Source organism: Ciconia boyciana, chromosome 7 (assembly GCF_034638445.1).
Source record: "Ciconia boyciana chromosome 7, ASM3463844v1, whole genome shotgun sequence".
In the NCBI taxonomy this organism is placed as follows: Eukaryota; Metazoa; Chordata; class Aves; order Ciconiiformes; family Ciconiidae; genus Ciconia; species Ciconia boyciana.
In genome coordinates, this window is record NC_132940.1 from 59381544 (window position 1) to 59669901 (window position 288358).

The 288358-nt window shown below is 42.1% G+C and overlaps 1 protein-coding gene and 2 long non-coding RNA genes across 17 annotated transcripts; 2 read left to right on the plus strand and 1 right to left on the minus strand.

The window, feature by feature from the left end:
* The first annotated feature begins 44849 nt into the window (after positions 1-44849).
* On the plus strand, positions 44850-56887 carry LOC140654592 (uncharacterized). Of its 2 annotated transcripts, none has more exons than XR_012043452.1 (3): positions 44850-52628; positions 53605-54028; positions 55781-55800. It is a non-coding gene; the product is annotated as an uncharacterized lncRNA (long non-coding RNA). The 2 variants fall into 2 exon arrangements; XR_012043453.1 differs by having other exon boundaries at positions 44860-51897; positions 52277-52628; positions 53605-56887.
* Positions 56888-73325: 16438 nt separating this feature from the next.
* On the minus strand, positions 73326-80227 carry LOC140653821 (uncharacterized). Of its 7 annotated transcripts, none has more exons than XR_012043232.1 (4): positions 79959-80227; positions 79443-79653; positions 77956-78100; positions 73326-76897 (listed from the first exon to the last, which is right to left on the minus strand). It is a non-coding gene; the product is annotated as an uncharacterized lncRNA (long non-coding RNA). The 7 variants fall into 7 exon arrangements; XR_012043233.1 differs by having other exon boundaries at positions 79548-79653; positions 79959-80197; XR_012043237.1 differs by having other exon boundaries at positions 79569-79653; positions 79959-80188.
* An 87-nt stretch (positions 80228-80314) lies between these two features.
* TBL1XR1 (TBL1X/Y related 1) lies at positions 80315-199365 on the plus strand. 8 transcript variants are annotated; one of them, XM_072866365.1, is made up of 18 exons: positions 80315-80874; positions 132485-132549; positions 157584-157645; positions 159442-159509; positions 177826-177928; positions 179617-179762; positions 181224-181443; positions 183529-183679; positions 183874-184015; positions 184322-184385; positions 184488-184585; positions 186357-186417; positions 187637-187758; positions 188260-188334; positions 190816-190943; positions 191122-191287; positions 192166-192267; positions 193937-199365. In XM_072866365.1, exons 5-18 carry the CDS (start codon positions 177871-177873, stop codon positions 193961-193963), a joined length of 1560 nt encoding a protein of 519 aa, XP_072722466.1. In that variant the 5' UTR covers positions 80315-80874; positions 132485-132549; positions 157584-157645; positions 159442-159509; positions 177826-177870; the 3' UTR covers positions 193964-199365. The 8 variants fall into 8 exon arrangements, with proteins under 8 accessions (XP_072722466.1, XP_072722469.1, XP_072722468.1 ...); XM_072866368.1 differs by having other exon boundaries at positions 157587-157645; XM_072866367.1 differs by lacking the exon at positions 157584-157645.
* Positions 199366-288358: the final 88993 nt, after the last annotated feature.

Sequence of the window (288358 nt, forward strand, 5' to 3'; positions counted from 1 at the left end):
GGGACCAGAGAAGATCTGCATCTCCGGGAGAGGAGGAGAAAAAGTAATTTCTGCAAGTGCATGAGGAGGGGAGCAGCCGTGGGGTGGCTGAGGAAGGGATGGAGAGCTGCAAGACACAGCAGCTTGGGGCAGACGGTGCAGGAGGAGAAGTGTCTGAGAAAGTCCTTGCTAGGGAGTTTCTGTGAACGTCTGCGATGTGTAAAGCCAAGCTGGGACACATGCCCACAGCCCTATGTATAGACCCCATCTAAATCTACTCCTAATCTCCTCCAGGCTTAGCTGGGCTGATCCAGGCTGCAACATCTGACAGCTCTTCTCCTGAGAGCCAGCAGAAATGGGGACCGTGACGGGGATGTCCGTGGACTCTCCAAACCCGGGGCTGCTCCGTGTCCCCTTGTAATCCCCCCCTCCCAGTGTCTCCTGGGCGCAGGCTGAAGCAGCGAGCGGGACCACTGACCAAAATAGCTCTGCGTGCCTAGAAAGTGATGGTAGCCAGGGTCTGAATGTGGCTCCACATGGTTCAGGTCATGTCTCTTGTGGTTTAAAAAAAGAAACAGTCTGTGACTGCGGGCCAAGTCCTCTATTGGCATAAATGGCCACAGTCCCACTGAGCAGAGTTCAATCTATTTATACCAGAAAAGAATTTGGCCCATCAGATAGAAGAAATCCTGGACTCCTCTTTGACTCTCTAAGTTTCTGCCCTGTAGAGCCACAGGACTGGGCGTCCATAGAAAGGAAGACTAAGGGAGCTTTTTCACTAACACTGTTTTGTAAAAATTGCCGATACAGGGAAAGTCAAACTTTTCATAGGCACACACCCATCCTGATTGAACTTTCTTTGGAAACAGTTTCTCAGCAGGCGCGAACCATAAAATTCTCCCCCAGCAAAATTTGCACCCTGCTGCAACAAATAGTTGAGTTCAAACCATGCTGAGCATCAAGAATGTGAAAAAATGGGGAGGCAAGAAACCCAAATTCCAGTTCTCACTGTGGGACTTTCACCACCAGGGAAGCGTCTTGGCAAAGGGCAATTTGCTCATCCGGGGTGTTCTTCTCACTGGGAGGGTGGAGAGGGGATTTGGTTTTGCTTGTTTGTTTTATAAACGCTTTGAAAAGCTTTGGCTTCCTCTCAAATGCAGGGGAAGAGCTGAAAAAATCTCAAAAAAAACCCAAAACCCCAAACCTTCATGGGTTTTGAAAGCTCTTTCCTGCCCTGTTCCAGAAGGGGTTGTTAATTGTAGAGCATTTCAATTGCAGAAAGTCTGACTATTGAGTAGAGGAGTCTTTTTGAGTCTAACCAGCTGCGTGGGGCTTTTGTAAGTTGCTCTCGATGTCACAGAAGCTCAATATAGTTAGCATTGCTCAGAATTTTTATTGCCACTGGTTGTAAATACGTCTATATGCATATTTCATTGTAGAGACCCCTACAAGCATCTAGGAACCAAAACTTCCCTTCCACACCCCAGCCACCGAAATTAGATTATATACTGATTGCATAATTACTGTATAACAAGGTTTGCTCAGCCTCTCAGTGCACAATGCCTGTTTTCATAGCATTTTAATATGAGTGACATAATAGGCGCCAGCTTGAATAGCTGCATGCCAACGAGGCATTGCATTCCCCAAACCAGCCTGCGTTTGTAAAATCTGGTCCAGCTGCTCAGCACACAGAAGGGTGACGAGCAAACGCCTTCCAGCCCACGCTGGGCCAGGAATCAGAACACGTACAGGGAAACACTCCCCTTCCCCAGCCTGAGGTGGGATGGTTAGCACATAGCACTGTCTGGATTATTTCTTCGGGCTACCACAAGCCAGTTACATTAATGCTATGTCCTCTACATATGTGTTCCCTGCACCAGCGTTTGCAGATCTGGACCGATAATGCTCCCACTAACATTGCTCTGGCTGCTGCTGCTCTGGTCTTTCCTCTTTGCTCCGAGTCAACGATTTAAAATGGCTCAAATCCTGCACAAGGCTCATTTTTCTAATAAGTTAGGCAGCAAATTTGCTCATGTATTCAACACTGGTTTTGTCCTGAGTGGTATGGAACTGGAACAGCCCATAAACAGCAATTTGCTCATCTTTTAAGCTTTATTGTTTAGGCAATGGGTTTTACTTGGATGGTTGAAGATCAACCCTCTCTTTGCACAAAATGTTTTACCAGCTCCAACAATAACTACAACCCATTCTTTCTGCTTTGCATTTATTTGCAATTAAAATAAATGGACCAAATGCTACCAGATTAAGTGAGCACGACATTTCTGGTTGACTTACCCACGGTTCCAACAGGTCCCATTGCCCGGCGGTCGCCACGTGTCCTCTCCACCCATTGCATACTGCTAACGTTTTGACTCTTCTTTCATAAAACACAAGTCCTTCATGGATTCACTGGATCTTGTTCTCAGCCTGTCTCTGGAAGGGGCACGTTAATGGTGGATAGTTGTTACGGGAGGGCGGTCCCCAGTTCTGCATACACTGGTTTATTCTGGGGGGCTTGTGAAGAAGCAGAGCTGGGACCTGTCTCCCTGTGGTGGTAGAGTTGTCCTTAAGTGTTAGGCTGTTCAAAGAGAATGGCCTGCTCATGGCAAAGCGAAGATTATGGGCCTGGGTTTACTTAAGGTAATTTTTTTAAGGGTTAGCATAGTTGAAACATGCTATCTGGAAAAAAAAAGGTGAAGAATTTTGACAAATTTTCAGGCTTTTTAGCATCAGATGCATACACCTTGGGGGAAGAGATTTTCCTGTTCTCAGCCTTTCATTTTCCTCTCTCTCCTCTAACTTGTGGCTCAAAGTCACTCAGATCATCCTCCTTGTTTTGCCACCCCGCAGTGCTGTGACTTGTCTCTCTGGTTTGGCAAGTGCCCGGGGAAGTGCCCAGGAATAGCTGCTGCTCCCAGCGCCGGCCAGGCTGACAGCTGAGAGAAAGTCAGGGCATGACAAACTCGGGGCGATACGTACACGCATGTGTCTGCATGCAAAAGAAACCCATCTTCCTCTCTCAAAGCTATTTTCTGTTGGTGATATAACCAGCAGAGAGCTATTCGGAGAAAGGCTTTTTAAGCCTGAAGTGTACTAAGGAAGGCACTCAGGCTATTAGGGAGCTAGTGCCCTTGTTATAGTTACTACACTCCTTTCTCCTAACAGGCTAACCCGGTGCTGTTAGCACTGCAATAATGGCCAGTATGGACACACTCCAGAGCTGGGTTTTTTCACCCCTTCATCATCTCAAATCACGTTTTGCTGCAGAAGTGTCACTGATGTCAGTGGGACTGCTGGGGGATGTTAGCGATGCAGCAGGGCTGGAAGTCATTGACTCCTCCGAGAAGAGGGGACAAGAGAGGCACAGGGGAGCAGGTATCCCCCCATACTTTCTGATGCATTGAGATGCAGCAGCCCATCAGCACACCGACGGCAGGGCCTGCCTACCCCATGGCTTTGAGGCACATGGGGAAGAGGGAGGGCACGGGTCAGCCTCCATGAGCTTATGGGTGTGTTTTCCAGGCAGTGCTTGGGGATAGTCTGTCCTCTTGGCTCTGAAGGTGAGTGGCATGGCCAGAGAGCAGAGACCATCGTGCCCTCAGCCGTCCTTCACATGCCTACCTTTGCAAGGAGCAGCCCCAGCACCCCATCCTGCCCAAGTAGCTCTGTCCTTTGCTGGGTCGACATGTTTTTACATCTGTCTTCCTTACTTTGCTCCTTTGCTTTGGAGTCAGACTCACCACTCTGTGAAAATTAATTAAACAGACTTTTCAGGTGCAAAATATTCTAAAAAAGAAAAGAACCCTAGCCATAAAAATTGCTAATTGTGGGTAAAGGGAATTAATTCTTGTACATCCCTGGGGAAAGCAATGACTGGTGGGATAAGAAGACAAATGACTTTTTGAAAAAGTTTGCCTACCTTCCTTATCTACATCATGCTATTTTAAGTGTGGAAGGAATTATTTTATTTTATGGAAGGCCCCCAGCAGCCAGTGATGGTTTTAGCTGGCTCTCCGAGGACACACCAGTTTGCACGCTGCAATAGCATGCGGTTCACAGCAGCACTCAAATATTATCACTGAACTTTGCACGTCAGTGTTGCTCTGTGTATCCTATTTCCTGAAGAGTCAGAGGATATAATTTGTTCAGAAACTCAAGGGTTCTGATTTAAAAGGACTTTAGACCCCACTTGTGGTGTTGGTCCTTTATCACTGATGAAGGGGGGACCTGAACAACTGTGAAGCACAGAGGTTTCTCTTGCAAAAATGCCGGTTCATGGCACATCAGCCAGGGCTATTCCTTGACTCGGTGAGGCTGGGGTGGGAAAATCGGGAGGCAGCATTTTCAACACCACCTTTGGACATTTGCCCTTGAAAATATTGCCTGGAGAAAGGCCTTTGGAGGGGATGTGCCATTTTTGCAAAGGGCCCCCACAACCTGCCCCACGTGGCTGCACCACTCAGCCTGCTCCCAGGGCCACCAAGCCGCCCACGGCCCTGTGTCACCTCCTGTGGTGGCCGGGCACCATCTGCACGCAGGTCTGGAGACCAGGGCCATGGAGGGATAAGCGGTTATCTAACCAGCCGGGTATTTTTTATTTTCCTCGAATGAAATCAGCCCCAGCTCAGAAGGAAGCTGCGGTTCAGGCTCCGAAGCGGGCTGCAGCCCTCGCTCTGCAGCAGTCACCGTCTGCAGAGCTGGAAGCAGTAGTTTAATCTCACTGCGCCGCGATTTCCCCGTTTCCTGTGTATTTTGAAGTCTATTAATGAACCCAAGTATTCTCACATGGGAAAGGCAGCCCTGGGGTTTCCTTCACATGCCAAAGGGGTTAAGCATGTGATGATGGTGAATCTGGCAGAGGAGAACGGTTTCTGTGCTTCATTGTAAACTTCCTGGCTGCCCCACTGCAAAGCAAGGGGCTACTTTATTTAGAAAGAAGCTGAACTTTTGGGGCAGATATTACATTGCAGAAGTATTGTGTCTCATCCCCAAACAGTAGCCCCACTTCTCCCAGCTTAGTGGTAATGTAAGGGCCCAGATTTCAGATGTCAATGCCAGGAAAGACCATTGCATTTGTCTTACTGCAGTTCACAGGATCTGGGAAATCGCAGAGAAGAAGTTGGCCTCGTTGCGGTGGTCTTCATCAATCAGTAGCACAAGCGAGGGGCTTGTACATGAACGTGGGGCTCCATTGGAAACCATTTTCTTGTTCACTGAAGGCAATGGCTCATGGTACCTGAGGTCAAAGTGGAAATTTCTTTGGGTGTAGGAGGCTGGGAAGGGAGTTGCTGACATCCAGCTGGGTAAGGCTGATGATTCCTGTAGGTGGTCTCCTCTTATGTCGATATAATGGCTATCTCACAGGCTTTTAAGTTTCAGTTGATCTGGAAGATCAGAAATTTGTCCAAAGCTTTTACAAACTTGCAAGTTTTATAAAATCGTATTACCCAACTGGAGAAAAATTTTGTCTGGCATTCCCCCTTATGCCTCATTCCAGCTGCATAGACCCCAGCATGAAAACCCCAGTCCTTTGGTCTATAGGGGTTTTGATAAGTTTCTCTGCATCCATAGCAATAGAGAGGTGCTATTTCTCAATTTGCTCCAAGGTCAAGGACTACCAATGTCTGCTACTTCAAGTCCTTCTTTCAGTGTCAAAGAATCCTTCTTCAACACGATGATGTTAGGACTAAACTATCCAGCTATAATTGATTAGCAGCTTTCATGGAAAGGATCACAAAGCACTTTGTGAGCTACACACTAAATACGCAGCTGCACTGAGCCGCTTTGGGACGGAGAGCAGCAGAGGCGCAGACGGTCAGCAAACACGTGGGGCAGGAGAGGAAATGCCAGTGATTCCCAGGCAGACGTCCACTACTGCCAAGTATGCCATCGGGCCTTTAATATCCCCGCAGAGCAGATATTTTTAAAGTCTTTGCTAGACCATAGAAAAAAAAAAAAATCAGATTTTTAAGGTCTTTCCAGACAGATGTACCAAACAGAAGACGAGCATGTCCATTTAGGTCGGCCTCTGCCCCACCAGGGTGCTGGCGCGATGCATTACCGGGTCAGCGTGATCCCAAACAAGCCGAACATTTCAGGCAAGAGCGGTCACGGTGTTTTCAACTTCATCTATTTTTATCAAAACACATGGGTTGCTTTGAGCACTGATGCATTTGGCACCCAGGCGTATCCACCCCATAATTGCTCCCAGCTGCACACACACCTCATGCCCCGACAGCAGTGAAGAGGGCAGGGGAAGACCCGCAGCAAAACGAGGATCTCTCTGCTCAGAAAATGGACATTTTGACAGACTCCCATCTCACATGAGAAATGTTTTGATTTCGTTTCCTCTGCAGAACCTAAACAGATTTTGAAACCTCAGAAGTTGCCATGAAACAAACCCATTGTTCCCCGGCCAGCTCTAATTATGGCTCGCGATCAGCCCTTGCCTATTGAAGTCAGAAATTACACAGGGGAGGATTCTGGCTCTGCACAGATTTGTATGGAGAAATGTGATTTGTCACTATCGTTTTAAGCAAAGTTAACTCTTAGATTTAAGATTTTTTTGCATTTTCTGTCCCTCCTTACTACCAGCAAATACCTGCAAAAAGTGTCATACACGCAGTGTGATTACGGGAAGGGCTGATGTGAATGTGGCATGCAGCGTAAGCATGGCAATGCCCTCTTTTCTCTGGCTTTCATCCCCAGGAGTGCAGGGATCTGAGTGCAGCCCTGGGGGAACATTTCCCACGTGCCCCAGCACGGCACGGCCACCCCGAGGGCTGAGCATAGCCCGGAGCGACAGCATCCCCTTCCTCGCGTGGGCTAGGCGCTTCCTTCACCCACGTCCCTTTCCCCTAAATCCACAGGCTGAGGCTTTCAGAGTTGTCTTGGAGATTTTAATGCCAGCAGCAAAAAAAAAAAAAAAAAAAAAAAAAAAGAAGAAATGAGGCATCCAATTCCTGCAGACAGCTTTGAAAATATCAACCTTGACAGCTTTGAAAATATCAGCCTTGTATTTCTGGGCAGCTCGTGAGCTCAGAAGTGCTGACAAACTGGACAGAATTAGGGAAGAGCAAGAAAAATGAAGAAGTGCTTGGGCAGAGGGGCTTGGCCACGGTGGGAGGAGGTGCCAAGGGTTGCATGACCGCATTTGAAGAGTGAAATGTCCAAGGGGCAAGAGGGCCGTTGGACAGAGGTGGCTGCTGTCGAGCGAAGCAAAAGCCAACGTGGCAGCACACCAGGAAACCTTTCCTCACTCTGAACTTCAACCTGTTGTGAAACTTTCCCTCTGGGGGAAGTGCTGGAAACCCCCGAATTTGTATGAATGATAGCGGGGCTGGCGGGAGCCCGCGGGCAGCCCCGGGAGGATGTGCCCATGGAGAAATAAAGCTCTGGGGAGCTGGCGTACCCAGGCTCTTCTGATTTATCTGATCACATCAAAGCAACTTGTCCTGCAGGGCTTGGCACAGGCAGTGACATGACTGGCAGCCAGGTTTTGCAGAGCAGGGGCAGGAAAAGCCAAGTGTGCAAATGGTTGCTTGAGTTACAAGAGGAGTGCACAGACCCATTGTATGTACATGCACTAAATCTACAGGCCGGCATTTTTCTTCAGGATCAGGGCTTCATCTAAGAGAAAATCCTAATTTCACTATCTGAAACAAAATGAGTTGATGGCGCTGCCAAGGATTTAAAAATATAGGACTTCTTTCAAAATAATCAGTGCTGCTCTTGACCTGAATTCAGGCTGTTAGGTTTTTCATCCCCTCTGATGATGATTTTATTTTATCATCCCCGCCACTACACGGATTTTTCTGCAATGACTAATTTTGAAGACGGTAAGCTTGCTGCTGCAAAACAGCATCAGAAATGTATGGTTATCAAGAGTAATAGGTGCCAAAGGCACAAATCTTACAGCTGTGTGAAGGGAAACGATGACAGTCATCTGAATACAAAATTATTTGCATCCCATCTTTGTCTTAGTGCTTCTGTAAAAGAAAAACAATCCTTTTTTTTAAAGTGTCCAAGGAATAACATCATAAACCAAAAAACTTGCAAGTTACTGTTAAATTTCCTTTGTGGTGTCTGTAGCAATCCCTCAAAAGGGTTAGCTCTGAGTATTTCTTAATTTTGCAAGGATAACACAGGAAATGATTGCAACTGTGTAAGTACACAGCTTGCTTTTTTTCAATGAATTCTTTGTGTATTTGATTTCCATTTATACTTCTGCATTTTGGTGCACCAAAACAAATATTTCTGGTAGGAGCAAAGGAAGCACTGAATTTTTTCCTCAGAATTGACACTTTGAATAATTTCAGCCAGCTTTCAAGTTGGCTTAAAAATGAGGGTCATTGTTTGGGAGGAAAATTGCCTGGTTTATTCCACATTTTCCCAATATAATGTTTCAAATTTAAAATATCAATAACATGTAGAAGTTCAAATGTGTTTATCCATGGCTTGCACTGTGCAGTGCTCGTCCACGCTGCTGTTCAGGAAGGACAAGCGTTATGTGATATATCGGACCCATCATGACTCATCTCACATATCTGAGAAATCATTGCAGACCTTTTTTATTGCAAAAAAAAAATGGAGTTCTTCTCTGACAGAGGATAAATAAAGCTATCATGTTTTGTCCACAGAAAATCTTCAAACAGGGAAAGAAGAGATCACATTCCTCTGATTGTTTCTTCGTGTGTCATTAATTGCTATGATAATGCCATTGCCAAATCCTTTGGTATCTGAAAGCCTTTGTAACTGTCATCTTTAAAGTCATAAACCAGGGGCCCACTCCTCCCGAAACCCTCGATGTTCGCCCTGCCGGCTCTTAGGCTTCGCTTTTGCACGTTCGTGGAGATCTGGGGAGTTTCCAGCCTGGCGAGCGGCAGGGCTTGTTTGTCTTAAGGCAGATGCTTCCAAAACGCAGTGGGAGCTGGGCACACATGTTTCCAATTATCATATAAGGAAAAAAAAAAAAAATTACATTTTTAGAGGTTTCCAGATTTAGGCCTAAGTGTTTATAAAACTGGTTTCAGCTTTTAAGAATGTATTTCCTGGCTTTGAAGCTAAGAGGAGCCCCTTGACTTCATGCGACTTTGGACAGGATCCCCGACTGTTTCTGGAGCTCCAGGGCTGGAGCGGTTCAGAGCAGGAGCTGGTACCCATGGCTCCATCCGCATTGCGCCTGGGATGGGAGGGCTGTCCCTGGCACCAGTCCGCCAGCCCCACTGATTGCAACACCTTTATAAGGGTTGTCTGCATTTTTATAATGTCATCCTATAGGAGAAAAACTTGTTGTAGTCTTTGCCAATCTCCGAGGAGGCTTTGGCCAGCCACGGTCAGGAGGCACATTTGTATTCAGCAGCGTAAGAGCTAAAAACCCCGGACTATACTCAAAATCACGGTGTGGGGAAGTAGGGAGAGAAGGGTCCTGTCTTGGGACCCCAGTGCTGGATCGCTCCTGACGTAAGCTCCTCCGTGTCTTGTCCAGACCCATTACAAATAACATAAAAAAGCACCACCCCAGTCAGTCTAAATAGAGTGACTGGTAGTATTAATGTTTTAAATATATATCCTGTCCTTTTTGTCCTCTTTGGTTTTTTGCTTCTTACATGAGCGGTGAGAAGCAGTGTTATATTTTATTTTCCTTCATTTCAGCATTTGATCTACCTCCGCAGAAAGCTGCAGTTATTCCATAAAACCAGTCACTGAGGTAAATAATAGCAATCTTACCCCATAAACCTGCTGAAACTGTTGAAATACATTAAAAGATTAGAGCAATCATTATTAATATAAATTACAAGAAAACAGAACATTAGCTGAATCTGTTATAAAAAAGGAAATTTTTTCTGAGTTGGTTTTAATTTCAAATAAATAACAGAAAGAATTTTTCCAGGAACATGAAGGATAGTTTTATAACATCAGTCTATCAGAAATAATGCCCCGTCAGCTCTGTTCTCTGCCACGCACGCTGAAGTGTTCACACTCTAAAGCGCTGGGTTTTTTTCTTCAGATATAGGGGGAAAGTACTGATAATGAACATTTCATAAAAGCACAGAGAACTTTATCAAAGGAAGAGATGCATAACGCATTTTCAGCGTTGTTATTGTTATTATTATTATTATAGTACTTGCCTTTACACAATTATTATTTGATGTTTAGGTTTGCTTGAAAGGAACATCTGAAAAAGATCTGCTAAGTCAAATCCAATGCTTTTAAAAGGCACTTAATGAATTTTTCTTGCTGTGTTTATATTGAGAGGTTGTTTATTTGTAGATCATCTGTCATTTTTTGTGCAAAGTGCTTGTTTTTTTAATTCTATTAGCAAAAGTACTTGTGCAATGGGTATATGTTTTCCCGTAGAGGCAGTCCTGCAGGAGCTTCCAGCGTTTTGATTTAGTACTTATGAAATAGGCCTGTCTGGCCTCCCTGGAGACCAGTTTTTCCTTAATCGGTGGAGATAGAGATGCGGCTCTCGCTGGACGTGCCCCATGTGTCCGCACACCCCAGCGCCCAAGGACCTGGGCAGCCTCAGCCCTGCTGCGCTGCCGACATTGCGGGGTTTGGAGATGCCCGTGGGAACCAGGTTTTTGACCTCTCCCATCCACAGGGTCCTTCGGGATAAACCCACCGTGGTTAGGTAGAGCTTGACCTCCTGAAACACCCATCATCTGGGCTGTGGGGAGCCAGATCCTGCCTTTTCACAGTAATATTAAAATTCAGCCTGCATAGGAACCAAATCTTTTTTTTTTCCCCCTACTATTGACGGAAGTTTTCCATTCCCTAATTTCCTGAGGAATTCCTGCAAAATTCCCTGAGAAATTACATACGGGAGAGGACAACCACTCTGGGTCAACTCAAATACTTCATCTCAATATCACGGCAAATTTTCATTCCCACTTCACCCCTCCCACGTCACGATGCGAGAGCCGGGAGGTCGATGCAGCAGTTTAATTTAATCGGCAGAACATTAAACAATGTCACATTAGTATTAAAAATAAACGGTATAGACCAGACATCTGAAAATCAGGCAGGGGGAAGGATTTTTTTTTTTTTTCCCCTCCCGGTGTCTCTTTTTAACTCTGCAAAGGCTGTCAGAGCCGGAGCAGCGGGTAACGCAGAAACTGTCACTTTAAATTGAGGAGTTTATCGCTTCAGCTCTCCTTTCCCTCTCTTCCCTGGCCAGTCGGCGTCTGTCAGCACAACCCCATCTCTCATTAGCGACGAGGCAGGAGACGAGGCAGTACTTGGGCGATCTGACAGTTCAGGCCCTGCTTTTTACAGATTGCCTTTAGCAGCTGAACTTGTCAGACATTTTGGGTAGAAAGAGCAGAAATGAGTAATGGAGGCATCTGATTGTAACCATAAAACTCACCCAGCCCCAAAAGGATGCATAGCTGCTCCAGAAACCCCAAGAAGATATTTTAAGGCATTCGCAGGCTCTGGGGCTGACGAGGTTGTTGCCAGCAGTAATAAACTCCTGCGATCCGATCTCAGCGTACGCCCAGCCCCAGCTGTCTGTTTTATTTGGGCGAGGTGCGGAGGGCAGAAATTCCCTTTGTTTATTTTCACTCCCAACGACAGGGTCCACACGGAAACCCAACGATTCAGGGCTGTTGTTAAATCTTAATTTTATCGCCATTCCCTTGGGGGACCGGCATGAGTGCAGTTTTCTGCACTCCTTGGGGTTTCTTTGGGGGACAACAGTGCTTTGAGATCCCCCGGTTGTCATTGCATAGCTGTATTAGATAAAGCACTTAAAACTCTGCCTTTGTCAACCAGAATAAGCGGACATGGCCAGGAAATACAGGGACACCTTGCAAGCCGGTATTGCAGCACTGCAGCATGCGCTCCTCTGCCCCACGCACGCCAGCTTGGTCTCCTCCTCGAGGTGCAGGGCTCGGAAAGCAGAGGCATTTCTCATTCCTGGCCTGTTTTACCCAAATTTTACTTTTTACCTGAATTTTGACAGCACAGGATAGCACTGACAAGAGTTTTGCATTTTGCTGTGTTTCTGCAGCAGGCAAATGGGAATGGTTTCAGGCTGGGGTTGAAGCAGTGGGAGAGTGGATTTCTCCTCCCACGCTCAAACCCTTAAAACTGAGCATTTATGTCCTGGAAGTGTCTGAACCCAGGCTCTCATGATACCTGCACGGACACATAGAGGAACATCATAGGGCCAGACAGGAGTGCGCTGGACTGGCACCAAACGCTGCTCTCGGTTTCTCCACCGATTTAGTTGGCGAGTGGCTGCATCGCCAGCTGGAGGTCAGACCGACCACGTAAAATGGAGACAGTGAAGCTCACCTGCTTTGTAAATGGAGAACAACACAAGGAGCTGTAAGACAAGGCTGCCCAAACCAGAAACCTCATCCCCGACGGCCTGACTTGGTCAACCCTCCATGACCCTCAGACAGCTAAACCTCCATTTAATCATGAAACATCAGATCCCACATCCTTTCTCGGCCATCGCCAGCTCCGTCACCATCCCAGCCAAGGTCAAAACTGGCACGAGAAGTATATTGCTGAGACTGGGTAAAAAATTTTTGTTTGCTGAGCTGACTGAGAGGCTGGGGACACTGGAAGGGGGAGAGCCAGGGCTGACACGGAGCAGTGAAAAACGAATAGCTTTTAGTGCTCCTCATTTATTTTTTCCAGTTGCTTGGAATACCTTCTTTCAAGGATTTTGTTTTCCTTTCTGCTTTATTGTGATTACCTCTGATTGTTTCAAACTATTAACATTCAAAAATAAAGCATGTTTATCTCTTTCCAATATTTTTCACAGGTGTTTTCATTCAAATCCATCCAACGAACCCAACCTGAATTAACTGATCTGACTAGGCAGTTTTGAGATAAAAGCAAAGGCAGGGAGACATTCTTGGTTTTGCTGCTGCTTGCCGATGCCCACTGTGCACCTCGTGCTGCTATTCGCTGAAAATAATAGGGAACGGTCCCAAAGAATTAGCAGCTGCTCCAGCTGGACTCCTCCTGCCCGTTTATCGGAGGATGCCCGATGATATTAGCAACAGCAGCGCAGCACTAGTTTGTCTCCCGTGGTTTACATGTGGTTACAAAAAGGGCAGTCCACAACCAGCTGTCACCGAAAGCAGTGCCACTCCAGCACGTCTAACACTGCCACGCTGTCAGCGCCCACCCCGGACGCCCTCGCTGCCTTCCATCAAAGGGAAACGTGAGGAGACGTTTCGCTTGATCTGAAGAAAGCTTTTGACACAGTTAACTGCAGCATATTAATTAACAAACTTCAACACCGAGGCTCCTCTGATGCAGCTCTTGCAGGGTTTCAAAGCGGCTGTGCAGGAGGAGGGAGGGGACAGCGATTGCCGTGTACTGGGAGGTTCATGTCTCTAGGTCCTTCGCCGTCACGAGATACAGCATCCAGATGCAGAACCAGCAGCCGGGGTGGTGGCTCGGCGTGCTGGGAGGGGATGGAGCCCCAGGGGGGTGGGCACCCCCCACCCACCCAGCCAGGCTTGCCCTTGCGTTAACCTGCAGCCCGGATAACCCACAGTGGGGTTTCTCACTGTGATTTGGCCCTGTGAATTTTTAAGGAGATAGGAAAACGCAGGTTAGAGCAACCCTTCTGCAAAACACCTGCCTGGCCACGGGGCCTGCCCGGCTCCTGCTGCCCTGTGCCTCAACTTGGCTGCGTCCACGTTTGGACCCATCCTGCTCCCGTGGTCCTGTGCTCCTGCAGAAACCTGAACCAAGGGAAAATGGGGTGGTGGATGACAGCAATGTCGCAACGGCCCCAATGCACAGCAAGAGCAGGCCATAGAAACTGGGTTAGCTTCTTCTGGTGTAAATCAGTACTCCTTTGCTGAAGGCAGTGGAGTTAAAAGAGTGCAAGAAAGACTGAAATTAGGTCAATCAGATGCACAGCTCCTTTTGTGCAGCAAGGTAACCCTCTTCCTCCTTCCTACTACTCCTTTGCACAGTCAAGTAGGTCAGAAGTATCTCCTGTCAGGCAGCTGGATCCACCGAGGTAGCCCTGAAATATTCTCCAAATCAGCAGGATGTCAGGAAAAGGCATCCCTGTCCCCTCCTCGCACTGTGGTCTCTCCGGTTGCCCATGTAAGCACCTGTCTGAGGGGGAAACGGGCTCTCAGGTGGGGGCTGATGAAGGAGGGGACTAAAGCACCCCCCAAAAAGCTCAGTCTGGGCTTAACTAGAGGTAAACCTCAGTTCTAAATATCCCATTAGTCGTGCTTGCCTTCTGCGCAGTGTTTTGCCATGGGCTGTGCTTGCAAGGGACATCACAGACACAGCAAGGAGCTGCTCCAGTGGCCCCAGCAACCCCACAGCCACCTGCACTGGAGCCTGGTCCCCAAGCAGCGGCACGCGTTGCTGCAGAGACCTGCAGCCTTCCAGCGCCGCTGGTGTTGGGGTGCGTTTTCCTTCCCCAAATCAGTGCTAGGCCGGTTAGCACAGAATTGTCCACAATGAGCAGGGCAACAACTCCTCTATGTCTCTGCAGAGCCCTCTTATACACAAACTTATATACACGTCTTACATGCCTTGAACCAGTGAGACCAAAAAGAACTGCTTAACACCCATTGGAAAAGAAGCATAATTGAAACAAACTGGAAATAAGATTATTAGTGAAGCAATCCAGCTTCCTATTTTCATTCACCAGGAGCCGTGCCAAAAGGTAATTCTGAAGTCAGAGAAACTCTGCGGAGAACCGTGGTGGAGTCAGCGGAGCAGCACGGGAAGCGCTAACGTGGGTGAGAAATGGTCTTGAATCACTGAACACGTTGTTCGAGCTATAATGATTTTGTGATTCTGACTGAGAACTTTCTGCCTGAATCATAAAATAAATAAGGGTCCTGGATCACCACGGTTTCATACCAGCAGCCAAGGAGATGAAATCATGAGACTCTGAAATCCAGAGCTGCTCCCAAGTCTGGCAACTCCCCTCTGTGGTGAGGAATGAAAGCCCTGTGCCAAGTCAGTCACAAATTATAAACAATCCCAGAAACGGTGATTTCTTCTCCCCCCAGCCTTTTTCAATCTTCTCTTAGTCTTCTCTTAAACTGCTCCACGCCTCGTGTTTGCCTTCTCTCGTATCTACGTGGAGTCTCTAGCTGTCTTCAGACCATCTGCAATAGGTGACTAGCATGTGTTAGCACCAGTTCTCCCACTGGGTGCCTATGGAGCTGGAATGTGACAGGCTGGATAGTGAGGGGTCTGAATTGATTATCACATTGAGATGTTATTGTAGTCACAACACCTACGTGAGACAGCTATAGTAGCAGCCAGAATTTGGTCCAACAGAAATAAAAATGAATAATACTAATTTCTGCAATTATTTACCATTCACAGGCAAATTAGTCATCTCTTTGCCATACCTGAGACAGTAGATGCCACAAAATACCTTCAGTGCCATCTAGCTACTAAGTTACATGAAGAGATAAATTTGCAACTAGCACTAATTGCTGTAAGGCCCATCAGTGGCGTGATGTCCTGTTGCACCAGCTGATGCTCTGCCCTCGGGGGTCTAATCAGGATGGTAATGAAAGCCGCAAAGATAATTTGCAACAGTAGAAAACTCTGCTTTAAATGGATGTTTATCTAAAGTACTGCAAAGTTAATTCCTCAGAACGAAGGCTAAATAAATAAATAAACACACGCACCCCAAACCCACAGGATATTTCCTTCCACTTGTAAAGGCACTTCAGTATTGCCAGTCGCTCTGAACAAACCCAAGGAGGAACAACAGTACTTTTTGGCTTTAGCTTTTGTTTCATGAAGACGTAAAGAAGCTGTGAAACAATATGTCCTTTGCTGCCTAATTGTCTTGGGTTTCACGCTATGTCCATCACGGAGGTACTGGAGCACTCTGGCCCCTGATTGTCAGCTGTCTCCAGGACTGCTGGACTTTTATGGAAAATACAATAGTCTTTATGGACAAATACCAATTATCATGGACCCATTTTACTGCTGGTGACTTTACTGACCACCCATGATGACTGCACCCACGCTGTATGTTCATACCACAACCAAACCCCCACAACCAAGCATATGTTTTGCCAGGTTGGCGGCAGGCTGGGAAGTGGGTGGAGACCGAGTGATACAGCAAACATGTACCTTTCTGTGGATAACTCACACTGAACCATCACTGTGTGGAATAGAAAATTACGGTGACCATGTGAAACATGCAGAAATGGAAATGTGAACGGAGGGAGCACAGCTGGGGCTGCCTGGGGCAGGCTCTCGGCACAACGAGCAGTGGCTGCGAGAGGCAGAGAAATGAGCTGGTGTCTTCCTTTTTTCTCCCCAGCCCAGACCATGGACTGTTGACACACAGTCCGGTGTGTCCTGGACCATGCAAAAAGCTAAGAAAAGCAACATACAATTAATTTCAAAAAGAGGTTGTTTTTATGACATACTGTACTTTGGTGAGATTATTCCTTTTATGGTGTAATTTGTCCAGATAAAACCTGTCTAGAAATGACCTTATGGTCTGGGTATGATGCTAATAGAGGATATACACACGCTTATGCTCCCACGATGTCAAACAGCGACGCTTGGCCAAGGATCAGCTCCGCAGCTGGAGCAGGCAAGTGCCCTGCACACTCTGCAGGTCTTATCCTGCTCCAGGTGCACGCTCATGAGAAGGTGAAATCAGTCCCACCAACAAGAGCACAAGGCTAGTCCCGGGCTGGCATGGCAGCGCACATCTGGCAGCGATGCCAAACCTGCTGATGGCAGCGGGACATACATCCGAAGAGATCAGTGCCTGTCAGAGCACGGTGAGGCCTTTCATCTCCTGTTTGGAAGTCTTCACTACCTTAACGCTGGAGAGTTTATCCGGGCAAGATCAGATTGTCTCCAGGAGCAAATGGTGTTGGCACTTTCAGGGAGCCCAGGCCAGCTTCTACTGGCTGACAATCTGTCTGTAGCGTCAAAGTCAGTGGAAAAGTTTTCGGAGCATATTAATCATTGAAATTAGTGCTGAGGAGGATATTCTTCTTTGTATGGATGGACCTCGGCAGTGTGAGGTGGGTCTTAAAAGGAGCATCTGTGTGGCACCCACAAGGAGACTTTTAGTCGATACTTAAACCTTTCACCATGACAGGTAGATCCTCTGTGGCAAAAGCTGGCAATTCAAGCAGAGAAGGGCTGCAGCCCTCAGGTGTCCCTCTGAGCTGGAATTACCATACAGACACTTAAATAAAAATGAGACTGGTGCTCGAACCTGACACCACATCTCAATCCAAGCTGTGTTGATTTACACCAGCCAAAAAGAGACCTGACTTGCAGGGCCAAATCTGGCCCATGGCTATATCCAGGCAGCTGCGGTGATTTAAAAGCTCTGTCAGTGTCAGTCACCAATGGGTCTCATTGAAAGCCAGATTTATCTTGTAATCTGCACTAGGAGGCGTAAACTGCTACTGCTGCTCCCACGCAAAATAAATCAGCCCAACGCAGCCGAGAGCTGGTAGCTACGAGCATCAGCCCTTGGTCTCCCGTCTCCCTGATTTATACGTCCTCACGCTAAAGTCAGCGGTGGCCAAACGCCGGCAGAGCCCTCCCCCTCTCACCGATGTGTTTTACACCTCGGGTTATCATCAGAGGGACTCCTCCTGGAGCAGGGTGGCATTGGGTTCAGCACAGGGACCTGCCTCTTCTGTGGGCTATGGCCAGGGCGGTTTGTAAGCTCTTTGGGGGCAGGAACAAGCCTTTTGGTCAGGCTGATGCTATACCTGGCATCTCCAGGCCACCAGTCCCCGGCTGGAGTTTTCCCATGCCGCGGTGATGTGAGCAAGTGCTCCTGCGAGGAGTGCAATGGGGTGGCATCGCTGTCCTGCCTGGGGAGGGGACCCCGCTTTGCTTGGCAGAGCCTGTGGGAACGCGTGAGCTCATGGGGTTAATTCAACGTTTAGGCTCACGGTTATTTTAGGCATCCTTCTCTGGTACTGAAACACAGGCTGACGAAACTCAGGAACAAAGACAGTAGTATAATAACCGCCCAAACGTAGTCACAGGGAATATATGCCTCTGTTTCTTCACGTCCCAACTGCGAGCTTATTATTTCAGCATCTCTCCCCTTTGGGATTTTTTCTTATCACATAAAATGAAGAATGCTCTTTTTTTTTTTCAGTCTTGCACAGCACACACCTCCACTGCCCCATCGCTGCCCTGGCACACTCACTTTGCAGACAAAGCAAAACCCACAGGACACAGGTGAATGTTGAAGCCCACCCGGCAAAGGGAGTACAGGATTTTGGGGGCGCATCAGCAAAACGGCGACTGCCACCGGTCCAACGGCTGTGGGCCATTGCAAGGGGTGGTCCAGGAGGTGGAGGGAGGATGATGCTGTTCGCCTGGCCATGCCATGCGGGCTGGTGGTGAAAGCCCACACTGTTAAAACGCATCTTCAAGGGTTGTGCTGGAGTTTGCGCATTCCTTGGTGTCGGGTGAAGCCGCAGGGGTTTGGCAGAGCGGCCGCAGCTACGCCCGGTCCCTCCGCAAACAGTGTTGGCAATTGCAGGGAGAGAAATAACGTCCTGGCTCTGCCAAAAGCCACAGCGATTATCAACAGTGTAAGTAATCAAGTAAAAGCACTTTTCCATAGCCGAATAACCAGACTGTCAAGCATGCGAAGAGTAGTAGCTAAAATTGATTGCAGCTCACATGGATAATTTCTACTAGAATTACGTTATTGTATTGAAACAGTAATGCATAATGTATGGCCATGCATCTCTGCAATAAACATTTTACATTTAATTTAGAAATCTCTGAGTCATTAGAAAAGTTCTCTCATTATGTTGCAGAGACCTTTGTGGAGTCAGCAATAGCAGAGTCTTTAAAAAAAAAGTTAATGATGAAGGGAATCAGACAGATGCGAAATACCTGAGCGGGGAATGGGAGCAGGAGTCGAGCGCTGCTGCCAGCCTGCCCTGCACGCCGTCCTGTGTGGGACAGCGCATCCCAGGGGACCCGGCCACCCCGCCTTCAGCACCCAAACCATGCTGCTGGACTGGGACGCTCCACGTACCGTCAGGGAAGAGAGAAAGAAGGCAATTCCCCAGGGCAGTTCAGCCAACCTAACATTTAAATCACCTTATAGGGTTGCCTACGTCTCTGCTCTGGATGCAGAGGAGACCGCAGGTGGGAAAGCTCCTGAAATGGGTGCATGGGCGGCAGGAACATCCCACAGGGGCCAGGAGCTACACAAAAAATGGAGGTCCGTGCTCAGCCATGAAGGCATGTTGTTGTGCAACAGGCTCGTAGCAGCAGAGGAAAAATCTGCATGTCGGATCCTGAAGCTCTTGCATATGTTAACTTCCATGGGAGTCAAATCTCTGTGCTGGCTGGCTTGCACCCCAGGTGAAATTGCCAACTGGGTGGAGAGTCGCACCCAACGTGCATCCAAAGTGGTTCCCGTTGGAACTTGCTATGAGTTGTGGGCTGGTACACAGAGACCTCCGTAGTCACTGCATTTTACAGGAGGGAGATTCACTCCGTTCTGCATAAAAGTCACCCTTCTCCATGTGTTAGCTCATCTCTCTTTGCCAGTGCACAACAGCCCTTCACATCTCCCAGAGGACTTTTTCCTTCAGTAGTTTTCCATGGCTCCATCGTGGGGATCAACACCACAAGGGAGCAGCCAAACAGATCTTATTGTTTGGGTCCTTCCTCTGAGCCCTTCGTGCTGACAGCAGCTCGTGTAGTCTGCTTGCTGCTGCGCAGCAGGGTGGATCAGATGGACATGACAGTGAGCTCGTCCAAAACGTGGAGCTCGGTGCTTGATTCAACATGAAAACCACCTCCACCAGCTGGGGACCCAGATCTGAACAGCCCATGTGATTTTTTTGTCCTCTGAAAACGGGATGATCAAAATGCTGTTTGCAGGTAGCACCGCAGAACATGGTCCGGCAGCACCGCAGCGCGCTCCGCAGACCTGTAGGAAACCACAGGTCCCTGAAATCAGTGTGCATTTGCCAGAGTCAGCAAAAGCAGCCTACAGACATGAACTTTATTATTTCTTATATTCATACACTCTTTAAACTGATCTCTTTTTTTTCTTACCCCAAGTTTTACATCCTTGACTTTTACTTGGTAATCTTTCCTCTCCATGGACAAGGAAGGTTTTAGAAGCTTTAGGATAATGAAATCATTGGGAGAAAGAAAAGTGATGGGGTTTTCAGGTACCGTGCAGCACTGCACAATGGCAATTTGGAGATACAAGTGCTCTTTCTAGCTCCGATACTGCTCTGTCCTGGGGCCTCTTGCTTTATCACTTCTGCTTCCACCTGCATGGAGGGGCTCACCTGCCACCCTCTCTGCAGAGCACTTACTGTCCATCAAAGTGCCTCACACAGCACAAACGAGGCATTTTCATTATGAGCATGAGGAACTGGAGATCTTTGTCATTATCTAAACATTAGCAGATTTAATATTTGTTGTTCTCGGATTCTTGTCCAACAGCCTGTGCAGCTTTCCATATAAAGACAAAAAAGTCGATCAATATTTAGCGCAGCCACGGCATGCTATTAATTCCTCCCTGAGAGGGGGTTCTACCAAAGTTGAATTACAGGAAAAACCTGCAGAAATGATAGCAATTCCAGTCTTTAGTGGATATTACTGGGAAACAGAGTGGCCGTATGGACTTCCCACCTACCATCAGTTACCAGCAACACAACACACTTCACTCCTGACATGCACACTTAGATTTGAGTTAAAAATAAATAAAGGCAGGAAAGAAAAGCATAGCGATTATTTGTGTATAGCTGGCTGGCACGTTTGCTGACTCGGCAAGAAAGGCAAAGCGGCAGGGTCAATCCAGTTCAGCCCCCTTTTGCCCCCTCCTCCTGGAAGATGCTGCTCAGTGAGGCAAAAGAGAAAATACAACGGGGAGTAACACCAAACCAAGGCGCGTTTCAGATAAGGACTAATAAAATGCAGTTCTGACGTACAAGGCCTGTAGGGAGCTCCTGTGCATGGTGCCAAAGCCTCACGTTAAATGCCTTAGGTAGAAAACGGGGATAATGACATTTTTCTCCTCCGTGTTTGAGATGAATGGAGGATGCCCACACCACGCCTGCCCTGAAGCGAGCAAATGCCCTTACCCCGCTGGCTGCTCACGCGAGGGTCTGCTCAGCTGAGAGGGGAGGTTAGCAGCCTGGGCTTGAGTGTTTTGCTGTTATTAATTATCATCCCCATCAATACGGTACGTGAGTCAGCAGGAATCTGTTTGGCCGTGGCAGAAAAGGCAATGTCGTGTAAACAAGTCTAGCAACGAGGCTTTGTCTCCCACCTGGGAGATCACCCACCGGTCCCAGCGGTCCCAGCGGTCCCAGCGGCGGCACAGGACAGCTGCCCAGGACACCCGACGCCAGAGCCGCCTGGCACGTGGATTTGGTATCATAATAAAGCCATTGGTGCCAGGTAGCCGCTTAGCAGGAATGCCACAGAGGATGCCGGGCTTTGGGCACAGCGTGGCACAGGGGACCCTCATCCCTGGGGTGCCGGGGATGGGGGCGGCGCGAGGACACACAGCCCGTGAACCGCCCTCAACCTCCAGCGTGCCCAAAGCTGGGCTTTTGGTGGCCCTTGTCTCTAATTTGGGCAATCAAAGGATGAATGCTGGGTGCCCTCATACAGCCTTCCTGAGCCGGTGGCGTGGGAGCGCTGTGGGGACGGGGCTGTGCAAGGGGAGGGGATGGAGAAGAAGAAGAGACATCAGAGTGTGTGTGCGTGCGTGCGTGCGTGTGCGTGTGTGTGACTTCAGGCACCACCTCATGTCCCTGCTTTATTTATTCTGTGAAGTATAAAACCACATGGAAGATGTTTGAGGTTATCTGAATGTTGAAATAAGTTAATCTCTCCTAAACAAATGATGTACTTCTGACTCATTTCTAAGAAACTTGGGCTCCTATGACCAAGCTTCCTTTACAGTCATCAGTGAATTTTAAATTATAAACCAAGACGACATAATTTTCAGTGAAAGATGCCTCCCGTGCATTTTGTGGGTTTGATTTAACAGCAGGAAGACGATACTGAAATATTTGAGTCCATAACAATTAATGATTATATTCTGGGTTTTATAGCCGTATCACCGTTCCCACCACGGGTCCCCTTTGGTTTTTTGCACTGTTAACAAACACAAAGGTTGCGTATCTTTACACCCAGTAATTACCTCCACGTTCATGCTAACTTTACGGAGATGCACTGTTTTTCAAGACCCACAAAAGGCCTTGACCTATAAAATTCAATTTCAAATGGTAAAAATCCCCTGGCCACCATAGACACTGGTGACAAACTAATGTGTTATGTTCCATAACGGTCTGTTTTGAGTACTGGCTTGACCTGTAAGTGTTCTGGATACAACCTGACTAAAATGGGTTTTATTATTTTCCATTAGTGCCTGCTGCAAGAAAATCAACTGGCAGTCCACAGGGGAAATAAAAGTATTTTTCTCCTCTAGATAGCATCTGCTGCAAATGTAAACGGACCCATTCCCAGCCCTCTCCTTCCTTCGGTTTCCTTCCAGCCCTCTGACGTGACTGAATTTCCCAAGATTTGTGCTTCAGTTGCAAGCTCCGAGGCAGGGCGAGAGCAGGAGATGCTCCCCGGCCCTGCAGGGCCCACGGCTGCAGTGGGGTGATGCTCGGTCAAACCCCCGGCCAGGAGCTTGTTGAGGATATGCACCATCACGCCGAACCGCGGTGGTGCAGGAGGAGGAGTGCGGCCAGGTGGCGTTTCTCATATTTGCAGTCGGACTCACTGGGCCTAGGAACTTCTTTTTCTTTCTCTACGCTACGCACGCTCATGCTGCTGTGCAGACCCGCAGACCCACAGCACGCCCATCACACCACGCGATGTCAGGCAGACCCTCGTGTCGCGCGAGCACGTCTCTTCGTGCAGGCACTGTGGGACTGGGCTGATGGCACGCCTTCCCTGGCCTCATCTGTGCTCGGGCATTGCGGCCGCACGGGGTACCCCTGCCCTCTCCCAATGGAGACACCCCCCAACTACAGCCTGACCCTGCCTGGCGCTGCCTCCCCGTCCCAGGAGGAGCACGTGCCCCTCGGGCTCTGCTTCCACCCTTTTTTTTTTCTCCCCCTTCCCAGCAGCGCCCACCAAGCTCATTTGCCCTCCTTTCATTTCCCAAAATTTCTTTTTTTTTTTTTAAGGTAAATTATTCAGTTAAAAAAATCCCCCAGCATTAAAACCTGTCTCACGTCGTCTTGTCTCAGTAAAACAATGACATTTTCCCCTCTTTGATGCTCAGATCTAGCTCTGCAGGAAATTTTACTACCATGACTCTTTCATCTCTCTTCTGGTTTGAAGATAAATGATCCTTGGACTCTTCTGGACCTGCATAAATCACAAAAGCAATCTCCTAAGAGAGCTGCCTGTGGCACCAACTTCAGCGGGAATTGAAAAGGACAGTCAAAAATATCCATAGTGCTTACACGAGGAGTAACAGAGCCGGGGTAATTCAAGCAACGTCTTCTCCTTTCGGTAATCAGGACCACAGCATGGAGAAGAGGATGATGGTGGGACCGTGGCACTGGGGGGATGACAGCCGTGGGACGCCATCCTCAGCAACGCTGAGCATCAACGGAGAGAAACCACAAAACTGGGCGACTTCCAAGGACATGGGACTCACTCCCAAAGACAAACAGGTCCCAGTGCATCCTCGCGGGCCACTGAATTCGGTCCCAGATGTCAGATGTGTGTGACACTATCCCTTTCCTAACTGCATCCAGCTCTGCCTGCAACTGGGCAGGGGGGAGGGCTGTCCCCCCATTCGATCTCTGAACAAGACACTGAGGCTGAGGCCTTTGGGGAGTCAAGTCTGGGGTTTAGGAGAGGCAGCTCGCCTTATATTGCAAACCGATTTTAGCCTTTGCTAAGGTTTTGTATGCAAGATGGAGAAACGCAAATGGCTGCTGCTGTGTTGGTCTCAGCATCATCTTTTTTATTCTAAGAAACTTCCCCTGAAGGTCTGATGTGATGGAGATGACAACCAAAGCACCCAAAACTTGGCTCGGGATGACAGCCTCTGGGCAAGACCTCTCCTGCTTGGAAACTCCATGAGAAACCATGGGGGAAGAAAGGCAGCATGTGGCCCGGGGAAAAGCTGGGAGTTAATCTCACATCTCCTCGCTCAAGGCTGATTTGGCCAAGCTGGAGCATGGCACATGCAGGGAAAATATCCCATGCCCTGCGCTTGCTTGAGAGATGGCTATGGGGTGGGCAACGGTGGCCAGCTCACACGCTGCCAGAACAAACGTGGCTTCAGCTGCACTTGGAGTAAATCAAATCCTCTGTTGCATGAAGGTTTGGGCACTAACAAGAGTGCAGTCCTTGTCCCCAAGCACAGCTGCAACCTGCCAGCGCCCTGGGATGGGGACCCAGGCGAACGCCGTCCCTCGGTCCCTGTCCCAGGGCGCTGGCAGATTGCAGCGACAGCAAACACTGCTCCAGCAGCCGCTGATGCAGCAAGCAACCGCTCCTGGGTGACTTGTGCTTTTCTGTGGGCTGTAGAGCTATTTTTGTGTCTCCCCTTGCTTTCACCCGATTGCAACTAGATACCACATCCCCATCAGCCCTGAGCAGAACGCGTGGCATTGCTAACGTAAAGCACCGTATGCTTGTAGGCAAGGAGATGGGGTTTCTCACTTCTTCTTTTTCCTTAAGCAAATTTTTTAAGCCCTACTTGCCAATTAGTTGTGTTGCTCATCGCTCCTCATAATTTGGGAACATCAGCCGAGATCATTCAGGCAGGGCTGCTCCCCATTAACAAAGGCGTTATCTTGAAACTGGATTTAACACAGACCCCTGTGGCACTCCGCTCCCTCCAGTCTGATACGGTACTTCGTTATCCCATTTCCACTCATAAGACTCTGATCCACGGCAAAATCATTTCAGTGCACACACATACCCAGCTATTAAAACAGATTTTTACAATAAAGCATCACCACCCAGTACAGTGATGACCCTACCGATGAGTTAGCAAGCATCCTTGACATGTAGCAAGGAGCACATGTGACTGCTGGGTCGTGGGGACATCTGGCATAAAGCATAACAAATGATGCCCTCTATTCTTGCTCCATCTTACTTGGTGTTGCATGGGCATCCCTCAGTTTCCCATCTGCTTTATTCAACTCCATCCACCTTCATTTAAGAGGTAGAGAAACAGGAGACAGTACATGTCACGAGAGCTGGTTTTTGGACTAATTCTCCTTATTTCCATCACGGAGCTGCAAACAGAAGCAGCATCTTGCTCTGAGCTCTAAGCCTTTCTCCTGAGATAATCAAATCAATAACTCTTCAATCAATAACTCTTCAATAAATCAAAAAGCTCTTCATGCAAGTTTAGGGATTCCCACGCTGGGATATCTTTACCGAAGCTTGAGAAAATCAGGCCTGATTTTCACGGCTGCTTGATTTTTCCCCTTCTCTTTTCTGACTTGGAAAAACTTGGAAGTGTTTGTGTTGCATTTTCCACACGTGGAATTACTGATCTAATTTTGGTTTCTTCCTTCCTTTTATTTGGGTACAGCTAAAAAGCGGCCTCTCACCACAGTGGGAAATGACAAAGGGACGTCAGCCTGGAACGAAACCTTGTGAGCAGGAGGAGGACAGTCAGAGAAAATGGTCTGAAAAGCAATGGATGGAAAGACAGGAGGAGGAGGAGGGATGAACATTTCCACTTCAGCCGGGTGTTGCAGGCGCGGAAGGGAGAACACAGTCCATGATACTTTGCTCTCTTCGAGAGTGATTTCTGCAAAGTCTTCGTGTCCCTGTTGACACTGTGGTCACTGGGACCATCAGGCTCCACAGCTCACCCCTGAAATGAAGCTCTCCCAGCCTCTTCCTGCAGCCCATGGAAGGATTTGCCTGTTGTGCTCACCTCATGGGGGGTTTGCAAAGAGGCGTGGGAGGATTTTCAGCTTTTGAGTGACTTGCACAATGTCTTCACTACAAAACAGAGGGACCTACATGAAATAAAACCTATGGGACTCAAGGGAGGCTTGCTTGGGCTCCTATATGTGACATATTTGTTGAATGCTGCATAAAAATATGTAATTCTTTTTGTGCTGGTGCTGTGGAAATTCAGAGCAGAATTTCCTGCTGTAAATCAATGGATCTGATAAGATCTGCCCTCTGTGAAGTGGATGGACCTTCTCTGGCAGAAGAATATGATAAATCTACCAGTCCATGCCCAGAAGTGAAAGATAAATACGCAGGACACAAGTTGCATGTATGAGACACAGGCAGCACACCCCTCCTCGTCTGTGCTTTCTGCAGGGCAGGATGTATGAGGGTCTTTGAATCTTTTGGTGGCTTTGTTTGCACGGTATGAAATCTTTAGGTCCTGAAAAAAAGCACATTGCAATGCAGAAGAGAGAGCTGCAAACTGGCATAACCAGTCCGTAGATACATCCCATACTTTGACATCAGTTTTCACTGAGAACAGGGGAAAAAAACAAAAGTCAAAGTCTTCCATGAGCCCCCCGTGGTGGCTGGACCACTGCGCTCATTCACTGAGAGCAGCCCATGAGGTGCCACAAGAAGGGCCAGCAGGGCAGGGGTGTTAACCTAGAGACAGAATTGTGCACTCGGATCTTTTTCACAAACCAAGTGTGTTGATTTGGCAGAAATTTCATCTTTCTTCGGGTGATTTTCAATGAGAAAAATACTGCTGGGCTTCAAGGCTTACTGAATTACTCATGGGAATGAGTGTTGGTAGAGTTCAGCAACTGGTCCAGGAGGCTTAGCTAGCGGCCAACACCAGCTTTCTTGCTCAGATGGTTACGTAGGTATTTTCAGATCTGGAGGACTACAGACGCAGCCTTCATCCTGCATTCAGTTGTGTGTTTGTAATTTATCTAGCAAAGCTCTGTGGGCTCTAGGGTGCAGTTTTATTAAAATGTCCTTTTTCCCTAACTCAAGAGAATGGTTACAAAACATCCTGAAATTTGTTTTTCACTCTTCAGGGCTTCCAGAACTTCGTGCTCATCTATCTTATGTTATTTTTCTTTCTATTTGTGGTTTTGAGGTCATGGCTCCAGAAATGTTAACTCTTCAACTGAAGTTCAGAGCCAAAACCAAATTCTTCTTGGAGGAAATACCGAAATTTCTACTGGTGCCTCACAGCTGAAAAACATGGAAATGAATACATGGTAATTGATCTATCTCTCTGATCAAAAGGTACCTCAGCGAAGTTATGTACTCATGGAAAACGCTGTATGATAGTGTTGGGTGGATAGCGCAAACAAACACAAACTTTCCCACAAATATTTGCTTGTCTTAAATTAATCTGCTTGGCTCTGCTCATGGCTCTCCGGAGTTTATTTTCCACAAATATTCTAACAAGAGCTTGTTGGCAAGAATACACATAGAAACCGCTCAAGGTAATATCTGAGGAAACTATTTTTGAAGGTCCGTTTTAAGGCCAGCAACCCTAAAACCCTACTATTTTCATGCCTTTGGACTTACCAGCCCTGAGGAAAGGGCAGCATTCCCCTTGGAGGAGGCCAGGCGTGGGGATGTGGCTCTGAGTCATGAGTCAGATCCTCGTTCTCCCTCTGCTCTGGGGAAGATGTTGATTAACCAGTGACAGCTGGAGAACTGAGACTGCACTTCCATGGTCAGAGAAGGACTCTAGAAACGCTCTTGCCCGCTCCCTGACTTTGCGTTACAGGAAGGCAGGAGAACCAAGGGTCTCCCCTCCTCCCTCTTCCTTGGATGCAGATGGTAGCTCAGTGCTGAAGTCCTGGGTGGTATTGCAACCCCAGGATACAGCAAGGGTCCCAAACATGCAGGGTGTATGGCCTGGCTGCACCCCAATTCTGCCATCCCTAGTTTTGGCAGGAAGACAGCGGTGTGCAGCCTGGTGGGGAGCTTCCCTTCCCTTCCCTTCCCTTCCCTTCCCTTCCCTTCCCTTCCCTTCCCTTCCCTTCCCTTCCCTCCCTGGACACTTAGGAGACCAAGATCCTGCTGGAGCAGGCTGCAACATGAATCCTCCAGGCAGTTTATATGTTGCTTGAGAGGACCAAACAGCATTACTTTAAGTTCATGAACTAGTCTCCATATTCCTTGTAGCAGCTCGAGTCAGACTTGCACTGCGAATGCAAGGCTGGGGACATCTTCTCTTTTCGGCGCTTGAACAATGGAGCAGATCCCCGGGGAAGCCCCACAGCACACTTAACTTGTACTGCAAAACTGGGCTGCTGGGGCTGCATCTTCCAGCTCGCTGCCGAGCCTGACATCTTCAAGTCTGGCTTCATTTTGATTCAGAAGAAAATTTCTGAAACTCTCCTCAAAGCCAAAGGGGAGACAACTCTGGATAGATCAAAGCATTTCTTTTTTATTGAGACTCCTTTATTTTCTATTATTATAATATATAGTAAACAATAAAACTGGAAAGCCACTCCAGAGTGGAAAAAAAAAATATTTCACAGTGTTTGCTGTTTTCTTTTTCTTCTTTTCTTTTAACCTGGTTACCTTCTGGGGGAACGTGCATGATTTTGAAAGCATTGCGATGGAAGTAGGTATTTCACTGGCAAAGAGTTTCAAACTTGTCCTATCAGCTCTATTAATAGTACTTAGCACTTATTCAGGTATCTTAACCAGAGTTTCTCAAAGCACATTATGAAAGTGTATCAGTCCTATTCTGGTTCAATCTGTCTAAAGCTGAGCTGGAAAGTTTTAATTTCATTTCTAAATCACCGTTGCCAAAAGGCCTCTGTGAGTTACACTAGTACAGTCAGGAAACAAAACAATTTCTCATGACGTACATCAAAACTGGGCAGCACGAACTGGCTGCAGCTCCCCTGGAGAGGACAGAGCGCTGCGCCAGGAATCAAGAGATTCCCCTCTGCCACCACCTTCCCACGGGGCTGTTTGCAAGTCTCCTCATTGCGCGCCTTTTTTCCTCCTCCTTTAGGCTGCCGCGTGTGTTTAGACTGGAAATCCTCTGGAAAAGCACTGTGGCCTCCCACTGCCATTGCCACTAACGCTACAGCGTGAGAGAGCTGTGCAAATCATTTTGGAACAGGAGATGTGACAAGGTGGAAGCAAAAATCACAAGCGTTTTTGCGGAAATGCTACTTGAAAGCATTTTAACAACTCTTTTGGTTTTTAACATCTTTTAAAAAAATTAAACAGCATAAAAATTACTCATTGGACTTACAGAAAAGAATGACTCTTGCAAAACATGATCACAAGCAGTCGTGATATTAGCAACCACCCCTTCAACTTTATGGTTATGTAGGCTCTGAATGAGAAAGGCAGAAGGGTATGTTTGTAAAGGAAACCAATTTTTCATAGGTTTACTCCCTCCACAGTGGGAGACCACAGATTGAGAAGAGCTGACTACCCTTCCGGTAGCAATAATGCAATTATGTTATTCATAGCGAGAGAGAAAAACACCGGTTGGTTTTTTTTGCATCATAATCCGTTTACCTCAGAATTAACCTTGCTGGACACAGATCTGTTAACTTTTACCATGCTTCTCCAATTAAACTATTGAAGTCTGAGACAGAAATAGCTACCCACAGCTGTTATGAATTGATATGTTTCCTGATGATGCTTGGCGCTGCCTGCAGAAAAAAGAAAAGTTTCTTATTTTATTCTTTGCCACAAAGTTAACCTTTTTTTTTTTTTTACTATTTTTAATATTCTTTCATTGCAAACTGATGGTATTAGACTGCTCTGCTTTGCTTTGCTTGGAATGGAAGGCAGACACGCTACTTGAGTGTGCTCCGTAATGGTAGCTTCATACCTGATATTTTTGTTTTAGAAAAAGGAAGGGTGGAGGGCGCTTGCAGGGCTGCATAGCTCTAAGTGCATCAAGTTACACTGGAGCATGCATTGCACTTCCAGCGCTAACGGAGCTACAGACCCTTAGATGCCCTCTGCCCAGCTGGTAATGACGGAAAGAAAGGGACAGATCCACTTGAGGCCAACATCCTGAAAACGCCTGCTCACACGCAGTGGCAGCCGTGGCTTTAGTGTGTGCTCAGAATGGAAATCCCCAAATCTGCAAAAGGCAGAAAAATGGCAAAATCCCCAAATCTGCAAAGCCACCTCTGCAAACTGTTTCATGTACGTACCAAGGAAACGTAGATCTTTAGAAACACATCAAGTGAGGTCTCTCTGATCTTTCACACCCCTGTTTAGGACTCCTGAGGGCTGGCCATCACGGCTGAAGGACATTTAAGCACTGGTTGAATGTCACATCTGCAAAGTATAAGCCTTGATATAACTTTCTGAGCCTTCGTTGAAATATTAACTTAATTACCAACAGTCAGATTATGTCCTTGGGACATAAAGTGTGATTACAGAAAACAAAGTATGGGAAGATGTTTAAAGTGAGAACAGTGATAGCAAAACCCACACGAACTGCTGACTCGGTGGCAAAAACATTTCTACGGTACAGACGAAGCAGCCCAGCTGCCAGGATCATCTGCACAGCCCTTGGCAATGAGATAGCCAGACACAAGGGACTTGCCCGCAACCTTCTTGACTACAAAATACCCAAACCTGCCTATTCATGGGGCCCAGCAGAAGTAGCAGCATTTTGGGAAGCTGCATCATTGCAGGGCACCCTGGGGTGGGAAACCCACCCACCCCAGATCCACGTGCCCTGCTCGTCCAGCTGTGTCCTGTGCTGTCTGCAGGCTGCCCTTGTGGGTGGGAGCCACCGGGCACACAGCCGCTTTGCCAACCAGCAGAAAACCAGCCACAACTTTCCACCTGCAGATGGGCTGGTGTGTAATCCTGATGGGGCTTGGTTTTCTTTTCCATAATCTCCAATATTGCCTTGATTCAGAACAAAGTAAAGCATTGAGTGTCTCCAAATAACTTGTGTTTTCTCATCTTATGCCCCCTGCTCCGTGCATTACTCTCGTTTGTCTTCCCTTGCGCTGCATCTAGAGGAGAGATTACAAGTTGCACCATCAGCAGCCAAGCAAGGTCTAAGCCACAAGGAAGGATCTGAGTCATCTCCCTGAGAGAATATTTTAGCCATACATCATTGTTTGTTTTCAGGCAAACCAGTACAATTATGCAACATAAATTCTTTTAAAGCATTTGGGACTTCAGTTCAATTTAAAATCCTGTAGGTTTTATGGCCAGAATGAGTGATTACTAAGTGTGTGCATACAAATGAAGACTTAGGAAGAAGCATGTGGGGAGGATTAAAGGGCATGTGGAGCCTCATGTGCACGCTGGGCAAGCTCCGGCCAGGCTGTAACAGAGGATGGGAGATCTGAAGAGCCCACGTCAAAAGTGGGTTATATTTATGGCTCCGGAGCACAGTTTTGCTCTCCCAGTGCGGTGAGCGTTCTCTGTGAGGACAAGGCCTGACTGCAATCTCCTGCAAGTGCATTTCCATGGGCTTCAGTAGAGCCGGGTGACTTTGCCTAGATTAACTCCTGATTTATGCTGGCTTAAATGGGGATGAAAATCTGATCTATTTAAAAACAGACTCGGTTACAACAGGAATAGAGGGAGACATTACAATGTCTCCAATCTAAATATTTTATTGCTCCAGGAAAGTGTTAAGCCAGAGGTATAAGGCTGCCTGTTCGCCCTCGGGCAGGCAGGATGGCGGGGTGGGCCATGTGGGCCATGTCCCACAGCCCTGGCACCTTGAGCCCATTCGACTCCTTGCTCTGTCAGCCCTCTGGGGCTGTGGGGAAATCACAGCCATTGCTGAGATGCTTTTACCACCACCCTCTGCCTCCTTCCCCTCCCAAGGCAGGGGACTGCATGGGGTTTTTGTCCCTTTGACCCCACAGGGTGACAAAGGCCCCTGTCTTACCTTCCTTTTACTTTGCTTTAATTAACAGATGGAAAACAAATACCCCCCTTCAAGCACAAACTCCATGCGATCCGTTCCTGAGCGACCAAGACGCAAAGCCCTGGTGTGTAACCTCGAAAGCTGCATGCACATCCAAAGAGCTCAGCAGCTGCGCTGAGCGCCAGCAGGACCTGCTCGGTGCTGAGCGTAACCACCAGTCCCAGGGCTGGTGGGGCAGGAGGCAACTGGGAGGAAACACACACCCAACCCGCCCCCCCCAGCACCCAGCTCAGCCTTGGCACTCATAGGCGCTGCCTGCCGCGGTGAAAAATGTACACAGTTATTAAAACATTACCAGGAGCAGGATGAAAGAAATCAGTAATTCAGCACTTGCAAAGTAAACCAAATTGCCAACAATATTTTTTTTACCATCATCATCATCACTACTATTTAAAGGCCCAGTGCTCACTGTCGTGCTGTTACGTGAGACTCAGCCACCACTGTACCAACAAGGTCTTGGTCCTTGTGAACTGCAGACCCCAGCGAGAGAACCAGGAGCTAGAGATGCAACAAGCAGAAAGCAAAGAAAAAGATCCCAAAGCCTGGCTTAACGTACTTTCTTTGAAACGTACTCTCATGATTTTGGGAGGCCTGGCAAATAAATCAGAGTTTACAATGCCAGCTACCTATTTAGTTATTTGTCCTTCTGTATAAAGGAGTGGAGTCTACAGTATTATTTTTTTGTCTCTTTTTTTAGGGGAATATACAGACAGATTTGTATCTCCACATTCATTTTTTACTTACACAGATGTAAACTCCACTAAAGCTGGGGAAATTATTGACAACTGATACTGAGGCAATCCAAGGCCAGACTCTGACCTATTGATTTCCCCAAGATTGCACAGGACGCATGTAGTTCATTGCAGAATACAGTCTTTGTTTGTTTTGTTTATTACTCAATATATAACAATGTGGGATATAGAACAACACCGAACTGCAGAAATGCCTGAGGATTTCTCTTTAATTGAAATCAGGACTGGGAACATCCTTGTAAATCAAGAGCAGTCAGCCTCTGAGAAAATTCATTGCTTTTGCAAAGTTTACTTTCAAATGGGATTTAGCTTTAACTCTTTGTCTCTCACACCAGCTCAGCTAAATAATTTTTAATGATTTCTCTGAAGCGGTTACATGCTGTTCAATAGTCTGAAAACTTCCAGGCACAACAGATGCTGGGCAGGATTCTTATTTATACTAAAGCTGTGAACAGTAGTTGAGAAAAATCAAAACCATGTAACTATTCGAGATATTCCTGATATTGGTCGAAATCTGTATTTTTAAAAAGCTGGATGCTCTTCCGAATCAGGATTTTGGTTCAGTCCATTAAGAACCTACGGGCCCTCCTTGTAAAATTATGACCCAGATCTGAATTTTACTTACGTTTGATGCTGCTTTAGATTAACTTTTAAGTCAGAGCCCTGTAATTGCAATGCAGAGTGCAGGCCACAGAGAGCTCTTAACTCCATCAGCAGGTTGGCTCCAGCTACAGGCCTCTCTGAGAGCGCTTCAGCCCCCAATAAATGGGTGCCAACAACAGTAAGCAGAAGAAACATCTAAGCTCTGATGTCCTAATTACAGTCCCCTCATTTCCCACACTGGAGCTCCTTGTGCGTTATGAAACATCCAAACAACAGTGTTTCTGCTTAGCTAAAGATTTCACAATGGGACTTTCCTTCTTCAGCTGTATTTTTCCAAACTCACATTTTCAGAGGCTCTCATTTCAGTGCATTTATTGGATTGAGATGTCTCGTAATTATTTATAACAAAAGGGTTCATCCTTCCAGCCTATTGTAAATGGGCAGCACGCTGAAAGCTAAGTTAGCAGCAGCAGGCTGCAAGAGGATCAGGGTATTAAGATTAATGCAACAAATTTGAATTCTTCCATCCCCTCCCTCCAGTAGCCCATCTGTGTGTGTGTGCGTGTGGCTGGGAAGGAAAAGAAAGGGCTTCTATGCTCCTGGATAATAGCAAACGCTACTGAAGAGGAAAAAGGAAAACACTGTTTATCCCTAGCAGGAAGATAATTGATCTATAGTCTGCACACAACTGGTCTCAAAGCAGCCAGTAGCTACACAGAAGAGACTGTAGCTAACCAGAGCCCAAACTAGCCTGTCAAACAAAAGCTTTATAGGGACACCAGGGAGAACAAAAGTAGCACATTTCATTCCTTCGTAATAAATCTTCCATCTTTATTGTGCAGAGATGTTTTGCTCCTGAGCATGCCATGTTTCGGAGCGGGGCCTGCCCCCGCCACCCCCACCGAAATGCTTGACAGCGACCCAGAGCATCCAGCCTGAGCCGAGCTGCTTTATCGGCCTTTGGGTTTTATTTTCGCTGTGCACAGCCAGGCCCAGCTGTTCTCTGCACCCTCAGACAGCGGCAGCTCTTGGGCTCCAGCTCTATCACTCTCTATTTTATGTGCGCTAAAGGTAATAAAATAACCATTTCTAAATTTAACTAGCATTACATAATGCAGCTATTTATTATGTAAAGCTGCTGTTTACAATGCCCAGAATATTGATCACTATAAAAAATGCAATGCAGCTAGAGCTCATATAAATTAATGTTACTGTTTTCCTTTCTTTTTGTTTAAAGGATCAATCAAAGGTCTAATTTGTTCTCGTGAATTCACCTCTGCAAAGCATGCAAAGCACCAGGCAGCACATTGTTTACTGTCATTCAGGCTCGCGTGCAGCAATCAGCTCAGAATCTGGCAGAGGATATGTAAAGATGACAATTTGTTCATTATCCGAACCATTGGAAAAGGCAAATAAAGCATACTAACCTGCTTTATTTCAAATCAGGTCAATTTTTTTTTCCTCAGCTATAAAGCAGCAGTGGCAACCACTTAAGAATTCTAGCATTATGACCGTATATCATCATTATCACCTACACTAGATTATGAATAGGTATTTTCTTACAATAGCACATGAAGCCTGAGAAAATGAAAGATGTTTTCCTATTCTTTAGGCCTTTTGGGGGTAGAAAGAGGGATGGAAAAAGAGAATTAAATATTAACAGAGCGAACAGATCACTAAGCAAAAAACAATTAAATAGCACAGCATTCATTCAACAATAACACCAAATCATGATGCAACTGCTGAGCGTGGGGTGACATACTAATCATGGATTAAAGGGACTGATTTGTGTCTCATGAGTATTCATGGGCAAAACTTGATATGTGCAAACTGATCTCAGGGAAATATGTTTTGTGGGAAACATGAGGTTATACTAGTGTCTGAGCAAAATGATGATGGCTTTTCTTTACTGTGCCTTAGGGAGAAAGGAAATATTTACCTTTTTATTTCCTACCTTCTTTTTTCATGGAGTTGTTTTCCTCCTCTCTACCAAATGACACACAGATTTTTTTTCCCATCTACCTGCCCATTCTTGTACTTGCCTGTACAAATACAGGTGATCATAAAAAAACACTCCCATCATTTGATGTCACTCAGAAAATCAAAGGTTGGAATGAACCACAGAGCATGCCATTGTGGCCAATATTCCTCTAACGGCATCCAGTAGCCAGTGTTTCTGAAGATGAATCACCCCTATAAACAGAGAATGAGATGATGTAAATCCAGCCCCGTACCAGATGTGCTGTCAGCAGTTGCACATGGCTTGTCACATGGAGAAGAGGCCATGGGACAGCAAATAGCAAAATGTCCTACCTAGGTGGGAGCATCTTTTCTGTACCATTAGAGTTGCCTGGCTCGGCTTCAGTGCAAAGATTGCTGTTAGTCATACAGTACTACACAACCTTTTTTCTTCCAGTTACCTTCAGCTCAGGATGTAGGAAAATTAAAAACACTAATGGGCCAAATTATAGTCTCCTGGTGAAATTTCCTTCATAGACCAGATAAGACCCCAAGAAACCAGCTAGTCCAACTAGTCCTGTACTGAGAAAAGGTCAAATATACTAAATAAATAGCTTTCTCTCTACTCACTCCACAAGCATGAAGGGCACACCTGCCTCATGGAAAGCCACAGAGCTCTACAGCTCTTCCAGGATCAGTCCTGTCTCCTGCTCCTACTGCTCCTGGGCCTTGCATCATGTCACTGGAAGTCTTCTGCTGGCCTCCAGCCACTGCTGAAGCCATCAGGTAGGAGACACAAGAGTAGTGCTGCTGAGGCCATCTTAACTCCTGGGGTCAAGGATCAATGTGCCTTCTCTGCTCTGCTCTGCTCTTGGTTCTCCACTCACATTCCTCACTTGGCATCCACCTGCCTTTGCCCAGGCTCCTTTCAGCCCCAGGAAGGAAAACCGTCTCTAGTGGTGTCTGAACACCAGCTATTGCCATGTAGTTAGGGGGCCACGTGCTTTGTGCAAAAGAGTCTCGGGAAATGATCCCTTGCAATATTTTCCACTAAACAACTACTCTAAAACAAGGATGAGGTCACCTGTGACTTCAGCATCACTTGAGGAGGCCATTGCTGGGTATCCTGGGGTGTCTGACTTACGTAGCTCCAGCCCTGGTAGAGCAGACAGGTTTCTTTTCCCCATTTTACAATTTGGAAAGTCCCTGATTACTCCATCTACGTCTTCATCTTTGCCATCAATCAACAATGTCAGTGCATTCACTGTTTGTTAATACGGAGATTGCTCTTCTCCATCAGCCTCTGAGCAGTTGTCTTCCTTTCAGCACAGTGAAAATCCAGCAGCTAAGGCAGTACATTCTTATAATCTTAATGGAGCTCGTACTTTAAAGTTTAAAGGAGCTTAAACAGTGGGAAAGCCCCTGTGGAAAATCCAGTGTTTTCATATGCAAGTCAGGTTTTTGGTTGTGTATTAGCTGTTGTTATTTTCAGTAGCCAGTGTTTCACTTCTGTTCAGAAGCGAATGTAAAAAAGCAAGTGAGCAATTTATAATGAAATAATCAATGCTGGTGGTGAATTCGCTGGTGCCTGTGCACTTAGCCTTGCCTGTGATCAGAAATTTCTCTTGGGGGCAGCATTTCTTACAGAGATGGATGGATTTATTTTCCGTCTTCAAAATGTTTACTAGCACATCTAGATCCCCTGCTCCAGCCATACTGCTGGTTGAGGGCCAAGAGCTCCCATCCGCTAATGCCAGCAGGGGTGAGAAGAGGCATTGTGAGCTGGAACAGCAACCCAAAGACAACCCAAAGGCAGGCCACTGTCCCTTTCCCTTCCCCTGCACCCACCCCCCCTCCTTAGCAGCCCTGGGTGGAACATTCAAGAGAAACTTGCAGTCCATCCAGCCTGCCTTCCATGGGGCTTCAGAGCCCTTCTGTCCCCCCAGGTTGGGCTTCACGGGAGCACCAAAGCTCAGGTTGCCTGTAGTGACACCAAGCACCAGGGGATAACTAATGCTGGTGACTATCTGAAGCTGTGTCCCCATAGCAAGATGGAGCTGACTTTAGGCTGCCGAGAGCCCTAAGCCAGCTAACGTCTGCCCACATTGCTTGCTTTACTGAGGTAGGGATGCCCTCGGCCTCAGGTGAGTAGTGTTTAAAACCTGTTTAGCAAAAGCAAGGAAAATGCCACTGCCACAAGCTCCAGTGGGCACAGGAGGCTGCCCCACAGACATGCCAGGAGGTTACAGAGCTATAAACATTTAATTGCTTTCCCCACATCAGTCCCAGTAGGTGAACGAAGCCCTGCAAGGTGGATGGGAGAAGCAGATGCAGTGTTTGCTTTAATGCTTGGTACTACGGGCTCTCAAACCTGCTGGTTTCTCAGGAGCATGCATCCAAACTAGGTGAAAAATATAGCTGAGGATAGCTAATTAACTGCGTGGCTGTTAGCAGTCCATGAGGATTCAACTCTCCTGTGAACTAAACATGTGAAGAATATGGCTGAGGTTCAACATCTCGGAAAGAAAGTGTTGATGAGCGAAGGACTGAAGAAACTAAGCTGTACATTGTGAGAGAGATGAGAGCAAGAGCAGAAGGGTGTTCCTGCAGGGAATAGTCCCAGAAACCTGGATGATTACACAGCACAAAATAAACTGAGGAGCTTTACATCAACGGAACTTCACAAAACTTGCCAAGCGGGATGTCAGGAGTTTGGTATTTATCAGCAAAGCCGTGGGGACAGTTGTACTTAGCTAGCCTAGTCACAGGAGCTCCAAAGTAGTCGCTTCTGAAAGCAGGCAGAGATAAACCTGGGCCATTTCTGGAAACTGCCCTCTTCTTTTTCCCTTTCGTTAGCTCCAGACCGTCTGGAAACTGAGGTGACTGATTTTCATCTTGCTTGTGCGACTGTAAATCAGAAGCAAATTTAGCAAAGGCAAGAAGGTGATGTGGGTGTAGCGGGCTGGAATGCCTGAGAACCATCTTTGTTGTTATTATGAAGCTATAACTGCATGTGGGACTATAAATCAGCCCACCCTGCTGATAACGGAGTGTAAGTAGCACTACACTTTCTGAACCAGCCTGAGACTGGTAGGATTTTGTGGCAACCCACACTGGTGAATGCCTGAGCTCCTCTATTAGGAAGAGCTGTGGCTCTTCCCTTCCCATCAATGGTGTGGCTGGGACACTAAAAGACCTCTGCTTTCCTCCCTGGCATGCAGATCTTTGTCCCTGCCTGTGTTTTGTAGTGCTTCTCTGAGCAGACAGTCTATTATGCAGACTTTTGGGCTTGTTAAATACCACAGCTTTTCACAGGGGGAGCAAATACAGAGCAGAAGACCTTCCTGCAGAAATAAAGCATGACAAAGTGTAGTCCCCTTGAATTTATGCTGGATGTGGCTGGTTACCTTGACTCACTGTCCATAGGTTTGGGAGGATGAGAATCTTACTGCACAGATGTGCACTTCTGTTTGGTGCTGTGAAAGACACTGGCCTTATATTCCTCTCCCCATCCATCCATCATGGGGCAATTTCCTCTCTTTCGTTTTCTTGCTGGGACTCTCCCCATCCCTGCTGTGCATGGTGCTTCTTGCTCATGTCAACAGCATCAGGGATCTAACCTGGGGTATCCCAGTGTCAAAACCACGAGGCTGAACTGACTGATAGAAGTCCCAGCAGTGGTAATCAAGCAAGTAGTGGGCTTACAGACATCTCTGCCTGGGGCAACGACCGGCAGGTGAGACAAGATGCCAGGCAGAGATGGTCCCTCATCATCAGCTTCCTGGGGCCACTGCCACCCCAGGCCATGAAACCATCTATGACTTCTTACAGGATACTCCTCGGAGGGCCTCAGAAGCACGGATCAGACCTGACATGTCTGGGTGTTAAAGAGAGGTCCTCTTGCAGCCTCCGCATGTGTTGTAAGCAGATTGTCTTGGCTTCGTGGCCAACAAAGAGGCCTCTTTTCGCCTCCTCTCTGCCTTCACATCTTCACTTCAAATGCCAGGGTGCTGTTTTCCAACTGCAATACTCCGTCAGGTCTTGGGGGAAGGGAGAACAGATCCTTATCTTTAGTATCATAAAAAAGAGCTACAGAAAACATCTTGAAGGGTGTCTAGCCCTCCCCCTCTCAGTCTACATGAGTAAACATCCTTGTTTAGGTGTGCCTTTTACCATATTAATAGCTACTTCCCTTTCCGTAATCATTGGGTTATTGCTGAAGAAATTGCAGCAACGTTCATAGCCAGTGACCCACAAATTCAATACAACATCAAAGGTCACAGAGTTATCTCACGCAACGAACTTACTTTTGACGAATTGGTACCATTCCCTGGGACATTTTTACAGTAATTTTAAGAGTCATAACATCTCATCACGTGCTGCTTCAACTTTTTGACATGCAGCTAAAAATAGCAAGCGCTGCAAAGCCTGGGAGAACAGCTTCAAGTTCAGATCTGAGCTGAAAATCCCCAGCTTTCAGGATGTTCGCATGAGTGTTTTGATTTCAACACACCATAAAGACAAGGTTAAACCGAGAAGTTTGGATATGAGTCCAGAGCAGGAAGAGGACAGGTACAAAAAACGGGTGCCTGCCTTCATCTTATTTCTATTTAAAGAACTGCAGTATCAAAAGCCTGGCAACTGATTTGAACGCAGAGGCCAACTCAAAATGATAAGTGATTATAAGCAGATGCTGCTCAGGCTTCGGTTGCTGTGCTGTTTGCTGTCTGCCACTGCGACACCCCACAGGTGTAGTCCCCCGTCTCGGGTGTTGCTCACCCACTACGCAATGTATAATACTGCTCGCTTGTCTCACTGGGGTGATAGGAGGGCACATTAGTCGCTTTGTTTTTGCCAAGCACTTTGAGACCGTTGGATGAAAGGTGCCATTATTACTATTATTGATTGCGGCGATTTGCTGGCTCTCTCCTAATTCACCACCCTACTGGGAAGGCAGACACTTGGAGGTTTTGAGCTCAGAGGAAAAACAGGCGCTGAGCAGATGTTCCAGGAGGCCTGACGAGCGAGGGGCGGTGTGAACTCTGCGTCCCGTGACCCCACAGAAGGCCAAGCCGGGGCTTACAGCCCTCTGCCATGGCCTTTCCTGCACTGCCCTGACTGCTTGGGTAAGGGAGAGGACCCCTGAGCTTTTTGTATATCTGGTTCCTGAGAAAATGTGGAAGCTTGGACCATTTTTGTTTGTGTTTCCATAACTCCCCTCCAACACACGTCTGCTCTTCTTTGATTTGGCCTGGCTAATCTCATGTGGTGGGTTGTTCCAGCCCCCTGGGACGTGGGGTGACTGCATTGGAAGCGGCGAGGAGGAGGCTCTGCCTTGTTTACGTTTCGGAGCATGAATGCTAGCTTGCAATCCTGTGGGCTGTTCCGGTTATCAGGCATGGCACTGCTCTGCTGGCAGCTCCCCCATCTCGAGCTGTAGCGAGCCATGCGATGCGTTAGGTAATTCACAGTGTGGGAAGGGTGAACACCCTGCCATTTACTGGTTATTTATACACCCAGATTGGCTTTCTCTGCCTGCCTATTTCCTTTTTTTTTTTAAAGGAGATTGTGAAAATGCAAAAGGTCTTTTTTCAAACTGTTCTCTCTCTCCTCACCTGGATGTGGCCAAGGGCATTTTCTTCTGTAGCTCCCACTGTTCCCACTGAAACCTCCAAGACACGTTGCCGTGCCAAAGCCGCTGTGACACAGCACCCCCTGCACCGGGACGTGACGTGAGTGGAAGACTGGGGATGAACATGACCATGGCCGGAGAGGTGCCAGGCAGTCCAGCCAGGGGAGAGCAGCATAGCGTTTGGGCTTTTCGCAAGGGTTTAAGAGCTAAGGCTGGAAAATCAATCCTTTCGCTAAGGCTTAAAGGCACATTTTGAGACTGTGCATGCTGTGAAACCCAGGTGGATAGGTGCAGATGTTATTCCTTGGGCTTGGATCGCACCAGCGTGTCTGCTGCTCCGCGCTTCTTGCCATCCGCTGTTAGATCTGATCTGTGCAGGCACTGCGGATTCCAGTCATTAAATCCAGGACAAGCTCACATGTGATGTTTTGGGGTAATTCAGTCCAAGCTTGTGTTGTGTTTGCTGGGCCGTAGACAGAAAAGACAATCATCACATAGTCCTCTTCTTCTACCCATCTATCCACACTTCCTTTTGTAACAGGGATTTCTGTATCATTTCCCTCACAGAATATTATCACGCAAACACCGCAGGAGAAGTAACGGCAGAGTGAAGTTTAACACTACCCTGGTCCTGTTGCTAGATGTGGGTTAGGTAACGAGGCTGCTCTTTTCTGCCACACGAGGCTCCTAGGCAAAACCAATAAAATGTAGAGGAAAATATTCTACACTTGCATGAAGTCTTTTGTGCCAGGAGCTCTCAGCGTCGTACCCACAACAACGAATCAGGCCTCACAACACTCCTTTGGGGCAGATTAGCACAATCACGCACTTTTTGGATGGCTATGGTAGAGCCAGTTAAGGTCAAAATCATTAATTCCAGTATGTTCCGCTGCGTGATAACTGGATCAGCTCATCAGGGCACCTAATCGGTGGGTTGCAGGGCCCTTTTCCTGACTGCCCACAACGTCAGTGTGAAGCAGCGGATACTCAGGCGTTCCCTTAAGCTGTTTCCCAGATGCTGAAAAACACTGGGATTCTGCAGGGACTTGCACGACAGACAGTCAAGAAGCTGGAGAACCTGATAAATTCCCAATTTCTACTTACTTTCCCCTGAGGACCTATACAGCGGGAAAAGTGCATTCCTGTGCGACTTTTCCACCAACGTGTATCCACTGGAGGAGGACTTGTGTGCTGCCAGCGGCTCCCGTGGGCCCATGTCACCAGAGGGCATCACTGAGACTCGCAGAGCCCAAACTCGGCTTGGGCTAGACCAAGAATGCTATGGGGACAATAAAGAGGGGAATTTCGTGGATTTCACTGTTAACACTGTATCGAGCCTACAGGCACTACCTACAAGTACCCCTTGTGCCTCAGGCTCAGAGCTGCCTGCAAAGAGCAGCAGCAATCAAGATCGTGCAGGCGTCGGGGTTGGGACGGGAGCTGTACAGGCAGTGGAGATTGGGGCTGCACCTCCTGATTCTCCTCGTCACCATGTGGCCATTGTCCTTCTGCAGGGCCAGCAGCCTAGGAGTAATTAAAATAACATTAAAAAAAATTTAACAAAATAAATGCATAAATAAACATGGATCCTTGCAGCAATGCAAATTAAGGCCATATTGCAGGAGAAATTGAATCCAAAGAATGCAAACAGCCAAACAAACAAACAAGCAACAAAAGAAAACCAATTATTTTTTTGAGGGAGTCACAAATGAGTAAACAAAACAATGAACGCCTCTGGCCTCCAGCATCCATGCACTGGCACTATCACAACTCCCTGGGAGCAAGGCCTGGGCTTCCTTTTGGAGTCACTCCTGCCTCACCGTGGTGCCCCTCTACCCTGTGGCTTGTTTATCTCAAATTAAAATGATTTAATTGTGACACACGGCTTTGTCTGACAGGCCTGGCACCATTTTTTTTCAGTTAAAGCCACACGTTAGACAAACTCCCAGAAGGACAAGGATTTCTTTTTTCGTTTTCCTTGTAGCACCCACTTTAGAAGAAATTAATTTCTCCCCCCCTCCTTGATTGGCCATGCAGTCTTACAAGATTTCCTTGCATCGTTCGAAAACCAGCGTAGACGGTTGGTCTATTGTGAGAAACCACAGGGAGTTTTTAAGCTGTTGCATCGCAGTTACCAGCTTTAGCTCCACCAGGATGAAAATAGACAATAGCAAGAGGAAGGGGGTTCTGGAGATCTCCAGCTCACTGTTTCCAATTAGGAAGCGACTTCGGCTCATTCCACCGCCGCAGCCAATCTTCGTTAGTAGCACAAATTGTTCAAATCCTTGCTCAGGCTCTGATTCAAGGAAACTTCCCTCTTCAGCAAAGCACTTCAGCATATGCCCCAGTCCTGCTGAAGTCAATGAGGTTGACGCAAACTCTCCAAGCGGATCACAAGCTTCTCAGCCTTCCCCAAACCTGCGTCCCCCAGCCTGCAGGATGGGGAGCGTGGAGGGGGTCCCTGGTCCCCACCACACAGCCTTGGTGCTCCCTCGCACCACCTCCGCGTCCACAAGACGTGACTCAAGCGCTCGTCTCCTCGTACTTTGATCCAAGCTTAGCTTAAGCATAGGCTGTCTTGCTGCTTTTGGCACGTCATTGCCCAAAAGGGCAGTCCAGTCTGCGTCTATCTGACTGCGTGTTGTAATGACCCAGCCAGTGATAAATTGACTATTTACCCCACTTCTCGGCTAATTTTATTGATTTTAGCCAGGGATTATTCAAGCTTTCTGGCCGACGACTATTCCATGTCAGTGCGGGTGGCAGGATCTGTCCCTCATTTATTGTCCTTCTTAGTTTATTGCCTTTGTTTCTCTTTTCACAGATTAATTACAAACATCTCACTCTGTGGAGTAACTCCCACTGTATGGTGGTTGTGTGATCTCAGCGCCATGAATTATAGATGCCTGACATATCACACCAAGCTATTATGATTTTTTTTCCACAAGCAAGCTATGAATTATGAAGAAGATCTATTAAATTTATAATATTCTCTATCTTTGGGATAGGAATGGGAAGGCACAGCCTGACGATGCCTTTATATCACACTCCCCTCCCCCTCCAGGCTCGGGCAGAGCAGACAACACAAGTCGCAATACAGACTCTGTATATTTAGGAAAAATGATTGATGTCGTAGAGATGTCGGCCCCGGAGTCCATCCCGTTAGTTGCGGGAGCGTACCTCACAGGTTTATTTGGACTGCCAGCCCAGGACCCCTTGCGCGAGGGGCTGTGGGCGACACGGCCCCACAGGAACGGCACCACCACCCATGCCGGCTTCCCTTGGCTTGTTTTGTGGGAAAGCTGAGCGCGGGGAGGTGTTTTGATGGAGGAGCGGAGGGAGGTTTTGACAGAGGGCAGTGAATGCTGGTGGCTGCCAAAGAGGCTGCGGACACCCAGGGACAAGAAGAGTGGTCCTCAGCTGCCTCCCCTCAGCCATTTCCCCTCAGGGGTCTCCCTTCGGCACCCTCCCTGGCAGCCATTTCCCCTCAGGGGCCTTCCCTCAACCGTTTCCCCTCAGGGGTCTCTGCCTGGGGCTCTCCCCTCAGGGGTCTCCCCTCAGCTGTCTCCCCCTGGGGCTCTCCCCTCAGTGGCCTCCCCTCAGCCATCTCCCCTCAAGGGCTCTCCCCTCAGCCCACCCAAGGGCTCTCCCCTCAGCTGTCTCCCCCCGGGGCTCTCCCCTCAGCCATCTCCCCCCGGGGCTCTCCCCTCAGCCATCTCCCCTCAAGGGCTCTCCCCTCAGCCATCTCCCCTCAGCCCACCCAAGGGCGCCGGGCCGCGAGCAGCCCGCCCCGGGGGCCTTGCCCCGCCCCCCGCCTCCCCTCCTCCCGCGCGGCGGCCCCGCCGGCAGCCCCGCGCCGTGCCCGCGCGCCGCTGGTGATGTCAGCGTGTTATTGACTCTCCCAGCCTGAATGACTGAGCGCCGGGGAGGGGGCGGGGAGGCCGCGCCGCGCGCCGCCCGGCCAGGCGGAAATGGGCGCGCAGGCCGGCGTGGGGGAGGGGAGCGCCGCCGCCGCGCGGGAGGGGGAGGGGCGGGCGCGGGTGGGCGGGGCCGGCCGCTGGCGGGAGGCGCCGCGAAATGGCGGCGGGCGGGCGGCCGGCGGCGGGGCTTCGGCTGCTCCTCGCCGGGCCCGGCCGGGGCGGGTCGGGCCGCGGCAGCCCCGGCGGCCGAGGGGGGCCCCGCGCCCGGCGGCGGGCGGCCCCGCGCCCTGCCGGAAACGTGGGACGGGGCAGCGCGGCAGGAGCGCGGAAAGCAGACGTGCGCCTTCTGCGTTCAGGGGCCCTTAGCAACACGCTGGCGCCGTCGGCGGTCAGGGCAGCAGCAGCGCGCGTCCAGGGCCGGCTGCGTGCGCCGGCTCCGCTTGTCCCTTGCTGCCGTTGGCAACAAAGCAGGACTTTGGCTGGCATCACGCAGTTATCGGCAAACTGTAAACGTCCTTCTCTATCCTAAACCTCCGCGCTATGTCTAAGACGACAGATTTTTTTCTGGATTGCATCTCCACGGTACGGCCTCTTCCATATTCCTGCCCAGCTCCCGCCCAGGCTGTCGGTGTCTTCCCGGCAGCCCGGTTGCTGCAATATCCTTTTGCTCTCGCCCTGACACGTCCGAGCCTGCTCCGCTCCATCCAGCACGCAGCTGCAGCGATCCCCTTCCTCGGCCCGTCCCGTTGACCGCGTCACCCTTGGCGCACCTCCGCCAGTTCACTGCGGTATCGCAGCACGCGTACGCATCTTGTTCTCCCTTTCCCGGCCGGTCGCGCTGTGCCCGCGCTGCCTCTCATTCGGGATCAAACGGAATCTATCGCCTACTTCTTCAGTGTTCAGACAAGCCATTTGAAGCTTTCTCATGTGTTTCCAACTGGGCTTTGCCACGAGGCTTACAATTTATTGCAGCGGTGAGGCTGCCGGGGTGCCGCGTGCCCTACTCGGCAGCGTTGCCGTATCACATTTTCCCGACTGCCTCTTCCCATCGTCTCTAGACTCGTGGCTAGGTTGGAAGCTCCTTGAGATGGGGAGTTGTGTTTCTCATTGGGAGAGAGGCATGGAAAGGATGTGCTGGGTGCGGGGCACCCAGCTCAGCTTGGATCAAAGCAAAGGATTAAGCAAGGAATAGTCTCTGCCTGTAGCGCTTGCTTGCTACCACTGGTGTTTTTTCCTGCCCAGCAAGCCATGGTTGGTGCCAGGAGCTGTGAGCAGTGCCATGGCTTTGTCAGGCACGGGTGGATCGCAGTGTCTGGAGCTGATGCTTCTCCCCCAACCCAGACCCATAGGATATAAATTTCTCAGGCCGTTCAGATCACTCGGGGCTTCCCCAGCGACTCCCTGTGAGGCAGGACTGGAGGCAGGGTGCCTGCCCTCGCCGTGGTAGGAATCGCCTGCACTGAGAGCAATTTGCCCTGTTGGTGGGGTGTAACAGGCGGCAGCGCAGTTCAACGAGGGACACGGGGAGAAGATGATGGCACTTAATTTTTAGGCTAGCTCGATGCTATCATTGCGAACAGCAGGCATCCATTCTGAGCATTTGGCCAGCATTTATGGGATCAAATATCTGCTAATAGCAGGGAGGTTTAAATTGTGAGATACGGAAACACTCCAGAAGCAAATGCCCCAGTATTCATTTCGGCGCACACGCAGAGTGATTAAAGCCCAGACTGTCATTTGCCACCTGAAAGCTGGCTCTCGCGGGATAAAGCACAGGGAGAAATATCTGCAGCATAGCCAAATCCTCTTGTCCGTGCCCAGCAGGAAGGTAGGGGCTTTACCGGAGCATCCCGTGTGCGATGCCTCTGGGAGCTGTTGGAGCCAAACGAGACGGACACAACAAATGCCTTCTGGATATAATCGTTCACAGACACAGCAGAAGGAAAGGAAGACTTTTATAAACAATTATCTATGCAAGCTGCAAGAGTAGCATTTGCATTAGCTCTCCAGGGCCCTGATAATACTCCCTGAGACGTGCTGAGATGGATAGGATTTATAAACCGTGGATGGGTATTTCCTACGTTGCAGCTCTCTCGGCAGTATTATTCCATGAAGCTCTCTGTAGAAGACATATATGTTCATGAAAACATTTTATAGCCCTGTTGTGCTGGGATTAATATCAGACAAGAAAGTCCAGACCACGTATACTTTGTTCTTCCCAGCACATTTCTGAGTCCACAAATAGAAAGGAGCCCACAGGAGCATATGACTATTAAGTCGGCTGAATGTAAGCCAGCAGTGTGCCCAGGTGGCCAAGAAGGCCAATAGCATCCTGGCTTGTATCAGAAATAGTGTGGCCAGCAGGAGTAGGGAAGTGATCGTGCCCCTGTACTCGACACTGGTGAGGCTGCACCTCGAATGCTGTGTTCAGTTTTGGGCCCCTCACTACAAGAGACATTGAGGGGCTGGAGCGTGTCCAGAGAAGGGCAACGAAGCTGGTGAAGGGTCTGGAGCACAAGGCTGATGGGGAGCGGCTGAGGGAACTGGGGTTGTTTAGCCTGGAGAGAAGGAGGCTGAGGGGAGACCTTATTGCTCTCTACAACTGCCTGAAAGGAGGTTGTAGCCAGGTGGGGGTCAGTCTGTTCTCCCAGGTAACAAGCTATAGGACGAGAGGAAATGGCCTCAAGTTGTGCCAGGGGAGGTTTAGACTGGATATTAGGAAAAATTTCTTCACTGAAAGGGTTATCAAGCACTGGAACAGGCTGCCCAGGGAAGTGGTTGAGTCACCATCCCTGGAAGTATTTAAAAGATGCATAGATGTGGTGCTTAGGGGCATGGTTTAGTGGTGGACTTGGCAGTGCTAGGTAGATGGTTGGACTTGATGATCTTAAAGGTCTTTTCCAACCTAAACAGTTCTATGATTCTAAGTAACTAATATTCTTGCAAGTTGATGCAATTTTGGCATTTCACACACAGTTTTCATGATAATTTACAGGCGATGCATTTCTTCAGAAGCAGGCAGCAGTTATGTACACTTCCAAAGACGGTGTCACAATCTATGGATGTACAGATATAAATAATATTTATTGGTATATAAAAGCTATTAGTCAGTGTCGCGTGCCACATTATGCAGAACACCACTGATTGAACCCAGTGAATGGTTTTCAGTCACCCAAAATGTGTTGCAGGTTGCCCTGCCATGGGGGCATATCTAATAAGGCATCACACCTCCTTGCAGCGGTGCCATTGTGTAAAACCCTACAGACACCTACCCGTGAGGTCCCCTGCGCTGTCCACTGTCACTCTCCTCCTTTTGTAGGACTGTGATCTTTAGGAACATCTGTTTGTAGACGCTGCTTAATAGTGATCCTAGAGCACCTTCAAGTAGCAGAGAGGGATGTGAGTTGACCAGAACATTTTTGGAAGTGGCTGTCAGTTGGATGAAACTACCAAGGGCAGAGATGGGTTCTCCATTCTGGTGCCTTCAAATGGGGCTGTATGTGCCTTTCTGAAAGGAACTGACTACCCAGCACAGCACAGTATAGGGAACTTACTGGACGGCACAACACTGTAACTGGAGGGAATTGAAGGAGATGTGACATTCAGGAGGTCAGATTAGAAACCCATCTGCCCTTGCGGCCCCAAGCTCCAGGGAGAGAGGTGATAGCAAGGTATCAGCCCCAGTTGCAACTACTGATGCTGAACCAGTCCACCTCATTTTTGAAACAACTACTCTACTATACTCAAGACAGCCCATTTTGTTGAAAATGCCAGGATCTATTTCATGAATGACATATATGAAGACTGTAGAGTCAGAAGCTTCCTCAACAGAGAAAGACTGATTCATCTTTAACAGGCTAGCATGGACCCATTTTGACTTACACCACCGTGAGAATGAGCAGGGCCATCTCCAGAGATCTGATTCCCCTTCCATAAGAAGGGGAATATTGCTGACTTGCAATATTATCCGCACACAGAACTTCTTCATGTGGCACGAGCTGCAGGATAGGTTTAGCACAGCAGAGCCTTCTCTCTTCAATATGATGATGAAATCTTCTTACATGCCCTGAACATTCCCCATCACCGTCTGCTCTCAGCTCCACCGCTGTATGACCAGAGTGTCCCTGTGCATTGCACATGCAGTGGTGTGCACAGAGCCTTTCCATCTGCCTACGGGAACCTATAGTATCTTTAGGCCATGCCCTGTTTTAAGGGAGTCGGCATTTGAGGCAACGAAGGACGCACAAGCTACGCCTGTCTCGACTGCAGCCCTCTTCCAGGGCAGGAGCACCTTGCAGGGAAGCTCTTAAAAGGGGAACTGAACGTGTTGTGCCGAACATGTTTTGTTTTACATTAGGCTTATAATTTTAGGTCTAATGTTTGGTTTGGAAGCTTCAAAGCCATGCTCGAGCCCACAGCTGCCAGCTCTAGAGCAGGCAGTGGTGTAATAGTCATTTAATTCCTCTGTACTGTAATCTGATGGTGGGATGTGCTCCCGAGCTGCTTTTAGGTCTGACTGGGGAATGAAATCAATCACAGAATGCACATTACAAGAAAAGCGCTGTTGATGTCAATTACCTAAGCTCTGCGAACGTAACTCTTCTAATTTCCTGTTAAATCAGTAATGTTACCAATCTCAGTCTATTATTTTAATTAGGACTGTGACTGCAGTTGCTAGGAGCCGAGCGAGTGCAGACAAATGCGAATGTGTAATTAGTCCCACAAACGAGTGGCAAGTTGAATGTGTCAACATCATGGATAGTTGCAACATGGGGTGCAGCAGGAGGCCAAGAGATTTGGGCCAGATTCTGATCTCACTGGCCTCAGCGCCAGCCCCGGCGACTCCGCCGAGGTCAGAATTACCCCGGCCGTGGGCTCGGCTTAGGGAATCTGGATCTGGCCCCTGGTCATCACAGTTTCTTGGAGCTTCACCCTGGGTTATTTTTAAAATGTCTGTTGTCCCATCTTGTTTGATTAATTTATTTTTTTTTCTTGCTGTAATGCCTGCTCAGAGCCAATTATCTTGCAGTGAATGCTGCAGTCAGGTTAGCTGATCGTGGGTGTTCCCAGCGCCAGTCAGCGTCGGATTCCAGCCCTCCCCGGGGACCGGAGCTCCTGGGGTGGGTATGGAAATGCTTGGCTCCCTCCTCTCCCTTCCTAGCTGTGAAAGAAACCTCTCAGCTTCTGTCACATCTGACTGCCTCATGCATCCCAAGAACAGCCTGCGCATTGACAAGGGAGGCAGGCGTACCAACAGCAGAGCAGCATTAGCTACCGACCTCGTCGAAGAAAATAAGCCGAGGACAGAATCCCTGGCTAAATATAGAGCTGAACTGGGAGAGAAAACAATGTGGCAATGCAGGTCCATCAAAATTAAGAATGAAAATCTTAGGCTGCTGCTGGTTGATGACCCCAGGCTGCTCACGGCGAGCACCGTATGCCCGAAGGTCCAGCCTGCCTCCAGTACATAGCGCAGAATGGCACAGGAGGGAGAACGCTGCTTTTATTAGCACTTGGCTATCGGTCAGCAGTCCACGCTCCACAAATAAACGAATGGGCTGGGTGCATGTCATCCCAGTTCACGTGTTACAGAAATAACACTGGACTGGAACCAGAGTTAACACAGCTGAGATTTGGGATGCAGCTGATTTTGAGAGAGGGAGGATGGCAGAGCCTAGTTAGGCTATACCTGCCGTTGGAGGCAAACCTGATTTACAGCTCAATCCATCTTCTACACTCTAATTTCCCTGCTTTAGTAGGTCACTCTCCCACTCCACAAGGTACTTCTTTTGGAACAAATAGTCTAGGAAAAAGTCAAGGGTTTAGTGTATATTAAATGGACTGATTCAGTCACCTTCCAAGACAAAATTATTACAGAAATAGTACGGTAAAGAGAGAGAGTATTTGAGATGTTTGTGTGCAGGTTATTCATAGGGGACCTGAGGACCATGTAGTGATACTGTGGCAGCTCGACCATTGCAATGCTGTAGGTCCCAGTGCCTCATCTGGGGCTGGCTATGGCTTTATGCTCTCACTCATGGGTAGGTTGGTTTGGGTTGGTTTTTTCCTCCTCTCTTGTGACTTTTACATAGAGGTCAGGCACCATTACTGCATGCATTAAGCTTTGAGCCCAGTTCCTCATTGATGGAGCATCTGCCATTGCCTTGTAACAGCCACTGTGATTTTGCAGAGGGTGCCTTACCCGAGCCATTGTTTTCTTCCCACTTACTTTCCTTTAGTCCTACAGGAAATGACTTTAACCAAAACCACATTGCATGTGCAATATATATATAATAATAATCTGTTGTTACTGTCACTGATGGGTTTTCAGACTTCAGCCCAGCCTAGTCCTTGTGACAGAAAAGCCAGCAGGCCGCCCGGCTGCGAGCGAACAGGGGAAGGAGCCGCGGCTCACCACTTGTGATGATCAGGTGCCTGGGCCATCCCAGAGAGAGCCCTGGACGGGGTGGCTGTCACCGCAGACCTGTGCTCGGCCCCCGAGTTGTTGCAAGTCACCATACTCATAGCCTGGATCAAAGACCCAGGGGCTGGGTAGAGCTCCCCGCTGCCTGCACACCCCACGAGAAGCCTGTTTTGTGCAGAAAGCACTCGTCCGTAGGGAATCGCCATCCCCGTGCCCTTCTGGCCTGAAGGCAGCATGGACGCTGCAGGAGCACGCTGCAGTGCGAGGCACGTGCTGCGGTGATCCTTTACTCCAGCTTTCTGCAGGAGGGGAGGTGTAAAGCAGCTGTCCCGTCACGGCTCTGGGCTGGCCAGGCAGGTTCCTTGAACCATGCACAGCCCTTCGAGGTGAACAACGGTTACCCCGTGATTAAAGTCTGTGTGATGTCATGTATGTATAAAGACATCCATAGCCATAAGATTGTGCAACTAGCTTGTAATGTGCATGTTAATAAGGCTATTAAGGTTTACAAATATTCTGCTCTTCCTTACAGTTTATAATTTAATTAATTGCCAGTTAATTGTCTTATTTTCCCCCTGTGATTGATGTCAGTGAGTGGGATTAGGCAGCATCAGATGACTGAGGAAGGAGGAATGAATGCAACATCCTATGACGGTATGAGAGGAGATGTTTTTATGGACAAATCCTTTCCGACATGGATGAATACCTCAATGAGATATCACAGAGTATCAGCTCAATACATATTGTAATGGGATCATTAACAGAGGTACCAGCTGTGTGAGGTTTGTATTCACAAGCCACGAGTAAGTAACGGGGAAATACTGGCTCCTTGGAAATGTTTGCCAAGCGTAAATCTTTCCCTTTTTACAGAGCTGGTGCTCAGTTTACATAAAATGGGAAAATATTCTCTAAGTGGGACTGCTCCAGCTACCCCTGGAGGCAGTCACGGCAGGGGAGCCTTTGGCTCCTGTGGTGAAGGAAGGGAACCTAAACACAGCCCTATTCGGCAATATTATTCCATAGGGAAAACGTAAAGAGGAGGGTCTTCCATCAGCGTGCGTGAGCCAGGCAAAAGCTCTGTCCCTAAAACAAGAGGCATCTTTATTTCTAAGCAGGGAAGGTGGGATGCCTGAGCAGACACTGTATCTTCTTCTCTCCCAGAAGCAGGATTTTGAGTCTCTCGCCAGGCTTGTTCGCACCCTGCCCGCCCCCAAATGCATGTTTGATTGACTGGTCTGTGCATCAAAGGCGTCCAGACGTGCTGGGAACATCACTCCTTCAGACGCCGATGTGGATGTGGACTGCTGCAACTTGTAACCACATCAGCCAAGTGGGTCACTGAGCCTCAGGTCGGCACTCTGCAGAGCGTAAACCTGGAGATGCTGCAGAAAGTACGTCAGAGATTTTGCTTTCCCTGCGTCATTCTGGGTGACCAAAGGCAACCGGCTCTGGATGGGAAAGGCATGCCTTTAGCTCCCAAAGCCTGCAGTGGTGCCAAGCAAGGAGATCCAGGGTAAACGAAAACCCGGTCTTAATGCGACTTTTGACCGGACTTTGATTGCATTTCAGCAGAATAAACCTGGAGCAATTCCAGAGGCTTTGGTGTGAGCGAGATCAGACTGTGAATCTGGGCTGAACAGCAAATAAGCTGTGTGTTCCCGTCTGGGTGGGTGCGCGACGTATTTGAACCCCTGCGTAAATCGGCACGAGCTAACTAGGTTATTTCTGAGGCTGTAATCAGAGCAAAGAGTCAGACAAACTGCATCTGTCTCTTTTAATTCATGCCTTCCATTTTGGGGACTTAGCCTTTAGAAACAGCTATCGGTGATTACATAAAAGAGATTAGCTAACATTTCTGCATAAATCAAGGCCAGCGCAAGATGTTTCCTACACGCGTTGCGAAACCCGGGGCTCGGGGAGGACAAGTTCCTCCTCAGGGAGCCAGGCTTCCCTCGCCCCGCGCGGCAGGCGCTGCAGGGGCTCGGTGGGGCCAAGGACGAAACCTTCCTGCTTCTCAAAACGGCCTTTCAGAAAAAAAACACCTCTCAAAGAAAACATGTGCATGGTGGGGAATGGTCTGCCCTGGGTTTGTCTGGTGTGGGTTTTTTCATGAGAGCAGATTTTCTAGCCAAGATACATGATGGAAACAATGAAAGAAAGGAAGGGGCAGGAGAAAACCTTGTTGTAAACCAGATTTTCATGTGTGAATGCAAATCAATCTCGCTGTTAAAGGAAGAGCCAAACCAGAACGTGTTACATTTACTCTTTCAGCGCAGTTGCTAACAAAATATCTTGATGTGAGCACTGTTGGATGACTCAACAACTCTTTTTGTTTCTTTTTTCATTTTGAGGCAATTTCATCATTTTTCCTCTGTTTGTTGCTCTGCTAACACGAAGGGTGAGGTTGTCCCAGGGTCAGGGAGTTGGAATTTCCCTTCCAGTGTTGTCTTACTGCTCTTCTCCTTTTTCTCTTTCTTTTCTTGCTGCAGGTCAGAGCAGATCTATAATGAAGTTGGTGGGTGAAGGCTCAGCCCTGCTCTCCCATTCGATCTGCCCTGGATAGTGCCGGTCCCCTGACGAGAGAGCACCTGCCTCGGCGTTGTCCTTCCACCCCATCATCAATATGTCTGCATCCCAGCTTCCCTAATGAGTTTTTAAGACAAAAATACCAAAAGCAGTCTCAAGTTTTTGATTCCTTCATTTTTGAGGAACTGAACTTGAGACACAGCAGCTGAGTTTCAACGCTGCTGAACACCAGTAGGTCCCACCAGCTGCTGACTACTCATCGCTTCTTGAAATCAGGCCTAGAGTATCTCTTAATGGTATTTATTGCTTAGAGTAAATTGTGCTTCAAACCTCAGCAAGACCTGGGAGACACCAAAGAAAGGGAGATTCACACTCCTTTCTTTTCAGGTGGGAAACAGAAATAAAGTGCAATTTAAGGTCTGCCGTTTAAATGTATGTTGGCCCATCATTAAGAAAACAGCTACCCATAGGCATTTAGTAATTTAAAAAAACCAAGCACAAGGGTGCCCATTTCCTATTTAAATGTGCAGGAAATACGTGCCCAGGAATAGATCTGAAAATGAAGCTGGTTATCTCTCTTCATCCTTTGATCTCTAACATCTTTCAGAATCTGGCCTCCAAGTGATATGCCCAAGGATGCACGAAATCAAGTGCTGAATCTTTATCTCCTCCACTTGTGCATCTCTGCTCTGCAATTCACAACGCAGATACATTCCTCCTCAGGACTAGTCTTGACTAATGGCAATCAACAAGACTAATCCCAGAAATAAAGATACTGGACAGGCATTCACGGGGTGGAGGGGAAGGAGTGGTGCCTGGGAAGCGTCCACGCTCCGAATGACACGACGGCGAGCGATTGCCGTGCACAGATGCCCTCCCCATTTCTTCCCATCCCAGTTGCAGCTGCATCTGGCCCTCGATTCTCCCCAGATGTGTGATGAATTTAAAGATCTATCCCAGTCCTTGACCTACACTGAGGACCACGGAGCTAGTCATTTCTGAAATAACACCCATAGAGAATCTGAGACCTTTTCATGCTAGAAATACAGCAGGGAGGAGAGTGCCTGTAGACACCAACCGCCTCTGTAGCGAAGGGAAATCTGAAGTTTCCCCTCTGCTTTTTCGTGCATAACAGCATCTGTATGCCTCATTTCCATCTTCACAGCTCCTGTAATTTACATAATGAACATTTGCAAAGCCGGAGATCTGGGTTCACTTTGTATCACATTTACTGTAGATGACCTTCAACGTATCATCAGAAAAGTTTCTCAGGCAATTTTCCCAAAGGGTATGAATGTGAAACATAAGACCATCAGGAAAGGAGAAAAGGGAATAAAATCAGATTTCTGAGATATCCATCATTCAAATTTATATTTTCTCTTCTACAGCAGGACAAAAATATTTGAGTTTAAAAAAAGGAGTTTTTGGCTTTAACAACTTGCTTCCTTAAAGCAAGTGTTGATATGAGGTCCCTCAATAAAGTAGCTTTAATTAGGTTTGCCTTCCTAGATCTGCAGAAAGAATATTTCCATAATAAAATGCATTTGAAGAAATGTTAAGTAGAAAAAAACAAAATAATCAGAGAGCCAGTTTTATTTGCATTCCTTCATAAGCAGTGGCTGTAAAATTAGTTTATCCATTTTGGTCCTCTGATCAGGTAATGAATCTGACAAAGTCTGGTGGCAAATAATTGGCAATCTAGATAGAGATTCACGACTGAGGAGGAATCCTGACCTTAAGGGATAGGAACGGGACATCAGGGTGAGAACAAGCAGCTGAGGCTGCTGCTGCCTCCTCTGAAGGTGTCAGGTGCAGCTCTGGTTGCCCCTCCTGACAGGGCTGCAGCAGTCACACCGTGGTGGACCAGGGACTGACCCGTTTTTGCTTCTGACACCCGTCCCCAACGAGCTGTCCTTTTCAGCCCTCCTGCAAGTGCCAGCAGAGCTCGTCTGACAGCGCCCTTGGAAACTGCATCTCTAATATTGTACTGAAGTTTGTATTATACTGAGGTGGGGTAGCAGGAGAGAATGTCTACGGGTGTTGGTTGGGTTCTGGATAAGAGGAACTCGGGGATGATCTCTTATCTGAGGAGTGCCTGTGAGTTTACTTTTCTTTTCTTTTGCTGTTTGGGCTATCAAGGTGGTTATTGTTCACTGAAGCAATGGAGGGTGCTTTGAAAGAAGAGGTGCCTTTTGTAACTGACTGAGGACTTCTGTTTGTATAGAAAATGAATTGAAAGCTGACATACAGAGACTTATTCTGGTGATGAAGAAAGGTTCTCATGTCAGCTGTCATAAGACTTTTCAGAGAAAATGGATCTTAAACCCACCATGATAGGCATGCTGGAAATGCCTAAAGTAGATAAATCTGACACCGTTCCCATTTGCTGTAGTCCAAGAATATACGAAGTATTGCTCTACACAGAAAGCTTGAGAGACTGAAAGCTTTTTAGAGTCCTTTGTTCTTTAAAAATAGTGCCCTGTGTGTGCTCCTTTCAGGGCAGATCTGTATATTTGCATGCTGTCAGGTAATTACAACGTGACTGGTACTAGCTTGTATCTTCCTACCTCTTACGTGTTGCAAGAGGTTTGTCCGTGTACCCTGTGCGGCTTGATGCTACCATTACAGGGTCAGCATATGGGTGAGCACTACAATCTGGGTGAATCTTCACCAGCTTGTTTCTTTTAGTGTGGTCTGGCTCTTGGACTCTAGTCATTAGCTTGGTCTATAGATAATTGTATAATTTAAGCATTCAGAACATAGGCTGCATGTTGCAAACTTTCCACCTTGGGACCAAAAAGGAAAGAGGGGGGGGTTGGAGGGAGAAGAGGAACATCGCTGTCTGGGGGGCCCTGTGAGGGACCTCCTGTCCTCGGTGGCTGCTGCGTCTGGCACAGCAAACGGGATCGGAAGAGGAGCATGAGTGTGTTGGATGAGGCCTTTGGTACGGTGTGATCCTGAGCCAAATATGGGTTCCCTGCAGCTCCCCTATCCATCGTCCTAAAATGACGTGAATCTGCTATAGTCGCAGTTCAGGGCTGCTGGACCTTCCTTTTGGATTGGGAGGGTTTATGGTTTTAGTCTTCAAACCTCCCCAGACGGTGGTCGCCGGAGGAGTGCCGTGCTGAAGTCGTGAACTAAATGGTTAATGTAGCTGCATGGCAGCCAGAGAAGCTGTTTCTTGGGCTCAGGAATGTTTCCTCCTTTCATCCAGCCTTTTTTTTTTTTCTTTTTTTTTATGGTACCATATAGTGTTTAGTAATTCAATATATACATAATCCAAAATAAACACACTAATTAACCTTTGTTTTGAGAAATTTAATTAGTTAATGCTTAGTCTCTGTTCAGATTCCAAGCAGTTTGGAGTGGGAAAAGTGCCATGGGGAAAGCATGGCAAAATACGTTTAATGCTGAGCACCTTCAATTATTTAAGCAGTAACGTGGGCTGGACCAATTAAAAAAAAAAGTTATTATACAGGCATGTACATGCTAAAATATCTTCATGCAGTATTCCCAAACTCCAGTCTTGCTGCAGAATGGTAAAATATATCCACACATAAAGCAACTGTATGGAGGGAGGAGTGCAGTGGCTTGGGAGCGATTCTGCTGCTTGCCAGGAACCCCCAAACCTTCCTGCTGGGGCTCAGGGGACAGGAGGGATGAGGGAGGTACTAAAACGGTTGCTGGTGGTGAAGAAGACTGCCCATCCTGGCTGGGTGACGCTGGAGGGCAAATCCTGCTCTACGTCCCAAATAAACGATGAGTTTTCTGAAAGGTCAAATGCTGTGCTCTGACTCACTAGTACTAGTCATCTACGGCCCAAATGCCTTCAAAATATATTACTGTAGGATAATAATTTTACCCAAATACTCAAGCTTTAATATTCTTCCCCAGCTGAACTGTAAATAAAATTATTTCCTAAGAGCACTTATTTGAGCTTGATTATTAAATACATTGCCAAAATCTGGTCGGTTAATATACTGCCTGCTACTTGAGCTGAAGTATCTAAAAGACAAAGAACGAAGTAAACGAAAAGGAAATCAACATTTTGCTAAATTGCATGTTTTTAAAAATCCTATAATTGAGGCTGCTACTTCATTTCCATTTGTAAAACAGATTGAGTTCCCCTTCCATCTACTAATGGATCTGGTTTATCTCTGATACTAATTGCAGCATTTGCATGGTTTGCACAGGCTGCTGGTGGCAGGACGTTGGGTAAGAAAAGTCAAACTGCTCCTGCTGAGCTCCGGCGTGTCATTTAGGAGTGATACTTGGCACCGAGCTCCGCTGAACTTCAAGCCCTTGTTCTTTTTCCTATGGCTGCAAAGTCTGGGTCAATCAACCAAGATAAACTTGTTAATTCGCTGTCAGGATTATGTGCCTCAGGTCTCACTTGAGGAGCAGTGGGAAGGTTCAGGTGATAATAAAGCAACACCAGACAGTCTGGTTGTTTAATTAAACTTGTCCGTGCTCTCTTTGACCTGGTGACTGGGCTGGAAATGTCACCTGAACAAAGGTTGCTCATGAGGTTTGCACGTGGGCCTTTCTGCCGTGCAGGGCCTGGGAGAGAGCTGGGGTTTTGCAGCGTCTTTTCTCATTCTTTCACATTATCGTTGGGAAGGGAATTGTGCTCTGAAGGTCTGGGGGAAAAGAAAACAAGGGGGGGTTTTTTAGATGAATGAGCCTTTTCTTGGAACCTGCTCTAGCAAATTTGTGCACACACCTGAATTAAGCAATTCTGGGCCTGGATCTGGTGAAAACATGCTGCTTTCAACCCACCCAGTGCTCAGCTTCTAGTTAGCAGCCACTCAAGAGCCCGAGTATATGCTTTTTTTTATTGCTGGAGTGGGGAGGGAAAGCAGCTTTTCAGAAGACTGTATCCAGGAATGTAAACTGGAGACCTCTCCCTCTTCCCTGCCCCACGGTCTCTGCAGCCCGGACACTTTTCCTGGTACCTGCGTGCACAGACCCATGATAAAAGCCTCCATGGTGTGCTTCAGCCTCTAACACCGCTTTGGTATCGGCACCCACAGAAGCAAACTGAGGCTTCATCCTTTGCCTTCCATTGTTTCATTTTACATTTACAAACAGATTTTTTTTTTTTTTTTCCTTCTTTTTAAGACACTCTTGAAAACAAGCCATCCGATTCCCAGGGAGCTCGGTATGGCAGAGGCAGCCCCGGTTACAGGGTGGCCTTTGTGGAGCAGGTCCGTGGGCTCTCTGCCACCGGCGCCGCAGGGGAGCCTTGTAATAACGACACCAGCATCGACCAGATGTCTTCTAGAGGATTTGGTTTCAAGATGCCTGGCTGCTAGTTCAGGAGAACGTGTGGGGGGTTTTCTGCTCTAATATACACGATTTGTTTAAAAAGTTTGCAGGTGTTAGGATTTTTATTGAAGTCAGGGAGCTGAGAAATTATATCCAGTTGATGAGGTAATGCTTGCTCTGCTCAGACTGGGAGCGGGGACTACGCACACTCTGCATTAAATAAAGGGCAGCTGTGTTGCCAGCACAATTTAAAACATACAAAAACGAACCTGAGGCATACCAAGCCAGACCTCTGTTCCTGCAAATCCTTGTAGAGAACGAGAAAATCCACTGATTGTTTGCTGCTTTCCTCCAAAAGCTGGTGGGACTCGCAAGGCAGGCCCTGCCCGCGGCGGCGGGAGCCCCTGTCCTGGCTGGCATCGCTGCCTGGGCTGCCCCCCGGCAGCTGCAGGGACGAGCTGGGGGGATCGGGGATGCTGCTGCGGTGGAGCCATCCCTGCAGCTCGGCACGGGCTTTGGGAGCGCGGGAACAGCTGCTTCCTCTGTCATCACCCGGCTAATGCCTGTGATGTGTGGTCCCGCTGGGACCCAGGTAGAGACGGGTCCTCGCTTCTGCTCCAGCTGCAGGGTTTTGCTCTCCTAAGCCAGAGAAGAAGGAGGAGAGCACGCACCAGCAGTTGATCCCGTGGAGCTATTCAAAGGTTTTGGGTTTTTTTTCCTCTTCCTCTGGGCTCAGTTTTGCTACTTGCTGAAGCCCCAGTAGAGATTTGAGATTTTTTATTATTATTATTATTATTTTATATAGGTAGGTTCTGATGTCAGGATATGAGGTTGAAAGGGCAGGTCTGAGTCAACTCTCAGATGAATTCTGAGTATTTCCTTTCTACATGGATGAGATCCAGGCATTTATCTCAGTTCAATAAACCCCACTTATTTCTGATGCTCATTCAAATAGACTTTGAATCCTTTGTGCCTACGGACCAGGGCTGGTCATTCAGGATCTGCACAGCCCTCTCCGGAGAGGCTGGGACATGCAGAGTCAGCAGGGGAAATATTTTTGGAGTGGCAGCTGAAGTGGGCTTTTTTATTTTTATATATATATATATAAAAGCAGGCCCACCCACTTTTGCCATCTGTACGTCTTGCTGGCAGGAGAAGCTTGCCATGCGGCGGCTGGGATGTGCGACGTTTCCCTTTGCGTTTGCAGAGAGCAATGCACAGCCCTGCTTGTGTCGGGCACCGTAAGTGATGGTGGTCTGGCAGATGTGGGTATTGGCTGACTGGACAAAACGGTTTAATTTATCATATCTACCACTTGTCAGGATACAGGCCATCAAACTCAGGTAGCATCTTTTCCAGTACTGCCTGTATCCAGTACTTAGGGGCAGAAGGACCCTGGCAGACATGAGTACCGCTCTAGGGGTGCGGGTACAGGCTTTGTCCTCCAGGAATGTTGCACCTTAGCCCCATCACACAGGTTACGTAAACAGAGCTAAAATTAGAGCAAATGATACTTCACAGGTGGAAATTTGTCCCCAGAGGCTCGTGGGGTTTCTGCCAGCTGGGACTAAGGAAGGTGCAGGCACAGTGTGGGGCTCCGGTGCCTGCAGGGACGGCTGTGGGGGACCACAGTGTTTTGGTCGGGGCCCTCCACGCCCCACCACGCTGCCTCCAACGTCCTCTGCATCCCTGGGCCTGGGCTGAGCGAGTCCCACAGGGTCTTTCAGCTGCCTGAAGTAAATTTTCTCTTATTTCCCTCCAGGCTGTCTTTTCCCCTATTGCTGAATTTCGCTCAGCATAATTATTTCTAGGGCACCATTTTCAATTGCCTCTACAGAGCCAAAATTAATACTAAGTTTATGCCACAGCGTAGCAGAGCTTTAAGCATCCACCAACAGCGTGCATATTTCAAAGTAATGTAATGGCTCCTAAACCCAAATACTGCTTAAAACCACCACTATACTCCACTGTAAATATCAGCGATGCCTGCCTGAACTGCGGCGCCCGTAATAACGACCCTGTTGGTAGTATTTATGTGCCCATTAACGTCCCACCATGATGACCGGTTCATTAGCACCAGGAGCGTAAGCAAGTGCGGACGCTGGGGCTGTGGTGGGATGCTGCTGGGGGGCAGGGAGAGGTGGTGGTCCTCGCCTGTGGGAGGGGAAGGGAAGGGTCTGGTGGCACCACTGTTGGTGATCTTCTCTGGAAGAAGGTGTCTGGGGGATCTCTGAAAGTGTTGAAATTGAAGTCCTGTGTATGAAAAGGACGTGGCCACAGCGTGCCTTGCTGTAGAACAGAGGTTGTCTCCCCGGGGACGTGGCACTGCTTGTGTTGGGACGCAGATGGAGCAAACGTGTGGCTCTGCATCTGCCCTTGAGCATGGCATGGCCAGAGGCCAGGATGGAGCTGGAGATCTCTCGATAGTGCTGGCCGAGATGAAGGGCATGCTACTAAGCTGACTTTAATAGTTTGCATACCGGATCTGACCAGAACAACCCTCCCTCCTGATCCCCATGGAAGCCGGCCAGACCTTGCCCGTGAAGGACAGGCTCGGCCCCTCGGACTGCCCTGCCTGGGCGCAGCACTCCAGAGGCGTGCTTTGGAAAGCCTTGTTTGCAGCGCAGCGCCCGTGTGTCCTTTGGCAGCAGCAGCGATGTGGATGGCTCGGCTCTGACGGGGCTGGACCGGAGGGTGCGCGGGCATCTCTTCCCAGCCTCGACTGCTCTGTGATTGCACGTGAAACTGTGGATCTGTTGGGCTTGGTGGGGAGACTCCCCATGACTCCAAATGAAGCGAGGCCTTGACTTGAGCTCTCCAGAGGTCAAAGCTGGAGGAGAAGCCGCCCTGCCCAAGCTGCGGTGAGGGCCTTCTCTCCTCTGCGCCGGAGTCACTGCTGTGGAAGGGTTTCCACCGCTCCTCTTCGGAGACCTTCCTCTCCATCAGACCTCGCAGCAAGGAGCTTCTCCTGCTAGGAAAGACCTCCTCACAGCTTGCATTTTTATTTTTTCCTTTTCAGCCCTGTCTGTGTAGGGAAGCCCCTCTCCTCTCGCTTCCATCACTTCTCTCTGGTCATGGCTCTAGCTAAAGGTTAGATCCAAGCAAGAAAATTTGGGTCTGCTTTCCTTGGCCCCCAAGCCTTGTGGGCAAATTATTGAGATCGATTATAACTTCGGTTTATGCCCTTCTGTTTATGCCTCACCCCTTACAAGGGAGATGGGCACCTTTTTTTTTTTTTTTTTTTTTTAAGAAATACATATAGGTGGGAGGAACAGAGGCAAGTTTGTCAAAACAACAGGTTTTAAGTGATTGCCAAGATTATGTATTTACTGAGCACGTTCGCTGCCTTGGGCTGGTGGTTTTGACTCTGTTTAGAGAGGAGCAGAGGGATTATAAAAACCCGTGTGTGCAAAAGTACACAAGACATTAATTACGGCGACCGCTTTGCGATACGGTCTAGCAAGAGCTAATGGAGCACGAGAAACCCATGGAAAATGTTAGCGAGAGCTGTCAGGATGTTTGTCTTACAAGCTGCTCTGGATGATCTCATCTCTCCCAACGTTTTGGAGGGCGAGGGGTGTGCCGGGTCAGCTGGAGGCGGTGGGCAGATGCTCCAGCTGTGGGAGGAGGGCAGTGGGGTGGAGGCGCGGGGTCTGCACGAGCTGATGGGCAGAGAGAGGTCGCAGGGACCCGGGGTACTTGTTGCTGTGCTCCGCTGCTGGAGATGAAAAATACGGATGGAAAGACTAGGACTTGAGGGCGTTCGGAAAGCATAAAATTGTGTCTTTTCTTTCTGCTCCTCTGAAACAGCCTAAATAGAATGTCATTTGGCATTGCATAACCAGGCAAGTGCGGGGCCTGGGGAGCAGCTCGGAGGGGGCAGCACCGGAGCCTCCGGGCAAGGGCCCGCAGCGGGCAGAGGGATGCAGCCGGCCTGGGGAGACACCGCGTTGATGCGTGCGGGGCAAGAACACTTTCTCGGGGGAATTCCTTCTTCCCCGCGCTGTGGCTTGCAGAGACAATGCCTGGGGGACCGAGCGATGACAAACAGGCCAAAAATGGTGGCTTGGCGATGTCGGAGCCAGAGGTCAGCTCGCTGTCCTGACTTATAAGAGATCTTGCTCGCTGTGTCCCAGGGCTGCCTCGGCTTTTCATTCATGCCGGCGATGACGAAGAGCCGCCCTTAAACAGCATTACCGTGCTGGCACGGGCTGCTTTTAGGAGCAGGAAACCGCTCCCTTTATCCTCGCTTGATCTTTTGGAGTGAAATATGTGCAGTGCCCTTGTCGGCAGTAAGAGCCTCCTAAGGAAAAAAAAGCAGGGTTAGCAAGCAGAAACAGATGTTTACCTTTAACTTCTCCCTTTGTGTGGACTAGGGAAACTGGAGGAGGGCGGTGTTAAGGGAGAGAGGTCTGCAGCGCAGAAGAAAGTGCTCTCTGAAAGCCTGAGAGAGTTGTGTCGGATTGACTCTGCCTTTCCCTAGATTTTGCTGTGGCTTGTATTTGGCCCGGCATTTTTTATTATTATTGTTATTATTATTTAAATGCACCATTCTACTAAGAGAAAGATAATTGCTTTTTCTTTCCTCTGCCTGAGCTTCTCAACACGATTAAGATACAGAAAATAAATGCCTGGACATGAGGATGATCTAATAGACACTGACCAGCCCAAGTCACTGTGGCCCAGTTTAAAAGCATGGCACTTTTCCAGGATCTATTTGTTTCTCTTAATACAGTGATTTGTTTTTCTATATTGCTCTCTATAATTATAATCGCACTGTGTATTCACTGGCTCTAGGTTCCATGTAATATAAATCTGGAATTAGTCTATTGAAGCCAATGTCAGATACATTTGCTTTAACAACTAAACTAGGTCTTAGTCTCATTTATCCTACTGTAGCTCCAGACTAACTCCACCAAAGTAAATACAGCTTCTCTCTCACCAAGTGTTTTCCAAAAAGCCCTTGCCACGGTCCTTGGCTACACCTTCCACCCTTGTGCTAAACGGCACGCTGCTGCAAGATAACTCTTGTGGCATCTTGCTATGCCTTCAGACTGAGCCTTGCTTTAAAGCCCTGTTGAAAGCTGTCTGCGTTTGACCTAGCTGGAGAAGAAAGGACGGCTGGGTGGGAGCCATCGCCTCTCTCTGCGCCGCTGGCGATGCAGGTTGGCATTCCTTCGCCGGCTCAGGCTGCTCTTAAATCTGGTGCTTGAACCTTTTGTCTTTATCTGTACTGCCAGGTCTGGAAACAGCTCTTAAAGGTCCGTGAGATCCCTTGGCTTCTTTGTCTCCAAAGAGTGGACCGGCCCGCTCTGGCCAGCAGCGTGAAGGTGAGGTTTTCGGAAGCAGAGAGAGGTGCTGACTCCCTCTGGTTTGTCACCAGAGTCCAGCTGGATCTTTAACTCACTCCTCTGCACTAGAACGTCACTTTCCATTTGCCAAACACAACGTTTGCCCGGTTAATGCTGAATTGGTGTTTATCCTTACTGTCCGATAATTATCCTTCCCAAGCTTGTTTTCAGTAGCTTAGGGGGAAAAATTAACAGAAAAATACTGAAAGGCAAAAAAGCACGCCTGGTTTAAAAACAAACAAACCAAAAAAAAAAAAATCAGTGTTATTACTGTTAGTAGGGTTGACATCTGCTAGTCAAAGCTGTTGAATTGGAAATTTCAATTCTAAATCCTTGTGTTTTGGGATTAAACATGGGGGGAGCACAAGGGTGGCTTCTTTTCCCCATCGGCTCCGTCCCAACCCTCTCCCTCCCGGTGAGCGGGCTGGTGCCTGGCAGGGGCTGTTTTCATCCTTGGACGAGAGCTGCAGCCATGCAGCAGAGCTGACCCTCACCAGCCCTCGGGGACCACACGTATGGATAAACTGGCTCCGCTGGGCTGACTGCGTGCTGCACCCGTAACGAGACGGGGTCATTGCAGCCCTGGAAACTTCCCCCCAAAATTCATTGCCAAAAAAAGTTGAGGCTTACGTTCAGAGGACGCTATTTCTTCGTTACAGAAATATTATAGTGTCAGTGTGTATGTCTGCTGTGGATGGCAGCTCTGAAATGATGTGGTGTCCCGTGCCTGAGCAGTCTGTGCTGTGCTGCCTGGCTGCCCGCATCAGCAGCAGGTTTGGGAAGGAGCATCCGAGGCATCGATGGCCGGTCCCCGTCCCCTGGTGGGAGCTGCCTCTCGGTTTGCCGGGGGTGCCAGCAGCCCCAGGGGGTGACTGCACGAGCACCCCCAGCCCCATGGGGTGCATGGGGTCCTGGCTCAGGAGGGATGCTGCAGCCCGTGCTCTGCACCGTGGTCACCCGGCGTGGTCACCCGGGTGTCTCCTGGAGGGGACAGGTTCCCTGTGGCTGTAGCTTTTTTTTTTTTTAGCAGGTTTCAGTTGGAGATGGCCACAGTGATCAGGTGCAGCCTGAAAAGCAACAAAACACATGGGATAGGATTGATCTCCAGCCACACACGCTGTGAAGCCACTGCCAAAACCATGGCAGTCACATATAACTTTCATATCTGAGCAACGTGCTGTGTGCTCTCAGTTGTTACCCAGTGAAATGGGTGCTAAATTTGGGGGTACAGGGCCTGCCTACTCAGCAAAGCTTGGGAAAAGCCCTAGTAACTCTGGGAAACCTGCAAGAGGAGAGTAAGAGGACTGGAAGACGATGCCGAGGGCCAGGGAAGCAGCGGGCCAGCAGCCAAGCTGAGGTTGAGAAAACCTCTGCCGGCTGGACAGGGGCCAGGGCAGCTGGAAACCATGGCAGCCCTGCGGGCAAATGCCGTGGGCGCAGGGAGCCAGAGGGCGGACGCGCATCCTGGCTTACCCGCGTGGGCAAAGACAACGGTTGGATGGAGGACTCGGCCTCTACCTGGATTTGCCCTTACGTGGATATACGCATGGAAATTATCAGGGAAATGCAATGCAGGTTGCTGTGTTGCACTTGTTGGCCACCGCGTTGACCCACCTTGGGTAGAGGGACCACGGCTGGTCCCTGCTCTTCCCCTGGAAGCAGCCAAGTGCTCTCCTGCAGGCTCCAGTAGCCATTTCTAGTAAGGAAAAACTTTTCAATCTCTTCCAATTTTCAGTTCTGGTAATCTGGAGAAATTCTGATATAGCTTAGGGGTTTTATTTTTTTTCCTTTCTCAGACGGAGACCGTGCACATCAATGGGTGCCCAAAATGCCTCATGCTTCCCAGTGTTTTCCCCAAACTTATTCTTCGGTCGCTGCACAATAAGTGCGCTTCACAGCTCTGTGCTGCTACTTGATAAGACAGCTGGAGAGAAGCTATTTTCTGATTTTCAGATACCATAGTTTATCTCTAATGCTAGTTTTCAGTGGCAGTTTAAGAAATTCTTAGAAAACTCTTCAACTTCCCCCTTAGTACTGAGATGGTAAGAGGCAGATAAAACTTATCGTTTACTAATAACTAGCAAAAAGTTTAGAGGTTTTTTAGAGGTAAACTGTGGGGCTGCTGTTTGTTTTTTTTTGAGATGACATGTGGCTCACCACTACCCCAAGAAGAAAGGGAAATGATTAGCAGTCCTTTCTACTGGACTTCCAAAAAAAAAAAAAAAAAAAAAAAAATTACCCGAAGAATACAGAGTTTTTACTGAAAAGTTGGGGGCAAAAACTTTCAATTCAAAGCTTAATGTTCTGATTGGGAAATTTCCCCAAGGGGAGTTTCTCACCAGGGAGTTTTGTTGGCCGGGCCGTATGTCCCGTGTCGTCCCACGATGCCCTTTCAAATGGGAGCGAAGACGTTCCCAGCCGTGGTGCCTCATCGGGGATGAGGTTGGGCTTGAGAGCTCTCCCCATGAGGGAAAAGAGAACCATTTTTTGTTAGAAAAAAAGAACTATTTTCCATAGGACAGCAGGCCTGTCTCTAAAGATTTCTGTTACAAAAGCATCATTTTTCCAGAAAACATTGTTCCCACTGGCTACGTGCATCACTTCAGAGCAGAGAGAGCTTCTGGTCCTTCCCTAAGCGTGCCCCAACCCAGCAATATCTGACCAGCTCCTGCTCCCCATTAAAATTCAAAACACGGCCTTTCTCGCCATTCCTTTTCTCAGATGACATTTAAACCTGTCAGTGGTTACAACTGGTGTCGTGTAATCTTTGTAACCAATGCAAAAATTGCTCTCTTGCTTCATGATGGCTTCTAAAAACAGAAGAAGAAAGAGGATGGCGAAGAATGGACATAAATATGCTGAAATGCCCGTGTGCTGCTTTCCTTGTCGCTGGGCTGACAGTGTTTCCACTGCTCCTCCCCTCAGAAAGCAAAATAAACCCAGGCAGCGGTGAGTAATAATGTGCAATAAGCAGGGATGACAAATACATTTATCAGCGGTCAAACAACATGGACAATGTGTCAGCCCTGTCCCCACGCTGTGTTTGGTGTCACATAAATATCATTACGGACGAGGAGAGGGTGCTGGGACGTGTCTGCCGACAAGTTGGAGTTCATCCCTGAGACCAGCTGGAAGGGGATCCCTAAAGGGATCCTCAGTGATCCCCTAAAGGGATTCTTTCACTCAGGGGCTTGACCCTGGTGTTTCGGTGCCAGGCTGGTCGCATCCTGATGGGCTCGGGATGGGTGCTTGGGTGCCTGCCGGCATCCCCGGCCACGCGGCGTGCCCATCTGCGCCCCAAGAATGGCCACAGCTGGTGGGGGCTGGATCCAGGCCAGGGGGTGGTTCTGCGCGGCGAGGAGGTGAAGGGCAGCAGCGACTCGTGGCGTGATGTGAAACCCAGCGGCTCTCGGGCAGATACCTTGTATAGACGGACACTTATTCCAGATATAGTCCAGGTATAGAGCCCCTGGGCTTGTTTGTGAGTAAGCATACTGTGTACAGCCGACCTGCCTGCACACAAAGCCAGCGCTGGTTGGTATATGGCCATGCACCAATACTGCTTGGAGCTTTGAATACACGTGCGAACCATTTTAATTGCTTTCATCTGGTATGGCCCCTGGTAAACAGTGACCTAGGATTGTTTATATAAAGCACAAGGGATGCTAGACAGTCCTATCAAGCTGTTTCCATTTCTCCATGATTAATATATTCAAGTCTATAGTCATTTGTTTCTATAAACTTCACAAACAAAAACTTAATGTTGATGTTTTGGTACCAAGCTCAAATATGGGAACAATTTTATTCTCAACGCCAGCATTTCTGATGCAAGAACTGAAAGGCGTCCAGAAATGCTGTGTTTTCACTGAATATTCTTTGGTCCCAAGATATAGCATTTTTAAAGCATTACAGAAGCAAAAACAATCCCAGTGCCTTGAAAGCTTTTTATACTGACTCTGCTTCATGGAAATACTGACTCAGGGCCAAATGGCTGATTATATCGTATGATGTAAGAAGGAGTTAGAAAGCTTAGCAGGGAATTAGAATAATGCAGTTTGTGTGTGTCTGTGTGCAGTGAAGGGGGGACACAGCATTTATTAGAAGGCTTTAAATCTTTTGCAGCTATATGTTAGTCGCTTGCAAAACTATCGCAGACCCTGTTGAAAGCGATGGGGATTCAATGTTTGACAAGCTCTTAGCTGCTGAACTGAGCTCCTGGTCGAGATCTTTTCAGTTCATTTAAAAGCTGCAAATCTCTCTTGCTGGGGTGTGGAGGAAGCAAACGCCACTGCTGCCGTGTAGACAAGGAAGAAAAGGACTTTGCTGTGTTATTCTTCTGGAAGGGGAATGAAGGATGTAGCAGTGTCGGGGGGGCTAAATTCTGGCCTGGCTTCTGCCATCACACCGAACTGAAGGTGGAGATTTGGGGATTGGGCATTGGAGTGGTGCAGCTCTCCCTGGATGCTGGCAAAGGGAGGGTGCGATGCAAGGGGAGCCCCAGCCCTGCCCCTTCCCTGCTCTGGCCCTCGCTGCCGGGAGCCATTGCACTGGGGAAGATTTTATGGTTTACTTTTTATCTCGTTGTCCTGCCAGGGAGAAAAGACATTCATTGCAAGCATGAACTTTGAGATGAGTAAAAATCAAAGATGACCCAAGTGCCTGGAGGCATAAAAACAGCTGCTAAATTGTTCAGCTTGTTTAATGAAATGGAGCAGCACAAAGACACAGTTCACGTATATATTTATACACACAACAACAATGGCACTCAAAGAATTTACGGAGCACACTGCAAATTATAAGATGGGGAAGCCTGGCTGCTGTCGGCTGTTTGAGAGAGATTTGGGATGGAAAGACGTATCAGAAAACCAGCCCTTGCTGTAGGGCTGTGATGGCAGAACGTGAAGGAGCTGGGGACACACCAACTCGTAGCTGCTGTTGAAGATCGAGTTGCTGTTGCTGCTTAAACTTTGGGTCTGGCTGCAGCAATGTGCCGCTTGCTGTCATCGTCTTGCCCTTGAGTCGTGACTCCCTGTAGAGCCGGAGGGCAACTCGCTGTCCCTGCTGCACCTGCAAGACAGACAGAGCTACAAGGCAGATCTGCTGCAGTTCGCTCCCGCTTTCTAAATATACGGATTATACACATACACATGCATATACACATGCCACGGCAGACCATGCCATCCCTTCCTTCGCAGCTGCCCGCGGTTCCCAGCAGAGCGGCTGTGAGCAGGCAGCCAGCTGCCCTCGCTGCCCTCGCCCTGCCTGCCGCTGCCTGCCTGCGGGTGCTCCCGCTCTGCCCGCGGTGCAGCCCCCGCTGCCTCTCCTGCCTGCAAGGCAGCTGAGCCTGGCCCCGCGGCCGTATTTTCTGCCAGCCGGTTACTGGCGGGGAGGGTGGATAAGGCTGTCTCATCGCGCCGCTTCCCACCTCGAGTGAGTCATCGGACGAGATGAGATGCAAGCGCTGAACTATATTCGATGCCTGTATCTGAAACACGGACTTCGAATGATGGTGCAGGTCACTAGGTCCTTAATTTTCTCTTTAATGGATTTTCTAATGCATTTGATGAATAAATAGGTGCTCAATAGTAAATAGAAATACCATTTGCAATCTTGGACTTGGAACGAGGCCTTAATGTTGCCATTATTTATGTTTACAGAAGTCCTGTGGACCTCATGGAAGGTGGAATACGTGCAAATGCTGAAATGACTGGGGCTGGAAGCACACAGCAGCGTCAGCCCGGGCCGCTGCCAAAGGAACAACTCGAGTGTGCGCGCGGTTTTCGGAACATGAATGATCCCATTGACTCCTGATCGCCTGCGGATGCGACCCAGGCTGAATGGGTCTTGTGTTCGCACGCAAAGATGGGCCAGAAGGAACCGAGAACGTTTCCAAGCAGACATCACTAAATGTTGCTTTGTACGTGCAGAGCATGTCCCCCCAGCCGTGAGCTGGGTTACCGGGGAGGGGGTCCTGGCTGCCATCGTGCAAGCCTAGGGCCGTGTTTGGGGAGGAAGTAGGGTGAGCAGGATCCTGCCTGTGTCCTGACCCTCTCTGTAGGCTGGACTCAGCCCCTCGACGGGGATCACGCTCACTGCGCAGGTTCTGCCATCCCTCGGCAGCCTCCTGCCTAGATCGGAGCTGTCTGCCCTGACTGTACAGCAGTTTGAGCCTCTCGGTTTACAAGTACCACGTTGGTGCAGAGTAATGCAATTATACATCCACATCAATTTGTGTGAAGCTGGCAGCATCCTTGGTGAATATTTTTATACCTCCAGTTTCTAAATGGCATTACTGTTAACAGCAATGTATCATCATTACCAGCAAGGCTTTAGAGGATGCACGAGCAAAGTGTGATATTACTTAAACCTCTGCAAGTACTGTGTGATAATTAATCAGGCATGGGTTGGTTATGTTTTCACCTTACTCAGTAGAGAATAACGCAATGCAATGGAGCAGGTTTTTGGTTAGAATTCTCTGGTGAGCCGATCCCCCCCAGGTCAGGACAGCTGTCTCCCCACATGTATATGAGAGCACTGTGAGCCAGAAGCCTTGTGCGAGTCTTTTTCTTTCTGCTGAAGCATCAGGTAGTGCTGGGTTTGTGCCAGAGGTGAGATCCAGCCCAGAGGAACCAAGCATCCCATCCAAGACTGCAGACCCCCAGCCCTTGCTGGCCCAGACGCTATTTGATTTTTGGGGTCTCATCCTGCAGCTGCTTTGGCCATGGCGCTCCCTCCCATCGTGCCATAATGTATTAACAGGGGACAGAGCTGGCAGCGGGAAAGGGGAGCAGAAGCAGGCATTTGTCTTGCTGTCCAGTAAGCCACATAACAAATATCGATGCCAAGTGTAATCCTGCTTCAGTGAAAACTGTTGCTTTGGTTTGTCATCATTCATTGTTCAGAGTACAGCTGCTTAATGACAGGATGTGGGAAATGAAAAGTTTTTTATGTCCTCGTAGACTTTTTAAAATAAAAATTCCTGAGCAACGGAGGGAGAGAAGGCGCTCGCACAGAAACGCCTGGGTTTGAATGCCGAGGTGCAGCCTGGCTGGAGCGAGCCTCCTCTCAACGAGGCTCAGGAGACGGAGGTTTTGCTCTTAGCTTTAAAAATAACCTGCTGTGTAAAGCCGGGCAGTATCTACGCCTCGGCTTTGTTTGCTGACGTTACACATCTGGTGCAGCTGTCTCTGCCCAGTGTCTTGCAGAATGGGACCTGCATTTGATAGGAAGAAATGAAAAATAAAAGACAAATGCCATGTATCTGTGTGGGGCCACTTCTTTGAAAAATGCCCCGTGTCCAATTAAGTTAGCAAATGTTAGATTTCGATCCTAAATACAGGGGAATGAAGGGAATTATCCATAATTTGGACTATGAGCAAGCAGGTGAAATCTGAGGCGGCCAGAGGAGGCTTCATTAAGCCAGTAATGGAAGAGACAACCCCAGCCCTGCTGAAAGCCAGGGTGCCTGGGGTGCCTTTTTCATTTTTGGTTCCATTTTAATAATGATTTTAATTTTTATACAGGCCATAATTTTTATACAGGTGCGGCTCCACCCCTTCTGCATGCTAATTGCTTCTAGTTGACGGTGCAGAATTACCGGCGGGCACGTGATCTTTGCTCTCGGTGGGAACTCTCTTACCTGGGTGTGCTGCACACCATGTAAGCAAATAGGGAAGCTGATGGGTTTGGTGGGAGACTCATTGCATCCAGACTTTAAACTCATTTCTGGCAGGCACAGCCCTTGAAGAACCACCGAAGGCTGGGATGTGGCCAACAAGTCTGCATAATTGCTAGCCCATCCCCTGCTTCACTCTGCCTCTAGAAATATTCTCTCTCCTCCTCTATGTATATTTATTAAGCCCTGTCCTGAACTACGTGAAATCAGTGTGGAATTTGCCTGAGGTTCCTCTCTGCTGGCCCAGGGCTTCTCAGCAGCGTAAGCAAAATCAAAGGAGGTGCTGTGGTTGGGATGAAACCACTCCTGCTTATCGGAGAGGGAGAAAGAGAAGAGTCGGGGTGCTGCGTGCTCTGCCCTCAGCGCTGCAGGAGGGACAGGGAGCTGCTGAAATCCCCACTGTGGGCTTCTCACATACCTGGGATTTTCCATGTTTTACAATCTCAGATAAATGTCACTTTTTTTAGGATTATTTGATATATTCTTACAGTAATCTGTTACCAGCAAATCACCACCATGCTCATCGCCACTCTCTCGGTCCAAAAGTTGTTCGTTCTTTTTTTTTTTTGGTATCCCTTGAAAATTTCTATTTCCAACAAGCCTACTGTTATCTCACTTCTGCTATTTTAAGTTCTGTGGCACAAAAAGGCTGACTCACAGAAAGCCGTGTTGTAGGAAATATTGGCTCAGCTGAGGAAATAATTCTCAGTTCATTCTTCCACCGTGTGCTTTGGGTTTTTTTCTGTCCCTCTTTTTTGTGTGTGTGTGTGTGTCTTTTGCTCTCATGTTATGGCACACATCTAGCACTGTGAAAGATTGAGAGCTATTTCTAATGCACTGGTCTACCCAGTCAAATGTCTCTTTCTGTATATACCCCGAAGTGTTTTATGTACCTGCTAGAATGTTACACAGGATGCTCACACAGCTCATAAAATTTGGTCTCCTATTGGAAATGTTTTGTGGAAATATGCTGCTTAATCTACTGCAGCCATTCACAGTTAATGTTGTCGCGGTGCGCAACGGAGGGGGTGAAGATTACACCCGGCTCAAGGAAGTTTGATACGTTATCAGAAGTCCTCAAGAATAAAAATGAAAGAAATGGATGTTCAATGTAATGTAGATAATTGACTAAAAAACGGGAAATATGGGAGGCCCTGGCAAAGTCATCCTTCTGGCTGGGCTTGTGCTGCAGTCAGCTCCTTCTGACGAGTACCTGCAAACACCCTTTCACAGCTAAGGGACTGTATAAAATAAATTCAGGGTGTGCTTTACTTGAGCGTTAAGCACATCAGTGATGTGCAGTGAAAGACAAGGCTGGAGATCCAGGATGAAATCCTAGCCTAGCGGGGTGGGGAAAAAAAAAACCAACAACTGCAAAACCTCTATTGACTTCAAGGGCTTTAATCACTGGAGCAAGTTGTCTAATAACATACTGCAGGGTGTGCTTTGGCACTACCATGTACTTCATTCATTTTACGTTTAATATGCCAGAAAATAATGCTTAACATCTTGTAGATGTGGATATAGCGTATCTATCTACAGGAAAGCAGCTGATACCAATAATATAAGAAGAAAAATCAGGGACTTTTGAATGTACCTATTGATATTTTTTTCTAAACCTTTTTGACACTATCATTAGCAAAACCTAATTAGAAGGTGGTTTTCAACAATTGCTGTCCTCAGGCCATAAAGTATAGCCCTCACATAAATATTATCATCTTTAAAATACTTCATAAACACTAATTTACCCTCCCAATTTTCTTGTGAGATAGATAATTACGTGTTAACAATAATATCATCATCATTAGTAGCTGTGTTAGTCCTCTCTTTTTATAGATGGAAGCTCATGCCCTGATAATAAACAGCTTGCTGAAGGCCACATGAGGAGTCTTTCAGGACTCTGATTAGGGAGCAAACAGCCGTGGCTCCATCCTCCACTCACATAAAGAACCAGAACAATGTAAGTATAATGAAAGAAAACCCGGCAAGAAAAGGGAATCCTCTTCAAGTTGGCTGGATTCCTGGGCTGCCAGGAAATATTAAAATAGTACGTGACAGAGATAAAGGTAAATACCTAATAAATATTATACCTTTTGTACCTTTATTTACTCTGCAGTAATTATACCAAGTAATGTAGATTATATTATGAATCATGATGACACTTACAATACTGAATTTTTGTAACCACATCCTGGCCCTGTGAGATAATCCGTTTTGATCTCATACGAGAGCCAGATACGTCTTGCTTGAAACTTCAGAGGTGTGCGATAGCAGCTGGTACACACCCTTTTTCATAACCTTGTTAAAATAAAACAAGTTTGGATTTGCTTAGCCATTGAAGGATGTAACATCTGAGTTACAACCCTGCCGTGAAGGGAGCTTTGCCATAACCATGGAGTTAACTGGGCCCTCTTCAGTGTTTCTATTTGAGAAGTAACATTTTTTTTTCCATTTTAAGAAATGTGGATATTTACATATCCAACTGCAAAAAAAAAAAAAAAGTTAAAACAATCCATAGAGAGCGATTCAAGCCAAAAAATAAATTTGTTCCCATGTCTAACTCAGCTCGCTGTGTCTAAACTAATTACTGCAGGAACTCGGAGGCAGTCTGGTCTTGCATTGCTGGGTGTGCTTGCAGAGAGGTTGTTTAACAACAGCCTGCCTGCTGTCATGGTATCCACTGTCAGAGCATCATCTCTGAAGGAAACGACCCCAGTTCACATTGAAACTACAGCTCTGCACCTGCGATAACTAAACCCGCCAGGGTCAGTCCACGACAAGCAACATGATGCTTTCCAGAGTCAGGTCCGTATCAGCATCTTTCCGTGCTGTTCACTCATTTTTCTCTTCACAACTCTGTGAAACATCCACAAATCCTCCTGGAGCCAGATTCTGGGTAGCAAGGGATGATATTCAGGGCTTTCAACACGACACTAATCGTGCCGGCTGGTGGCCCTGGGACAGCTTTCACTTTGCCCTCCGTCTTGTGCCAGGAACCGCTTTGGGAGCCCAAGGGGACGGTGGCATCCTCTGTCCACAATGGCAGCCCTCCGCGGCCAGGGAGGCCCTGGGACAGCAGCAACAGAACCCATTGTTTTTCCTCTCCAAAACAAAAAGGGAAAATGTGCCCCAGTGGGAGTGGCTGTTCCCGAGCACGAAGACAAGGTGCAGGAACCCTCGCTCGAAGGGGGCTGAAGCAGCTGGCATCTCTTCTCCTGTTTCTCTCACTTTTCCTTTAAAAATATGTTCCTCTGGCATTGATTTGGAAGCTCTCCTTGGTGTGGCACATTCACACGCACATTTGTGTTCCTCTTAAAGCCTTTAGGATATGCTGGGCCTCTGGGGAGGAGGTCAGCAGCAATCACACAATAAGGCAAATGGATTTGCTTGGTAAATACCCCAATCCCACAGCAGCAGTTCTTAACTTTGTCATCTGTGGGCTATATTATTTTTTGGGGGCCTGCTGGTAGCTTTTGAAAACAGAAACATGAAATTGCCCCTGTGCAGAACAGCCGGGACAAGCAGCCTGCACCCCGCTGAAGCTCAGTGTACTGGGGAGAAGCTAACTGGCTCACGCGCCTTAACATCACCGATTTACAGCAGCGCTAATCATGCTCTGAGAGCGTAACTCGTGTCCTGAAAACCCTGGAAGAGCCACTTCATGGCTTTGGATCACACTGCCTATGAATGAGGGACTATTCACCTGGTCACGCTGTTCCTCGGCTCTTGCTGTTTATTCTGGGAAGCAGAAGCCTCCGAGATCGATCTGGGTAAGTGTATCAATGAGATGATTGTTTCGGGATCAAATCCTCTCTGCCTTATAGAGATCTACAACGTATCTGTGCGTGTATACTTTAAAGCAACTGATGAAAACAAAAAGTAGTGCTATAGGCATGTTAATCACCAACATATTAGATGTTTTTTACCATGTGTCCACTGATCAATTACTGATCGATTTGTATGCCAAGGTAGTGGCAGATGCTCCCTACTCAGAAACAAGTCCCTTTCGCAGCATGTCCTCTCCTGCAAACAGTCCTTGTCAGCAGCTGCAAAAAGAATAAAGCCAGTCCCTTCAAACTGCTGAACTTCCATTGCCTTTCTCGATATGTACTACACAAAGACAAATAATTTAGAGTTTTTTTAAAAAAAGTTGGTATCTTCCTTACATTAAAGGAAAAAAATAAGCCTTACAGTATGAAAGCCACTGGCCTTAACTGTTCCGTGCTCCAGATTCAGAGCTTGCAGGCACAGGGAAGTCATGGGGAAACTGCTAGGGTGTAGGCGTACCTCTCTCTTCTCTTTCCCACTCTTTTCTGGTGTGGCAGCATTATTAGGACTAAAGGTGCCTTTGTGGTTTACATTACTTCACTTTGCGACGCAAACTGAAAAAAGCATCTTTGTGGGGAATCGGACCGTCCGTGCGGGGAGCCAGACTCCAGCACCCGTCCCTCCTCCGCCCCAGCAAGCCCGGAGCCAGGGCGCTCCTCCGGTGGGAGCCTGCCGGTTCTTCTAAGTCAACAGGGTTTAAGTCCTGCTTGTTTAAATATCAGGTTTAACTGGGGCTTGCCTGCATATCAAAGGCAGTATGGTAATTTTTACGAGGGAAAGGGTTTGCCCCGGTGTTGGCCAGACTTGTCCCTGCTCTCCCTGTTGCACAACGTGGTGCTGAGTCACTGCCATTTCTCACCCAGCAAGTGCTTGCATTTTCTTGGTGCTGTGTTTGTATAGGATGGGGTCCTGTAACGCATGCTGTAACTGGGGGAGCCTTTGCGTAAAGAAGAGCTAAAAATGAACAAAGAGCCTTCCTGGATCGCTGGTATTTATGCACTGCCATGCGTGGCAAGTTTCATTCTGGCACCTAGGTTCCGTGGTGGACCGGGCTTGAACTTGCTTTTCTGAAGTCAGTCATCTAATTCCTACTGAGGTACTGGCATCTTACTGGGCCTTCAGTCTCGCCCCAATCTGCAAAAGATGTATGGACAGATATGATATAGATTTAACACAATACCATAGCTTTTATTATTTGCTGGAAAATGTTAATAAAACCCAAGTATTACAGATGCGTTTTAATCCCTGAAGTGATTTTTTAGTAGAATGCATGAATTATTAATTGTTGTTATTGTTATTATTGCAGTGCATACCTATCTCACAGGACATTGTGAGGATTAATTAATTCTTGTAAAGATGTAAAAGGCCATATAGGTGTCAAGGGTTATGACTAAAGTGCTTTGAAAATGGAAAACACTCTGTGAGTGCCAAGTATTATTATTTATGGAGTCCGGGCAGTGTGCTTGGTGCTGTGCAAACACTGGTCCAGTTATTGCAAATATTTACTTATATGTGCTTAGTAGGCCAAGCACTCACTGTTACAAGTAATTTCAAATATTTTAAGGATGTGTCTTACAAATATGGCTGTGAGAAGACTTTCCAGTAGTTGGGATGACAGAGCCATGGAATGCGAGGAGCCCTGTTACTGAAGCACTTTGAAGGCACGCTTTTATTCAAACACATGGATGAACCAAGACCTCAGATCCGCTCCAGTTCTACATCCAAAAGTTTGGGTTTGGTCCCAAACTAGGAGAGTTTGGGAAAGGAAATATAACAACAGTTGTTGTTTAAAAGTGCCTCTCCCAGCTCAAGGCAAAGCCAACTCCTTAAGCTCAGCTCACTCACTGAACAACCTGCCGTAAACCATAACCTGCTCAACTGCTCTGTGTTACCCAACATCCGTTCTTGGAAACCTCTGAAAGCGAGAACCTCCCTCCCGTATGCTCTGGAAGTGGCCCCAGTAACTCTGAGCCCAGCTGCGTATTTGGGCAATGGAACTACAAAGTCTAACGCTCATCATGGAAAGTAAGGCCTTTGCGCAGTCCTGTGAGGTGTTCGACTTCGTACAGAAAGGGAAATCAGAACAAAACAGATGGTGTAAAATTATTAAAGCATAAATCTGCCAGAATCCACTTTGTAGATTCTGCAGAGTAGCAGGTATACTCGGGTAATCACCCAGTTTAGTACATCACCATGTTAAAAAGGAGAGCCTGGCACCCTGGAGTCGTGACTGAACATTTGGAGAACACTAGACCACAGAAACCTTCATCCAGATGACTTCAGTTCAGCACCTTGTCGCTGCTTAGCAGATAGATGGGAAGATGGTGTTTGTAGTTCCTGTGGGCCAAACAATTTACACTTGAGGGGTTTTCCCTCCTCCATTTCTTACATAAGCTTTCTGAACCTCACACCTCCCGCTCCTATTTCATGGACTTCTCACAGCTCTTCCCATACCCTTCTTCAGGCCCCTGGTGTCCCGCAGTCCCCTATAAGAGGCCTCTTATCTTCTTTCCTCTTGCCTTAGGCTACGTGCACACTCCCATTCCCCCTTCCTCCACCCACGGTTATTGCTTATCTTCTTTTACCTGGGAAATAAATCATTCAGAGTATCAAGAGGCTAAACTCCTTTAGAAGCACGGACAGATCTGAGGTTATAATGTAGGAAAGTGTTAATGACCCCCTTGCCACTTTTTTCCCCCCTTTTAAATTTCCCAACTTTCAGCAAAGTGGTCAAATTTTGGAATTGGGCTGGATATGGTCTTCAAAAATTAGCCTCTCTACATACCTAAGACAACCTACACACCATTATTGAGAAGAGAAAGTTGCCCACTTGGGCCATCCAAATCATTACAGAAATAAACGTTGAACATCAAGTGGTTTGCAATTACAAATATGCTCCCTGGCTTTCTATGGAGAGTTTGATTTCCTCATGTAACTCAGACCTCCTCAAGCAAACGGATTGAAGGCCCAGGGCTTTCTCAGAATTAAATGATTTTGCAATGCAAAAAAAATCTGTTTTCTCCAAGTATTTAAATATTATTCCTCATAAAACAAGGAAAAATGCATGGGCCTGACCCTGAAAAAAACGGGCACTGTGCAGTGATCCTACACCCAGAGACCCACCCATTTGCTTTCATCAAGGCTTTGTGGAGTCAAGGGGTCCCATGTGCTTCTGCGATGAAGCTCAGGTAAGTGAAATCTGCCTACGATATGTCCCAGTCATTACGCTGAAAGTTAAATCCACCCTCAACTCCAGAACTGCTGCCTTAGGACTACCATAATTCTCCAGCAATGCTGAGCTCTGTTCACGAAAAAAGAAAAATAAGAGCTACATTTGTGGCCCATCTCTCTACTTTCCCGTTTTGCCAGCCGCAGTAAAAGCAAGTTCTGCAGAAGCGCGGTGATGTGGAGGCCCCATTCAGGCAGCATCAGATCTGGGCCTACGCGCGTGGAGAGCCTCTGGCGCAAGCAGGAATGACGTCTGATGTTGCCGTCAGACCTGTGCGTGGTTTGTGGTCACTGGGACTCGGCATGAGCGCCAATGTCCCGACATGAGAGTGTTGGACCAACGCCCAAAAGTGTGAAATGCTATTGCAAAAACACTTTAAGATGGAAAGGACTGCCTAGCGATGAATGTGGTTTTGATTAACAAAGCTCGCCTTAAAAAAAATACACAAACCTGCGATATAAATGATAAACAGCATTTCAATTCAAAAAATGAACAGCACCCAGGCGGGACACAACATTATGACTGTAGAGGATTATTTTCATTAAATAAAATTACAGGGCGGGCGCAGTAACGGACCCAGGCGTAAGCGTCGGGCTGGGCCGAGCCCCGCAGCGCGCAGGGCTGGATCCCCAATGCCAGGTACCGCTGCCAACCCCACGTGCTACAAAAAAAGAAGTAAAAGCACCATGTTAAACCCTGCATTTACATCAGCGCTTTTGGCAGCGGAGCGCGATTAATGGCTTTCCTAGAAAAACTTCCAGGACCGCGCCACGCCGCCTGCTCGCATGGGGGCTGCCGTGCCCGCCGGCCCTTCCCTTCCCTTCCCTTCCCTTCCCTTCCCTTCCCTTCCCTTCCCTTCCCTTCCCTTCCCTTCCCTTCCCTTCCCTTCCTTTCCCCGGCCCCCCCGCTCCCTCAGGGGCCGACCACCAGCGCCCCGAGCCGCGGGCGCCGGCCCCGGGCGGCTACCTGGACCCCGCACCCGCCGGCAGGCCCGGGCGGCCTCCCCTTCCTGTCAGGGCCCCGGGCGGCCGCCCCGCAGCCCGCCTCCCCTCACGCACGCCCGGCCGCCGCTGCGCCTGCCCGGAGAGCGCGGGGGGTGTGTGTGGGGAGAGGAGAGGAGAGGGGGAGGGAGAGAGGGGTCCCCCCGCCCCGGCCGCCGACCCCCGCGCTGCCAGGGCGGCGGGTTTGTTTTGCCGGGCAGCCGCAGCAGGCCGGCCCCGCTCCTCCTCGCCTGGCCTCGCCTCCCGGCTCCGCTCCTTCCCTTCCCTCCCTTCCTTCCCTTCCTTCCCTCAGCGGCGGCGCTTTCTCTGGCGCCCATTTCCGTGCGGCTGGCCACCCTCTCCCCGCGCGGAGTGTCTGAGGGCCGCTGGCTGCTCCGAGCCGCTTGGCTCCTTCCCTTAGTAACAGCTTTTACATTCTGCCTCAATTCCTCCTCAATCTAAATCACACACACAGATATTACTTTTTTTTTTTTTTTCCCCTCCTTCCTCGGGACTTAATCTCTACCCCCCCCCCTCTCTCCCCACCCTCCCCCTCCCCCCGGCCCCTGGCTCGGGATATAATTGAATATCACAGCACTACTCGCTGGTTATTTTTTTTTCTTCCTCCTCCTGTGTGTGTGTGGTGGTGGTTTTTTTTTTTTTTCTGTTTTTTTTTTTTCCCTCCTCCTCCTCTTGGTGTGGACACCTCAGCTAAAAAAAAAAATATTATCGATACATATACGTGTGTACACACACACACAGAGAGACACACAGATGTGTATGTATATATATATGGCTGTATAAAAAAAAAAAAAAAAAGGAGGAGAGACAAACAAGGGTGAATTTCTTGTGCCTCCATTCCCAAGGAAGGGGGGAGCAGCCGCTCCGCCGCCACTCGCAAGGTAAGGACCGGGGCGCTCCGCCGCCGAGCCCCCGCGGGCCGAGTGCGGGGCGGGAAGGGGCCGCGGCCGGGCCGGGGGGGGGAGGGAGGGCGCCCTGTTTGTCTCTGTGGCGGTTGGAGGCGGGCGGGGGATGGGCGCCCGCCTAACGCCTGCCGCGGCCCCCCCTCGCCGTCCCCCCCTTTTTTAATTAATGCTTGTGGGGTGCGGGGGGGTGTGTGTGCGCGCTGCCGTGGGTTTGGGTTGCGGGGGGGGGGGTATGGGTTTTTTTCCCAAGAGAACGGCACCCCCTTCCTCCTCCGCGCCGTTGGTCTCCCTCCCCCACCCGCTTCATTTTTTTTTTTTTTTAAAGGATTTAATTGTGGGGGGGGACACACCGGCTTCGGCAGCGAATGGCACCCGCGAGCCATGGCGAGCGGCCTATTTTTAGCCCGATTTGTGTGGAGAAGCGCCCTCCCCTCCCCCTCCCCGCATATTTACTTGGGGGGGGAGGGGAAAGGGGGGGAAAAGCGGGCTGGGGGGCCGGGCCGGACTGGGGCGAACTCCGCCGAGCGGGGAGGGGCGGCCGCCCCTCCCCGCTCGGCGGAGTTCGCCCCCAGTCCGGCCCGGCCTTTCCTTTTGGGGACACACACACACACGGGCCGTGCCCCCCCCCCAACCCAGGGCGAAGCAGCCAAGTTATTGATCAGTTTTCCTGCGAAGTTCGGGGCGGAATGTGAAATACCCCGCGGCGGCAGGGAGCGGGCCCGGTTTGGGGAAAAAATAAGCGGTTTTTTGCACTTCACGAGGGCTCTCTCTTCCTGGGCTTATCCCTGTCCGAAACCCTGGTGCAAATTGTGCATTGCATCTTCTAGACAGGCTTGCAGGGTTGATGCGGGGTATATATTTTCTTGGTAGAGGATGTAGGTCCTGCAATAGCACGACATGTGGCTTGTTATTATTGTTGTACCCCCGAAAGGGTTAAATTTATCGTGTTGTTCCAGGTGAATTTAATCTTTCATCACCGAATTTCCTTTTAAGGCAGCTTGAGAGAATAAAAGTCTCCCCTCGCTTGTCTTTTGCTTTATCCCCTGAACAGCAAACTTTAGATGTGCTTTATGGCAGAGGCTTGTTGCTGCAGATAACACGTGAGTCTGGAGGAAAGTTTGGTTTGTAGGTCGCTGTGTAGGAAAGTGAAGTTTGCTAGTGAAGTTTTTACTACTCTCCAGTGTGTTCAACTTCCTCGTTTTCCTGTCTGTGTAAATCAAATTCCTCACTGATTTATGGGGGGGATCACAAAACATATTCCTCCTTTATTATTAAAGCATGAGAGGCATGATCAGGAGAACAAAGTCTTTGTCACGTAAAAAAAAAAATAATATTCTGGGCTTGTCTGATTCTCTTTCCTGTGCTGCGGTACTAAAATGCCTGAGGTTGTTGAGCGTATGAACGAGGTCCTTTGGTGTTGGCGGTCTCTACCCTTTGGGTGTTCAGTGAGGCTATGGCTTCTGCCCCTTTGAGAGAGAGGGCACCATTTGCAAAGCTGATGTTTGGGTTTTGAGTTGTACCCGAGCTTTTGGGTGCACTGGGCAGTTTTGGGCCCTCATCTTGCTCTGAGCAACCTGAAGGCTCATCTGCATGAGACTTGTGCTGGATTTGGGGCCTTCCTTTGGACTCATGTATGTTAACTGTCTTTTCAGAATACATTTCAGGTGAGGACTGATCCTGCAAACTCTTTTGTGTGTCCTTGAATTTAAGTAAGTAGGTATGTGTTCGTGGATAAGCGTTTTTTTCTTTTTAGCTATAGAAAAAAAGGGCCATGCTGTTACAGTGGTGCCTAGGGTGCAGGTGGTGCCCTGTGAATGATCATAGCAAACTTTCTGTGGTTTCTTGTAGTGATTTTTTTTTCTTTGCTTTTGGTTGAGATCTAATGGAATACAGCGTATCGTATTATTTACCTAAGATCACCTGAGCTTGTACACTGTCACTGTCTTAAGTTTTCTTAGCGGAAGGTGGATTTGTCTCCATGAGAACAGGGTTCATGTGGTACTGTGTCTTGGGAACTTGGTGGCATGCCTCCCAAACTGTTATTGAGAACACCTGGAAAATACTTAGTTCTCACTCCATGAGGAAAGGGGAAGGAAATGTAATTTAAACATACGAAAGCAGTTGGGGTTTGGCTTTTGGGGTGGGTTTTTTTTTTTTTGTTAAGACTGTGCAAGAGTTTGTGATTTTTGTTCATTTAAACGTGCACAGCCATAATGCATGTGTGTAGCATAAAGAATGCAATAATTACAGGAGATTGTGTTGCTTAAGCTTTTTTTTCCCCTTCAAACAGGTAGTTATGATTTTTTTTCCCTGTGAGGTTTTTTATATGAATACTTCTTTCAGTCTTACTCTATATATGGTAATTATTGATGTTTGTGTAACGCTTTGAAGTTGTAAGGCATGGTATAAGTGTTAAGTACCCAACAGCAGTACTTCATAGTCATTTTCCCATCATGAAAGAGTTTGATGCTAAAAAGTGCTACAGCCCCAAGCATAAAGAGGCTCTGGATGGATTAGGGGAAATGGTCAAAATTGCTTATAATGTTGTTTTCAGGTAATATTTTTTAGTTAGGAAGAACAGATCTGAATAATGTGAAGCAAACTGAGTTATTTTACCTAACTTGATTTTGGTTCTGGAATTTAATTTAACATGGACTTCAGATTTGAGTCAGAATGTGTTTGCTGTTACAAATTTTGTAGTGGCAGTAAAGACCCACATCCTACGAGGATGTAATCATGCAGAAGTCAGGAAGTCCTGTAAAGAAACACACACAACTTTGTGAACATCAGTGGTCTAGTTTGGTTGAATAAGCTCTGCAGATGTCTCTGAAGTTGCTTGCAGAAGTGAAGTGTGTTTTGTATTAGTGGTGGGCAATAGGATGTGAATCTTTCATGACACTGATACTTTTTTGGTATCACAGCGCTTTGGGGTCAGGCGTTTTGGAGAAAGCTGAGGCAGTGGCAGGCGCGACACCTTTCCTTCACTAATCCTGTTCCTCTGCTCATATGGAGTCCCAAGAGATAGCCACTGCCCCCCAGTTTTTGCTTGCTTTGCCTGTCTCTGCCATCCTGCCCTGGACCCACAGCCGTTAAGGATTGTGGTGCCCGTGTGAATTCTGATACCTTTCTGGAGAAGACGCTACTGGCAAGCAGAGAAGAGACAGACACAAACCTGCCACCAGCTCTTCCCCTTCTGAACCAGGATAGAGGGGGGTCGTAAAGTGGTCTGGTCTCCGCTTCGGAGAGGAGGGCGAGGACAGGGTATACTGCAGGACTGTGTGGTGTCAATACTGAAATGTATCATACTGAAGTACAACTAATTTTTAATCAAATTCATGTTGTTTATATTGAGAATTGTGATACTGTTATGTGTACTGACCATCCTTAATGTGTGTGTGTTTGTGCATGTGTACACACCCAGAGTCTAGGGTGTAATAATGACCGTGTATTTAAAGCCCTAACCAGCAGCTCATGCAAGTAGCTGCAGGTTGGGAGAGAAGTGAAAGTGTGTATGCACAGTCTGTAATTACGCGTGTTTGGCTCCTACAAAAAGTGACTACTGCGAGGATATACTCATTGCATGCTCATTTTTAAATATAAATTTAAGTGTTTGTATTAGGTGAAGAAGTGTCAGAAGTTTTCCATTAGCAACTATGATTGACAGCTCTTTTCAGTGTTTTTGAGTTGCATTGCAGCATTAATGTAATACCTTCAAATTAACAGGTGATGAAGAAACAGTTCCTGTGTGCCTGCTATTGCTTTAGCTACCCCTGTCACAAATACATGCAGCTTTCTAAGCACTACAGTATGAAGTTAGATGAGCTTAATTTCTGTAAAGTAGCTTAATGAAAAGAGTGACTTTACTAGAAAAAGGTTCATCCAGTGATCCCAAGCGGAGTAGATGGAGACCGCTTTATTCAGCTCGTGATTGGTTTCCTCCGAGATAAAGTACGACAATGAAATGAGGAATAAGAAGTATCTTTTCAGGTGAAATTGTAGGGGAATATATTGGCTTTCTTTTAATTTCACAAAATTGAATTAGCTAACTTGAGGTAAAAAGTAGCGAAGACGAGGCAGCATAGTTGTCACTTCATGAAGAGTTGATAGGTTGAGTGAAAAAGTACGGAAGTCTGGTCTAGAAATCACTCTGCAAGTTTGTGTGAAAACTGTGAACTACTTCTCCTCGATAGGGTTCTGCCTTGTGGTATATAATCCAAGATGAGAAGGCCCTTTTCTTCCTTCTCGTAATGAAAACAAAGCTGAAATTGTTTTTATAAAATGCCCTGGAGGCTTAACGGCCACATTTGAGCTGGAGGTTGAGTTTTCCTTTGGTTCTGAAGGATCTGTAGAACTGTAACTCAGCTTACCCTCTGAAACATTGATTTTTAATACTTTAACACATGGTTTTGTGTGACATCCTTTAGACTCTCCTTTTTGTATTGCTAAGGAGCCTTAAAAAATTATTCCGTGATAAGAAAGAAGTGGTCATTCCAAGCTGGAGGATGTGTAACCGCAGGGGAAAATGCATACACCAGTCAGGTGCATAGGATCTAGCTGGCTTGCATAGCCAAGGAGTGAAATTGCAGGTGTTGCAGCTTACCCCTGCTTGCTTGCTTTCTTGGACGGGCTGTTTGCTAGAAAGACTTTTGAGAATATTTGCTTACCTGTAGAAGTAATAGTAAAAAGGCTTGGTGAATTGGTGTAGCTTTCTGAAAAACCTACTGAAAGAACGTCCAAAGTGATGAGGAGGAGTTCTACAGAATTGTCTTGGCCAATGTACACAGTACCTTTCAAAGAGTCCCATCTTGGTCTTTGAATGTAAGTGTACATGGCGTAATTCAGTGCTGCGTAGAGATATTAAGGTCCTTCTAAACAAATTAGCCTGAATACCAAAAGCAACATCCCTAGGTATGCTGTCAGATTAATAGGTCCTTTTTTACAGGACAAGTAATGCAAGCAGACTGAGTGTCAAGCTGGTCGCACTTGAGCTGGTTCAGTGCCTGCATGTGGCCCTTCATGGTGCTGTGTGTACCCTGCACAGCTCCCAGAGCTGCCCAGCACGGTGTGGTGGGAGCGGATAGTGGGCCCCTGGATTTGTGCTGTAGTTCTGCTTGGTGCAAACATGACTTTTCTTCAGAGTATAAACTGGCATCTGTAAAGTAAGATATTAATAGTCATATTTTCAAAGATGCTGATTCGCCACAGTTGCACGTGAAGTTGGCACTCTCTGTGTGTGTTTAGCATTTCTAAAAATCAAGTCTTGCGTGTGGTTTGCTGGCTTCTGCAAACTCCTGTGAGAGTGTAGTTTCTGTTTCTTTCTGGGAGCAGTATTAGTAAAAGGCTGTTGTGTACTCTGACTTGTGTTTATTGTTGTAATTCTTAAGTCTCCATGTTGCAAAGGAGCAATCTTGTTTATTAGTAATGTCTAGCAGTAAAAAATCAGAATCATCCAGAGAAAAAACAATGGGTTTTTTTCTTTTATGATCTGAAATTCAGTTCAATCTCTGTTCAATGTAAGCGTGTATTACAGAGACACTCTACAACCATGTGCCATATGCAAACACATTGAGTGTTATTTCAGATCGCTGGAGGTGCGTTACTAGAAATTTTAGCTGGTGTGGTGTGAGTAGTAGGCCTTCCCTTCCCCCCCAGCGGGGTGATAGTTTTGCCAACCTGGCAAGGCAGGCAAGCAGCTGTCTCTGCAGCTAAGGCTAGTGCTCCTTTTAACCCGTTGGTGGGTTTGGGGAATGATTCAGTTGCTTCCCTAGCTGCATGCAGAGCTCCCACTAAACCCCACTGACATCAGGTCGATGGTAGATTGTTATGAATTAGGACTGTGAAAGTGACTCTGGAAACTTTCCTGTTCTGTACGCAGCTTCGTGCCTGCTGGCAGCGACTATAGAGCATACAGAAAAGATCTCTGTACAGCCTATTCGCGGAGCATTTTTCCAAGGTTATGAGTTAAGGGTCAAATATTTACTATTCATGAAAATGTAGTGCTAGATACTGAGCCCAGTGCCAAAACCACAGAAATTGTCAAGGTTTAGAGCCCTAAATATAACCTATCCTAAAAGTTGCATCCATTTGACATTAACTGTTAAAAGTTTGGGCTCTTCACATGGGTGACGTATAGCCGGCAAACTCTGAGCTGGGAATTCGTCTGATTGCGAGGTGAATTTAAATCCCCTGATGGTTCCCTAAAAGTACCAGGCAAAGAAGAGACAGTTTGGTTTCCTGGAAGGAGTTGTCCAGGCTGGCCAAGGAGAGGAATAACAAGTTTTATAGCTCTTTTGTGTTTTTTGGACAGGCTGATTAATGCTCAAGTGTCAGCATGACTTGTGAAAATACATTTTTGCCTTGTAAAAATAGCAATAAAAAGATTTCATTATTTTTCATTTATCATTGATATTGGTCTAACTTACAGTCCTGTTGGAACAAATGAGAATTTTTGCCATTAGTCTCAGCAGTTGGGAGAGTGTTATGTGTGGCTGAAAATTTTACCTTAAAATACCAATTGATCTTAACAGAGATGAGTCTGTCTGTTGCCCCCCCCCCCCCCCTGCTTCCAGGTCTGTTTAGCTCCCAGAAATGATGAGAACTTTTCCTCTTTTAGGTTAAGTCTAAATTTGTGGGAAAAAATAGTTTTGATGTTGCATAGACCTATGGGGGAAATAACTAGAGATCTGGGTCAAAAAAGTAGGACGTGCAAGATTTAGAAGCTGTTGAAGTCTATTTATTTGTCCTATATTAGGTTAAAGGAAGTATTGGTGCTTTCAGTTTGGCAATATGTCCTTCAGTCTGCGGTGTTCTGTAAAGGGAAGACAACTGTTAAACAATGAATCACAGCTAATTTTCGTATGGATGTCAGCATTCTTCTCTAGTACAGGAATTTTTGCTTGGATATTAACACAAATATGCATTCCTAAATACAGACTCTTAGCGATAAATTTTAATTAGGAAGTGCTTTGTAAAAATGTGGATTTTTGCCATAATGATATTTGTGAATCTGTAGCATATTTACTTTGGGGTTATGTTTGTTCAGATTTAATACTTTTTAATGTACTTTTAAAGCAAAGTTAGCACAGATGTGGATGGAAGAAAATGAGGAACAGTGTTGTCAAACCATCTATTAATGTTGACATCGAATAAATTGTGCTAGAAACATACCTTGTGTAGCAGTGGATTAGCTGTTTCCCATAGCTAATGCAACCAGTCGGGGGTTTAGAGAAGCGGGGTCCGTACTCACTGTATAGCATGAACATTTTGCTGATGCAGATGTGGTACCTGATTTTTCACTTTATTTCAAAGGCACAACTAAATTTCACAATCTGGTATGTCTTGTTTAGACTGTAAATTTCTAGCACTGTGTAAGATGAAAAATGGTCAGGAATATGAAACTTCAGTATGTTGAATTGCGATAAAACTTGAACAAAAATACAATGAAACAGCCTACTAAGCAGTTCTGGTGAGCTTAATCTGATAGCAAGAACGGATATCTAAATGTAGCTGATTAATAGAAACCAACTTTTTTTTTTGACAGCTTTCTCCATTATAGTAAATATTTGTCACAATTGTTTGAGTTGTAAGAAAAATGCTTTGTATTTCTGTGACTGTCTTCCAGGGCGGATTCTGAATGGCTGTTGATTACATTAGAAATATCGATGTGTTTATCTTACTGTTGGCAAAGTCCGTGTTAGTTGGTTCCTCTACTGTCTACACATGCAAGGTTATTTTGATATAGATTATTTATTTCTAGTTCATCAAGGCCCTTTGTAAGATTCTTTCTTACAGTACATATAGTACATGCTAAATACGTTAGAAATTAAGTTCTAAGAGTCTGTTCCATTAAAAACAAACAAAAAGCTTCCTTGACCGTTCGGTCATCCCATTGAGGTGCCTGGGCATCACAGCCCTTCCAGATAGATGACTTTCTGGTAAAATAGATGGGCATTGCTTATGTCTTAAAAATGAACCCTCTGCTCTCTGTGTGGTTCTGTGGGCTGGTTGTGGAAGCACCAAGCTGAATATTCCCGTCAGTCTCCTCTCGGTGGCCCTGTGCCTGGGCTCACCACAGCCGTGGTCCCGTGTTAGAGAGATACTGGTAGCTTGTATGTACTGGGGTACAAAACTGGTCTTTTAAAGATCCTATGTGTGTTGATGGAAATGGTAAGAAGAATTAAAAAAATTATATGAAGGATAAAGGGATGGGAACTTTCAGAGGTAGCCAGGGAAAACACTTCTGATGTGTTTTGACTTGCTCTTTGACGCTATGGGTGACTTCATATGAGAGACTCGGAGGGTATGTGAAATGCAGCGTCAGACTCCGGCTAAGAGTACGTCCATTATGTAGGCTGAGGTTCTCTGTTGTTTTAAATTGCCAAGATTGCCAGCAGCAAGGCTTGTGTGTGTTGGACATGGCTAAGGAGCTCCAGAAAGCTGCATCGATGGTGTTAGAATATGTAAAATCTTACTTGCGTGCTTTATGTGCATCCCACTTTCCCAGCTGTGGTTTGTAACTACCGGCTTGTGGAACAGAGTTTTTTTCAAGGTGAAAAGAAAGAAATGCACTGTTTTTAAAAACGCATGTTCAGAGATCAGATGAGTCAGATTTAATTTGCATTAACGTTACTGTAAATGGTGAGTTTGGAACTGTAACGTACTTTCATGTGCCTATTGCTGCCTACTTTTATTTGTTAGTCTGGTGCTGTTGGGCCTACTGCTGTTCTGTGTGATTAAAATAACCCCCCAACCCTCCCCCTGTGTAATTAAACACAAGTGGTAGAAGATTGTACTGCTTTTTTCTTTCTAAAATTAACCCCTTCCAACGGTCAGTATGGTTGTGCCCTCTCCTCTGCTTGGCTCTGCTTCCTTGTCCGTGCTGTAGCGTGAATGTGGCAAATTAATGTAATATACCAGGGTGTTTTGTCTCAGTCCTGACAGTTTGCATCGTTTTATTATTATCCCTTCCTAAGACTTTATTTGATTTTCAAATCTCCCCCTACCCATTTTCTTCCCTGGGCTTGCTTTCTTCTTTTTGCCATTTTGGACTTTCTTTTGCATTCTCCCTATCTGTTCTTTTGTCAGTTCTTTTAAATGAATTGATGCCTTTTTGTTTCTGTTCTCTGGGTTTTCTCTGCTTTCTCCCCCTTTCTTCTAACTTCAGTTGAGTTTACATATAGGACTTGATCCTACGTAGCCTTCTTGAACCAGAAGGGTTAGGTGGGTTTGGACGGTGCAGCCCCGGTCCATGGCGGAGCAAAACCTGCTGGACTGCTGAGGAAGTCTCATTTTGCAGGCTGTGCTGCTGGCAGTGGGGCACCGAGCAGAGGTGAGCGAGGGGCCTGCCTGCGGGCAGAGGGATAGCTGGGACAGGCATGCAGGGCAGGAAACAGAGAGGGCAAATTTTGGCAGTGCCTGTATTTGATAAAAATAATCTTGGCTTTAGGCGTAAAACATTGATTGAACTCTTGATGAAGTCAGAGGGAGGCCTTGGGGGAGTTGGTGTGAGTGTTTAGTACAAACGCAAAAAGCTGAGGAAGTTTGAGTGAAAACCTCAGTGCACTGTGAGGTTAGCTGTGGGCTTTTTAAAATAAGGGATTTTATGCAATAAATTTTAATTGACATTGTGACTTAAAATTAGCAAAAACAAAGTCAGTCATCGTGAAATCAGTGGTGGCCTTATCTTATTGTTTTTATTGTGGGTAGTGTTGACAAGTCACATGCCCCATTGTTCTGGGTGAACAAACACTGCTTTGAGACCCGGGGCTGGTACGTGCGCACAGGCGCCTTTGTCCTGCGCTGCGCAGATGAGCGTGTGGAATTGCGACTTTGGAGTTGAAAGATCGTCTTTAAAGAGTTCACATCTAGAAACTGCGTAATATATGAAATACTCTGTTGCTTGATATTTAAGCACCATTTTTATTTGGTGTCTTGTTGTCCAGAACCTAAGAAAATAGAAGAGAATAATGCGTCATAAACTCTCGTACCTTGTTGCCCAGTGAAACCTATGGGTAGCAGGCTTGTATTCTGTCTCTGAAGTAGATGTACTTGGGACAGAGAGAATGCAAGATGTGCTTTTTGAGAAACTCAGTAAAAAAGTCTTTCAAATATAAGCACTTTACTGCAAAACTGTTGACACTTGAGACAATAATAGTGAACCTCATCTCTACTGAAGTCACAGTTTTGTGGAGCACCTCTAAATTACTTTTGCTGTTCATAAATTCCTGTAATCAGGATATGTGTAGTGTAACTAAGATGGATGAAATAGAGACTGGCTGCAGGAGCAAACTTGGCACGTGGAGGCTGTGGAGGTAGTCATCCAGCCATATCTGGGGGAGAATCCCATTGAAATTGCTGTGAGTTTTGCCTAAGGAAGAACAGAAAGATTAGTCTTCCCTGCCTACAGTGATTTTATTATGTTGTTGTTTTTAGTACATCTTAATAATGCCAATGTAGCTCATTGTCTGGTTCAGTATTTTTAATTCATAGAATGAGTTTTTCTCTTTTTGTCAGCTCATAGTCTTGCTTTTTCCTCCTCAGAAACTGGTGCTTGCAGTGTATTTTACACCAGTACAAGAGCATTCACCAAAATGGTCTTGAATTGTCAGAGCTCCATAGCGGGTATTACCAGGATGCTGTAGTATGAAATGGCACTAAAGCTGGTAGAAATTGTCATAGCTCTCTTGACTGCGTGTCGACGATGTCAGCTGTGTGCATGTCTGCCCTCTGATATTAGAAGACTTCCCCAGTTTTGGTGGCTTACAGGCAATCTGTAAAATACTGCTTTAATTTCAATACAGAATGAATGACAAGCTTTTGGTGTCCTAATGTAGGTACTATACAGCAATGGAATATATCCTGTGGGCTACTGTTCAAGGTTTTCAGACTTTTTTTGAACACAACTGCAGTTTGTCTACGCAGTCCCTTAGTAGGGACTGCTTGAATAGAGGGAATGACGGAATTACTTTCTGGTTATAAATTCTCTCTCTAAGTTGTCATGGGCTTGTCTAGATGTGCAGTGGATCCCCAGAGACACAGCTCCGCTCCCCACACCCACAATTTTGCTTTTCTGGGTTGACCTAATATACCTGTATGTAACAGATAACTGCATTTATTTTATTTTTAGTTTACATCACTGAAGATTTTCTGTCCGCATAACGATTAGGACAGAAAGCTGGTGTCAGGATTATCTGCTATTTCTGCCACTGTGTGACCTTAGCAAATGGATTAACAAATTTACCCATGCACTAGTGATTTAATACTTACCAGGAGTTTTTTCAGACCAGTTCAGTGCCCCGAGATCTTCTGGTGAAAGGCTGCGTAGCAGTGTAAAGTGGCTTTTGTTTTATTTTTCAGCCTCAGCTTACTTGGAATTTTTAGTTTAGGCAAGTGCTCCTTTTGTGTTCATAAGTTTTGTGCTTGTCTTCTAGTTTTTCTTTTCTGTTGGACAAAACATGGCCCTTCACATTGGAAATATTTGCTGATAGCGCCCATACATGATGACGAATCGTGTTGAAATCAGGCTATTTGGCTCATAGTTAGGCATGTTTACGTCCTCAGTAACATGGAAATGCAACCTTACATGAAATTTTAAGGACTTTTTCCAGACCCCAGCAGCTCTTTGGGGGTGGGGAAAAGGCTGAACTTTTTTGGTGGAGCCACTTCAGGGATGGGTTTCAGAGCACAGCTACACAAGCAGCTGCTTGTCCCAACAGCGGAGATGGGAGCGGGGGTCATGGGACCCCTAAGCTTACCCTGCTTGTGGTGGAATGGGGACACAGAACGAAAGCCACAGGTGGAGCTCTGTGGACTTCTCTGTCTGGAAATAAAGTTTCTGTCCTCTGCCACGCTTTACTGACTCCTCTGCCATGCCAATACAGTGATTTATTGGCCCTACAAACATTGTCATCTCTGGAAGGATTGCATTAAAACCTACTGCTATTTTGGGATTTAAAATCCAAGTGGTTTTGCTGAACCAGTTTACAGTATGACTCCACAAACTCCTGTGTTGTTACCATGAAGGTGGCAGTAAACTATAGCTTATCCATAGGAGTGACCCTATCTGTAATAGGTAAGGGTGGGCCATGAACTTCTTATATCAGCTTTGCTATCAGACACAATCTTTGCTGACTGCAGTGGGCCAGCTAATAGCTAAGCCAGTCTGACACCAACCTTTCTGTATGTAATGATTGCATTACTCATACTGTCTTGACTGCTTGGATTTGTCCATATATAAAGTAGGCAGAAGTGGTTACATGGTCTTTGTCATGTGTACATGACATACAATTTTATTTGGGCAAGTCTTCCTTAATAACTTCCTAAATGATTCTTGTTTATAAATTTATAGTTGAACAAATTTACAAGCTTGTATGAAAATCTTTTTTAATGCCCTTTAATAAGAACCAGTGGTAATTTCCTTGTCAGAGCTGTGTGCCCTGGGCAGATAGAGCACTGCAGGTCTTGTCGTGAGAAATGCTTATGCAAAATGTGCAGTTCTAATGTAGGACGTTGCTTTCTGGTGAGAGTTTTCCCCAGCAGTATAGGTGTCTCCAAAGCACATCACAGTCCTGGCGAGCACAGTTGTACTTGTGATACTGATGAGCACATGCTTTCTGTTACCTTGTCTTGTTTTCATATGTTGTTTGGATATTTTTCATCTGCTGGAAAATGAAATTTTAGGGAGTGTTTTAATTTTGGGAAATCTCTTCAGTTTGGGAATAGTACTTAAAGTTGTGTACATTTGGGTTTTGCTATTGTAAATCGTGCTTTTATATCACATTTTTTAAAATTTTCACCATACTCTACACTGAAAGGTGTCCTCTGGTTAATTTAAAAAGAAAATCCTGCTAGAACTTTAATAAATCCCTTAAACTTTACAAGAATGTATTTACACTTGCTAGGTAGCATGGCTTGAAGTTAAAAGCGTAAATTTATAGGGCGCATTTTTTTGGAATGACTCCAGACAGACAGTGTCTCATTCCTATTTAGTGTAATACATATCTATATATCAGCTGATATAACTGTTGGTGTAGTCAAGCCCTAATTGTTAAAAAAAGATCACTTTTAAGTGTGATCCTTGAGTATTTTTAGAAGAGCTGAGTGAAGCCCTTTCTTAGTTGAACCATTTTCTTGTATTCTGAGGCAGTCTACGTGTTCTTCGTAAGAAATGTATTATCGCTCCATTGAAGTCAATTCAGGTTCTCTGGAAATGATCCAACCTTCAGGAAAGAAAAATATTAGTGTGCGTGTTGAGGGAAAGGGTTTCCCTTTATTTCAGAATTTGCTTGTCATGTTTAGCAAGTAAGCCATTTTCAGATGCATTAGGGCTCTGCGAAACTAATTTTCAGGGCTGACAGTTTTCTAGTCTTGGGTTAAGCAAAAAGATTTAAATTTGATGTTTCAAATTTTTTTTTGTTTTAAATAGCTAGGGATATGCACATTTGTTCATTTATAATTTGAGTGCCATGCATGTTTCAGGAGAACAGAAAAATGAACCGTTTAAAATGATGATGACAACAGGGTAGCGTTTTTTAGCTAGTCATTTGTTTCAGTGTCTGAAATGCTTTGTTGCCAGTTTAAATGTTGAAATTTATGGAAGTAGCCTTTGCTTGGAAGTCTTAAATATTTGCAATGTGTTGTTTATTTGGTTTGTGAAGTTTTGTGCTGTTTGAATGCTGATTTTTACTTTAACTGTGAGTTTTGGCAAAACACATTCTAGCATACGTAGTCAGTCATAAACAAGCTAGAGACCACTAATGTTTTAGTCCTGTGGCTATATCGAAGCGTATAAGGTTAAAATTGAAACTGTCTGAATGTCTGTCTGTGCGCGTGCATCTTGGACCTGTGCTCCACTGAGATCTTCAAGACGCTCATGTAAAAATTCTGTGCCTTCTATCATTAAAGCACTGCCTATCTGAAGTTATTATGACTTTAAGATTTTAATTGAGAGGGGGGTTGCAGGTTTCTAGGCTTGGTTAATAGCTGAAGACCAGTGCTGCACATACAAACCTGGCTGAGTTGTCTGCCTGTTATCCAAAGCAAGTGGAGCTTCAGTGATTTTTGTGCTATTTAGTGTGCTTCACTTGGGAGGGCAGGGATTTGGCAGAAGGCAGCCCTTTGCTAGTTGTATGCTCTTCAAGGTTACACAAGCTGGATCATTTAGCAATCGGTTTCTGAAGTCTGCAGACAGGCTACAGAAGGGTGGAGGCAAGGTGCAGTGAAGAAGAGCCCCAAGATCAAGGACTTATTTCAAGGCTGCTGAAAGGCATGTGCCGAGATGCCCAGGGAAGCGGGTGCTGGGTCAGGCTGTTGGTGCTGCTGCTGCTTGGGCTGCCCCAAAGGAAGTTTCAGGGGGAGGACAGTCCAGATGGCCTCTGGCCCGGGTTAACAGGAGAAGAGGCTGGAGCCTTCCCCTGAACAGCGGGCTTAACTAGTATGCGCTTGAGCACAGCGCTTCTCCAGGAGACTGCCATGCTCTTGCATCTAGTTGAGACCTGCCCTTCATTTACTCCTCTCCTCTGATTTAGCTACCAAACTGATGGTATTTTTCTTGCACCTGTCCGGAGTGCTTCTTTCAGTGTTGGTTCTGAACCAAGTGCTGTCTTTGCTCCCCATTGTTGCAATCACAGAGTTGCAGTTTAGATTTTTTTTTTTTTAATATTGACACATATTTCAGATTATTTTCCTAAATACTTTGTTTAGACTTCTAACATCTTAATGACTGAAAACTTCAGCCGGTTTCGTTTGGAACTAATTCTTCCTCAGTCAGCAATCAGACCTGAAATGTATTCCTCTAAAGTTTGTGAAGGAAAAGCTCTCTGGTAGCATTTCTGAGTTGTTGAGATTAGCTCTGAATTTCCAGATAATGTAATTTTCTTTTTTTAAAGAGTGTCGTCCCCCCCCAGCAAGCCCTAAAGTATTCTTTGTGTGAATGTACTATATGATCTCTAATTATATGATCACATACCATTCCACAAATAGTGCAATACAATAGCATAGAATTATTTCTAGGATCTTGTAGAGGTCTATTCAGTAGACTACCTTAAACCTTGATCTTGCAAGTTGTTTTGTGTAAATCGACTCCTTTGCCTCCCAGAAGAGGTGTTTACTGTAGCTCTGCGTTAAAGCCTGGGTTCAGAGCTTGTTATGGAATCTGGGCTTGGGATGTCAGCTTTGAAAGTTGCCATTTAACTGCTCTTATACAGCATATGCATATTAAGTAGGATAGCAGAATAACAGTGAAATTGCTCACCTAGGTCTGCAGAAGAATTACCATAATTAACTGCTTCTTCCCATGAATTGCACCTAACGAGGGCTGTGCTGTTGGCTGAAAATAATTGCATAATGCATTACTGTTGACTAAATTATTTACATACCTTAGAGAGGAGATGGTATAAAAAGTCTGCAAAATAAGTGCTGGACCATTATGAAAATGAAATGGGGGGAAAAAAATTCACAGATAGAACATGGTGTAGCCTGCCTTTTCCCGGGTCACCAAAGAGTACTGTATCCTATTTGCAACGTAGTGTGTGACTTCATGGTTACATATTTATCACATTGAATTGCATAATGTATATGCGGAGAAAGCAGAGCTAGATCTGTGCATACAGCCTTGGGCCTGCTCTTAAGACGAGTGTTTCAGTGTGGTTATAAATTGCTGAAAACAACATCTTTTTTTTTTTTTTTGCTGCATAACTGTGGTCCCGAAATATGCTAAGTCAGAAGCAAAATGTGGGTTAACAAAATAAATCATAAACTGCACTGGACAATTTTTTAAAAGCTTGCTGTTCTGTGTTTCCCTGTGAAGCATCCTTTGTGTGACTGTTGTGTTGTGAGGCAGTTCAGGATTTCTAGGCTATATTCGTGGCCTGTTTTTCTTAACATCTTATTTAGCCAAGAAGTATTTAAAAAGCACAATATTTGGATCTGATGTCCTATTTTCATCATGTGGAATCCTGCAAGGGCCCTATTTATTGATGCTTATTGATGGTTCCACTATGTAGAGATTACTTATAGTAATTTATCAGAAGAATCGTACAATAAATATGTGTGAGCCACTCCATGCATGAGCATTGGCAACACCAAAATAACTGCAGGTGACTGAAGATGGGCTCAACTAGAGGTGGCGATTTGTGTTAGAATTTGCCAAAATAGGGCTTGTCACAACTTGTGTTTGCCATGGGTAAAAGCCAGTCTAGAGTTGTAGACCTTGATTCGTACTCTTTTCAGGTTTGCTTTTGTCAGGGACTTTGATTTGGGCCTAATCTTGGCAATCATTGACGAAACTTGAAAGTACTCCTTGTTCCCTGATGTTTTAAATGGAGAATGTCAGGGTCTCCTGTGCGTGGGGTTGTCCATCCCTCTGCCCCCGTAGCAGGGCTTTCCTAGTGAGAGGTGGTGACTTGGGATGGGGCAAAGGAAGCTGCAAGTGAGGTCACGGCCCTTGCAGAAATTTGGTTGTTTATGTGATTGCTTAGGGTTATGATCCCAATGGAAATGTGGTTGCAATGGGGAAAAGCTTTGTAAAAACAACTAAACTTGGGAAACTGGATGACATTTACTTTTTTGTAAGTAGGCTGAAATATTTAATGATAAGGGTTGTATCGGATAGACTCCCTTTTCTTGCCAAATTAGCTGGAATAGGTCAGCTGTTGTGATAACAACAACGGCAAGGAAAACTAGTAAGCTGGGTTTTTTTACCTATTAAAAAGTTTTCTTGAAAAGCTTTATTTCCTGTTTAAGAACATGTGCTTGAAGTTTGGAAAAGATGTGACCTTTGTGTCAAGGGTGGGGATATTTTTATTTTTCTTCTGTTTTGGGTTTTTTTTATGTGTTGGGTGGGGCTATTCTGTAAAACATAACATAGGCAACCTTCATTTTTGCATTTCTAGTACAATAGACTGTTCAGGCTAGTGAATCACTTACTGTAGAGGGGTTGTGTGTGATATTATTAAAAAGCTATACATGACAAAATAGCACTAATTGGTACACAAGCAAAAATGTAAAGGTAGCAAAATAAGCTTTGAAATAAAATATGTTAATGTTCATCTAACATTTCTGACATAACAAATTATGACAAAACATTTTTTAATGAAGGTGAAAGGATTGAGATTCTTAAACATTGGCTGGTATAATAAAGAACTCTAACTTAATATATTGCTTACCTGGATGGATACTTCCCATTCATTTTCTCCAAAATTTCAGAATGCTTTTAAACACTTTGTTGCACAATATACTTCATAGTGGTGAGTGATTAACAGTACTGCAAATATGTCCTGTGCAAAAAATACCACAGAGGAAAAAGATTCATCGATTTGTTTTTTTTTTTTTTAAATTTTATTTTATTTTTTGTCTGCTATATTTACATTTTTAGAGAAGGTCCAAATTTAATTTACGGAAACAAATTGCAGCTTTCCATGGTGAAGTTGTGAGGTTGCAGTGAACAGAAGAGGAATCTGATTATGGTTAGTATAGTCCTTCAGACTTAATGGTGAATCCTGAAGGCACTGCTAAAGGACAGAGCCTCTTCTGCTGTCCTTCTCCTGTTGTTGTTTGTCACGGAACTTCTGAGCTGTTATTTAGGAGACAGGGATGATCAGAAAGGACAGCAAAGACCTTGGAAACGTTCTGCCAGAATCTGAAATCTGAACTGGGGTGTTGCAAATGCATATTTCCTTTTTGAGTACTGGGAGAGGAGACTGGGGCTGACAGAGTATAGAGGAAGGGGAGGAGTTGCATTAATTCTGTTTCTTTCTCTTCCCTTTCAAAGCGTATCTCAGAGCATATTAATCTCTGAATGCTCTGAGCACTGATTACATGAATGCATTAAGTTCAGTGCCCTGCTTTAACATGGTGGGAACTTCATCAGCTTCCTATTTCTGTTTGTTAACAATCAACTATTTTATGATCGTCAGTGTGTTACAGAATACTGTCACCTGATGTGGCACTGCTGATTTCCTGTGGGACAGTGATCTATCAGCGTTCTGGTCACACGACAGGGCTTAGTTGTGCTTGATCATATGCAGTTATAACTTCAGTAAAAAAATGAGGCAATAGATGAATGGATACAGAGAGATGAAAGTGTGCATGGAAGTACTGATGTTATATTGTCTGGGAAGAAGAATGGTCATTTTAGTAACCTGTAGCATAACTGTCTTCAAATTCTTTTGTCTTTTTGGTTGGCTGGATGGAGTTTTTTGTATGTCACAGAAAAGTTTTGAGAGAAAGGTCTCAAAGGAAAAAACAGATTTTGTGGAAAGCCTTGGGACAGTGAGAACCTATTATGAAGCATGAGTAGAAGGGGCAAGGCTTTATGTTTAGGGTATAATTATGGGTATGGAACAATTGTAAATTTGCAGGTGAGAAAATACTCTGCTTTGCATCGTAGGCTGTCTGAGTCCCAGTTGAGCAAGGATGGAATTTGTCTTGGCTAACATCTGTTCCTTTCTGGAATAAGTGGCTTTAGAGGAAGGCATTAAGTTTGAATATGATTTCTGTTTACCTCTATCTCTTTTTTGTATTTTCAAAACATATTTTATTTTATTGGATTCAAAAATACAGGCTACCTATGCAAGCTGCTGGCTCCTTACATAAGTAATCATATGATAAATACAATTATATTGAACTTCAGCAATATTGAAATCACTTCCATAGAAGTTGGCTGGCAGCCTGGACATCTGACGTCATCTAGGAACCACACACTCGGTCTTGGACAAATGTCTTTGGCACGCTCCTGTGAAAGTCACTGTGGTTGGGATCTGGATGGAAATAAGCTCTAAAGTCTGAGCGTTTACACCTAATGCCTTCCCAGGCATCTCCCTCCCCGTAGATACCTTCCTGTGTACGTCTGAGTAGCCCTGCTGTCCACAGGCACAGGGTGAATAACACCAATCCTTAGCCATTAAGCGTTCCTTCATATATAATGATAAGTTTCCATTCAGCCTTCCGGACTCTTGTTATGTGGAGTAATAATCCGGGATAAGGACTCAGTTGTGGCCTACATAATTCTTGGTAAACAGAGACAAGGAATGATGTCTCATTAACAAATGTAGTATGGCAATACAAAAATCATGTTTATTACCAGTTCTAGAGTTGTGTAAATATAGATGCTAGACATCTGCTGAGTATTGCTTTAGTAGAAATACTGAAATCACTTTTACTCGAGATCCCGAAGCTAGGAAGGAAAGCAGTGGAATGATGGGTAGAAGCAAGGCAAATGAAATGAGCAGTGGAAATCGGATGATGGGAGAGTTTTCTGAATATATTTTCACGAGGAGGTAGTTGCATAACAATATTCAGTGTTTTGGGATTTTATCTGCTTATGCTTGTTGAAAGGGCATGACAGAATAAACATGACTACTGAAATCCTTGCATCAGGCCATTAATTACGTTTTTTCTTTAGGTGGTGAGCATATATTGGACTGGCGGTAGTGAGAGCTGCATCTGCAGAACAAGTGTTGTCCGAACAGTGCAGAGCTCCCTGTACTGTTGGGTCTGTTGTAGGGGGATTCCCAAATTGTAGAAGGTTTTTATGTCTCCTCTTTCCACACCTACAGGGTTTGGTCTTGAAAGGCCGTTAATGCTTATTAGTGGGAGTTGGGGGTTTTTTGGTGTTTTTTTGTTTGTTTGTTTGGGTTTTTGTTTGTTTAAAAAACAGTGAATGCATCTCAATAAAATTCTCAGAAGAAGAAAACAAAGCACTCTTTTTGTGTAGTGCAGTTCTAAGCTACTAAGGAACCCAGTCATAGTCTAGATTTAAATCCAAAAGTAAAAAAGTAATTTATTACCTGCCTATGCTGTCAAGCTGTTAAACACGAGCAAATAAAATCCCAATATATTGAAGAACGTTACAAATCTATTTTCACTGGAAAATATAGACAGAAATCTCTCCTGTCAAAATTGGTCACTGATGGCCTGAACAAGGCAATAGTGATCCCTGTGTGACCGAGCACATGTTCTTGCAGGATCAATGGTTTTACCAGTTGAAGCAAGAGAAAAATAGAAGGTGCAAGCGCCACATAGTGTAGTTCCACAAATAGATGCCAGTATTTCTCTTTGTAATATCAAAGTTGGTTGAAATTAAGAGAAACTTAGAAATGATATCAGGTATATTTCAGACTGGTTTGATAGAGTTCTTATAACTGCTTTGTTTTGTTTTGTTTTTTTTTACCCTAGGATATGCCTAACTCTCTTTCTTTCGTGGTTTCACATCTTGTTCTCAATTTATACCGCTAGATGTTTATCTGCTATATTCGTCTCTTGAAATCTGCAAGTTATTCTGTTGACCACCACCTATCTCTCAGCTCATGAATTTGTCTTCAGTATTTTTTTGCTTGTTTAGCAAAAAACATAAAATAATGCTGGGCTCTTTTCCATTTAAAGTCCTCCTTACTGCCTGAGCAAGATAGGTTTTGATGGTAGTAATGTTAACTCAACACCTGTCCCTTCCCCATCTCGTCTTGGCTTTCCTCAGTAAAAACCTATTCTTCATCCATTTCCAGTTTAACAACCAGCCCCCCCAACCCATTCAGCTTTATCCAAGTCTAATACCAAACTAGATTCTCTGTGGAGCATCTATCAGTTTCTACGTTCTGACCCTACTGTAGGTATGATTATTTTTTTTAAGGTTATTGTTAGAAATTTTGTAATAAAAATTGATTGTGAACTCAAGCAGGAGGAGCAGGGCAAGAATTTTTTTGATCCTTGAATCATTCTATCTTGAACTCTTTTTTTTTTTTTTCCAAAAGATACATTTTTACAATGTGTATTTTGAGGTGGAAAAATTGTAACATTTTGAATCCTGTCCAAACATACCAGAAAACTGGGTGACTTCCTGACTGCAGGCTGGATGTCTGCTTTGATCTTCTGTGGACACAGATACCGATGTCTGTGTGTAAATGAAATAGTTGCATTCTGTTTAATTTGAATGGTAGAAATTATTCTAGTATTTAGTGAACCGGTAGGATTACTGGAATGGGGGTGGCATGGGAAGACTGAGGGACTTCATTACTTATGGGGTAATTTTTATTTTGTGGTTCATTATATTGACTTACAATTAATTCACTGCAAAGTTCCTATAAAACTGCTTTGTGTGAAATACTATTTATTTTACCTTTTAATAAAATGTCCCAACTCCTATGATAGGCATGCAAATAATTGAAATAAATTATATGCAAATAATTATTTAAATACTATGGAAATATAAGCATGGTGTAATTAAAATGCCTGGACTCTCATCAATGTGCCTAAGCAGAGTCCTCGTAATGGTGTTTTTGAGCTCTATTTGCCTTTGTCCCTCTTTCACTCTGTTCAATGTGAAGTTCAGCGACAACTTGGGTCAAGCAACCAGAGTGACCCTTTGCATTAGCAATGTGACCCAGCCTGTCTTTCTAGTAATGCCACCGTGAGGATTTTAGAAATAACTAGAGAAGAGAATACTATTCTTGTTGCTGCCTAGATTTAAAGCCTCAGATGGTTTAAATCTGTAACTCTGTTGCGGTCAGAAAGCTGATTGACTCCTGTTCGGTGTCGGGCAGGGCTGCAGCTTCAATCCCTCGTGCTCAGCGAGGAAGAATCCAGAATCAGAGCGTCGAGGTGGGGTTTGAGTTACGCAGCAAACTCTTACTTGGATTTTGATACACAGAGGAGTAAGGAAGGCTCTTTAGGACCCTGGTTGTAGGCAAGACATTAAAGTATAGCCAGATCTATGCCTTTCTTGGATATCTCCAGGTCCAGTTTCCTCGCATTGCTATGTTTTCTGAAGCTCAAAATAATGTCTTGTCCTCAACTGATATTAATCATGTTGTGTGTATTGAAGTGACCCAGAACAATTGATCTTTTAAAATCCAACTTCACTTCCTATGAAAATAAGTGGCTCCCAGAGGAGAAAGGACTTCTGTTTTCATTTATCGCTCGTGGTGATGAGACGTACTTCATAGCTTGAGAAGTCCCATCTTGTATTGACTTCCTTTGTGTCTGAGTTCATGCTGACAATGCGATTGGCTTTGATCCCAGCCTTTACTGGGAGAAAATCTTGTAATGGTTTGGATGGCTTGTGGACAGATCTGATAAGAGACAGTTTCTTATATTTTGTGAGCAGGTCAGGCTGGAATTGACAGAAATACAAAGTGGTGTACGTTTTAAGCATGGAGAGGGTAGCTATCGTTGAAGGGAAGACAGCTCATGGGAAGAATTGAATTGGCTTTGGGAACGGCCCTTGAGTGAGAAACTATTGAAGTAAAGGCTGTGAAGATTGATCTTTTGGGGGTTGTTGCTGGAGGATATGTGAAACATTTTACTTTCATTAAACTAAACTGTGTTTGAGTGTTTTCTTATTTGTACCTTATCTCTACACCACAATTGAAGGAAATTACTTTTTGTCCTTTTGGATTGCAGTGGGTGTGTCTGTTTAATAGCCAGTTTCATTTTTTTTTTAGTTGAGAATGAGTGGTCCAGGATGGTTACTTAAGTAACATGCAGTGCACAGGTTTCAAAGTGGGAAGGGAAAGGTAAGTTCTCAGCACGTGTTTGCTCACAGTGGACTCAGCTGAGAGGAACATTTAATGGTTTCATTGAAAACTGTTGAGAGCTAGGGGAATATATGCTTAAATTAATTCACCACGTTAATTTCTAGATTACATTGGGTAACATGGGTATACAGGACACACTGTAGTTTCAGTGTTAGGCACGGACTAGTGGATTTTTAGTGATCTTCCCCATCTGAGAGGCAGTGTGTAAGATTGGTTGCCCATTTGTCAGAATTTTAGACAATCTATAAGACAAAGTTGCTCTTGTAGAGGAGTCTATTTCTAGAGTATGTTCTGGAGACAGTAAGTTGGGGTGGCAATTTTTGTTTGATATTTTGGAGGCTTTCTCATTGTCCTCATCCTTGTTGAGCTGGACAAAATAGTCAAATTTTAAGGCAAAAAATGTAATCCTGTTTGGGAGCTAACACATTGCGTTATTCAACAGCAGCCTCCAACCAGTTAAACAGTAATATTGGTGGGTTGCAGTACCATGCTTCAATTTATTTGAGATTAAAATAAGTATGTGTGTTTGTGGGAGAGAAGTTCTGGTGCTTCGTATTTGATACATATATTCATCACAGCATATTTTTCATTCATATGTCTAGTTTCAGACCTAGGCACATTACAGTTGTGATCCTTCAGAGTATGTGTGGTCCAAGTTACACTTCTGTGCAAAGGCAAGTGGCTTTTGGTGGTCTTCCCCTAAAAAGTGGGGAACAAGCTGTGTGGAAGTTGGTGCGGATTCAGAGCCTGCAGCATGATCTTGTGTTATCCTGGTTACCTGCCATGGCAATTCGGGCTCCCGTTCATTAGAGTGTTCCTTTATTTTTTTATTTCATTTAGGAAATGCATTTTTTTGTTGTGCTAGTGGAAGCAAAATTTCAGGAGGCCACGCTGAATGGTTGCAGTTATTTGTGCAAAATTTAGAATGAAATTTACCTTCTTTTCTTAACAAGCAAGAACACAAGAATTCAATACTGATTGAGACCGGATTTCTCCTCCTATATTGTCATCTTGTTAATTATAATTTTCAGTTATGGCTTGGGGGGGTGGTGTCAATTTACCCAATGAATTAAGAAGAGAGTGGTGGGTGGAGAAGTGTGGTAACCGGGAGTGACTCAGAATCTTTGAATTGTTCAGTCCAGGACACGAAGTGTTGTGTTTGTGTGGAGGGGATTGAATTAGTTTTTCTTGCTTGTGACTTCTGGTTCTGGGCTGTCTTGTGCAGAGCATGTGGTTGGATATGAGGCAAGATGTGTTCTTGATCAGTGATGACTTTCTGTTGCATTATACTGAGCTGCATGTTCCTGGAAATGATAAGCTTTGAGTGGCAGTAGGAGATTTTGGTATTTTTTCTAGTTATCCTGAGCAACAACTGTAGACAGCTGTACAGTTTCAGAGGGCAGGTATTTAAGAACCCCAAATCTCTACACTACAGTTCAAGCTTCCTGCAACAGTTGCCCTTAGTACATGGCCAAATGGAAATGTGATGTGAAGACTAGATAAGTTAGTGATGTGAAGTTGTGAAGATGATAAGTTTAGTGATGTGAAGACTAGATAAGTTACCTAAAAACCCAAACAAAACTAGACTTAGGCTAGGGCTCCATGTTCATGCTAATGCATGAGTTGGCAGTGTGCTTTTGACTGTCTTATTTCCAGGAAATCAGCAATGGCGTGACGTGACTGATACGCTACCTTTGAAGGAGAGGTAGTGTCTGATCAAACCTGGCGTATGCCAGATCACAGCTGCTCCTTTTGGGCTTTTTTGTGGAAATTCAATCTGGCAACATAATTTTGTACCAGCTCCTCCCTTTGTCTTGTGTGGCAGTTTGCTGTGGTGTTTCATGTTCAGCTGAAAGAGCCCTTGACCTGGTTCAGCTGTAGTCCTCCGTGTGGTTGCAGAGAGAATGGGAAAAGGCTCACGTTTGTGGCAAAAAAACCCCTTGCAGTACAAGGAACAGTATTTGTCATTGTAAGAATTTCAAATTATTGCAGAGTGAAGTACTGAAGTATGGTAGCCAGTACTGGAATAAGACCTCATATTTCTCTAGTATCCTTCTCAAGCTGTTCAGTCTTCAGATATAAAAGGAAAAAGCATGTTGAAGTTTGTCCTTGCAGTCCTTCTATGGTGGACCAATCTACTGCTGTGGATTTGATGTATTATTGATGAGAGTGCTGGGTGAGATGTATTTTACAGCTACAACCATGGGTCATGTACACTGGATAGAGTTCCTTTGTGTTCTTAACATGGTGGTAGTCCATGGTCCCAGGCTTTAAGACTCCAGGCTCCTGCAGATTTATCTGGTGTCCTCTGAAACTTCACAACAGCTGAAACAACTTCCATTAAACTTGAGGATAAGTGAGAGAGTTTGCTTAATATAGAAACAAACTCCACGATGTTTTCTGGATATGAACTTCTGACATAGGATTGTGCAGTTAAGGTAGTTTTAAAGACATGAAAGTTATTTTGTGTGAATGGCAGACGCTTACATCTCTGTATGATTTGCTCGTTGGATCCCCTGTTGGAAATTCGCAATCTGTCCTTCAGGCTTGCACTTAATGGGCGAGTGTTCACTGCATATTCTCCTCCTAACTACCACAGGCGCTTGTTTGCTCCTATATGGCCTGTGGCACTTACAGGTATGCCTCTGGAGTGAGGAAATGAGTAGTCATTAAACTAGAGGAAACTCGAAAATAGCTTGCTTCGGGCAGGTTATTGCAAGGTTGTTTAATATTATTTTTCTTCTGAATAGCAGAACAAAGCCACAACAGTACAAAAGTTTTAAAGGCCTTTTCCTCACTGCTGTTACTTGTTCATTTCTTCTTTCATTCCCCCCCCCCCCCAATCTTATATTATGCAATTTTGGGGCTGTTGTCTTACCATAGATACTGCTTTAGTGAAGATGAAAATAGTAACCTGAGTAATACCGTATGCCAGAGATGGCACTGACACCTTCACTGGATCAGTATATGAAGCTCTCACTCTCCTGTTTAGCAGTGGGATAAGTGATATGTTGACCTCTCCTCTGTGTTTTGCCACTAAATTGAAGCTGGGCTTTCTCCCATGTGCAGGGCATTCAATGCTCTCTACAGGCACATGATGGGAAGCGGTGGTGTTAACCGATGGTGTTTGCTGGGCTGTGCTTGCTGGCCGATTGCACGTCTGGGAAGCAAACTGCACTCATTTTAACAGCAGGGAGAGCCAGCCACTGTGCACTTGATGAGCAGCCCTTGGCTTCACAGGAGCTTGAGCTACTGATTCCTGCATGGTGACGTTTGGTGACGTTAGAGTTGAGGTTGTAAGGTGGAACCCAGCTGCCTGGGGTTGCAAGGCTTGGCCGGTGAGGGAGAAGAAAGTGGCACTGGCCCAGGAAAAAAAGCAGGGAGGTATCAGGCATTCAGGGTGGCAAGATTTGAGGACAAGGAGATGGCAGCAAAGGCCTGGGAGGAAAAATGGCTGGAAAGTGTCAAGGCAGTAGACAGAGGTGGCAGAGGGTGAGTAGCTGGCAGAGGAGAAGCTTGTTTCAAAATGACTGGGACCATTTGGTTTATGTTAACACATTCTACTTCACAGTTTGTGAGGAGTGCAAATAAACTAGGTCATCTCATACAAGCCTTGTTAAGAGAAACATAAAAAAATGTAATAAGAGAAACTATGGAAAATGTCAAAGATAAAATTATTTGAATGATTTTATAATTTTTGAAATTATTATTTTTATTGGATGTGCAATGTAAACTTAGTGAGGCAGCATGTGGTTTATTTTCCCTGATGCTATAGTTAATGATTATCTTGCTTCTTTTGGAGACTGAAAAATAACAGTGGTCGAGTGTGGCTAGGGCTTTGGAAATATCTGTGACTCAGTAAGCAGTAGTTCTTTAAACTGATGCGAGACATCTCAGAAAAGGATATAAAATTATTTAACCGTAAAGGAGTGAAACCATAAAACCTTTCCGTGTGTTTACCAACGTTCTTACGGGTTCATGCTCAAAGGAAAGAAAACCAGTACTAGTGAATCTCATTAATTTGTGTCTCAGTCAACTTCAAATCTGTACCAAAAATGGATTTCCTGACTTAAAACTATGAATTTATTAGGGTGTTACTGCTGTGCTGTGGGTATCATGGGGAAGTTGCTCATCTAGTGAATTAATGGAGGCATGCATGTTGAACTTCCTTACATAGCCATTCCCTTTTGCTGCCTATAGCAGGAACTTGATCACTTTTTCCCTGCTGTTGCAGAATAAGGAATTGGACCAGGACGCAGTTTAGGCTCTAACAACACTTGCATTAGAGCTGCTACTGAAGTGCACGGGAACCAGGTCTGTGGCTTCCCTGCAGGTTTCCGGTTCATCACAGCTACCTCGTCATCCTCAGTAAAGCTCAACCCTTGAGAGAAGATCGAATTCTTTTTTCACGGTAGTAAGACAAGGTGTGGAGACTGAATAACCATAGCAGCCAAGGGAGGATTTGACAGTCTTCAGTATCCCTCGCTGTCCTTTCCCTTCTGCTGCCATGGGTGATATGGAACATCTCTCTTTTCCTGGCAGCAGAAATTAGTAATGCTGACACCTTTCTTTGTACACTGGACTCAGCATCTTATGTCCTTAAGGTAGAACAATTCCAGAAGCCTGTCCTGCTAATGAGAAAACAAGCTTATTTCTTTTTAAGTCTTTGCTAGAAACTTAGTGAAGTGTCTGCTTGGGTTCACAAGTAAGGTCAGCTCTGCAGTCAGAATCAGCAGTGGAAGAGTTTCATTAAACAGATGAGTAGTCTCCAGTTTGTGTGGCGGGAACCCAGCAACATCTGAGTGAGGTGATGGGAGAGGTTTGTAAAATCAGGAGCATTATGGTAAAGGTAACCAGGGAGTGATTGTTGTTACTCTAATGCAAAGACTAAAGGCATCAAATGAAACCAGAAAGTGATGTCCAAAATAAACACAGTTAGGTATTTTTTCCTAGAATATTCCTGCAGAATTCTTTGCCTCAGAATGTGGTAATGCTAAAAGTTTATGTGAATTCAGAAAGTCATTATATATATTCATGGAAGAAAAATTCACCTGGAGCTACTGAACACACAGTTTTTGTATCTGACATGGAAAAGGAGACTTTTGAAAAGGGATTCAAAGGAGGCTTGTGAATTTGGGAGCACCTCTCATAATGAGCACTCTGAGAAAGCATGCTGATGCTCATTAGAAAATATATCAAGTGTATCATTAGCCGTTTGGAGGTAGCTGAAGTTAGCTCTTTGGTACCAAATCTGTGATAAGCAAAGTGCAGAGGCCCTTCTTGGCTATTAAAAGAGAAGACTGGTAGGTGTGTTATGTGTGAGGTATTAGAAAGTGAAGGTGGTGAAGGAGTACAAAGAGATGTGGCAAGACAAAAGATAATGATCTTTTCAGAAGGATCCTAAGTGGATCTGAGTAGGGTGAGCTTGCTTTTGCCAGGACCAGCATAAGCTCAGGCATGAGATAATGAAAGTCTGGATAAGAACTTTAGTTGGATGGATGGATGGAACAGGCCACGTTTTAGAAGTGCTATGCAGAAAGAATTGCAAAATTTAGATATAACCTAGTTAAATTTATAGTCTATATAAAGATAGAGGCATATAGACCAGTAAAAAAGTGTGAGTTTTTTAATGCGTGGCACTGATGTTTTGCATGTTGTATATGGATGTACTTGAGCATTTCGAAGATGTACAATCACAGTCTCTAAGCATGAAAACACTTTCAAAATAAGAATACCTTTGTTTTTTATTGCCATTTGCTTAAAGCATAAGGAGCCCTGGAATGTACACTGAGACTTCAAGAAGTAAAATGGTCTCACTTTTCTTCGTGATTATTTAAGGAGTAGATGTTCTGATTTCTCAGGCTTAGTTAAGAGGATTTCTATTGAAGAGCAATGGAAATTGAATGATGGTGTATGTCAGCTTTTCAGCTAACATTCCAAGTCTATGCTTCAATTAACCTTTTTTCTTCCAAAGTGATCATTATATGAGAGTATGTTGTGATCTGCCAAGTATTGCTCAGTTACATGTCATAGGTTCTTTTTTGAAACCTTAATTTGTGAATGTTTATGATATTTTTTCAGTTTTTATGTTAGGAGATTGAGTTTTACTGTGGGAAGAAATTTTACACTAAGCAGATATTTAGCTAAAGAGAAAAGAGAGGAATTTTGCATGTATTTCAAAATTTTAGGAACACTATAAACATCACCCTGCCAAATTACATCTACTTTAACTTCACATTGTGGTTTAAACCTTAGTTTTTAAGAAAATTCCTTTTAACACCTCTGAACTTGATTTTTATCTACATAAATGTTAGAAGCCTTATGCTTGTGTGATTATAATATGTCAGTTCACTATGCTTGTATGATGAACGTTATATCTTGGAATATTAGCAAGATGGCATGGGTTTAAGGTAGGGCTGCTGTTCAAGCTTGGGAAGACATTAATGTTAAAGTTTCTTGCCTCTTTTTCTTCCCTCCAGATGCTCAGGGTTTAACCTCTAACTTTCTCTTTGTGCAGCTGCTGTTCTGTTTCCTGGCAAAAGATAACTTGCGGAAGGGGGGGGGGGCGCAGATTGGTTACAGCATGGGCACGTGTGCTTAGCCCACCTTGCGTCTAGGGGAAATGAAGCAGGGCTCTTTACGTCCCCAGTACACTTTGTTTTTCATGCTTTCAAAATGTACTATATAAAATATTTAAGTGTGTGTGTATGTGCATATACATATATATAAAATAATGTGTTTATATGAACATTTCTTGGATAGATTTGCTGTGGTTTGGGTTAGAAATAGCAATTATGTGTTCACAAATTGCCTATTACATATGCCCAGTATACAATTTTTCCAGTAAATTTGTAACAGTTTGCTCAGTTCCAAGCGTGTATAAGCACGCGCTGTCTCTCCAATGCATTCAGATTTTTGCATGCGGAAATAAATTAATTTGGTTTTGCATGTTAAGTACCATATTAATGAAAATTCAAATAGTCACATATATTATGAGACTTTGCAATTGCTTGATTTTTAACATGCTTGATAAGGAATCAGAGTTAAGTACAAATTCAAGGAACTCCTTTGGCAAACAAGCATAGATGCTCATTGCAGTCACCATGTGGCACTTTTTCATGCACATAGTATTTACTTTTGCAGCATGCATTGTAGAATGTGCCCCTTAAAGTGCCAATTGTGGCTTAATTATAGACACAGGAATCCCAATTTTCAGTTATTTTGCTGAAGGCTCTGCACTGGCTCTCTCTGAAGACAGAGTGCACATTTTGGAAACAAAAAAATCCTCAACTAGCAGTACCTACTGGACATGGATGTGCTGGTGTCATGCTTTCTACCAGGGCTACTTTATTTTATAAAAGAACTGATGAAATAATGTTATTAAGGTTTAAAAGTCAGATACTCCGAAGGCAGTGAATAGACAGAATGAACCATTGTAAGATCAAGAAAGCCAGCAAGTACAAAATGCTGCTGGCTGGCGCTCAGCTTGCTGCCTGCCAAGACTCTCAGGCTCTTCTCAGCAGAGCTGCTCCCTGGCCAATGGTCCCAGCCTGGGGCGATGCAAGGGCTCTTCCCTTCCCGGAGCAGCACTCTGCGCTTGTCCTTGCTTCCTTGCAGAATCGCAGTAGGTTCCTGGTCCCTCCGGATGGCAGCCCTGCCCTCAAGTGTAGCTGCTAGTTGCCCCCAAACCGGTGTTATCTGCAAGCTTGATGAGAGTGCACTCCCTGGCTTTCTCTAAGTTAGAACTCAACATTGATGGATACGTTGAATAGGCCAGGTCCCAGGATGGATGGCTGCAGTATCCCACGTGTTACTGGCCTCCAGGTCAGTAACTGAAGAACCCATTAACCACTTTCTGTGGAGCCCAGCCATCCAACCAGGTTTCTACCCATGTGGTGGTCTCTCATCCAGACGGCAACATCCCAGACTGGATATGTGAATATTGTGGCAGGTGGTGTCAAGCCTTGCTAAAGTTGAGGTAATAGCCTCTGCGGCTCTCCCTTTTTTTGAAGATGGCACAAGATCTGCCTTTCTGCAGTCATTGAGGACCCCTTCAATCTCCATGAGCTTTCTAACATGATAGTGGCCTTGCTATGGCATTGGCTCTCTGAACCCTTGGACACAGCCCGTCTGGTCCCATGGGTCAGGTTGTATCAAATAATTCCTGAAAGGAGCCTCAGCCTTATCTCCATCTGCTGTCAGTAAATCATCCACCTCCTGTAGCAACAGGCCCACTTTTTCCCTGTTTAGCCTTTTACTATTATTTGCAGCATTAAATGTCAAACTATTTGCTAAGCATTTTCATGAAACTTTGATTTGAAAAGTTATGGTTTATCAGTGAAATGTAATGCAGTATATGTGTTACACCCCAATTATATGTGCGTTAAGTGTTCTCATAAAAAGCCTAAACGGAATTTTGCAAATTTTTAATTATAGACTTACATTTTGGGATGTATTAGGCCACCCACTAAGTGTGAGGGCGTTCTAGATTGCTCTCAAAGATCTACCGGTTGCTTCAGGAGAACTTGGTTCTCCTTGTCATCAACCTGATGAAGTTTACAGGAAATTTTCCTACAAAAATGACAGCAGCTCTCCCTTGATTTCTCTATCTTATCTGAAAATTTAATTTTAAAAACACAAAATCAAATATTTGAAATAACTTCTTGTTGGAGATAAGTATAAATATTTTTCATTTTTATTTAATGTTTAAAGCAAGTGCATGAATGTTTTAGTGTATGAATGTGTGCGCTTTTACACTGCGTAGAAAAACACTCAGCATATGTGTGCTTCATTCATTTTAGTGTTATGAAAAAAAACTTTGTACGTCTTGCCAGAACAGAATTTTACTGTAAACCTAATGCAGTGTGTTCATTTGTATGGGTTGCTGCAACTGGAATTTTTCAAATGCATAATGTGGTGGTCATGATAATGTGTTTACAGAGTGTAAAATTTCAGCTTGAATTATGATTGCTAAAATAATTGATCATCAGCATTTGTGCTTTGCATAAGAAGAAGAGTTCAAGAAAGCTGAATATTAAATAACAGCATGTTGGATGAACAGCATTTCTCTTTCGTCGCAACTCATCAACGAAACAAAAACTGAGAGCATGTATTCTTATTGCCAATTACTGTCCAAGGAGGATAATGATACAATCTTTATGACCTGCTTAGAACTGTATGCTTAAAATAAATTTCCCATTACATTCCTCTCCGTGTTAAAATACAGTCTTTCTACCAACAGATACATTGTACTAAAAATAAAACTAGAAAGGTTTCTCATACGTAGTTTCTGGTTATTAAATAATGTGTGCTCTCTCCATCCCTACCCAGTGGGGTCTTCTGGTTTTCCAAAGGCTTTAGGAGTTCCTGCATGAACTCAAGGGGTTGGTAGATGCAGGGGTGAATGAACAAAATTAAAGTCCTCTCCTTAGAACTTCTCACTGGTTTTGGTCATCTTGCAAATGAGTAGAAATATATAGAATTTCCGTTTGTTTTAAAACGATATTTACACTGTATCTCAGATACCTACAGTAGAGCATTCAAACATCAAACAGGATTCTCCTCCAATGGGAATCTTAAGTTCTGTATGTAAAATTGTTACAGAAACTTAGTTTTTAGAGATACCGGTTTAATTTGTGGAAGTCAATAGTGCATTCAATCTGTTTGATCAAACCTTATTCTGGGAACGTAATCTTTTAGAGAGGCAACTGAAGTACTCTGTAGTGTGCATGGTCTGTGGAGAAGGATGGAACAAACAGCGCTCTGGTCAGAGCGGAAAAGCACAGTGAAACTTCGTGCTTTGTTTTGACACAATGCGTTTTCTGCTCTGAATAAAGAAAGAATGCTGACTTCAGGCTGGAGCCATCAGCAGTGCAGTTGGTGGAAATCTTTTAGAAGATGATGCATTAGTATCACAGATGTTTACACCCGGGTGTCTTTGTTTTCCTGGAGCACTGTAGCTGTGAAGTGTTGAGTGATGCAGCTGCCGCAGAACCAACAGGTTGCAGGGGTTTGGATAAAGGCGGCAAAGGCAGGGAATGCATCTAGCATGGCATAAGCAAGATGAATACAGTACCCCCCCACCCACCCCCTTTTTTTTGGTTCCCTTTGGCAGTCTCTACCATCTCTAGTACATCTCTGTTTGTGTGCCAAAATGATCAAATCAGTCATGATCACTTTCTTGGTTTTTTTTTACAGCTTTTCTTGTTTCTTTTCCGAAAGGAGTCCTTCAGGACTTCTAAAGATCTCATTTCTATTCTTGTGATAGCAGGTGCCTTTGATAATCTACTTTTCTCCAGTCTTGATTTTTTTTTTCCCTGTGTTGTAATTGCCAAAAGGAAGAAACAAACATCCTCAATTTTGGATTATTTTAAATATCTATTGCTAAAATCAAAACATATCTTCAGTAACCATCTTTCTGCATTTGCTGCTTTATTTGTGTGAGGCAGCGAGCCCCCTGCCCTTTTGGCATACTAGTTGTCTGCATATGGTAATTTATATTGTCTCTTAACTGCAAGATATTTTTTGTTCAGTAAATTATCCATGTTTGTTTGCAGCCAATCATTTTTGTTTAATAGCATTTTCTATTACACGGCACAGCAGTGTCCTAGAAGAAAAGGATTTTCTCCTGGGGCTCTAATGAGTTGTTTTCTTAGCTTTCCCAAATGGTGTCCCATTCTTAGAGACAGTCCAGTAAGTGTCCTTGTGGTGTGGATCTGCATCAGGGTTTGGCAGATTCATTCTGCCTTGTTTGGAAATTTCTAAGGCATTGAACTGAATAAAAGTGAATCCGACAGCAAGTTGATGGAGCCAGAGCGGCAATTAGATGCCAGTCTTGTCTTGCTAGGTCCTTTTATGCACATTCTGCTGAGGGACTCCAGTGTCTGAGCTCAGTTACTTCACAGAAGGAATGACTTGGTAGAACACGAATCCCCAATGTGTCCAAACCAGGAATGATCCAAAATGAGACTTTGGTGCTACGATCTAAAGGTTTTTGAAGTTACTATAAGTAAAATCCTTTCAAAACTAGCGGAAGGGTTGTATCTGCTGATCAAAGGGTACTGCCCTCTTTCTTTGGCATCCCCAACCAGTGATACTCCATGCAAAGCAAATTTTCAGAAAGCTCTTTAAAAATTTAAAAGATGGGGGGAAAAAGCAGAGAGATCAATCCTTAGAGATCACATTCCTTTAATAAAAGTTTTTACTTGAAATGAGAAAAGCCTGAACGCCCACTAGAAAACAGTTTATCTGGCATGTATTCTTTTCACCACATTCCCTATTTGAAGCTATGGAAGGTTTAGAAATGCTTGATTTATAACTGATTTTGTTTCTTGTATGAAGATCCATCTGATTTACCTCAGTGTTTGCTACCATACAATTTGCCATATTAAAAAAAAAAAAAATTATTGATTTCTGCACCTTAGTATCTTATGGGTTGTATTGATCTTTCAGGGTCCTTGACGTTTTTGAAGTATGTAAGATGGTGAAACCTAAATTCAGAAGGGGGTTTCTGAGATTTTTTTTTTTTTTTACAATGTACGTATTTTATATTATTACTGATTCCTTATTTGCTACCATACACATGGGAACAACTTTATTATTCTTCTGACGTTGTTTGTAGTTAAAATCAGTCCTCTTGGTCTAGTCATTTGTGTTTCTTACTGATGTTCCAGAAAGGATACAGAAGAGGAACTGAAAAGAAACTTCTGGATGAGACGTACAGGTTAATTGTCAATGAGTTGAGATTTTATGATATCCAAAGTGAACTTTTGGGGAATGCTTGCCTGCAGAAGCGAGAGCAAGTGTGGCACTGCTGCATATGAATTATAGAAGTGAAGTACAAAAAGATTAGTTTTGAATGCATAAATACAAAATAATTGGAGGTACGATTAAGATAGGCGACTTTATGTGGCAATTGCCCTCTTATTCTCTCGTTCTTTCTCAGTGTAATTACTTGAAGATTACTATAGTCTGGATACAATTTTGCATTTATTTAAATATTGAATGTTTGCTGGATTAGAATTAAATGATAAAAACTTAAAAAAATGAAACAAAACCTGACAAAGATAAGACTGCTTTTTCTAATTATTGGTAATGCCTAAATATTGACCTCTGTATTTCTAATTTTGTGATCCATGCTGTGTTAATATCAATCACGGGAAATAAGGCTGCAAAATTGACTATTGCAAAATAGATCAGGCTTATAAATTGTCATATTTGACAATCTGATATATGTTAAAATTCATTTAGAAAGCAGTACTTTATCAGGGCAGGAGAAGAAGCAATTCCAACACCTGAGAACTTGAGAATGCAGTTAGCAGGTACTGTACATGGTTCAGTACCAGCTCTTTTTCTTCAAGTGCTGATTTGATTTTTTCCCAAGTGTGAAGATGAATGCATAGAGGATATTACGAACCTCTCTTTTTCAACGTAAATCCCAGTGGGAGCCCTGTCATTGCATAATCCATAGGCTTCTGGCACGCAGCCTTGCCATCACCTCGCAGGAGGGCAGTGATGCCCTCTGTGAGGACCCTCTCCTTTCCCTTCTGCATAGCCTCTGGACCTGCCCACTGTATTGGATGCCGAGCGGTTGGCCGCCCCTACATCAAAGAGCTTACACCTGCGTTTGTCAGCAGTGCTCAGTACTGGTGGTTTGGAGAGGTTCACGCTGACCTGAGAAGCAGAAGCAGCCTTGCCACACACACAGTTTCTGAGAGTTCATCTGTGTGCAGTGTGGGGTGTCCATCACATCCTGTTACCCCTCTTGCTGCCCTGTTCACTTCACTGGGGCGGTTCTGTGCTCCTTGTGTTACATCTCTCTTCAGAATTTGCCTTTACCCTTAAACTACAGGTATATTGTATCTTTACTTAGCACACTGGGGCTTTTATTTACAGTTGGGACCCCAGTGCCATCACAGTGCAAATAATTGTAATAGGTGCTATCACTATATAAATGATATTCTTTTGTTCAGCAGCGTAGAAGTTGCAGTTTTCCAGAATACCAGTGTCTAAGAGCTCCTGATCTGTTACGTGCCTGTTAGAAACTGGCTCCTGATATTCTGGCTCCTGATATTCTTTTGTTCAGCAGTGTAGAAGTTACAGTTTTCCAGAATACCAACGTCTAAGAGCTCCTAATCTGTTACATGCCAGAGTAGTTAAACTTCCTTAATCATTTGTTTGGTGCTCGCTGTTTTACCTCTGAAGGAGCACCAGCCACCTCAGGATGTGGGTATGTCCTGCTAGGGTTTTCCTTGGATCTGTTTTCAATGACTTGCATCCAGAAACAGAGATACTACCTATTGCTGCATGCCTTTCCTACCCTATTTAAAATCTTTTCCTTTTGAAAGTATTGGACTGCTCTTTGAATTTTAGGGCTTATTATAGTTGTTGCTTTAACGTCTTTCAAGCCTTAATTTACACCTTGGAGTACTTAACACCAAAAGAAATGTCTGCTAGGCCCAGGGTGGATCAAAGTGAAAACAATTTAATCAACATGCAGAAGCCCTTGTTTCAAGTAATTGATTGTAATTTTGTTTTGGATTTAGAGAAATCAAACTGTCGAGAAAATAACTGTGCTGCAATCTATTAAAATGTTTGGTTTGCTACTAGTGTTGAGTTGTTGTAGTAAAACTGGTATTTCTTTTGCTAATCAGGGAGATTTACTGCTTTGCTCTGCTTTTGTTAAAGCACGTAACTTAGCCTTCGTTTATACAGATTATTTAAGTTTGCATGACTTATGAAGTTGCAAGTTGATGAATAGCATGTTTCTTTCTTACTTACTGTGTCGAACCGCATTCAGGTGAAAGCAGTATCTAATGCACAAAGTCTTCACTTGTTTTTACTGTTGCAGTGTACTGGATAAAGAGGGACTACTTATGAAAACTTTTGCATTTAAAACTAGGAAAAAGTACTATTTTGTAAGTAGTGAAATGAACTGATTTTGTTCTTTGGGGTTTCAGAATTAGTAGGGGTTTGCCCTCTTATAATTGGCAGATAAACTTCTCATCCTTGAATGTACGAAATCAGTTCAAAGTACTGAAGCTCGTTGAATACAAACTAGTTGGGGTATTAAAAGTAATTTCTATGCCACTGTAAAAGCTTACCACTTAACACTTTCAATAAATGCTCTTTGTGAACGCTATGTCTGTGATTTCCAACAGTTCCATCAGTGGTTTAGCTTTCTTTAAAACTTAATGTATTACTTGAATATTTCCTTTGTCTGAAATTGTTATAGTGGCTTAAATCGGATTTTGGTAGAGGTTGCCAAAATTTGAGATTGAATTTGAAATTAAAATTTAAACTCAATCTTAACAGGTGGTATATCTTTAGAAAACACCTGGGCCTGGGTGGTGCTGTTCCTGCTGCCCCGGGCTCAGCTCTGCCAGCCCTGCAGTGCAGCCTTGAACTAGCCTGGGGTCAGCGGTCCCAGTGTAAGGTATTCTGGAGAGCATGAAGGAGATCTTTCCCGAGTGGGCTGCCCTTGTGTGTGTGGTTTTGGGTCAGTGTGAAATACCAGCTTTAACTTCTGAAGCTGTAAATAGTTTGATATTGGGTTGTACTCTGTCCGTCATTACTTTTCAGAGACATGAGAGAGAGGATCTTGAATTATTTTTGCCTGTTTGTCTCTAGCAATCTGTAAGTTATGTTACGGAAAGTGGAAACAGCGATGTGTGATCTCCTGTAAATTGGGGTTGTGTCCCCAAGTTTTGAAGGTTTTCCTATATGCTTGAAGGATCTCCTGTGTGACTTGATGCAGCCTTTCCCTCAAGGGGCTTTTACAAGAAATGTGGTGTGTATCACAGCACATGCACCCTTGCTGTCTGACTTGGCCAGCTGTTTTAGGGTGTCAGTGAGACTTCTGGATTTCTCTCTTTGTCTCAGATCTGGTTGATATCAACCAATGTCTTTTAATCTCAACCTTAAAATTATATGATCCAAGACAAACTGTATCACTGCAAAAGCTTTGTTTTCTTAAGAGAATAATAGTCAGCACACATACCAAAGATGCTGCAGCGGGGTTCTGTTGTTGTCAAAACACAGTGAAGAATTTCAATTAAAGAGTAACAAAAGATTTTTAATTTTTTTTTTTTTTTTAATTTTGACAAAGATGAAAAAAATACTCTTTAAAAAGGACAAACAGAAATGCTTCTGGGGTGTTCCCTCTCTTTCTTCTTTTCTACTCCCTCATGCCATGATTCCCTGGTGAGGCAGTGGTACCAGGCAGGAAATGCAGCCCAGCTGTGGGGAGCCAGCCTGTGCCAGAGCCAGAGCTGCTGTGCTCCAGTTCTCTTTAGTCACCATCATTTATTTTTGTTTTGTTCTAGTTGGTTAAAATAATAAGCAGTGGAGTTTAAAATTTTTTGTTTGGTATCTGTAGGGTTTGTATTTTAATCTTTCTTAATTCTAAACATAATTATATTGATATTATTAAAGTGTCTACGCTCTGTATCTTTGCCAGAATTTTTAAGTTCACCATGCCTCAATTCTGGCTTTTTGGGTGTCTCTGGCCATGAATAACTCAGCTGCTTATCTCAGGCAGTGCCCATACCTTTCCTTTGCAAGAAACCATTGGAAATGCTCCCATACATGTCCAGGCTGTGAGTAGCCACAGTGAAGTCCATCTGAATCTTGGTAATTTCATTCAGCTGATGGGGCAATAGCAAGCGCAGTGCTGCAGCTATCTGTTGGGAGGCTTAGGAAATGTCTCTCCTTTAAACTTTATTCATATCGTTGTTAATTCATAGTTAGCAGTGACAAATGGTTAATTTAAAATGAAAAAAAAAAACAAACCAAAAAACCCCACAGGAGGGTTTGGGTGGAGTGCCTCAGATATGACTGCTGAAATGACCTCACCAGGTCAAGTCTTCTGGTAACTAAGGATGAGCAGACTATTTGGATCCTCAGTAGTATCTTTCTGGTTTGTTAATCAAAATAAATGCAAATGTTGCCTTTAATATTTTGCAAATACATCTCTCTTTCTAAAATGTGTCACATGGGAGATTTTTACACGGAGAGTTAGATGTGAAATCAAATTGCCCTATTGGCAATTTTGTTACGTGCTAACAAAAGCGAAAAACTGAATCCCTAAGTTGCAATTGCAAGCCAAGAAGTAAGCCTCTATTTACATTTCCCATCATATATGTGCATATAATGAGTTTCGTTATGCCATGTTGCTAGAATTCATGTCTGTTTCCTTATCTTACTGTTCATGGCTGTATAGTGTGTGCTGGGACAGTGGAATTTTATGCAGTGATGGGAGGCTTTGTAGATCACTTTCATACATGTGTTGCTAACACTTTACGCCATTGTTGCTTCTCTGGCGTGAAATATTTGCACTTCACTGTGGCTGCATGCCTTCCTCACCCACACTCATCTTTGCCTTCTGAGGCCATGAGTGGTCTGTGGCTGGTCCATAGAGCCAGTATCTTCAAGATTTGGTAAGAGGCTGTGGCATGTGTCATTTTGAGGGCTGGCAATAGTCCAAATCACTTAAGAATTTTGTAGTAAAGTCTTTACACACTAAAGTAATAAAAATTAACTCTTCATATGCAGGCTAAAATAAATGAATGTAGTTTCATATTTATTTTTACTACTTTACAGGAGGATATTATTAGGAACAAAAAGATAAAACTAGTAATGTTCTCTGAATCATTGTGTTAACAAATTAGTTAAAAATGCCAGAAGGAAATTATCTTAACTTGACAAAAGAACAAATTGTGCTAATTGCTCTTAAACTTAGCTTGTTTAGTCTACAAATGTTGCTAGCAAAATAGTATCCTTCTCATTTTTGTGGGAGGGGGAGAGTCAGCGTGTCTGTGGTATGCACACACAGCCTGCTACACGTACAGTCCAAGAGGGTCAAATGAGGCTTCTCTGAAAAGGTGTCAAAATCAGTCTAGTAGCAGTATTCCTCTGAGAATATGGCAAGTGGGTTTTATTTCTGGATAAAGTTGGTGTAAAAAAAATTGCGATGTGCTAAATGGGTCAGAAGTGCTAGTGCTTGAGACATTTTTGTAATTCCATGATTTTGCTTGTTCCTTAGGCAGTGATAAGAATGATAAGGCACAAGTAGTAGTCTGATAAATGATTGCAGCTGTACAGTGTCATACAACAAAATATATATATATTGAACCTTGTTTTTATCTGATCTGTTAAACAGTCTCTTCTGAAGTGCAGCAGCTTGTAAACCTAGGTTGTTATTACTTGTGGGCTGATGGAAGATACATCATTATTGGGCTGTCAAGTTCTGTGCATTTATTACATAGTGCTATATAGGTTCTGTGTATCTATTAGATAGTGCTAAATACATCATATCGTTCCGTTTTAAAATCCTGCCACTGAATTTGAAAAGCATGGCAAAAAAGCATGCTTAAAAAAAAGGGAAGAAAACCCCTTGACTAGGTGTGACTAAAAAAATATCTACAGTGTTCTGTTTGGAGATGAACCAGACTCCAGTATTTGACATGTCTAACACTGAGGGGAAATACTTTTGCTAGGTGGAGTATTTTTGACATATGTGTTTGTTTGATATTCCTCACCCGCGCATTTGTCAGTTGTTTCATTGGTTAACGAGTGTGTGTTAGCATGATCACAAAAGAAAGTAGCAAGATGTACAGGCCTCCAATTTGTTCTTCATCAACAAAAAGAACTAAATATCTGTATATTCAAACTGAAAACAGGGGCATAGCTTTTTTGTTTGTTTTAATTTTTTTGCATTTGTAGACATTCATCACTTTTTGTCTTTTTTAAAAATGAAAACCAGGCTAGTCTGTGGATGCTTTAGTAAATCTGTATCAGAGCAGCAAAAAACAAGGAGCAAGTAATTTCAGTGATGGTAGGTATCTAGCATATCTTAAAATGAAGCTGTGGATAAATTTTCTATCTTTCGCAAGTTGGAAGATTAAAGAAGGTTTTTTTCCCCAAAGACCAAGAGTAGAGGACTTGAGTCTTTGTTACTTTCTCTGATCAGTCTAGATCACATAGATAAATGTGAGTTGACTTTAAAAAAAAAAAAAAAAAAAAAAGCGCCCCAACCCCACCCTTTTCATGAAGTCCTGACAGCAGTTGCAGAGAATTCTGCAGGCAACCGCAGAGGGCAGAATTCTGTAAATGAAATTCCCAAATGGTGAAATCCTATCTTCAGCCTATTCTAGTTTGAATAGAGAGATTTGCAGGATGCGCAGCTCAGCCAATTTCAAATTCCTGGTGTGAAACAATCAAGATAAGAATCAAAAAGTCAAGAAAGGGAAAAGCCCTGTTAGATCAAACGCTATACACTAGATGTCTCCTTAGGCAGAATTACTCCTTCCAGAGTCCTTGCTACTCTTGCTTAAAATAACAGGAGCCCCATAGCATAGGCTGTTTCTCATAACTATTCTTCACCTGCATGATTTTGTTTTGGGAAAGTTTTTCCTGGTTATTTAAAATGTGTTTCCAGTTACACCATCTTAAGTAGATTTATCTAAAACCTAGCTTTTTCCTTGCCCTTGACTTTTGCTCCTGTTAAATTGCTGTCTCTTCTCCTGTTCGGATATGTTACTTACCTGTACCTGAGACCTGTCCATTTAACAGCTTCCCAAGTTATCAGGCAGACTTTCACTGAGACTAAAAAGACATTTAATGCGGAGGGTAGTAACTAGTTCCATTTTTGTATTAATTTTGAAAATGATAAATAACATGCTTGACAAAACTCACTTTTTCTGGGATACTTTTGAAGGTGGTGAATTTAGTGTCAGTTCTTCAGAAAAGCTTAAGAAAGCTTAAATTCAAGTAATTCTTGATAGCATTGACACATCCTTTACAGTTACTATTACAACGTACCCATTACAGAGGAAACAAGATGCTATTAACCCTGTTTACAGAGAGCTCTGCTGAAGAACAGAAGAGAAAATAAGAGTGGAAAGGTGAGACACCGAGAAGAGTATTAGTCAGATTACTGTGGAGATAAGATTTAGAAGTTAATAGCTTCCTGAATTAAAAGCTAGTATGTAAGAAACTATGTTCTTTTGTAGGTGTGAGCTTATGCTGATGAGCATATATTGGCTGATGCTTTTTCAAAAATAGTCTTGAAATTTAATGGCATTATTTTAACATTTACCATGTTAGATGCTCAATTCCCCGTTTCACATTCATAGATGAACACTTTTATAGATTAACACCTTCAATAACAATGTGTTAAGTGCCCTTTTTTTTTTTTTTGGGTGGTCTACTAGTGGTCCATAAAAGTGGATCTGTATTACTGACCACCCTATCAAGATGGTAACACTAGAAAGATCAGAAGGGGCAGGAAGGTTGGAAACACCATGGGAAACTTCAGTTAATCCCATGCAAAGTGTGCGGTTGTCATACCAAAATGTAATCTAGAGACCAGGTAGCTGTTCCGTGCAGCAGCTGGTTAAGGAAAAGTTACAACATGGGAGTGGGGTATACTGGGGTCTGTGGAGTCATGAGAGCCATGGAGAGGGTGAATAAGGGTCAGAGGTTCCTTTTCTCTTACAGGACTGTCAAGTTAAGCTAATAAGAGGCAGGTATATAAAATTGTAAAGAAAGACACAAGCTATTCTTTTTCTGAGCAGGGAGCAGACCTGTAAAACTGCTTACCAGAAGAGGTAGATGCTAATGTTTATGGGACTGAAAATGTTAATGGAAGATAATTCCTTTGAGGTTACTAAATACATAGAAACCAAACAAATTGTGCTCTGAAAAGTCATCTGAGTTGAAAATAGCTGGAGGCTAGGAGATTATTTAGGGGACTAGATCATGTTGGTGCTGTTTTCACTCTCCCTTTGGGCATCTGCCTTTGGGTCACTGCTGGAGAGAGGGTAATGGGCTGAGGAGGCTTTTGGCCTGATCCGGCATGGCCACTCTTCAGGTCTCTTGCAATTTTGTTTGGATAAAATCTTTTATCTTGTATAAAGGAAAATACAAGGTGCTGGGGAACTAACATTAGCAAGTTTTTTTTCACTTTTTTAACTGTTTGCAAAGCGGCATAATAGGTTATTTAATGATACTTCCACTTGTTTGTAGGATAAACACCTGCTATGTGTTGCTCTGTACATGTAATAGATTAGTTCAAAGGGGCTATAAATTGAGCTATACAGCTGCAATGACCGCAGGAAATTAAACAGAAAATATTTCAAATGAAACAAAAATACTGACTTCACTCATTTTGGCAACAAGTTAAGTTTGCTTAGGTTTTTTTGCACCCATTTGCAATAAGGAAAAACATTTTCCTACAGTAGGAAAGCCCAACATAATTGAAATGTTAATTAACATAATGAACAGCATTTTTAGGAAAAGCTTTTTTTAATTTCAGAATAGACCACCTAAGGCGGGAGGTACATAGTTTAATAGTTTAACTGTATACATGTAGATAAGCCCCACTCTACTACTTTCTACTACAGACTTGAATAAGGGCACTGTTAGGTTGCTATCAATTAATCATAGCCTAGTGGCAGTCTTTGTGAGACCTCTTTACTGTGGCTTCTGATGCTCATCAAATCCTTTGAATATGCTGTCATTGATGAATCAAATATATTTGTTTTCCTTGATCATGCTTAGGTCCTGTTGTTAAAAAAAAACAAACAACAAAAAACCCCAAAACAAAACAAAAAAACCCCAAAGGTGAAGAACAAGTGGCATGATTAGATTAGTCTAATGCTGCTGTTGATTAATGACTTTAATCCATTTATTTAATAAATGCTATTCTCCTTGACCATACTGCTAAAGTAAATATTTTGCTATGTTTATCTGTACTGTAGGCTGCTTATTCTTTGGAACAGGTTTTGGTGTCTCTTTCTCCATGTATAAGTCTAGTATTGATGCAACTATTTCCCTGTTCAATCAGTCTGGCAGGCAAATGTAGTTTCTCAGCTCTGGTATCTAAATGGTTTGAGAATACAACAGAATAATATATATATATTTTATATGGTTAGCATCTGTGTTATTTCTGGTATGACTCACATTACCTAGTACATCATTCTGTCTTTGCTGTGAGATTTTTGTGCTGGGATCCCCATCGTTGTCCAAGGCACCAGGCATCCCTTAGAAACAGAGGTGTATTTTGACGACAGAGCTATAGGGCAGTGCTGTTCCCGCATTTCTTCTCTTTCAGGGCTGTGTTCCCTCTTCGTCTCTTGAGCCACTTCTGTGCTCTTCTGACCCTGCAGTGAGATGCTTCAGGAGCTGAGTGGTAGAAAACTATTAGTTTCCATTTTTTAAGGGAAAGGAGGTGGCGAGAGCACCCAACTGCGAGTGGGTAGATGGGGGGTACCAAGGTCTCCCTGGGCAATAGCAGGTAGGTATTGGCTAGGATGTGACTTGAGAATAAAACTAAACCAAAGCCTTCAGGTGAGCTACACCCTCTGAATTCTTACAGACAAGAGGCAGCTTATTTGGGAACGAGTGTGCTGTCCCTCTGCCCTCAAAGTTTTTAGCTCCCGCTGCAGGGATGGCTTACCTGCTCATGAAGCAGGAAAGTTTGCCATGGTAATGAGAGGCACAGTCTTTTTTCCTGTACGCTAGTCTGCAATTTGTCACAGTTCAGTAGCCGCTGTATTAGAATAAGTTGTCCTTTTAGCAGGGATGGCTGGAGAACCAGTGCATGAACGAGGGAGGACAGCCCTCTCTGGGTAGGTTTTAACTCCTTGTGAGTCAGAGTCCTCATATAATGCCGCAAAATTACCCCGTTAGTGAAATGATGGGAGCGTGGGAAGGGCAGAGGCAGGAGGGTTTGTAGGGGAGATGATAGATATTGCCTACTGGTGGTAGGGTGTGGAGATTTGAAAAAGGGAAGAATTCCTTCTGTGTTGCTTGGTCTTGGCGACTTGAACTGCTGCTTAATCACAGGGTTTACCTGTATAGAAAGAGTTTAATCTGTAGATTATTTGTGTGAAAATATGACCAAGACACAGAATTTTTATAGAAAGGAGGTGGTACTGCACGAGTACATTATGTACCAAATGTCACTCAGTTTTCAAAAATTCCTGGGGAAATGAGAGTAGACTGTAAGCAGAAGTGCAACAGCTTTTGATGAGCAGTATTTTTGGAAAAAAATATTTAATTGTTCCTTGATACGTTTAATGGATTATTTCAGGGCAGTCAGTGTTACCTTTTTTGGCAGCGTGAGAGGCTTACGTTTTTCTCTGGCTTTGCACAAAATAATAGTAATAATAATTTTAGGAAGAATCTGGAAAGCATTATAAACACCTTATTTTAGGGGAACTGCATCCCAGGAACATCTGGAGTATATGAGCCCAAGCTCCACCACAAGCTCTACTTTTGACCTCTGGTATGACTTCAAGTTTTCAGAAAAATGTTTTCATACCTATGGATTTTTAAGTGCTTTTGAGTATTAAAAGTAACTCATAATTTTAAGGGCTATATTAAAATAATTCTTGGATCCCAATTCTTCCGACTGTGCTATTACTTTTACATGCCCAATATATCACAAGTAAGGTGGATTTTTAGAACATTTTGGTATACATCTGTTTTTGAACCCGATACTTTGCTGCGAGGGCAAATATCCTGCAAGGCGCTCCTGCAGAAGGCAGACAGAAGGCAACCAGCCTTCCTAATGTGTTCTCAGATAAGAAGAGAGCCACAATTTCAACAACACCGGGTGTACACGATGTTCAGGGTCAGTGGCCACAGCGGGACTTCTTGAGCCTGTTGACGTCAAACTGTCTGCAAACGCCGTGTCTTGCAGCAGAACCCAAGTCCCGCTGCATCGTCTGAATGTCCTCTGCAGCTCATTAGCTTGGCTCGACAAAAATGTAGATTGAGCTTTTACTCTGAAAGAACGCCCCATTTGACTTCTGGTTGCCCAAAAAAGTGAGGGTGATGGTGGTACCAATATTGAGGGAAACACAGACAGGGCTTGAATGGTGGTTACATTCATTAGGGTTGAAAATAACACAATATTGTCATGTCCTCTTCTTATTTTTTGAGATTTCCTTATTTAAACATTTTAAGCCCAGTTCCAAATGTGATGTCTACTTAAAACATGTATCCCACCTCCCAAAGCATGGCACATTTGAGACGGAATTTTAATGAATTCAATAAATTAAGCTCTTTAAGAAACATGTACAGTTGTGCTGTGGCCCCACTGTAACGATTTCTGATGTTTGCCATAATCTAGATTGGTTCTTCTGCAAGGCCACCATTAATCCCAAAGCAGAGGAATATCTTGTCCCAAATATCTAAAAACAGAGACGAGGCAGGCACCGTTAACAGAAGCAGGGAAAGGGAAGAAGGTGTTTTTCCCAGGGAAGCAGTTTGAGCTTTGTTCCATATCCCCAAACTGGAGACTGATTTAGAAGTCCTGGTAACCTTGCAACTATCAGTTCCCTACAAACACATTGCCATGTTGACAAAAGCAGGTGCCTGCCTCCCTTCAGCTGTGAAGGCTCTGAGTTAAGGTCTGAGTGTGAAGGTCTGAGTTAACGGGCTCTGCGTGGTGAAGGGAAGGGTTGTCACTGAGCAGCGCGGCTGAGTCGATTTGGCAAGCTGGAGCAGGCTGAGTTAGTGTCACAGGAAATATGGCTCTTCCTACCTTGAGGAAAGGGAATGGAAAAAAAAATTCTGATTTTTTTTTATTGTGATATATTTTGTTTGTGTCTTGGTTCAGTTTTTAGGTATGTATTTGAAATCCGTAATAAACTTACTGAGAATAACAGAGTGGCCCCTAAATGCTACGCATCAGATTTATTTTTTTTACACAAGGAAGTTCTTTTTTTTCCTCTTTCCAATTTGAAGTGAGACTGCTGAGAGCACCCAGTTGGACAGGCTGTTATTCTCAGTCTTTTCTCTGATTAATCTTGCAGTGATAAATTTAAAACTCAGTTCTAGAATAAAACCACACAAAATTATTTATCAATATGCTACTATTATTATCAATATGTCACTGTCATCATATCCACTATTTTCAGAAAACAAACAAGCAACACAAAATAGAAACTGCCTTGAATTTGCATAGGTGGACCCCCATCCTAGATGTAGCAGTCTGTGAAGGTGGGATTTTGTGACTACTCTACAGGCCATAGTCCCTTCACGTAACACTCAGCGCTTTGAGTAATAACTATTTATATTCTTTCCCAGTCTAGACTGGATTTAACTTCATTTGTTAGGATCTTTTAACTTTCAGTTTATGTGAATTGGGTTACTTACTAATGAATTTCATTTAAATGCCTTGCAAGTGAAATCGTGCTGCAGCACTCGCCCTCCCTCCTTCCCCAGTGGTACCAGCTGATCGGTATTGACAAGATTACTCTTGTGCCTTATGGGGTTTTAATAGAGCTGGCTAAGAAGGTTTCATCTCCAGCAATTTAGCTTCCTTTCCTTTCAGTGGGCTATAAGCTATCTTCTGTGATTTTCCTCCATTTTTGGCCTTTATAGAAACTGGTGTTTAAACTTGTAAGTAGCTGCTACAATATTCTTTTGCTGTGGTCTGACTTTTCCAATGTTTCTCATTGCACAGTGAATCCTGTCTCTGTGCACTTTTGAAGAGTGGTTCCTATATCCGGACGATCTTTTCCCCAAATAGTGTTGTCTGCTTACCCAGTTCTTTATGCCCTCAGATACCCTGTTTTGTTTCAATAGTTGGTTCACATACGTCCATAGGCATACAGGTACTTGGTATATGAAAGAGTATTTCTGAAGTGTGGAAAGTTGTGCAACTTTTATGTGATATGAATATATATGTTAAGCATTTCTTCTTTGAAACATCCAGAAAGTTAGCTTGCATCAGGTTTTTCTGTATTTCTGATGTAATAAAGGCCTAAAGATAGAACAAAGATCAGGAAATAAAGATTTCTCAATTGACAGAGAAAAGCCATTTCAGATAGAGTTTAGCAATATAGGTGGATATGTCTCTGGGAAGGTCTTGGATACTTTGAGTGTTCCCTGTTGAGCTTGCTTGTAAAGCACCTCGGTGATCCCCCCCTCCATCTGAGCATACTCCAGTGCTGTGCTGCTGCTGTGCTTCTCGAGTGGAGTGTTGGTGCGGTTTGTGTGTGTTATTTTGTCACTAGGAACCCTATCACTACCAACTAGTTGCAGGTAATGACAGTTTTTAATGCTGTCTTGTGTGTGGTCCTAATTTTTTTTTTTCCCCCACTCATACGTATTTGTTTCTCTTGCATTTTTTGAGTTGGTATTTATCTCAGTTCAGCTTCTCTGTTAGATCTGAAAAGCAGATGTTATTGTGGAAGTGCTGAATTGTTTAAAAAAATTGCCATACATCGCTGTGGAACTGTGATTAAAAGAAATAACTTTGATTTTCTCTGTTTATGTTCCAAGCATGGCAGTGGTAGAATCACCGCTAGTTTTGTGTATGCCTATTAACCAAATGAAAGCAAGGATTCAATGGAGTGATTAGTTTTCAATTTAGGCTTTTAAGACTATTGTCTGATGCTCTTTGCAGCCTAGTTACTGAGGGAATATCCAGGATTTAGTTATTTTTAATTCTGTTTTGATTGGGACACTCTTTCCAGATACTGAATCCAGATAAAAGCAGGACTCGAGGAGAATTTAGAAGAAAAGATACTGTGTCCTTAGAAGGCTTTTGAAATTCACAAAGCACAACATCTAATGACTAAATTTGTTGTTAAAGCTCAAATAGCACCAAAATCTCAGAGAGTAGTATAAACAGTGTGATCCTAAGAGGATTAGAAGAAAAACATGAGCGCACAAGTTCACATGAGGAACAGAAGTGATTCAAAGCTCACGCAGAAAACATTATTTTAGCCATAGCATGAACCCAGTGTAATTCCTTGTGTAATGGATGGGTAGGAGAAAATAGCATAAATGATAGCGTTTCTGGAAAAAAATGTTTAAACATTTTTGTAAATAGCTTCTAGAGAAATCCTTGTTTTGAACTGATTATGTTTGGAAACAGGTAAGGAATAATGTTAGTGTACATCTGCTCTATGTGTTTATAACCAGATTTGTCACCGTGCAGTGCCATGGTTGATTTTATCTGTGGTTTCATCTTTGTACTACACGATTATTACTCAGTTGGTAACAGCAGCCCAGTCTGTGCTAGCAGCATGGATTGGTATTTGCTTTTTTGGTAGCTGGTTCAGTGCGTTAGTTTTGGCCCTGAAAATGGGAACTGGACCTTTTTGCCACCACTGCATGCAAGTAGGTCTCAAGAGTTTAGGGCTTCAGGTGTTGCTGCCGCTCTACGCACTGTAGCGGGATGCTCTTTCCGAGGAGATGATGTTTGTCATTGTACCGAGTGTTTGGGCGCAGTGTCATGAGGGGACACAGGCATCAGCTGTGTCATTCTCGTGCAGAAAAACCCAGCATGGGCAAAGCTGGTGAGCACTGGCTGGGAGCAGGTCTGTACGCATGCAGCAAAATCTTACTTCTTTTTCTAAGTCGAGTGGAGCAGTATCCGGTCGATGCTGAAGGCATTAGTCGTCAGTCAGTGGGCAACCCTCCAGCCCCTCCAAGATGAAGGATCCAAACTCACAAGCTACTGTGCATTCCCCAGGTGTGCTTTATCAACTTCAAGGGCAGCTGGTGGCTTATTCTTAAGTGTCACATAGTGTAGCTGTTACTACACCTGGACACCTGTTTAAATCACTGTAACAAGTCAGTATATAAAGGCGAGAAAATATTCTAAAATCAATAAATTATAGCCGTCACCTGCATTGTTTCAAGGTACGTGCCAAAATGGCAAAATCCAATAGGATAAATTTGGAAAGAAAGAAGTTGCTGATAAGGCATTTATACTCAGTACTTGATTCTGAAGGACATCGCAGCGTTTTCTAAATGTTTACGTGTCATTTCAAGCGCTCTTACTTAAAACTGGAGCCTACAACCAATTAACATGAGTGAGGAATGAAGCGGAGTCAGTGAACCCTTTCTTTTCTCATTCTCTGCTCTCTTGAGTCTTTGCTTCCAGCTTCTTTCCGTGTCACTGCCCTGTTTAGATATAAAGTAAAGGACAAGAAGCCTCTTCCACGGATCAGATGGAAAGGTTTCCCTCTCTGGCTTCGACGATAAGTAGAGCACTCAGAAGATTGCACAAGGGCAAAGGAGTGTTGGAAGGAGACGGTTTGGGCAGTGTATACTAAAGAAAGCCTTTTTTCATTGAAGAAAATGGTTTATGTTTGTGCAATCATCCTTTTATTTATGTTTGCCATGTTCCTTCCCAAATAAAATAACCCAAACCAAGCGTCACACTCAGGGCAGCAGAGCCCTACTCTGCTTTCTCTGCACACAGCTGCTACAATGATTTAGTCTGTTTCCAAAAGAAGAGTGCAAATATTGGTTGGTTGGTGCGTTGTTCTGTTTTTAAGGAAGACTCTCGTTATAAGCAAGTAATGTTTGTTTATGGGGTCTGCTGAGCGAGGTGATAAAGCTTTCTCTTCTCTGCTGGTCTGCAACTCTGGTTGTGGAAAAAACAAACTTACTGAATAGCTCTGCATAGGAAACCGTGCCACTTGAGGAGTGGAGTTTTCCTCAGCCTATTTACATAATTTCTGCAGCACCAGTACAGCTAAGCAAGGGAACAAGAGCATGTTTGCAAATTCTTTCAATTCCCAGCATTCTTGCATTCTTTAGCATCCTCTGCAGTGCCTCTTGCTTGCACTGTGAAGGTTACGCACTGTGAAGGTTACACACTGTAAAGGTTACATTTCTGTCTGCCTTGGTAGTCCGGTGGGATCTCTAAGAATAAAATAAACTCGACTGCTGCAGCTCTTCTTTTGGTCAGGTCCAAAAATGGCTTTCTAATAAGCCATTTCCTACTGGCTGAGCTTGAAAATTGCGAGAACTTTGTGTTAATCATGAGCCCCGAGAACTGTAGTTGTTCTTTACTCATAGTAAAAGTTTTTGAACAGAGTTTACAGATGCTTCGTAAATAGTTTAATCTAAAAATAGTCGGGTAATACTTTATTAGTCACCCATGTCCATCTGTCCCCCTTCCTGCTCTTTGAGTGGGTGATTAGATTATTTCCCAACAAGAAGACTAGTCTGGCAAGTATTTGTGTGGTGAGCAACCACTCAGAAATATTAGTGTGAATAAAAAGTTTGTCATTAATGAATAAAAATGGATGTTACAGTGGATAGAGTTAACACATATTTGGACATCAAAACGTGTTTGCTTATACTTAACTGTTTTATTGTTAGATGCATGAAATTATTATTGATATGTAAAGAAAATTACTAAAATGTAGGAGAGCATGGATTTTTTTGGATTATGCTTTTGTTTGGTTCTTGAAGATGGGCAAGATTTCTCTTGAATATTGCACTAGGATAATTTCTATTATGTACATATTGTCAAATGTTGCCAGCAACTAGTATGAGTTGTTTGGTTTTTTTTTTAGTTTTAATTAGTGGGGTCACTGCAGGAGTTGGTAACTATCTGGGTGCATGGGCACACCTGTGTTCATCAATGGAGTTATTTAGTGCAATACGTGTTAGGAAAACAGATTTCTTCCTCTTTTTTTTTTTTTTTTTGTTTTCCCTCCTGCTTTTCAGTGGATGTAACCATTTTGGAAGTCAAACTGCTGGAATGTTGATTTTTGTTTGGGGCTTCTCAGAGTGTTTAGAAGTCTGTAGCTGAGGTTTATTTCCAGAAGAAAGTTGGCATGGGCAGAAGATACTGTAAGCTGCCCACTTTGCCTAGTTGACTTCCTGAAGCTTTTTCTGGAGAGCTAAGGCAAAATCCAGACATCAGGATTTTTTTCTGCAGGTTGTTTTGTTTGTGTACACTCCTGCTGAATGGGTGCGACTGTCTAGAATGAATACTTACACCACCAGACCTCAGCAGGCTTATTTGTTCAAAGGTCTGTGTTTCAGGCTCCCCGCAGGAGCAGTTCGTGTGATGTGGGTAGCGACAGGATATATGCAAAACCCCAGCTCTGCATGCTGTTCTGTGCCTGATCGCTGCTGCTCTAGGCTGTATACAAATTCAGTGGTAGTCACGCAGCTCCTTGAACAGAGTAGGCTGTGAAGGCCCATACTTAATAACGTTTTATTGTGTTAACACCACCGTTTTCAAAATAATAAAAATTAATGTTTCCGATTTTGTCTCCTTATTTCCTTGTCAGCATCGCCCTTCTGTGGCAAGAGGCACCTGAAAGGAAAACTTCCGCATATCAATGCACTGCCAATGGTAAGTACCTTGTTAACTAGCTAAAGGCGGGATGGTTCCTTCCTGCAGATATACCGTAAGCCATCTTGTATTGCAAATAGTATTTTTAGAATAACTACTTTTTAGTACACAAATGGATTATTTTAATTTTTGAAGAAACATCTAGACCATTATTCTGTTTGATAAAAATACTAAAATTGTATCTGGATTTTATCCCGTGGCAAGTAGGGCGGCATGTTAATTTTGAAGCGAGAAGTGTGACTTGACAATAACACAGCTCATCCTGTTGGTAACTGGTTTTGCTTCCTCTTTGGCCAAAAGCCTGTTTGGGGCAAGCTGTAGCAGAGCTGAGTGCTCTATTGCCCTGACTTGGGTGCTCTCTGCAGTTTGTTACAGTACTAACAGCTTCTCCTATTAAAAAAAATAAAATAATAAAAAAAAAAAATCTATGCAGTCAGGTGTATTTTGCTTCAGCACATTTGACCGCATAAGACTAGTGAAGTTAAAATCTTAGCTCCTATAGAAAGGGGCTTGGTTGATGTGATCTTCTTATTCCATCTCTGGAATATTACTCAATGTTACAGACTATTGGCAGTTTATATTTGCAGACTGTCTTTATGGTTTACTTATGCTTTCTGATAGTTGTGCAGATGGAAGGCAGGGTTAGGTCTGAAGAGGAGGACTGGAACTTACTGCTCCAGCTTTGATCAAATAAGCAGTTTTAGTATCTCATGTTGTCACAGTTGAGGTATACTACAAGAATGGTAATTGCAGCGCTAGCCTTAAGAAATACATGCAGAAAGTGCCAGCCTGAGTTTTGTATTTCAAGCATCTCTAGATCATTGTGTTCATTACAGAAGTTAAAGGGATAGTATTTCTAACCACTAGGTTTGAAAACTCAATTTGGGATCTGAGAGCTGAGCTGGGTTCCTTTGGTTTGCGTGTGGGCATGGATCTAAAGAATATGTAAATAAATTATAGCCTCACTTATACCTTTGCAACTCCACTGTCTTTGCCCTGTGAGCAAAATGACACTCCAAGAGAGTTTGCTTGGATGTAACTGCTTTACTTTGAAACGTAGTAAGTGGTTCTGTTGACTCTCAAAGACATCACAGAGTAAAATGTAATGCAGCATATATTTGGCACTAAGCAAAGCAAATACAACTCTGAAACCAGAAGATCTGCAGCGAGTGTGTAGTCATTTAATAGCCTGATGTTTAGCCGTAGAGTTGATATGTGTAAAGTTTATATTGGTTTGGGATAAATTTCAGTTGGTGGGAACGGATTTGTTGTGTGAGAAGGCATCGTTTTTACCTGATCACTTAGCCTGGTATTTTAACTTTCCAAAACCGAAACTAGCAGTGCTCTCAGCTTTTTCTATTATTGCTAAATTTTCATTGTTGTTGTTGACCTTTTTCCAACAAAAAGCTACTTTGATTTCTTTTTCTTTTGTATTAGTTGAGCATGGTTTTAGTTATGATTTAAAATACAGGTCTGTATTACTGCTTCTCTTAAAAACGTGACTCATTCCATATTAACCTAGTCCTTATACTTCATAAAATTTTAAAATACTGAAAGACTGTACTTGAAATGTTACTGCATTTTGTCCTAATTTTTCCCCTACAAATTATATTAGAAATTCAGAATTGCACAGTCTCAAGGGCATGCTAGTTGTTACAGTGATCATAAAACATACTCAACTGTTACTTGTAGTGAAGTGAAATATTCCCCACTCTTTTCTTTAAGGGCTGCTTTTGTGCTATAAGTTGTTATATTTTATTATTCTAGAGATTTCTAAACAATTACTCATCTCTTAATTAACTTTGAAACAGTTTAAATGTAGATTTAAGAGACAAGCTAGACGCATTCTTCATCATTCCAAAAGTAATCATAACTTAATCTGGTTTATAGTAAAGACGACTTTCATAGTTTTTTATTATGTTGTTTTTCTCTCTGATGTTTGTAGACAAAGTATGGGCCAGAGGTTGGCCTGAAAAAAGCAGTTTGTATTCTTCTCCTGAACAAGACTTAGTTTAACTTGGCTACCCATGTTCAATACATATATTTGAAACAGAAATTAATTTCTGATTCCCTTGAGAAATGATACTAGCATTTTTGATCAGTTTTTTAGTCATGATTGTCAGTTCCATTTCTTAGTACTAAAAAAAAAAAAAGTAAAACACAGAAGTTACACATCATCTTTTGTTTTTTATTTGCTTTTCTATTTTAAAGGTAATTAAAGATGCTTATTTTTTGCATCATATATGATATGTTAACTGATAACTAAATAGGGTAAAATATCAGTTACTCCTTAAAAACATGTTGTAATTGTTGCCTTTTTTTTTTAAATAAGATATTTATACTGTGAATATAGCCTGCTAAAAGAGAGTATGGCTCTGTTCAGCTGGTGTAAGTTCTCCTTCCCATTCTTCCAGTCACCTGTAATGTTCCTCAGAGTCTCAAAGGAAAGATGCAAAGGCTTAACAAAAAAGGCCTGTTAATTGAAGGAAAATTAGTATATAATGCTACTTTTTCTAGGATTTTGAAGGTTCATTTAGAGGCTGATAACTGGGTACTTAATCCACAGTCACAAGGGTTAATGAAAGTGTTGGAAATAAAAATCAAAAGTCCTGGACCTTTGGCCTAAGCAAAAGATCATGCCAGGTTTTCTGCAAAGGCTGTAGCAAATAATTTTTTTGTTATGTGATGGAACAGGTAACTTACCCAACAGAGATTTTCCATCGTACCTTGCACTGCTTCTCTTGCAACTTTTAGAAGCAAAACAGTTTGCCTTTCTATCTTCTACAGGTCATTGAAGCAGGCCTGTGTTTGTGTGTGCATGCATAAATATGTGTGGCTATATATGGGTGTGCTTGTGTGTGCATGTATCTATACACATATATATGTATATCTACATATATAAAAAGGAGTGTGCAAAAACCAGGAACTTACTGAAAGCTGGGAAGTATCCATTTGTGACCATCATACAACAGCTTGCTGTGATGGATTTAATTTCTCAGGAAGTAACTAAAAAGAGCTGTGGAGGAATTGAGCAAGAAAGGCAACATGATGGCCTTCTGAGAGGTATCCTGAAAAATTCTGTGCCTGGGTTCTTGGCTCCATCCCTTAGCACATGGTTAGTTTGACAAAGATCAACACACTGATCAGTTAAAAAGGTCTCTTGCAGAAGGGAATAGAGGATGTTACCATTTATTCCTAGCTGGCACAGGCAAAGTCTGAGGATAGGCAGTGAGCACAAAGTTACTTAGTCTCCAGGAAAGCAGGGCCATCAACAGCTAAGTCATGTCCTCATAGTCTCTTGAGAGGAATACAAAGTAGGTGTGTTAAATCCATTCTTTTCAATGCTGTCTACTTTTAGGTGAATATATCGCACTATGTTTTGAAAGTGTAACATACCCATTATGTGTTACGTCAACTGTTCTTACTTGTAAGAGACTTGTTATAGGAGAACAACTCTGCAGGCGCTGGGTCTCTTGGGCCAGGAAATTCCATGGGTGCAACACTTCAACATGATTATCTACCCAGCAGATTTAGCCCAGAAATGGCAGGAGTGGTTGGAGGAGCTGGGGAGGATTAAGTCACTCCAAAGAAAAAGTCATTCAGCGAAGGGATTGGAAGACGTCTACAAAAACTTCCCCAAGTATGCAGCAAGACTTTTTCTTCAAACCTCTTTGTGGTGCCTTCTGTAGTGTTGTCCTGTGACCTTACCACTCCTTAGAAGACAGCTGAAGCAATAAATGGATATAACTATTAGCCTGTGGTTCCATAACAGCTAAACCCATCTAAACGCTGATCTATCTGCCAGGTTAATCTTCTGCCAGCCCATTATGTTAAAACGGTTTAATGCAGAGGAAGACAAGCAAGGGAGAGGGCAGGAACCTGCACTCAGAACGGGAGGAGTTGGATTTGGCATGGAAGCCCTGCCTCTGCTGGCGCCTGCCAAGGACAGCATGAGGTCCATGCTGCTAGCTCCAGGGTTTGCACTGGAATTGCAAAATTGACTTTGTTTCAACAGGAGCTGAATGTCATCTCACAACTAGAAGTATATACGAAAGAATATCTGCGGGTGGGCAGACCTTTGAAAGATGGTAAAGCTGAAGGTTGGTTTTCATTATACTGAGAACAGGGACCCCTGCTTTCAAGAGTTTATGACACTTGACAGTACTTAAGATGTTGGCCACAAGAGACATGAATAGTTGCTTCAAAATAAATAACCCTGCAAGACTAAGGCCCTTATTCTTCAAATTCATACACATGTGCATACATGTATCTTCAAGTGTAGGAATAGTTCTTTTGAGATATAAATAAGGAGTACTCACATGCATAAAGCTAACCAAGCTTGAAAGCACTTTCAACGGTAGGGCCTAAAAGTGGTCATGAAATTTATTGTTGAGACCGTTGGTTACACAGTTTATGGACTACCATTTTAAAAGGAAAAAAAAAATCTTTCTAGCAGTTTCTGAAATAGTCTAAACTAAGGTCTAAACTAAGTGACAGCATGAAATTTTGGACTGTTCTGCTCCTTCTGAAATCAATGGATGCTATCATCAATGAAGGAAGGTGAAGTACAATGTATTTTCTCTGATAATTGGTTATGGCTGAACAATTATATTTCAGAGTGTTCATCCATAAGTTCTCTTTATTGGATCAGCATGAATTAGCTGATCTAGTGTTATATGTGTTGAAGAGGAAGTGCTAATAATGTGATATAGAAGAAAAATTGTGTGGTGTGGTAGGGTGCATACTGTGATAAGCATTAAAAATTTTGTGCTACTGCATTCTGATCTAGTTTTGGAAGGGTTTGTTAATTTTCTATTTCTTTACAGAAAGCAAGTTAAACACACTAGTAAAATCCCTTTCTGATTCAGAGGGAAAACACCCCTTGCCTCCTTTTTCTACCATTAGTTAAAGTTCACTACTGAATGAATCAACTGAAAGGGAAACTACGGTCCTTAAAAATTTTAAGAAGCGGTGGCTCTATTTTAAAGTAGCATTTATCAGATAACTTTCTCTGCTGATTCTCTAAGCATTTTACAGTTCAGAAATAAGCTTTGACTAAGAATTCTCGTCAGAATCATAAATATGTAATTATCTAAGCAGCCAGGATATTTAGCCCCTGGCAGGTGCCTGCAAGAGCAAAGGGAACTGGGCCAGTATCTCAAACTGGGGGAGCGGCCTCTAAAACAGGATGAGGGCCATTGCTGTTCCTTGCCTATTGCCATTCCCAGGTTTTAAATCTTAAATGTACCTGAAAAGAGGCTGTTTCTGCTGCGATAGTTTGTCTTATGTTACAGCTATTTTACTCTGTGTTGTTTTTTTTTTTTTCCTTGCTGTCTTCCTCCCCCTTCACCTACCCTGCCTTGGGTTTTTCAGTCTTTCTTTACTACTTTATACTGGTTTTGGTTCAATAGTTAATAGCAGCAGTAGTAGTGAAGCTAGCATTAGATTATATCTTACTTGATCAACATGCCATCTGCTTTAGAAGAGAGGGAGATTTTATGTTTCTGCTGTGGGTTCACTGCCATATGCCCATAGTGCAGTCATGTAACCTGAAATGACCCTTTTCCTGCTCTATTATATGAAAGAATTAGAAATACAGTGTTAAATGTTCTTGACAGTGACTAAGCTTGTCGCATATTAAAAAAATTAAAGTGGATATTAGATGTACGTGAAGTAGGATATTGTAGATAAAACCTAAGGACAGGCTCTTTTGTGTCTGAGCACGTGAGTGTTACCTTCCGGAGAAAAGCGGGGTTCATTTCACAGGCAGGGCTTATTTCACAGAAGACCTTGTTAATGTGTCACTTGTATCATCAGGTCTTGTTCCTGGTTTCCTTGTTGTCAACAGAAAGTTGATAGTAGTTCGAGTCAACAAGAGTAAAAGCTGCCCTTAGTTTGAATGGTGTTGATGCTGGGAGATAATGAATATTTCTGCAGAACAACAGGAAGTCTGTAGGCTCGCGGGAATGATACTGAATATACCGACTTTTATTTACTTGGAAGAAGCTAAGACCTGCTGGCCACCAAAGACCAGGGAACCTGTGTCTGCATGGCCAGCAACATGGGTGCCAGCTGTAGAAGCCTGTACCTACCTGCCAAGTCTCTAGTTGACCATATGAATAGAAATAAAGATCGTAGTCACTGGCTTAGTGCACTCATATTTGTAAATGAAGGTCATGTGTGGTGTTCTTACTGGGATTTAATGAACATATATAGAAAACTATTCAAGGCAAGGGATCTGAATCCTTCTGGGGTTGATACTGAGCATATGTATGTAGGATCGACATCCATGAACTTAATATTTGCTCAAATAGAGGGTATTGACATCAAATGTGAGCCATAGTTGGAATACTTGTCCTCATTAATGATATTAATGAAATTTTCCCCTTTCATTTAATTTCTTTTGGCTGTAGATGGACCATATTTTATTATGGTCTACATGTGTTTTAAAAATGTTTTATCTTGTGTTCAGGTGCTTGACATCTGTTTAAAAAAACAGATAAACCCAGTAGCATAAATTAAGTTCAAGTCCATCATAACAATATGAAAAAGAGAGGACTTTATTAGAGTAATAAACTGGCTTTTACAAAATCAGCCATTTCACTCTTTTGTAAGCTTGTTTTCTCTGTTAGCATAGTTGCCACTTTTTGTGAAAATAGCCATGCACTTCTGGTAAAGAGAATATAGTAAGTCAAATAACATGCATGTATGATGGGCTATGAAGAAGTGATTTTAAGTGAGTGCTTATTAATGAGAATCTAGAATAAAGCCAGCATTAGTTAAAATGAATAGAGGGCAGATCAGCTGTCAGTGCGGATTCTTTTTTCATGAATTAAAGAAATAAATTTAAAACTATCAGGTACATAACACACAAATTAAGGGGAAAAATAGATGGTCAAAGGTTAAAGAGGGAATGAAAACACAAGTTTTATGGTCACAAGATCAAATGAGGCATTAGTTAATTTTCCTTTTTTTGGTGCAGTTCACCAGGAGTTCAACTAATTCAACTGAGTGATTGAACTGGAACAGAAAAGAGTGCCAGAAAAACTGATTACTAATAACATAAACAGAAAAAATAATCAAATGAACTTAAGACTTGATGTCAGCATTTCACATTAAAATGCATTTGAAAAGGCTGCAAGGAACCTGATTTACTTAGAGAACAAATTTATAACAGCTATTCTTGCAACAGTTGATAAATTGTTCTACTAATGAGCCGTCAAAATGGATTTAACCAAGAAGTGGCTGAGGCGCAGAAGATATTTTCTGGAGACTGACCATCTGGGAAATGGGAAGTAACCTGAGGAGTAGGTAAGGGTATTTGAACCCAAGGAAGCACTGTGAGGAGGTGACTTAATTACATACATTGCAAATGGTGCTGCTCTCTAGGCAAGATCATTACTGCCTTTTCTCCCACAGTTTTCATGCTTTTTACAATAAGCAAGTAACTAGTTTGCTTATGAGTTTGTGAATGTGAATGCAGCTGAGAACAGATTGTTGGCATACCTTTCCACTAGCTTAATTTCCCAATGTCTTTTATATTTAACTTTTTCTAAAAAAAAAAAAAAAAAAAAAATTGTTTTGTGCTGAATCCTTCAATTTTGGTTATTGCTAAGATATTTTCTATGCTGTTGCAGTTTACTAGATTCCTGGTTCAAAGTCCTCCGCAGTCAGCGGCCAGATTCTTGTGTGTCCTGATTTTTGGCTCAGGCTGAAAGCCGTGGTGAATGGGCTGTTGTGGAGCGAAGTCACTTTCATTGACCCATCCAGTTTTGTTCCACCGTTCTCTTTGCTAAAGTTGACTGAAGTTTCTCAGCATATCTACCTCCTCGTAGCCTACAGGAACAAGCAGTGCCTCTTTGTTTTGTTTTGTTTTGTTTTTTATTCACATGTGCTGTGGTTGTCTCTATGGTGGTCCATGTATTTCAATTGAATTTCCTTTTTCTCCTAATGCAAACTAAATAAACTGCCGATTTTTGTCTTGCAATATGACTGTGTCATGGCAGTTGCAGGGATTACACCAATGAGGTTGACGATATCCCTTAGGCTGTTACTGCTTCTCATTTTCATTGGACTGCTTTTCAGTCATCCGCAGTCAGATGTGGATTGTAGCATATTTGGAAAAAGAATGAATGTTATATGGCGTAACGTAACTGCGATCCTCTGAAATATCTTAGTCCTAACATCCCAGTGTCTGGAGGTCACGGGAGCTCTGGCTTTCATTGGGAGGGAACTGAGGAAGGGTTGCTACTCTGTATTGTGTGTGTATATATATATTTATAATCACAATAGACAAGACTTAAGCATGGGCTTTATGGACACCTATAGTGGGATCTGTGTTGTCTTTCTTTCATGAAAAGTTGTTCATTTTTTGTTTTAGAAAAAAGAATACGCTAGAGCTAATCTGTCTAGACTGCAGTATGACGCTTGCTCCAGCAATATGTTGGAAATCATTTATCAAAATACTGATGAAATGTTGTAGAAGGATTGTGAGAAGAATGAGGATCATGTTAAAGGGAGGTCACATCATTTTGTGCTCACAGGGGATGTGCTGTGCCTAAGGGAAGTTAGTCATCTTAAGAATTGGTCTTGGGCTGACTTTAATGTATTCACTAATGAACTTGGCACCGAAAGTAGGAGTGTGCAATAAAATTTGCTAGTGACATAAAGTTGGGAGGTGCTGTCAGTATAGATGAGGAACAGAATATCTACAGGAAGAGCTGGATGATCTTTAGGACTTGAGTGGAAAAAGTGGACTGAAATGTCATAGCACATTGTTGTGCACTTCTGGGTAGATGTGAATTTTGCCCTAACCTGGGTGCTTCTCTCTTGAAAATGACAGAGGAATGGAAAGACTAGAGTATATTAGCCAGTAAAATCAAAGGATATCTTTTCAATAGTACCCTGCAGCTCTGAAAAATGTACTCCTAAGGTCCGTGAGGTGAAGAGGTACTTAACGGTAGAAATAGGAAAGTGTTAATGGTGCTCACGTGCAAGGCAGCGCTGCTAAATCCCTGTGTCTAACACTGAACTACTCTGGTAGACCATGTTCAAGAAAGATGAGTGTAAAGTGGAGCAGGTGCAGAAGAGGACTATGGAAATGGTGAAGGAAGAGCTGTGTCCATCTTGCAAGAGGACACTGAAGTTGGTTGGTTTATCCCAGTAAAGTGAAGTCTGAGAGGGGATATAATTGCTTTCTCTAAATACATGAGGTGTTGATAAAGACTTGAGTGAGTACAACTTTTTTCTGTGTTAGATTGAAGACAGCACTGGGACACGAAGAAATGCGTATATCTTGGCAAGGAGTATATTCAGGCTGGAAATTAGAAAACAGATTTCATCCATCAGGGGAGTAAGATTTTGGAATAATCTTCCCATAATATAATGGGAGGCAAAATAGCCTTGCTAGTTTTGAGATGGACACTTGTTAATACAAACTGGGCTCAAGGGCGGAGCCCAGCGGTCTTCCTAACAAGCACAGTTTGTGGGATAACAGATTTGTCTTTGAAAGATAAGAAAGCTTAACGTTGTGTAACCTGAAGGGAACTTCAGTGATCTTTCAGCTGTGTTCTGTTTTGCCAGATTAGCAAGTTTGATGTGTATAGAAGTAAATCATGCCCTTCTGTTAGGGACATGGGACAAAAACTGCCGCGTGGGAGAAAACAATGTAATGAATACGAACATTATAGTTCAGCAAATTCAGAAGCACAAAGTAGGTCTTGGACTAATTTTCTTGTCTGATTTGGAAAAGGGTTTATGTTAATATCTTATGTAAATGTCTTTACATTTATGCTTTGAAAAGGAGTGTTAGGTACGTAAATTCTGAAGCCTTCCAAAGAGAACTCATGGCACCTATACATAGCAAACCTATGGAAACAATACTTGTCTGGGGTTTCTAAGCTTCTGTTGTTACCCCAAGATTGATCTGGGACTTTTTGCACAATGCTCGAGTGGAGAAACATCAGCAAAGGCAAAGCTTGAGCAGAGTGTTACCAGAAGTGCCAAGTTACAGCTGCGGTGGGTGACATCTACTTAAAAAGATCTCAACTATGCAAAACTCATAAGTTAGGAACCCCAGTGCTTGCTTTTGAAGAAAAAGCGTTGCAGCTTAAGCAAAGTTAATTGTTCCACATATTTTTGTGACTTATAACTCATCCGGTGGAAAATCCGCAGTGGTTTGTAGGCACAGTGCTCTGGGTAGGGAAAGGAGCTTGGAGATCCCAGGAGGAGATCCGGGTCAGAGAAAGACACACTTGCCTCCTTATTCTCTTGCCCTGGCAGCATGTCATTTGTGTTTTGAACAGTGCTACCTCCCTAGGAATCTTCCATTGGAAAATGAATGCATGTCAGAGTAGATATACATATATATATATATGTATATCTAATATATATCTAATGTATATGTAAAAATATATATATATATGTATATATATGTTAAAAAAAAAAAATCTACCCCTGCCTCACATATCTCTTCTGGCTACACTCATGAAAATAGCCTAGAGGTCAACTAAAAGGGCCTGTTTGGGAACAGAAGTGGGTGAAATGTGACTGCCCGGTGAGAAGTGTTCGTAGCCCTTCCTTGGATGGTTTGTGGGAGCAGAGTATCACTTAGGACAATTTGGAAGATAATGCTGTGGCTCGTTTACACAGGCAACTTGCTGCACACTGTGTCAGGGTCGAGAAACGATAGTACGCTGTTACCATGTGCATGGTTTTAGTGTGTTTGAAGAGTAATTTCGTGGCTATCTAAACTTTAAATTCAGTGTGCTATACAGCACCTCTCCTGTCATATGTTGAAATCCTGTGATGAGTGCTATAATTAGGAAGCTTAGTTGAAGAGTTGGGTGGGGGAAACACTTATATTCTTTAAGTATAGTGGATTTGTCAAAAGGTAAAGCGTTCCCTGACTTGCTGTGTATTCCTAGAAGAATTTCGTGATAGACATCTTGGGTTAAATGAGAAGAGCAATACTGTCAAAAAGCAAGAATATGCTGAAAGGGGGAGGGGGACAATTGTTTCCGTACTAATACGTGAATGCCAAAAAATCCTCCAAAATGGAGCATTTTGAAGAAGGGTTTTTGCTTTCTTTCTCCTATACCAAGTTGCAATGAGAGAAGCGACTGTAGGATCTGTAAAGTGTGGACTTCACTGTAGGAAATGCATCTATCACTTCCAACCAACTCTAGGCGAGCTGTATGGATTTTTTAGTAACACCTAGAAAAATCATTTGTTTTGGGAATCTTAAATCTACTAAATATTTGCTGAATGAAGAAAGAATCCTAGACAGGCAGAAGTGCATGTGTAACATTTTGTCTCACACTAGGATAATGGCTGCAAATTTCTAGAGCTTCAGCTGTTTAATAAGGCATTCCCTAACTCAGCCCAACGGCCAGAGCCAAGAACAGAAAAAGTGCCTCTTCCCGTGATGCTTTTTCTTTTCCTTTCTCAGGCTGTTCCCTCAAAACACTTTTCTGCTTGCTGGGCTCTAATCTAGCTCAGTGCCCATATTTCTGCTGCGTTCACTGGGGCTGAACAAAGACCTATCTGTAGGAGACTGTTTGCTATATGGTTAGAAAACAAGAGAAATTGCATTCTCTCACTACTAGCTGTATATAGATTGTTTTTTCCAAACACAGAATAGACTTGCTATATAGCTGTTTATCTAGATTTTTTTGCATATAAACCAAGGGCTAGCTTTTAATCCTCGTTCAGTACTATAAATATTTCATTTCACTGACCAGAGAAGTTACTGAATTTAGATAAAGATGGCAATATTCAACATTGTATTTATCCTAACTCAGAAACAACTAGCACTTTCAGGAATGACTAGAAAAGCTATGCTACATCTCGGCACTTTCATTATCTTTGAAGACTCTTCAGTGGTTTTTGCCTCCCACAGAATAGGAATCTTTTTTTTTTTTTTTTGATGGGATGTGCTAGGAGGACAGATCAGCAGCAGCAGTGATGCAGACTATCTGGAGGACCTTTGTCGGTAAGAAAGAGTAGCAGATGGTCTAAGGAAAATACATTAAAACAAAACAACAAAAGTCCTGCACAGGAGATTTTGTTGTTGTTGTTGTTGACATTTTACTTTTATGTTGTTTATTGACCTTGTCTGGTTAGATTACAATCTCTTCAGCACAGGAACAAAGTCTTATACGTTTATGCAATGTTAGCACAATGGGGCCCCCATCTTGAAAAAGGGTCTTTTGGATGCTGCTGTTATTCAAACAAATAGTGGTGGTAATAATGTTTATAATGTCTGGTTTTAATTGTTGTGAAGGTTCCTTGAGCAAAAAGAGAGGTGCCTGGAATAGAACAGAAAAAATTAAGTGAAATGAGTAAAATCCTCATGATCTGTTGCATGTGTTGTTTTAATTGTGTGTGTGTTTTGTAGGTCTTTTTGTATAGCTCCGTTTCATCCAAGCGTGTGTAACCACATCAGAGTTTTTACAAGGGTTTGTATCAATGCACACTGTGATTTATTCTTGGATAGTAAAGATTATGACTACCAGAGGTTTTTTTGTTTTATATAATCCTGGCCTTGCAGCCTTGTAATTCACTTGCTGTCTGTTTCGTAGTGCCGATAAGTGATATAAGCTCTGCACGTAGACTCCTTTGGCTTTTACTTCTCTACAAGTCATCGAAGAACACCTGCGTGGGTTGCCACCCACTCCCCTGCATGCATCCCTGCTCATTTTCCTCTGAGGCAGTGATTTGTAGTAGCCTTGTTTTTTCCTCAGGTTTCACTGTTACAAATGGAATTGAGGGGTAGGGTAAATAGGAATGAACTTCGTTACACATGGCTATGCTATGAAAAACACAGCTCATTTGTGGCTAGAAATTGGGTCAGGTTTTAATTGCATCATTGGGGGTAGTTAGTGCTTAAATAGTTTGCTTCTCAATATAAAAAGGAACAAAAATGGATCTGCTATTATCTTTTTCTAGCACTTATAAAAATATAGTATGTATGTATAAATGTAAAGTACAATAGGTCTAGAAAGCCCTACAAACCTTTAACTACTTGCAAGTGCTCTCAGTTTGCTTCTTGACAAAATGAGCTTTTTTTTTTCCCCAGTAATATATGTTGTGGCAAATCTACAGTGAACCTCTTTCTCATCTGAGTGTTGCTATTCTGAATAGACAGACAAGTTTGCGTCACCTGAGGCAGAAAATAACATTTTTGATGTATTTTGAATAACATTTGTAAGAGTCAAGCAGATTTAGGAGCTGAAGTTAAAGTCCATGGTCACTTGACAGTGCTACCTCATTTTTCTGCCTCTGACTGCCTTCCATAGCCTGGATCACACTTTTGCCCTCATCTTTATCACAGAGGTTTTATAAGTGAATAACCGTGTCTGCTTTTCTTGCTGTACTGCTCGGGGTCATCGGATTTAGCTCTTTTCTTAACTGCAATTCAGGTGAAGGATATGATGACAAAGGATTTCTTGTTTCTGTGGTTATATAATAGAATATTCAGTTATAATAATTTCAATTCAGTTAATATATTAACAGAATTAATTTGGTTAAAGCAGTGGAAAGGCAGCTTCCCTGGCATCTTTGAGGGGGAATACTTTTATCAGGAGATGCACCTAGATTGACCGTGAAGTCTGTAGTTTGTCTGGTGGAAAGCAGCCCTCAGCAGTGGCAGGGAACCTGTGGGATGTGCAATAATAGTCTGAAGACATAGTACTTAGAAATGTGTGTTCACCTATCAGCAGTAGCGGTTAAGTGTCTGTTATTGGCTTGTTCTTCTTCTGTGGTTTAAAGAAGTTTTTGTTGTGGATTTTTTTTTTTTGAGTGGTCTGTATGAGCCAGGACTTCCCAGAAAACCACTTGCCTTCATCTCCATAACATACCCAAAGCTCTAAATTCTATCTCTATTTCTATTAAGATTAATTAAACCATAACAATAATGTCAAATGTCCTTCCCTCTGTAATGTCAGCTTTGCCTAGGATAAGTGTAACAAAAAAATAATTTTAAAATGAAAATAATCTTTTCCTTCTGCTGATAGTGTTTGCATGTTTTAAGATAAGCTGTTGCAGTAAACTGATTTGGAGTAGGAGAAAAATCAAAAGATACGAACTAGGTCTTGACTTGGTGCTGGTTTGATATAAAGCAGGTGATGTGAGATTGATGGCAATGCTACGGAGGCAAATTTGCTTATCGATAGCTGGGCTCCAGTTTTTGTTCATAGCTATAAGACATGTGGATCCCCACAGCCATTGCTTGAATGAAATTTGCTGATAGTGGAGACTTTCACTTAGTGGTCAAGCCCACCCTAATCCTGAAAATTTTTAAATGATCTCCTGAAGGTTTAAATATTTTCAGCATATATAAAGGAAAAGCCCAGCAAGGGATGGATGGGATTGCATTCATCTTTTCTTTCTTATCTCCTTTTAAAGTACCTTGCAGCTTTCCTGCTTACATGTGTGACAGGTATTAGAAAAAATAAAATGTACAATGTATATAAAAATATCCCATGTGATGAAAGTGGCTTTGGATCCCAGCTGACTTTGTATTTTGTTTCGTCTTGCAGTTCTTGTTTCCTTTTCTCAATTTTGACTCCTCTAGTTTTTAATAGTTAGAGCGTTAAAGTGAATTTTAAGATAAAGGAAAATTTAGGAAATGGAAAAACATAGACAATCCTGTTCCCAGATAGCAAATGATTATTTTAATAATTCAGGATTCTCTTCACTCCCCATGGATTTAAAGGTGAATAGGCAACGTGCAAAATTAGTTGCAGCTACAATTGATTTCTTTGTACAAATACTTTGGTATGCATAAATAAATGAGAAATTAAACAGCTGGCACAGGGCCCCTAGTTTTGTGCAAATCTTAAGACTAGGAGGATGGGGTTTTTTATTTTTTTACAAGAATAAAGGAGCTAGCTGTAGATGGAAGTTCTGTAAAAGGCATTATTAGAAGTGTGCTCCTGCAGGCTGATGGAAAGTGATGTGATTTTATACCAAGAGAAAAGACGAGCAGCAATGATTACTGTGTTTCTCTTCAAGTCTATCTTTCAGACATTTCTGAGTATTCCAAATTAATCTGCTATAAAACTGTAAATTAGACTATTATCCACTAAAATGTGAGCGCAGGTCACCTCTTGTTGAGAAGATTGGGTTCCTTACTCTTAAGTTTGTTTAGAGAACTGTTTCTATGTAATTCTTTCTCTATTTCTGTTTCCTCTCTGTGGCACACATACCCGAAACAATGAGTCCCACTTCTCTCTCAGCAGAAGGCTCTAGGCAATTTAGCATGTATTGCCAGGGTTTCTCCTGCCAGCTCTCCATCTTCAGTGAACATCTGCAGGATGCTCTTTTTTCTGCTTTTTCTGAAGATAGTGTCAGGCATCTGGGGAGAGAGGGAGGAGAACTGTTTTCAAGGCAAATCACAAAACACAAACCAGAAGAAAACTCGGTGGAATAGTCCATATTCTTTAAAACGTAACTCACCGCAGTGGCTTTTGACCTCCTCTGAAATCCCCAACGTGGTCTAGTTTTGCCAGAGAAGTCCTGAATGACATCATTTGCGAAAGCTGCAGAGAAGAGATGTCCCATGCTGATTGTACTCTACTTGGTTTTTCCATGATAGAAGAGAAACCAGAGAGGCTGTAGAGGGACCTCTGCATTTCAGTAGGTAGCCACGTATAAAGCGCATCTTCCATCTCGGTGAGCTGGAAGTCACCGGGGGACTTGGTCTGGACCTGGAGTGGTTTTGTGCAGAGTATCTTATGCATGTGCATACACCTTTCCCCACTGATTGATAAGATATATTGTTAGAGAGATTGTTTCTGCTTTGTTGATGACTCTTCCATATGAATACAGTCTAAAGATGAAGTAGTATGTTGTATTGCATTTCACGGTGCATTGCTTGTAGTACTAGCAATCACAGCTAGTCTCTGGATGGGAAATAATAAAATGAGATCCAAGAATTTATTACCATCTCCTGGACGCTTGCTCCTCCCAGCACTGCTGCTGCACAGGACCTTTTAAGATATGGCTGTGCCAGTGTCCGACCCTGCTTCATACTGATGAATCACTTCACACTACTTTTTTTTTTTTCCTTTCTCTCTGCATAGACTTCTGTATGGAAAAATGTTTGCACCAGCTCATGTGATGTAATAAAGACTATTAAAATCTAATATGACTTTTGTACGTATAGTTGCCTATAATGAAGGTTAGGTGTTAATTTGGGAAGGCACACAATAGGGGTATTGTAATTTAGCAGTGGCTGACATGTCTCTCAAAACTCAAAGTAGGTTGTACTATAAATACAGTCTCTTGTTTTGCAATTGACATTTTGCTTGTGGGTGGCTAATTGCTAATTTGAAGGGAAATAGACCAGAGATCTAATATTAATAACTAATTAATAGTTATATGGATATTTTAAGTCTATTTTTCTGCTTATTTATAGGCATATATTATTCATCTATACTGTGTATCCTTCTTTGCATATATGTTTAATTCTGAAACTTTTGCTTCAGTAACATTCACGCTTATGTGCCTTTGCAGTCAAAAGCTTGAAAGCAAAGTCTGCTGTATTTCTCAAAACCGCTTTCTGAGGATGGCGATTTCAAAGTAATGGCACTTAAACTATTTTAAGAAAAGCCTCCCTCTTGAACCAAGGGCTAAGAGGAAAGCCAATGATGCATTGCCTACATATCACCTTAATTTGTGAGTCCTAAATCAACATCAGTACTATATTTTTTCCTGTGTATACAGTAAAACACAGGGCAGTTTTTCGGCCTCCATTGGAAGTGAGTAGCTCATAGACAAACTGAAGAGGAATAAAATAAGAAGGGGCATCTCACAAGAAGCTTGATCCTTTGGGATCAGAGTAAAACATGCATTCAAGTGCATGTCACTTCTTGCAGCACACGTGTTACTATACCAAAGAGATGTTATGTTCTGGTTTGCTCTGATGGGAAAAATTTCCACATAGGTTTGTATCTCTTCTACCTATTCACCTTGCCTTCTGCCTTCTCTCTCCCACTTACACTCATCTGTAAATTAATAAGCGTGTGTGATACTTGTCCTTTTAATGAATTCTTACATGAATTCATAATAAGGCGGGAAGATTATGTGAGAGATGCATTATACTTTGCATGTGCTTGATATTTTTAGATCTGTTTTATCACATATCCAAACATTTTTAAATGCATTCCACTGAACTTGATAGAGCAGTGCTGTGATACCCCGGGCTGTGACTGCTGGCTGCGGAATTTGTGTGCGTCTTTTTTGCATCTCGTCCCTTTTGTGTGAGTAACTTTGCTGTGAGCGTGCAACTCATGGGGAACAAAAATTGTTTCCCCACTATCTATAGAGTTTATGTTATTCATTTAGCTTAGCTGTCCTAGGAGGTTTAAGCTGTGTCCTAGAAAGCATTTGCTATTGCTGGATTAAAACCCTGCTGGGTGTTTATCTCTGAAACTCACCTGTTAGCGGAAGCATCAGCGGTACCTTCGACCACACGCTGCATCTTCTGCACTGAGCTCTTCTCAGCATTTTTTGCAAGCATGAGGAAAAACCCATATTAGTGCCAAACATCTAACAACAAGCAGATGTACTTTTCTGCCTTTTAATACCCTGTACTTCAGAGGGTAGGGTGCTACAGCTGTTTGCTTGTTGGAGGGCACGGTTATCGATGATAAATAGAGGAAGCACAGTGTGGGGCTTCGAGCTTTCATAGCCCTCCTGGCAACTGCCAGCACCTTTCCAAAGGTGATAAGCTCTTTGTATTTTATCTCTCCTGCCGATCTCTCCAATGTTGTGTCTCTGCGTGTGTTTCAGTGTAGTTCATGGTGTCATAGTTGTGAAATAAACAATTAAGGATAGACAGACTCTCTGCAGCAAGCTTCTTGCTTCCATTTTCTTGCAGATATCCAAAGAAAGAGTTGTCAAGCATTGGAACAGGCTGCCCAGGGAAGTGGTGGAGTCACCATCCCTGGAGGTATTTGAAAGACGTATAGATATGGTGCTTAGGGACATGGTGGACTTGGCAGTGCTAAGTTAACGGTTGGACTTGATGATCTTAAAGGTCTTTTCCAACCTAAACGATTCTGTGACTTCAATTTTAAGGTTTTGGGTTTCCCCCCCCAGCTCTTATGTACTTTACTGTGCACACTCCAGCTGTGGGCAGAGAACCAACCCAAAACAACTTGTTGTGTTACTGATACAGCAAACTTAGCTGGAGAGATTGGTGTTTCAGACATTGCTTGGGATCCAGGCCATTTCAAGAAGTGCTTAAGGTTCAGTTATGCTCCATTGATAAAATGCAGCTGGTAGTGTTTGTCCAATTCACAGTGGTCCGAGGAAGAACTGACACCGCTAAAGCACTCGCATGCTCCGGTGATGAGAGTTGTATATGCAGGCAGATAACGAGGCCTGTGTTTAAACTCTGCAGGATGCTTGAAGCATGATTTCTCTCATTTCACAGTCAGTTTGAGGTATGTTGGGAGTGACTGTCAGTGGTTTGCTTTGCAGTTTTTATCCCTGTATATTTTTCTGACTCTTTTTGCATGACAGTACTTGTTTTTATTTTCAGTTCCATGTAACTCAGGGAATATTGCATCTATGTATGTGCTTATTGCATATAGTCCTGCATGTAACGTAGTCCTGTTGATCCCACTGTAATAATGAGAATCCGTCACAAGGTGCACACTTAATGTGCCAAGATTTATGGACAAATTTTAAGATTCTGTAGTAGTTTAAAAAAAATCTCTAATACGTTAAAAATTTACAAAAATTCTTATGAATTTCAAGTGGCAACTTCAATGTTTTCCCCTCTGCTAAGAACCATACCTGCATCTGGGCAATCCTGCTTCTCCTTGTAGTATTTACTTGCTAATCTTTTCTGTCAAAAATAGTAAACCATATTTGTCAAAGTACTCAGATAGCAGGCTGCAATACTTTAAGCATCTTAAAAATTACCTGTATGCCAGTCCTGGTACTGTAATGAAAGCATCTGTCAAATACCGTGCTCTGGGAATTTTAAGCAATGATTCCTGTACAAAGTTCTTGTGTTTTGAACTGCTGCTGACCTACCAACAAATTCAAGGAACTTCAAATGCCCCATGAAGGATTGCAGGCAAGGGCAATAGACAGTTGCATGTGTTGGAAGTAAACAAGTTAAGTTCATGAGTAACTGTCACACCTACGTAAGTTTTGAGGTACGGGACTTCTTAATGGCTGGATTTCTTGTTTGGTTTGGATGTATAGACTTGGAATATATTCTTCCATCTGAATGAATTTTTGACCTTTTTTTTCTCGAGTTTGTCTCGTGTTCCATAAGTATCTCAAGACGTGCTTCTTTGGCGTTTGCAGGTCTCTAGATGGTATTTTCCTACACAAACATGTAACTTTCTGAATAGCACCAAAAATTTGTGTCCTTTTGCAAACATTTTTTTAATCTCATATTATTAAAGGCCCATTGAGTCTGAAAATTAAGTAACGTAACTTTCCGCAAACATGCATATTTTTCAGTGTAATTGGAAGATGTTTTGGATTACTGTCTTTAGGCCTATACAGCCAAAAAACCAATTATAGGCATGGTTAGAAAGCGATAGCGTGCATTAGTCAGATTATAACAAGATTTCAATAACGTAAAATTGCTGCATGACAAATTAGTTTGTATAGATTTTGACAGTTGTTGCCTTTAATAAACTAAATTATTAAGCAATACACAGCTGAAATGCTTCCAAACTTGGAGAAAAATAGACTCTTATTTCCTTGTCAAAATCTTCTCCATAGAGCAGGACTGCGGGTGTTGGTAAGCCTGGTTTGAGTTGTTTGGTTGACTTTGTGAATCTGATTTTTGTCACCGTAAGTTGGTGATACACAGGTTACAAGAACTACTTTAAGACTTTGTCAGGCACCTTCTTTTTGCTGTTAGTCCTGACAGATGCATTCACAATCTTTTTGGGCTGCCATTTGAGAAACTAAGGTTTGGGGTTTTTAAATGTAATTTATGAATAAATGGTGACTAGATTAATGCCGCCTGTTTGTTTTCACTACAAATCTGAGCCAAGAATTTAACTCGAGTCTCCTGAGAGAGTGCAAGAGCTATGTTGTAACTGCATATACCGATTGAATTGCAACTCTGAAATCCAAGAACCTGTCTTTTCCTCTAGTAAAATGTTACTACAATGCTATAAAATAAAGCAAAACCTATCTAAATTCTAGAAATCAGGCTATTCAATCGGTAGCTTTATTATGCTTTCATGTCCTGAGCTGTGTTCCAGCTGCAGGTTTGAGAACCACTGTGGCTGCCAAGTGATGTTTGTATCTACATTGGAGAGTCTCTATTTTAGTGATACGGGCTTTAATTAGATATGACATAATTACGATATAATCTGCTTTCGGTCCAATTTAGGACCAAGTCCCACTATTTTTACATGCATACCCAAGCAAATTAAAGCCCAGTTTGAGGTGTGTGCTCCATCCCAGAAGGGCCACTTGATATTTATTCAAAAGGAACCGAGGCTTCTTCAAGACACGGTCACTGCCCGACAGTTTGGCTCTTCCCTTCTCACAGTCCAAGAACAGTGAGGGCAGACCTTATTTCTGAGTGTCCTTGGCTGCTGTTGCTTGTGGTGTTTCAGTTCTCACACTTTTCTCCTGGGAGAACATGGTGGCACTGACTTAATGGGGGTAAATGGAAAGATGAAGGCTGCTCATTCTCTGTATTTGTGGTGTGGGTGAACCTCTGGTCATGAATTCAAAGGCAGGCACGAAGTATGTAGGAGCCTTCTGCCCTGGCAATGGTGACAGTGGTGATGGTTGATGCCATAAGATAAGCTGCTAGAGATTATGTGTAGAATGGCAAGGGAGAAAAAAAAAGAGGTCTTTATTTACTAAGTTTTAAAATGGTAAAATTGAGGATTTTCAGGAATGAGAAAGACAACCAGCTTTACAATGCTTTTGAGTGGCTTACATTTTGAAGGCTGCTTTTTCAGGAAAAAGTGATGCAAGCTCCCAAGATCATTTTTAATGAATATATGAATTAGTGCCTGTAGCATTTGCAACACCAGTCATGAAACAATACTAGTGGAGGCAGCCTTTAAAAAATGAAATACTTCTGCCCTCCAGCTTGGTACAAATCATTGCTGTGTTTGATTTCTTTCACTGAGAATATACATATAAAACTTAAAGGCTTTAAGCCAAGTAGTTTGAATTATGATCAGGCCAAAGAATTGGAGTCTCTCTCAAACAGAAAGAATGAGAATGTCAGTGTCTTGTTTCCAAAATAGTCTGACCGAGTAACTTTATAGAAATGTATACAAGTAGTGTCCTGTGATAGACAGTACATAAGCAACCCATGAAAAAAACAGCAATATGCATCAGCTCCTTGGAGCTATGCTACAAAATATTAAAGAAAAAAAAAAGGAAAAAAAGGAACAAAAAAGCCTGTCTTTCATGCATGAAGAAAAATGGGCCAATAGGAAATGCAAGTCACTTTGCTCCAGTTCTTTAATTCTTGCGTTGTTTTCATTTAGTGTTTGAAAGACACCTCTTCTGAAGAATGCACAACACAATAAAGCTCAAAAACCTGTCTGCTCAATATACGCACCAGTCAAAGCTCATATAGATGTACATAATGCTTCTTCCTTGATGCACCCTCAGCAGCTAGTCAAATACAAGACTTTTTGGGCACCATCAGTGTACTCTGAAAATATCCTCTGCACTGGTAATGTATGACTTCTTAAATCGTTAAAAGGATGAATTATGGAAATGACAGTGGATAAAGAAGAGAAGAACAGATGCGCATTCACTTGGGACATTGCCTTGAGGTAGTCAAAGCAGAACATTAATGTTTTACAGATAAAGATCTTAAACTTCATAGTTTCATTTTCAGAACCTGGAATAACTGTTTTGCTAACAAGTAATGTTTAATAGTACAGTTGCATCTTCAAGTGTAATACTGCTGAAGCTTTGCTTGTCTGTAGCATTTTAATCCGTGTCTGGTTGTCATCTGCCTGGGGAGCTTTATGGAAAATGTTAGTTGTCTGGACTATAAGCTTACGGGATAAAATTTTCCCGGGGGTTTTTTACTTGAGTATGGTTATGGCCCAAAGACTTTTAAACTTTTGTAATGCTCAAACTTCCCTGCATACATTTTTCAGTATCTGAGTAGTCTCGTTCAGAGTCCCTTTCGGTGGGGTTAGGGCTGTTAGTGTTTTTGGAGTCTTACTCTGCGATGAGTGTTTCTGTTTTCTCCTGAAATTACTATGTCTGCTGTTATCAAGGAAATACCACTTTTATCATATTTACTTTGTGATCATAAATATTATTCAGTGAATTGTGATCTTAAACTTTGCATGTGATAAATGATTTATTGTCAGTCTAACTTCAGATGCTGTGTTTGGTTGTGCTGTGTTAACTACAACAAAATATTTAGCAATCAGTGCAATCCTACTTGAAAATTAAACAGATGTGCTTACATTTCGTACAGCAATTCTAAGAGGCTGACGTGAATTTTTCAACCCAAGACTTTGGTTTTCTCTAAGACGCCTCTGCTGTTAGTTGTGTTTTTTGCTCAGGTGTGGCAAAAAGGGATCTCTGGTGCTGTTTGCAGAGTCAAAACGGAAAAGCAAATCTTGTTTTTGTAGATGAACCAACACTTATTTTGTTAACGCATTACTTGGATTTCATTTTCTCTGCTGGTGACATTTGTTGGTTGGATGGTCTTTGAAATAGAGGGATTAGAGGGAATAAGTGGTAGTGAGCAGATCAAATATCTCAGTGGTAACATTTGGGTTTATGCAAATGGAGGGAGAAGCAGACCAGAAATTATGCTGCACTCATAGGACAGGCTAAAAGTAAGGCCTTATTCATGCATTGGCTCTCTGAAGATCCAAATGCATGCATTGCTTTAAGTTCAAGAGAGACACTTACATTTTTATTTAATGTCAGTTTATACTGAATTCTTTTTCTGTATGCACACATTTCATCACCTTAGTAGCAGTCTTTGCTATAGTCATACTCATCACACAGAAAGAAAACAATATCAAATACTATTAACAGGTGGTCTAGTGGGGAAGGCAGCAGTAAACAATACATCCTAAAAGTAGATAATTTCTCTCTCCCTGATGGGCTACATTCAATTTATAAAATGCCCATCAGTACTTTTTATGAGCACATAATTTACTTTTTTGTCTTTTTTTCCCTAACTATACATGATTTAATATCAAAACAAGCAAAAACCCTAGACAGTCATTCAAAAAAGAAATGTTACTTGTTTGTTAAAAATCCATTTTTGATTATTTTTTTAAAAAATTGCATTGACTTAAGAAGTCCCAATCTAATAGTAGTAAGAATTTCAGTTACAAGTGATGGAAGAGAAGAATCTATAAAGGAAATTGCTGCCCAAAAGCTTAGGAGGATTGCAAACAAAGCTATCATTTTAAGAGATTAAGTCAGTCTAGTTTGGATAGCTATATTCATTCCTTTAATTTAGAGAAGTACAAGACACACTTTTCCCTGTATTTCTTTCAGTTAGGAAAATGAAAAAGGTTGTGGAAAAAACCCCCACCCATGAAATGGGTAAATAGGACTCCGTGCTGATCAAGGAGCACGCCCTAGTGGCAAGTTAACCCAGCGTGGTCTTCTCAGGTACCCCATCTTCCAACTTCACCGATATTAATCAACTACTTCAAGAAAGAGAGTGACGCTTTCACAGAATCTTTTTAAATTTACCATTTCTGTTGCTGTCCTGTGCCAAAACAAGTGCAATACCTTTACATGTAGCATCATCACATGTATTGGTAGTAGTGTGATAAAATTCCTGCTCTGTAATTAATTTTGAAATGGGGAACTAATGTATTTTTTTTACACAGTTTTAAAATGCATAGATATTTTAAGCTGCAGAGGGAAAGATTTCCTGCTCACGATGCACAATTCTTACAGAGTGTGAGCATTTTAGTAACAGATACAGTCATTAAGCTTGCCAGTTAGCATCACGTAAAATGTTGGGTTCTCAAAACCATCCACATTTTTGCAGTGTTTTCTGTTCTTGTCGTCTCCCTGAGGCTGGTAAATCTCTTTAGCCCTTTCCTTCCTGCTCAACTCTTATTTTTTCTTTAATGAAACTGTAGGTTTGCAGTTTAATTCTTTTCAGATTCTCTGAAATATATGTAGATAAGCATCTTGTAAGAAAGCAAAATAAAAGACTAAGCATGTAACTACGAAGCAATCCACAGTATTACGGCAGGATGGAAGTTTGAAGAGTGGATATAGTACGGGAAATTCTACCCTGTGATTATAGGTGAGCACCCTGTGGTGTGCTTCATTTCATCACATCGCTTGGTAGGAATATAATTAAATGTGAAGCTTTTATCCTACATGCCACAAATTCTGTTCACATCAGTAACTTAAATAAAAAAAAAAAAGCAAACGTATTCTCTCTATGTAATGTGTAAGTCTTTGCAGCGTGAGCAATAAACTTTACTCTTATTTATTAATTTGAAACAGGATAAAAGTGGTTCCAGGGTAAATATTACTTGGGGGATTCTCTGATGGTCACATTATGTGATGCAAATGATTGCAGAAGTAGCTGGCTATTAGGATCCATCTGAAAAATTACTTTTGTCACTTAGTCATTCTTAAAAGACCTGTTAAGTTGGGCCATGCACCTAATTCTTGCTGTGCACCTCTCAGCCCTCTCCACCCCATGGCAAATTAGTTAACTGCAAACAGGTTTCCTGTTGTCGTTGTAGGGAGACTGATGCAATGATGAATTTCTAGTGTTTGGTGTATTTGTGTTTTTGTGTATGCTCTGTGGGGAAATGTGGAGAGGAAAGGAATTCTTCTTAAAGCAGCTTCTGTTGAGGGTGCGGTGGTACACTGCTCTCTTGTAGGACCTCCTGGTTCTTTCTCCTGTTTGGCATCATTTGGGGGAGTAATATCAATTATTTACTTGAAACAGAGTTGATTCTGAATGAATGAAAAATACTTAATGTAAATGTAAAATGCACAAAGTTCAAAGCATGTAAGTGTTGAAACTTATTGCTCCCTCTTGTTTGTTCAACCAGCAGGATCAGCATCTCCTTTTAATGACCTTTTGCACTATCATTCATCTTGGAGTTAAAATTTTGTAAGTGTTTTAAACTTTGCTTCTGATTTTTTTTTTAATTAAATTTTAGCCATACAGTTGATACATACAGTTAGGTTCGCAGAAATGATCAAGGCAGTACATAATAGCCTAGCAGAGAATTAAAATTACATTAATACAGGGTCAGGACCTTTTCACTGATCTTGTGAGCTGCTGTCAGTAAGTGTGGTTACAGAGAAGGACCAGGATGCTTTTCAAGTCCAGGCTGGTGGTACTGGAGTGTTTTTCTTAGAAATGTAATAATAAATAAACTGACTTTTATTATGAGGAAGCTGGTGATCTCCAAGTGATGCCTTGTAGCATTTACTTCTTACACCTCTAGGTCATAGTATTTATATCTTCTCATTCTGAAAAGGAGAACCGTTAATATGTAAATATTAATTAAATATTAATTAAACAAATGCTGCAGTTTCCCTATATGGGGAGGAGTGCAGTGCCATCAGTGTTCATGGCATTCTCCCTCCGCTCACCCAGGGCTCTTCCCAGAGTTTTGGAGACTAATGTCCATTCAGTTGTCGGGGGCTCTGCAGGAAGGAAGGACAAGTTTATTTGAATCTCTTGGGAATTTAAACACGGAAAATGATCGCTGACCAAAATATTCTGTAGTTCCTCAATCAAAACAAGGGAAAACCATTTTCAAGTCTTATTCAGCTTAGTAACAGACTAAATAGTGGAGGGTTTCTTAGAGGTCAATGATTATTTTTAAGGTGATGGAAAGTCTTAAATGCTATGTGCTGTTTAAGGCATGTGTTGCTTTCCTTGGTTTTAGCCCTTGTTTTAAGGAGATGTTTGGGAAGTTTCAGTGTTATTTGTAATGTATTTTGTGAGCCTTTGTGGCTGGAATTTAGTATTTAGAAAATAGTTTGCTGTTTTCCTGATCCCCTTCCGTTTGGGGCAGGATCCTCTTCTGTTTTACTATTAAGTGTGTGCTGCTTCAAACAGCATTTTTTTGATATGTGGATTGTTTTCTTGTGGTGCCCAGACAGTGTTCCTGCACTCCTACCTTCAAACCTTTCTCCTTAATCCCTTAGTTTACATAAGATCACTCTCTAATGATTTAATCTGTAATGAATATTGGTGGTAGGAATCACTATGTTGTACAAATAAAGGATCAGTAACTGTTCTGATCACAGGTGCATAATGTACTTAATTCCTAAGGAGTGTTTAAGTTTTGAAGTCTCTTGTGGAAATTAACTCCATGAGGGTATTTTAAGCATTCTTTCATATAACATGTTCTTTTTAATTTGTTGGTGCTAAATTCAGATCCAAAATGGTCAATTTTGAAAACACTGGGTGGTTTGATCATGGCCTTGTGTTTCCTGTTTTTTGTCTTGCTATTGAATCATTTTAGTTGTATACTTTAGCTAACACTAAAATAAGATACTGCATCAATACTTAGCCATTTGTAAACTTTAATCTGGATTCTCATAAAGTTCCCCTTTGTCAATATGGGCAGCCAAAAAGAACAGAAATTCCTTTAAAGCTAATGCTGTATTCTGTGGTAGCGTTTTGTTTTCAACTAAAAGAGCGAGAAGAGGATAGAGTTGAAACTATGCCTATAATTTTTTTAAAATAAATTCCATGTAAGTAATCAAAATATGGTCTTTAATTTTTGTTCATTTATTTTCTTATCTAAGCATATATTGTAATCAGTAGGAAACTTGAATGTTGTTTTAATGCTTTCAGTAAAAAGACTGGTAGAAAACTAGCTTTTATCCTTTTTTCATCCTTTAAAATAAATATTGATAGAAACTATCATAATATGGTTTGTGTTACAGGTGGTGTAATACCAAGGGCTGTACTGCTGCCACATCACAATTTTGTGGGGTTTCAGAGAGTAGTTCTGGTAAGGACACTCAATGATTTATCTATTTATTTGTCATAAAAGTGGACTGATACTTTGGTACAATTTAGTACTAGTAATTGCAATTACATGCATTTACAGTATTTGTTAGGTATCACTTTCTGAAGTCCGCTGAACCTTTACGTTAAGTGTTCTTTTATTCAATGGTCTTTAACAGCTCCTTTTGGAGCTGTTATTGTCTCATGTGTAAATCCATATTAATTTTGTTAGAGTTGTTGTTATATAACACATCAATTCACAGCATGGAAATATTAATAAATAGGCCTTTTGACAAAACACCTTGTAAAAACTGTATTGTCTGCTTGAAGCGTGGGGTCACTATTGCCTTAGTGTGTATCAGTTTTTAAAAAAGGGGGAAAAGTTACTGTGTTTTGTTTATGATATTTTTTTCAAGTACTAGAGTCTTGACTTCCTGAAGGAAAATATGAATATGTTGTTCAGAGGGCAAATATCCAGACAGTGTGCTGTTACTAGTCTCCTCTTCTTAAATGTAATATACAGTCATGATTTTGCAATTGTTTTCTTTAAATTTATGTAACTGCAATCCCTCTTATCATTTCTTTTGATTTTGCATACTTTCCTTAAACGTATTTTCTTCTCTTCTCCATGGCTAAAGTTACAAGGGAGATGAGATTACCTTATTTTTTCTAATAAAGGGAAAATTCATTCTGAACCAGTCTACCAACAGCCGTGCTTAAGTATTGTGCAAGAGCACAACTGAGTATTTGTTCTTTCAGCAGTAGATAACTGATACCACATTTGTATCTGTAGAATTTTTAATATATGCTGTAATTTAACAAATGTCTTGTGGGTGTAGTAGATGTCGTCGTCTTTTTTTTTTTTTTTTTTTTTAATCACCATCCCTTAGAAGTTTTTTAGCACGCTCTATTTGTGTATTATCTTAGGTCTATAGAGGGCACTCAAAGACAGAGTGAGTTTGTTTTAACAAACCTTATCTTGCAAGTAGACCCCCACAAGGTAAAGAAGGATATTGCTGACTGTTCTTTATGGCCTTGCTCTTGCAGGGAACTGTTGTACTGGCTCTGCTCCAACAAACCACTTAAGCAATTGAGGTCAATGGGACTAGAATATGTTTAAATATTCTTCTGGATTGATCTGTATCTATGTATACTTTCACAAGCTCTTTTTTTTTGTTTTCTAAAAACAAGGTGGGGTACACAAGAACTTTTTAACAGGATTCTCTAGTCAACCTAAGAAACTAGTAGTAGGTCTTTCTGTGTTGGAGGTATTGGGGGGGAGGCTTGTTTGAGAAGGCTCTGGAGGCTGATAAATTAGGGAAGCAAAAGGATGGTATTTGAAGATGCAAATGAATTGGTGTAAAGACTGAAGCTATTTTCCCTGCTGTCATTGCATTAGATTGGTCTATCTAAAATATTTGGGCATGGTACTATTCACGCTGTATGGTTTCCAGCCCTGTAGGTACATAATACCTTGAGCATGCACAAATAATGCATGTAGACTTACATTAGAGTTTCTAAATCTTGGAGTGGAAGAAAATAGGCTTTCAGATTTATACGAGAGAAATGGCACTGTGAAGTTTTGAGTAGCATTACTCAAGAATGTTAAACGGCAATTCTGCAAAGTAAAGACATCACAGCTTTATAAATATTGTAAGAAAAGAAAGATGATGGGAGCTCTTTGGAGTCTGAGAAATACTGAAAATTTTTCAAAACATTGTGAGCAATTTGTGCAGTACTTATTAAAGTATAATGTCATCTGGAGAAGTCATGGACTTCTTCCTCTCCATCATCTCTTTATTTTCAAATAATGCTCCTATTACTGGAAATGGGTGAGCAGAATTTTTCATGCATGAACCTGTTATTCCAGTGTTTGAGGTAAGGTAAAGATAACCTAACATGGTGTGTTTCTTTTTTTGAAAAGCCATCCTATCTAATTTGTTTAAATCTGAACTAGCAGAAATAGTTACTGTGATTGCTTAATTCTGCAAAAGATAGAGTAGAGGTCATTTGTGGGACAATTTGAAGACCATTTCAGTGCAGCTGCCTATGTAATAGTAGCCTGCAGTTATAAGAAATGGTGTATCTCTGCTGATGTTTTAACTTGACTAAGCAAAACTGTTTTCTCTACACGAAGCTATGATCATGTTTCCAGCTGCCCCAGTAGAGTAGGCTGTTGATTTCAAAATAGCACCTTCTGGTGGAGGGGGGGGATCCTTATCAGACAGATGATGTATCTTCAGGTTTTGAATAGTTTGCTTCAAAGGGGATTAATTAAAAAAATTAGTGAGAACAGATGTCTGATGTTGGCCTAAGCAGGCAGAAAGAAGAGGAAATGTCCAGGGTTTAAACTTTTTATCTTAATTGGATCCTTTGTTACTTTCAGCCCATTTGATAAGAGTTTCTTCAGTAGATTCTCCTACTTCTACTGTACGGAGCCAACAGTTTTAAATTTTAAGGTTTTTATATGTGTGTATAGGCACTCATGCAAGCATTTGTATACAGCTTTGAAGGATGCTTCCCTCACAAAACAAAATCTTTATATACAACAGGCTGCTTTGGTATAGCTTTTTTATATCCCATGTGCTATACAGAAAAGCAAAAATAGTGTTCTTTTAAACCATCTTTCAATATTTTCTTGAAACTCATTGCATATCCCTCTACAGGTGTGTTCAGGTTACTTTTACTAGTCAGACCTTCTGTACAATGCCAAATTAGCAAGAAGAACATTTGGTATGCTTCTTTAATCTTCTAAGATCGACATTGCAATTGCTTCTACAGATACAGGTGACTTTACAATGTGTAGGAGCTGCCTGGGGCTGTGTTATGGCAGGCATGTTCATCGGATCTCTGGGAATTTTTCCTTCACAGTAGTATAAATATATCTCTAGACTTAAACACTGATGAAGTATCAGAACTTGGCATTCATTCAAAGTTGTCCTTAGTCTAGGATAATTTGAGTTAGGTAAAATATTCCATTTTCAACAGACAAGGAAAGAAGCTTGTTTTTATTTTTCAGGGTGTTTTGTAAAAGAAAAGACTGCTGTTGATGATTCGGATATTGGAACAGCTCCCAGTAAAAAAAAAAAAAGGGATATCTTGCAGGGTATGGAAAATCTGGTCAAGGATGATGACTGTATTGCATGTCTTTTCTATGTATTATAGACATACCACCTCAGCATATATGCTATTCTTAATATTCTGCCAAAAGACCCTTGATACAGCCTCATTTAGAGAAAAAAATAAGCAGATGCTAAAGGCAGGAAGGGGGACCAACTTAATGTCTAGACAACCTTTGGAGGCATGAGTGAGTTTTCCATTAAATGTATATACTTGAAAGGAAAAATCAATACTATTTATTATGGAAATTCAGGTATAGCTAATATAGATGGAGACATTCTCTGCCAAAATGCATAGCACTAAGGCCTAGACAGTATAGTTTTTGCTCATGACAATTTACACAGTCAAACTTTGAGATGTGGTGCAGAGTAGGATGTAGAGATGCAGAGACTGAATGTCTGCATTGAAGGTGGTTATTGTAGCAGAAACTGAAAATTATATGAATTAAGGAAAGAGATACTTGCAGGCTTGGAAAACAGTCTGGCCCTTGTTGCAGAGTTACGGGGGACGAGGTGTTTTTCTCAGAGGTACCTGTGTCCTGGCAAGGGTCTTGTGTCTGCAACTCAACTTCTTGTGTAGTTGAGTGTCCAGTCCCACGGTGGAAGCTGGAGCATGGGCTATGCAAGTCACTTCTTTGCCTCTCTCATTCTTTGGTTATTGCCTCGCTGCCTCCTAGACCACGTGTGGCAGAGGCAATGACAGCCGTGAGAGACCGGTGATGGCAGAATGGTGGCCCGGGAATGCCCAATCTTTTATTTCAGTAAAAGTAAAGCAGTACTCTGCCCTCATGACCTATGCCAACAGCCTTTATAACCTGCCTCTGGACTGCTGTTCCCAGAGCCATCTCAAGCACACATGCCTGCTTGCCCAGCTGCCTTAGCTGGTGCAGCATCTCTGAGATGTTGCTTGGGTTGCTGTTGCTTTATTTCTCTATTACTTCTTAATAGATCGCATCTGTATTGCGGATCAGTATATAGTGCAGTGAAAGAAGAAATGAGAATTTTACATTGGTCTCAGATTTTTGTTATTTTAGTTGTAAATAGAAAATAGTACAAGTACGTTGATCATACTCTGTCACAGCCTAAGACAAATGAATCATTGCGTGATGTCTGTAGCTGCAATCAGTCGTGTTCGTGAATGGCCATGCCCAGTCTCCTTAGGAGGGCTAAGATCATGGATATTAAATTCTTACTGTAATACGTGATTTAAATTTAACAGATAAGAAGAGCTTTGACTCTTTGAATACCAAAAATAATGTGTGTCAGACAGTGTTTGTTTCGTAATTTATTTCATGGGTTTTGAGAGATGTGTCAACTTGGTCTTAGGAAGTACCCAGAAAAGGCAAGTACTTCACATCCTGTTCTTTGTTAGAAGTCAATTCCAATAAGGCTTCTAAGTGATTTAGGTGCTTCTGGAAAATTTAGCTACCTTCAGGTCCACCTGAAGTTAAATCTTGAGGTGCTAAAGTACCATTGGTTTCTGATCCACTTCAACAGCCCTTTTTCTAAAATAAATTTGTAAGTGTTAAATTCATTTTAATTAGTACATCTCTCTCTTCTGAGGAATGCTCTCATACAATAATTTCTTCCTGCTAATTAGTCTTTAATTAAAAAAAAAACAACTAGATGAAGATGGTTTTATACTGCCCTTTTGCACTTGATCTTGTTTGCATTGGTAACTGATTTCTGTCATTTAAACTCAGACACTGTAATTTGATTATTCTTGAACAAAAATGTGCTGCAGTTCTGAGACAGCTTTTAAAGACTCAGAGCTGCGGTTTGCACTTTTTTATACTGTTGTTGCATTTGGGTTTATTTGGGAATAAAAGAAAGTGGTGTTGTAGGTGGTATTGGTGGCGTGGTTATGAGGAAAGGATATCTTGTTTTGCAGATTAGCAATCTCATAAGGCAGAGATAGTGGAGGAGTGTGGGAGTAGACATATCTAACGTAGATTCACACATTGTTCTTTTTTTACTTTCATATGATCAATTGCAGAAGCATGTTATCTTATTTTTGGTTTTGCAAAAGGTGGGGGTTTTTTTGTTTTTTAAGGTCCTGAACTCATAATGGTTATTTACCTGCAGGTTCCCACAGGCTCATTTCAGTCTGCTTTAGTAAATAGGGCTGGATGTGGAAAATGCTTGGGTAAAGGAAAGAGTTGAGTTTTTAATCTGAGGGTAAACTTTCTTAAGCCTTCTTTAAAACTCTCCGTTCATGCAAAATGCTGCAGTCAATCATGACTTACACGTCTTTAAATCTTTTAGGTGAACGTCCTGGGGCTAGAAAGAACTCGTCAGTTTACATTTAATTTATTCCAGGCTTCAGGATATGTTTCATGGCTGTAGAGAACTTTGAACACTAAATATGATAAATGTTAGCACATATTTTCAATACCAAATTCTGCTATTCAACTGCAGTTAGATTTTCAACATGTTTAATATCTGGGTTAATAGAGAAAAACATGTCTAAAGCACAGTGTATTTCTACTATTAACATTCATAAGTACCAATCTACCTGTTTGCCATCAGTCCACAACTCATGAGTAATATTGGCCTTGTCCCAAGTAGTCAGAAGTAGTCAGATTGTTTTTATTTAAAAAAACCACAACAAAACCCTGTGTTCTTAGTATAATTAATTCATTGTTTTCCTTATCCGAAGGGCACTGTTTGCTTTTTCTTCATCCCAATTTAAAAAATAAATAAATGAATCTGGCCTCCTCTTCAGTAAGTAGCAGGTTCTGATGTAGTTGCTCTTGATTAATGGCCACTAAAGCTGGAGATTATATCTTTCCTTGTTAACAGTTTATATTTTCCTGACTTGAAATTGTAATAAATTGTAACTGAAGGATCTTCTCTATGTCCTGTGAGGTTGTTAGGGTTTTTCTTTTTTTTTTTCTTTTTTTCACCCCATTATGGTATTTTCTCACAGGGGTTTTACGTTTCATCCTTCATTTTTCAGAAACAGTGAACTCGGAGCTGTTAATATTCAACAAAACATCTGCCTCAGGAAAAAATTGGCAGGTTTCACACACTCACAAAGGAATTTCAGAAAAATTATTTGCTATCCCTGAACTAGATACTGCCAGAGTACATAATTCCAAAATGTCTTTTCTCATGGGAAAGGCCTATAAGACTAGGTTTAACAATGGGGAAATAAGCTGGGTTTATTTGCATTTAGAACAGATCAAACCCTCTTCACCTGCTCTGTGAACAGAGCACCTCGTTACTGTCTCTCTTTTTTCCCTTAATCAAATTGCATGTTTATATCCCCAGCACTGTGGAAGTTATGTGCTATGCCTGATAATCCAAGATCTTTTCTAAAACAATGTAGGAGTGGGGGAAGATGTTCACACACAGAGAGATCACCCCTTCTCCTGGGTCTTCCACTGCAGGAAATGCTTCTCTTGCTCCATTTGTGTGGTTAGTATTATTTATAGGGTAGTTCTATCAACTTCTATGCTGAAAATAAAACCTGCACTTAATATTAACTTTGTAGGTGCTAAAAATCCTGAGATGAGCTCATACACCAAGGGCAGGGCAAATGAGTTGAGTGGATCCTTTGTTGGAAAAGGTCACATTCGTGTAGCTCCCTGTGTCCAGACCGATGTAAGTACTTTTGGTTTTAGTTTGTCTTTGGTTGTTCACTGGGAAAGATGAACCAGGCCCCAAAGACCTGCAGGCATTTAGGATAATTACCTGAGTAATGATAGCAACCTTAACAAAACATAAAACCCTAGCATTTCACAAAAAAGCCCCAATCCAAAACCATGAGGCAGTGGTGGTCTCTAATGAGTGTTTCAAAACTTAGACTCTAGCAAAATTCATTGCTGTACAGCTGAATGCTCTCGGATCTCCTAGGCAAGTACTGCTTGGGTCCCTGCAGGCTCAGCCTCGCAAGTACTGGGGCATACCACAGAGTAAGATTTGGGGTCTCTTTGTTTTACTTTTGGTTATGGAAAAATTGCCGGTGTGCAGTATGGAATGGATTTCAGCAAGGAGGTGCCCAACCTCATGCTAACATGAGTTGTAGATGTCAGCATGGTGCAGAGGGGTGCCATGAGAAGATGCTGGTTGGCTCTGGCAGGTGTGCTCTTGTCCCAGTTTTTGCACTTGTTCAGATGCTGCTAACTCCGATCTCTGCTGTTCTTTGTTACTCTGCGTAGGTATAACTCCAGATCACTTCAATTTGTTGTTGTTATGGCAGCATTAAAAAAACTTCCTAATCAAAAATGAGGGAACCCACTGTGGTAAATACACTGAAGCGAGTCAAACAAAGTCCTTTCTCCTGCAGGCTCTTCAGGACGTGACTCAGGGCACGAGGCTAAACAAACAAGTACAAGTAAAATGAACAGGGCTTAGCTGGAATAGAAATCACTGTTGTTGAAGATGAATTGAATTTTTTTCAACCACCAGAGTTTATTTGTGCAAAATGTTAGCAACTCATGTGTTGTAATGGAAAAGTAGTGAAAAAAGAACGTAGAAAAAGAAATGACTGAAGGAAGTACAGATAAAGTCAGCGCTCTTGAAAGCGGTTGGAGAGATGAATTCAGGAGTGCAGAGTACGTGTAGGCAGTGTGTGTTGAAGAGGTGAAAACCAGGGCAAATGCGTGACCACAGGCTCAAGATCATATGTCAGATCAAGAGATGAAAGCCAGAAGATGGATCACCAGCTTGGGAAAGATAGCAAGTACAGTGAATAGGAACTGTAAAAGGGTGACGGTATGGGGAATTGGAAGAGGAGTCCATACACTCGTATGAAAAAATCCCCAGTCAAGATAGGGATGCTATTATAGGAGTGCAGAGATATCTTTCCACAGATGCTTGTAAGAACTACATATGCTGTTTTATTACCATCAGGTAGCAATATAAATATTTTAATCATAACAAATAGAATCTGTGCCAGGCTACACGGCCACTAATCACCGTTCCACAATAAGATTTCCAGAACGCAAAAGAAAACCCCAAAACCAGGCCGTTGAAAACCGACTAATTACGAAAGTCTGACCAAACTTCAGTAGTTTTTCATTGACAAGTAAGTAACATTAGTCCAAGCTCAGAATGAATCTTTTTTTTGGTAAGCCATCAGTATGCAGGTCAGCAGCAGCAGCATAGTGAAAAACTGTGTCACTGTTAGTGCCCCAATATCCATCAGCTCAAGCGATTGATGTAGATGTAATCACTGTCTCTAATAGAAATAAAGTCAGGGTAATGGAACATTGTCACAGGATCAATGTCTCCTGTTTTGAAAATAAACCCCCTCAGCTTTGCCTTTGCATTTATGTACCAGCAGGCGACCACATCATTCAGTTCAATTGACACAGTCCCTTAGAGCCCTGAATGATCTATTGTGGGAACATCAGGAACAACGTATTGGAAAAAATGGAATGTTCTTGATCAGACTTACAGGCCACGTTATTTGGTGGGTTTTCCAGCAGTGAAAATGAGAATAAATCAGCTGAGAGCAGAAACTTAGCACAGTATGGAGATCTTTAACTCCATTTAACTGTTTAATTTCTACATGTTCTTGATCAAAAAGCTTGAACCATAGTACTTGTGCTTATTTTCAATGGTGCGTGGTCACAAATAGAAGACATTTTTTGGACATTGCCCCTCCTCTGCCTTAGTCTCAGCAGAAGCTCTTGATAGGGCTCATTTTGACTGACTCAAGAGCTCTTCTCAATCAGTTATTTTCTCTTGAAATTTTTACACAGTTTGATCCGAGTGAGGGTTAATGGGTGTGCTCCCACATTCATCCATAATTAATTTTTTTGCTAAGGCTTTAATGCAGCACAGGAGATTAGGAGTCGTATAGTTGCATGCTTAAAACTAGGTGCATGCCGAAGAGGTACATTGCATGGGATTTTAAACAACGTAGCAGATAATGCTACTTCCAGTTTTCATCTTTCTTGCACTTGATTCCGGCAACCTACCGCTATTCTGTGTCTAGATCCAGCAAATATTAGAGGCTGTTATTTTAGCACTTAGTAAAGCCATTTAACAGTTTTACAAAGCCTTCTTGAGACAGGGTCTGTAAGTTTGATTGCAGAAGTCTTAATTTATTTAAATTAGCTATTCCTGAAGGATTGTAACTCTGTCTAAAGGGACATCCTTCTAATTGCCTAAGAATGGAAGCTCTACAGCTTGCTTGATGTTACCCCTGTTCCCGTGGTGGGCCCTCCAATAAGAAAATTTTCCCTTTTGGGGGACAGATGTCTCTCCCTGGAGTAATGACAAGCATTTGTCTGGTAATTCCCTCTCCATTACAGAGTTAGATATATTTAGCCTACAGAGCCTAGAAGATGGACTTTGCAGGTCATCTGGTGAAGTAATCCATACTAGCCAGACCTATACTACTGCTTCCCCGGGTAAATGTGCTAATTCTGGTCATCAGTCAGAAGCTAGCTGTTTCTAATCAGTTTTAGAAATGCCACATTTCCAGTTTTGCTGCTATAGGCATCTGCCCAGCTTCTGTGCAGGTAGGACAGTCTAACCGTGAAGGACATCCCATCAAGCCACGGGTTCTTCCTTTCTGAAAAATGCCTTTGGTCTGGATTAGGTGTTTGATCAAGAATTTCATAATGTTTGGTTATATTTCCTTGTGTGCTCTGCAAATTATTTAAGTATTGAAAGAGGGTGGTGATTTAACTTTTTAACTACTACTTCTGGACAGTTTTCATTTAACCCTAGTTTGCCTGCATCAGTGGACTTGAGCTCTGTGATTAAAAGCCCTCTCCTTGGCTGCCGTCATGGGAGCAAGAGGGGATGTTTGGGCTTGGGATCCTGGGGGAAGTCAGGGAGGGATGACTTTCATGAATTAGTCAAAATTGAGGCAGGACTTTCTGCTGGTGGTTTTACTGGCTTATGGATGCATGTTCTGAGAAGCTGGGTTTGGCTTTTAAGTTTTGAAGGAATAACATATTGCTCCTGAAGAAAGATGTATCAGAACTACCTCCATTTCAACAGGGTTGTAATTATAATGCAGAAAAGTTGTGCCTGGAAAGAGATGTCTGTTTTCATTGTTCCCCGAACAGCTGAAAAGTCTTTAAAATACTTATATACAATACCTTTTTGCTGTTCCGATACAGAAAATGAGGAGAAAAATCTCCCCCAAACACATCGTTTCTTCTTGTGTTGCACTGTAGCAAGGAAGAAAAGAGGTTTAAGAACCTAAAAAGCGTTGAATAAAGTGTCAATACCAGAAATATCCCTGTTTCTTTAGTCAGTCTAGGGATTTACAAAATATGACTGCCAAGAATCACTGCAAGATGCCCTATAGCTGTCCAGGAAGATGTATTTTTAACTCTAGAAAGCATACAACTTTGCAGCTTTGTAGCCATAGCCCTGGAAATACGATACTGAATATACTGTCGCTTGTCTCTCTGCTTTAACATCCGGAATCCCAGTCTCCCGGGTCACACAGCATATGACTTTGGGGAGGAGATTCATAGTTCAGTAATTAAATACTACTTTGCTCTAGGCAAAACCAACAAATGGCCTTCATCTGCAGCTTATTTTGTAATAGTACTCAGGACTGTGCTTGGCGTTTCTAGGGACTGAGTACTCAGATAAGTAGACAGTAACTGTTATTTTTAGCTAAGGTTTTGGGTGGGTTTGTTGTTTTGGGTTTTTTTTGTTGTGTTTTGTTTTTTTTTTTTTTTTTCCCTTCCCTGTCAGGGTTGTAGATCTTCAGAAAATTTCAAACTGGCTTTGTCATCTTGTATGCTTCATACTCTCAAATTGGCACGGAAAGACAGAGACTGTTGCCATAAATTAGGTCACTAAAGCTGAAGTACAGAATACAAATATTTATTGCCTGAGCGACGGAAAACAATTCAGATGAGGGAAGGAAAAATTATTTTTTTAGTATTCAGAAATGAAGCTGTATTCTTGAGATTAAAAGCAAAGCAGTAGAGTTAAAAGATGAACATGAGAAGCATCTCTTGTTTTAAATTGCTAGAAGGAAAACTAGCAAAGCTTAATCATATGGGAAATCAGTAAGAAGGTTCATTAGGTAGAATTACAGATAATTTTTTTTTATGCAAGTTCAATTTTGACATGGATTATTGAATCTTAAAATTAAAAAAAGGGCACATTTAAATAATAGCAATTTAGAGACACAGGTAAAAATGTACAAAATGAGATAACTTTCATTTTGAAATATATTACAACAAAGCTTATGCATTTAATTAAAAAAACCAAAACCCAACATTTTTCTTTAAATTCAGAAGGTTAGAAAGAATTCCTAACTGCAGATTGTCAGATAGTAGAACTTTAATAAGGGCTCATTTGTATTGTGCCCAGTACAATATTGGACCCCATGTCTCAAGTGAAGATGTGAAAGTGCAAATAGGAGTGTTTAGAGCAATTAGTTGATACAGTTAAAGAAAACTAATTTTTTTTCTTCTTTTTAAAGTATGAGAAAATGTTAATTTTGATTGAAATTGATGTCTAATAAATTCTTATCCAGAAGGACGTACAACGTTGGTGATACACTGCATGCTTGACATGCAGGAACCACTGATTTATTTTATGAGTTTTCCTTTATAAACTGTTTCTAAAGGGCTATACATAACTATTCTTTGGATGTAGCCTTACTGAGTTCAGCAGCCGTTTGGGGTAGACCCACCATATCTTGGGGAAGAGCCTTTGGAGAATGCTTTAGTAGAACAGCAGCCACCAGCAACAGCGTTTTGTGGAGCCCTAGATTAAAACTCCAGTTCTGCAAGCTACTCACACAGTGGATTTGGTATCTGAATGAAGTCCTGCCGAAACCTCACAAATCCAGGAGTTTGCCTGGTCTGAGTGGCTAATTTAAATAGCACCCTTTCTACTTTCTTCAGCACCTCTGAGTTGATAAATCAAAGCAGACCTGGTGGCATTGGTGCCTCGCTGTCCTAATCGACCTGGACGCAGTTGGAGAAGTGGTGGCTTTTAGTGTATCGGCACTTCCCTGGGCAACAAGGTATTATCTGTCCCCTGAGCCACCGTGACAGCAATCACATAGCTGTCGAGTTCAGCAGGTAGGTTTGCAAGGCTGAGGGACTACCAGTGTTAGTTGCAAAGTGTAAAGAAGAGGAATTGTGTATCACACGCATGACTACATTTTTATTTTTAGGAAATGTAATACAGATGTAAAGCAAAATTGTAATAAAACTTTCCAAAGGACTTATATGCACCTTCAGGTTTTTTGGGTGGAATGAAAACAAAACTACGCATTCCCAGGTTGGGTCATATAATTTTCTTTTTTTTTTTTTTTAAACTGTCATGGTCATTAAAAAAAGGAAGATTCTTAAGCGGCAATTAAAAAAAATGGTATCACTGTCTATGTGCACACATGCTGGCAAAATATTTGTCCGGATTTCTTGTGGAAGAGGAAAAAATAAAAGGACTAGTGACAATATTTCTGTTGTGGGAGATTTATTGTTTCTGTAGCCAGACTTCTGTTTTCCATGGCTAAATGTAGCAGTCTATTTATATCTGAACATTAAACATTTTTCAGAGCTACCCAGAGCATTAGCTGTTCCCTTTAACATATCATATTTGGTATCAAACTACTAATGATTGGTATGTTTTGGGGAATTATTATTCACAGCAGCCTGCCAGGTTTTTCTGTTATCCTACCTAATTAGGATGTGTTAGAGCCCACCTAAAACTGCAGGAATATTACTTTGTTAGGCTGTTGTTTGATGATACAATAAATCTAACTGCAGTAAATCTACTATACGTTATAAAACTGTGATTAAGAGATACAAAGTGCTAATCTGATGTATAAACTTTCTCTGCCAGTTCAGGTTTGTTTAAAAAATAAATAAATAAAAAAAACCCCCAACAACAAAACAACAACGACAACAAAAAAACCTATTAGGCCAGGAGCCATATCGGGCGGGATCTGTTCTCTAGCATTTGGCATGAACCTGGAAGAAGAGTACAAAGCTAGCATAAACATGCAGAGTAGAATAATAATTTGTCAGAAATGCAATCAGATTTGTACTGTTGAGCACCCATTAACCTGCAGATCCAGTGTTCGTGATAGTGGAACTTGATCTCGTTATAACGGATTTTACTTTTAAATTTTACTTGAAGTATGAATGTGAATGGTCCTCAAGGGGTGGAGAAGCCCGTGTGAGACCTCGCATGCTAGTGTGTCTGAGTTGCAGTAGGCATGTTACAGAAATACAGGCACATTTTTGCTATGTGGAAGCTAAGTCAGAGTTGGTGTGTTGGCTCTGGGACAAGAAACCTCATTTCCTTTGAAAAAAGTAGTATCCAAATGACTTTTTGTGTGATTTCTGACACAGATTCAGAGTTGGAACGAGTGGGTTGGTTTGTCTAGGGCACAGATGTGCATCTTGTCTGTTCCTGACCTGTGGCACATCTAGTTCTTGAGTAGATCTTGAGGCCAGCATCTGTATAGACAGTTAACTTTCATTTTATGCCTGATATGTTTTATGCCTGATAAATTTTGGGAGTTCAGGGACTTTCTATAGAGACATTAAAAATTACCGGGGATATCTTGATACTATGCTGATTCTAATTGAACAGTGGTGTTATGAACCACAGGCTCATCCTCCAGAAAGGGCATCCTACAGAAAACCAGTGCCTGTGGCTCGGTGGTTTTGGATGATTGAGGGAGAACAGGGTGACAGGTTACCTACGCTGTAATACAGTTTTGTTGGCACTATGGCATTGCTGAGGATTGCAGGGGCATGTGTGGGTTGAGAGCCTGAGAAGAGGCGTGCTGAAGTGGACTTTGTTTTGAGCACTGAATACAGATCCTGGTGTGGTCCCAGGGACTGGAAGCCTATGAGCAATTTGGACATGGTTCGTAAGTACTTGTGCACATCCTTTTTTTACGTGTTGGGGGGTTTTTTTGTTTGTTTGTTTTTGTTTTATTTAACCCTAATTTTACCAGTAAGAAATCCACTTCACATGCACTGCCCTAGAGCTCCAAGGTACAAAACAAAAGTAGGGGCAAGTGGGAGAGCACTTGGAGATAAACCAGTAGTGTGGGTGCATCATACTTCGCCATATTTCCTGTAAATCCCCAGAATGTTTTGAGGAAGACTAGGAATTTTTATAAGGGCCAGAAAAAAGGGCCTCAAGGATCTTGTTACATTTTCAGAATGGATTTGGGACATACAAGGTGCAAATATCTTGAGATATTTTTAATGGGCCCTTTGGAACTTAGGCTAGAAATCTAAGACTGGTAGGATTTATGTGTCATTTCTACTTACTTTTGTCTCATTTTTCTGTGTCTTTTTGGTTATTTAATTGCTGTATCTAAAATAAAGAGCAATATTAATATCTATTAAGTGCCCAAAATAAGTAGTCGATTGCACGTGGAAATAGTGGATTTGGGGGAAATAAACCAGCATTAATGAATTAGATTTATTAGCATGTGAGGTATGTGTAAATGCATGGGTGCATACATAAAGATAAATTTATTTTTTTCTCCTCTAATTTTTTTCTGTTCAGCCTTTCCTCCTCTATGCATGTTTCCGTTTCCATTTACATGATGCCGCTTTTAAGAAATCTTCTCCATCACCTCCCAAACAAGCCCTGGGACCTTGTTGGGACATTAGGGAAAAATGGAGTTCACGTGGTTCGTAGGTTAGCAGGTTTATTTTCTTTCATTATTGTTTTTCTTTGGCAGATATCCGTGGCAAGTTGTAACTTCAGCATGAAGTGAGGGGGTGCCTGTGCGTGTCGAGCCCTGAGCGCAACATGGCTGGGGGGTCAGTGGGTCCCCTCTCCATCCCACCTCTGCTCCTTTTCGCCGCCATCCCCTCGCTGCCGCTGTCCTGGATCATTCCTGCTGGTCACTTCCTGGGAAGCTACGAGTGAGAAGGAGGAGGGAGGCAGTGCAGTTCCTAGGGCTGGAAATGGCAGCAGCTTCCCCATCCATGCAATGGGGTTCACACAGTTCTGAGCTGCTGCTTCAGCTCTCTGCAAAGTCTGCTGCCGAGGCTGGAGTTGGCCACGCTGCAGAGCCCTTTGCTGGGGGATGTTTGGCTTTGCCCCTAGTTTTCAGGGTTGGCAGCATAAGGCCAGCATCCAGAATCAAGCCCGGTGTCAATTCAAAGTTTGTCAAAGGGAAATAATTATTGTATCCGCTTCTATCTGTACTTCTGCTGTATTTTGATGTGACAGTTTGCCTTTGGGATGGGAAGGAAGGTGGTTTGGTGGTGTTTGTTCTCACAATTCCTCACTTCCTTGGCTGTGCGATAGGGAGGTGATGGTTGTCTCAGGGGAGCTGGCTGAGCGACTGGGCCTGTGATGGGGGGTAAATACAGAAATGGGTTTTCAGAAAATTTAAATAATCACCAAAAAAATGGATAAAGCAATATCTTGGTAAAAAAGTGGAACCTTTTGCACCCTTTTCAGTTTCATGTCCTCATCACGCAAGCCATGTATTTATTGAACACATTTCTGTGTTTTTCTAGTTGTTAGGGTACAAAAGCCAGTGTTGCACTGCCACCTCTTGATAGCTGGGCAGGACAGCATGTGGCAGTACTCCTTGCCTTACCAAAGCATCTTGTGGAAAACACTTTGAACCAGCCTTGAAAAATGATATTCATTTGACTTGGACACGGTGAATAATATTTTTGACAGACAAGCAAAATGTTAGCTTTTTTTCTTTAGCTATCCAGCTACACAACAGGTGAATTTATGTGGCATCTCCACAATTCTGCTTTGAGTGGGGAGCCCTCTTTATATTAATAATGCAGGTCTTTTCTACGTAGCAAATAGCACTTGCATCTGATTTCTGCATTTTGATCTATCTTTTTGGATGATGCAGCAAGATTTTAAAAATCGGTAACAGACCCATGAAGCAAATACTACCGTTTGTGTGTGTAATGTAAAAAAGCTTCTTTACAAGTCTTTTTAAATTTGATTACCTTTTCTTCTTAAGGACAATATTATTCCTCTCCCTCTAGAACTTCTCTGTAACAAGCAGTCTTAAATAAGGATGATTTGTGCCAGGTATGACAACAAAACATCGCTAGTGTTTGGTCCTGCACGTGGTAGAATTGGTTGCTAATGCATGAAATGGCTAAAAATGACATTCATTTCACACGCTGCTCAGTAAACGAGCCCTCAAAGTATATTGTAATTTGGCAGGTATACCTTGTACATCAGGCATTGCTGGGGGCTGTGGATGGAGTGGGTTAGTATCAGTGTACTTTTACAAGTTGTGTTGCACTAGCTAGAAGTAACTGTACTGGAGCAATTATTTTTTCCTTTAGAAATCAGAAGGATTTAAGTAGCTCTGCATTTTTATTTATTTCCTTAAGAAACTAAAAGCATCTTCCCCACTTTGGCAGTGCAGTATGCTTGAGCTGCTCTATAAGGACGAGATCTGGGTTTCTGTGGACATGCCCAGCATCGTGTTCGGCCCCCCCATTTCCCACACAGGATAACCCCAGCTCTCCCACTGGGGTCCTGCTGGCCCAAGCTGGGTCTCAGCGCTCCCTGCACAGCTCTCGGATTGTGTCCTTTTTCCTGTGCCCTCTCCAAACTGAGCAGGCAGTGCATGCTGCCTTCCCTCCTACCCCTAGCTATTAGCTGGGTGGGTGGCCATGCGGCTGGGGCGGATTCAGGGGTGTCCATGTGCTCTTTGACTCACCAGGGTTTGTGCGTGGTTTTGGGCAAACACACTACTTTTGATGACCAAGTTTATCCTATAGCCTCTTCTCTTCTTGAGGAGTTTAATTGGGTCTTTCCTCTACAACAGTATGGGACTTGTAGGAAAATCACATCTTGGAGAGCTCTTCCCGCTGTCAAATTTGGTTGCAATTGACTGGTAAAATTCAAACGTTAGATAATAAGAAAGAGAGTGTGGTCATTTTCTCCTGCTTCCTTGGGAAATCTTGCTAGGAAAAGACGCCTAGAGTGAATAGGTATGGCAGCCTTATAATGCCGATCATAACCTTGTAGTTGTTACTTACTGCTGCGTTCACTGCTTTCCCACTTCAGGCAACAGTGGCGAATGGCCTGACCACACAGCCTTGTAGCAAGAACTTTTTATTTTGAACAATACAAGAAAACCTGTTCTCTAGTCCTCTTTTTACGTCAGATCTAGGTCAAACTTTGTCAAATAACAGTAGGAAAGTCATTTACCTTCTCAGACTCAAGTTCCATAGAAGAAAACGATGGTGGTGGGCAGTTGGGTAAACACCTTGAAGGTCTGCTGATGAAAAGTGCTGGGCAGATACTAGGAACAGGAGATGGACCTTATTTCATACTATGTTCTGGAACCTGATGTTTTTACTTGTTTACTGGATGTCGTGGAAAGATCAGGATTTTCAAAGTCAGAAGTCATGAGAATGCTCTCAAAAATGAGGCTTAACACTAGAAAAAATACTGTATTCTGTCTCTTCATCTTCATGTTTTAAGGACTCTTATTGCTACATATTTTCAAAATTTGTCATCAAAAGTATATATAGTCTGATACATTGTTTGTCTTGCTAAATATTGACCATTAATAAAATCAAGGGAAAATTGTGTGTGTGTATCCATCAATATTTTTAAAGCATTGATTGAAAGCCTAGAGAAATGTTACTAAAAATGGTCTGTTTAAAGTTTGTCTCTAATTTCAAGAATTCCTTTTGCAAAGCATAAGTGTATGGCTGAGGTGTTTTCTAATTTTTAGTGGAAATAGCAGGGCTTTCTTTGAACAGATATAGTGTTGTAGCCCATATTGCACCTTTTTACTAGAGCAGGAGTACCTGAAAATTGAAGTAAAATGTAAAAGTGAGAACTTGCCTGTATACCAGGCCAATACTTGGATATTTGCCAACGTGAAACCAAGTTCTCGGTCTTTGTTAGCGAGGCAGAGAGAAATCCACATCTTGAAAAATGTGTTCCATAGCAATAATGGTGATTAGATGAAACTCACTTGATTATTTTTTTAAAAACCTGGGAAATGAGGCCTTTTTAGTAGGTATTAAGCAGCATAGTTCCCCAGTCCATACCAATTTTCATCATTTGAGAATCTGGCTCTTCAATATTTAATTTACTGACCTTTATATTGTGGTGAGACAAATGACTTTTTAATGACTGCAGTAGACCTATTTGCATTATAAAATAAAACCATTGTCTACGCTGCCAGGGAGCTACTTACTTTATAAATATAGCATTTGTTGAGAAATATGTATTAGGTACTAAAAATATTTAATTGACCTACTTTTTTATTTTCAGGGTTGTGTCCTTTGTTGTGACCTCATGGTTTAACTGGGAATAAAGATGAGTATAAGCAGTGATGAGGTTAACTTCCTGGTATATAGATACTTGCAAGAGTCGGGTGAGTTTTTACAATTCTGGTTGTTAAACAATGCATAATTTATTTGGTATTCATCTGCAACTGGCTTTAGCAAACACAGACTCATTTAATTATTTTGCCAGTAGGCATGTGTTTCTGTCTGAACTGTTTCTTGGTGTTTCTTCTCAACAAGAGAATGAATTCCTGCCAAGTTACCTTCTGTAACTTAACCGGATTTAGTCATTTGGAGTCTTCAGAGGGCAGTCAACCAACTAAGGACTCACTTGATTGCTAGAAATGCATTTTCCTGGACATCACTTATCTACAGGGTGACAATGACATTTTGCACCATTTTATTTGGGACTACTTGAAGAAGAAGAAAGGATGACCACCAAAATACCTTTTTTTCCGGTTCTGTCTTGGAGTGATGGTGCTCCTGCAAGCTGGTCTTCCGTGGCCGAATTCCTTGCATGAATGTGACTGTAGCAGGGCAGATGTTGCTGTATTGCAAAGGAAAAAGTGGCAACTGTGACTCGTATCATTTGAATCTAAATACAGAGGAACAGATTTTTTACAGGAATGCCTCTTGCGTTCTCAAAAGTCCCTCCCTGCAGGACATTTTCTTGGAGGATTTTGTCCTTTGGTGTCAGGCTACCTGAAGCCTCCTGCTTCTTAGAAGGAAGAGCAAAAGACAGATGAATATTGTCAAGCTCGAAAACAAACTTCAGGCTTCTTGAAAATGCATTTGACTGATGCAACATCTGTCTACTGCTTATGTCCACTGGTCATGAACTTCTCAAATTGAGACAAAGAAGCACCAGAAGCAATGGTGGATGGCAGAGTTTTTCAGTCTCTGCTTGTCAGAAGAAAGCAGAAACTCATTGTTCTGCCTGAATTTACTGAAAACTATTATACGTTCTTAGTCCGGTTGCAGATTGCTTTTGTCACAGAATGCAAACTTACAAAATTGCTTTATCTTCATCTGAAAGTTTGCAGGCAGCTTCCTAGTTACCTGACAGCAAAAATAAATTAAAAATCAGTAGTGTAAGAAAAAATTCTGTGACAATAAAGTTAATTTGCTGAAACAACTATTTTTCTCTAGGTTAAATTTGCCTTTTCAGGGTGATCAAATAAATAGCAAGCAACTACCAGTGCTGCACCATAACATGCTTGGCTCTTCTTAATCAGTGCATAACACTGATGTAGTTCTAAGTGCCATAACCTACACAATTATGACAGCACTGTACCACAAAGTGAATTCTGTTCTACCTACAGATCCATTTCACTTTCATGGGTAACAAATCAGTGAGTAAAAATAACAAGTGAGTCTTGGTGTCTTGGAGATATATACTTTATTAAATACTATATACGATACTGTATGTGTGTGTGTATATATATAGTTTTAGAATATATAAATATATGTAAATACTATTGCATATTGAATATTTTATGTTTTTATATTTACTCATGCACAGGTGTTTTGCCAATGATACCATAATTAATAATTGCTGTGTTTATATATAAACTTAGTTTTTGTCTTTTTGTACATTTAAACTACAAGCATATAAGAGGGAAACAACAGAGGTGTTTTGATGAGGTTTTTTTAGTTCATAAGCATGCTATAACCTTGTATAACTTGCTTAGATTTGTAAACAGAAGGTCCTACAGTAGTTTGACAAGTAGCATTGTCTATCTATAAATCAATTCTGATGTTTTTGCCTTGTCTTTAGGGTTTTCCCATTCAGCATTTACCTTTGGTATAGAGAGCCATATCAGCCAGTCTAATATAAATGGTGCTCTGGTGCCACCAGCTGCTTTGATTTCCATCATCCAGAAAGGTCTGCAGTATGTAGAGGCAGAAGTCAGTATTAATGAGGTAAGGAGGCTTTGCCTACAGGAGCATTATGTCCTTGCTTGCAGTAAGTTTGAATGTTAGTATTTTTTCTTAACTTTCTTGTATCCTATTTATCTACTTTTACTTCAGATTCCTTACTGCTGGTGTTCACCATGACTCCAGTGGTGGAACCAGAATGGAGTGACATAACTGGGTAGGGGTTCTGCCCAGTGCAGCCACACAACACCAGGCATGGTGTTCTGGCTCATTGCTTAAAGGTCCGTTGTCTGTAGAGTTTTTACCCTAATATAATGTTGTAGTAAATCCAGAGAAGTGCAATAAGATAATCATTGAGACAAGTAACCTCTTAATTTTTATTTTCATAGACTTGCACTAGGGAGGTGGGAGAGCACTATGCAGCTCTCATTTGGGTGATGTGTCGTTATAATGAAGTAATGAGAGCCCAAAGGCAAGGTTTCCAAATAGAGAGAGGGTTTCAATTTGTGGGAGGAAGGATGAAGGTATATGCCAGTTTGCTTTTTCCCTCTGCTGGCTAATTCATCTTGAGCAGGATCTATTAAATTTGATGTTTAAATGGTTATTCCAGCAGTACAGAAAGCTATGTATCTTCCTGCCTGATGCCTCAGATACTCACCCTCAATTTGCACTCTCATTTATGCCTGGAAGGTTAGCAGCCTTTGTATATGTCAGTTATATTACAGAAGGAAACGATTTTTTTTCACTAATTCTGCTCTCTTTCCAGTCTCCCTTATGTCTTCTGTTTATGCGTAGTTTTCATAGTTCCAGTGAAGCAAATCTTTTCCCTTAGGAAGCCTCAGAAAAATAAAGCAAGTGATTGGAATAGAAGAAGGAGACCCTATATTTATCACAAGGAATCCTTCTAGCTCCTAAAAATAGATCTTTACAAAGCCCTAGCATATGTATAAGGGTATTTTTAACTGGGTCTTGTCCATTTCAGGATAAAATTCTTCCTTGTTGTTTGAAAGCATGCCAGCACTGTTTAAAAAAAGGAAGAAAACTAGTCAACTCTCCAGATAATATGTTTATGGAAAGTATTAGTCTAATAAGATAGAATAACTTCACAAGCCAGTGACCCGACTTGCAATGTTTGCAGGTCTTCAAACAAACCATTAGATTTTGTTGCAGCCACTCATGTTTGAAATCATATTCATAGATAGCTTACAGTATTTTTTGCCATAGCAGACGACTTAGCAAACTCGAAGCATAAAAGTTTTGATTCCAGAAGCTCTGCCAGAGGCCTGGAGCAGCTTTTTTTGCGTATTTATGGTGGCCACTTAAATTTAGAATAAAATTCCAATCCTAACCGCAACAATGATGAGATATCACTTTCAGCACCATTTGTAAACTGTTTTATTATATTAAATAAAAACTTTTACTTTAGTTTTCCTTGGAATTTTTGCCCATAATGTTAATTTGTACTTGGTGTTGTCTTTTTTGTTTTCTCCCTCTGCTGTAATTTAGGATGGTACCTTGTTTGATGGTAGGCCGATAGAGTCTCTCTCACTGATAGATGCAGTAATGCCTGATGTGGTACAGACAAGACAACAGGCCTACAGAGATAAACTTGCACAACAGCAGGCAGCAGCTGCTGCAGCTGCAGCCGCAACTAACCAACAGGGATCAGCGAAAAATGGAGAAAATACTGCAAATGGCGAAGAGAATGGAGCACATACTATAGCAAGTAAGTTGAGACAGAAATGACCTTAACCTATGGTAACGTCATTTCCCTGTCATTTTTCATAGTACGAGCTCATAGTATGAGCTAGTAGACAATGAGGTAAGTGTGTAGAGGTACTAGCAACCCTTCAGCTATACCTTCGTCACAGGTCATACTTTAACAGATGGTGTCTCACCTTTGTCCCCAGTTTGATATTTGGAATTGCAGGAGGAGATGCAAACTTCTGAATTCATTAATTCACAATATTCCATTGACCAGTCTCACTTCCAGTATCGCTCCTTTCCCATCATCTGAAGGTTTTTTACAGGACCTTCTGAGAGCTCTTGCATAAAGAGAAAATAAAAGTCAGAGACAACTCTTTAAATACTGCATCTCCTCAGCTTTGGCCCCTGTACAAGGAATAAGGAGAGGACTCTGCTAATCCACAGCTGGTTAAAACTGAGCATCGGTTGTGAAGCTCTGCAAACTACTTTTGGCAGGTTCTGCCTGCCCCATGAATCAGAGAGCTGTAACCAGCTCTCTGTAGGACAGACTTGGTTGTCATGCTGAGATCATCATGGCTGCTGAGACAAATCCTGTGTCATTTGTCTCCTTTATCAGTATCGGTTTTCATGATCTGCTATTCAGAATTATTCGATGCAACTGCTTGCAGGTTTCGTTTATTCGTTGGTTCCATTTTAGCTGTGATTGGTGAAACAAGTGAGTTTTATTTGTCATCACTGGTCAAAGGAACATACCTTACAATCAGGCTTAGTATTGAAACATGCAGGTCAGGCATTAAAATGTGATTTTGAAAATACTGTTCTGGAAGTCTGAATTATGCATTTGAGAGAGGGGGAGTTACAGCTCTTGCTGTAAAAGCACCTGAAGAAAAGACATTTTTGAGAGAATATTCATATCAAGCCATGCACAAGTTTTGCATTTTACAGCTGTATTTTACTAGGTTTTTTTCATTATCATATATGATAAATAAAGTGGAAATATAATCTTTAGCTTAAACAAATAAGCTCTCTACTTTGATGCTTTCATTTAAAAATCTCAAAAAGAATATTTACTTGTTAACTGTGAACTGGATAGAGTAAATGTAAACCTCAGATCTCAGCCACTGTTCAAATGTGATATACCAGCAACCCCTACTGGCTGGTACACCAAATTATACTGGCATTGATTCTCTTTAATTGAAGCAATGTTTTATATGGTGCTCTTTCTTAAAAATATGCATGTTCTAATAGACTTTTCTGTTTTCTCACACATACAAACAGTGGCAGAAACCCTTAATGTTAAATTGAGCAATAGATGTGAAACAGTTTGTTTAACCACAGTGAATGAATACAGAGCAGGTGAACTGTTCAGCATTTTTTATATTCTGCATTTACACTCAGTGTGAATTTATTTTTAATAATAGAAAACGATTGATGGTAGCTGCCAAGAAAACTGTTTTGTCAGTTGAATTACCCCCAGTATGTTTTACAGAACAATATGGATTCAACATCACTTCCACGCAGAAAGCTATGTATTGCCACAATTCCACGGTAATTGCCAATGCAGTTTCAAAAGCTCTGTTATCAGTTTACCATATCACCAAATGTTATTATATTAATTAAAGCCATTTTGTAAATGAAGTGTCTGAGATGTAGATTTAAAACCTGTTTGACTGCAATTGGTGAAAAGAGAGATTTTTGAAAATGAATGTGTCATAAACATATTTTTAAAGCACAAGATAGACTAGTAATGTATTGTACTATGCAGTATCATGACTGAAAAACTGTGACTACTTTTAACGTTGGCGTTTATTTTTTAACATAGCAAAAAATTAACTTTTGGCCTCAAATTTGAAGTTTCAAAATTAAATCCATTTGGATGCTGAGGTTTAGAAGGGCTAAGAGCTTTCTCACATTTTTGAAACTCCCCATCTGTTTATAGTACTTCATAAACTGGAACTGGAAAAATAAAGGAACGTTACAGCTTTGTCAAATTTTGATCCATGTAAATTGTGAATTAATTGTTATGCTCATCCCAGAAGAATATGAACCATACAGTAGTTAAAATGTATTCTCCCAAAATATTAAAATCCACCTCTCTCTACTGTTGTTTCCCACAATGCAGATAATCACACAGATATGATGGAAGTAGATGGAGATGTTGAAATCCCACCCAACAAGGCAGTGGTGCTGCGTGGCCATGAATCTGAAGTATTCATCTGTGCCTGGAATCCCGTTAGTGACCTTTTGGCCTCAGGGTATGTGCATTAACCATGTATGTAATATCAATGCTCATTGGCACACTTCTGTATGGTGATGGTAACAAGTTAAAATAATACCTGTCCCAACGCCCTCTACATCAAATGCCACAACGTTTGCTGTTTTGAAAGGAATACTTTTTAAAATGGAATTAATTGGGAGAAGGAGTTATATTCTTATTAACTGTTTATAGATCTGGAGATTCGACAGCACGGATATGGAACCTCAGTGAAAACAGCACGAGCGGCTCTACGCAGCTGGTACTTCGACACTGTATACGAGAAGGAGGGCAGGATGTACCCAGCAACAAAGATGTGACATCGCTGGATTGGAACGTAAGTAGAAGTGGCAGTGCTCAAAATACTCTGGGAAAATTGTACCAATAATTTTGCATACTCAAATTTTAAATGACAGCAACTGTGCATCCTCTGCTACAGCTCCTGAAATATTTCTCTTTCTGAGTTGCATTTTAATTTCTTGTATTGTACTTCGGGGACTTCTTTTTAAGAAGTTGTAGGTAGTCAGTGCAGTAAATATCATGAATCTTATGCAGATGTATTCTGTCTGAAATTTGCTTTGTGCTCTTTAGCTTTGAGTTATACAGTAAAAATAGATAAATAAAATAACCTTTTTGCTGGCAGAGTGAAGGTACACTTCTAGCAACTGGGTCTTACGATGGCTTTGCAAGGATATGGACTAAAGATGGTAAGTGAAATACTTTTAATTTCTAGTATATTTTCCTGTATTGTGGCTCACAGCATAGTTTTTTATTTTTTTTAATGTATTCATATCAATATAAATTTTCAGGTAATCTTGCCAGCACCTTAGGGCAACATAAAGGTCCTATATTTGCGTTAAAATGGAACAAGAAAGGAAACTTCATTTTAAGTGCAGGAGTGGACAAGGTGAGATAATCTTTGGTAAAATTAAAATTCTTTCCTTCACCATTATAATCTAATTGTAAGCATAATAGCAAAGCTATAGAAAGTAAAGTAAACTAAAGGCATGGGACGTAAATATGTACTTACAAAGAACTTGTTATGCTAGCTATGTTTCCTTGTGTTTTATAGTAGTTTATTGAGATATTTTAATTTATTAGTTTTCAGTGTCCCTGGATTTCTTCCCAGTTAGGTTAGCATAAGTTGGAAAGTAAGTGCATTGAACGCAGGAACATTAAACCTTTGTAAAACCGAATCAACTAAAATTTAGTGAAGCACTTTATGCAAAGCCTCAGAAAAAAATCATACTGGAGGAATAGGTTCAGGCTGATTGGGATATCAGTCAAGCCTGAGAATTATTAAAAACGTTAGAGCTGGAACATAAGAAAAGTCAATACATCTGACTGGGGAGGTGCCAGCAGTGTAATGCCATGAAGCTCATTGTTTAACTGTGTTTTATTTCACATCTCTAAACAAACTTAAAGCCTCACAAGGTCTTTAAGTTCAAAGCTGTTGTTAGTGTGAGATATTTTATGTATGGTAGGAAGGGCACGTAGTGATGAAGAATAAATTCAGATAATAGAATAGACTATTCAAAGAGTAAGAAGAGTTTAGTTTTTCCTCTGTAACTGATTGAAGGTGCCGAAGTAAACACAGGCTTTCTCTTAGTGAGACTGGCAAACTGTGAGTTCAGTAAGACCACAGGCCCACAATACTTAAAACTGGCAGTGTCACTGTAAAGTAGTAGATTTTCTCCTTCATTTATTATTTTTTTCCTGCTCGCATTTAACCTGGTTTGCTATAGTGCCCAGCTTTATAAATGCTTGTGCTGGCACAAAGGGAGGAAAAGTAAATGTCTCAAAGCATGGAAGGGATGGGTTTTTTCTTTTGGCAGCTGTGATGGCTTATGCCAGTTTTTAAGTCTTTGTGGAGGTACAGCTTTAATTTGAAGAAAAATATTCTGGGGGAGATAAAAGCCTCATTTCAGTCAATAAAACTCCTTGGACAAAGCAACTGAGATTATGCTTTGAAAAATATTCTGTATTAGCAGAAAGATTGACTCAACCTTATACTTCTTTTCCATAAATAATTTGTGTGGTCAGTTCATGCTTCCACTGAATTCAGTGTCAAAATTTTCACTGATCGTTGAGGTAGGTCAGGAATATTGGCATATAATACAGTGATTATAAAATACTAATTTTGTCATGTAAGATTTCTTTCATCAGAAGGATATCAGAAGTATTGACAGAGAACAACTCAGAACAAAATTATACCCTTAAATCAAATTTTTCAGATGCTTAAGTGTAAGACTAATTGTTTATATAAAGATGTCCTTAGGGACAAATGAATATTTGAAATTACAATTTGCATATACAAGTATTTGAAATTAAAATAGGTGTGTGGAGTGGATTACAAGAATATAAATAGGACTAAGGAGATAAATCTATTTAATTTTTGTTTATAAAAAAAAAAAAGCCCACAACCCCCTTCTTCCCTCCAGACCCCCAAAATTAAACACCTTTCTGATATTGCAACATATTAAGTTTTTCTACTGTTGTCTGTACATCTACTACCATTTCCTTTAATACTGGGTAAAACACTAGAAATATATAATCGGGAGCAGGTTTGGGCAATGGGGAGTAGGCTAGGTAGTCTGATACATGTGAATGGTGGTAGTTGTGGGGAAATGAGCAATTTGTACAAGTTTGTTTATTGTTTATTTATCTGTTTAATACAGACCACAATTATTTGGGATGCCCACACTGGCGAAGCCAAGCAGCAGTTTCCTTTTCATTCTGGTAAGTCTTGATTTTGATCATTTGGGACTGTCATCTCAAAAGACGAAAAAAATGTTATTTATTAAAATAAATTTAAAAATCTGAAGTTTATGGTGCTTATTTACACCATTTTGAAGTCTCACAGGCAGTCTTTGGATACTGACTCCCATATTCATAGTCTTATGAATTTTGAGAATGTAAACAAAGTTCTAATTGTATAACTTCAAAACTCACAATTTTATTGCAGTTCTATGAAAGTCATAAGAGATAATGCAAATATTACCAACTTTCTGTAGTACAGTGGCAGACAAATCAAGTGGGTGGGCCATGAAGGATTTGTGTTTATCAGCTAAGGACTGCATTTGTCATCTTCCTGCTACAGTAATCCCAGCTCCACATCCCATTGTTCTGCACTGCCTGCTGTGCTGTCCCCAATTTGTTTGGCCACAAACCAGCTGAAAGGCTGTTCGCTGGCCAGCTGGGATGAGAGTGCAGCCTCTCAGGAGGTCAGACAAATTGCTTTGTGGGCTGCATGCTGTGCAAGCCTGCCAGAATCAGCTGGAAAATAGAATAGAGAGGATGACAAACATGTCATTGAAGGGCCTTTAAGAAATGTGTCTCGTTTCCACTTTTTATTCCGCTCGCACTACGTTTTCAGCGGCATGACAACAATCAAAAACATCAATTCTTGATTTACTCCAAGCAATTCTGTGTGCTATCTGCCATAAATGTCTTGGCTTGATCAAATGGAATATGTCGCCCATGATTAAGCTTCAAGTTACCACACCTTATAATGCTGGAATTAAAGAAAGGAAATAAATCATTACCTTTCACTGGCTGCCATCTATCAGCATAAACATGGACTGTTAGTGGAGATGAGCTCATGCATGACGATGTGTTAAGTTGTGGGAATCTGTTCCTCGTGCTGACTCTTGAGATTTATTTAAAGATGACTTAACTACAGCTTGTTGTCCTGCTGCACTGTCTTCTGTATAAAGTTTCATTGCAGATATGTTCCATTTTTTAATGAATTCTATTAAATTTTGTTTCATTTCTTTGTGTAAGACTGGTTTTGGCTGCATTTCTCACTGTTCGTAGTGTTTGATTATCTTTAGAACTGCTGTAAAATTAATGGTTGCTTCCTGTTGGCATTTGTTCTAAGGTGGTGCATGCTAAACTTGCAGATCAAACTCCTGCAGAATACATACCATAGTTTTAAATATCTTTCTCTTTCTTTTAGCACCAGCATTAGATGTTGATTGGCAGAGTAACAACACATTTGCCTCTTGCAGTACAGACATGTGTATTCATGTCTGTAAACTAGGACAAGATAGGCCCATCAAAACCTTCCAGGGTCACACAGTAAGTACTGGAAAATTGCGGGTTGCTATACAATACTTTTATTAAGGAGAGACTGGGGGCCCCAGTATACTTGCCAGTATACAGCACTTGTGTAATGGTTGGTCTTTGGCAACAGGCAATAGATATACATGTGTAGGTAGTTGAAGTTAAGGTCATATGGTGACTGTAGTCTCTATCATTATTAGAACAATTCTCACTTCCATGTGCAGCTTTTTTTATCAGTGCCAGAATGGCATAGCAAAAGCGAGCTTTAGAAGAAGAAACATGGTAACTTTAAGACTTTGCTATGCACAGCCTACGTTGTGTAAGAGCATGCATGGGAAAATGTGATGAACAGGTAGAAAAAAGTTGTTATTGAAGGCAAAGCTAGGAATGCAAATTAAATGTTAAAATAGTGACAATTATACAAATACTCATAACTGCTGTCCAACTTTATCTTTCGTAAGCTGTCATTTGTAATGGAAGTGAAGACTCCAACTTATTCTCACTGTTCAATTTTAGAATGAAGTAAACGCAATCAAATGGGATCCAACTGGTAATCTTCTGGCATCCTGCTCTGACGATATGACTCTCAAGGTAACAGGAGTTCTGGTACTGGCTCTTGTCTTTGTAGGACTCCGGAATGCACACCATTAGCTCGGGCAATCCAGCAGTATCACCGTACTTGCCATATCGTCTTAATATTTGTTCTTTTTTAATGTAACAAGATTAGGCAATCCTAGCAAATCCTTGTTAATCAGAGCCAAGCTTTGGTCCAGAGAACTTGTTACAGGCTGCCACCCTGAGACTTGGAGCATGATATATTAGGTGCTTTTAGCTGTTTACAGAATCCAGTCATTAATCATTAAGCTGTCACACTTGATGGTTGCTTTTGGTTAAAAGGAAGAGTTGGAATGCATGTCGTGCCACACATACAAGAATGGGTGACTAGCTCCTTTCCTTGTTTTCTTCTGTTTTGCCCTTCTTTCTAGTTAAAACCTTTGGCATATTGTTTCTTAAGAGACAGTGTGTACTCCTTGGTTTTTCCAGTTCATCAGGAGTCATTCTACAGTTTTCAATTGCACCTACACTTTTCCTCCAAATAATTAGCTCCAATAATAGCTCCAACATGCTTTCTTGTGGAACTGGGGCAAACTTGTGAGTGCAGAGGATACTCTAACTTATACATATGACTTCAAGGTGCATTAGAGTTCCATACAAAAATACCACCAGGTTAGATGCACTAGGAGAAATGAGGTTGTTCATGCCTGAAGGGCCTGTGCTATTTCCATGTTACAGATGCTTTTCCGTTACTCCCATACTCCTTTATATTTAGTAGGTGTTTAGCACGATGTTTAGTAGAGTTTCAGGCTATGTTTTTTTACGTTGACAGTTCTGTCCTACTAGTAGCCCTTGGGACAGTTATTTCCATCTAGCTCACCATTGTTTAATCAGAGACAGGGAATGGCTGAATGAGTAGCCAGATATCCTCTCCTGTGCTGGCACACAGTCAGGCATTTACAATGGCAATCACCTTATCTAAATATAAACATTTAAGCATTAAGCCTCCAGTCTAAAGCTACATGTCTAGACATCTTTAGTCAACAGAGTGTCTAGCACCACTGAAAAGTAATTAATCCTTTCCTAAGTTAAGTGTCTAAGTCAGGTGTGATGAGTAAACCCGAGAGCATCAGTCATTCTCCATTGGCAATGGATGGAGTCAAAATAGCCAGCTTAAGGTAGATATTTAATGCTTAGACAGCTGAAACTCAGGTGAGATGAATTCCAGTCTAGAGCTCAAGCTGTTACTGCTGCATCTCAGTGAGTAGAGAGGTGACAACTGGGAACATGCCACCGTTTGTGGGCTCAGGCAATTCACTTCTTGGTTGCTGTTTTGAATTCAGCCCAGCCTGGAAAGAATTTTGTCATTTTTTTTCAAGATTAACTGGAAGACCAATTGCTTGTAGATATATCTACGCATCACTAATCACTTGTGGATCGCTTACTTTTCAATGGTAGTAGGAATGAATGTCAGGTTTTGAAGCATATGGAAGATGCCTAGTGATTGATTGATTTATTTATTTTTCTCTCATGATGCCAACTTGATATTCTCTAGGGCAGCTAATATGGACTCTTTTCATCTATACTAGTTTTGGGAAGAGAAGCTAGATTTTGATCCCATCAATTTAAACTGGAAATACAATTTTAATTCTGTCTGCACATTGAAAATCAATTTCCCCTTCAGTGAGGCACCAGTTCTGAAATACATCATTCATTTAAACATACATCCCAATTGCATCTTAAATACAGTTGAGCTTAAACATGCTTCTGTTAGCTTTTTCTAACAAGAGGTGAGCTAAAAGCACTACTAAACCAGAGATCCTTAAAAAAACCATTCAGATGATTAACTACTATATCAAGTTTCACATTTAGGAAAAGGTATTAAAAGCCTTCCAAACCCCCTTCTCTATGCAATGCAAACTCTTTACTCTGTTAAGTTATTTTGTTTGTTGAGGGCTATCATGCAGGAGTTGGAGTCCTAAGGAACTCCTCCTTTATATGAAGTAGTGAACAAACACCTGGCAATGCAAATCGTAATAAGCCAGAAAAATGCCATAATGTTTTTTTGCAGTATGCATCTATGGCTTTGTATGAAAACAGAAAATTTCTCTACTATCCCTTTATTTCGCTCAATCTGTGTAGCAAGAATTTAATTTAAAAATAGAACTGTGATATTTTGTCAACGCAGACATGAACGTATACATATTGCTCTTCTCATTTTAGCATCTGTTATCATCCCTGCACTTTTCAAGGGGCTTATAGTTAGCACATGCAGATTGGTTTCTATAGACAGTACCTTTATTACTCTTTAACCCCATCAGATACTTATAACTGGAAGAATGGAGGGTACTGGAATAATACTTGTCATAATTTCTCTAGAAACTCAGCAGTCATAGCAAATGTTTTGAGTGGCCTAAAAGGTAGCAGTCAGACTGCAAATGATAAAGAAGATGTAAAATGTATTTTAGTACAATATTGTGCTAAATGTCTTTGTGTGTTCTTCTGATTTTATCATAGATCTGGAGTATGAAACAAGACAGTTGTGTCCATGATTTACAAGCACACAACAAAGAAATTTATACTATCAAATGGAGTCCTACAGGACCAGGAACAAATAATCCAAATGCCAATCTTATGTTAGCAAGGTACTGTTTAATCCTGTTTTTAAATGCCTGTTAAGCATTATTTTTACTTCACTCTGTATGTATGTAGGTTCACAGAATGTTTTGAAGCACCTAGGATACTTTATCATATTGTGTATATATTAGAAAAAAAAATACGTCAAATTAAGATGTAATTAATCTGTGTTTTTTCCCTTGACAGTGCATCCTTTGATTCTACTGTTAGATTATGGGATGTAGACAGAGGAATTTGTATTCATACTCTGACAAAACATCAAGAACCTGTGTACAGTGTAGCTTTCAGTCCTGATGGCAGGTACCTGGCCAGCGGCTCCTTTGATAAATGTGTACACATCTGGAATACACAGGTATAGCTCTTCTGTCTGTTTAGAAGTGTGCGTCTTGGTCTTTTCCATCTGCACCCTTCTAACCTTTGTTGCTCCATCGTGTTTCGGCCACAAAGAGCTTTGCCCTTGCTAACGCGCTGATTTGCTTTCTTTTTGTTCTAAGGTTACTTCTGTTAATGGATGTACTTTCAATTTCTCTCTTTGAGCGCTTGCCTATGGTGAAGTAATAATTGTCTTTACATTGTCTTTACTTAGGAAAAAAAAAAAAACCCACCACCAAAAAAAACCCAACCAGAAAACCAACAAAAACAAAACGTATTCAACAAAGTGTCTCCAATAACATGTTGCAACCAAAACATGTCTTTGTTAACTCTGAACTTTAAACTCCTGATAAAACAGGTTTGTTGTAAAAAATGATGACTGGATGTAGACATACAAATCTGATAGCTATTTCACTGAAAACTAAGAGAATGTAAAGAGAGAAGACGATGACGACAAAATGTTTCTACAGACCTTTCTAAGAAAGGACGCTATTACTTGTTTTGTATTTCTGGCCAAAAAAGGGCTGATTGCGAATGAAAGTCTAAAGACGTGGTTAGGCAAGATGTGATCTCTGGCTACTGGGAATTGGATATTAATTTTTGAAAGGCTCATCTTAGTAATTGGAAGTAGTCATGGCCATCCCCAGTTTTGCCTGTCAAAAACAAGAGATCAAGATGCAATAATTGTGTTTGTCATGTCCTTTAACACAGTGCTGAGATTGTCCATGAGTCTCATCTGGACCATTCCCTCTAAGAATTTCAGCTTTTAAAAGCAGTGGGAAAGTTTTACATGTTTTACAAATCTTACTTGTTCGCGTGGATTTTGTTATATTAATTACATGTTTTGTCCCTTTTTAGACAGGTGCCCTAGTTCACAGTTATCGGGGAACAGGAGGGATTTTTGAGGTTTGCTGGAATGCAGCAGGTGACAAAGTTGGAGCAAGTGCTTCAGACGGTTCAGTAAGTGCAGCTTGACTTGTTTGACATTCTAACAACAAGCATCTTTTGTAAATCTTTTGACTAACAATGGAGACAAAATTCCCTTCTGTAGCTGAAGTTTAATACAGTGAGCTCACATGTAGATTTTCACATATAAGGGTGCTGCAATGTTGAAAGAAGAATATGTCTCTATTCCAGCTTAATGCATTACCATTCTAAACCCTCCAAAAATCTCAGAAGGTGAAGATGCCTTTAATTTAAATTTTCTGTCCCTACTGGGGCTTACCATGGAAATGTGTTCATTGTGGCTGGTCTTTTCATTAAAGTCTGGAAACAATTTCATTTTTGCCTCTCTGCCTTTTTTGAGTGAAAATGTTCAGTGTAGGTGATATTGTTGTAATAATGCATGATAGGAATGAAATACCTACTGCATTGCATTCAACAGAAAGAGCAGCAAAACAAAGTACAAATTTCTGAATGCTCATAATTAAAAAGTCCCTAAAAATGACAGGAGCTATGTGTAAATACCAGTCTGCTTCCATTGCTTAGAAGATGCAGAGAATAAAATAATATGTTTAACTAATCATGAATGCACCCTCTGTCATCTCATAGTGGTGTATTGTAGCATCACCTTCTAGGTCTTCTGACACTGTCCTGCAAAGTACTGCAGTAAAACATTAACATGTGGTTCTTCATAACAAGTACAATAGTTGCTTTTTGCTTGCCTCTCTTTTGCCATGGTTTTAAAAGAAAGGAGAAGAGAGCCTAACGAAAAGCAAAATGAGAATAAAACAAGAGTCATAAAGGAATTGTATTTTGAAGTGCTGTAGCTTAAAGTAACAACTGTCAGCAAAAAGCAATCCTGATAGCTTTGTAGTCCAGAGTCTCAGGTAGTATCTTAACGCACATGCCAAAGCGTTCTCCTGTTCTCCATGCTCCATGCTAGTAAGTGATATCGCTTTGTTAGAGTTCAGAACAGAAAATAGGAAGTTCTGAATTTTAAGTAGACTAAATTCTAGGGAATTAATTTTGATTGGTCTTTCACATCATCTTAGTCTTACAAGTATAGACAATATCATAAAAGGAAAAAAAGCTCAAGGCATATCCCAAGTAGAAATTAATTGTCATTCCACCCTAGATGACCCTTTTATATACATTCTGTGTAACTTTTCCAGTCTTCCAGTTAATTTCACCCAAGAGGCTGATTGTACTTGCAACAGATTCGTTTTCATTTAGGTTTTGCTCTTTTAAAAATGTTGGGTTTATTTTGTGTTATATTGTTTGCTGGTGAAAGCCCTCCTCATCCCCTTGGTTTTAAATATACTTATAGCTCATAATAACTAAGCAGATAGAGGCACATTTGAACTGCTTGATGACTAAAAGCATAGCTTTTATATAATTATATTTTACTAGTAGATTTCAATATCTGACAGAACTAGAACTAGAATATTTACTAGTTCTTAATGTTCTGATAGTGATTCATTAGGCAGCAGTACCTGTAGCAGGTCTGGCTGGGTGCTCATAACCAAAGTGCTCACCCGGTGATTTCCCCCCACCCCCAGTCTGTTGTTAAGAGATACAATATGAAGCTTGCACAGTCTGTTTCATGGGTTTTGCTCAGATATTTCACACAGAATTGTATAAATGTGGAAGACTGCAATTTCTGTATATGTATTTCTTTTTCTTACAGGTTTGTGTATTAGACCTACGGAAATAGCGCTACTAGTTGGAAGCCATGGACCGACTATGAATGTGTACATAGCCAAAATGACTTTCCCTGACCCATGTACTGCTATAGTCCCAATTGAACCATGGCCAGTCCACTACAGCCAAACGTAAAAGAAATATATACATATACTGTATATAAAAAAAGAGAAAAAAAAATTACACCCTGAAGAGGATGACAGAGTTTTGTCACAGCTTGTGAATCCTGTTCACCAAGTGCTGGAATCTGCTGTGCCCCAAAATAACATTTAAAGGTTTTGGATATGAAAAACAGAAGAGAGAGCGAGAGAGAGAGAAATATACCGTATACAAGAGCAGACCCATATACATACCAAATTCAGAAGATACTAATGGCAGCCTTCATTACCCCTTCCCCCCTTTAAATCCATTATGACAATGGATTGTGGGGTATTTTTATTTTCCTTCTCAGTAGTTGAGCAGTTTGTGTGTACAGAGAAAATGGACTTACAGAAATCTGCAGCAGTAGTTTTTTCTTTGCTTTTAAACATTGGGTTTTCTGTTTTGTTTTGGTTAAGTTTACGGATGCATGAAGTAAGGGAGTGAATTAGTTTCTTGTTTATATTTTTTTCACCTTGGAAAAAAATGTTTCTTTGAAACATATTTTAATGCATTCTTTGAAGAGGTAGATTGAACCTGATAATGTTTGGTACATTTTGTGGCTCCCAGAGCACAATTTTGTGAACAGAGGGAGGGTGGAAAAGGGATTATGGAGAGAGAAGAAAAAAAAATAAATCCTTCTTTGAGGCGTGATATTTCATGTCCTGCTCATCTACGAAGTATGACAGTAATGGGTATAATGCTATGTTTTATTTTCTGGTGACATGGCTAAAATGCAGTAGTTTCTTATTTGGGACATAATTCTGCCAAACTTAAGAATAGAAGGGCACAAAAATACAGAAAATAAAAATACAGGGATGCAAAACAAAACAAAAAAGAAAAACAAACAAAAAAAAGACAAAAAAAGAGGAAAAAAATGCATCTTCTGTTGCTTTAAGACCATAACTAAAATATGGTTAAATTGTGCACTATTGTGAAAAGGAGCAAAGTATAGCTGGGGGATCGTTTTTAAGAAGTTAAGGTCTTTCTGGACAAGGGTTCATGCCACAGCTTCTCTGAGAGTTGCCCATCATTATTTGTAGGAGCTTAGATGTATAATTGTAACCAAACTCCAGTATTAAAAGTATCTCATGTAATTTTTCTTTATTAAAATAAAATCTTTGGCATATATTTGATAACACTGCCATTAAGAGGCAAAATGTTTACTACCTTAGATTTAAAAAAAAATCTTAAACAGAAGACTTGCTTCAAGTTTATTTTAATAGCAGTGATTCAGCTTATTTAAAAGATGAATACTTGCACTAATTCCCCTGCTGCTCCAGTCCTGCAGTTTATTGTATCTTGTGACTACATTTTTTTCCAAATATAGGGTAGATGTAAGCTGCTATTTTTTTAATAATCACTACTATATAGTGTCTTTTACTCTGTTTACAATATCAAGTATTTTTCTTACAATGACAGATGTATATGGCAAACCTTTTTCTGCTCATGTGATTAAAAGTATACTGATAGTGACTTTATTTGTAAATGATAGCATGAGGTTGTGTTTACGCGTATGTGTAGTCAAAAAGGTTGCATCATGTCTTGCATAAGATTCCAAGAGTGTAAATTTATAAAAAGAGAGGTTGTCAAATTTATGTCACAGGCATTTTACTTAAGGAATGGTTTATATTATAGAGCTTTGCAAAGTTACCAGTTTTATAACACTATTTCAATCACAAATAATTTTGTGGCTTATGATTGCTAATCTCTAACCTTTTTTTTTTTAAAAAAAAAACAAGTTTGGTTTTTTGGGTTGGGTTTTTTTTTTTTTTCTCCCCCCCCCTCCAAGTTAGGTATAAATTGATTTAATTGAGATAATGCAGCTTTGACATTTTAACCATTGTTCTTTAGACATTGATTTCTGCTATTTCCATGGAATAAACATGACTTGAAGCAAGTCTGAGTTTGGCTAAGGTAGGGTAGCAATTTGCCAGTGGTAAAGAGAAGTCAACAATACATTCCTTATATATACCCCAGGAATATAATACTATCATACACAGCATTTAAAACCAAGAAGAAGTCATATCCATAAAGACAGTAATCCGCGGTGGTTCGGTGCCAGCTATTTTTAGGGTTATGGAACATATTACAAATGTTTAGAGCAATTACCCTGTGAGTTACAATATGTAGGAAACCTAATATATTGAGTGTCTGGCACTTGAAATATTGCTTTTATTGCTGGAGGTCCATGACTGTGGCTGACCTCTGTCATTTAATGAAAAAAAAAAAATAAAAATAAAAAAAAAATTCTGTGCAATAATTTTAAACTGTGCTCCCAGGAATAGACACAAATGTTTTGAGTATGTTTAAGCTGCATTTTTTGTTTAGCAATGCATTTGTCAATTGCACTGAATTTAAATCTGAAAGTCAGAAGTGATTCTTGATAGTACTTTTGTATTTTAATATGGACAGTTTATTCATTTTCATAAAAGTTATTGGATGATTCTTTCAGCCAATCTAAACAATTGTGGTGGAATTCTGTGACATAGCTGCAAAATCACACAGCCATGTTTTAGGGTATTGCCATTTTCCTCTTTCTCAATCATCAGCTGTTTTGGTTGTAATTCTAGTTGCTTAAGCATAGTATCACATATTCAGAAATAGATAAAACAGAGCTTCAGTATCACAGGTCCAGGGTTTTCAGGTACTTGAAGCACAGTCTAGCAGGAACGTCAGATCTGTTGACTGGAGTGCTCTGGACGTGCAGGCTGAGACCCCCAACCTAGTGTTAATCAGCAGTGCCCCACTGTAGTGGAATGAGGCCAGTTTCCACTAGCAAAGGATCTGGCCAATAGCTATTTTATTGTTGTCCTTTACTAGCATGCCACAGTGCTGCTCCTGCTCACACCTCTTCTCGCCTCTTGTTTTATACACTGTTAAATGCATGCATGCAAGGTGTGCTAGGTTCTGTGATTATGTGAAGCAAAAAGAAAAAAAAGAGAACCATGACATTGATTATTATCTTTTATAGCACAAAGACCTCGTATTCAATAGTGAGGTAGAATACCCAAATTGTTCCCTTAAATTGAGTATGCCAAATGTCAGTAAGACCCTAACTTTGTATAAACGTATGTATGCACATGCTTAGTCTTACATACTGAGTAATTCTGTTGCGCCTCTTTTCCAAGTGTAAAGGCAAACGTGTGCATAAGCCTTTGCATACCTTACAGTTCCTATTTTTTCCCGTTCAACATGTTAATGGGCAAATATCCAGAGGATAAAAGGAAGGGGAAAAACTGGGCTCAGAATTAATGATGGAATAAGAAATGAACTGCTCTTGAGTTCGCTGTCTTTCTATGCATCCATCTCAGAATCCCGTTTCTCATTTCTGCATAATTAGGTCCAGGTTTCTGTAGAGTTCCTCTTTTTCTATTTTTACTTTACCTTTTTCTGCATTTTTAAATTGATGTAAAGATTCCCAACCAGTGGACTTTTTAGTGTAGTTAAGAGAATATCTAGGTCCTCATAAAAGCTTTTTTAGACTCTTTGTAATGTTGATAAACTCAGTTTATTCTGGGACTACAATTGTGCAGGGTTATTTAGCGTGTCTACTAGATGATTGGAAATCTTATATGAAACACTAAAAGTGCCTCTTTTTCTGGGTTGGGTGGCGGGAGGTAATAGTTACCAGAGTCAGAATGACATGGCATTTTGAAGCATGTTTCTTGATTTCATGTCACTTTAATGCATCTTGAGAGAAAGGCCAAAGATTTCTACCAATTTTAATTAATTTTCATTTAAAAAAGCACTCCTTTTTCCTTACACTGCTTACCTCATGCTAGGGTATTTAATGGGACATTGTACCTTTGAAATGTTCTTTGTGTTTAGGAAGAATAGTAGGTGGCATAGGGCGGTTGTGCCGGTTTGCCTACGGAGCAATCTTAGCAGCCGATGCATTTAGTTCTGCTGAATGAAGGAATTTCATTAAAATCGCAAACTGGGTTTTTCAGCTTGTAAATAAAAGGTTGTATGTTTTTTGTCTGTTTAGCGAAGAGGAGCCTTGGGACCCGATTTTTCCAATCTTTACTTAACCAGAAATCCCATTGTCTTTCACTTCATGAGAAAACCTTGCCAGAATAAGCATTGGAGGCGTTGGGTCTGTGTAATACCGTACAGCGTGCCGCGTAGGTAAAACGAGCCACATCTCACTCCAGCCAAGAGTCCCCTTGGCCTCCGTGAGGGTTTTGCCAGAGCAGGGCCTGCCGGATTTAGCCCAGTGTTCCTTTTTCATTGACACGCACGATAGCTTCTCCCTTCACAAAGTCCTGTAGAGCCGTTCCCCAGTGGGATCAGTTTCACACTCTCCAGAAGTCTGAAGAAAGCAGAAGCAACATTGTGGCATGTTAGAAGCAAATATGGCTTCGGGAGACAGCAGTAAATCTCCGTCAAGATCCCTGACATTTTCCGTAGGGAGAGAGCCGTGGAGCAGTCTTCACTTCTCCCTCTAGAGAAAGCTCTGAAATACCACGTTCTGTGAAAGTGTGGCTGTCTTCACTGTCAGTCTGATGGAAGGCAGACAAACCAGGAAAATCTGCCGTTTCTTGCGGATTGCAGATTTAGTGTTAATAGTGCTTCAGATCAGTAGTTTTGAGTACATAATTTGCTTTCTCTGCCTTTAAGTTTGAAGCTTGACAATGACTTGAGGCATGTTTTTGTTTTGTTTTCTTTTTTAAATAATCATTCATTTTTACTTCATAATGTTTTTTGACATTTGTGGGTAAATACAAGAAAACAGTCTGCATGTTGTTGCTAGTCCAGTGTACTTTGCAATCTTGTCCTCAACAGACTGCAGTGTGCAGAACAGTAATTCTAGAATACAGAAGTAATTTTCTCTCTCTCCTGACATTGACATTGTAGTTGTAATGGTTTCATTTGGAGTTACAAATCCTTTGGGTCTAATTCTGTGAGCCTACCTATAGCACTGGATTAAAATGTCTGCATCATTTCTTCAGTTATCCAGTTAAATTACAACTGTTGTAAAAGTGTAAACCAGCCCATGACAGTTTTTTGTACTTGTTTAAAGGACTTTTATGTTCAGTTTTCATGATTACTGTCTAAAGAAGACTGATATAGATGTTCTATACTGTCCTGGACCATGTTAATTACACTTTATGATGTATTTTGGTTCTACATCACAATGATTTGTCCCCAAGGCCCTTAAATCCCTTCTAGGCACATTTTCTGTTGCAGTTTCCCTTTGCATTGTATTGCTTTGACAACTGTAATTTGAATCAGATCTGAAAGAGGTCCAGAATAAAATATATTTTGATATTACCTTGGCTGAATGTAATTTTAAATGCTTGGTACAGAAGATTTACAGATTATTATGTTGGGGAAGTGATAGACTGAAACACTATTTTTAATATTTATTTTGGCACATCTTCACGTAAGACAATATGTAAGAAGCAATGGGAGGTAATACATTGTACAGCTACATACTCTTTATGAACACGCAGTAGATGCTCTGAAAACGGTGAAGCTGTCCTCTGCCACCATTTACCGCTGTGCATTTGATTTAGACGAACTGCTTTCTCACGCGTGCATTTTATGTGCTTCGCCTTCTTATCCGTACGCTTGCGGAAGAGAACCTGAGTCTAGTGACATTCACAGCTACGCTCCAGCTGTTTAGAAGACTTTGGGAGCAGGCTCCTGTACGGTAATGCAATCTCACGTCCGAGAGATCCGTTCTTACGGAGTGATTCAGTTCAATTATGGAAAGGAATGTTATTTGTGTTACTGTATTTCAGATATTTGAAACCATTTAGATTTACACATGAAATAACATGTATCCATCTATACATAATGATGTTTTAATTCCTTTAGAATTATGGGTCATGTCACAATCCAAGAGAGCGAACCCAGGTGCTTTGTTTTCAATGTCGCTAGAACTTTATGGTGAAATTACTACTTTTGCATGTAGACTATTTATTTGCTATACTATGTTCAAAAGTCATAGCTTTCTTATTTCAGTAATGTTATCAAAATCAATTTATTTTAATATGTTGAAACCTGCTGTTGAAAAACATATATATAATGGATGACAACTGGAGGAGGGACTGTATTTTACAAGTGTAAAACCAGTCTTGGATTCCCTTCACCTGGAGTCCGAGCGCACTTAGGATTTCTCTGTCGTCGTCTGAATTTTGAGAGAGCAGTATTGAAGCAATTTCATGGTTTTGAGACAGACTGTACTAACTAATGTCACGATACAGAAAGTTTGTGTGTCTTGAAAGTTCATCAGCGCAAATGCTCCCCTCTAGAGTACGGCCACCCTGAGATGCAGGAACCGCAGAGTGGTATTGCAGTACGTAGATGTTACCCTTGCATGGTAGTGATGCCCACCTCTGTTCTGCGAGGAGGAGATGGTATTCCAGGTAGGAGCATTACACCATTACTGCCCACATCTTCCCTTTGAAGTTTAGTTATCCTCATGCTGTAACAATCTGGGTTTTGTAATTCTGTAGGAACTCGTGATCTCAGGTATTCATAAAGTCCATGTTCCCTACCTCGTAGGAAAATGATTTAGTGGAAATCTAAGCAACATCTTTGGTTCCCTGATGTCAGCACAGGGCAGCTGTAACAGAATAATAATTTAGGAGGAATTTATCGATGATTCTCTAGAGAATGATGATGCCCCAGTTAGTACAATTTGTCCTTAAGGAAAGCTGACCCAGGAGATCTGCAGTTGCAGAGACTTCCTTATTTATCTGACTAACTGAAAATTGATATCTTAAAGGACAGTTTGAAGGATTGAAAGAGACACAGGTTTTTTTAATAGACTTAATGTGAAAATGTTCAGCTCCTCCTAGATTCATTCTTCAGATACCAAGTCAAGATTTTGCTCTCAAGAAGCTGTCAAGAAGTCTCAGTAGAGGTCAAGTACTTTCAACAGACTGTTTTCTTGTTTCCACAGAGATTTTCTGACTTGTTCTAGATGCTGAGAACCCTGATTTGTTACCTTGAGAGAGCTGCGTTTTGAGCTTTCTGAATTATATGTTCTTGAACATTTCAAGACTTCTTCACTGGACTCGAATCGAGTGTTCTCCCTTCCCCGTTAGAGAATGAAAGTTCCCTGCTCACAGCGATGCTGAGGGGAAATTTCTAATTACTGCAGTGCAAGCAGACCTAGGGTAGCACTTTGGAAAAGAAATATTGGTGGATGAAGGATTTTTTTCTGACAAATATTAAAAATCCATCTACTAAAGATCATGTGTCCTGTTCCACTATATTGAAGTGCACATAGAAAAAATCTAAGGTACCATTTGCTTTTCCTGCATGTTGTCAGCCTTGATAGAAAACATTAAATCTGCAGGCTCCGTTTAGTTTAATTTCTGCCTTTGTCCCTGCTTCAGATGTCTTCTATTGACAAGAAGGTGTAGGGTCAACCTTTAATAAATGCCAGGCACAGGGCCACAGGTAGGGTGTAAGTCATCAGAACGTGGCTGCTGGTTCTCCAGAGCTGTTTTGGGTCTTCACAATCTCTTGCTCACAGAGTTGCGGTGCTGCATCATTTGCAATTACAAAAGCTACTAGGAGCATAATGTCTGCTGGCTGTTATGCTTGGACTGCATTGTGGCTTTACACTTTATAAATATGAAAAAAGACTTTTTTATGATATAATAACCATGCATTCCTAATACTTAAATTGGGAGTCACAGTAGATTGTGACATATATACCTTAATTTCTTGTAAGTGAACCATTTTCAAGGTAGGAAATTCCCACCTCAGGAAAATAGTGAAGAATTACAATTACTGATGCTTAGTTTACTTTTTAAATTGTTATTTGAAAGTTTTGCAGTTCTTTCACTTTCTATTGCCACATCTCATCTATCTTCAGTGTGCTTGAATACTGCAGCAAAGTCAGATGTTGATGAGGTGGATAGGAACAAACTGCTTTCTAGCAGTAAGTAATCTGAAGCCAGAAGCCAATGCCCAAGGCAAAGAAGTAGGAGTCTGTGTAGTTTGTTGCAATTGCATTGTTTACCATCTCATGATCAAATCAGTAAATCTTTCTGTGTGTGCTGAATTAAATATTCTATTAAATGTTCTATTTCAGTTCAGTTCCTGCAGCTAATTTTACAGGAAATCATTCAATATAGCTTTTATAGAGAACAAATTATAACTTTGCATTGCGTGGTTTTAAAGCAGGGAAATTTCCTGTTTGGTACCCATTCAAAATGTCAGTTAAAGAGAGGTGTAGTTTGTTGCTGTTGCCTGGACAAGCGGGTATGCCTCTGCGTTTGCGGTTTAGGTATATGATATCTAGAGCATTCAAGTGCAAAATAGTTGTTGATCCATTTATTTATTTATCTTCTGGCTTATGACTGTTTGCTTGGCTGGGTGGATAAATCAACTCAGCGTTTCCATCGGATGCTTTTCTTGTTGCAGGTAAGTTATGCCCCTGAATTGGACAAGAAATAAGAAATAATAAGAATAAGGATAAGAAATCTGTGCACATAGCGCTCTGTTAGTTTGAACATCAGCCCATTACGAGGCTTTCTGTGCCATTCGTGGCTGAATCACTTTTTATATGCGTGGATACAGGAGTTAGGAGAGCTCTGTCTCTCCAGCTTTTCAGCCATTTTATTCCACTTTATTTAGGAGGACTTTTAAATAAGCAGGATCAAATTGAATACTTTTGCTTTTGGAGGTTCTGTTTGAAAATAATGGGGTCATCAAATAATGAGGAAGGCAAGGGGAAATGACTGCAGTTGTAGGTCTCGAAGAAAGCTCAGCAGTCCGGCAGGCTGCCTGCGCCTGTTTCTGACAGACAGCTGTCAATCTGGTCTCAAAGGCTTTCCTGAGCAATCTGTTCCAATACTGTGATAGCCTTAATATTAAAGCACTTTTCTGTCTTATCTGAATCCTCTTTGTTTCAATTAAAAACTTATTATTCTGTCCACCCTGAATGTGGGGAGAAAGAAAAAGCTGTTTCGTTCACAGTGGCCTTTTACATATTTGAAATCTGTTGTTGTGTCTTTTCTTCTTTAGGCTGAACTGTCCTCAGTGCATCTTAATCCATTCATCAACACCAGCTGCTCTTCTTGACAAACAATCTAATGAATACTGAAATAAGAATCTTGTTTATAAGAAATACGGTCTCTGGCACAAGTAAGGAAGAGAGGGGGGGAAACTGTGAAAATGAAATACGACTCCCAGTTTTGCAATTCTGCTATAATAAATATGAACAATGGCTCAATAATTTATGGGTTTGTATTACTGATGTCCCAGCAAAGATGGGACCCCATTGTTCTTGGAAGTTTTACGTGAACACCTTTTTTTCTCTTCTACAAGCCTTCATTTGCACTGTTCCCCCTTCCTGGTTTTCAGCTAGTGACAGGTTTTGTCCAGAGTTGCCCAGCAGGTCTATGGCAAAGCTAGCAGTAACATTCCCTACTCTGAAGGCATTCAGATTCATAGAACCATAGAATTGTTTAGGTTGAAAAGACCTTTAAGATCATCTCGTCCAACCGTTATCCTAGCACTGCCAATTCCACCACTAAACCATGTCCCTAAGCACCACGTCTACACATCTTTCAAATACCTCCAGGGATGGTGACTCAACCACTTCCCTGGGCAGCCTGTTCCAGTGCTTGACAGCCCTTTCGGCGAAGAAATTTTTCCTAATATCCAGTCTAAACCTCCCCTGGCGCAACTTGAGGCCATTTCCTCTCATCCTATTGCTTGTTACTTGGGAGAAGAGACCGACCCCCACCTCGCTACACCCTCCTTTCAGGCAGTTGTAGAGAGCAATAAGGTCTCCCCTCAGCCTCCTTTTCTCCAGGCTAAACAACCCCAGTTCCCTCAGCCGCTCCCCATCAGCCTTGTGCTCCAGACCCTTCCCCAGCTTCGTTGCCCTTCTCTGGACACGCTCCAGACCCTCAATGTCTCTCTTGTAGTGAGGGGCCCAAAACTGAACACAGTATTCGAGGTGCAGCCTCACCAGTGCCGAGTGCAGGGGCACGATCACTTCCCTAGTCCTGCTGGCCACACTATTCCTGATACAAGCCAGGATGCCATTGGCCTTCTTGGCCACCTGGGCACACTGCTGGCTCATATTCAGGCGGCTGTCAACCAACACCCCCAGGTCCTTCTCTGCTGTGCAGCTTTCCAGCCACTCTTCCCCAAGCCTGTAGCGTTGCATGGGGTTGTTGTGACCCAAGTGCAGGACCCAGCACTTGGCCTTGTTGAACCCCATACAATTGACCTCGGCCCATCAATCCAGCCTGTCCAGGTCCCTCTGCAGAGCCTTCCTCCCCTCAGGCAGATCAACACTCCTGCACAACTTGGTGTCCTCTGCAAACTTACTGAGGGTGCACTCGATCCCTTCATCCAGACCATTGATAAAGATATTAAACAGGACTGGCCCCAACACAGAGCCCTGGGGGACACCGCTTGTGACCGGCCGCCAACTGGAGTGAACTTCATTCACCACCACTCTTTGGGCCTGGCCACCCAGCCAGTTCTTTACCCAGCGAAGAGTGCACCCGACAAGCCATTTCCCCAAAATAGGACAGAGGACCAGGCTGAGGGTTGTATCTGCCCATGCTTTCCACCTGGGACCACCCTCCCAAACTAATACCGCTACAGGAATGTTCCAGAAATAGCGAGAATGGGAAGGGCACTCTGGGAACTGGAGATGTACGTAATGCTTGTGCTGAAGCAAAACAGACAAGTGAAATCATAAAATGTTCCAGTGATACGCTAATACACTCGGGTAAGAGTACTAAGAAAGAGAGAAAGAATTTTTACTGCTTTATCTTAAACATGCTTTCAGGCAGTAAATGTTTTTTAATGTGATAAAAATACATATCAGTTAAGGCTGCTTCTATCTCACGGAGACCTACATATTCCTGATTTCTGACCACACAGCTATTTGTCTCCCAAAGAGCTTCTTTTAAATAGACCAATGTCACAAGGATTCAAAAATAACTGAATCTATTGCAAATAAAAAGCTTTAAACACATAGCACTTTTTAGAACTGGAGAATCCCAAACACCTGCAAACTAACTGACATGTCATTTCTCAACTGAGACCGCACACAAATAATTTCAATCCAAATGGAGATTTTGAGGAAAAAACTGTAAGTTGTAAAAATCAAATACCTGAAACTTCTCTCAACTACTCTGCTTAGTGGTTGCAGCTGGCTGCAGCCCTGACCACTGTGAAACAGCCCTTGAAAGCCAACCAGAGCAGCTGGCTCCAGGTGTGTTACTTAGATTGCATCTATCCGTCCTAGGTAAGACAGCTTCCAGCACGTGTTTGTGGGTGCAGAAACAGTTAAAAGCTCCCAAAAGGAGAGCTAAAGTTTCTCTCTGTGAGCTACTTTAGCTCACTGACCCAGCAGAAAAACACTGGCTGGTTTTATTTTATGCTTTTCCCTTTCCAGGGTGGAGCAGCAGAGATGGAGGCAGCGGGATTGCCCCGCGGCAGGGTGGGCTGTTAGACCAGTGCAGCTGCCCCGTCTGCCTGCACCCACAGTGAAAGCCTGATACATGCTGAGATTTCTGGATGTATTCTCCAGCAAATGGGCACCTGAGGGTGCTCTCGCGTCTATGGGTATGCAGGGAATGACTGAAAACGGGTGAAGAGGTATAAAGTGTACTTTCAGTATGCAGATCACTTCTAGCTCTGGGTTATTACCTGCTCTGCTCTTGCCTGTATTGGGGAGGAACCTGAACCCTTCCTCTCGGCGGCCTGAGCACAACTGCTGCTGCTGTGGGGAGTAAGTCAGGAGAAAAGGCATCTCCTTTATGAGCCCTAATTGAGAGAGAGATTTTAAGGATCCAACAGTCTCGGTGGTAGTGGAGGGAGTAGGTGTGTACTGTATTCTCAGCTGCTTCCATATCCCCGAGGAGAAGTGAAAACCAGGAGAGAAGGTTCTATTAGCATTATTTTATCACTGCTGCTGAGCAAGAAGGATGTGTTATTTTCCCATTAGATTTCTGTGTCTCCACTGTTTTCCAAAACTTGCTACTCCAGCTGGGATTGCTGCAGCAATGCTATACTTAGTTCACGGTAAGCTGCAAGATTTTGTTTTCTTTTCCTTTCCCTGCTGTTAGGGCAGTAGCTGTGCTTTGTACAGGCTCCTAAGCAGTCACGGTCCTGGGGCAAGAGCAGGAGCATCCAGCAGAGCAGTGCAAGCCAGGCACTGTGGCAAGGCCTGCAGCTCAGGAGCTGCTGCGGGGCGTCCTGGCAAGGCTCGCTTCAGATTGAAGGTCATTTCCAGAAACTCAGATAACAACTTGGTCTGGACTAATAGGGCTGGGTTTTAAGGTTCAGGGTGCAGGTGTGTGACTCTCATTAAGGTATCCTAACACCTCTTCTGACCTAGAGCGTTGTGCTTGTACGCAACTATCCAGTGCCCAGTTTGTTTAAGTGCGGAGACAGGCTAAAAGAGCAATGCGGTGTTGCAAAGATTTGTGTTATCTGAACTAAACTACAAATAGGAAACAGAAAAGTGTCTTGGAATGGGAGCAAATGTAGTCAGTAAGATTCAGAACATAAGTGGTGTTATTATTTCCCATTTCCCGTAAGCCATTTTACTGTACTTCCAGCCTTCCTTCTCCTCTATACAAAACAGCAGCCGGAGGAGTCATTAAAACAAAGATTGGATCCCAAGATTGCCTATAATTCAGATACTTCAGTGATAGAAAAATGTATAGTTTCAAGAGAAAGCATGTGTGAGTACCAAATCTCACCAAATTGCAGAGATGTTAGTTTGTTCAAACCAACCCCTCTGTGCTTTAGAGGAAACAATTCACTACTTTAGTAAATAAACACAGCTGTTAAGAAGTTAAGATTAGACTGTCAGATTCATCGTCCGCTGAGTAAATGATAGTGTACAGGCCTTCGTTATCTGCAGAAGTGAAGACGCCAGAGTATGCCGCAAGTACGGAAAAAAGGAGATTGAAAGGCAGATACACCAGGCGATGCGTTGGGACCACGGCCCTTTCAACTGACGGGTGGCTGGCGTGCTCTTCCGAAGCTAAGTCTGCTGTTACAGCAGGCACACGCACGTGTGTGTGGATGTACGGGGGGGGAAGGAAAGTAAGTTAGGACTGCATGAAGAGTACCGTGCTGTCAGCTCTGCAGAGGGACAGGGAAACTCCCTCAGGCACAGCTGTCATTGGAGATTGGGGTCAGCTAGTGTGCACTTAAAGACCTTCCTCTCGTTTCCTTGCGTTAGTTTGTCTTGCAGGAGTGCTGCCTGTTCCCACTGTTCTAGCTCCCTGGGGCACAGCCCATGGCATTAGCATTAAATGCAGGATTTAAAGTGATGTCTGTATGATTAATATCAGAGGCAGATCTCCTAACCAACAACAGGGAGGGGTATTTGAGCAATGACACATTTTGCCTTTCTCATACATAAATGTTATACCCCAGGAGGGTGGAAGAAGCTTTCCCTCTTGGTATTACAGATCTTACTAGGGTGCCTGACTGCCAGCTCCATGAAAGTCAGTAGCCAAATCTCTGGGAACTTCAGTACAACAACATTTTCATCCCTGTCTCTGTAACTTTGGCTTTAAAAATTCGTTACAGACATTTGGTGTGACCTGTGCCTCAGACAGCGGTTGCAATTCTGCATTCAAATCTGGTGCTTTCCTGTCATTTCCCAGTGGCGTTCTGCTAAACTGTGCTGCACCTTTTCCTGAAGCCAATGCCATGGTTTAAGTGTGTGGTTTAAGTTTTGTTTCATCTATTTTTCATCAGCCCAAGAGACTCTCCACAGGTGCCAGGAGCTGCCCGGGAGCCCAGTTCCTTCCTGCTCGCTCCCTGCCTGCCCCATCAGAGGCCATGGCAAAAGCTCTGTTGATTTTTCTGTTTGTTGCCTGTCCCTGCACCCTTCAGCATTAATATTCTTCACTGGCCTGTTTCTCTAATGGGCCCGTTTATATTCCTGCATCTTCTGCTGGTTTTGGACAGCTGCTGAGTCAGTGATTCTCTTTGCCAGCTGTCAAAAGACGACGTTTCTGTACAGCAGTTCATCTCTAAGACTATCTGAATTCTTAATCTCATGCCTGAAAACACCAACACGCTGCTGCCATGGAGGTGGTTGAAGCCCTAAAATGAGCATCGATGCAACATCGTTAGAAACTCTCCACAGCACCCTCGTGGCTCTCCAGCAGTCCGATGGCCAAGAGGTGCTGTTTTGGGAAGCAGCAGCGGTTCAGCCCAGCCAACAGATCTTGTATATTCTGCTCCTGGGAGAGCTTTCATCTTGGTCTGTCTATGTTTGCTTTCCCTCAAAGCTCGTGGTGGAGGCTGAGGGAAGAGGGTGGCTTTGCACATGCAGCAAACCCCGACAGTGAGCTGCTGCTGGGGTCGCTGCCACCTTCGAGGACACGCTGCAACCACCTGGGTTTGCGTGTTTTAGAGACGGGAAGCAGGTGCTGAGAGGACTGGCAGGTATTCATCAAATTGGCTGAGCGCTGGGTAACCTGTCCAGCGATGTGCCTGTGTTCCTGTACAACGGTAAAGCTGGCGACAGGCCTTTGCATCCATTGGAGGTGTGATTTTACTCTCAGATACCCATCTCGGCATTCCTAATTCTCTATCAATTATTAATGCAACCAGGCCCTATCTTTTTTAATCCCCCTGCTACTGACTGAGGTAGACCTCTATCTGAAATAGGAATTGCATAGGAAGTCAGCAACTTCAGTGAAAACCAAAGAATTAAATTTTTTTTTGCATTGAAACAAGCAGTAGCTAAGAAATTAAAGGTGACGCATTTTGCTTTATAATAATTCCTTGCATTATTCCCTTGAATGAAGATTTGGGGGGTTTGAGGTTTTGGGGGCTATGAAGGGCTACTTAATCATGCCTAGTTGCTAATTTTTGAATAATAAATATCCATATAAAAGTGCACAGGATAAACATCCATGATTAATAGCAATTTAAAAACCAAACTCCTCAGATGATTTATCTAAGTGATGCATGTTGGATTTTTTTTGAGATACGAGTTGACTGAGAAAATGAAGTTGTTCTATTTCACTAGAAAACATAATCGTTACTTATTGGGCTTAATTATTCCATATGTTAATGCATTGTTGCTCTTGCAGCTGCTGGCAGAGAAGGGCTCCTTTCAGGCAATGGCATGCATGCTAATGAATCCCAAGGTTTGTTTTTCTGGCTTTTACACTTGCACTGCCACTCCAGCTGTTGGTGGCCCTGGATAACTACAGCAGAGAATCCCGTATTTAGTGGAAAAAACATCTTTTGATGACAAACAAGTTCCCTGTTAAACGTCGTAAGGACTGATGTGAATTCAGTGTGTGGTGTGAAGACAACCATGGAGACTTGTTAGAGAAATCAGATGTGCCTTTAAAAAGCATGGGAGAAATGATCCAGGCAGTGGATTTAATTTTTTAGTTATTGTCATTCATAATGCCTGCAGGAGAGAAAGCTCTGCTCTTCTTCCACCTGACAGCCTTACAGCTCTAGGAATCTCAGACACGAGTTATCCCTGTGGCATCTCTTGTGAGTCCACGCTGATGTTTATGAAGTGCTCGTATCTCATAACCTTTCTCTGACAGACACAAGCTTTGACTGTAACACTTTGTCCAGTTTTCAGTTTCTGTTGCATTTATGGCCCCATCATCATGCCTAATATCTGCTCAGGAGACTATTTCTGGTTTATTTCCATGCCTTTGTGTTATTTAAAGGAGAGCTGCCAGTACATTCATTGCCCTAAGTATCAGCACGGTGTATTTAACAGGTGTGACTTCCCTAGCCTGCACCGAAGCCTGTGGCTCCATGGTTCTGCACTTCCACCAGCAACCCAGGTTTGGGCCATGTCCTTACATACACACCAGTTCATCTGTTCTGGGTAGGGCGTTTGTGCCGTATTGCCTCATTTCATGGCTGCTGGCCTTTAAAAGCAAAGTACAGAATAAATTAAAAAAAAAAAAAAAAAAAGAGAACGAGAGAGAAAACAAGCCAGGCTCTGCTCCTGTTTCTTTCCAGCCCTATTCAGACCTCATGCATCTCACACAACTCTGCAGAGGTATGTAATTATCTGCCAAAGCCATGTACTTTGCTATCCCTTCTCTGTGCTGCGACAAAGCTGCTGGGCCTATGTTCTTTTTGAAAATAACAGTAATAAAAGCAGACTTTAAAGGAAAAGATGCTGTTCCCATGCAGAGTGTGCTTGTTTGGGCCATTTGATGTCCTATTTTTATTATAAATATAATTGAATTTCCGATAGTTACAAGCGAACAACTGTTGTTTGAGAATAAAAAGAAGTAGACGTATGCTAATCGAAAGCTCTGATAATTACACAATCTTCAAATTAATTAACGAGCCAAAGGCAGCCAAACATTAGCATTTAGAAAGCGCTTTGCTGCATTAACCACTAATGAGTTCATTTAAATCTATCATGCCACCCATTTTGGAAAGCATGAGCTATATTTAATCATATTCAATCAGATTTAATAATGAAATCCTTAACACCAGGCACTGTTGATTGTGAAATTGCCATAGAATTTTATTTGTTAAATACAGGGGATAAGATATCGGTATTTATTATTAGCTGAATTGTACCTTCAGAGAAATGTGGAAATAAGATACACATGTCCAGGTAAGAATATTCTTAAAATAAGTGAGAAGTGGCAAAGGATTTTGTGTGGTTTTTTTCATTTGTTGTTTTTCTTTTCATTAAGTGAAAAGAATTTATGTTACTTTGGGGAAACGGCTCAGTAATTTCCCAAATATACTTGGGAATTCCATGATAAAAGAAAAAATTTTCACTTAAACTATTTGCTATTTTCAGCCTAAGCAATTGTGGTGCTGCTGTTCATTGGCACAGCTCTGCTCTCTGTTTCATTCCTTTAGAGCTGAAATAACACAAAAGAAGTTACAAGAGCTTCTCTGCATTTAAATCGGAGTAACTGAGGTGGAACCTCCATCCGTTGCCTTTTTGCAGACAGCCTAATTTCTGGTCCCATTGAAAGCACCGTGTGCTTTGTCGTTGGACTTAATAGAGCAGATAAATCACCATCAGCTCAGAAAGGAGACTTCTTCCACCAAAGTTAGTGGAGTTACTAAACTCAAGACATTCTTTTGTATAAAATATCTTTCTCTACAAAGTGTTTTGTTGAAGGTTTCAGCCAGATAGAGCTGTTTCAATGGAAAATTTCAACCCAACAGTTTCTTGCATTCGAGACTACACTGGCACATACAGCAGCCAAAGGTTAGGTTGCCCGCCTGGCACGTGGCAGACTGCAGTGAGGACACCAGCAGAAAGCTATCCTCGCATGGGATTCTTCCCATTTTTCATTAAAGGTTTTGACAGGGCTCAGTTTTGTTCACATATCTTGAATTTGTATAGTGGTTATTTTGTCCAGGACACTGGAGATCAGCACTGGCCCCCCAAGACTGTACAAGTACAGCACAGTCCTGGTACAGTCCCACTGGTGATGAAGTTATCATAAGAGTAACAAGTAAGGTTTATAATGCTAAAAAATATGAGACTCTCCAAGGGGCTTGTTTATATCCTTGTCCTTGGGGACAGGTTTATTAAGAAACAGAAGAACAAGAGGCTGAAATTAGAACAAAATCTGGCAAGAGTTGTCTGCCCAGCTCTTTGCAGATATGGGAGAGAAACTTGATGCTCCCTCCAGCTCCCCTTAAGCTACCATTTGAGATTTCTGCAAGACGTCTGGTGTCCCTCTGAGATCTCTGCTGACTGCTGTGTGATGTTTCTTCAGGTGATCTCCAATGTCTGCCCTGTCTGTTCACCAGGCTCTGGAAGTGAAGGATCTAGGAGCATGTGCATAGAAGGTCAGATTTTCTTTTTTTATTGAAAAACCAAAGCTGGAAGATTTTATTAGAAGTTGAGAGACTTTCAGTCTTTGTGTCTTGGAGCAGAGGTGGTTTCATTTTCTTTCTAAAAAGCTGGAAAGTTCCAGAAAAAATTTAATCCTCTCCCCAAATAAAAAAGGCTTATTTGAAAACACCTTTAGTAACAACTCAATTCTCTTTAATTTCCTCTTAAACATCTCTGTTCTACCTCTTATCCAGTGTTGTTAGTTCAAATTCAGCTTCCCATTTTTGTGACTCAGGTCAGGGAGAAAGGGATTAATTCATTAACCACCTGTAAACACCAATAAAAGTACTCTTAACAGTGCATTTCACCTGAGAATCTCGAAGAATCTTACTGGCAGTAAAATGCAGGTGAGGGGATAAAATGCCCCAAAGTCACCCTTTTATTGAACATGTCTTGACACACTTCACAATAATTTCTTATCAACATTATTGTGCATTCAGTGGGTAAGGGAATCACAGTGACTCACTTTGGGGACAGCACATTATGTCTATCCACAGCTCAGAAGAAACCCAGGAATCCTAATTCCCAATCTCTTTGTGTAATGACAAAACTTTCTGTAGTGAAACGTTAGTTGTTGGAGTCACTCCTTTGCATCCTAATGCATAAATATCCACCAGTTAATAGCAGCATAATGGAATAAATTTGCCAGGTCTCATGAAAATACACTGACTAAAACATTTGATTAGGACTAGTTTAAGACTTCAGAGGATGTCTTTAGCTGCTGGTAAAGATAAAAGCAATCATAAAAACTAAGTGACTCTCAGTTTGAAGCTGTATTCTTAAGCTTTTAAATGCTTTAAAATGAGATTTCTATATTCACACCAGCACATTCCCTCTAATTATCAAGTACTTTTTGGTACAGCACACTTTACAAGTAACAGGGCAAAGTTTCAGGGCATTGTGTTTTTGCAAGTTGAAAGCCATTAACATTTTAGAACTTCTTCACAATGGGAAAATTGCACTGGTATAAGGAGTGATTTTTCTGTGAGTATAGTTAAATCTGTGCCAGCCAATCTGTGGGTGTTCATTTTTCATTTAAGAACTGTTTATTTTCCCTTAATTTAAATCAGTTGAGAATGCATTCAAGTTGAACTAAATGCAGTCCCTTGAATCCCAAACACATACATCCCTATAGCTCTTTGTACTGCCTAAACGTTATTGTTTCTGAGGCTGAAGTAAACCAGATTGATGCAACAACCCAATGCAGACAAAGCCTTACTCAGAAACACCACGGTCGCCTCCGACTACCCAAATACCAGCGCCTTTCCCAGGCTGATCTTGTAACGTGTTGCTTAAAAGAGGACATGAGCACAGGGCATCCCTGACAGGAAGGGTGCAGGGTCCTGCTCCAGGCTCTCCCTCTTCGCTCACTCTGGATGATGACTTATGCCAGGGCACGTGCGCAGCCAGCCCGAGAGACGTGTGACATAATGCAAAGGAAAAGACACCACATATTTAATTATATGGCACTCCAAGGAATGCTCTCATATTTTCAAGGAGGTTTATTTTAAGCAATGTGTGAGACAACCTCACAAGATGCTCATATAGCAGGCAGCGTGTGTCAAACTGTGCTCTGGAAATATCCTACTCACTTGAAATCACGTTTAAGAGTATGACTACCAAATTAGATAGCTCCTTAAATATTTGTTCCTTTTGCAAGGTTTCTCTCTCACTTTTTCCTCTGAAGGGATGATGGGAAAATCGCAGGCCTGCTCAGCTGAACCAGGGAGAGCTAGCCTTCCTTTATTTCTAAATCAAGGCAGTTTTCCCCTATTGAGACATAAACGACTGAACAAGAGGATGTGACCAGTGATACTTGATTATTCATGACTCTGCTTGTGATCTTAATTCCCTTATTAACCTGACCCCATAAAATAAATTAGACATCAAAATGTCGACAGATGTGACTAGAGCAAAGGCCCCGCAGGGTTATGCCCTGAAAGATCCCTCTTATACGCTATTTACTTTTCCCAGTGTTTGCTAATCTACTGTTAGCTGACAAAGCTGGTTATCCGATTCTTGCAGATAACTATCATAAATACTCACCAAGCCGCTACCTGCATCTACTGCGAGGTTGTGCTGTTATTAAACTTTGTATTTGCACGTGGAAAATAAGCAAAACCAATCCTCAAACCGTTCCAGCCTAGCAAAATCCCAGACCCCCATCCTTCTTTCTGCAGGACCAGCCAGAGTGGCATGGCGCTGCTGGGCACGGGGCTCCCACCTCTGCAGGAGCACCTTGCTGCACGCTGCTGACCCACACTTAGCACTCAGCCGTCAGGGCTTCTCATTGCCAGCTGCCCCCACGGCTTTGGCCGGCCCCACAAGAGCTGCAGGAGCATGTTTGAATGTGCCTTCGTTGACCGTGTTACAGTTTCCTTCCACATTTATGAAAATGTAATTGGGGACCAGCATCTGCAGCTGTGTCAAGCACCAGATGTTATCTGTGTTGAGCAGGTTTCTGGTGTGCTGGGTCACTACCATGCTGGCCACAGAGGGAAAACAATAAACGCCTGAGCCTGCATAAGGGCACTGGTGGGGAGACTGGGAAAGCTGGAGATTTTCCTCACATCTTGCTATCTGACTGGGGCGAGTAGTATACAAGAAATCTTCATCTGACTCTAACGTTTCCCCAGATCTACACAGTACGTTTCTGCTCTCACCTGTTTGAGTGATGTTCTTCAGCTAAGCGCCTAATTTTGTCCTCGGGGTGGTTCATTAAGCCAGGATTCATGGTGCATTGCATCCTGTTCCCATCTGAGATGCCCTTAACATTCCAGCTGCTCCCACGTAATGAGCAAGGCTTATGGATTGAGCTCAGGGTGATCTGCGCTCTGGTTATGTCTGTGATGTGTTAAGCCCACCTGGGCAAACTTGGTTGTATCTAGCAATATGGGGCCAAAATCCAGTACAGCCCTACTGTGAGAGTCAAAGCATCAGCGAAATGGTACTGCAGTATTGTTGTCTTGCAGTAAATGAGTGCTGACTCTTGCGCCCTGATATATGGTCACATGTGAAATAGAAGAGTTGAAATCTCTTGCTCTGAAGTGAAAAACCCCTGTGTCTTCAAATGCCAGAACTTCAGAGGTGTTTGAAATACAAATCAGGCGTTTAGTAGCTTAAGCCTCATTCCTAATTGAAATAAGTGAGAACGCCTATATTCTTTACTAGTGTTGGTGTCATAAATATCTCCATTAAGTAGCAATTAAGCTGCTGGGATTTGGGCTGTATGCCATTATAAGAGGTAATTATAAAAGAATTGGATTAATTAGTTCCTGAATTATTTATGTAGACATAAATATTGCACATGAGATCAGTATTAAACAGGATACTGGAATGAAGATAGGGAGGGACCGATACATTGATTTATGCTATTTCTTTAGTTCTTCCTCACTAAAATACTAGAAAAGTTGAAGTTTATTAAAAACTAACTATTCCCACTGTTAACGTGCATACGTCACCTTATCAGCTTTTATAAAAATATACTCCCCTGATAAAGCCATTCTGTGTGCTTTTGTAATCTCTCCAAGTCACCTCAAATAGTAAGCATTGAGAGTTCTCTCTTGTCAATACAATGAAGTCAATCTTCTGTCTGTTGTGGTATAATTTAGAGCTAGGGGAAATGACTGATTTCACAGATATTAACTTTATTGAATATACAAACAACAGATGTATTATAGGGGAAAGAAATTTTGTGTGAGCAGCACAAAGAACTCCAGCAATCAGCAAATTCAATCTGCTTTTGACACTACAGCGTTCCCATAGTCTAACGGTGCTTGTCAGCTGTAAAAATAATATAATACAAAGATGTGGCAAAGTGAAAACAGGCAGGCTATTTAGTATGCAAACAGCCAAGAACCTTAAACAGGAGACATTTATGAAAACAAAAAATATGGTTTGAAATAAAATTATCATCTCCAAATTTATCTGTTTTCATGTTTCAGGGCACAGCTTGATGGGGTCAGGAAGAAATTTCCTGAAATGTAAAATACAGTGTTGAAGTGGGAAAAGGCCACACTGCTACTCATGGGGCAGACTGAGCAATGGGGAAAATGTGCCTGCACCTTTGTGGTCCTTCCTATGACCACCCTAGGGCAACCAGACTGGCTAGCAGGAGTAGTTACCTGGTATAAATACATCAATCATGTTTAATGGATCTCTCTTTTGCTGTCTTTCTGTAAGATAGATGGAGAAACCCTCTAATACTGCAGTGGCAGGTTCAGACAGGGGAGGTGGTGCAGGCAATGGCTGGCACCCTGGGGAAACCCGCAGCCAGGGGAGATGGAAAGCAAAGTGTCAAAGAGAGGATCTTTCCCTTGTCAAAATGGTCCGCAGCGGCAGGTGGAGAACTCGTGTGATGTGTGCAGGGAGCCAGGCTGCCTGCAGACACACTGGCAAGCAGTTTTCTGGAAATTAAAATTTTCTCTCATTTTTCTGAGCCTGTGTTGCACTGTAGCTGGTTGCCCTCGCTGCTTTTAGGAGCTGTAACCAGCTCATCTCTGAGTGTATTTGAAGTTTTGTGCATTTCTGAAATGCGGGACACGAACTGCAGCAGACGGGGAGAGGTTTTTTGTGTTCTCTAGAGGAAAAGACTTGGGGGGAATATTTTGGGCCATGACCCACTGCATCAAAACCAATTTTTCAGCCCTTTCATGGGAGCTGAAATACTTGAAAATGACATGCGAAAGTAAGTTGTGGACCTGGAATAGCACAGTCTGAAGTTTCTTCGGTAGCGGTAAGCATAGAAAGAAATGGAAATGCTAACAGACAGCTTCTGACAGGCCCAGTTTTTCAGCTTGATTTACAAGGCTCTCAATGTGCAATAAATCACCCACTCCTAAGTACAAATTAGCACAGTCTGAGTGGCTTGGTACAGCTCTAGAAGTCAAGACTGAAGTGACCGGTCTCAGCCGTATGTGCATTTGGTGATTCCGCAGAGATGATAATGATTATTTTCTGGGCTCTTACTTCTGATGGCTACAACTTTCTTTTGGGCTGTCACCTGAGTGCCAGTTTCTTTAGTTTTAGCTGCTCAGTCGGCGGGACCAGTAGAAGACGAAGCAAAGGCAGCCCCAAGGGTACAGCACGGGTGTTGTATATATCGTAGTTGTGGTCAGCTCTGTCACCACCGGCCTCGTCTCCCTTCCAGGAGCTCCAGAAGAGTAGGATTTGGACCATGTACCAATAAAGCAATGGGTATTGCTGAGGCTGAAGTCAGACTGGCTGTTATGTGCAGAGCTGGTCTAAAACACAGGCTGGAAAAGTTACCTTGTAGGAAAGGCAGTATTGTTAATGTTGAAATCTCAGGTTTCTGGCAATTTGACAGTTTTTAAAGGAGGAAGTCAAAACAAATCATTCTGACTTGCTTGGGTGAATTAATTTCATTTTGGCTTATTAAAATGGTCAATCTGTTTACTACTTTGCATAAGACAGTATTTTAGAATGTTTTGACATTATTGAAATGAAATGGTTCAACATTATGGAAACAGAACAGTTTTGTGTCTTTGTCTCATGAAAGAGTTTGCTTTTCTCTTAATAGTGATAAAAAATAAATTTTGAGATGTCAGTATTTCCCCTGAAATTCAGAAATTCAGCTTTCTGGAAAGCTTTCATTTTACATCAGATGAAAACTTTCCTGCACCGGGAAAACCCTCTGTCACCCACCTTTGGTGAGATTTCAATCTTTAAGTCGCCTTCCCTGGTGGAAAGCAGCTAGAATAAAAGTCAGATTTAGGGCCTGGGAATTGCTGGGTGTAACTGCTGGTGTGGAGTTTGCTGGTGGAACATGTGGAGTGATATTTAGTCAAGTGAGTCCTTTTGTCTGTGTCTCACTTACTTACCTACCTGTTAAATGGGACCAGCACTGGTTATTCAGTGCATCCTCAGGAAGCACGGAGGTTGGGCTAACACTCCCCCAAAAGCAATTCTATGGTAAGACTGTTCAAGTGTGCAGCTTGACCTTTATGTAGCATTGAATCCTGTTGGCTTCATGCTCACTTTGGTCCCTGGTGATGCTGAATACCCTGGCCCCATGCTAGTTGTGATCCTGTTTCAGGTTGTGAGCTTGGAGGATTAATGGCACCTCACTGTGTGGTCTGGGATCACGCTCTTCCCTCCCAGCTGGCTACAACAGAAAGGCTTAAATACACATACAAATATAAACGGGGTCTGCAGACAAATGTAAATGTTTGTACAACACATCTGCGAAAGCCAGTTGATAGCTTCCCAACTGCAAGCCAGCTTGTGCCAATACGGGGACCAGGCTGCTCCTGGGCACATCCTGCCTCTTCTCTCTGCTCTCCTGGGCTGGCAGCGAGGTGCTGTGGTGGCATGTTTGTTACCTGAGATGGGTGAGACGTGGAAGGGAAAAGTTTGTAACTGGCTTAATACATGTATCAGAGACTCACACAAGCCTCTGCAGCAGTCATCTGTCTTCCCATGTCATGGTTAGGAAACTGAGCCACAAGGCAACTCACCCAAAATCACAAATGCTCACTCCAGACCCTGTGGATCAGCTCTTTTATATGTCCAGGTTGTGGTGCTGGTGAGGGACTCGGAGATCAGCCAGGGGAGCGTCAGGGAATGGCTGAGAGTTAAATATGAGCTTCCATTTTTATGTTCCAGCTCTTCTCACCTCGAAAGCCAACAGTGCCGCGCAGTCAAGAGACTTCAGCTGAGGACCTAACATATATTCTTAGGTCCCTTGGCCTATGGAATTGGATGACACCATTGTACGTGAGTGGCTTAAACCAGTATCTTTCACACTATCTTTACTGATATGATTTAAACACCGATACAGTCAGTGTGTCTCAGATGGCGGGCTGTGATTGCTCAAGCAACGCAAAATGTTTGGTTTCTTTTTTAAAAAAAAGTGGAAAGTGAATGGGGTGGAGGGGTATCAGATGGCAGCAGTCATTCAGCAGCTCAGATGGGGAAGTGATATCTGTAATTACTCGTTGCAAATGTTTACACTATCCAGGATACTGCTGACTCTCTTTAATTGCTGGAAGAGCTTAGTTCCTGCAGAGCAGGAATTGAACATAGATGCCTGTAACAGTCATTTCTGCCAGCTCTTATGCCGATGCTTTGTGGATGAGACAAAGTCCTTTGGGAACTGGGAATGGGTATCGCGCAGCTCACTTCCACTTACCACCTTGGCTTGCAGCTGGTTCTTCAGAGGAGGTGTTGATGCCCCAATGCCCGAACTCATCTCCATGCCTGAGCCGACCCGGTGGGGCCGATGGCGCTGAAGGAGCCGGTCCCAGCCCACCGCCCCGGCTTGGACGCACGGCCCTGTGTCAGGAGAGCTGCTCAGCCACAGGGCAAAGCGTCTTACAAATACAATGCAAGCAGTCTTGGCTCTTCCAGGTGTCAAGGCATCCACCTCAGGAGCGACATCCCACTTGCCGAAGCCGATGGTGAAATCGGCCTCGCACACGAGGGTGCTTCTTTGAATCCCCGGCCTGTGCAGCTGTGAAAGGCAAGAAGCTCTGTCGGAAAGTTTGGTTAATATTATTTATAATAATATAAATGATTATACAGGACGGTGGGCAGGTGACTGCTGGCCTCCCTGGCACCACGGGGAGACCGCAGACTGCGCTACGGCCATTGTGCTGGGGAGGCCCTGGCCGTAAAAACAATGTTATAGGGTCTTTGGCCTTTTTTTGCCAGGTGAAGCTGGCGGCGGAGGAGGGCCCGAGCGGGACGCTGGAGGTCCCCCAGCTTCCCAGCGGCGGCGGGCACCAATCTCAGCTGAATTTTGCCCAAACCGAGCCGAAAGAGGGGAGCTGCCGCCGGCGCTGCTGAGGAGGGCGGGAATCCCGCCGGGCCCCGCGCTGCAGCCGCCGCCTGCCGCCGCCAGGTGGCGCCCGCGCCCCGCCGCCGCGCCGCGCCGCGCCGCCCGCCCTCCGCGCTGCTCCGCGCTGCTCCGCGGTACCGAGCCCCGGAATCACCCCCCAAAATCATCCCGCAGCTGCGGAGCGGGGTGCCCACTGGCCTTTGGGGCGACGTCAAGGACTTTAATGTTTACTATGGACCCCATTCCGCGGGGTTTTGGGCAGAATTGCTTTCTGCCGCAGCTCCGCGATTGAGACTTCACGCGTGACAGCAGCCGCGGCAGTCGGTGCACGGAGTTTTTAGCCGCGTCCCTGATGGATGCCCGTTGTCACCGCTGAGGTTGTTTGAAGGTGCAGGCGGCGGCTGCCGAACAAGAGGCTCACACTTATTTCTCACTTGTTAATACATTACCGCTGTATGTTGCCGAGAATCGTATTTGTCTTCCTGCCAGTGCTACTGCTGAATTGCGGGGAAGAATATAAAAAAGCCTGGAAAACCTTTTTTTTTCTTTTGTATAGTTAAGAAGCTCTTTGGAAATTAGTATTCACGAGGGAGACTTGGTTTGGGTTTTTTTTTTTTTCCAAATCTACTGAATATCTGCCTGGCTTGAAAGCCCCAAGCGGGGGACATTGAAGCAGTCGCTTGTATTAAGCTTTATTTAACGTGGGGAGAGGGGGTCCCGGTTCCCTAATAGAAGCTGGGCTCTTGTAAGACAGTGGCTTTACCTCTAAAGCATTAACCCTACCGAAGCGGCAATGCTTCCTGCTAAATTGGGTTAGTACGTAACTCCTGACGCTCTGCTGTGGTGGGAGCAAGGAGCTGGACTGGCAGTAAAGGTTTCCTCTCCGGGTCTCAGTTTTGGCCTTGGATCTCCATGTCTCCTCCCCTGCACTGGAGGGATTCCAAGGGAGCCAGGAGGAATGGTAATGATGTTGAGAAAAACTCGCATTTTTTAGTGACAGGCACAGCTAGGAAATGCCTATGGCCAAAAATACAGCATTGCTTTAGTGAGCAAAGATGATGTGCATCACCTCATTGCTAAGTCTCCTGGTGCCCGTGGGGAGTTGCTCCCGGGAAGAAAAGGTGGAAAAGGGAAACTTTTCCCATTAGGAGAAGGTATGGATCTCCCAAGGTGTGGGATATTTTTACGTTTCTTTGCCCCAAATTCAGTGCTTTCTGGTGCCAACCATACTTCTGTACTGCTCATCTGGTGGGTGATCTCGTGGGGACAGAACCAGAACAAGGTATCACATGGGAGACTGGCTAGAGATGGGGCAGTGCCACCCCTGAAAGCCCTCCCCGAGAAAGAGGCTCCTCATCCAAACTACCAGGGGCCAAGGCGATGCCTCCCTTGCAAGCCTGTTGTCCTGGGCTTTTGTGGTGGTACCTCAGGATCCAGCTGCAGTTGGACAGGGCATGGGCGAGCTGGACATACTGGCATCTCCAACCCTGCAGTTGTCACACGTCTGAGTACACCAGGGACAAAGGAGAGCAAAGCCATATAACACATAACAGTTCAGTGCAAGAGCTAAGTGTAAATCTCAGGAGCTCAAACTCTCAGTCCCAGTCTATGACCTTTAGGAAACCTTTCCAAGTGCCACTTCACATGAAAGACTTTCTGCAGTATTTTTAGCTTGACTGGAAGAAGCAGACTTTACCCAGAAATTTTCTAAAAGAGGGGAAAAAAGATCCCTGGCCTGTTTGTGTGATATTTCTAAGCCCATCTCTAACACTCTGCAGGAGGCAGGGTTAAACAGGTGAAATGGGATGCTGTGCATTAAAATTGCAGCTGAAACCTTCTATCACTCATTACAGCTGTATTATTCTGCACCACTCCTGACAATTGAGGACTAAGGAGAAAGTGCACGGAAAATTGTAGAACAGCCATCTAAAACACTTAATGGGGCAGCAGTGACAAAAAGGAATCACAAACCCCCACTTTTTCCCCTTTTGGGCAGCTGTGAATGACTGCCACAAGCAGCAGCTGAGCTACAGGGTTGAGGGACCCCAGCACCAAACTCCGTGTCCCAGCGCAGGACCTGCCATCCTGGCTGGAGCATGGGGCTGCGTGCCCGGCCAACAGCCCTCTGTAGCGTGCCTTCACTTCTGTCTCAGCCTGCTGCCCTATGGAGAAAAGATGAACATTGTTTAGCACTTTAAAAAAAAAAAATGCTAGATAATGTAAAAGTGGGAACCCAGCTCTGTTTTCCAAAAGCCTCAGAGAAAAGACATGCCTCACTGCCTCTAAATTAGATCACAAATTTTCTGGCTGATGGCAGCATCTTAGTGTTCACCCTGAAGGCAAAGATCTGAACAAATTACGTTTTACTATCACAGGTTCATGTACCCATGCTGCATTGCCACTAAAGGTGGAGGAACGTACCTACGTGAAATGTGGTGGCTTTGGGGAACCCGGAGGAATCGCTGTTCTTGGGAAGGCCCAGCGGCGAGCAGCGAGGGAACCATTGCTCTGTGTGGGTGGTCGACAGTCTGTGTCACTTAACAGGTGTCACCAAATTGGTGAAATATAATACTCTGGGGGAGAAAAGGCATGTGATGGATATGTGTGCTGCAATCTGGAATCACTCATGTGGTTTATTGCCAGGCCCTTTATTCAATCAAATCCTTCATAAACATGGGAAGCGCTGATGTTGACATATGCTATCTACTGCATCTACGGATGTGCTTCTGCATCTCTTCCCTTGTCAAAAGCATTGTCATCAGCCCGAGATGTGCTCCAGCAGTGCTGAGTGATTTTGCTCACGGGGTCTCTCTCTCTCCTTGCTATGTGCATGCAGCTCTCGCTGATGCTCATGCATCAAAAGCAGGATCAGACCCTCAGGAAGCACAAGGTGACACTCTTGACAAAAGAGGAACAGATGCAGATGCGTTTCTAGTCCTGGCTCCGAACTGTTCCTACTAATTGATTGTTTCCCACCAATGTTTTCCGTAATGAGGCTGTTTTCTGAGCAGGAGGCAGTGACACTCCTGCCCTTGGCCATCCTCAGCTCAATAAGCTGCTCGAGCTCTGCACATGTAGCAGAGTGGGCCCAGGACTCCCACAGATCCAGACAGTGGGGTACATTTTCTTCAGCTCCTGAGGCTACACATCTCTGCAGAATTCAGGTATGTTTGATTTTATAGGCATTTGATGCTCCTGACAGGAGAACGCTAAAAATTAAGGAGATGGATGCACCCAAAATGGGAAAAAAATGCATTTGTTGTTCTGAATGGCAGCCCTCACTGGAGAATATCAAATGTAATTAGATGTATCACACTCCTGGAAGATAACTCCTGCCTGCCCCAACACCGCCTCCTGCGAGGCATAATCCTCAAAATGCCCTTTCTGTAGAGCTCTGCCCCTCTCTGTTGCTCATCCCATATGGCATGCAAGACCTTGTCTTTATTAGCACAAACATGTTCTTGAGCTGATGTGAGAGGAGACCCTTAACGAGGGACAGGGAAGCTCAGGTTTTTCACAAGAACCTGTAGACAACTGTGCATGCTCAGCTCCCTCCCAGGCTTGAGTTTGGCCACATGAATACAATAAAAACCTTAGTCAAGACTTAAGGCTTTTGCCCGCTTGGTTGACCTGATTCAAGAACAAACTTTTCCCCTATTGAAGACATATGCCAAAACTTCCCTCCCTTTGCCTCTTTTCATCCCTCCTCCAGGTAGCTTTGACCAGGATGGCTTCTCTGCAAGTCTGTGTGCCCGAGGTCCTCACCAGCTCCCTGGAGCAGCTCTACTCTCACAGACCCGTGTAGGACTGCTGCTTGTCCTGGTGTGCTGGTGCATCCAGGTCCTGTCCTGGACCTGCTGGGAGCCATCCCTGTTCAAGAGGCATTTTCGGATATAGGAAAGTACTTGTGGCTGCGGTGGATTATGTAGGCTGGCAGAGGAATGGTTCAGCTCTATCTTTAAAATAGGGAGGGTACGCAGTGACTTTGCTCCTCTGCCCTGCCCCTGTGCAGGTGTGTACATGTGTGTATGTGTGCATAGGAAAGGGATGTCTTGTTTTTTTTCCAGGGAAGCAAACTTTTTTTGCAGTGCTTTGAGACAGGCAAAGATAATACCTTCTCAAACATCCCTGAGTAATCCCAAATGGTACTGCTCTCTGAGTTTTTCTGTTTGTTTTATGTGAATGGGCTAGGGAATTTCACAACCAAACTTCAAAGGTTAAAACTAGTGAGGTCAGTAGGAAAATATGTGAATTCAACCTTCGGCTGTAGCTATGTAAACCACTTCATTTCATAAAGTTTGCGCTGAAATGACAAAAGGTTTGTATTTTCTGATTGTCAGAAGGACATAAACTTTGAGCGTGGGGAGGAAGAGAAAAACAGAGCTCAGGAAAGTGCTCTTTAGAGTTTGCTTGTGAGTGCACGCACTTGGTGTGAATTTTTTTCATGACAATGTATTTACAAATAACTCGACCTTCTCCAGGACTCCCCTGTTGTGTAGGATCCTGCTCTCCCTTATCTGTGCATTGATGAGAAACAAGGCGTAAGGGGTGGTGGTGCTGGGGTGAGGACCCCACCAGTCACTGTTGTGCCCTCAGGGCTGGCTCAGAGGGGAAAACCATCTTTTGGCTTTCCTGAGGGCAGTTCAGCTTCCGTGCATCCCTCCCAGAACCTCTTCAGGACAGCTCCAGAGCAGAATGTCCTGGAAATATTTGCTTTCCTATCCTCAACATTTTCTTTCAATGAGAAAAGCGTCCAAAGATCAGAGCAAGATACTTCCAGTTAGAAGGGGTATCGCACTCAGTTTGCGATGTGCGGGCTCAATGGTCACAGTCCGGCAGGTTGCACGCATGCAGCACGGCCCTGGGAACAACGGATGCAGAGCCACAGCAACACTCACTTGAGAAGCTGGACAAAATATTCCCACAGTAACACTGAAACGCATTTTGCTGGCGATTGTTTGTGTGCCCAGCCCTTCCACCTGCAGAGCTCGGCTAGCACCTAGCCAAGAGGAGCGCGCTGTGGCATCTCCCCGGCATTGCGGGTTTGCTCCTGTGTATGCCAGCGGCGGGGCAGTTTGTCTGGCAGGAGTCCCCGCTCCTCACTGGGCATGGTCTAGGGTGGGCTGATGTGAGGCAATGCTGCCCAAACTCTGATCTGCCTAGCTGGGAGCCAGCTCAGACCTGGACATGATGCTGGGCTTGAGCAAACGCTCTGTGGCCATGGCTGGAGAGCTAACCTGAGTCTGGTCACTTCTGAGCGTGAGCAGAGGGTGTTTAATAGAAACGCTCTATAATGACACACTGTATATTTTTTGCTGTGCCTTATTTTCCCAGGAATAAAGAGGGAATTAAATGTCTTTTCTCCAGCTTCCCATTATGTTGCGTTATTGCTGCTGTGTCCCTATGGGACAGAAACTCAGCTGCCACAATATGCAGGTACAGCAGAAGAGGGACCTGACATCAGCCATGGGTCACGGGGGTTGCTCTAGAGCAAATAGGCAGTAACACGGTTGTTGTTGACTGTATCACAACAATATAGACTGAACAGGAGCCATCGAAGTGGTTCTGCTGCAGTCATATCACCTGGTCTAGCAACTAAAAATACACCAACAATAAAAACTGGTCTGGTTGCTGTAATCACATTATTTTAGGCAAATCTCAGCTTTCGTTAAAAAAAGAAAAGAAAAGGTTAGGCTCTCATCTTCCTGAGCCAGAGAAAAGTTTAAAATGTTAAGCAAATATGACCCTGCATTTCAAAGATCGGAAGTTAGCTCCTACCCAGAAAAGCAAACACCATCCACAAACAATTGTTAAATGGTGTTATTATTTATTGATTTTTTTTTATTTTTTTAACTTCATGATTTTAAAGACAGCACTGTGATGCTGGAGCAACTGCAGTCAAGACTTTGATCACTGAAAATTGGCAATGCTTTGTAAACTGTTACACAGTCAATGAAGGTACTTCACAGCAGTTGGAAAGATCAAAATAGATCTTGGATTAACCTTGCTAATTAGTGCTAAATACAAAAAGCACGTGCACTGACCGCCATGCTGAGTTTCCATATTGAGGTCAAGAGAAACTGCACTGATATTCTTACTTTTTTCTGTTCTGCTTGCTACCTCTGTGCTACTGAATTATCCAAAATATCTATTGAGTTTGCACTGATTATACAGTTTCTTATGGTGTATGTTTGTTATGAAATTTATTATATTTCCTTATGCTTACTGTCTGAACTCATATTTATAGGAAAGAAAGGTCCTTTTGTGCCTCTACCATGTTTAATTTTGTAAAAAGGCTCTTCTGGGGACATGAGCAAGACCATGATGACATAGGTGCGTCTGGGACCATACTTCAGCATTAGAGTTTATACATTTAATGCACTATCTGGAGATTACTTAAACATGTGAATGCAAACGTTATATTCATTGAGTAGCAAATGGGTGAAATGTTGTGAGCCATCTTGGTGCGTCGTCTGCTGCCCCGTGGAAATGAGCAGCAGGGACAGGGAATACGTATTATTTTGGCGGGCGGGATGTTTGGGTAGGACTGCTTGCAGGGGCAGAGCCCTTCAGTGGGCAGGTGGCTGGGAGCAGGACCAGACCTGGCTCCTGTTCAGTCCTGGCATGGTCACTTGGCTGAGCTCTGGGTAATTAGGATGTGGCCACATTTGGGGAAGTCAGGGATGAAATTCTGCCATCAAACCATTGACACGTAACAGAGGTGACTGTGGTCAGGAGGGTTGTGGTCAACAGGGGGAGATGGGTGTCTACAGAGAGGATTTGGTTTGCCAAACAGCCACTATTTAAGAGCCTCAGTCAGGTGCCTGAGACTAGATAGGACAGACCAGACTAAAGTGTCAAAGATACCTTTAAAAGCATTGCATTTTTTTGTCTACACCATAATTTCCCTATGTAGTGGAGGCAATGTAGATGTACCTGCCTGGCTGGAGAACGAGGAAGCTAAATCCATTCATATTTAAGAGTCTCCTTCTCATTGCACATTTGGGTACTAATATCTTCCAGCACCTCTCTGCTCCTGAATGCCCTCATCCATAATTCAGCCATGTTTTGAGACTGGGGCATACTGTGATCCTGTACAACTTCTGCACATCACAGTCGGTGAAGAGGCTGTGAGCAGGTGTTGTTTTTTCCACAGTGCTTAGAAAAATGAACCCACACCCCGACCACAAGACGAATTGGTTGTAACAATAACTCCACTGATGTTAATGACAGGCTCAGCTTCTGCTGGCGTTTGCACTAGCGTAACTAATAGCAGAGCTTGCTCTTCAGTCCTTTCTTGGCTGTAACCATTCAGGTCTTTTGCTGTAGGGAAGGGAAGCTTTTCAGGATGGTTGGCTCATACAAGGACAATAATGATAGCTGTAATATTTTACACGTCTTCTGTTAACAGTGCTTGTTGGCAGGAGGGAAGAGGGAGGATATGATTTCTTTAAGCAATACCTTTTTAAGTGGGAAAGTATAACTAAAAAAGTGAGTGAGGTTTACCAGGAGCAAGTTAGAGTTTATTATTAATGTTGATTAGGTTTGTTCTTTCAGCTTTTAGAGTGTGTGGCTGAGTGATAAGGGATGTGCATGAATGTTTATTTGATTAGAGCCAGCGACTAAGTCCAGAGGGTGGTTGCTTTTGCTTGGTGCTTTTTAATAACCAAATAATTTCTTTGGTATCGTTTCATAGACAGCCAATATGAGTTGCATCATTTAAGGCAGTCGTCTGCCTCCTGGGGTTGTTTCCAATGAGGTGATGATTTTTTCCTGGCTTATTTGCTCATTTTTCTTCATGATGAGAAGTGGACTGTTGCCCTCTGATTGGAAAGAAGCTCTGAAATACCTGGCTCCAGCTTCGCTGGGAGCTATGTAGTAATTAAAAGATGGCCGGCCCAGTTAGGTAATAGTGTGTAAATGTTCAACTCTGATTTCTACTTGAAATGTATCAGATAGATTTGTGGGTGAATTGAATGCCAAGGGGCTCAAAATTATTTTTACCCTGAGGTAATCCCAGTCTGTAAACATTTAGTCTCTGGATATGCAAAGAGAGCTGCCCAAAAAAAGTGACTTTGAGGCGAAAGCCTGAAAAGATCTGACTCACAGCAATTGCATGCAATGAACTGTGGTCCTGGAGGGAAGTTACTGTGTCCGTGAACTTCAAGATGTACTCTGATTCAAGAGAATTTGTCCTGTGGTTGTCACCATCCTGTCTTTTCCAAAACACATATTTCTCAAAATGACCAGTATATAACTCCACTGCTGAATGTTTATAAGTGATCTCATTTTCTCAACAGACCTCCATAGCTAAATGAAATTATTCGTGTGTGTATGTATTTGGAGGATTTGGGCCACAGCGTTGACTGAAGCTATGTTCTCAAAATAGTAAGTTTTACAAGAAAGTCTGCTTACTCTGCTAGAAACGTGGTTGATGGCATCCAGCTCTGCGTTATGTCTCTGCACTGAAATGTGGTCTTCAAAGCTTCAGAGGGTTGTGCATTTCCAATTATGTGGGATGCTTGCACAGGTTATCCTGTCAGCTAGAGGCAGAAAAGGCAGTTTTCTATTGCAGAGAGATTCAGGAAAATCCAAGTAAATTAGGAAAAGAGCACATATACTTGGCCCCTGGAGATAGCTAAGATGTGTTGGGTCCTGCTCTGTTTCGATCACGTGAGTCACTTTTTTTCCTTTTGCTGAGGGGTCCCTGCAATTGTACTGCTTCATCTTCATTCAAAATAACCTAGGATGGAAAAGTTGAGTAAACCTGAATTGGGGTTCCCCAGCATCCAAGGTCAACTCTCATCACATATGTCACTCCATATAGTCGTTCCAGAAGTTCTCATATGGAAAGTAAGCCTGATTATTTGAAACATTTTGGGTAAGAATAAGAAGTTGTTTTTCAGTGTCAGTGTTTTATTTTGGCGCATATTCCACTGCTTCTGACGTCTTCACTCTCAAGTCATAGGTACTAGACCCTTCAGCTTCTTTCAGCTGAACACTTCTACATGTTCGTTTTCACTCCATCTTAAAAAAAAATTCTGTTTCTTCTTATAGTAATCCTTAGCCACTCTGGAGGGAAGAACTATTACCATAATTTTCCAGTTTGGCTGTAAGAAAATAGCATCAGTACTGAGTCAGGCATGGCTGTGCAGGAACCGAATGGTGCCTCAGCGAGGCTGGTGGGCCTGAGGGTCTGCTGAAGGCAATGGCAAAACCCACCCAGGATGTCAGTGGAGACGAGATTTCTTTTGTCCAGTTGAGGGATCTGAGAGGGAGGCATGACTCAGGCATGCTGTTGGTTTTGACATGCCTGCGTCTTGTGACCGCGATAGTGCCATGCCAAGATGTGTTGATTTGGAAGTTGGTCCTGCCCATAGGATGCCCCAGCCTTCTGCAAGCTCTTAAGTGAAGGTAGATGTATTTTGTCCAGTTTCCAAGGTCACCCCTGCCCACAGGATTCCTTATTTAAAGGATGTGACTCTTATTTAAAGGACAAATTTCCACCATTTTTATGTGGGAGCAACAGGCACTGCAGAGATCTCTCGTGGTCTTGAGCTAACCCCTCTGGACTAGCTGTAACACTTAGATAATTTAATGTACAAAGCTTCAGGTTGTCGTCATTATGTTCGTTCATGTAAAGTACTTTATACTTTAGGAACAATTTGGCCGAGGCAGCAGGGATACTTCTGTGTAAATATGTCATGAGATCAAGCTTTTTAATGTTCATAAAAAGACAGGATATCAATGTAAAGTCTCGTCTGTCCAATGCATCTGAGGTCTGCTGATTTATGAAGTACTGTAAATTGCAATCATATAAGCCTGTAACACTCTGGCAGCTATTTAAATAGCAAAACTTTCTTCCAAAAACATGATATATGGAAGACGTAAAAGTTTTAAAGCAGAAGTCTGCCTTAATAGGCAAAGAGTATTAGCATTCATTTACTGACAAGAAAGAGCTGATTTTCCTTACAAGAAATGCTCCTTCCATAGCCACCACATGCTTAGTATTAATCAAATCATAGCTTTTCTACTGCCAAGATCCTGGGTAAGATTCGCTTGCAGGAGAGTTGGAAAGGTTAATATTCTCTGAATACTTGGGTGACAGAGCTGAGCAGTCAGGGCAAGCACTGAATTTCTGATCCCCAGTAAAATCAAAGGCCAAGCACTCATTTGCTGGTGAAACCAAATGAGTACTTGCAACCAGGAGGGAAATGGAAGAATGGCAAAATAAATCAAGCTGAAGTGTCAGTTTGCAGCGGGAAAGTCCAAGGGCCAAACGTCACCCTAAGTACACTGCTGTTCACCAAGGATTTTCTATTAAACGCTGTCTACCTCCAGACGTTGTTTCACGTGGTTCCTGTGGGAGGGGGATGCCAGCAGGCAGAAGTGCAAGTGCCTGCCAGTTTTAGGTGCATTAGATTGGCACTTCTGAGATGATAAAAGACACATGAGTCTCATGAGATGGGAATAGGGGATTCAAGCAGTCTGGCTAACTCGCTCATGTTGGTGCAGAACCCTTTGTTTGCAAGTAAGCTGAAGTCTTCAGCATTTAAAGTAGTTCTTATCTTGAAGGCCACAATGAGAAGGAAATGACTGCTTATAGATAGCCTGCTCCAGGAAGCAATGAGGAGTAGCAGAGCACAGGACAGGAGTATGCACTGCTATGATTCTAATATCAGAAATTAATTGCATCTCAGAATAAGAAAGATAGTGATTTCCTTTGTAACAAATAGCATAGAGAGTAAAGATATTTACAGAGAGAAAAGCATAACTAAAAGGTAGTTCTTGCTCTTTAACTTTTCACTGTAAATTTTCACTGTAACTCTAACTTTTCACTTGACCCCTGATCAAGAGACTCTTCAAAATGAAATTAGGTTTAACTGGGATCCTTTTTAGTTCACTAGATCAGCTTATAATTTTGAGTATTTTAGGAGAATAAATATCCTGCATAAAAGGGTATTATTCCTATTATTTTATAGGTGTGCTACATGTGCTCATCATCCTAAATGACTGGCCCAAAACTGCACGAGACATCTGCAACAGGGAGAGACTTGGAAACAGACCTCTAAAGATAGAGAGCAACGTGCTGGTTGGATGGGGATCACTCTGGTCTAAATGAGGCCAGTTTGGTAACGCAGGTAACTAAGTCTTGGTTGTGGTACCATTGGGTTTCTTGCTTTTAGCACTGACAAAAGGTTGGAAGGAAGAAATGAAAATCCTGCTCTTAAATGTAAGCCTAGCACTGAACACTTGACTGAGCTGTGTCATCCAAGGATAAATGAGGCTGCTGGAGCCTCTAAAATAATTGCTCACTAACAATGCTAAGTGCAGTGTACATCTTATCAAACAAAAGCCTGTCTCTTTTGCACAGGTAAGACTCACATTTAATTTCCTTTAAGCCCAAGTCCCTATTATCCTTCACGTGTAACAAGATAACTGCTATGCTGACATTAAGACTTGGAAAGGCCACCAAGAGGCCTCTGGGAATTGTGCTGTGGAGGAGAAGAAGTCTAAAGCAGGGAGGGTTCACACATACAAGCTCAGCATTTTTCATAGAAAGGTGTTGTTACATTCGTTAAGCCTCCCTTGTCCTGCTTTCTTGTGCTGAAGGAGAAAAGGGCTGTCATAGCTGCAAGTGTGCTTTATTTAGCGCTGGCTTAGTCAGGCTGTTTGTAAGAAACCAAACTGGGGGGAAGACAAACCTGCCTGATTAGTCATTCCTGGGACCAGTAAAACGATGCTTGTTTAACCTGCAGGCTGGCTCGTGGGGTGCAGGTATATACTGTCCTGTATGTCACATGCATGAGCTGCACCTCATTTAATTCTGATTTCAGTTTTAAGTGAAAGATTCTGAAAAGGAGATGCAAAATTTTTGACTGAACATATGGTGCTCTTTTCAGAGGCTGATTATCTCCCCATCTCCAGGCCAGATTCTCAGCAAATATTAATTTCTATACCTCACCTAAATTTAGGGATATAAGAATTTGACTCATAAGCTTGAATTTCTCTTCCAACACAGGAATTTTTTACCAGTGAAAACATTGAGTTTTATTGGATTAAAAGAGTTGAAGACTGAAGTTTAAATTGATTTTTACTCTAGAAGTATGGTGCGGAGTCTAGTAAGCATTACCATGCAACCTGTCACCAATCTTTATCTCTGTCATGTCAGGACAAGCAAGCTCCTGTGCTTTAGACAGGGTCTGGAGAAGAGCCCATATCCCATATAAGCATCACACTCAGGGCCATATCTCACAAGTGGCCTAGATACATGTGATGCTATGGTGAAGAAAGCTCCTTTGAAATCTGGCCCAGAGAAGACATGGGTGGGTTCATCTTAGTCCAAAGCTCTGTTTTTACCAACTAAGATTCTTGAGACTTGTGTGCTATAAAAGGTGAGAAATTGCCAAAAGCTTGTCTGGTATCGAATCTGATGCTTTTTTGCAACTTCTCTGAAATATTTTTTCAGTTTCTTCCCAGCTGTGGGTCTTGTTGTATCCTGTTTGCACAGACAGCTGCACCCTTCCACCGGGCTGGAGACAGTGGTATTAAGGCTGATAGTATCCTCCGTATGATAATGTCCGACCACATCTTTCAGAGACTGCTGAAGAAATATTTTCGGTGGCTATTTTCTTTTAGGTTTATATTGGAGACTGCACCTCATAACATCAGCTTGAATCCTGAGCACTGCCACAGAGCCAATCCTCAAGGAACAGATGGATCACTTTAATAAAATCATGACGTTTCCCTTAAACCTGTTAGGAAGAAGAATATTGTTTTGGGGCAATGATTTTCTTTTAAAGCTTTAGAACAACTTTCAATATTGCTTATAGTCCTGTGTTTCCTCCCACAGGATTTCTCTTTTGGGCTCTTTCAAATGTGTGTGAAGGCCTTCCCATCAATGTGAATAGGCTAGATGTGGAATCATTTCCAATGCACTGTCTTCTGACGCATTGCATTTTCTGCCTTTTGAGCTGGTCTTCCAGTTGGCAACAGAAGGCAGCACAATACTGTATTAACTTTATTGTCATGAGAAGTCGCTTCTCTTAAAAGCTTTTTCTCACAGCTAAATTCCCAAGCTGGAGACTTGGATAAAAAAAAAAAGATTTCTTCATCTGGAGCCAAATACACAGTCATTGTTTTCAAATACCTTTTAGTTACTGATGTGATGTTCATGCACAAGAATGTACAGATTAGACCATAAAGGAAAATAGGAGTGCTCACGCTTGGTTAGAATTACTGCTTTGCACAGCAAATCATAAATATAATGTAATTTTGCTGCCATTGGTCATATTGTTTGCTCCCTGACATTTTGAGTTTTGCTGGGGCAGCAGCTAAAGTTTTGTGCTCCAAATCCTCGAGCCTGTAACAGTAAATCAAGAAGAACCTCTGGTAGTGGAGGCAGCAAAGGTTCATGAAACACAGCTGAGCCTGGTGGCTCGATTTCATAGAGATAGGGGTCTGTAAGAAGTAAGTTCCTTAATGTTAGGCAGTGTCAAGCTATGATGCACACACAGAGCTGTTTTATTCAACTGCATTTAGGTGTATTGTTGGTTCCAATAGGTATGCACTGAAGTTTTAAGTTTTCTACAACTGTCAGTGGTAGGTGGGAATGCCAGCATGGGAAAGGGGTCTCAGCTGGTGGAGCAGAATTCAAGTGTGTGCTAGTGCCGGAGCACTCGCTCACATCAAAACCAGTATGGTCTCTATTTGAGTTAGATGTGGTGGAACTGCAGCTGTGAAAACATGTCTAGATATTTTTCACTCCTAGGTGTTGTGGTTTGGCCCCAGCCAGCAGCTAAGCACCATGCAGCCGCCCGCTCACTCCCCCCTCAGTGGGATGGGGGAGAGAATCGGAAGAGCAAACGTAAGAAAACTCGTGGGTTGAGATAAGAACAGTTTAATAATTGGAACAAAATAATAGTAATAATAATAATGAATTGTAATGAGAAGGAAAACAACAAGAGAGAGAGAGGAACAAAACCCAAGGGAGGGAAAAAGAGGGGGGGAAAAAAAAAAAATACAACCGCTCACCACCCGCCGACCAACGCCCAGCCAGTCCCTGAGCAGCGATCGCTACCCCCCGGCCAACTCCCCCAGTTTATATAGTGGGCATGACGTCATATGGTATGGAATAGCCCTTTGGTCAGTTTGGGTCAACTATCCTGGCTGTGCCCCCTCCCATTTCTTGTACACCTGGCAGAGCATTGGGAAGCTGAAAAAGTCCTTGACTAGTGTAAACACCGCTTAGCAACAGCCAAAACATCAGTGTGTTATCAATATTATTCTCATACTAAAATCCAAAACACAGCACTATACCAGCTACTAGGAAGAAAATTAACTCTATCCCAGCCAAAACCAGGACACTAGGTAGAGCCAAAAAAGCTTAAACTGGGATTTGGATATTGCAAGTTTGCACTTAAGCTCCTGAAAATCTCTATTAACAGCCATGTAACCATAGATGTCTTTGAACACAGAAAGGATTCGGGGTCTCAGGTTAATTGTTCGTACGCAAATTTTGCATTTGCAAAGAAGCTGATCTATTTCTCTCCGCTTCAAAGCTCAGGCTGGTTTGGGCACCATCTAAAAATGCCTTTTACAGGCACACCAGATCTCCCTTGGCACAAACCACATCCAGAACAGCCCATGGCTTTACCTGCAGAGACCAAAGCCTAAAATACTTCGAAGAAAAAGACTAAAAAAATCTGTCAGAGGAGAAAAGTGGTATCAGCACCTGCTCTACATGAGAGACCGTGTTCATAGGGAAGGGGAATCTGGTGTCTCCAGCAAGGATGGGGCTGTACGTGATGCTCATCCCTTTTAGCTCATGATTACCCTACAGGATAGCAGATATCCCCATGATAAACTATGCCATTGACTTTGTTTTCAGGAGTTGTTCCATGTTCATACAAAAGGGAGGATTAGTATGCTGCTGTACTGCTTTAGTGATTTATACTAGACTTGGAATAATGAGACTTGGAATAAGGTTTTAGGCAGTTCTTAGTTGCTTTCAACACCAGCCAGAACTGAGTAATTCCTTTGCCCCATGTGTGCTTCACACACCAGTAGCTCAGGTCACATGCTGAGTTTGTGCTTCTTCTGGTTGGTTTGTTTGTATCTGGACTCTCAGTATTATCAGATTCTCTGAATTCTTGACAATTCTTTTGTTTTCCAATAATCCTTTGCTTGCTTTAGTTTTCAGCCAACCCATTCATTTTCATCAGTTTGGAGTAAACAGCAAAAACATCTCCCAGAAGAAAAGCCGTCCTTGGGCTGTAGCAACTGCCTGAGAGAAGGCTGAGGATCACTGCAAATGAGGAGTTTGGGGACCACAGCAACAAGATACATGGAGATGCGATTGGTACTCGAATAAAGTGAGAGAGACAAACGGTTTGCTCCCAGGTCAGTGCTGTTTTATGCTCCTCTTATGTTAAAAAAAAAAGAAAAAGCTCAAGGATTGGGTTTATCTTTAGGATTTTTACAGTCTTTCAGATGACGCTAGGCAAAGCAGGGGAAGATGACGTGCCCTCTCACTGATACAGTGAGGGACCATCATCTACAAAATCCATGTAGGACGTAAAATGAATGTGATGCTCAGTGTTCAGAGGAGGTGCTGCTTGGTTGATAGGCCTGATATTGAGGCATCCTCACCTGCTGTACATAGTGTCTCTAATATCCCAAGGCCTTAGGATATTATTACTGTTATCTGTATTTCATAATACCTGGAGACAGCAACCAAAAGCCAACCCACTGTGTTATGGCCTCAGCTAGGAGCTTCTGTAATAAATTACCTTTTATTAGTCTTACCTAATTAGCATAAGAGGAGATTTGATTATTGTAAAAGAAGAAAGGAGTGGAGAGCAGAGCATGACCTGCCCAAAATGACAGCCTGCGAGTGAGAGGAGGGGGTGCAGCCCTGAGCAGGAGCCCCTGCCCCTGCGTTTCTGCACCGCACGGCTCGGAGGATGCAAGTGAGGTTCTGCTTTCCTCTTCTCATTGCACGCCTGTGTGTTCAGACAGCAAACCTGCTGGATTACAGGTTTGTGGCAAATGAATCTGGAGGACAGGTTGATTAGTTCATGACCCGTGTCCTAAGGCAGATCAGCTCCATCAGTGCTACTCCTTACAGTGTTTGTCTAACAGCCTTAAAGACATCCAGTGATGAAGACTGCAGTTCCCCTGGCAGACTATTTCAGTATTTTATTTTTCCCATTGGACAGCTTTTTAACATTCAACATGAATCTACTTTGCTGTGATTTAAATCTATTACCTCCGGATCTATCCACAGCAGAGCATTCTTCTTCAAATGAAAAAGCCCCATGTAGTTCAGTCTTTGCAGAGTGTTTTTCCTAGACTCTTGGTCGTTCTGGCCTTCCTCTGACCTTTCATCAGTTGGTACCCATATGGCACAAATGTGGACGTAGTGCTCTACCTGAGAGCTTATTAATGCTGAGCAAGGTACTGAGAGGAAGAATTAGGGGGTACAGTTTGCAGACTATCCTTCTGTTAAACCCTTCCAACAGGGTGCTTGCCTTTTCCACAACTCATCTTCAGCTGGTAATCTGCAACCCTCAGATTCATTTAATTTTAGTTCTTTAAAGGATTTCCAAATAAATTCAGCCATTGATTATTCCTACCTAAGGTAAGGAACAGTGTACATCTCTTGGTTGAGATAATTTTTCCTATTTCTTAAAATAATTTTGAATTCTGGATGTGTCATTCGGTATGACAGCAGTCCTTCCAGGCTTCCTTTCACCTGAAAATTTAATAGCATACTCCACATTCCATCACCTTGATAATGAATGAAAATATTGAACAATATGAGACCTGGGGGAGGCCCTGCAGCACCCATCAGTATATCCTTACGTATTGAGATCGTACCATGGATGATCACTCTTTGGATACAGCCACCCTGTCACCATCTGCTTACCCTATCACATGGAGAAAGTTTTAACAAGATTTTTTCCCTAGTTTGTTTCTGAGACTGGTGAGTAAACCAGTGTTGAAAGCCTTACTTTGAGATCGATGGTATCTACTGTTTCTCACCTCCAGAAGGTTTGTTACCTGCTGTAGAAATAAAATATATTTCTTTGGCATGCTTTCCTCTTAACAAATCTACTGCCGACTGCATCTCATCTCCTTGTTATCTTCCTGATTCTGACAAATGGTTTGATTTGTTTCTGCAGGACCTGGAGTTAATCTGATTGATGTATAAATCTCCCAGCTACTCCTTTTTTCTCTCTTTAAAGAACTGCACTATGCTGATCTTTTTTCAGTCTTCCAGTAGCTTACCCCTCCTCTATAGGATCACAAAGATGAATGCTAATAGTTCTTCGATTGCTCCAGCCAGCTCTTTTGGCACCCTCGATAATGTTCATCAGGCCTTGTCTGTCTGAAAGTTTGCTCATTTCTCAAGAGCACTAATTGTGCTGACCATTTACTTGCAAGGTGACATTTTAAGTAAAGGTTGATTCAGAAAAGCCACTGAAATTGCAGGGCTGCCTTCTGTAGATAGCTTTCCTCTGTTCATTGTTCACAAATTCTTTTTATTTTGTCTTCCTTCTCTTCCTAATGTTTTTTAGTGTGATTTCTTCACGCCTTTTACTAGTTTGATCTTGCTGTATGCCTTGATCTCTCTGATTTTTACCATACACTATCTTTTAGTCTCTACTATAAACATCTCATCTTGTTCTTGCTCTTTGTAACTTCTCTATAACATTAACTACTTAAAATCATTTATCTAAGGAAAAAAAGAAAACACCCTCTCTCTAAAGACTTCTCTTTTTTCCAGCCTTTCTTAAACTGTCCTGGCTTGTCCTCCTCCCACATTTATTTACATGAAGCTGCTTTTTTTTTAGCCATACAGTAGACATTTCCTGATGTTTGTCCATCCATAGTCTATCATCTTCTCCATTCTCCCTCTCCCCTCCACCCAAGAGTCAAGAGCTGGTAGTTGTAGGCAAATGCTTTGTGATGCCTGTCAAACTGGGTGAGTTTGGTGCCTGACAAATTACAAAACTTAGTGCTCAGACTTTTCTAAAAATGTCTCCCTGCTTTTAATTTGGCAGAATCTGTTTCCTAAACTGGAACTGAATTTATGAGTATTTCTGTGCCCCTAAAGCCACGGTCTCTAATGGTTTTACTGCTTTCTGAAAAAAATTCACCCAGATCTAATTGCATTATTGGAAATGGTTGAAGCTCTATAATATATGGGAGAAAGTTTCAGTGGTCTTTGAGAAATCCTTTATTCAGAAACAGCCAAAAAGGCCATCTAATGCTTTCAGGAAAGAAACTCTGAAGAGATTTTTCTAGTTAAAGAGAGTGTGAAAGAGTCATGAGAATACTTAACTCCAGGGTGCATTCAAGAGAGGGATGTGGTGTACAGAGATGGAAACTGTACTTGTTGCAAGGCAAAAAAATAATTAAAGGTCAGGAAATAATTTGTAGTTCAACAGCAAAAACTCCTGAAAGCTCTTCATTCCTTATGTTATTACCCTCTGTGAAGTAGGGCATTAGCACTCCATGTTGTCCTAATTAGTTTACCAGACCACATATTCCAGATAAATTGTGCTTGCAATTGGCCTGGTGCTTGCTTGTGATTAACATGGCATTCAGATGAAAAATTGAATGTCGTGTGACCACTACTTCAAGCTCAGGAAATGCCAGGCGGTCAAGATAGTTTGGAAGCAATGGCTAAATGCAAGTAATAAAAGTGTGAGCTGTGCATAAGAGAAGCCTTCTGGAATTTCTGGCCCAAAAGAAGCGGGGATAGAAGCAGAGAGAGTCTAGTGAGAAGCTGTAACTTAAAATATTAATACTGACAAAGAACAGAAGAACAACTCCACTTACTTTATCTCAAGCCATTAGCTTTGATTTAGTGCAGCCAGGGAAGCTTTTCAGTAGTTTCTGTACTGTCTTCACACTCTGGCTTAATAGCATTTGTTTAAATGAGGAGTGGACCCTCAAGCAATATTTCTCTTTAAAAGGCAAGTCCCAGCACAGAGTAATAAGTAAACTGGGAACAATATATTTTAAAAGAAGAAATAGATTCTGCCAGCTCAATTTAAGGAAATATTTATTACACATAATTTCTCAACTGTTTTCTGAGTAAGCAATATAAAATGATCCTTATGAACAGCAAAATGGAAAGAAGGAAAAAGTCTGCCTCACTACGGGGATTTTAATCTTCTGTGTGTCTGCTTGTCGTTCTAAGTGATATCTTTACTTACATGAGCTAAAGACATCTACCCTGAATGTCTCAGAAATTTTACTCCCCCAAAGACCTTCTTTTAAACACTAGCATGCACTTACATCCTCCCTTTCATGTTTTGCTTTCTAATAATTGACCACAAGATCCACAACTTTAAGGGAAGGAAAAGGATGCTAGGCTTGGCTTGGCTTGGCTTGGCTTGGCAATCGAGCCCCTGACCAAATGTTTTTCATCCCACTAAGTTGCAGGTGTGATGATACTTGGCAGAGTGGAAATGGAGTTGCTCTGTTTTGCGCTCACATTGCTACTTTAGTCCCAAGTCCTGTCTTGTTTAGTGTAACTTATTAAAACCCACATCACCCGTTCCTTGTAGTTCATAGTTTCTTGTAACTGAGTTTGCTGCTGTTGGTCTCCTCTGACAAGCAAGTAGGGGGAGTGTGAAACACGGGCTTAAAACAGGTGCATCACATAAAAGTAACACAGTTCAACAACCTCAAAATAACTCCACTTTTTTTCTTTATATAAACATATTAAATTGGTATTGAGTTTCCAGGGCATCATTTTATCCATAGCTAAAAATACAAATCAGGGCACCACATTTTGGCAGATTTATCTCAGCAAAATTGTTTATATGTGAAATGTTTCCTACTGAGTGTCACAAATAATAATTTAGTTTAGAATGTGGCACCCCATTGAACCAAAAAGCGTTGCTGTGGAAGGAAGATGTCGCTCCCTGCCCTCTTTCAAATGTCCTGCTGACTTCTTGCTTTCCTGTCACTATGAGCCTGGTAATCCCTTTGCAGACCCAGACACAGATATTTTACGACTGCATTATTAAATTAGCTTAGTACTTCCTTTCTCTTACCTCCGTGGAATTATGATAGAGTGCTCTACATCTTGTTCCTTTTTGTATTACTTTTATTAGTTACAAGAACATAACTGAACTGATAGACACAGTTTCTTAGAAATTGATACAATTTATTTTTTCAGTCCAGCTACCTGTGGCTTTAAATTCTATTATTTTTGTTAATGCAATCAAACACCATGCATGCTTTGCTTTGCTTATTGGAGGGTAGTTGCTAGCCTCAGAGCTGATGGTTTCAGTGTTATTCTGCTTGCCTGTTTTATTTCCTGTGGACTTGCTCATATTTTTTTCATCTCTCTCTTTCATGGGAAGACTTTCATGTGAGCATATCTTTCTTAGCTTAGTTCTTGGACAAAGATCTTGTACAAATTCCACAAGTATGGGCAAAGACTGGTCCAAATCTGCAGTACTGGGCATATGGTGGACAGTATGGTGATAAATTCATCAATATCTGAATCTAGAAAACTGTGACTCCCGTCACGATGCAGTGGGACGGGTAATCCCTGTTGCTGGGAGGACAATGGGAGGGTCTTTGGTGACTCACCTTTTGCTATTGACAGGACAGCATGCGTGGGGATGCAGCGTGTGGAAAAGGGTAGATGATTCTTTTAATGACTTGGTAAATCATAAATAGATTTGGACATGGGCTGTGTTCCTCAAGGCATCGTTAATTCAGTTCTTACTGGTCAATCCAGTACCTCCAAAGAGTGCCAGACAGAGCAGTAAAACTGCAGGTCACTGCTCAGGGGAACGATTGCTGGAAGGAAGGATTTCTTCCCGACACTGCTGCCCATCTGTGGTCCTAACTGACTGCAGGGGCTCTGCTCCTGGGAAGGAGCTGGGGGCCGAGAGTACAGTAAGTGATCTGCAAGTGATAGGAACTGGTCACACGCGGTGATGACCAGAGTGGTCACGTACTACTTCATTGTCTCCTTAGGCCAAATAATATCTCTGGCAGAGAGGCTGCAATGAAGACATTAGCAAAAGCTTGGTAAAGCAGCACGGGGGCCTTCTGGGGTGGAGGTGTAAAGGTCGATTTCACCTTCCTCCTTTCTCTTACAAAAAATGCTATTCCTGTGGAGATCAGCACTGAGTCATTTAAATAAGGAAACAGAAAGTTGTGCATGGAAGGGAGTATTCTTCGGGGGGTATTTGAAGCATTTTATATAATGGATCTATCAAGCAACGAACTGAAAATGAAAGGGAAACAAAAATAAAAATGTTCACATAGATTGCCCCTGGTATCGCAGAGGAACTGCAGTCATTATGTTGGACATGCTATAAATACATAACAGAAAACATCCCTTGTGCCTAAAGATCCTATGATCTAAGACAAATGAGGATGCAAGGGAAAGCAGGAGCGTTGCTGCTGGCAGGACGGGCTGCCGCCCAGCCAGGGTGGTTTCCTGGTCAGTTGGAGGTGCGGGGGATATTTTGTAGGATGGGAATTTCAGGAAGGATTTGAAGGAGGACAAACGACATAGTTTTGCAAATACATATGGGAGGTACAGCACAGAAGGAGACAAGGCTCTCTTGACTTTTACTGAGTGAAAGTTCATAGAAGAGACTTGATGTATATATCTCCACAAATGCTAGACTCTTAGGGAAATGTAAGAGGACAGCACTTGAGCCAGCAATGACACGGGTGGGAAGGAAGTGGAAACACAAGGCTGAAACGAGGATAAAGGGTAACCTCGTGTTAGGGTTGCCAGAACCAGAAGAAAAAAAATGTGCTTTCTGAGGGAGGAAAAAAACAGAGCTCTTTCAGCACCCGGGAAACTCTGAAAGACCGTTTGACACACTTGTGAACAAGGACTTGATAGCGAGTGAGCTGGTGTGCAGGCTGGAGCCAGTCCTTCACCGCCTGTGCAATAGGTGGACCAGGTTATATACCACATCCCTCTGATTTGTGTTACCTAAAAGCACTGAGTTGGCCAGTGCTACTGCTGGGCTGTAGCACTAAGTGGATTAGCAGTGTGCTTAGTATTGGCTTGTTTTATCCAACAGTATTGTCATTTGCAGTATAGAGAATGTGGATGGCATATCTGATGGGAAGTTTTTTGTCATAACGTATTTCGAATTAGTCTTTAGAAGTTAAGATCTGCATTTTGGGCTCCTTAGGTCAAAGCTTCTTCCCTCTTCCCTCCCTACTGTACCTTCCCGGGCAAAGTTAGAGACTGAATTTCACTGTTATGCTGTTGTATACATTTTATCATTGTTCAGTTTATACCATAACATGGGGAAGTTCAGCGGGTAACTAGAGCCTAGGCAGCATGGGCAGTACTTATTTAAGCCGTGAGTTAGTCAATCTTTATCTTTCATCTTCCCAACAACTTTAATGCAAAATAACTTCATATTCTTTAGAGGGCTAATGTTGGTTGGGACTACGTAATTACCTGCTTTTTTGTCAAAAAAATAGTAACTGAGAATGAAAAATTTGTGACTGAATAGTGCAGCCAAAACTCCTGGTCTGGACCTGAGAAGAGCTACTTGCAAGGGCTCTGCTGGTGGTTCAGGATTTCAGTCTGAGTCCTTGTGCCCCAAGACACATCACTGTCTTTTCCTACTGAGCATCCATGTGAGTTTCCATCCTCAGAGTCTGTGATCGTGGTGCAAGAAGGAAAATGAAAGCTAGCCCAGAGAGGGGGAGGTGGGCACTGGAGGCTTATTTCTGAATGCAGACTTTTTGGCTGTGGCCAAAAAGTGTTGCAATGGAAAATTGTCCGCTCTTTAATCATGTTTCTTTTTATTGCAAAGGGAACACTATGTGTGCCATGGACAAAGTGTTTTGTAATAAAAGATGTCATTTAGAAAGTCAGACTTACTTTATTATGAGGGCATAATGATGGATCAGAAATTGAGCATATGATGTATCTTGCAAATAAGAACGAGTTAATATGAGTACAATTAATGCAGGAAGGAACTTATTATCAGACACTTACTGTTTGGGTGTCCCCCCCATCCTGTTGTTTAGAAGAACATATTCAAAAAGAATTTCGGCAATGGCAGGGAGAGCAATTCAGTGATAAAGTGAGACAGATGAGAAAGGAAGAGGTTTCTGAGCATAGTGGATTTAAATAGTAAACCATAATGTGCCAGTAGCAGTCAGATTTTTAACACTGAATATAATAGCAATATGGCTCTTCTCTGTCAGAGCTGTTTTTATATCAAGAACGTTCAGTTCTTTGGAGGGGTACAGATTACAATTAAAGCGTTTGCTTCCCATGTTGAGTCCCCTTGAGTTTTGTTTCTCATCGCACGCAACAATAGTGTAAATGAATTAGATGTCATCACTGTTTGTGCCTGTGTGCGCCCACAGAACTGTGTTGGAAAAAGCTGCTTAAACTTGTTCGCTGCTGATGTGCTATGGAACATGATAATTGAAATATGGGTATGGAAAGCGTGGTGCAGAAAATCTGACACTATCACAGCAAGGCTGCTCTTAAAATAGCTATCATAGCAGGGGATGGAAGGGACATTCAGATAAAGTAAAATGTTACAGATCAATTTCTATGCTTTCTGAAGAACTAGAAATAGGACTTGCTATTACAGGCCAGCACATTTTAGAAATAAATCCCTTGACCAGTCTCTTCATATCCTTTGGTCAATTGCCATTTTTACATTTCTTCAAATTCCTTGTGCAAATTATGCCATGCCATAAAGAAAATAATCCTCAAAAATGGTTTATTTTTCTTCCAGAAGAAAATAAAATTCCAGCACTCTGGAACTTTGGCCAAAGCTCGACACAAATTTTAGAGTGATAAAATGTTAGAGGAAGCAAAGACTACTTTATGGCCCACATACTATATGGCCCATATGGCACCAATTCTGATAATTTGCTCTTGTGCCAGTTGGCTGGGATGAAACAGTGACCATGGAGACGATGTAGCTTTGGAAAGTAGTCCAACCAACAGTGTTTAGAATTAAAAAAAACCCAAACCAAAAACAAAAGAAAAAAAAAAGAAAACAGTCACTTCAATAGAAAATAACTAATTGAGAGAATTGATAATTTAGGAATAGCACAGAGTTTTGAGCCAAAATGTAACTGGGTCAGAGGGGAGAAGTAGTATCTTGTGGTTTGGACGTTAGGCATCCTAGATCATTGGAAGAATGAATGGATAGAATGGATGATATTGTAAGGTCTATTGGATGGGAGGTGTCTGGAAGCATCTGTTGCCCTGCTGCAATAATGGTAACAAATGGATTTTTGGACCCCAGGATAGGGACACGAATTGATTGAGAAAAAAGGACAATACACAAACACACATAGACCCACTGTCTTGTCCTTTCCAAAGAGATTTGCTCAATAGAGTGATGGGTCTCTAGCTAAAACTTTCTGCAGTTTGTGGTTAGGCAGCTTAACTGCTCAGCAGAAGCGTGTATGGAAAAACCCAGCAGAATCTGTGCTACGCTAGAGGAAGAAGTCAGTGCAGATCCAGAAGACAAAACCAGGCACCTTAAGACGTGGAACTGATCATGTGTTTCTGCCTCACTGAAAGAGAGAATATAACCTAAACCCCACCAAAACAGACATCTTTGAAGGATAGTTTGCTTTTATCTGGGCTAAGCCATTTTGCTGAAGAAAAAAGTCAAATGAGAGTGTTGGCAAAAGGAGCCGTTTAAAAATACAGCCTGTGAGTGAGAGTGGAAGAGAGCTGCCCACACAAGGTGGATGTAACAACCATCCTGCTCTCAGGCCTCTTCCCACACTGGGCAGTGAGGTGGCCTCCACAAGGCACAATGCAGAGTCCATGGTGGTGGGAGAGGAAGGGAAAAGTTGGGCTTAACCTTCAGCTGTGCCCACTAATTCCTGCCTGTTTACGTTTGCCAGGCAGACTGATGGGAAGGAAATCTCCTGTATGCATGTTAGTCAGGAGTAGCTTCAGTCAAGTCTCTGGTTTGAAAACAAGACAGTGATGTTAAGTCGGTGTATCTCATGAAATAATTAAGTCCCAGTTGCTGTCATCCTTAGATATTGTGTAATGGTCCCACACACTGTGAAAACACTTACCAGAATCAACAATGCTAAACATTATTTAATGTGATGAGTGTGGCAGGCAAAAGCCACTCCTTCAAAGTAATCAATCATATGACATTTAGCTACCTTTATCTTGGCAAGAAGCCATCAAGGCTTCAGGCTTTCATGATGTATAAGTTGCTTTTGAAGTGCTTTTGCATTAGGAAGAGTGGGTCTGCAAATGAGGCACAATGAAATTCTGCATTTATTGTATCTCATGATAGGCAGATTAAATGTATCTAGGCTGCAAAGCAACTGATCTTTAGTTTTTATCTGTACACTTAATCTGTGGTTTTTTCTTTCTTCAGACCCACTTTTGTCTTTCCAGTGTCCTTACCCTCATTGCCCACCTGCACCTCCAACTCCAACTCTATTTCCCGAGAATGGTAGAAGGCTTAGATCTACTGGGACATAGTAAGGGAATTTATGCTCTTTCCCCCATGTAGCGTTATGTTGGCCCAGCATGCAATGACATACTTGTGTTCAGATTGGACTCCATTGGCTTCAGAGTGGCACCGATATGAAGTGAAAGAGTGTAGCTGTGCAGAGCTTTGGTGGTGCAGGGACAGGGCAACCTCACCCTGCAACAGTAGAAATGCAGCAGTATTCCTGCTGTCTTTCATGTTTGATTAAATGTCAGATATGTGATGGGACTCGTCATTCTTTTCTGGATGGTCGCACTAAAAGAAAAGGCTGTATCTGATGCATAGTCAACAACATTAGGTGGGAGATCAGGAGAGAGGAGATCAAGATCTTTATAAACTGTTTGGGGTTGCAAACATACTGGAGCACATCTTCAGTAAACTTTTGCTGGGAGAAATCAAATGTTAAAAGCATGCAAGAAGCAAGGGCACCTGGTACTATTGTGTGACTGGTTTAGGGTATGTGCTTGCCATAAGCCTGGGTGAGAGTCACTGCTGTAATTGTTATTCAGCACAGAAATTGGAAATGTATTTGGACTGCGAGTAGTCTGACCTGTAGAGGAAACCATATCTCATGACACGCTGAGCGTTCCCTTGGGTGAAAGGCAGGAAGGAGCAGGGCACCTGCAGTATTTCACTGTCACATCATCTTCCTGCCCTGCTAATGTAACCAAGAATCAGCTCCAGAATTTCTTTTATGCTCAGTTAAAGAATTATTGACCATGGCCTAAGCGATTTTCTGAAGAAACGTCACAGGTTGAACTGTTGGCATCAAAGCTTTAAACTCCTGTGCGGTGTTGGAAGTGCCTCCAAGTGGCCACTGATGGATTCGATCCTCTGTGTATTGTTGCTAATGACACAAGCATTTTTTCCCTGACAGAGAGATGTCAATTTCAGACAAATCATATCCATAGTAACTGGTGAGAAGTCATCTCCACAGTAGCTGGATTTCCCTGACATACAAAATGTAGTATTTTAAGTCTCAAGTTGTTTTGTTTCAGTCAACTCGACTGAAATAGCTTTTTCAGTACTAAAAGCAAAAAAGCATTTTTAAGAAGGTTTTATGAAAAGTCAAACACTCAGATGAGAAAGCTCAGAATTAAGGATGCACATGAACCTTCAGGTCAAGTCCTTGCTTGCACTGTCTCTGGTCTTTGACAAATTTTCACTTATTGCCTTCTCTACTTGCTCTCATGTCATTCTATGGGGATTTACACAGTATTTCTTTCCACTCCCCACGTTCAGTGCGTGGCCTTGAAAACTGACTTTTTACTAACTACCCAAATGCTGCATTGAATAAAACGTCACTTACTCATTGCCTTTCTCTAGTGCTTTCAATATTATTTCTAAAGCTTTTATGGATATAAATGAACATGTAACACTTTTCAGAGTAGCAGGTGACTTTGCTGTTTTACATCGGGGGAACTGAAGCCCGGAAAGGTCAAGTCTAAAATTCTAAAATTGTAGGAAATGTCACCCAGTCTGGGGTTTCTAGACTGAAAAGTAGAGATCTTTTTTATTTCTTCTTCTTCTTTTTTTTTTTTTAAGACATCTTAGCATTTAAAACGCAGCTATAATTGATCTCAGCTGCAGCTGATGGCACTCAGCAAGTCCCGTCAATCTGACTGCAAGTGCCCAAGCCCAGGCAGCTGGAAATCAGGAGTGGTCCCATGTGAGATGAGTGCTTGCCAAATATTGCAGAGGAGTTCTGGGTCAGAGGATGAGCAGATTTCCATTCTCAGGGGTGGCACTTCAGGGCTGAGCTGCGAGATAATAATTTTTCCTTCTGTTGTCCTCCTCATTGAGTATGTCCTGTGGGTAGGCACAATGCAGGTTTTCCATGTCGGCGAAAGGTTTTGTCACATTTATTTATACTTGGGAACTATTAATTCCGGGTTTTGTTTTTAAAGAAGTGTGGGTTTTTTCTTTATTGATCTTCAAATCAATTTTGAATTGAATTTTTTTGAATTTAAGGGATTTGTAAATGTAGGTGTAAAACATTTCTGATTTTCTCTCTTCATGTCAGACAAATGAAATGACATTTGCTTACTGTATTATATGCTGGAGTAAAAGCATCTTTGGGAGTACCAGTCTATTCATTTTCTTCATAAAATTAATCAATAAAAGTTGTTCCAGATAGGCCTATTTCTTTCAGTTTCCCAGGCGATTTCCTGTTCTTTCCTCCATGCTGTCTGACACAAGTCACACTAAAAATCAAAACCAGACCCCAAAGCAATAGGGAAGCTGCAGTCACAGAGGTACAGCAACAGTGAAAACCGGGCTCATTGCAGATGGTGAAGGAGACAAACACAGCCAGGGAGAAAAACAACACTTTCTACACACTATAAAAATCACTTAAGGCAAACCTTTAGGTTGTATTTCTCAAAGGTTATTTTGAAAGGCTGTGATCCATTACTTTTGAATGCGATCATCAAAACTCATTTGAGGGTTAGTTGAAGATCAAGATCCTGCATAAAACCTTTTCCCTCAATAAGTGAAGTTATTGGGAGTAGGGCTGGCAGGGTCTCTGAACATTACTTACCCATGTCTCATAATTTAAATGATAATAGATGTTCTGGGCAAATCTAGTAAATCAGGTATGCACTGGCCTGTGCACACACAGGGGGCTACGAGTGCATGAGTATGCACATATATTTGCTGTTATTGATCTTTTTTTTTTCTTTCTCTGATAATTTAGCAATATCTAAATGCAACAAAAATGTGGATGAAAATCATTATTACAAGAGTTAAGTTTTGCTGAAATTTTAAAATCTTTATTAGCAGACAAAAACCTCAAGCATCGTTCTCCCAGACGGGAGCAGAGAGGTACAAGTCGTAATAAATCATTGAGGGACAAAACTGTGTTGAATACTTGCTTGTGGTTGGCCTTCACCCACTGAGTCTCCAAGTAGAAGAGTCAGCTCAGTATGTGGCATGATTACAATATGTAGGATTGTTTTGGAATAAAGGAGCACAGGTTTTTTAGATTTTAAAGCTCTCCAAAATTTTTTTTTAATTGGCAGTAAAACAGTAAGGCACTTAAAATGCAAACTATAACAATAAACAGGGCTTTGCTCTATATTTATGGCTTGTGAATAAAGTTTGCAGAAAGATGGTAACTTTTAATTTTGCATTAACCCAGCTTTGTTCTGCAGTAAGCGAGGCACTGAGCTTGTGTTGTGGCAGTCTGGTGAGCCTCGCGTGTGGGGAGAAATGAATCAATTCCTATCTGCGCCTTGCAGTGGGATGTCCCCCGTGAAATAATCTAAACCTGTCAAATTGTGACAGCTTGCTCTACCTGCACAAATAACACCATTCTGAGAAATCAAGGACTGCTGATAATGCTGTAATAGATCTGAAAGTGCATCCTGATGTGACCTGCTGTTTCATGCAAGATGGCATTTGAAGCTGCTAATGCACTGAATATTTCTGCTGCATCAGCTTATCATCTAAGAAATGTGGATCATATTTTTTGAAAGAGTTCAGTATTGAACAAATCTCCATCTTGTCTAGCTCTGATACTTCAATCCTAATACATGAAAACCTGATTTTAAAAGCCTCCCATACTTTAAAAGCCACAACAAGCCTGGAGAACATCTTTGAGTATCCCAAACATATGTGGTACTCAAATGTGGTGTCCACAAGCTCTATGTACAAACAAATGTACTGGAGCACTTCTCATCTTCCAGAGTCGTAGAGAGGTTTCCAGAGCACTCAGCTGTATCCTTTGTGTTTGAATAGGACTTGGTAGATGTGGAGGTTTTTTCAGTGTTTTGGCCAAAATAAAAATGGAAGGGAAAAAACTCAATTCGGATCAAAGCAAGGTGGCTATCATTGATATTTTTTAGTTTTGCAATGAATGGAGAAGTAGTGGCTAGGCTTGGAAAAACTTTGTTTTTGTTAACCTGAAACAATTTGTTCAATGCAAATTAAAATACTTGAATGGCATGGGGGTTTGGTTTAGTTTTGTTTAAACATTTAAAAAAAGCCATTTTAAAATGAAAAAATGCCACTTAAAAATGAAAAGCTGAAAAATCAAATTTTCAAATATTTTTTTAAAAAATGCACTTTTTTCTGATTGAAATTATTTTTCATTTTGACAAGATTAGGCAAGTAGTTTTAGCTAGCTGTATTGAATTACCATTTGGGGATGAATTCAGTTTTTGTCAAGACATTGTCTTCCTATCTTCATCTTGAAGATTGCTGGCAGAGCAGGTGGGAGATGGGTAAATGTTGCTGTTACTGTCGTGTTAAGAGAGGGATCGTAAAGCCTTTAATATTTTAAAATATTTTTGCTTTTAAAATCTTATCCAAAAGATGAGTGAATGAGCTGCATTTCCAGCCACAACAAAATATACATTGGTCAGCTTTAAGAGGACATTGCCAAGAAAATGAGACTTGAAGATCTGTGAAACATCTTTCCTAAATTGTCTATTCATGCTATTTCTTTTTTGTGGTTCCAGCACAGCTATAAATCTAAGTAAACAGCATCTAGCTGTCTCTCTGTTCTAAATATAGTACAACAGAAAGAGAAGTTTAATTTCTCCTTAAAATCTCTTGAGACGTAACTTTGTATTTTTGAAACACCATTGGTTGCCTTGACACGGTAACAGTAGCCAGGTTTTTTTTAAGGGGCATTTGCTTGCTTAGAAGAAATGCAGTTGACCTTGATACCTCAGTGGTTTCAGTAGGAAAGGATGGTCAGAGGCTAAAGTGATGGCTGACGTAGGAAGCAAAGGCAGTCCATAAAGCTAAAATTTCGTATTTTCTAGCATTCTGATAGACATAAAGAAGCAATGTTGAAGTGAATGATCTGCAAAGAGCAGATAAAGAGTGAGCGTGACCAAGTTGTAAAGGAATACAAAAGTGGTCATTGCAGTTGACCTTGCTGAGTTAGAACAGCATCAAGAGACTCAACAGGGCTGTGTTTCTACCACACAGCGTGTTGCATATGATGCAGGATGAGAGACTTCTCCCTGAAGAATTTACAATCTCAGAAGGTCGGCTAAAAGGTGGGACTGATGCAGTATTTGTCTTTCCCTTTAACAAGGAGCTTTACCACAAAGGGTAAAACAACATGTCCAGAGTAAGAATGGGGCAGAGTTGGAAAATGACCAGATTTGTTGAGATTCAGTTCATTGCTTTGTTGCCATAAGGTAATCCATCTTCCACTTTGACTTATGCTGTGCATTTAATCAGGTGCTGAGTGAAAATCCTACTTTGAAAATCCAAACTAATAATGGACATAAAAATCATGGTAAATGATAAGATGCAATAAGACAAGTCATATCTTCCCTAATGACAGCATAATGAACTGAATTTAAAATGAAATCCTATCATGAACAGTCACAGCCCATTAGACAATGAAATTTCTTGTTAAACTGACTTTTTAAAAGCACTTTGCAAAAAATGAAAATGAAAAAAATTACACAATATTGTTGGAAGCGACTCGCAGCCAGATCCTAGTAATCTTTTGGGGTAAAAACCAACCGGCTTCAGTGAGTATTTTGCTTGAGCAAGGACATAACCTCTAAAAATGTCAACTGTGAATTACATGTCATCGAAATCATTTCAGCAAGATTTAACAGCTAATATCACCATTTATTGTCTATAATAGTGTACCCATCAAGAACAGACGGAAAGAGAAATAAAAAGAGAGGGAGGGTTTCCTTGCTTTTGGTGATTGCTGCTTCACATGGATCATGTACAACAGGGAGAAACACAAGGCCCCCAGATGTTAAACACTACATGTTTTGAAGAAAATATTTCAGGAACAGCGAGGGGGGAGATTTCCCGAAGACGACCAAAAGGAGGTGCAGGGAATGGAAATGACTGGGGAGGTGCTTGTTTTTGTTGGTAAGTGTTCCACAATAACCCTTTTATAGATCCCTGTACTGTTGTCATTGTCATCTTCAAAGCAAATTAAACACAGCTTTCTCATCAGCAATGATTATTGCAAACTGGACTTGGCATGAAAATTTAAATCATAAAAAAATAATAACTGTAAAGGTCCAATTCTCATGGCAGACCAGGAGGATGTAGGTTCCTATTGCTCATCAGTGCCTTTGGAATCATCCAGCTGAAGGTGCTTGGAAAATGGGGCCACAAACTCCTAAGTCCCCCAAGCACTTTTAAAAAATTTACTCTTCATATTTTCTTTATTTACAATCTGAATGTTCCATATTATTTTGGCCTCTTCTATGCTAGGTATTAACAGCATTTTAGCCATGAGAAAAATAGATTTCACTACCTTTTAAAAAAGTTTCTTTTGCTTCTTTTGAAGAAAAAGGTGCACTGCGAATGCAAGATTATTGTTCCAGCAGCATTTACAAAAATAACAGATATACAAAGAAAGTGTATTACATTATTGTAGGAGTGTGGTTTTTTTCTTTTTTTTCTTTTTTTTTTTTTTTTTTGGTCTTTTTAAGGAGGAGCATCTGTTCTATAGTCATTTCTATGCTTGGGTAATTCATCTAACGATTACATGGATGTTGGCCGGAAGACAACACAGTACATTGCAGAGGAAGCTGTAAAGAGGCTAGTAAACACAGGCTTATGTAGTTTTAAAGAAGGCAAAAAGAAGAAAATATACTGTTCTGAATGATACACAATGCTGGATATCATCAGTCTGCATTTTTGAAAGAGCTGCATGTTTAGTTGCTGCCATTGTTCCCAGCGGGATCTCTCACACCTTCTTTTGAAATCTGACCATGAGAGATTATTTTGATCCATCCTTGAGTGCAAACATAAAAGCTAAAGGAAATTGTTTCATCAATACTAGTTTATAATTTTAGTCCAAAGATGTCTAGGGTGCTTGCGTACAGGGAGTAGCTCTGAATATAAGGTAATTGTGTATCTTATTCAATGTACATATCTGGCATACGCTGTTTAGAATTGATATTTGGGGAAGGAAGAGTGAAATGGAGAGGATGCTGCCTGGAAGACTTATGAGATTTTAAAGAATTGGTTAAATTTTAACTTGCTTCATTTGGACTGAGATCAAATGGGACAGATAGGTTTATTCTCATTTCACTGTGATGAAAATAGACCTCGATTCAGGTGTCACTTTCCATGTTAATCTGCTGCCTTTACTTTTGTTGTTCTTGGTTTACAGCAAAGGAAAGAGAATTGGGGCTACAGTGTTTGTGTCAGCTGGTAATTCACGGGCTTGTAGTCAAAAATAATTTTGCTGGTCAACCAAAACATTTGCCAATAAATTATCAAATGCCTAGTTCATTTGACCCTGAAACTAGTTATTCAACTACTGTAGCAAAACCTATGGAGCAATGAAAGAGCAAGTTGTCCTTTCCTTTTGCTATCCCATATGCTTAAGCAAAAAATAACTGGTTTCCATCTTCAGCAGATCATAGGAAATAACAAGCTGGTACTGAAATAAAGCTCCCCAGTAGGGCTAAGGATACAGTACCAATGTGATAATAAAAATACACTAAGCATGTTAAACAAAAGCAAGCTCTGCTTTGGCAGGAGTCCTAGAAGTAGTGAACTGAGCTAGATCAGCCTTGGCTAAAAGACCAAATGGAGTCAGCAATATTTAGCATAAATAAAACTCCCTGCTGTAGCTCCAGTTGCAACATTAGAGCTTTTAAAACTCTGCCTGTCCTTTAAGCATCTTCCTGCTCACAGGATGAATTTCATCAAGAAACACTAAGCTTTTAAAACAAAGAACAAAAAGGCAAATAAAAACCAGTGCATAAAAGCCTTTTAACCTGGTGAAATTTTAGTTGCATATTATGCGTTAAGTGGAGGGAAATGAAGGAAGGAACCACACTAGCATTCTCGAATGGCAATGCTGTACATGAAAGGAAAATAAGTCACAATTAAGAGGCAATCTTCATTGTATTTCTACAAGTAGTCCCTTGTATAACATTAAGCTTAAGGCTCTGAAGCCCAGACTAGCATCCTTAGAACAAGCTATTTGGATTGGTTGAATCCCAGTGCCACTTCAGTGTGCTTCATTCATTAAACATAAAACAGAAATAAAAGTATAGCTCCGTGTGCACACATGCATGCTTCGGACTCGTGCGTTAATGACTGCAGAGCGCTATTGAAGGAAGCAGGCCAAAAAATATCTCGCAATAACATACCAGCTGACATAGCAGGTAACATGGCACTATCATTTCAAAGCAGTTCCTTGGAAGTTTCCATCACTTAGATGGAGCCATTGGTGGTGCATAAGGAAACTCCAGATCACCAGGATAGTGTTAGTGATTTTGTTCTCTAACATTTGTGTCCCTGACAGAGGGTGGAGAGGTAAGGATTGTTAGTGGGAAGGGATGACTTTTTCTCACGGATGTGTGAATCAGTCATCAAGACTGGCAGGGTGTGGAGAGGAGCACCACGAATGTCTGATTGCACTTGGTGGAATGGGAGTGGGGAAGTGATGCTCACAGAAGAGAAATTGGAAAATTTCTTTGATAAGCAGAATTGAGTAGAAACTTGATTGAGGAGGAGTAACAGCTGGATTTGTGAGAGAGCATTTTGGAAGTAATGGGGTTTGTGTGTAGAGCTAAATAACTGGTAATATTTTGTATCTGAAAGTGTGTACAGTCAGCTTTTGAAAACGGAGAAGAAATGTCAATGAAGTCAAAGCTACTATTCTGGCTGTAATAGCTGCAAGGGTGATATGGGGTCCCATAAGTGGGATAAGTGAAGAAGGAATTAGCAGGCCAGCCGGAAATGATTTAGGCAGCTGTCTCATCCCTTCCCCTGCAGTAAGTCATGCAGGGAGTATTGCTTCCCTTATTTCCAACCGTAGAAATCTCAGTAGGCAGCAAAATTTCAGTGAAGAAGAGATAACAGCTCAGGGAATAGAGTTCATAATGGAAGCAATGAAGCAACCTTATCTTCAGCACGTATTTGTGCTCCCATAATATATATCTGCTATTTTGTTTTATCTACATTAGTGAAAAATAGTGTCAAATTTATTTTTAAGCTAGTTCCTGAAAGAAACAATACGTATGTGATTGTTGGGTCTTTTTCCTCTCCGGTTACCAGCTGGCAACTTTTGAAATAGAGACAGAAAGTAAATTACATTCCCACAAGCTAATTGTAAAAATTGGCATCAGCTTGAGAAGGAGAGACCCAGATTAGTCCCTGAGGAAAAGGCAGGCTGAACTCCGGCACCGTATGCTTGTTCTGTGGGAGTCGTTTGCTGGGAAGTGTGTTTGCCTCCAGACTGGTTTCAGGAGAGATTGCTTCTTACCTGCAGAGTTCACACCTGGGGCAGAGGAGGAGCGAAGGGGAAGAAGGGAGGGAGGAACAGTGTTGCTGCTAATGGAGAGCGTGAGGGTCAGAGGAGAAAAGGCACAAATCTGTAGAGAACCAGGTTTATGCATCCTGCTGCTTGAGGAATATCGACTTGTGGGATAACACCCCAGAGTAAACCTCGGGCTGTTTGTTTCTCCTATGGAGTGGGCGAAAATAGAGCGGACTTCTTTGGATTTCACCAGAGCCCAGCATGGTGCTGCTGATCCAACTCTGCATGTGCACCAACTTTTTTCAGGTTAATACTCCATAGCCGAAATGATCAAAGCTAAGGGCCTTGAGTTAGCCTCAGTTTAAGCCTTAACACCTATTTTGGCACATAGTGAACTGACTTTTTGGCGATGTGAACATCCAAATTCCACCCAAGTCAGTGGAGATGATCAGCATATTTGAAATGTGGGTCCTATTTGTATGGAAACATGGCTTTGGTAGTGTAACTTAATGGCAACAGATTTTAAAAATATGCACTGTGTGCACTTCCCTTCAGGCCTCATGCTGGTATTTCTCATTTCCCATAGCTGTGCCCTGCCATGGCACTGAAAAGTACACTGGTTCCTATTTTAGCTTTTAGCTATTCCACAGCTGCATTAGGGCTGAACCCGCAGAGGTATGGGGTGATGAGTGTGGAGCTCCTCTTTGCACCGTAACATTTGCCAGGTCCTGCCACAAAACCCCAGACCTGCCTTTGTGTTCCCAGTGAGTCGCAGGAGAAGCATGAAATTCTGTTTCATCAAGACGCAGTGTCCAGCACGCCTCCAGCTCCCCAGCTGAGCGCCTGCCTCCTTCATTACCCTTTGATGTGTATCCAGCAAGAGCTGCCGCCAACGCAACGCAACCGCGGCATGCTTGGGCCTCCATCAGCGGGGAGGGAGGGGCAGAGAGGAGGTAAGACAAGAGAGAACGGTTGGATACGAGCACAAGGAACCGAAAAGAAAAACAGCGCATCACAAATAGTGATCGCAGTGCATTCCCTATTTATACTGTTTTCCTGACTGTTGTGCTTGTCTTAAAGCTTTTAGAAAATACAGAATTTTTAAAAGCATGAATGGCAAGTTTTTAATCAAATTCCTGCTAACCTGTCCTTTTGATCTAGTTTAACATCGTTTTCTGTAGTATTTATCTGCCAGCATATTTCTCCATCTAGTTTTGAACTGCTATAAACTGAATTTTACATAGTTCCTTCGCAAGGCTATTTCATAGTCTGATATCTAAGACAGAAACCCTTCCCTTTTTGCCATCTCCCTACCTAAATTTGACCAAAATATTTTTTCAAATTTCTCCTGTTACTGTGTGTTTATATTAAGTTTTACATTTGATTAATTCTCTCAGCACTAAAAAATTTCCCCTGCTGGGGAAAATTTTATTTTTACTTTCTCTTAATCATTCCTTATACATATACTTCATTTCCATGAAAATGTACATATGCTTTACCAAAAAAGGCTATTTCTTTTCTTTTGCTAGAACTTATGGAGAAAGGTAAGCGTCTCACATAAGCCCTTTCCTGGTAATTCTGATTGGATTTTTAACATCAGGATGGAAGTAGATTCCTAATAAAAAAAAAAAAACCTCTCCATACTCAGCCTGCAAATGGTTAGGAACTAAAATGTTTACATGCCTGTTATTGCCATCACTTATACAATATAATTCTACAGTGCTGGGACCACCACTCTATAAATTTCAATTATACTATTAGCAATAGCTCTTCAGTGCAGTAATTGGTACACTCACTTTATCTAATGGAGTATTTTTCCTCTAATTGACTTCAAATTTATCATATAAATGTCAAAGCCAAATTTGCCTATAATAACCTATTATCTCTGCTGTTCTAGCTCACTGCACTCACGAGAAACAGAGCAATAATAATCTTTTGGGATAATGAAGGACAGCAGCTTAATTCACAAAGTGCTGAAAAGAATGACAGCTACTTCTTACCTGTCAAAACCAGAAACTTTTAATATATTCATTTAATTAGACTACAGGTCCCATTCACATGATATTTTCCCTCTCACTATAATATAAGGATGAATCCAGCTTTTGCTAGAAAATGAGAATATCTAGTGTTTAGATGATGGACTTCCTACAAACATGTTTTTAGAGAAGTATTCCCATTATCAGAAGCTTTCAACTTTCTCTCCTTACTCTATATAGTGTAATCAATTGTAGCACAAGAAATAGGCTATTATACCATGACACAGAAGTGGCAAAGACACAAAGAAAGAGGCTTTTTAATGTGTAAATGAATTTTTTGAGAATAAATATGGGGAAAAAAATGATGCAGGTATACTCACCAACCCATAGATTTTATGTAGGACCAGCTAAGACTGAATTACCATACCAAGTTCCAGAGTAGAGATTTATAGTTAATTAATTCTGGAAGTCTAGGCTGCTGTATAGAAAGCCATAATAGTGAACTTGAGATGGGTAATAGAATGGTAAACTTGGACTTGTATCTTTTTAAATTTCTTATCTGTTTGAAGACTTTGAGGACATTTTCTGTAAGGTACGTGGCTTCTCCTCGTTCCATCATGAGGCAGAAAGAATACAGTACCAGGGGCTAGGTCACAACCTCATGAGGCCAAAGAGTTGCCCCAGCAGCTGTTTATGGGATTGCTGTGCTTCTGTCACCATTGATTACCAATATTATTCTCCATCATTGAAAAGCAGTTACCATGGATGAGTTTGCCTACCCTTCCTCCCTTGAAAGGAAGCACCTGCAGAGGGTAATTCCCTCCACTCCTCCTTCATATTACCCTCTCGTGCCTCTGAACAATACCTGGATAAAAATCTTTCTGGATTCATTCTTGGAAATGAATAGGTAAGATGCAAACTCTCTCTCATAAGAAATACAATTACACTACAATTATAAACTTTTTCATTTTGCATGTGTCAGACAACATAGACAGAAACTGATTTAAGTTCAGGTAAGAGGCTAAATTTTAATGCTGAGATTTTACGTGACATCTCCTCAACTTGCCTCTTAGAGATGTAATTAAGATTTTTGTTTGTGATTTTTTCGGACAGAAGTATCATACATGAACAGAGTATCAGGATTCAGTGTGCTTGCAGACATGAGCTACACATGGAAAGTAGTCCTGAAATGTTACTTGGACAAAATTTCCAGAAAGAAAAGAAAAGAGTACAATCATGTGAAATGGTAAGCTATGGTACCCTTCTGTATATGCCATATGTATATGCCAAACCTTTACATGGCTTTATCTGAAGAGTAGGAGTTTAACCTACATAAATTGAACTTGTTGGCTAAAAATATTTTCTGCTTCTTCAGCTAACAAAAATGTACTAGGTGAAAGCAGTGGATATTATTTAAAATTTTATGTGGAACAGTAGAAGGAGGTAAAGGTTCCTGGAGTGGGCTGGAAGCATACAAAGATTCATCCTGCAGGTGCAATCTTGAACATATAAATGCAATATCTAAAAAATAAAGGATTTTTTTTTTTTTAAAGTTTAAGTGTAGCCCCATTCTACAAGAAGTGTGCTCCTGGCAGATTGTGCCCCTCCTTCCTAGTGTGAGGAAAATGATTTACCCAGAAAATATGAAGATAAAACCTATCATTAGCTTGAGAGTTATAATTGCCTCAGATCCACCTCATTGTTCACTACTATTCTTTTTTTAAAAGCTGGTCTAACAAGGAGCACTTTACAAGAAAAACATGTATGTGAGTATACCAAACCAGCAAAGTCCTCTTAGCACAGATACAACTTGCCCTGGTATAACATATCCTTCAAACTTTGAATAAAATAAGGCACACTTGTTTAATTGCAGTTTTGCTACTATCCTTGTATCTACCTGAGCTGCAGGGATGACACTGCCTCACCAATATAGTCTACCAGTAGTGTTTAATAGGGACATAAACTTACAGTGAGCTTTTTGAGAGAATAGGGCCAAGCATGGAGTGCGTATGGGATAACTGCTCACCGATGATCGTTGTCTAGGATTTGCACTTAGAGATGCAAGTATTTACATAATCTCTAGCCTCTTTTCCTTAAGTTTTAGCATAGCAATTCATTTAGTGACTTGTATCTTTCAATGTGTATGGATACTAGAAGTGTTGCTTTCTTTATTTCAGTACCTGTACATAATACCCCTCCCCAAACTTCACTTCACCATCCGATCTTGGCAGAAAATCTACAGAAAGTGCAGAAGCACCATAACTCTGCTGAAGGTTTTGATGGGAGTGACAGGCCACCAAATAGCTTTCTCACTCCTTTGGCATGTGGGTGGCTGAAAATCTGTATCTCCAGTGTTTCAAGCACCCCGACAGAAGCTACATCCTTACACATGAGGCTGTCCTGAAATTTAACAGCTCAGGAGTATTACGTCTCCCTCAGTGTACTGAGAGATCTTTATACATTGATTAATTTGGGCTACCTTGGACCAATAGTTTGTGACCTTTGGAGAGTTTGCATTTAATTTAATCCCATGAAGCCATTGTATCGATTGGAACCCAAGGGACAATAACAGTCTGAAGTACTGTTCATTTGAAAATGTGCTGACAAGTGACTATCTAACCAAGTCTTTTCTTTGGCAAAACCTGTTAGAAACATATGATATTCCCTTTATTGAACGGGTTGCACTACATAACATATATCTTAAAACAATTTGGGGGTTGCCTTTTATATTTTTTTACTTCCAAAAGTGAATAATTATATTCTAAGGAGGCACAATTAGTTTTTAATATTCATTCTTCTCAAAAGGAAGTCCCAAATAAATGGCCCAAAAGGCTTAGGTAATTACACACAAAAATAAAAGTAAGTTGAGCCCCAAGAGATCTAAGAGTTATTGAGCCAGTTTCAAACATTTTCAGGAGCTAGATTTTCCCATATCCCCATTATTTTACTGCATAATGCAAGCACTGTGACTGTGATAGGTGACTATAATATATCTGCAGAATGTTGGCTGAAGAAACACATTAGACAATTTTAGTGGAAATGTTCATCAACCCGATTTCTTAGTATTATAAAAACCAAACTGAAGTGCACATTCATTTTTAAAATGGTAAATGTTGCTAATATTTTTCAAAGTGTTTGAAAATGTAGAAAGAACACATTCAATGCATTCAGTGCATAAATGTCTAAAAGTTCAGAGGTTTTATTCACTTTGCACTTGTCCAGGTATATTAGATTGTGAATGGAAAGTTTGTATGATCTTTTGAGGTCTCCTCCTTCACTTGCCCTTTTCAAAGTCTTGGGTCTCTTGCAATTTCATTGTTTCATTTTCTTTACACAACCAAAAAGATGGGGGTGGAAGCTGTTAGAAACCTTCTCTAGCAATATAAATGATTAGTGGAATTATTAAGGAGTTGGTGGTCAGGAGAAGAATTTTAGACATGAGAAATGAAAAAAAAAAGTTACAACAGGAGAGGATAGGTGCAGAAGATCAAAAACTTTAGAGCAAAAAAATGATAGAAAAAAGACACAAAAAGGCAAGGAGTGAGGCATTCCTATGAATACGGTTTCTAGCTTCTCCAATAAATGTCTGTGATTGTTTATCAACCACCACTGAAGTCAATTTGACAAGTGCAGAAAAATTTCTTAGATATAAAGTGAGAAATTGAATTTGTTAAGAATTTAACTAAAGCAAAAGTACTGTGCAAAGCTTTGAAAAGTATAACATGGCTGTACAGAATGAATGTATGTACTCCTTTATGGGTTGTGACAAGCATACCCAAGCTAGTGTGTAATTTGTCCCTGAGGTAGGTATCCTGTTCCCACTGTGTCCTCCATCTTACCATTTAACAGTTAGATGGATATGACAAGGTCTCATTGTCATTACTGAGGACAAGTGACATAAAAATCATGAACTGGCCTTTTGGTCATATCTTGATTTGTACTGTTTCCTTTTGGATTCCAACCAAAATACGATAATAGTTTGAGTATAACTATATATGAAGTATAGAAAGCATCCATATATTTCTCTTTCAAGGAACAGAAATAATGTTGCCTAGTAGTAGCCTTGCATTTCTCAAGATCCAAGCATGTGACACAACCCCAAAATAATTTAACCCCATGCTAAGAGCAATGTATTTACAACAGAAAGAATCAGGGCTTGATTGATCTTACAAATTCTTATGTTCTTACAAATAGGTACGTTTCAGTACAAGGTCTGCTCATAGCTAAGCATATGCTATGCTGCAGTTTGCCGTAGGTTTTTACCTATTCACATGTCTGTAGCTTCAGATACATCAAAAGTAAAATGGAAATTTTATGCCTAAATCCTTCATGCAGCTTTGGAAATATCAGTTGTCTTTTATTCTTACCTTGCCAGAGGGCCAAGTGGCTTCCATCAGCAGAAAAATGACAGTTCCTCAATTGGTGTGGGTTGAAAAGACAATTTGAATTGACATCTACTTTCTTTAAAGCTTCAACTGTGTGAAATAATTGTCCCTTTATGGAAAAAGTCCTGTCTCAAACAAGACAGAAATGAGAACCCCAACTTCCCACATTAAAAAACCCCCAAAAACAAAACCCAAAAAAACCCCAACCAACCAAACAAAAAAAACCCCTCTAGAAAATAAATTAGATCTGTTGCAGCTGAGCCATTATGATTTTGATAAACTTGTTGTTAATGGCATAGTAAAGGGCATCACTACTCATGAGTATAAAACATAAGCAGCCTTTTCAGACTGGTTCAAATAACTTCAGCGTATTATTGCTGAATATCAGCCTGTGCAAGTACTGAAATAGGTACCTAATATATGGTCACCAAATATTATACATCTATCTTTTCGTGTCAGTGAGTTTCTCCAGATTGAAGAGACTATCTTATACTTCAGTAAGCCACATACATACACATATGGGAGAGAATGAAAAATTTTCCATTTCTATGCACTGAAGAGGCTGAATTAAGTCTAGGTGACTAAAAAAGGAATCCATTAACCCATTTCCTGTCATTCTGGTTCTGTATGAGTTATTAAATGGAAAATACAGTTTTAGAAAAGATGGCTTACAGGTATCTCTTTATTGCAGACCTTTCTGAAGAGCGAAACAGGGAAATGTTTCTCCAGGAAGCTGTGCCAGATAGTGCCAGTTTTGACTGGCTCCTTTTTATAGTGCTGAAATGAAGCTAGATCAGAGAAGAAATTTCAGTTTCCCAAGGAAAAATGGGAAATACACTTGGTCAGATGTCCAAAGACTAGGTATTACACGCACAGAATATTATCTAGTTTATGAAAATATGCGTGAGTGGAGCTTTCTGAAGAGTGTCAGGCACTTTGGATTATTTGGAAAATTCTACCAACTTTGGGGAGAGAGGTAAAACTGAAAGGGGTATGTCATCCTGATAGATCCTGCAACTGTACGTCAGAAAAGGGCTTTAACTTCTGCCTGTTATCTTCCATCTTAATGCGCAGATGTTTCAACAGCCTGGTTTGCCATCAGCAGTGCTCAGTCAGATTCTTTGGTTCCCTGGACATTGGCAGTGCTGGGCTGGCATCCCTATTCCTGCTACGGGGCATTCCTGCATAGTTTTGGTTCCAGCTGTTGCTGCGTTGATCACCTTGTGGCCTCTCTGCCTTTTGGCAAGAGATTCAATACACTCTGAAAACCCTGGGGTGCATTGAAAAGGCTCTCTCCTCCTTCCCCATTCTCCTTCCTCTCTTGGGTCCCGTACTCTGCAATCTTGTGTCTATGAATACATTTATGTATAAGTATTTTTCTTTAACAGTGTGAAGAAAATATACTCTTGTGTAAGTATTTGCCAGATTGAGCCTTAAATCTGCAGTGTAGTGTTTCCCTGTGCTGTTGAATATTTATCATGCTTTACCCCAGAGATGGTTGTATTTCAGTGAAGAGCTGAGCTGATATATCAAGGCTACGAGTCTTGCCAGAATTTCACTATATGTGTAGTCCTACTGAATATAACGGGGCAGTAACATAGCTAAACTTGCTTACTGGTGTAACCATTGACAGGATCAACTCCTGCTTCTACAAATGTTCAAGGAAGGGAAGGGTATTATTGATTTGTAGAAAGAGTTGCTGAAGGAAAAAACCATGAAGTATATTAAAATACTTGTAAAAATTACTTTCCAACTGAATGCTACAGTAGTGCCTGAAAATTTTTTGAAACTGAAATAGTGTTTACTACCAAGTGCAGTGATGAGCAGTGAGACGAGATGTGCCAGCACCATGAAAATAACATTGGCACTGGACCATTTCTTCATCTGTGGTATTTATCATGGAGCAATATTCAGGATCTTGATTGTGAGTTCATGCTGTGAAATACAATGAATGTAATATCTAGAAAACGAGAGAACAGATGCAGTTGGGTTTGTATAATCCAGCGCAATATCCATCACATTGTGAAAAGAATAACTGCTGATCTTGAAAGATAATATATGGAGCAGAAATGGTCCAAATTTTTGCTGGATTGAAAAGAAATGTATAATTTCACAACCTGTGAAAAATCATGATGAAGTAGGTTATAATTTTATTTGTTCTTAACAGACACAAGAGTCTGTTGCCATATGCCATAAAACCTGTCCTATGTCTTTTGAGGTGTCTAATTCTACTGCAGTTGTTTCTTATTGACAAATGATGTAAGATGGTATGAAAGGCTGATAAAGAAGTTCTTTATTAAAAAAAAAAAATTACTTCTATATTCTGTAATTTGAAAAGCAAATAAAAACATGAGTGTCTTTACACAAGGGTTAACCATAAACGACTGTTTTATGTTATTTGCATTGAGCAAATGTTTTTAAAATAATTTGAATCAGTGCAAATGACATTCAGATTTTAAAATAAGAAAATAATTATGAGAGGTGTAGGTCAGCACTCTTCTTCAGTAAATATTTTGGATGATACTCATATTGCTTACTGCAAGCAATACAAATAGGTGTTGCAAAGAAGCAGAACCACAATGTCTTTATACTCAGCTTTATGCATAACACTGTGTATGCCAAAATCTCCTGTGCATGTGAGTGAGCATGTACATTCACACTCAGTAATCTATTCAAGATGTAAATTCATGAAAAAGCTCCTTTTTAAAAATAAATATAATGTGATCGTGCAAGAAAATTATGAGTTCCATGTGTGTAGATATATAAATCAATGATGGCCTCTAGCTCAAAAGAGAATTTGACATACAATTCCTGCAGTTCAATCTGGTTTTTGTTTTAGTTTTGCCTTTTGAAGGCAAATAGGTATGAGGGATATTCATAATAGTATTTGTATCTATAGTCAGGGACATATTTTTCCTCAGGGTGGAGGAAAACTGGGCAGTCTGTGTCTTTTGGATTTCAAGATGCATAGAAGAGCTTTGGTTTTGGATCTCATGATGGATTAAAAGAGCTTTGTTTTATCAGGAAGGCTTTTGGTAGTCCTTTTGCAGTGTTATTTTGCATTTTGTTAATATAATTAACATACAATGAATTCTGCACCTCAAACCTTCTATGTATTCTTTTGATTCAGGGTGCTGTTTCCCAGTGCGAAGAGATGTAATGGTGCACTGGACCTAGCTGGTTCCCAAGCATCCGCTGCAGGCTGCTGTCAGACCTAGGGTGCTAGATGAGCCTTCGCTCTTATTCTCTACTTGAAATCATTTGATGCTTTTTTTTTGAGAGTGACTAAATACCAAAAGAGTGAGGGTTTTTTCTCCTCATTTGTTCTCACCTTCCTGATGAAAATACTTCAAGGAGTGAGCTCTTGAACTCATTAGAAATCAGTGGCAAAACTCCCACTGATGTTAACAGTGTTGAATCAAGTCTCAAATGGACATATCGGTGGTATCACAGGTAGGAAAGGCAGACTTCACCGTACTGGGTTTTTGACTTCCCACAGTATGAAAAATGCTCAGTATTCTTTTCTCCCATTGATTCTTGAAGTTCTTTATGGGCAATTCCAGATAATGAAAAGCAGGTTACAGATATGTATTTGAAAGGTGTATGTTCCTAAGTATTTATTTAAAGTTTTATACTGATTGCAGAGAAATCCAGGGAAGAGTCTCCAGATGTTGAATAAGCTGCACAAACTCAATGAAGTACTCATGTATATTAGCATCATTGTCAATTGTTATGAGCATGAACAAATTCAATCTTTCATTGCCCATTGTGCTTGAGTACTTTGACTTAATGATCCCCATCCTAGAGAGAACTCTATTAGCGCTTGCAGATGTCACTATAAATGTAGGGATGAAAAAAGCTTTAGGATGTGAAATAATCAGGCTATATACCGCTAGCCTCCTGCTGTTAGTGGAGTATTTGAAATTCTCAAATTGGTTTCTTTTGAATGAATACTGAATTTTAAACTCCTGCTTACAATTCTTTGTCACTTAGTTAATAAGGCATGCTTGAGGGTGACTAAATTTCATCTTCAAGAAACTTACAGGTTTTAGAGATTCTAATTTACATCACATAATTAGAGTATCATGAGAGCTCTGAAAGGGTGTTAAACCTCTTACAACGCTTGATCAATAATATATTGCATCTTAACTGTTGTGTAGAAAAGATTGCCCTTTGTTAGTCCAGGTGTTTTATGAACAGATGTTTCCTTTTAGGATCTATACAAGTCACTAATTTTTTTTTCCTCTTTGAATACAAAAATCTGTTATACACTTTCACTGACCTCATAACTATCTGTCTGTTCCACTGAATGGACTATATTAATGCAACTGTGATGTTCAAGGTCAAAATGCTGTAAATAGTAATTCAGTACTCTGCAGAGTCCCAGATGATGTCTGTGTGTAATAAGGCACAAGAAAGCTGAAATGATGACATTTTGCCCAAACAATCTGCTCAATTCTATTGCTGTATCAGGGACTTTTGATGTCTCTGCAATGTCATCTAAAGTTTCCCACATTGTTTTGGAGGGGTTTTTGTGCATTTCAATTATGGCTTTTATTCAGCAATACCATTTAATTCCTGACAGTTACTTCAGTTTGACAATCTCTGATTTAGCTGTTATCTATTTTGCAGCAATGTCAAGAGCAGCCTGATAAAGTGGGCTACTTTGATTGAATATAAACAGGATCTGGACAGTTCAATAAAAGTTCTTTGCATGTTTAATTCCTAGCTGTCATGGTATCAGCAAAAAGCATATAAGAAGATTTAAGGTGATCTTGGTTCACTTCCTTTAGCTCACCTAAATGCAGTCCATTAATGGGTTTATATATTATGCATATTAATTGTGCTGCATGCTATTTTTGTGTGGCAAGACAAATTAGAATTGGATTGAAAATGATTGTAGCCATATTTTTGCATTATAAGGGAATTCGCCCTGTATAGAGGGCCCAGATGAGCTCTGCATGTAACTGAAATGATAACTAAACTCTTCAAAACCAGGTCAGTTTGCTGAGGTTGTCATTGTATCAATTATTTCATGTGTATGTGGAGGACGCAAAATTAACTTGCTCTCTGTACATCAGACTACTTATATCTATAGCCTCTGAGTGGAGAACCTGGTGAGTCTAAAGTTCACATCTTCCTTCATACAATTTAAATTTACTTTCCATTAATATAAGTAAAAAGAACATCAAGTCACTATCCCAGACAGTTACCCATGGGTGGAATTCTTTTTTAAGAAGACATATACAAAATATGTGAAAATGAGTACTTTAAACTTCTCCATTTGGGAGCTCCAGCTCTAGAGTTTCTTTGAAGATATAGCCTGTGCTATTACCATTGTGTATTTCTTTTGGAACTTTATTTGGCACTGGTTTTGAGTTACCTCTCAACAACAGCTGATGGTAACTTCTAGGTCTTTGCATGGGTGTTTTTGCTTTACCCCTGGTGTGCGCTGGACTTGTTTTTGTCAAAATTTTGTATTTATTAACAGTGAGAAAGGCTGGGATTAGACAGCAAATTTACAACCTCTCAAGTAACATGGACGCAGTGACAATTCAAAACTTAACTAGTCTGTTTGTGGTTGTTGCTTAATGAGAGCTTACAGCTGCATGGAAAGGGGTTGGGTTAAATGACCATGTTATTCTTTTAATTTTCTTGTGAGATGCACAGACCATACCCTATGTTTTGTTATCTAGGCAGTATGGCATGATATAGATGCAAATACCGGTCTAGTGGGAAGTAGTAAGCGATACACTTGCAAGTAGTCTTATAACACTGCTGGGCCCTGAAACCAAAGAAACAAGCACCTGTGTACTGTTATCTTTCTACTAGTTGCATATCTGTTTCTCTAAGCTCTTGGGGCATATGCTATCACCAAGGAGAAATGTCCAAGGTAAAGAAATATCAAATTTCTGCATTGTATTCTTACTTGATTTCTCTTCACTAACAGTAAAACCTGGACACTTGCAAATCTGACTCTGTGTTTATAGAGTTGGATTTCAACCTGATAGATTGACTCTTTCTAAATGCTACGCCTTCAGGGCTTAATTATAAAATAATTGCAACAGGTGCATTGTTTGATCTGTCATGCATACTGTTTTGACTATTTTATGTCCTTTTGAGAGTTTAAATACTTGAGTCTGATGAAAATGAACAAAAGCAATAGGACTTGAAATACATTTTTATTCTCCTTTCGACTTAGCTCCTTTTTTTAAGGCAACAAACGAATTTCCCAGTTGATTAGAAGCAAATTTGAAAAGTCAGTTTAAAGATAAATGGCCTTTTTTTCTTACCTTTAATTTTGGCTGAAACCAGTCCTTGTTGCAGATGAGCTGGCTGGAAAAACAATGAGCTATTTTTTGCCATTTTTGGGATAAAATGCTTAGTTTATGCTGGAAAGTGAAAAGGATATTGCATACTAGGAAAAGTAGATCTTAAGAAATGGATAGGTAGGTCTTGAGACACTGTCTTCTAGGCATACTGTAGCTTAATAGCCAGAATGTATCATGGTAAGTAATGCATCAGAGACATATTCCTAATGAGAGGGTAAATCACCTCCAGCTTCAGCAGGGGTTATTTGGGAAGCAACAGCTGTTCATGATTAACTTCCACCAACTTTTACAAATAAACATTAAGGACCTGATTCTAGTCCCATCACTCTTTAGAGTAGCTTAAGTCCATTGTCTGTCATGGAGGTTCTCTCTGATCTACATCAGACAGTGAAGAGGACCAGGGCTCATAACCTCTGAGCACAGCGGTAGTATCGCTGTTTCCCGCTGTGTGGTGACAAGTGGCGCGTGGAAAGCTTGCAGGGTCACAGCTCAAACCTTGAGTGCTTGCCTCGAGTCTTTGTGCATTGTTGAATCACAGAACTGTGCAGTAAACTATGTCAGAACAAAGTTCTTTGTAATAATTCTCTCATTACTGAGTTGTAGGCTGGCCGTGAAGGAAGGGAAATAGCTATTCTTAGACTATTTAGACCATTATTCCAGCTTTACTCGGACAGATAAAATTCTCTGTCCTGTCTCCTTCCAGACTCTCCATTTGTCTTTGATATTGAACTGCCCGGCAAGAACCTTGGTGCCTGCTAGGTCATGTATCCTGCGGGTTGATGTAGCTCAGTATCCATCTTCAGTGGAGGCAACAAAAGCTATTATTTGAAGCGAGCATGTAAGCCCAGCCACTTTCTGCAGTCCATTCCCTTTGTATACCCTCAACATCCACAACTGTTGGGTCATGGATGCTCTTTTTAGTATCTGGTTTTGGACTTATTGTCTGTGAACTCACCTAATCCATTTTTGAATCTGCTGTTAGTGTCTGCTTTGATAAGCTCATGTAAACAAATTCCAGTAGTTCACTACCAGCTGTGTAGAAAAGTACCTGCTTTTATCTGCATATCTCATGCTAGTCTGAGTGCTTTTCAGTCTACTGTTGGGGGGTTTGGTGAATAAAGGTTCTGCATTAATCCACATTATCAACGGTGTTCAATGACTTTGTAAACCTCAGTCATACTCTTCCCCTGTGCAGTCAGGAGTACATTTTATTTATTTAATTGGTGCTACAGGCAGTGATATCATGGTTCACTAGATGATAGATTTTGTGCTTTTCAGCAGCTCTTACTTTAATGCAGTATTTGGAAGCGAGAATCTGGCAGAGCAGCCCACTGGGCAGCCGGACCAAAAGCTTAAAACTGGTATTGCAAGGGGACTTGTTTGTAAGAGAAGTGTTCCTTGAGGAAGAGCTATGACCAGGGAAAATTCAGCCTGGGCAGGGAAAACTGGCAGCTTAGTGGCTTGTAAAAACCATTACAAAAATATATTGTGAAAATTGCTGAGTTGGTGTCCGATTAAGCTGTCGAAGATATGCTTCTTCATTCATACCTTTTCCCCTGCTCTTCTGATCTGTCACCGGCAAACTACGTTTCTCTTTGCAGAAGCCCCTTCAGGTCAATATTTAGTGTGTGTGCCTATTGCCAGCCAAGGACTAAGTTTCTTTGCAACAGCACGAAGGAGAACAGGAAAGATGGAAGTTAATGAAATAAATTGATAGCAGTGGGAATATTGTTACAAAATAAGAGAGCTTATTACTTTTTAAAACCTTTCTTTAAGTAGAACACAATTCTGCAGTGTTCAGAAAGGCAGAGAATGTGAAGAAGTGGTAAAACCAAGTGTAATTAAAGGACGAATAAGGCTGGATGATTTTTTTTTTTTAAGTTTTTTACACAGAAGTTCTCCATCTGCAGCTCACAAACCACCTGTGAAATGTAGGAGGTTTCTGCTGGGTTACAGCCAGAAGCTCTTGTGTGCTGAATATGATGTACAACACGCCTACTCCTAAAATTGTCTCAAAATCAGTGTCACAAAAAATTCAAGAAAAATAGAAAAGCTATGAAGCCTCCTGGGCTGCGTTTACCCAGTGACAAAGTGCAATCAAAATGGGATTCCTCTCCACAGCAAGTGTCCTCCCATCCCACAGGACAGGCAGTGTGGGAGGGAGTCATCTCACTAAAATTCAAAGGGATGGGGCAGGGGCAAGGACAGAGGAAAAGGGAGCATGGGAGCCGGGGAGCTCTCGGGCGGGAGTGGATATGGAGGTGGTCTGATGCTGGAGTGAGAGTAGAGGGAGAAGTGAGAAGCCAATTCTTTGGCGTTGCACTGAGATCAGATGAGAGATTAGGGGGAAAGAGAGAAAATGAGGAGGCGAAGGGTAAGAGGACAGGTACTGATCTGGTAAAGGCTTGAATACGGGAGAGGGAACTTGGAAGTGGCTGAGCCGAAGAGGGAAATGAGGCATTAGGTTGGGGCTGTGGGCAGAAACCCTGGGATGACGGTTGGGGTGTGAAGACAGTTAAAGAGAAGGAATAGATCTAAAGAGGATATGATGGTGGGAATTAATATTATTTGATAATGGCATTTGAGATAGGGTTGAAAATCCTAAGAAGAGGACGTGAGGACCAGGAAAATGCAGAGGCATGAAGAGTGAGGCACAAAAGGGTCCTTCCAAAACTTTAAGGGAGCTCGAGGGAATCAAGTTCATTGTTTCTTTTGTCTGCAAGTATCTGTGATACCCAAAAGCAAAGTTGTTGTCTCATGCCCTTTTAAGAGTTACTTCTACAGATTAAAAAAAATATATCCTAGAAAACAGTGTTATATGATCATTGAAGCTGCAGAATGAAGCATGAAAATGTTATAGAATGACAAACATGTCCAACTTCATATGGGTATTAGAATACTATTATGAGCAAAATTATTATGTTATTTTTTTCCCATTTTTGGCGGGTTTTTTTGCTTTTTTCTAACTCTATAGAAATTGCAGATGACAGGCAACATATTACCCAAGGTCTCATCCGTTAAAACTCGATTTCTGCTGAAACACAGTAGAAGATGCTTATTCCATCTCTCTGTCACCTTGCCCAGTAAAAGTACTGGCTCCTTATGTATGGATGCAGTTGTGCAGAGAGTACATCCCACCTACTGGAGTTCATATGACTGTATCTGCGCTAGGAAATGATCTTCCAATGGGATTTAACAACTACAGGTACTGAAGAGAAGCTGTTGGTTGCATTTATACAGGTTATGTGTGTCACATGCTTGCTTTAATAAATGTAGAGGATCTTCCTTGTGCTGTTAGCTCCTACTTATGTGCATTTATAAAGCTAAGTTACTCTTGATCTCCACACCAACCTGCTTACTAGAGAAATGCATGTGTTAGCTTATGCAAAAAATTAGGTGGAGAAACACATAGAAAGTTTCAGTAACTGAAACTGTCAAGTCTTTTAAAATGGATGTCTGTCATTTGGTGGTGGGCTTTTTTTTTTTACAGCCTTTAGGTACTAGCCGTAGTTGTTGTGAACTAATGAAGGAGGTGTTCATGGCTGAGGAAGGGATGTCACAAGGAAGCAGTTGCTGGGAGTCTGCCTGGGTGACAGATCCATCTATTTTCTCCTGTAAGAGCGTCACATACAGTCTAATGAGGGAAAATGCCCATCAAACTCTGCAGCTTCAATTGGACTTTGGAAATGAAATGAAGGTAGATTCAGAGAGAGAAAATATCAAGGTTGTTCAGTCATTCTATGATTTTTATTGTTTTTTTTCACTAATTGTATTAAGGCTTTTTTTTCTTTTTAAATAGAATCTTCTTCTATGCATTTCATAGCATAACCCTCCACAAAACCTAGAAGGGAAAAAAACTCCTCTGTGATAAAATTTTAAAGTGAAATGTTTTCAGAAGCCAGGGGGAGTAATGATGGGGGGAAGCAATGTGAAATTTCTTTTGACAAGAAGATGACAAAAGACGAGACTGAAGAGATTTATGCATACTTTGGGAGGAAAAACCTAAACTGATACATCTGATAGCTGACTTGGGATTCACTCTTTGTTTGCAGTGAAAAGCTACTTTAATGATTTTAACGTTCATCCATTAATTTTTTCTCCTTGATCTATAATTCAAAATGCTATATCAACTCCACAAAGTTTAGGACACACGTTTATTTTAATGTCGAAGTGGATCACCAGGTTGTTGCATTACCATGCTAATCTCAGTGCTGGGTGGAAGGTTTTAGTCAGGACTGACCTTCTGTGGAAAAAAGGCTCGTGCCAAGGCACTTCTGGTGGAAGATATTTAAAATAATGATTTCTGATGCTGAGTCACAGTGTTGTCACAGCGCTATTAATAATAAACTGGGAGAACATTTGTCTTGCCATATGGGATGAGACTGAATAGTCCAACGTTTGCCTCTGGTATTGGATGGCATTATATAATGTTATTGCGCGAGGCATATACATTTCCACTTTCCTCCTATCCCTCCTTAAATGCACAAGATAGATTTTAACTATCTGAAGAAATGGAGTCTTGTTAGAGAGAGTTGTCTTGATTTCTTTTGGAGGCTGTGGCAATTGTCGTGGCTTTCTTCTCTGCCTCAGTCACTTGTAAGGAGATTTAGTTAAACTGTGTTAAATTCTGTGCACACCCTCATATTCAGAAATAAAATGCTTTTAATTTGATTTTAACTTAAATTGCTTTGGAAGTCGGGTAAAGAAAATTGAATCAAGGCATTTTTAATTCTTAATACAAATATCTGAATAATGGTTTAATGCAATTTAGCTAAATCACTTCAGAAATTCATTGAGATTAACCCTTTTGCTCCCGCGCTGACAAACTTGGAGAGTGCTCCATGGACACTCTTTACATGGCATTAATAACAGTGTGGTATTCGGGAATTCAGAATAATTTTGGTACTAATAGTAAATTCTGTATACATATTCAGATGAAAGCATCTACCTGCATGCTGACCGGTAAAGAATAATCACTGGGTTTTATTGGTGACGTTTGCCACTGTTTCAGTGCATTCAGCTGCAACGCATTAAACAACAGTGGGGATGACACACAGATCTTAGACAAGTCTGTCTCTACTTTTGTGTTAAGATTTCAAACCATACAAGAGAAGAGCATGAAGCTAACCTTCTAGGATGGGCTTTATGAGGCAGCTAGAAGAAAGTCCTGGTTTCACTGAGCCACACAAACCCAGCCTAAGCTGCCCCGTGCCAGTGCTGAGCAAACCGCTGCGCTCGCTGGCTCTTGGCAACTTGTAGCACACAACTGCTTGGGTTTAAATTAGGTTTCAGTCCCCCCAAAAAGCTCAAGGGTACTTCAGTTTGGCCATTTAGGCTATCTTTCCTGGATAAATGCCTCCGCAGTACATCTTCCTGAGTTTATTGTCTCCAGAAACGCTTTATATAGGAGAAACAGAATTCCTGTGTTGTTTTATGCCATCTGAATTTGTCATCCTCATCCTCCAATAGGTAAGATTACCTTGCCTCTCACCTCCTTTCATGTCTCCGTCCTTTGTGTCACCTTTTTTGTCGTCTTCTTCAGTGTGTCACCTATCCCTGGAGGAAGACTTAGTCTTTCCCTTTTCTACTAAACTTTCTAAAATTGCCCTCCTCAGTAATAAATTGGTGCCAAATATATTTCATAGCCTTCCCGTCCCAAGTCATTTGGCAGCTATTTTAAAAATAAGGTTGTATAAGGATTAGTAAAGTCAACTATGGGTAAATATTTGAGATGACTTAACTAATGGGGAAGATGTGAGGCAACACAGTGACTAAACCAAATGTTTAAAATAGAAAAACAGTGGAGTAGAGTTGCTTTCTATCTCACTCAAATAAAATTCTTAATCAGCTATCCTACTAAATTTAAAGAAAATCAGTTTATTCTTATGCTGAGATGAAGGAGTTAGATTTTAAAGTGAGGCATTTACTATCATACTTTAAACTATAACCCACTCCTTTTTTGCTAATATTGTAGATATCTTTGCACAGTATAGTTCAGACACAGCATGTTTAGCTGAGGACTATAGCACCACTCTATTGCCAGACATGAATAAATCTAGCTTCCATGTCTACCTGAAAACTGTACTGGGAAAACCCATTAAAATAAGGAAAACTGAATTAGGATTTTATGATGTTCGAGAAAGCTGCAAACCTGAGATAAAGAATTCACCTTTTTCTTTTTTTTTTTTTTTTTTTTTTTTTTGTGTGAATAGGCACAACATGCATCTCAGGACAAGCCTGCATTTCCTTCAGTGAAATCTGGATTAAAATGAATATGGATGGGAAATGGAAAATATCACCATTTCTAATCACACTGCTGTCTCATTAAGGATAGACAACATCCCGATTCTAACTGAAAAATTATTCTTTTTCTGTTGCAGAAGTAAGAACCTCAGGCTGGGTGAATGAAATTTTCCTTATAAGAATACTTCAGTGCTAATGACAATAACAATAAGGAAACCAGCAATTCAATACTGGAGGATGCTGTTGAGAAAACATTGACATAAGGGCAGGTAATTAGTGCTGCTACTTCCATTAAAATTAGGGGGAAAAAAACTGAAATGGAGTCACTGGAGTAAAGGTATTTTTAAATTGCAAAGAAATCTTATTTACACTGTGAATTCAGCTGAACTAAGTAAGCTAATCAATATGACGGGCAAATTCTATTAACAATACAAGAAAACCCAACCAAATAATTAAATTATAGCAAAGAAGAGTAAATATTTTGAGGAAAGGGACAAAGCTGACAGAGCCTGAGTTGGTCAGTGAAATGGAGTTACTGCTCTTCAGCTTTTTTCTGCCTCTCTAAAATAATCAAAGGCATAATACTGCATATCACTTCTAGCAGTATAGAACCTTTCACTATTGCCCAAATGAGATGGGGCATACGTGTGGGAGATGGGAAGAGAAAAATGAATCTGTTTGAACACCAAAAAGAATTTGATTCAGCTGAAGTTGGAAGAAAATTTCAGGTCAGGCTTGCAGATCCTTGATGAATAATTCTAATAGAAAATAGACCTCAGTGGGCCCAGTTTTCTTTTTGATGTAGCACCAGTGAAGCCCAGCAAGTTAGAACAATGATGAGTTTGGCACAGATTCTTTAATGAATATATATGGAATTAGCCAACTGGTAGGGTTTTTTGCAAATTCCAAGTAGCCTTTTAATTAACAAAATGGTGATTTTTTTTTCTACCGTTGCTAGCAGTAGAATTTTTTCTTCCAACTTTGAATGATGTTATTTGATTTAATGGAAAATTTTGAGCCTCTTTTCAGGTCAGGAATGGGCTATTGCTCTTTTTATATAGTGGCTAGAATAATGGGTTCTTGATCTTGATTGGAGCCTTTCATGGCTTCAAATAAATTGAACTATTTTTCTTGCTTATACCTTTGCCCTTGTGTCTGAGGAGTTGGGATAGGGAGTAAAGACTGGTTTGGGCACAGTGGCCTGCATGCTGGGCAGTAGAATAATGAGTGAATGAGAATTAACATGTTTGGTAAAAAACAGAGATTTTCCTTACAGCATTACCAGGTGCAGAAAAAAATCTATTTGGTTTAATCTGCCTTTTTTTTTTTCCTTGCTGCAATCAAATAAAATGCAGGGTTTAGTTTTGTATCAATATGAAAATTAATTAGCATAAATTGTAAACCCACTCTCTTTCTGAGAGTGCTAAGTTTTCTTGTTATTTCCCTTTTAAATGGAATCCTAAAGGGGAAAAAAACCAGATACTATGGCATAAATATTGCATTATACTTAATTGATTTATATTTATAAAGCTAATTCCACTTCTTAATGCAATTCAAACAGGAAAAATGCTTCTCTTTTAAGGCTGTTTTAGAAGTTGGATCAAGCATGCCAATGCAGTCAAAATGAACTGGGGTTTCTGGTCTGATTGTCTCATTTTTTACATAGCCTCTTCCCATTCTCTCATGTTATTTTTCTCAGTTTAGTAACATACTCCAGTGAATTTCTTCTTGGCTAAGAAAATAACTGTGCAAAATACACATCTGAGGTGACAGCTGCTTCTGACCTTCATGCATATTATATTATAGAGCTGGTCAACTTAGAGCTCTCGCATATTGGAAAGTTAGCCCTTGACATTGTCCCTGTATTGAGATGAGGACACATGGAAATCGAAGGGCTTTTCACAGCGTAACATAAATGGCTGGCACAACAAGGCTGATCCTTCACAGTCACTTTGGTACCAGATAATGTCATAGGAGGTCAGATGTATTTCCTGCTATAATGTGAAGTGCATCAAGTTACAGCAGGGATTAATGAGGGTCTCTAAGAGCTCAGGTTTCCACGGTCTCTTTTATTCAGAAAGGGAGTTAGTTGTTAGTTTTCAGAGATTAAAATATGAGAATCTTTAACTGAGATATCTGGTATGCGCAGCTGTTGTTGAGTATGAGTTAGCTGTAACACAGTATTAAGAGCTTTCATGAGCCACGGATTTGAAATTCTCACCAAGCAGGAGTGAGGTAGGAGCTAGTTAGATAAAATTCATCTTAACTAGCTCAGAAGCAGGGCAGGAAATCGTAAATATGAAATATGACCTCAGAATAATTTCTAATTGATTGCACTTTGCAGCAGAGCAAGGGAATACAGGCGGGGTCTGACATCTGGCATAGCGACCTGTAGCAGTGGCTTGGGGCTCTTTGTTCTACAAGATGAGTTCAGATCTCAGTTCCAGGTACCCAAACAAGTCACTCAGACTATTAGTTCTGTAAATGTAGATGTTGCTGTGTTGTGAAGGAGATGGATTAGAGTAAAAACTCTGGACATTTTCCTTACAAGACCTGCCTAAGGCCAAGTATAGTTCTTCTTGTCTGGCACAGAGAAACAATGGCTCTTTTTGGTCTCTGGAATCACACTTCCTACATGTAAAATTGTGAAACCGCCCACCTCAAAGGCTGCTGAGGGGACTAACGTTTGTAGAGAACTGACACTGATTAGACAGAAAACTGCACAGTTGTGCAATGAAAGAAAATAGAAAAAAAAGAAAGATAGATAAGAAAAGAAATATAGAAAATATCTATCAAAGAAAAATAGATAAGCCTTCAAAAATGAAGAAAGTGCATTCTTTTAGACTGTAGTATACGGGGTCTTGCTGTAGCCTCTTCCTTCCATCTGTAGTCATACATGTTCCACTGTCCCATCTGCTGCTGGCGTTTTCTTCTGTGATAGGTCTATATCTTATTCATTCATGATAAGGCAGGACCATGTGGTAACTGTGAATATCCAAACAGCCTGCATGAGAATTAGTTGTTATTATTTTTATCAAACCATAATGTCTCTGAATGGGTGTAAATCAAATGTTTTACCCATGCCAGCATAGGTTCTCGTGTGCTGACTACAAAAGTTTACCTGAATGTCTGTGTGGATGAGCCTTTATTCGAATGGAAGCTGTTTACGTGTGGTTGCGTTGTGGTCCTCAGGCAGAGAACAAAGGAAAGTTGAGCACAAATGTGCATCAGATTAATACTGCTAAAGATGTCAGAAGGCAGACAGGGACCATCTGTTACAGAGCAGGTTCTGCTCCCCACAGGCACTAAAATAAAGGTTTCCTTTGGCTCACTGCTATTAGGCTCCCTAGGGTTTCTGTTTAGGACTGCCCTTTTGCTCATCGACTGAGGGTGTCTTTGATCCCACTAAGAGCAATCATATTTAAAATATTTTTTTTCTCTCTTTAATTAGCCTCTCTCTTTTCAAGAATGCAGTTAGATACTACATCATTTTCCTAGACTGGTTTTTTGAGTCCCTTATTTGATTTAACAATTCTGTGATATGGCTAATACAACATCTCACGTTGGATAATTTATTTCCTCTCTGGCATAGAAAGCCATTAGCCTTAACTATTTATTCAGTAACATTTTTGTTCTATTTAATGGTGTCCAATCTGTCTCTGGGATTAGCAGTGTGAATGCTAACCAAGCTTTTGCAAGTTTTTCCCAAAGGCCCAGTAGAAGTTCATATTTTATGTAAAATATAAATTGTAAAGTATCATATATTTTACAATTGTAATGCAGAGTTATTCATTGCCTATTCAGGAACAGGCATTTATCACAGCCTTGACTACTGTAATTTTACCATATTCCAGCTTAACTGCCCAAGGTTACACTGGTCAGAGCATCATTATTCTGCTTCCCCGTTGTGACTTACAAGCAATTGAACTGGGATCAGGGCAGAGGCAGCAATAGATTGGCGAGGACATCTCACTGCCTCTAATTCACCAGAACTGCATGAACTCCATGGACTTCACAGGATCCAGTCTATACTAAATCATGGCAGTCCGCCTCAATAGGATGGATACTTTTAATGAGGAGCTTAGTGTATCTGCTTGGTAGATAATAAAGTAACAGTCAGAGAAGCCAGATTTGGGTAAAAAGTTGCACCCCTTTACATGCTGGATTTAACTGGTAATGTGTACCTAGAGCTTAGGACGTTGCACATCAGAAAGACTGCGTAAAGCAAATCCAATGCACCAAACAGGAGCAGCAGGAGGTTTGAGTTGCCTTTGCTGTTGGCTGAGCTGCTGGAAGCTGGCAGGGGGCTGGAGATGACACAGTGTAGAGGAAAGCTGGCTGGCGCAGTGAGCAGTACACACCATGGCACAGGAAGCAGTCCACAGAAGGATCAGCCTCATTTTTCAAGACACCTACTGAGTTGGTGCTGTATGTACCTGTTGGGGTTTAACCTGGAAGGCAGCTAAACACCACACAGCCATTCACTCACTTCCCCGCCTGCAGTGGGATGGGGGAGAGAATTGGGAAAAAAAAAGTAAAATTTGTGGATTGAGATAAAGACAGTTTAATAGGACAGAAAAGGAAGAGAAAATAATAATAATATTATTATTAATAATAACATCAACAATAATAAAAGAATATACAAAATCAGTGATGCACAGTGCAATTGCTCACCACCTGCTGACTGATGCCCAGCCAGTTCCTGAGCAGCGGTCCCCGCTCCCCAGCCAGCTCCTCCCAATTTATATACTGAGCATGATGCCATATGGTATGGAGTAGCCCTTTGGCCAGTTTGGGTCAGCTGTCCTGGCTGTGCTTCCTCCCAGCTTCTTGCTGACAGGGCATGAGAAGCTGAAAAGTCCTTGACTTAGTGTAAGCACTACTTAGCAACAACTAAAACATCAGTGTGTTATCAACATTATTCTCATCCTAAATACAAAACACAGCACTAGACCAGCTTCTAGGAAAAAAATTAACTATTCGAAATCAGGACAGTACTCTGCCTTCCTGGTGTATGTCATTATAAAATATGCAATGGATGTGTGCTCCTGCCTAGCCCCCTAAATGTTGCTTCCAACCTCTCTCCCTCATCTCTTTTTCCAGGCTCATGTCAGCAACCCCTTCCTAACCTCACCAACCTGCCACTTCTCATGTGGGAACCCTCACCACTCTGGTGCCAAGAGCTGGCTGTGACCTCTGGCCATCTTTCCACCTTCTGAACTTCCTTAGGAAATTGAAGATGTAAATATCTTTCTTGCCTTTTTTTTATAGCTCTGAATTTCCACGCCCTCTGTATTATATCTGTTGACTTTATAACTGCCTTAACTTCTGTAAAGCATTTTGGTGTCTAGAGTATGTGAATGTATGGTCTTTCAGTAGCATTTTAAAAATTAAAATTGGAAAAATTTCTAAAGATCACAGAAGAGGGAAGGTAGCTTGGGGAAGGGGTGAGGGTAGACTTCTGGACACTCTCCTGGGCATTGCTGTAGCCACCAGTGTGATGTTGAGCGTGTTCCTCTGAGCATCCGTTGAGCGTGAATGTCCATCCCACATAAGGGAACAATGAGAATTATCTCTTCCAAGTGGAAGATTTTGATGAGGCAGAGGAGGTGGTGGTCTCTGAGTTTGTATTTTTAAGTGCCTACAACAGTGCAAACTGGAGCATAGAGGCTTTTAGCCCCTCTTTAATATATATTTACTGCTTCTATAGCATAATGAAAAGTGTTGCAAAAATGAAACGATGCCATACAATGGCAAATTTAATAATTTTTAAATTGTTTTTGTTCTGCAAATAATTTCAAAATTCTGAGATATATCATCTGCAAGAAATATACTCTGAGATGTAAGTTTGTTCACAAATAATTTTTAGGCAACTGGTGATTCTTAAGCAGCATGTAAATTGTAAATATTATAATCAACACAACCCTGAAATTAAAATTTGTTTTCTATCAACATTCCTGGTAATAAGGGCTTGAGTTTTTACGCAGGGCAATAAAATGGTCCTGAAAAGACTCAATGAGCAGTCTCAAGACACTAATTTATTATTATTTTTCTACTGTTAATTTAGTAACAGAGCCTCACCAAGGGAGAAGAACACTGCCACCACCATATCCTCTAGATACCATGACCTAGGCTACTACCATGGTTATCTAAGGATTCGTGTCTAAATAGCCACTTGCTTCTTTTTGTCTGTCCGTTCTTGGCTGTAGCAGAGATGAGAGTTTCTTCTGCATCATTCTCTGAAACCTATAGTGTTATACCAGCTGCTTGCAACAATACAGAGTCAGATGGGGCAAACTAGGTGGCAGGTTAACATATACATTTGTGCCCTCCTCAACGTCTTCAGCACTGTTACAGATGCTGTCTGTTCACAGCTCAGCTGCTGACTTCAAGTATTAACTGACATCAGCTTAATCTGGAGAGTCTCTTAATGGTCTTAGTATCTTAATGCTGACAACTGCCTCCTAACAGCCTTATTACTATCCTTAAGTATGGGAGACTGCCAGTTTTGAAATAGAAATAAATTAGCTTTTGTTGTCATCTGTTTGTCTCAACTAGACCAGTGTGAGGCTGCCAGAAGAGAAACCTGAAACCAGAATGCTCCTCTACACGTAGCAAAATTACCTCTTCCTCCCCATTCTGCTCCAGAAATCTGTCTCCTGGACTAAGAAGGTTTAGATAGAGTTGTGAACATAATTGATTTTCTAGCTTGACCACCGAACTGAAAACTGAAAATATGTTCAGCTTGGGTCATTGTGATTTTTTTTTCTTTTCTTTTTTTTTTTTCTTTTTTTTTTAACTGGCTGGGTTTTTTTTTTCCTAGGTATAAATTAAGGAGGCAAAAATCCACCTAGTGTTTCCCAACGACTAGAGAGCCATCTTAGTGCACTAACATTCAAGTTTATGACTCTTCTGCATACATAGAAAGTGTCCATCTCAAATTTGAGATCTCTTGTCTGTATTATTGCTACTGATTCTTTTCCCCTCTGATTTACTTTTTTCTTTGATTCTCAAAAATGAAAATGTCTTGCAGCATTCTGTCTTCCTTGAATTAAAGTCAATAACCACTTTTTCTGACATCAAAGATCACACTTTCAATCAGATTATTTCATTCAAGTTGCCTCCTATGACCTCTCCAGCTTTTCCACAGTACTTATTGATCACTGTTTAATTCTGTTTTTCTTCCTTGCTGCACTAAAAGAGATTTCAGTGAAGTAGCCCTAATTCAGTGCTCCTCAATAACACGTCACCCCCGTTTGTAGTGTTACTTGGGGTGCTTGGTCAGCTAACACAGCATTTGAGACCTGAAAATATTTTCTTTCATTAGAAGAATGCTAAATGTTGTGAAACCAGCTTCAGAATTAACTCTAGAAGACTAAGATCTCTAAATGAATCGATGCCACCTTTAAAATCACAAATATTATGTCTTTAGAACAGAGATTAAACAGCGGAGTTAAAATTAAGCAGCTGCCTAAAATTAAGCACTTGCATATGTGCATTTTTGGCTCTCTGGACAGTTTATTTAATACTTGCGGAGGGATCTCCATAGTCTAGTGTGGTGAATAACGATTTATGTTGCATAAATACTTTTTCAAAGCTGAGAAGACAGACAGATGCTGAGAAAGACTTCTCTGAATCATCTGTAGAATAGAAAAATTTAAAATTTTTGTATGACAGTATGAAAAAGTAATTTATGTCAATTTCTGATGAGCAACTAAATCTGAAGCCCCTTGTACTTAATAATTGTTTCTTTTCACCCTAATGCATAATTCAACTAGATTCAAGGAAATCCCTCAGCTTTATAACTTGCTAGACAGTAGTCTAATATACTGCTTTTGTTGGTGACCCATACTATTACTGAATAATTTGTAAAATAGCAGTTTGTCAGGCTGATCAAACAGGGCTAATTTTGGACACTTACATTTTCAACTTCAGTGGTTTCTATTCCTTCATCGTAAAATTAGTCTTCAAGTAATGGAGAGCTTCTGTGCTGTAAATCCTGTAGATGGCAATGTTACACTGGTATAAAAATGAGTGGAAAACGTACATGTCAACAGCTTCACTCTTTATTAATCAGGGAAGAAAGGCATTAATAGCAATTCAAGATACAGTCGCTGAAACTGCTGCAGAGGTAAATATCTATAAACACATCATTAGTAGTAAAATGTAAGCCTGATTGGATCACTGTTGTTTGTTCTTATATGGACTTATTGAGGAATCACGCTTGCTAGGTTTTTTTACAGCAATTTTGTATATGGTTCAACAGCAGTGAATTTGTCCAAATACTTACCTGGTTTAAACAGATGCCATTCATTTGAAGGGCTCATCTTCATCTAGGAGAGCTGTCATTGTTCCAGTTAAAAGCATGGCAACCTGTTGGAGCAGCTCTGACCCGCTCCTGGCAATAATAGTAAAATGTTTGTCAGTTTTTGCTTACTTCATGGCCATCTTTTATTCCATATACTTGTTTTTTCTAAATGTTTTGTTGAGTCTCATTTTGCCTGGTAGACAGTTTCATCAGTTTCTTTGTGTATAGGTTTCAATCCAGTCAAATACTTAAGTATCTGTACAGAAATGTCTGAATTTTCATAGCATCAGTTAGACCATTCAGAAATTGAAAGTTGCACATATCTTCAAGAAGTTTTCTTTTAAACCACACACTTTCACCCTCACTTTCTTGAAGATATTCTGTGGTTTGGGAAAATATTTAGTTAGCTCACACAAAAAACGAGTTGGGAATCCAGTCCATGCACTATGTGAGTTAAAAATCCAGTCACAGAGCCTGCATAGCAAACATCCAAAGCACTATCCAGGACAGAGAGTTTATGAGCAATCATTAGGCAGAAATATATGTGAACAAACCATCTGTTCTGTAACTTCAAATAATGAACAAAGTGGCCAAAGAAGCCAGCACAAAGGAATTTTGTAAACCAGTGATGGCCCTAAATTAACCAAATAAATTATTCACTGTGAAATGCTCATCCAGCTCAACAGGCATAGAACGGAAAATACATTTCTTGAGGCCAGGTCTTAAAAAGCTTCATATAAACAAGCCACTACTGTTCTGTAAGCATCATCACATTGCAACTTTATTTGCCATCATCAGTAATACAGTTGTGGAATATAGTGTTTTATTTGGAGGCCTGAATAACAGTCTGCAAATCACATAGTTGGATATGACTGTTTCATTTACTGGGTGTACGGATGATTGTGCACAGAAAATTATAAGCATTAATTCTGACTACGAATTAAAGTTTTTCTCTGTAAAGGTAGCCCACAGAATATACACACTATGGTGAAACCTGTACTTCAGCTGGGAATCCCCTTTGTCTTAAGTGACCTTTTGCAAGTATCCCTAGGGTTTTCATTGCAATTTTGTTTGACCTTTTGTTAAAAACCAAGCTCTTCTAGACAACTGATATTTGGCAGAGTGATTACTTAAGAGGGATTCGTTGGAAAAGATTTTCAAAGGCACGGACAGGAGCAGGGTGCTGGATAACCATCAGTGGCACACAGAGCTGCGCTACGTTGTGACTCAACACACATGCTGTACAGTACTAAGCTTTTTTCTTGACAGACCAAAATAAGTCAGTTTAATGCTCAGGAAGAGAAACCCAGCCACCAGATAAGGTGGATGGATTAGAGAATTGCACAATCCCAGCTGCCCCTCTCAATCTGCACTAAGAAATTTAGCAAGTATACGTGAAACAGGGATATACGCCGTGTCTTCCTTTGGGCAACGTAGATGGTATGGTGTGCTGGAGAAAATGACAGTTTATTGAAGAGATCAACACAGAGAGGAAAGGAAAGGAAGAAGTCCATCTCTTGTTCCCCAGTCAGTTGCTGGCTGGCATGACATAGTATATGGAGGGGAATTGCATGTAAAATTGCATTGCATATGCCTTTGGGAGAACAAAATTTGAGGAGAAAGCTGTAAGACAGTTCAGTGTTGGTGAGGCTTACTTTGGAGACTGGTATTCTATGCAAATATATTTTTTTAACCTTCAGAGTGAATTCCCATCTAATGGTAACAACAAAAATGCCTCTAAGGCTTCTGGCAAAGCTTGTACTTCTGTGACTAAAAAAATCACATACCTGACAAAATCACACGTCTTTTTTGGCACTGTGCATTTCCTTAAAACATGCCCCAAACGTTCAGGGTTTCCTTCAGTTTGCCAGCTTCCAGACCAATTGTCCTACGATGGTGTCAAGTCTTACATATCTCCAGTCACAGCAATGACTTTACATGAACAGTAACTTGAAGAGAATCGGTTCCTTCCTTTTGTTTTTGTGTGAATGCTTTTTTGCGTTTATGGAAATATGCTATTGTTGGAAACACGGTAACTATAAAGTGATATTTCTGCTCAGGATAATTCTAGTTTTCTTCTCTTTCTTGACTCTATTCTAACCTGCAGCAGAGTGACTGGTTAAAAAATAAAGCTCCCTGCCAAACTACATTTTTCTATAAAGCAGTTTCTCCTCTACAATCTAGCTGTATGCAGGAGTAGTGCTCTGTTGAAGGCAGACCCCTCCACAGTGAAATGAGAAGATGGAACATAACTAGTGGGGAAGGGGGTTGTTCCTGGACAAAGGGATGGTTTAAGATGTTTCTATTTCAAGCTCAAGTAAACTTGAAATTGTGGTTAGCTACATTCTGATGAAAGAGTAAAAATTGAGCGTTTTTTATTTTTAAATCACATTTTGTCTATTTACTAAAATTTTTCAATTTGCTATGGGTGTCATAGCACTAATGAGTCTTTAAATGGATTTTGGGCCTAATCAGCAAATGTGTATCTTCCCTTCAGTTACAGGTGCTTGCCTTAGCAGTGAGCCCCTAAGACCAGCACAGCAATGGCCTTTCAAGCCTCAACCTCATTTCACTGGGCGCCTTTTTTATACCACTCAAACACCATTAGCATCAGCAATGTACAAAGATATAAAGGAAATGAGAAGCTAACTGGTCATAAGATTAGATATTATGTGTTTATAATATGTCTCAAGGCTAATTTAAATAAGAGAAAGTCTTTCCTTTGTCTTCAGGGAGTTTTAACTCAGGAAATTACTGTGAAACCAGGTAAAGATGAGAAATCCCTAACTAACAGTCTCTTGAACCTCTGTCTGAATTTTGAAATGAGTCTTCTTATTTTCTGTCTAGAATAATTTGATTAATTTATCTCTTGGAGCTGAGCCACTAATTCAGGGAACAAGTGATGAATTTAGTTTTCTATTTATGGACGGTCCTTTGAGATGAGATAATGCTTTCACACAGCTTATCAGTTGTTTTCTGAGTGGGTTTTTTTTCCACTTGTTTCACTCTTTTCCTGGTGAATGACTTGTTGTGATTATTTGGTAGTCAATATTTAACATGCAAGTCTTGTGGGTTTATTGTGATAAGTCACACAATGCTGCAACTGTCTCAGTATTGAATAAACAGCACAGGAGAAGAGTCTGACGCTGTCCCTGGGACTGTGAAAGTCTCAAGGAGAAACAGCAACTTAGAAAAGAGAAAGGGACATTTAGGAGATGTTAAAACTATTTTCTTGGCTTCACCAGACAGGCCTTGCCTAAAGCATAATTCCTTGAAAACTTCCTACTGTAAGGTTTATTGGGAGGGTGCGGAGTTCATCTATAATTTTCACTGTCATATTCTACACAGTAATTGCTTTGGGTGTGAGATACTTATGAGTGTACAGCAGTCAGGTCTGAATCTGGATCATTTAACTTCTGTCATCGTTCTGGCCCAAGCTTTTTGGAATAGTGTGCCCACAACCTTTCCTGAAGCTCTGAAGAGCATGCTGCTTACGTACAGTGACCACATCAAGTTCAGTGCCCAGCTGCACCAGCCATGTGCATGTATGCAGTGTGTCCAGCAACCCATGAAGGGTTGTTCTCATTCTGCATGCCCACAGACACTTATTTCTTGTAACAATGCTTTTGACAAAAAAAAAAAGGAAGCTCACAATGGATGCCTGTATTATGGTGGTCTCAGTTGTGTGACCTTCTCTTATCTGGACCCTTAAGATAAAGAGTGAGAAAGGAATAAATACAGATTTGTATGAAAACATTGTTGACACTTAACAGAATCAATAGAATTCACATTCCTAAATGATTCTGGAAAATCTTACCTTTCCTCTGTGAACGAATACTGTCGTAATGAGTATTATGCCAAACGGCAACCATTAGACTACTTTATGCTTTGCAAAGCTAGGATGGCTTGAGTATTGTTAACATCCTTTCAATGAGAACAATACTCCACCATAAAAATTAAATACATGTTATTCCTAATTTGCTAGAAATGATTGAAGTATCCCGGTTCTGAAAGCATAAGTGTATTTCCTTCCCTATTCTCATCCTCCTCAGAAATTAAGAAATGATCTTTGAATCACTGAGACTATTTTCAGCAATGGGCCAATTTGTAGGTGTTGAGTTCATAAAGGCTCCCTGCCAAACCATAGAAATCATTTCAGAACACAAGGTGGCTTGAAAGTAGCAAACTCATGTGATAAAATTAAATATATTAAGACACAGTTTTATTGTGTGCCCTTTGTGACAAGTTGAGAAATACCAGATACCTGCTTGTAATTATAGACAGTATCCAAGTATATTTTAAAAGGAGTGGATGTTAGAGGCATTCAGATTTAATTACAGCCTTGTTTAAGAAAAGGCTCTAGCCTAATTGCAGTGTCATTGTTAGACTGTGGGAAAACTTCCACTGTGGTAGACAGCAGTGCTACATCTGTAAGTACAGGATATTTTCTTTTTTCTTTTAAGGAATGTTAAGCGTGTAATACAGGCAAAAGAGGTGAGGAGGTATCTTCACTGAATCATCTATTCATTTCTGATCTTCTTGAATTACCATTTCTTTTCAAACATACCAGGGCCTTACAAGGCAGATTTCTTTTCAGGAATGCTAAATTGCACAAAGGAAAAAAAAAAGGTTTAATATTTTAAGACACACTGCCATGCTACCCATCATGTGATGTGATATTTGGCACTGGAATAGAGGAATTATAATGAAGATAATTTTTAATTTGTTCAAAAAACAATAATCTCGGTAAATATGCTTCCTTAAATGGAGCAAAAATGTGTTTCTTTTAAGCCAGCTCTTTGTGTTTTCATGTTATGTAAAAGTACAATGGCAAGTGTGATAATAATGGTGTAGAAGACTCCACTTTATTGTATTATACAATTGACTGAATACTCATTATATTCAAACACATATTCATTTGGCCTGATGTTAAGCATTAGCATTGCTTAAAAGAAGCATTATTTTTCTAGAAAAAAGACATGAGCTCTCTTGTACTACCGTAAAAAAAAAGGAATTCCATAAACTTTTAAATGCTAGTCATGTTTGTACATCTCACTGTTCTGTGGTTTGTATAGCATCTTCTTTCCTTTGTCTATTCAGATTATAATGTCTCTAAGGGCTTATTTTTAGTCTTCTGTGTAAAAACAAAAAACCAAACATTCCCCTCCCCCCTTCTCGCACTGCAGAAATATAAATAATAATGGTAGTCCTCTTTAGAAGACACCTCAGATATAACACTCTGTGCCAAAGTTTCTCTTCCTACTTGCTCTCACAGGTTTAGGACATGAAGACTGCCCTTTTGCAAGTTTGAGGCTAGATCTAATCTAGCCCTAAGACTCAAGAGCGTAGTTAGCTCTATATTACTATGTGTATGCATATCTCTACAAATGTGTATTAATAGATATATAGGTCATTTTATAAATGACAAGGGTATGCAACATCAGGAATGACACCCGAACAGTGTATGGGATTAAAACTTCTCAGGTGACCTTGGCTTTATTAATGTTTCAACCTTTGAATGTCTTATTTCACAGCTTTGACTTTTTCTGTCCAAGCATTCGCTGCCTATTTAGGAAAGAATATGCCTAATTTCATTTTAGATTTAAGTTTTGTACTTCTCTTTCCAAAAGGATGGGGGGAGAGAATTTGAAGACAGTTAGCATTGTTTATGGTGTCTAATGGAAATGCATGTATGTGTTAGATTAATTTTTGCAAATTATGTTAAATCATATATTTTAAGGATGAATCTCATCTTTTTGCTTTCTTCCTATGCTTTTGAAGACTCTGAGTTTCTTTTGAACATTGACTTTTTGATCAAGTTTACTGTTCTGTGTAATTTATTAATTTAACCGAAACCTTTCAAAAGTTGAGTTTCTGTCCAAATCCACACTTTTACCGACAACTAATTGAATTTGCAGGATAAGATTACAGTCATTTGAGATCTACAGATCTGAAGTGCCATAGATGGTTTTATTGCCGTATGCATGGTAGGCTTTATGTGAAACATTTGAAGTTTTTTGCTGCTTTTCTGATCTGCATTTCTCCCTGCTAATATACTGCTAGGCCTTTTCAGTTAAAAAATGGTAATGAATTGTTTGTATGGACATGTGGATTTGAATAATACTACTGGATTTATTTTATTAACTCCAGTAGGGACTAAAGAACTTGAAGAGCACCAACCTGTTTAGTCACTTGGAGCATATGTACAAGGAGATTTAGGCATCTCTGAAATAATTTTTGTGGGTCTGGGCCTTTGTGGGCAAATCCAGTGTCATGTCTCAAGACGTACATTCAAGTAATTAGAATAGACCCTACATTAAAAGTGTGTTGTCTCAAATAATAAGATGGGAGTGTTTAATATTCTCCCAGTAATCTGGGAGAATTCGTGACTGTGGGCAGAGCCCGCTTTGTGTGAGACTGCTGAGAATTCAGGATCATTTCTCACATGCTCCATCCTTTTTCATTCTGAACAAGTTGTGAGAATAATTAATATACTGCAGACTAGAGGTCACAAATGGTTTGCAACAAATAATTCATGCAACAAACTTAGTCTCTCTTCTGCTTCCTGAATCTCTGCGAAGGGATGGCCATTTTCTCACATAGAAAATCACTGACTCTTTTGCACTTTTTTTTGGTTGTTGTTAATATTAGTGACACAGCATATCTC

What these genes read in the sequence shown, in the direction of transcription:
- TBL1XR1 (XM_072866365.1), top strand. Translation starts at nt 177,871, where the DNA reads ATGAGTATAAGCAGTGATGAGGTTAACTTCCTGGTATATAGATACTTG. An exon ending in TAGATACTTGCAAGAGTCGG is followed by an intron (nt 177,929 to 179,616) that starts GTGAGTTTTTAC and finishes CCTTGTCTTTAG; the next exon opens with GGTTTTCCCATTCAGCATTT. An exon ending in AAGGATATGGACTAAAGATG is followed by an intron (nt 184,386 to 184,487) that starts GTAAGTGAAATA and finishes ATAAATTTTCAG; the next exon opens with GTAATCTTGCCAGCACCTTA.